We start from the raw sequence: 273,117 nt of genomic DNA on the forward strand, positions 1-273,117 counted from the left end.
CCCATTCGACTCAGTTCGTCGAGATCGGAAAAAGTCTGTATGTGTGTGTGTATGTGTGTATGTATGTGTGTGTGTATGTGTGTGTGTGTGTATGTATGTGCGTATGTGTCAAATAATGTCACTCATTTTTCTCAGAGATGGCTGGACCGATTTGCCCAAACTTAGTCTCAAATGAAAGGTGCAACCTTCCCATCGGCTGCTATTGAATTTTGGATCGATCGGAATTCTCGTTCCGGAATTACGGGTTTCAGAGTGCGGCCACACAGAAATTTCTCATAAAAACTATAGGAAAAATTAAAAATAGAATTTTTATTTTTGATGCTAAATGTATTCAAGGTGCATAAAACGTCGAGATTTGATGCAAACACGAAAAAAAAATTGACGAAGATTCACTTTTTTGGATTTTGCACATTTTTGCCTTTCTCATATAGAAAGGTTATGCAATCACTCTGAAAAACGTCAACCTAATCCCGGCCCGGAGGGCCGAGTGTCATATCCCATTCGACTCAGTTCGTCGAGATCGGAAAAAGTCTGTATGTGTGTGTGTATGTGTGTATGTATGTGTGTGTGTATGTGTGTGTGTATGTATGTGCGTATGTGTCAAATAATGTCACTCATTTTTCTCAGAGATGGCTGGACCGATTTGCCCAAACTTAGTCTCAAATGAAAGGTGCAACCTTCCCATCGGCTGCTATTGAATTTTGGATCGATCGGAATTCTCGTTCCGGAATTACGGGTTTCAGAGTGCGGCCACACAGAAATTTCTCATAAAAACTATAGGAAAAATTAAAAATAGAATTTTTATTTTTGATGCTAAATGTATTCAAGGTGCATAAAACGTCGAGATTTGATGCAAACACGAAAAAAAAATTGACGAAGATTCACTTTTTTGGATTTTGCACATTTTTGCCTTTCTCATATAGAAAGGTTATGCAATCACTCTGAAAAACGTCAACCTAATCCCGGCCCGGAGGGCCGAGTGTCATATCCCATTCGACTCAGTTCGTCGAGATCGGAAAAAGTCTGTATGTGTGTGTGTATGTGTGTATGTATGTGTGTGTGTATGTGTGTGTGTGTGTGTATGTATGTGCGTATGTGTCAAATAATGTCACTCATTTTTCTCAGAGATGGCTGGACCGATTTGCCCAAACTTAGTCTCAAATGAAAGGTGCAACCTTCCCATCGGCTGCTATTGAATTTTGGATCGATCGGAATTCTCGTTCCGGAATTACGGGTTTCAGAGTGCGGCCACACAGAAATTTCTCATAAAAACTATAGGAAAAATTAAAAATAGAATTTTTATTTTTGATGCTAAATGTATTCAAGGTACATAAAACGTCGAGATTTGATGCAAACACGAAAAAAAAATTGACAAAGATTCACTTTTTTGGATTTTGCACATTTTTGCCTTTCTCATATAGAAAGGTTATGCAATCACTCTGAAAAACGTCAACCTAATCCCGGCCCGGAGGGCCGAGTGTCATATCCCATTCGACTCAGTTCGTCGAGATCGGAAAAAGTCTGTATGTGTGTGTGTATGTGTGTATGTATGTGTGTGTATGTGTGTGTGTGTATGTATGTGCGTATGTGTCAAATAATGTCACTCATTTTTCTCAGAGATGGCTGGACCGATTTGCCCAAACTTAGTCTCAAATGAAAGGTGCAACCTTCCCATCGGCTGCTATTGAATTTTGGATCGATCGGAATTCTCGTTCCGGAATTACGGGTTTCAGAGTGCGGCCACACAGAAATTTCTCATAAAAACTATAGGAAAAATTAAAAATAGAATTTTTATTTTTGATGCTAAATGTATTCAAGGTGCATAAAACGTCGAGATTTGATGCAAACACGAAAAAAAAATTGACGAAGATTCACTTTTTTGGATTTTGCACATTTTTGCCTTTCTCATATAGAAAGGTTATGCAATCACTCTGAAAAACGTCAACCTAATCCCGGCCCGGAGGGCCGAGTGTCATATCCCATTCGACTCAGTTCGTCGAGATCGGAAAAAGTCTGTATGTGTGTGTGTATGTGTGTATGTATGTGTGTGTGTATGTGTGTGTGTATGTATGTGCGTATGTGTCAAATAATGTCACTCATTTTTCTCAGAGATGGCTGGACCGATTTGCCCAAACTTAGTCTCAAATGAAAGGTGCAACCTTCCCATCGGCTGCTATTGAATTTTGGATCGATCGGAATTCTCGTTCCGGAATTACGGGTTTCAGAGTGCGGCCACACAGAAATTTCTCATAAAAACTATAGGAAAAATTAAAAATAGAATTTTTATTTTTGATGCTAAATGTATTCAAGGTGCATAAAACGTCGAGATTTGATGCAAACACGAAAAAAAAATTGACGAAGATTCACTTTTTTGGATTTTGCACATTTTTGCCTTTCTCATATAGAAAGGTTATGCAATCACTCTGAAAAACGTCAACCTAATCCCGGCCCGGAGGGCCGAGTGTCATATCCCATTCGACTCAGTTCGTCGAGATCGGAAAAAGTCTGTATGTGTGTGTGTATGTGTGTATGTATGTGTGTGTGTATGTGTGTGTGTGTATGTATGTGCGTATGTGTCAAATAATGTCACTCATTTTTCTCAGAGATGGCTGGACCGATTTGCCCAAACTTAGTCTCAAATGAAAGGTGCAACCTTCCCATCGGCTGCTATTGAATTTTGGATCGATCGGAATTCTCGTTCCGGAATTACGGGTTTCAGAGTGCGGCCACACAGAAATTTCTCATAAAAACTATAGGAAAAATTAAAAATAGAATTTTTATTTTTGATGCTAAATGTATTCAAGGTGCATAAAACGTCAAGATTTGATGCAAACACGAAAAAAAATTGACGAAGATTCACTTTTTTGGATTTTGCACATTTTTGCCTTTCTCATATAGAAAGGTTATGCAATCACTCTGAAAAACGTCAACCTAATCCCCCCTAATTTTTTTTTCGACTCGCATAAGGTTTCTGGATTTTAACAGGGGCGTAGTTGATGGTTTACGGAGAGGGGTTACACCCCCCTCTACTGTTCACTCCCCTCCTTTAAAAATCTCCTTAAATCACCCCTCAGACCACCACCTCATACCCCTCCCTTTCAACCCCATTATCTTTAAACCACCACTATATTACAAAGCATACCAATTTAAGCTGGGGAGTCGTTCGTTCATGGGACTTTCGCCCTCCTCACATACCCATCCCCGCATGACAAAATGAGTTAGCAAGCAGATAACATTGATCTAATGCTGATTAGGCTAATGGAGTATGATATTTTTTTGTTTCAAGTGTTTCACCGTCGACACGTAGCTCATCAAGTTCGTGGCTGGCATGCCATTGTGTATAAGTGCAAAGTGTACTAAGAATCTAATGGACATTTCCACAATTATGTTGAACATAAAAAGCCTCCGTGCCATAGTTTAGAGAAATGAGAAAGGCACAATTGCACCGCTAGGTGGATTAAAACAGGTTTTTTATTGATTGAACTACATGTTCCGGAATCATGGGTTTAAGAGTGTGGTTACGCAGCAATTTTCCATATAAACTTGTACCACTATGATGAAAATGATGCAAAACTAATTAAAATGGATGCAAAATTATTTGGATTTGCCATTCTAGATCACTAATGACAAACCAAAGTCGCTTTGACCACATTGGCCACCAACGACAGTTCCTGAGTCTATAGACGCAAGAACTGAATGTTTGAAGGATGAGTAAAAGAAAAGTTCAAAATTGAATGTTTTTTCTCGAACATTCTTTTTGAAAAATTATTTTTCGAACTAAATGGTATAGGAAGGTACTTACTCCAGCAAAGTTGTAGAAAAATGTTTTTCAAGTAAGATTTTCAAAGGCATCAAAGTATTTTTCTTCTTTAACTTAGGGTGTTTCTGGAAAAGTCAGTTTTTTAACTATAACTTTTGAAATAGTTAGTTTATCTTCATACTCTCTATGAAGAAATTTTAGTACTTTTCATTGTGCAGATTTCTGCTGAAGAATGTGAATCAATATCATTTTTCGTTATCGAGTTACAGTCATTTTTCAAAATAAAAAAGTTCGTTTTCAATGACTTAGAACTCAGAAGGTTGCAAAAAGTAGCAGCTATATTTGTACTCTTTAAAGTGCATCAAAAATATCATAAAATATCACAAAATCAACTTTTCCTTTTTTGTCATTCAGCGAAAAATGTTGACATCAACATCATGAAACCACGAAAAGACTTTTAACTTACGAAACGGCTTCATTAGGCAAGCGAATTATTCGCGGCTATATACGATAGTCTTTATAATATTTACTAACACCATTCGTCATACTGTCAACGTCAAAATTGCTTCAATAGAGGTAAAATAAGGAGTCCTTATTGCTACTCGTCAGATAATTGATCTCGGTCTGACTATTTAGTAACCGTATCCGTGTCTGCCGGTTTCAGGAAGATTTCCTGGACCTCTTTCGCTTCCATTTGATCCAGAATTCGAAGCAGTACGGATTCGATCGGATTCAATTGAGCCATCGCGAGCTCTGCTCGTTGGTCTTGTATGAGTAAGTTTGAGTTTTCCTCTGCTGGAGCAATGTCAAAATAATATGCTATAAAATACGAGTTTTCGTTAGATGAACAGAATGAATTTGTACGACCAACGAAATCGTTCGTAATATACATAAACATTTATTAAAATAAATGAATCATTTCGTTTCGCGAAAAACAATGTCGTTATCAACGATAACATTCGTGTAATGTACACTAAATAAATAAAATTTACGAAAACTTTCATTCATCAAGCGTCATTCGACTTCATACCACAATAAAAACGATTTTGCTAAATCGATTTGTTAAATTAAAAAAAAAATCGGTGTTGTCAAACCTCGACCCCAAAAGATCGAATGAAAAAAGTAAAAGGCTAACTTTTCTAAGATGAACGAAATGAATTCGTGCGACCAACGAAATCGTTCGCATTATACAGAAACATTTATTAAAATAAACGAATCATTTCGTTTCACTCACGATAAATAATGTCGTAATCAACGATAACATTCATGCAGTGTACACTAAATAAGTAAAATTTACGAAAAGTTTCGTTCAACTAGCGGCCATTTTTGTTCACGAAATGAACGAAACCTACGATTTACAATGCACGAAAACACTTCGTTGCAGAAAACGACGAATGAACTCGTGCATTGCATGATTAATTTCATTATATTTACGAATTTATATTATCAGTGAGATTAAAATACGCGGACGATACAAAAAAATTAGGCAGAGTTGGCAACCCGAACACACTTAAACCTAGTTCCTCATCCACCCATTTTCTAGCTATGTGTAAAGCTTGTCGGGCACTCTTCACTGTGCTGTGCGAGTTTTGATTGATTGATCTATTGGTTTAATTTGCAATCTGCAAGATACAACACATGGTAAAATTAAAACCGGTTGACGACCTACATCAATTACATAAGAATCGCATTCATGAACAACACATGAGCCTAAACATAGAGGACGGAAGTCTAGGCTTATTCCCCACAATCCAGTAATATTCAACTAGAGCTTCCATCCCAGGAATTTATTTCCCGGGAACCCCGGGATTTTTTGATTTCCCGGGATTCCCTATTCCCGGGAAATTATGTTTTCTCATTCCCGGGATTCAGGAATCCCGGGAAAAAGATTTTTAATTTATTTCAAAAGGCTTAGCTTCTGCGAAAGAAATTCTGTAGGAAATATCTTTAACGGCAAACATTTGGAGTGAGCTGTGAATGCAGATTGTGCTTTTCCAACTGATTTGCAGATCTTTGGACTATATATCTTTAGGCTCGCTGATATGTTTTGCGCACGATATCTCTGCAACCGATGAGCCGATCGATCAGATTTTTTAGCAGTTCTTTTAATAGTTAGATCTTGAATGAAGTAATTGAAATGGCGGTAATTTCTTAAAAAATCGATGAGTGTTTGTTTCAAAACTTGGGATGGTTTGTAGTGATATCATGCTTAACGCAAACGCTATTTAAACTAAAGATTGTTTCTAGAACGTCTGCAGAAATATTTGATCGGTTCATCGAATGCATATTTCGTCTAATTTGTTATACTGTAATTGTAATATTTGTAAATTCTTGGATGCATGAAAAGAAAGAAATAACACTGTAGCTGTCCAATATCATGCACATCCAACCTATTTGAACGACGCTTTCAAGGATGCAGGCAGGATTTTTGAAGGGATAAGATCAAGCAATCCAGATACTCGTCCGTAACAGGAAATTGATGGTAGGCTTCATCCATCGCTGCACAGTTCGTCCATTATCTGCTTGATTTTGATTCACACTTAATTCGGAATGATGCTGATCCTACCGCGACAGAAATGGATTCCATATATTACATTTTCTCATTTGATCGGAAATAACTGAACAATACCCTGAAGCAACTTAATCTTTTCATTCAAGATTACCAAAGAAAGTGCTTTGCATTAAATTGATCCATCGTATCAGAACAACGAATTCCAATTTTGGACAGTAACTCCAGCAGCTGCGTTTAGTATATCATCCCAATCGTATTCGTATTTACCAAAATTTAGGTTAAACATATAGCCAAGAAAAATCAAAAGAAGTTGACGTTGCGTAAACTTATTGACGAGTTATCAAATGATTGAATGATGTATAGGACACGAAATCGCCTTTTTCTGACAACTGCTTTTAGGATATACAGGCAACCAAACGGGTTTGAAAACTTTTCAATTTATTCTTTTTTTCTTAAGAAAATCAACCTTTTTATTTTTCTTCTGTATTCCCGGGAAATTTATTATTTATTTCCCGAATCCCGGGAAGTTGAAAACCGTCGGGAAATGGAAGCTCTATATTCAACGATCTTCGAATCCAACGAATCACCTTTCAAAACCAACGCCAACATCAAATGTTCTTTCCAGATCAACCATAATTATCATAAAGGAAAAATTGGAAATTTCCCATTCAAACGTGATTCCGTTGAATATGATTAGATTTGAATTAACATACAAAGGTGACACGCCGGTTATGTCAAAGACCTAACCCACCCATCGTTTTATCTCATTTTCTCTACAGTATACTACGTTCACACTACGACTGTACTTGCAAACGTGAGAAAGAGAAAGGATTGCTCGAGCTGTTTGATGCGCGAGAAAGAAGCTGGAGATTTTTAGGATATCTGGAGAAGGTTTGGAATGGGACGAAAAATGGATAAGCAAGTATCAGTCACTCGCGTAAGTAGGAGATGAGGAAGGAAATAGAAAAAACTGGTATAATTTTCTACAGACACTCTAATATATATATATATATATATATATATATATATATATATATATATATATATATATATATATATATATATATATATATATATATATATATATATATATATATATATATATATATATATATATATATATATATATATATATATATATATATATATATATATATATATATATATATATATATATATATATATATATATATATATATATATATATATATATATATATATATATATATATATATATATATATATATATATATATATATATACAAAAATCAAATAAATACACTAGATACGCGTCGATTTCTTACCTCATGTAAGGAATCGAAAGTCTTATTGTAATGTTATAATCCATTTGATACAAACATTACAGTAAGGCGGGGCTGGTTGATGGAACGATGACCTCGGAACATGTCTGGCGCTGTACATGAAATGGGTCATCGGAAAGACAATTGAGCTAACACCTACCTAAATCCTTGAACATTATTTGCATGGATATGTTAAAATATTATTTGCATGGATATGTTAAAATACATGCAAACATCTTTTTTCTGTAAATCACTACCAGCTAGTGGGAGTTAGGATGGTTAACACACACACACACACACACGCACAGTATACTACGTTCACACTACGAGTTAAAACGTGTTTTAACGCTATCTTGATGACATTTTTCTTGTTGCGAATTATTAAAACGTGTTTTAACTCTGTAGTGTGAACATAGTATAATATAGCATAGGGAATACAGGTTTTTTCAGACATTCGTTGATATATTACTGGTCGCTCATAGTGTTGGTTGTGATGAAATTCGGAGTTTCCAGGCACAGCTGCAGACTCCCTGCCAGATCAGAAGGTTACCGATAAACTGGTCCGCAAAACAAATTAATGTTTTTTAAACATCTCCTCTATCTTTGTTAACAAAACTATTGTCCCTGAAATTGTCTGAAGTTAAATTTGACATACGTTTCATCGTCCATAACGATGCATCCGTTGAACTATAGGCTATAGGCAGATTTTAACGAATAATATGAACAATAAAGTCTCAGAGTTTGCCCAAGAGATTATAATTAACTTTATGTGTGGGCGGATTGTGTAAGACCTAAAACAAAGTTTCAGCTCCTTTTCAATCTGGTGTGCTAGGTTACGGTCAAACATCCTGGGCATCTAAAGAGTTTGTATGTCGGATTATATTGCTCTTCTGTTTTCACTTCCGGTTACTAATATCGGCATTCGGATTTATTAATGTGTTACACACGATAAGGAAAACTGAAATATGGAGCGCATTTCATATCTTGTTTTTGGTTTGTGTGTTAAGGAATCTGTTTCATCTGACGAGAACAGTAAAATATACATTAATTATGGTCAGGTTAGACATGATGTTTGCTCTAAACATTGCTCAGTTATATATTTAATTCCATAGACATATTTAAAATTTGCTTGTCGATCTTGCGTCAGCATTTTATGGTACAAACATGCAATTATGGGCAGTGTATGTAGTAAGCAATAGAAGATTTGAAACTCAAACTGATAGATTTTTGAAGTAAAAGAATGTTGTTTAACTGCTGGTCATTTGTCTAAATTTCATTAAATAAAATAAATCTCTCTATTTGTTCAACGATTGTAATGTCAGTAAAGATTCAGCTTTCTTATTCTTTGCTTTAGTTTCAACTATAATAAACACACAAAATTTTCTAGATATGTTTAGCAACATCTTATCTTCGTTATTGATTGGCATGGGTGCATGGATTTCCAACAGGTTCATGATCTCCAGCCAGTGAAACCTAATTACCTAACCTGAATAGTGCCAGTTCTCTTTCATGTATGATGATTGTAAGCCAAGCGACACACGACTTGCAACCCGAGCAAGCAGATAATGTATCGGTTTTATGATGCATTTTATTCATATCAAACACGTTATAATGTGTAATTTGGTTAAAATCCCATAAATCTCAATTAGGCTTTTATGAGTCCCCTTTGTCGCTGCTAACCGAAATCGAGAAACAGAATGGAACTCGGGGTATAGACATAAAAAGTATGCTCCCGAACCGCCGAGATTTGCAGCCTCGTTATCCGTCGATTGCAGATGCTTGTTTTAAACTATGATAAATTTTTGTCCATTCCACTGACGATGACCAGGCGGATCATACTTTTATGACCACACCGAAATCCGCTCAACAAGTGACCATCAACAACTGGCCACCTTTAACCAGAATCAGTTTCCATGCTGTTGCCATAGACCGAAATGGGAGTTTATCATCCAATAATAAATGCTTCAATAAATCAAACGAGCGAACCTATGATTTAATGTGAGAATCACTTCCGGGACTTTAAAAATTCAATTTCAAGCCACCCACTCATTAATTGTGAGTCCCATCATGCCAGCAACTGTTTGACTGCTGTTTGCTACGGTGCAGCTAAGTATACTAAATATGAACGCAATCGAACGATAGTAAGTGGCAACGCGGAATGGAGGAATGCAGTGATAATCAGTTAAATATGACGTGATGACTTTATTTACACAGAACAAACATAATTGTACCTCAATGTCATGCCAACAATAATGCAATGACCGTTTCGTGATTATTGGTCACAATAGTACTGATTAGTAGTACTTTTGAAGAGTCTTTTTAATTTTAATATATTACATACTTATAACAAGTCACGTCTTTCAACATATACATGAGCGTCGTAAATCCTACATGAATTTACATTTAAGAATATATTAAAATGTGTCGTTCACAATTCTTCAGTTAATTTAATCTGATGTTACGTTGAACGAGACACAATATACTATTTAATTTTTATCTAAAAAGAAAAACACGAAGCAGCATTATTTACTGATGCTTACTGTGTTCTCTTTAATTTAAAGTTCTTTACTCTGTGACAGAATTTTATTATTTTGGCTCGTCATAATTCAAAAAAATGCGGTTCCGGTGTTGCTACCACCGCACAGTGGCGGATCTTCAAACAAAAGTCGGACAAAACCTCAAATGTTACCTAATTTGGCTGAAAATCACAAGTTAAGCTAATTTTGAGGTGCTGAGCTCATTTTTGATGTTAAAAGTCGTAAAATATTCAATGCATTTTTCCATACAGTGTCATTGAACCTTTCTTATGACTATTATCCCGTTTTCAAGATAGATTTTCCGGTAATGTTCACAAATATCAGCAATATCATAAAAAATTAAGAACACTACTTTAAATCCACTGTATAACGTGTTGGTTTACTGTAGATTGTCTAACTATTTCACACAAAACACCATGCGCCTCCATATCAGCAACAAAGCTTCAAAATCTCCTTAAATCTTTTTGCGCACCTAGGTGCAGATTGAGACCATCATATTCGAAAAGTAGAGGGTATTTCCCATAGAATGTATTCTATGGGACCATTCCGAAATGATTCGCATGTTTGTACAGAATACATTAGTGAAAAAAGTATTTTTGATCTGGCCACCTCATACATATTTCAACGAAAAAGTCATAGTTCCAAGCAAATTTACCGAATGTATTTTAATTACTAACCAAGATCTTTCGTTCCCCTACACAATGAAACTAGTTGTGCTAAAATCGGACCATAATCAAAAGAGTAACATGCATTTGAAGTGAACAGAGCAATAGTGGTTTCGGATATAAATATCATTAAAAAGTCCGGACTTTGCTACGTTCAAACTGATGTTAAAAATCGTGTTCTTATCCAATGATCATAAAAACTTGAATATACATCATTCAGTACATGAGAAATTTAGGAAAAATATAAAATATCAATATTTCAACAATAAATTTTTGAGGTTTTGGCCAGCCTCCAGCCACTGTGCACCGTACATACAAATTATATAATATACACCTAGTAAAATTATGATTGTAACGTTCGTGTCATATCTGTCTCTGGCATGATTGATTGTCACTTATTACTACTGCCATGAGCTGGACACATCTCCATCACTTGTAGGGGGCACTTCAAAAACTGTAAAGTACTAACTTGTCCTAGCTGCACTGCTCACATGGTCAATGGCCATACATTACATTTAAAATGACAAATTTGATGAGCTTCTGAGTGTCAGCTAAGGGTGCGGCTGTTGTTGGTGCTTTTAATTCGATATTAAGTGGCTAATTCTTTGGCTGTTGACTCGCGCTGTTAAACTGATTCAAGTGCTGGTAGCGCACTCGGTGACAGATTGGTGTCAAAACAGAGATAACGGGTGGGATATATGATGATTGAGACAATATATTCTTTCTTGTGCAAAGATATATACGTGGGTTTGGGAAAGATGTATATTCATTCAAACTATAATTTTTATTATAAAAAAAGTAAAAAATCACGCTATTGCGCGTTTCACAGTAAATTGGACAATCACAGAAGTGTACACACATTGTAATCGGTTAAGATGCATTCTCCTCTGCATCTTCCGCGCAAGGTTGTCCATGATGTGCTGTTAGCGTAGATTGTTTAATTGTAGTTCCGAAAGTTTTGGAAAAGATTTCTCCAAGTACCAGGTGTAACGGATTCTACCTCTCCGAATTGCGACATGGACTCCTCAGGTTCCCTCCATCGTGGTCCACCTACCTTGCTCGTTGTGGCTACATGTGTCAGTCGGATTATTTTCCGTAACCATTTTCATCGGGTTGTCGTCCGCGACTTAAACGACGTGCCTAACTGACCACAGCCTCATATATTTTGCTGTGTGAACGATGGATAGTATAGTCCCAGAGCCACAACGTGATCTTCTGATGCCTTTGGCGGAGTCTCAGTTAAATATGACGTGATGACTTTATTTACACAGAACAAACATAATTGTACCTCAATGTCATGCCAACAATAATGCAATGACCGTTTCGTGATTATTGGTCACAATAGTACTGATTAGTAGTACTTTTGAAGAGTCTTTTTAATTTTAATATATTACATACTTATAACAAGTCACGTCTTTCAACATATACATGAGCGTCGTAAATCCTACATGAATTTACATTTAAGAATATATTAAAATGTGTCGTTCACAATTCTTCAGTTAATTTAATCTGATGTTACGTTGAACGAGACACAATATACTATTTAATTTTTATCTAAAAAGAAAAACACGAAGCAGCATTATTTACTGATGCTTACTGTGTTCTCTTTAATTTAAAGTTCTTTACTCTGTGACAGAATTTTATTATTTTGGCTCGTCATAATTCAAAAAAATGCGGTTCCGGTGTTGCTACCACCGCACAGTGGCGGATCTTCAAACAAAAGTCGGACAAAACCTCAAATGTTACCTAATTTGGCTGAAAATCACAAGTTAAGCTAATTTTGAGGTGCTGAGCTCATTTTTGATGTTAAAAGTCGTAAAATATTCAATGCATTTTTCCATACAGTGTCATTGAACCTTTCTTATGACTATTATCCCGTTTTCAAGATAGATTTTCCGGTAATGTTCACAAATATCAGCAATATCATAAAAAATTAAGAACACTACTTTAAATCCACTGTATAACGTGTTGGTTTACTGTAGATTGTCTAACTATTTCACACAAAACACCATGCGCCTCCATATCAGCAACAAAGCTTCAAAATCTCCTTAAATCTTTTTGCGCACCTAGGTGCAGATTGAGACCATCATATTCGAAAAGTAGAGGGTATTTCCCATAGAATGTATTCTAAGGACCGCTTTCTCCAGTGAGTGAAGATTTTGAATGGCAATCGCACAGGATGGGACAAAATTGTATGTCCCTTCAAACTCGTATCCTTTAGCAGTATTGCTGTGTTGGAGTTGTTCTTCACAAGGTTCGTACCGCGCGTCATGTTTTGCACTAAATAAAAGCAATTAGGCCATTGTAGTAATAAGACCGCGAGTGGGAAGTACGCAGAGAATCAAAATCTAATCAAAGCCGCTCTAAGCACTTTTTTACAGAAATACTAAAGAAAGCGAAGTCTCACCACGACAAATCGTTATGCTCTCTTGGATCGGGAAGAGTATGACTCTGAAGATCCCCATCGTGACACATTTGTTACTACTCCTAAAAACTGTAGTCGAACGAGATTTATTTGTTAAGGTAAAACATTTGTTATGAACGACCGAATATAACAGCTACAGGAAGCGCTGACACAAAACCAAAGCAAACAGCTCCAGGTATTGAAAAATTGAGAGCTTCCAGCGCACAGTGGATCCACTGGATGCAAAAGCTGGACAAAACCTCAAAAGTAGTTTAAAATGTCTGAAAATATCATCTAAAGATAATTTTGGTGCGCTGAACTCGATTTTGATTAAATTGGGTTGCTAAAATGAAAATTAGACACCCTAGGGTGGTTCTAAAAGTTTTTTTTTTATTTCGCGCAAGTGAATTTTATTAACTTCTCATAACAGATACTTCGTAAGTGAACAGAAACATTTTGATTTCCTTGGGTAGTCCTTAGTAACGATTTAGATAGGGTGGTTCCAATTTATCGAAATCTGGTGAATAAAAAATGATGTAATTTTATAAATTTGTTTGTAGATCTTCAGTCCAATCTGAATACCATCGTAGAAAAAATAATCCCTTCATAGCACTTTTTTTACTTATTTATAAACGTATGCGTTTAGAATAGTCATAAAAGATAGCACATCTTAAGGTGTTTGATAGAATGCCTTAAATTTTTATTGGTTTATTTATTTATAGTTATCGCCAAAGCTATTAAAACATGACAGGTTTATTTGATTTTGATGAAGATCTCAAATCATGCTCTACTATGCTCTATTCACTGTTGCTCACACGATGCATACTGCAGCTAAGCCGCTCAATACTTTTCCATTGATTTGCAATTCCAATGATGATATGAATATCTCTCCTTCTGGGTACTGACTTGGTTTTGCGTACGAAAACATCCTGAGCATTTTTACTATATATGTTTTATTCCTCAGAATTTTACACGTTGAATAAGATACATTTTATGAAAATTGATTGAAGAATAATAGAGATATATGCATGAGAAAATGATAAAATTTAATATGACTGACAAAAAGCCCTATAACCCCAACTTCTCGTATTCGGACTAAGGTCAAAAGGGTTCCGTTCGATTTCTGAGATTTTTTCACATTAGAAAAACTACAAAATATGTATGATTCGCATCACGGAGCAGAAAAATCATTAAAAATAGGGGATTTTGGGGCCAAAATGACCCAGTACCCCACTTTCCCGTATTTTTCTAGAAACAAATATATCTCCATTCAAATACTAAGATTATTTCCTTCCAAAAGAGGCATAAATTTTAATTTTCTGATTGCTACTTCAAAAGTTATTGCATTTAATGTATTTTTCCTCCTTATTTCCCCATAGTACCAATTTCAAAAAATTTCAAGCGAGGTGGGCGGGGGTCTAAAATTGTCCAAATGATGTGAAATTTGGCATCTGAGCTTACTTTGACATTTGTCACAATATGAGAGGGGGGGCCTTTGAGAATTCAAAAAAAATTTTTTTTTGCGATGCCCTACTAGCCAATAACTAAAAATCGGGTAAAAAAGAACACTTCTCACACTCACGTGTTTACTTTACATCGGTAACCAGTAAAGCTAACGACCAATAGATAAGAGATAGGATTCATGGAAAGATATAATAATAGTTGCAGTTAGTTTGCCTCGTTGACTTGTATTTATTTGAATTTTTCTATTCTGCAGATAACTGTGAAAACGTAGAAACAAGAGTCATAGTTGCAAAACGGTTAAGGCATACTTATATTTGTATCAAGGAAATCGCCCCAAACCCTGAATTTACAAGCAGTGTTTAGAAAAGAAATCCACCGGTGAAAAATAATGCAAAGCTTCAGTCTGCTTCCTCATCTCGTACAGATCAGAAGCCAAAAAGCGACCTGCTTGCGAACAGCACACAAACAAAAAATACTACCCGCGCCGCGCCGCTCTAACGTGTACGTGTAGCATATAGACACAGGAAAGTTCCGTTGCAGCTAACTGCGAGTGAAATGAGTGAACAACAAAATAAATTTCGCCCATTACGGGAGAACACAATCGCGATTGATTTTTCGCAAACCCGTCTTAGACCTTCAGTGCGCGAGGTGGAACAATTGGTCAAGGTGAAAATGGAACTTGATCTTACAGAGATATCACACGTCCAGCTTCACCACACCAGGAATGTAGTACTAATAACGTTCAACTCCTTAGCCGAGGCAGAAAGCTTCGTAGCAAAGAACAACATGCAACATGACGTCGAATATGAAAACGTCAAAACCAAGATCCCCGTGTATATGGACCTTGATCTAACGGAAATTCGCCTCCATGATCTGGCACCTCGTACTAGCACGGATTATATTAAAAGATTCATGTCGAAGTATGGAGAAGTGGAATCCGTCTCTAACGACACTTGGAGAAACTTTTTCCCTGGCATTCTCAACGGTGTTCGGGTTGTGCGAATGCGGCTGTACCAACCTATACCATCTTACTTGACTTTCGAGGGCAGATCATCTCAAGGTGTTAACTACATACAAAGAACCCTATGCACATACCCTGGGCAGGCGCCCACGTGTCAGTTCTGTAATCAGACTGCACACTACGGTAAGCCATGCGCCAAAACAACTAAAGAAAACTCATCTTCAACCACCACTACCAAACAACCTTCAACATTTGCTGATACACAACAAACAGCCGGCCAACAAATGAATGCCGGACAAACAATATTCCACGGCATCCCAAAGCCAATACTCACTGTACGCAGGGATGTAATAAACAAGAAAGAAGACGGCTATATCAAAGTCACTCGAAAACACAAAAAGCACCAAAAATCTAACAGCGACAACCATTCTAGTGATGACGATGTGGACACAAACACAAGCGAGGGGGAAGGCAGACAGATTGATCAGCAAGCAGCAGAAGGTACACCCGACCATCGCTCACCACCGAGAAAGAAAGTCAACACAAGAAACGGAAAGCAGTGCACCCAGGATAGTCGACAAAAATAATGTTCGATGGTTTATATATATTTTGATATCTATTTTGAATGAAATTTTGAATTTGTAATTTTTGAAATGTACATTATTTTCAAAAAGGCGAATGACCCTCGAGGTTAAAGCCTTAATAAATAAACAACAAACAACAAATGCAAAGCTTCATGAAATCAAAAAATACCATGCGTCTCCATTAAAAAAACTAATTTTACAAATGTCCAAATATCAACCTTTGGCGCAAAACGGCGCAAGATGGGAGTATGATTTTTGAAAACTAGATAAAATTATACGTCAGTTGTACTAGATGAGATCCTTCAACACGGTTTTACCGATAAAGAGATGACACTCTGAATGTAAATAAGTCCGCGTTAAACAACATAGTTATAATGATTCTATTGGTAACTTTTTAAATACTCATTATTTCTCAAATCGAAATACACCATTGAATTCCTGAGATGATTTTCTATTAGAAACGCCTATATGTGTTGTTAAATTAACGTTGTAGTACCTATTGGAGCGAGATGAATTAGAATGAACAAAAACTTTTTGTCACTCAAATTCTTGCAACTTTTCAAGACCTTGTACGGTTCAAAAAAATGTAGCACTTATATTTTTCAATCGATTGACTCAAAAATTTGGCGAATACAGCTTTAGGTAATGTACATTTAGAAAAAAATATAAAAGGTGTGAAAATCGACAATAAATTTTGGAGGTTTTGGCCGGCCCGGCCCCACTGTGCAGCGTTTCAAGAAATACCAAAAAGGGTTATCTTCTCGTTGATAAACGATCCAACTTTCTTCATGGTCTTTGCTACAATTTTAGAGAGGTGGCCTGCTTTACTGCCCATGATCAAATATTTGTCCCTTTTTTGTTGCTATGCAACTATGAAAACGAGCGTTAAGTTTGCAACAATTTTCGCTATTTTCAATTGTAAGTCATTGCAGTTCGTTATTTAATCTTCTATCAACTTTAGATTTGATTTCAATGCTATTTATTGTGAATGAATCTAGTCCCATTCAGATAGGGCCGTTGTGTACTCTTTTGACACTGTTGGTGGAATTTCAGTTTAGTGTCCCATTTTCAATTCGTCTCACGAACAGTAATTTAGCGTGCATAGCGCATTTATCCTACATATTGTAATATTTATCCTTACTTATTTTATACAGCAGATTTCAGCGTGCCTCTAAGCTTGGCGCCCTTGACGGGGGTCAACCTGACCAATCAAGCACTACAGGTTGGCATAGCCCATTGGCCAACCAGCTCAATGAACATTTTGTAGCTGGTTTGCTTCGTACCGTATCGTACTTTGTTCGACCGAAAACCCGAGCCTGCCAGAATACATCTCTGAATTTCTTTGCTGGTGGGCTCATCGGCGGTCACCATGGTCACCATACAATTCTCCGGTAAAATCTCTTCCTCTTAAGTCTTCTAAATCACCCAGTGGAGTGCTCTACCCAATTACCTCCTCTGTCACACGGCAGTTAATCTTATTATTCTTCAACCATATGATTTACTTCGATAATGTAACATGACGTTACAACGCGTGATAAATTAGAACTTTCAATGTATTTCAATAAAAGTCAAGTCATCAAATTCTAGTATATTCAGTTTATGTTGATTGAATCTTTCGTGAAATTTTGTCTACTTTCCGAATCTGTAAAAAGTTTTGATGTAGGCGTTCATTTGATAAAGTTATAACATATTTGTCGAATGAAGATTCGTCAAATCGTTGTAACGTCACGAAAGAATGTGTCATAGTGTCATTAACCCATATACTTGGTTCGAAACCACGATGTACGAAATAGAGTCAAAATAGGCTCTACTGCCATAACAGGCACTTTTCCCTATCTGAAAACCAAAACAAAGTCATGTGGCCTTAAAGAGTGGTTCATTATATGATTATAAATATTTTATGTTATTATATTAGAATGAATAGGAGACCCGGGGCTATTAAGACAGTGGGGTTAATTCGGACCCCCTCGATTTCTCAGAAAATGGTAAGACTGACGTACATATTCGTGGAACCGTTATTCTAAAACATTAATTTTGACAGCTGCATCTAATTCTTTGGACTTTTTAGAAAGGAGATACGTGTTTCATTTTTTTGCCATCCTCAAAACAAAATCATTATAATTATTAAACCGTGATTAAAGCAACAAATAAAAATGTAAAAATGACAGGTAAGTGTTTTGGAAAGCTTGAGGCTCCTATTTTATGGAATGATTTTTGTTTGGGTGAAAACACAGATATTTACAAGACGCTAACCACTTTTGTGCGAAATGAGCGTACGGGGCTATTCGGACCCCCCATTCCATCAACCACCATTCAGCGGCTCGCGGCAGCCCACACAATCGCACACGTCACAGCAAAGAAAATACATTATGCATCAATCGACAACTGTGACTAACCAGATTAAGTTTATGTAACGCAATTTATATTTTTTTACTTCTTAAGGAGTTTCTCTAATAAATATTTCATAGGTAAACATAATTCCATTGCAAAAAAAAAATTAAACAGAATTGACGGTCTGAATTACCCCGTAGAGAGGTCCGAATTACAGCTACATTGTAAAAGGATGAAAAACGTAGAGTTTTGCAAGTTGTCGCTTTGCTGGACTGGTCCAAAGAAATTTTTATGGCACCAAAATGTAGCTGAGATTTCAAACTAACAATTACAACCTTTAACCGGTATTTTTTTACATCCATCCACCTAAAAGAGCGATTAGGTTGGTTGGTCCGAATAACCCCGGGCTCCCCTACATATTGTATTTTTGGTTGGCATAGAAGATACAACTGGTCACAGCTATGCAATTAACGATATTTTCTACGTTAAACTTACGAATTTGTCGAAGAAAAAGGAAAAATATCTATACAAATTTAGGTTGCATAATTTATATTCATTTGGTGTTTAAAATTGCACAGGTCTTCGCTTTTATTTTAAAATAATTGACATGATAAATATATTGTTGCTAAGTTTTCCTTCATCGGGTAGACAACTCCATTTTGCTCAATGAAAATTATTGAAAGAATAAATCGACGAAAAATCTAAGTGAAAATGTGGATAGATTAGTCGCTTAATATCGATAAAAATTTTCATGCAACGCATTTTTTAATTCATACATTCATACACACCTTGCACAGCACCGGCCCAGCAAAGCCAAAATAACGCCCACTTTGGAGTCATGAATCTCTGAATCCAGTGCGGTCGCACGCTAAACCATCCACAATAAAATGCGGGTTCCTGTTCTTGTACTCCTTCAGCACTTTTCTGCCCATTGATACCAGCCTCGACGCTGCCAGTAAACAGTTCCTTATTGGTTAAACTCGACCCATCCATGCTGGAGCTACCAGTCTTCGAAATTGACTCTGTCAAGGTCAACGCCAGGTTGGTGTCCAAAGAGAAGCCGGTCCTATTTTCTTCAATTATGCCATCCAAACTTGTTGATGACATGGTGGCAGATTCTTTTTCAATTGACACAGTGTGTCCGTAATCGGCTGCACCAATTAGTATTCCAACCAGCAACAAAAATTACTCAGCGTGAGCGACTGTTTAGGCCAATCGGTTCTACGCTTTGATTTTGATTGGACGCGATACAGTTTACACTTCAATTAGTATTTACAACTACAAACATTTTGTCTCAAGGATGTATGGTTCATGGACACCGTTTGGCAGCGATATATTAGGCAAACCTCATAACTCTGCAGCAGACCATAATCCTACGAATGCGTCCTGCTGAGCTACGATAATCCTCTGATAATGGCCAGCAGACGACCGACTTCTGGCAAGGCTTATAAATCACCTCGCCTGTCACTGGTGTCTCATTTAAATTATCACTTTTTGCAGTACCACCCGTTGAAGTCTGGCCGAGCCGGTTCAATGTTGTTAAGTTTACGTAAAATTATGCAAAGTCCAGCTCAATCATAACACAATGCAAACACCTCGGCGGCATAGATTATGTGCACTTTGAATAATAATAAAATAGAGCTCTCTCCCTGTCAATGTTGAGCACGCCTGCCGGTTGCCAACATTCTATGCAGCTCGCGGTATATCACTGTGAATCGTCCCCGATCTACGGATATTGTTATTTTTTTCCTCTACAACGTGACTTCCGTCCAATTAAAAACTTCTTCGCCGCGCAAACTAACCTACAATACGAACGTCTGAATGGGATTTTTAAAGTCCGCACACACACGACGGTAGCTGCCGCTGCTAATCACTGCGATCGTGAAGATCATCAAACAAAAGACATCACTGATTAGAGTAAGAGCATCCCACTCGGATATGAACTGGCGACAGGTTCAACAACATGAGATGCAAGTGATAAAACCGACACTCCCGCACTTCACTTCCTCTATGGACTCCAAAACGCCCACTCCAGGTTACCACGACCACCTGTGAGCACAGAAAGGAATCACGGTTAACCCTCTTACACACGGTAAAGTAGCTCTTTACCATAGAAGATATCCCCTGACAAACTGCCCGAAGGACTGAGGCTGCACGCGCGCGAGATGTTACCGCCAGCACGGCCAAACGGAAACTAAACGGAAGAAATATACGCCGGAATGCTTATGGCGGAATCGTCGTGGCCCAACTGTTGAAATAGAGGGTCTATCACGTACTCAAACAGTGGGTGGGCAAAGCGCCGGGGTTGCATAGGTACATCCTACGATTTCATTCAAGACGATAAGCACGGTTGCACAAGGTACAGCCAGTACTCGGGGAAGTATTGTGCACGCTTAATACAAATGAAGTACTGCATTCAATTAACTTACTTCACAATCAAAATTTTTTTTTGGGTTCATTATTTTGAAAAACTCATGCCGTCATCGGAGGCTACTTTGCGCCAAAATTAGGATTTTTGTACAATAAACTCAAGAACTAACCTCAAATTTGCAACGGTATGACGTTTTACATATGGCAGAAATACCTCCATAGATAGTAAAAAGCACTTTTTGAAAATCAAGATTGAACGTAACATATAAAGGACTGTAATAATAAATCATGTAAACTTCTTGATTTATTATTAGGGATTTTGCTCGTTATTTATGTATGAATGTAAATGAATGTCGTGCTCGCAAAAATAAAAGGCCTTTGTAAAAAACTGCGTAACACGCATCCAGCATTAATTGCCCTTTTTGCCAATAATCGTTTATGTCATCCTCCTAGTGAGAGAAAGTCATCCTACGTTTGTCCAATGCTTTGGATGTTTACTCAATGAACGCCCGATATCCTCAACTAGGCGTTGCTGTCAAGCTAGCGTAAACGATTATTGTCAAAAAGGGGCAATGAAACGTATTTCGAACTAAACAATTTAGACCGCCATTATGGCACGTAAAAATCTGGATACTTTTTCATTGAGCCTTATGATTTAGTTCACCTTGTTTTGGAATTTTTTTTCGAAGTATTTTCAATTGTATTCGCGTACAAAGGCATTTCCGACAAAATGCGAATTTGTTATATTTAATGGGTACGTCAGTCCATCCATCTTTGATGAGATATCCATTTCCAATGTACTGAGGAGCGTTTTTTTATATTTACACCATTGCAAGAACAATATCATTCATATTCTCAACTTGCAAATTATCGATTACTGTTTTTAATTCAAAAGTGTGAAACAAGTAGGCGAACGAAAATCTGCTTTGAATTAGAATCAGAATAGGAGTAAAGTTTAGAACAAATATATAGACATGCCAAACAATCACAGATACGAGTAAACAGTATGAACACAAATAATTGCATTACATTTCCAGGTTAATTTTACGTAATCAATCTCGTCTTGTCTAACAACTTGATTAATATATCACATTTTTCCAAGAGAATTTAATTTAAGTTACAATGGTTTTTGCGTATATTTTATGTTTCAATTTCATCGCCTGCTACGATTACTTGCCAACATTCTCTTAAACCTACTTATATCCAATTTTTATATTCGGTTTGAGCCAGCGAATAATACTATCATATAGTGTGTTGGGCCCTTTGCCACTTTCGGTCAGATTCGTCAGATACGCTAATATCTTTTTGAAAACTACCAAAATCATCTTCCGTTTTTCGATGGCACCATAGTGATGGAAATCTGAAATTTTTTCTCCAAATTTTTTGATTCTTACACTATTTTTATATTCGGTTTGGGCCAGCGAATAATACTATCGTATAGTGTGTTGGGCCCTTTGCCACTTTCGGTCAGATTCATCAGATACGCTAATATCTTTTTGAGATCTACCAAAATCATCTTCCGTTTTTCGATGGCACCATAGTGATGGAAATCTGAAATTTTTTCTCCAAATTTTTTGATTCTTACACTATTTTTAATACTTTCACATGGTTGAACGATTTGGCTTAAATTTGAGACATAGATCTCAAGGTGGCATAGATGCTGAGGATCATTTTTTGATTATCCTACGCTACAGTAGTCTATACCTGTTCATTTTTAGAGGCCCCTTAGCTCAGTTATAGCCCGGGGCTCCGAGTGGTCATAAGACGGCCCTGTCTTAAATTTAACCTAGAAGCTCAAACATCATTAATTTTGGCGTAAAGTAGCCCCGTGGCGTAAAGTGGACCCCGTTGACGGTAAGGGAGCCCGGGACTAGTTGGCGGTTGGGGTAAGTTGGCGGAACCCCCTTTTCTCCGTTTCAATTAGACACAAAGCGCTGTCTCTCGTTGTGTACCTCAAGTAATGTGAAACGCATTATCCAATGTGTTTTTGTTGTGAAACATTATGTTTTGTAGAAGCTGTGGGCGATATTGTGTTTTTGAGCAAACTCTGTAAATTTTCTTAATTTTAAACATTTTGTGTTATTTAAGGTGGTTTTCAATCTATTCCCCGAACCATTATACTTTTCGATAGTGCGTGAAAAGAGCTTTCAGCATCCGTATAGATGTTATACCTATTCATACCCAAAAGTAATTTTTTAAATCCTTTTTTATAATATATGCGGTTGGGGTAAGTTGGCGGTAACGCACACGGGGCAAGTTGGCGATACTATTTATAGTGCAAAAATAGTCATCATATATTTTTATTTCTGGAATTCACTCCAAAGTAAGAGAAACTTTTTCTTGTGTCTCTAGTGAACGCAGAGGACAATTATTTCAGCCAATCGCCTGAAGAATTTCGAAAATTTGCTTTTGAATATGGAGTACGCGTCGAAGTCAAAATGGCGGGGTATTGAGACTGTAATATAATGAAAAGTATCGAATACTATACAGTTTTATTGAAAAGACAATCGGCACATTTCATATGGACCACTTATGTAATTGTATTTCCATTGGATTGCTTATTTTCTGGCACTCCGCCAACTTACCCCATACATACTGCCAACTTATCCCGAGGCTGTGGTAAGTTGGCGGCTTTTCCGCGTCACATGTTTTTGTCTCTAGAAATGAAGACAACGTATCAAACAATTTAATAAAATTCAGAGATGTTGCCAGCAGTCTACCCTTTCATGCAACGTGTTCTATTTTGCAAGATCTACTAAAATCAAAGCGGTAAAAAATGAAAACTGAAAACACCGCCAACTAGGCCCGGTCTCCCCTAATTCAGAACTGATTGTTATATGTTTCTCTTTTCATTATTTGATAGTAAATACAATCAGAAATACACATGTCAAATTTCAGACCAAAATTCGGAAAAATTGTGGTAGATACGAAGTTTTTCGTTACATCATGCTGTACCTGCGCCTTATGTGATTCAAAATTTCATGAAAGTTTGAATCTACGTAATGGCATAAAGCATTGATCTGGCATTGGAACTCTCACTCACTCACACGAGGAGAAGCTTATCCGATGTTCACCTTTTCCGAGATGAATCGCAAAATTTTCGGTTTCCACAAATAGCATGAGAATAATTTTCCCGATAAAATTTAAAGAACCGGAGAAAATGATATATTTTTTAATTTCGTGGAAATCAATAAACGTGTCAAAATATACACTTCATTTCCAAGAAAAACAACAAAGAAGTACGATAGACTTGTTTTTCTGTGTTTTTGAATCGCACCAGCAGGGCGGCGAGCACAAAACGGATACCGTGATCTTAATTATTAGAACGCAGTTGAAAAAATACTTTGTTAGAATCGGATATGTTTCCTCCGGTTTTTATATTGAAGGATGTACGAAGCTTAAATCCGATTTTTACATTCTAAAATATTTGAAGCGGGTTTTACGAACAATGTACTGTCCTTACGATTTTTATTTTCAGTAGCTCAGATGAAGAACCGAAAATAAAAATCGCAACAGCAAAACATGTTTCGTAAAACCCGCCTTAATGATATTAAAATATATAAATCAGATATAAACTTCAACCGTAAAATAGGACTGAGGCTCTTCGATGTATTTTGTTCCTGTAAAAAAACCCTTCAGTATAAAAGCCTGAAAAATAAATCTTGATTGTTCCGGATTTTCCTGTAAACCAATAATAATTTTAAAACAGTTTTAATAAAGCAGGTTTATCCTTTTAAGCGATTCTTATAATGAAGGATCTCAGTTCGAATTTTATGTTTGAAGTTTATATCCGGTTTCTACTGTCTAATATATTTATAGCGGTAATCTTGAAGCTAGTTGGTACCGCCGCACGGTATTATCTTTGATTTTAGGCCTGAGTTAATATCAACAGTGAATTTTCAATTAACTTCATTGTACGGTTTTTTAACATTGCCGTGTATTGCCGATCAGAACGCAATAATGCAAATGGCAGCATACCAGAAGAAGACAAAAATATGCAAAAAATTATCATGTCGAAGAGAGGATTGAAAATAATGAAATCTAGAGAAAATTTTCAATAGGACGTAAGTAACATTGAGAGCCTCTCTTTGTTTACTTTCTCTTTCGTTTATTACGACGTTACTACAACACTTTGCACTAATTTTCCAGTACATATCGAAAGCCGACGGTTTTTACTAGAATATTATGCAAAGAGTAGAGTAGTAAATGTTGAAATGGCCGAGTAATGAACAGAAGAGAAAGACCCCAAAGAGAATCTCTCATTGTTACTTACGTCCTATTGTAAATTTTCTCTAGATTTGATTATTTTCAATGCTCTCTTCGGCTTTCTTCTGGATAAATATGGCTCTCTTTGTTCGCAATAAAGATGACAATAAATAAACTAGTTTTATCAGGTAGGAAAGATATATCTACCCGCATTTCGACTTCCTCGTTCTTTCCTTCTCTCTACACGCTTGATTCCAATTGCACCTCAAAGGGTTACAGTAGAGCACGATTGAATAAATTGAATCGATTCGTATCCATATTCAGATCAAAGTTGTTTTTGCGAATTAGAAATAGAACTGCAATAAGAATTGTTTTAATTCGTTTCTTTTTGCATATTGCTATGAGAATCGGACACATACTTTCATGAATTATTGCCTATATATCTATCGTATCATACATCAAAGAAAGTAAATGACGAAAGAAAATAGTTGTTCTAGGGGATAGATCCAAATAAATGATAATCGGATATGAATCGTAAAATGCAATATCTTATGAATTTTCTCATTTACACTCGTGGTTAACAAATTGAATCAGAATGTTAACAGCTTACAAATTGGCTCCGTAAATACCATACAATAAGATTAAATATCAGAAATATGTGAATTGTTCAATAAGAATAAACTCACATAAAACATCCAAATACAAAATATTTTGAAATAGATCGCAAATGCATCGGTGATCGATTTATTTGTATCTATTGTTGGTATATGCTTCAATAGTTCTGAACCACCGGTACATATATCTACTCTACCTATCTACTTTTCCAAAATATACCTTTCCAAAATATACTTTGAGCCGCGAATCAGAAAATAATACGACATGGATTTGGAATACTAACTCGTCAGATTATAATATTAATTACTCTAGAAATAATTAAACAGATATATGATTCTGTCAGTTGGTGTAATGATCAATTGATTATAAGTTTGTTTAAAGCGGAATTACGTATAAATGGCACAAATAGATATAGGATTTCGTAAAAATATATTATTAGGATACTTAAAACTTTCATTTCTGTTTCAATATACTTATTATTTTATTCAAAAATTGTAAAAATTTTGTTAGCAAATAAAATTGTTTCAATCTGCATTGATGCATTACAGAAATATATCAATATTCTCTGTCTGCCACAGTGTAAACAAAAATATGAAATATAACGCTTGTGAATGATCATTCAGTCAAAGTTTAATTTTTTGTTTGACCTTTATTTACTTTTTATTTAAGCCTGAAAAAACATGTACAATTTTAATTAGCAGAGTGTGATCGTGTTCAATTAGAATGACATTCACAGTTCATTATGAATTCAAATTGAAATATTTCAATCAATTTTTTAATTAAAGTTTATAATAACTATCATGGCACCAGTTACAACCGACGGTTCATCCACCTTGGGCTCGACGAGCGCGTATTCAAACTGAATGAAAACATGCATATGTATACCAATTTATTTTCTTTTTCGCATTGAATATTATGTCACTACAAAATGCTGTACATCATCGGCCAACTATCAACTATTCAACACGTGTTCTAAGTTCACAAATATATCGGCTACAAGTTGACAAAATTATTCTCACACGCTATGGAACGAAACATATGACGAAGAAAAGCTATTTTAAAGCAAGAAAATATCGGAATGAAAAATAATTCACCATGTTGTCTAATTGACTCATTTTCTTTAACTCGAATTTGTTGTTTTTCAACATTGTCGTGTATCGCAGATCAGAACGCAGCCATATAAATGACAGCATCGTCTATTTAAAGCTTACCAAATATTTTAGGCCGGTTTAAAAACATTTAGTACGTCTTTTAGCTTACGGCTATAGAGTCATTTACGAAGCATTTTCTATCGATTTCTATCGATATCACATTTTTTTAATAAGTAGCATATATCAACTCCATTTAATATTAAATTTTTATTTAATTCTCTACTTCTAATGCAAAACGCGCTCATGTTTAACATGGTAAAAGTTCAATTTCAAAAAAATACAAGAAATGTGGGTGGCAAGGAATTTAATTAAAAAATGTGGTTTCGAGACAAAATGTTCAAAAACCAACATTGTTGAACTTCGTCGATAACTGCTTCTATTTTGTTTCTGCGGTTCTCCCAGGTTCAACACGGTATATTTGATAAAAATTGATAATAGAGATACATGCATGAGAAAAAAAAATTGATTTGTAGCATAGAGTAGAAATTTTATTTCAAATATCCCAAATTTCGAAGTTGTTTCCTTTGGAAAATGATATATAAACAATAATGTAGCGAGTTCTACTTCAAAACCTATATCGTTAAATGTATTTTCCCCTATATTTTCCCATGGTGGTAATGGTAAAACTTCAATCGAAACGATACGGGGTCAAAAATTGTACAAATTATATGAAATTAGGCGTCTGAGCTTACTTTGACATTTGCCACAATATGAAGAGAACAAAAAAATACGATGCTCATCTGATACAACTGTGTTTGGGATTACATTAAAAAACTCATTACTGTAAAGCATCATTGATAACCAAGGTAACTTTGGCCACATGAGACTTGCTTTAGCAACTATATGATTTAGTCGTTTCGTGTACTTTTTATGAACACAAGATTAAATTTAAACTCAGGGAACTTCTCTACATACTTTCGATCAGTTCAAACAATGCCTTATATATTCATGAAATCAATCCACTATAACTGAGCATATTCAGTTTTGGAAATCGTGAAGAGTTTTGTCAAAAAATCCCCAAAAATGATGCATTTTTTTGTTAACTTATTTATGTATTTCGATTAATTTGTTCAAAAAAATTGGTAAAATAACTCTGTATCCTTTTAGGCACTATTGTTTTCTTATGAGACTTAACAATAATGGGCTTGAAATTGACTGAAGGTATGAATTACACAACTGGGCTTGAAATTGACTGAAGGTAATTTACACAACTTTTCAAGCGTTATTTCTCTTTTCGATCCAATGATACTGCTGATTAAAAATAATTCCGATAGCAAAGATGTAAAATTAAGAATGAAAGTATTTCATTTTTTAATTTTATTATAAATTCTCAACAATGGGAACGTTTTTAATATGTGGGTACCAATACTTGTTTTAAAAATACAAACAATTACAACTACCTGATTTCTAGGAAGTTTTTCGACAAACTCTGTAAAAATGATCTATGTTCCCCCGTTTTACGGTAATTGAAGCAACTATGTTGGTTTAACTTTCTAGTCTTCAAGTCAACAACAACATTAGTTGTTACAACTCATATTATGAGTTGTCAAACGTCTGTGTGTCTATGCTAACTGACAGCATTATACTTTCCTAAAGAGAAAGTATCTGCACTACATCATATTATCTCTAAGTTAAAAAGGCGACGGTTTTCTTATCCTCAATGATATAATAAACAAGTCATGTGAACCGTGCAAGTTACACATTTTATTCATTTCGTTCATGAGCACGCATGCGTTTCTCATGAACATGGTTCACTCTCTTCCAACAGTGGTTTGTTTTGTAAATACAATAAGCACCGCTCTCCAGAATTTATCTTGCATTGTAGGTACTAGTATAAAATCCTAGAGATGGATTTTATTCCACCCTCGACTCTCTCTCTCTCTCTCATATCTTATTTCATTCGTTGTATGCTGAAAATTTGAGTGTCGACGACCGAACATCGAATGCAATAAACATACCACGTGCTTTGCCACTCACCGTTTCAATGATATGTTGTACATGCTATCTTCTCATTCTTCTGTTGTACCTACTTCTGTTTACAGCAACAAAGATCAGATCTAAGGTCGGCAAGGAATACATCGAACGGATGGAGTAGATGAATTGAAATGAATACACAATGAGATTCATTGACAACGGTGACGGTACAAATATCCGTTCCCGAAGTGAACCATCTGGAATCTTATGTGAACGTCAACTAAATTGCTTCATAACAAGAATCGCGTGGTGCCTGATGTTTGATGCATACACATTATGTGATCTCTACATTTCGTAGTGGATTAAATATGTAATATCTTAATTATATGCAAGGCAACGAAACTAAGTCCGGGCGATTTTGTTCCGAATGATCTGTACGCAGACGGAATGGACTGAAGGGAGTTATGGTGAGCCCATTTAGCAACTCGTGTCCAAATTGTTTTCGTAATTATCAGTGATAGGTAGGAAATGATTTGAATCCATCCAACAGTGTTATGACACTTTGTTGTATCAAATGTGTTCACTATCTGGAATTGTATTCACTTTATTTTATTGAATTTTATATAAAACAATTTACACTATTAAATTGAACAATGTAGATTTTTGATCTTGATATGAGATAATAAGTAGTGGTACTGAAGATGGAAAACGTATACATGTTCCAGTCTGGTTTCTCATCTTGCTCAGTTCAGAAGCTAAAAATGGTTGCACTGCTATATCAGGTCATACAATCAAATCTACCCGTGCACCACTTTGTCTGTTTGCAAAAGCAAAATTTCATTCCTTCTATCTATTGCGGAAATACAAAGCTAGATCCATATTCGAGACTCAACACGGATTTATGCGTCATCGATCGATTTCTACGAATCTTACATCCTACACGTCATTCATAATCCGATCATTAGAAGATCGTCAGCAGGTTGACGCTATATATACCGATTTCTCCGCAGCTTTTGATAAGATCAACCATACTGTTGCCAAATTGGCTAGGTTCGAATTCAGTGGATCTTTATTAAAATACGTTCACACTACAAGTTAAAACGTGTTTTAACGCTATCTTGATGACATTTTTCTTGTTGCTAATTATTATAACATGTTTTAACTCTGTAGTGTGAACATAGTATTAGATTGGCTTCTGTCATACCACTGAGAACTGACATACAAGTAAAGTTTTCAACTTGTGTAAGAAATAAAACTGTCGCTTTGAAATGACAACAGCAAGTAGCAACTTGCCACTGGTCGGCGCTTCGATCGACCAGCTATCGCTATACGGGACTTGTATGCAAACTTGGATACAATGGTGACTCTCGCATGTAAACCTGTACGCGATGGTGATTTTCAACGTATTTTCATTTAAATGTTTACACAGGTTTTTCGGGCAAGTTTGTTCTAGCTTATATGTCTGTTCTCTGTGGTCATACCTTACCGGTCATGAAATGGCTGTAAAAATTGGAGACTTCACCACAGCATATTTCGCTGTCAGCTCTGGAGTCCCTCAAGGCGGTCATCTTAGACCATTTATATTTCTGCTCTACCTCAACGATTTGAACCTTTCAGTAAAGTGTCTGAAACTATCATTCACCGATGACTTCAGGTTATACCACGTACTCAAAAATACTGAAGACACTGAATTCTTACAATCAGAGTTAGATATATTCACTAATTGGTGTACAGCGAATAGGGTGTTTTTGAACGCTTTAAAATGTTCTGTTATATTCTTCACCCGCAAACGCTCGACAATTGTATACGACTGCAATATTTCGAAAAATGTTCCTAAGCGCGAATCTTCTGTAAAGGACTTCAGCGATATATGTTTCTTGAAAGCACCTTATTGTGCTCTCGTTCGCTCTACTCTTAAATATGCTCATTACCAAATCGATGTCCAGCGCATAGAAGCTATTCAGCGCAAGCTGCTCTTCGTAATCTACCATGGAGGGAACGTTAAACCTACCACGTTACCAAGACCGCTGTCAACTTATTGACCATAATTTGCTGTCTGTTCGTCGTGACGTTGATAAAGCAGTTTTCATTGCTGATCTGCTTCAATCAAGAATCGATTGTTCTGGTCTCCTGACACCACTGACATAGTAGCGGGGGGAGACAACACCTCCTGAAATATTTTCATGAAATTTGAAAAATATGAATATGTGCAACAAAAATGTGCCTAATACTTTAAATACTTCTCTAGGTTGATTTGCAAAAGACATATTCTGAGAATATTTATTTGTAATGAAAATTGGCGACAGACCTCGGCACCTACCGGCCGGCTCGCTGAGGACTACAACGAGTAGATCATGGCGATGCGGGGAGCTTAATGGTTCCTGGTAATGTGACAAAACTGGGAGCTAATTGGTTCACGAAACGGACATCCTTCACCGACGGCGAACATGGACTGGGGAGTGTGTGCGAAGCATCCCCATAGCGACCATTCTCAGACTATTCCGTATTGGCCAACAGAACCCTGCTACTGCACGGAGAACGACAACCGGCAAGCTAAAGTGGAAAATGAAAGCAGGCATTTCGGCCGGACAGCGGGATCAAGCACGAAGATGCGGCTGATCTAACAAGAAAGAATGTGACGGCTTGTGACTTTACAATGCCGCGAAAACTGCAGTCTCGCAGTAGACGGCGTACAGCTTACCGGGAAAATGAGTCGCTCGGTACGCTACACATTGCACGCCTCAGAGCCAGAAGGTGGGCTCAGAGAGCAAGATCGGAGAGTGAGAGGGGAGCGCAAGGTGACGTTTCGGGCAGCTGGGGCCGCTTTAAACGGGAGATCAAGCTTAGCAAGCCAGTTTGCCATAAGGATCTGTGCTGAGGAGTAGATGTCAGTCTCTGGGGGACGCGTACCGAGTCGTGAAGGCGAAGATGAGAACCCGTCGATGCCAGCTGAAATGTGTTCTGGTAAGCTAAAGATAATCGTTGAGGGTCTCTTTCCGAAACACGATCCAACTACCTGGTCACCGACACCGTACGGCTACGAAGAAGTAGCAAACACAAACGAATGGCAGGTGAATAACAACGAGTTCAAAGAAGAAGCTAAGAGGAGATCGAGACTGCGCTGTAGTTACAATAGATGTGAAGAATCCGTTCAACAGTGTCAGCTGGCAAGCCATCGCCGCAGCGCTGAACAGAATGACCATGTCAGATCCTGAAGAGCTACTCTCACTGTTGAGTGCCCAGGGCTTCATTCTCGGTCCAATTTTTTGAAACGGGATGTACGATGTTGGGTCTTGACACTGCGGCTGCCCAGGAAATCATTGGTTTCGCGGACGACGTGTCACTAATGGTGATGGGTGAGACACTAGATGGAGTGAAGGTGTTGGTGACGGGGACAATAGACACAATCGAGAACGGGATGAATGGGGCCAAGCTGCAGAATGCTTACCACAAGACGGAGGTTGGGCAGCAACTGCCAAGCAGTTCAGAGGATGCAGATCGACGTCGAAGGGCACGTGATTGCATCGAAGCGTGCACTGAAGCAATTGAAAGTGATAATCGGTTGAGTTTTACCAACCACGTCGACAACGTCTACGAAAGCACGAGACGTCTGCTATCTAGTGTTTCGCTATCGATACTGCGAAATGGGGTTCCTGCCTGGAGTGCAGTGCTGAAAACCAAGCGGAACCACGAAAAGCTGAACAGGACGTTTCGGCTGACGGCCGTACGAGTCGCGAGCGCGTAAAAAACTATATCGTCGTAGACAGTATACGTTATCGCCTGAATGATCGCCATTTGCATCATCCGGCGGAGGATACCGAGTGCTACAATCGAAGGAACACCTGAAACGTAAGGAAGATGGTGAGAATCGATTCGTTGATGACGTGGCAGCAGGAAGGGGACAATACAGAGAAAGGAAGGGGACCGGCTAATTCCAAACCTGTTGATGTGGCACAATAGAGAGCACGGACAGGTGAACTTCCACCTGATACCTCTCCTGTCGGGCCACGGCTGCTTCTGGAGGTATCTTCTTCGGTTCGAGCACGCAACGTCATCATTGTGCTCGGAGTGTGAGAACGTCTAGGAGACACCGGAGCATGTGGTCTTCGACGGGAGGACCTGACATCACCCCGGATAATGTCGCCTACAGAATGACAAGCGACGTAAACACATAGAAAGCGGTCAACAGAGTGTTGATGCTGATCATGATCACCTTACAACGGAAATGGCATGATGAACAGCGAGCAACGGTTTCGCCTGGAAACTCCGCACGATTAGTTTAGGTTCACCACCGAGGAGTATGGTTCGTCGGGACGGCACGCTCCATTCGAAATCGCCGAACTGAGCTCGGCACCTAGCTGATTGGCTCGGTTTCGGGAGAACTTCTCTCGCCGTGGAAGTCTCCGTCCGAGTAGGCCAGGTCTATCGTCGGTGACTAGACTGCCCAAACCAGTTCTTTGAGTTGTTTTGTAATTTTTTTCCTGCTCAGGGTGTTTTCGAACATTTTTTCTGCTCTTTTAAAAAACATGTATACATACAAACATACATATTAGACCGGCAATAATTTTGACTTTTTTTCGGAACGCAGCTAATTCAAGTGGTAATTGGATGCATAAACCATATGCAAATATTATCAAATTTTCACTTCTGTTGCAACGCCTGGTATGTGTGTTACGAGCGTACTGAAACTTTAAACGTGTTTCTCTCAAAACCACATTTCTGAGCTGACCAAAACTGCAATGCGAACGAATAATTTTTGATCATTTCTGAAATTGTCACAGTATATTCAAAATTGGTTTCTCCAACGAAGTAAGCAGGATTTTATTTTTGGAATGATCAAATTTTTTGTGTCTACATTTTTAGCGTTTCTTTGCCAAAAAGGGCGCCATTTCACGAAAAATTAAATAAAACGTGCATCGCTTGCTATTGTTGTAAGTAATCGAAAAAAATTGTTTTAAGCTCTATGTAAAAAACTACGGGAGATACATTTCCGGCCGTCGACCCTATCTAAAAAACGCGCCAACTGGAAAATGTTGCACAGCCACCATCTTGCGACAAAATTAGTTAAAAAATATTTTTTGTGCTTCATAACTAGTATTATCACTCTTATTTTTGATTACGATGAATGCGATATGCTTTCGAAAGCGATTCGTACGAATTTCGCAAGTCCATTTGATTTTACTTTCGTAAACGGGAATACCAACCACTTTCGAACGAATCTCAAGCGACGTAAGTAAGAATATATATATATATATATATATATATATATATATATATATATATATATATATATATATATATATATATATATATATATATATATATATATATATATATATATATATATATATATATATATATATATATATATATATATATATATATATATGTATATATATATATATATATATATATATATATATATATATATACATATATATATATATATATATATATATATATATATATATATATATATATATATATATATATATATATATATATTATATATATATATATATATATATATATATATATTATATATATATATATATATATATATATATATATATATATATATATATATATATATATATATATATATATATATATATATATATATATATATATATATATATATATATATATATATATATATATATATATATATATATATATCAAAGAGAATAGGGAAAGAGACGAAGAGTGAAAATCAGTCAAAACGGCAACACGCCCTTTATGATGATTTCAACACTAGAATTTTGGCAACCGCTTCTATAGGCAGCACTTTAAATGACTCCTATTATATTTTGAAAACAAACCGTATGTCGATCGATGGATTTGTTTATCAAACGATGTGCATTTCGAAACAAAGAGATGAAATAATTCTAAAGCTTATTTTTACTCATACATATACTCTAGAATGCACCTTACAATCACGATTGAACTAATTCTGATGAAAATTCAAATTTCTTTTTTGATAGAAGTACAATACTTATCTCCTCCAACTCAGGCATGAGTAATGTTTATTTACATTGCACGATTGGTCTGCTCAATAAGGTATTTTTGGCTTCACACTATTCGTCTCTTTCCCTATTCTCTTTGATATATATATATATATATATATATATATATATATATATATATATATATATATATATATATATATATATATATATTATATATATATATATATATATATATATATATATATATATATATATATATATATTATATATATATATATATATATATATATATATATATATATATATATATATATATATATATATATATATATATATATATATATATATATATATATATATATATATATATATATATATATATATATATATATATATATATATATATATATATATATATATATATATAATATATATATATATATATATATATAAATGCCAAAGATCTCAAAGAGATAAAGATCTGGAATCACCAATTTACACTTCATAAAAATGCTTGAAATATGCCTATTATTTCGTGTTCAACAGTGCACAGTGGGTCAGAAAGAGAAATTAGCTAAACAAAACCTTTAGTGCCTCTACCCAAAGGCAATTTCTTGAAATACTGTCCAGCAGCTCTACACGGTTAAATAAAACAACCTGCAGAATAGTTCTTTTAACTTACTTTTGAGTTGTGCGTCGCTTTCGCACTTGTCAAAAACAAAAAGAGAGATTCGACTCAGTCGAGGTCTTCCGTGGAGGAAGGTACTTTTGAGTTGTTTGGGGTGAACTCAAAATTAGGTAAATTCAACTTAAATTTGAGTATAAAAAACCTATCAATGAGTTGTAATTTTTGCCGTGGTTAAATGGAAACTACCTTCAACACGGTTTACCTAATTTTAAGTTCCCCCACGATACCACGAGATTGAGTCAAAGGAACTCAATTATAGGTAGTTTTTCGTTTCCGTGTAGACTTATCTTTGCTAATTCCTCTTTCTGGCCCACTGTGTAGTGATGTAACCCCCCATTATGACCCAGCGTATGAAATTTCATTCGCAAAACAACACATTTCTGGATCATACTTGTTATACAATAAAGGCACCTTCAAACTTCTGGTCTTCTGTGAACTTTAATTAATACCCTATAATCTGACGTTAAAAATACGCACACATCTCGCATTTTTATAATACCGCCCTCCCTTTAAGCCATGAAGCGGTTTTTCACCCAAATCGCCGTGTAAACGATTTGTTTTCCTCTCAAATCAAACGTCAAAACGACACAATACCAACCCAGCTGGATAAGTCTATAATGTGTATGCTCAATATGAACATCGTTAATAGGCTTTTTGAGCGTCCCGCATTCATCCTGAAAACATCTAGTCTAACATACCATTTTGTAAAATGTTTAAAGACCGGACAAGTTTTGAAAGGATTTGAATTCGTTTTTATTTTAATTTGTTACTTCAGCTAATCGAATCTATTCCAGATTGTCAAAGTAACACTGCTGGAACTCCTATCTGTCGATTATGGTTCCGTCATCTGGAACACTGAGCCCGCGTGCCAACTGTTCTTTACGAAAAATGTAATCGGCCATTAATTCTGCTTCTGCTCTACGTTTTCTTGCTGCATGGGGCTCGTATACTCGTTTATAGCAAAATGCGAGTGAACCGGTTACAATAATCGCACTGCCGAGAATGGCAACCGGCGAGTGCTGGAACATTCGCAGCGTTTTCATAAAATTGGACATCTGGAAAAGGTGGTTAATTCTAACGGTGCTCAACGTGTTTATCTATAGGTTTGTTCCAGTACAGAAAGTTGTTCTCGTTTCTGTTAGTTAGTTTTTAGAAAACCGGAATAAGTAGCGTTTTTTGTATTTTGTTCGTTTTCTCCGAGGTAAATGCGTGCAAGAAGCCTGTACTAGAACAAACCTTATACTACCTTCGTTGATTAAATTTGCTCTAGTTATTCCTGTTGTGAATTGGTGCTAACAGTTGCTGCCTTGCTGGCGCTATGCTCGATTTGATACTTTTGAAACGAGGGTTGGAAAATGTAGAATCCGCCGCCGATGCCGAAAATTGTAACTAGTGCTAGTTCCAGAATTTTGTTACGCCGGTATACCATTGCATTCAGAAATACGCATTGAACTGGAAGATCAGAAAAATTATTCCTAATAAATGAGATTGTGACAACGTTTTCCCTTACACTTTATTACAAAATTCGTCAGTTATGTCTGAGCTGAGTATTTGTACTTTACAGACTTTACATAACCAATGTTTTTGTTTTGGAGTTTCCGCGAGCCTTCTAATCAGAGCTGCCAGACGTATTTCTTGAAATTCTGTATTGTTCTAAAAACCTTCCATGCACACGCAGAAAATTATTAATGCACCGAGAGCATGCACGGAAAAATCAAACAACCTACAGAATAAGTTCTTTTAACTTACTTTTGAGTTGTGTGTCGCTTTCGCACTTATTAGTGTTGTCAAAAACAAAACGAGAGATTCAACCTAGGGGCAGATCACTTGTGATGCATTTTTAAATATCAGCGAAATTAAATGCATTTCTTTCCATTAAAATAGAAACTCATAATGTATTTTGTGTTGCGTGTAATGTATTTTGCGTTGCGTGTATGACGTCAAAAGCCTACAAAAAACTTGCCCTACATTCAGCAAAATGGCGAACAAAGTGGATCAGCATAGGACGTTTGTCAAACAAACTTTTCTGTGAGGGAGTGCAAAGTTGATGCAAAAATGGAAATTAAATGCATTTTTTTTAATTTGATGCAAATTTGTTTTACATTCTTAGAGTGATCTGCCCCTAGGATTCAACTCAGTCGAGCTCTTCCGTGGAGGAAGATACTTTGAGTTGTTTGGGGTATATTCAAAATTAGGTAAATTCAACTTAAATTTGAATATAAAAAACCTATCAATAAGTTGTAATTTTTGCCGTGGTTAAACGGAAACTACCTTCAACACGGTTTACCTAATTTTACCTTCCACCACGATACCCCGAGATTGAGTCAAAAGAACTCAATTTTAAGTAGTTTTTCGTTTGCGTGTACTTTTCTATCTGCCTCTCGTTTCTTCTGCTGTAAATTTTATGCATTGAACATATTCGGTCTATCCCAGGTAACTGGCATCCCTATCTCTACATACAGAGTTTGACAATTGACCATTGTATGAAATGCCTAAACCTCAGAAATTTGACAAGTGCTGGTCCTTTTGTTTACAGTTTGTAACAAATTTGAATTCCATTGAAATAAGCATAGTGCTAATAATTAATTACCAAGAAATTTAACCGCAAAACTACTTACCAATTCAGAGAACACTAGAAGTAATTGAAAAACAAATAATTAGTTCACTTATTAGATCTTTCATATACATTTTCGCACAGTAGGGAATAGCACAATTTAATTGTAAGGCGCTCTAGAGAACATTTATACTTCTAAAAATATGATTCCCAATATATTTTAAATGCTTCATTTTGAGAATACGAATAATCTCTAAGTTCAAAATGTAATCAACAGGACCACCACCTGTCACATTTAATGCATGACGTCACTGTGCAGAGACCAATTGAATGCTTACTAGTGGGGTTTTCGATTGATTGACACCGGTGTAGTGGAGTGCACTGAAACTGCACCGTTTTTGCACTTTCTAGCAGAAGTGCAGAAAACTGGGTATGTTCCATTGACACTTCTGCTAGAAAGTGCAATCCACTACACCGGTGTCAATCAATCGAAAATCCCATAGAAGTATTTGCTAGAAAATGCATAAAAATCACAAAAGAGTAAAAGAGACGGGAATAGAAAGTATGCCAACTATGCATATTTTTGTTTCTCAGTGCAGTCAAGTCAAGATAGCTACACCGAGGAAAAAGCATCTGAGAATTTCATAAGTCACTGCATATGAACAAGCCGAGCGAGCTTATAAATTCCATTTAATTTTTCTGTCCGAAAGTCATAAGTCTTTCTTATGGAATTATGGAAAGCAGATTTTGCTTGTTGTATGGGGAATACTGCCAGGCACATCCGAGCGGGAAAATGCAGACGAACATCCCAGTTTTCAGCCGGAAAATCAGCCAAAATGCTGGCTGGTTCTAATTCGTATTGGTTAGTTCGGAATGGATTTGAATTTCCAGCATTACTCGATATTGGTTTGGAACGGCCAAGGATGATATAAAATGCGTCATGAAAAAAATAGAGTTGCTCGAAATTCACATTTTGATAATTTCAGTGCTCGAGGAAATCAAAACAAAACATTGCCAGCAACATAACTGCTCAAAACAAAAACATAAATTAATACATAAATAAACATGAGCTATTAAACATTCGAAAATAGAGCATGCAGAGTTACTAGTTACATCAAATTTTTCGGAATTCGAGCAAAATTCAATTGAGATTGAATTGCCCCTAGATGTAGATTCAATGAAAATATTGATTAAATTCAATAAATAAAATTATTGGTCGGGAGGCAATAAATTTATTCACTGAATTCAATAAAATTTATTTATTGTTACTAAAAAAAACTATCGTTCCCTTGTTTAATAATTTTGTTTATTGAGCTTAAAAGAAATTTATTGGAATTAGAAAAAAAAATAATGAAAGAAAAATTTATTGTTGTTCGGCCATAAAACTATTTTCGAACAAATAATTTTGTTGGTTAAAATGATAAACAATAAATGATTGGATTCAAAAAAATTTTGGATTAAATATGCTAAATTTACCTGCGTGTATTTATTTTTCTCTCCGCGTGTGACGTGTCTATATTCAAAACATCGTCTTTGTTTAGTACCATCCTCTTCGTGGAGCCGGTTGAGGCTGGAGCCCATCAGAGCTTTGAGTGGTTTGTGATTAAGGCTCAAGTTACCTCAAGGCTTGGTAGTATGCGTAAGAAAAATTGTGTTCAGCTTTGCCACCAGATTATCCATTTAAACCTTTTCAAAACTCTAAAAGAAGAATATCAGTCGATTTATTAGATCATCACGATTCAATTCATGCAAAATACCTGCTGGAAAAACCATCGGCTTAGCTGGATGGTGCTTTTGAAAAAGTGGCTGTGATTTTTTATCACACTACCACACCGAGCTGGGGTACGCAACACAACTGCGCAATGAAAAAACAACAGCAACTTTTTCAAAAGCACCATTTAGCTAAGCCGATGGTTTTTCCAGCAGGTATTTTGCATGAATTGAATCGTGATAATCTAATTAATCGACTGATATTCTTATTTTAGAGTTTTAAAAAGGTTTAAATGAATAATCCGGTGGCAAAGCTGAACACAATTTTTCCTACGCACACTACCAAGCGTTCAATTCTAACACATGCTTAAAAAAGGTAACTTGAACCTTAAATTGTTTGTTTGTTTGCCATCCGATTCAAACGTCAAAACAGTACAATAATTATTGAGATATCTGACGTTTAAAATACGCACACTGAGATCTCCCATTTTTTATACTACCGCCCTCCCCTTGAGCCTAGAAGCGGTTTGTTTTCCTCCCAATTCGCTGTGCAAACGATTTGTTTTCCTTCCAATTCAAACGTCAAAACGGCACAATACCAACGCAGCTGGATAAGTCTATACCCACAATACCATCTTGGCAGGTGAATGAGTCTCTAGGAGTTTATAGTAACTACTGTTCTGAGTATTTTTAGTAATAATTTTCTAGTCCGGTTTGGTCTCAAAGTGGTCAAATGATCGCAAAATATGTCTGTCTGCAGATATTGCCAGAAACCTTGCAAAACAAATGGTATCATAAAAGATCGAGTTTTTCGTGAAAAGCTCCAAGATATAATGTGTATGTGGGTAAGTACAATTAATTTACTGGTACACTATTCTACACCTGTCTAATAACTTTCCCCTTCAGGTGGACATTGATACAAATCCTTCCTTGAATCTTTGCCAAGAGTGTGAACATATAATCTTGGATTTTCACTCCTTCAAAAATCAAAGTAGAAATATACTTCGGAATTCGATTTGCTTTACAGTCGGAGGAAGAGGGGGCAATAAAAATAATCAAAGGTCTGCACATCAACAGAAACATGACTCTAAAACTCTGCAGGCTCTTTCGGACAACTGTGCAAAACCAATTGACCTGCCGATCGAAACCCTGGATGAGCTTAGTTCCCATGCGAAACCAGTTATAACTATGAAAGTCGACAAGACCACTGACGAGCCAACCACGGAAAGTCCAAATAAGCGACGTCAGTTTCGCACTCCAGAACAAATTCACGCAGAAAAGATGAGACCAAAAAGGAAGTTACGTCGAAAAACTGCCGAGGAGAAGGCTATGTCTCCAACAGAGTATAAACATCACTATTACAGGATGATTGTAGATAAATACAAGATAACCTGTGAAGTGTGTTGTAAACGATTGCCTCCCGATCGAATGGATGGTCATATGAATGGTCACCTAGGCCTACAGCCTTATACGTGTGAATACTGTGGTCTACTATTCAACTGCAAGGTAAACATGCGTACGCATATTTCGAAGAAGCACTGCGAGGACAAGCAAATTCCGTGTATTCTATGTGATAAAATCGCTCGCTGTCAGGCAGATCTGAGGCAGCATATGCGAATGGTACATGAAGAAAAAAAGCTTCAGTGCTCCTTGTGCGACCTGAAGACAAACAACAGGTAAGCTTTTATCTCTAATAGTCTATTCATTGGGATGTCTCTGGTTCCATATCAGAAGCTGTTGGTTAACCGTGACAAGAGTGCATAAAGCATCCATTTCTTTTTTTCGATTAAAAATGTTAAAAACTTTGTTTAAAATTGTTTGTTAAGAGAGAGAAAAAAAAGACGTCTTCTGTTCTGCTTGGAAAGTAACGGTTCGTCTTCGTACGGAATTCGACCTCAAAATGTAGTTTGGTAGTTGGTTTATTTAACAAAAAATTAACCAGTTAGCGATACCCAGTTGAAAGAAAACTCAACCAAAAATCGCCCAGTCAGCGACAGACTGCTCTGAATTTCATTTGTCATTCATTTTGCAGGTATGATTTGGAGCGCCATATGAGAATACATACACAAACTCGAGAGTATGTTTGTCATCATTGCGGTAAAGCTTTCTATTGTAACAGCGTGCTAACAATTCATCTCAGAACACACTCTGGCGAAACACCGTATGTATGTCCGATCTGCCCCAAAGGGTTTGTACACCGTCGCATGTATGTAATGCACATGGAGAAATTACATCCCAAGGAACCAATCTTACGCATAGACAGTACAAAGAAATTAAAAGATTCGCTATTACAAAAGCATTATAGTTGATGGTTGCTCGTGATGAACATGAAACGATCAAGAGTATGAGCTTATGCAGCAATGGTACCGCTCAAAGTGGACGCAAATTGCATATATTTGAATTAATAAAACAGAAAACCGTCATTTTAATCGAACAAGATCTCTTTATACATAGTTCCAATTTAAAAAATAATTAGAAGGCGGCCTATTTGAAATGGTGATATTAAACGAAAATATTTGAACCGATCCAAAAGATTCGTATTAGGGTAAAATATACTGCGACTAAAAGCCAGCAGTTAGTAGCGAAACTGCACCTAACGACATTAAAAATATCAGACATACTTTCTTAACCAAACTATTAGAAGCGTCTGACATCTTTCAGCACACGGACCGATACATCTCCGGACGCCATCGACAGATCTGCCATGCTATCGTCAGCCACACTGTCATCCGTTAGCTGCGTTTCGCGTTGATACTTTAGTCTTCCCTCGTGTCGTATAACCATAGTTGGTGAATTATTCAAGAGTTTGTGCATCTTCTCTCCACCAGGAATACGAACCGTGTGCCGTTCATCAAGCACATGAGCTCCGCGCGAACTGACAACACCCTTTCGCGGCAAAGATGAACTGTATGTTGCCAGGTCAACCTCGGGTTGGTAGAAATTTTCCTTCACATTCATTACGCTTTCTCGATTTTCCGGTTGACTGTGCAGCACATCAATTAGATTTTGATTTGGACAGAAGATGCGAGACTGTAGACTTGTTTGCGGTGTACGGTTTATGTAGACTCCAATTGGTGAAACTATGTGATCGAACTTTTTTGCAGACTTCGGCAAAGGAAAGCGACTGATAGGTTTTTTGAAAGCTCCATTGTTGGACCCAGAGGATGGCGCCGAATTTGGTTTTAGACCTGAATTATGTTTGCTTGCACTATGGGGAAAAAGAGTTTGCTTACAGGTGGACGCTGTGGGCTGTATGGACTTAAGGTACCGATCGGGATAAGCTGGAGTAACTGGGCTCATATGAGAAACAGTTACAGACTTCTGAATACTTGACAAAGTTGATTGAGAACTGCCACATTGTTTTTGCTCCTGCTGTTGCTGAACTTTCTGCTGCTGCATAATTTTCATTCCCTGGCGCATCATAAATTCCATTTCTTCCAGTGTGTCGTTGAAATTATCTGGGATTGCATCCAATAACGGGGAACCAGGCTCTTCTCCAATATCATCATCTTCCTTACACAGGGAATCCTCCTGTAAACTTTCACTATTATCGAGAGTGCTTCCTGCGTCTTCTAGCAGTGACTCGTCTGTTTGGTTATCGTCTTCACTTTCGCTGGAGCTTAAGACAATCACATCATGCTCATCTTCACTATCGCTAACGTGAGTAATAATAGTGCTCGTGTGAGTAACACTCATCTCTATGCTAGTTTTATTGGCCGTAGCATCGAATCCAACAACGGAATCCCCTGTACTATTCACAACGGATGATTTACTATCATTAGTCACTTCATCTGCCGTGCGATAAACATCGCTTCCAGTGACACTTGAGCTGTTCTCGCTTCCATTCCACGTCTGCTTTGCTGTGATGTAGCTATCAAGTGAATACTTTGAATTGCTGCTAACAGTACTCTCATTCATGGTTGGTTCCTCCAGAATTGTTGATGGCCTGAGCATGTGAACGCGTTTCACCGGCGAAATAGCTTTTGCTATACCAGATCCTGTTTGCAAGATAGATTGTTCCCACATACAGGATGGCTCTTCAATATCGTCCAGCTGAGTGACATCTCCCAGGCACATTGAAACATTACCAACTACCTGCTGGAGAACTGTAATCAAACCGAAACAAACATATCATAATAAATCCATCAATAACTGATAACAATTTCAAATCACCTTGCAAAGACACATGACTTTTTACGTTCGTTGAAATCCCAATTTCGTTATTACTTGAGCTACTACCTAAAATCCGATTAGTAGCATTTTCCTCTTCAACCTGCTGTTGATGGTGACTGTTTCCAAGTTTACTCTGGTTCATCGAGCAAAGCCGTTCCATTTCTTCAAAACTCTCATCCGTTATCTTGTTCATCGAGTCCTGTTCTATGAAAGTGGAATCATTCCCAACAGATCGGTAATCAGCATCACCTCCTCCGGCTAAGTTAGAAACAGAAGATACGTCTTCCCGTAGCTTGGATTCGTCTTCTTTCAGTTTGAGCATTTCCAACCGTTTTCGTTCAATCATTGCGTGGAAACTGTCGTCTAATTCAGAGGAGGACTCATCCGTTGTTTCCGGCATAAGGTCCGATTGATTCAACGACCGATTTCTACAAGAAAAAAAGTGAGGTAACGGGAAAACAATTATTATACAGTACTTTTTAGATATTTTCTTGCCCATAAAACTAATCATTCTACTAAACGCCATAGTTAATAAATCTTCCATTTAGTGCTCAAGAGTCTGTAGATTATGTTAAAGATCTGTCAAATCAACCAGACTACTTTGATGCAGAAAAACTTACTGTAACTTTTTGAAATACCGCTTCATTTCGTGTATCGTTGGCGTTCCGAAATAGATCTCCGAATCGTCACTAGTGCTACTTTCGTTGGACATTGTGGATCAAATAAAACTTTAAAATGGCACAGTTAATTAAGGTAAAGAAACAAGAAACTCACAATAATCACGAGTACCTGTGAAAAACGGTTTCTTTCAACAGGTAGACATGTCGTGTTGGAGAAAACGGTTATATTTTTGAATGATATTGTTGATGTCAGGGTTGCCACTATTTTTCAAAGGATATCTGGCAGATCAACTAAAAATGTCTGGCAAAATCTGTCACTTAACAGCGACCTCAAAGTCATCGAAATTTATCAATCGATTTTTGAAAAATTTGGGAAAATATTCCCCAAATTTCCAAAATGTGTGTGCAAACACTTCCATAATTTAAAAATCTGGCAGAATGAGAGGCTTGTCTTTTTATCTGGAAGCTTCAAAAAATTCTGGCTGTGCCAGATAAATCTGGCATAATGGCATCCCTGGTTGTTGTTTATACTGCTGTCAAAAAACTGCAAGAAATCAAACAGCGCGCAAGATTTTTTACATCTACACGCAAAAAAATTGTAGATTCAATAAAAATATGGATTAAACTTAATAAATAAAATTCATTAATGAAAATTGAGTCTTGTTGATTTATTTTATGCCGGCAATATTTTGTATCTTTAATCTACACGCAACCATAAAATAAGCTCTTTTAATTAAAATTTAGGAATATTTGAGCTGTGCGTCGCTTTCGCACTTATCAGTGTTGTCAAAACCAAAACGAGAGATTCGCTCAGTCGAGGTCTTCCGTGCAGTAAGGTACTTTTGAGTTGCTTGGGGTATACTCAAAATTAAGAAAATTCAACTTAAATTTAAGTAAATTAAACTCAAGATTGAGTTATTATTTTTTCCGTAGTTAAATGGAAACTACCTTCAACACGGTTTACCTAATTTTACCATCCTGCACGATACCACAAGATTGAGTCAAAAGTTCTCAATTTTAAAATCCCTTTTTCGATGGCGTGTACTATATTGATGAACGCCCGAATAGAAATGTACAGTAACAAAACCATGATTTTCACTGTGACAGTACAGTAATTTTACAATAATTTACAGCAAGTTTTAGTGTTATGCTACAATACAAAAACAATAAACTTTAACGTTTTTACAGTAAATTTCCATGTAAAATAGACTTTTACAGTGATAAAGGGGGGTGGTTATGTATCTTAACATTAAAAAAATCAATTTTTCTCTATACATTTTTTTCTCGAAAACAGTAAAATTTAATGTGAATACACTGTATCAGTTTTTTGCTGAACAGTGAAATTTATTGTTAAATGAAATTTTATTGTAAATCTACTGTGAGAACTTGGCATCGAACAATGTTGAAACAGTAATAACTATAATATTTATTGTTTTATGATTGTTTGTAAAGTAAATGCTATTGTAAAATTCTATCCGGGCGGTACCGTTTTTCCATGTCATGGGTGTATAGTAAGGTTTAATGAAACCATTTCTGAATAATTTTAGATTATAGTGTGGTTCCTGTCTTATTTTTTGTTAAAGTTAATCAACTACGTATACGGTAAATGCACGATAAATACTTGTTGTACTTTGCCGCACAATTTCATTTCATTTTAGTAATTTTTACTTTTTTAACGATAATAATTTTATTTATCAAAAGTAATGATAATCTTTTTCTTATAAATATAGCAACACTGGCAAACATCATTTCGCTATCCCTGCAGTAACATTGCAAACGGTGCAAAAAGTCAGAGTCAACCAATCAGGAGCTGGACCATTCTGACGTAAAATTGGAACAAAAACCATTCCCCCCCTATTGTCACGTCTTGTCTTAGGTGCACTCCACTACACCGGTGTCAATCAATCGAAAATCCCATATGTAAAACATTTTACTTACCCTACTTGGGAGTTTATTTTCTTCCAGCCGTTATATGAATAACTGTCGGTCAATTTAAACGTTTGAAATAGCTTGCTTAAGGTATTTATGATGGTGTTTAAATGCTCTGTGTCACTGTAAAACAAATTTCGTAGACGTGCAATACCGGTTGGTCGTCATCCACCATGCAAATAATCCCACCGAAAAGCTATTTTCGATTTGTTCATCCCCACCTATCAAAATATTGTGACATGTAGAGGAAAACAAATCGTTGAATACTCTAATACAGCTACAGATTGTCATGTACTCTATACCGTTCGTTCTGGTTCTGCTCCCATTAAATCCTGAGTGCATATAAGGAGAGCGACGACACTGTCAAAATTGGAACAATGATTATTTGTCAGTGTCATTTCAAACGAGTCAAATCAGTGTATTTTGAGAGGTCGTTTGTTCGTTTGGAATATTACTGACATATAATCATGACAGTTGTCTTCACTCTCCTTACATACACTCTGATTGAATCGTGTGAACGCTATGACGTCGACCCATTGTCGCAACAGCATCCAGCCACACGCAAAAAATCGAAACTTATTTTTTATGTTTTTTCACCCATAAATGTATAATACATTTGTTTCATATATTACACATTAAAAATAAATTTAAGTTATGAGCTTTATTGCATTAGACATAATTTATATATTCTGGTTGCAGTTGAAAACTGGAAAATCCAACCAGCGACAATCGTATTTTCTCTGGGACTAAACAATGGAGTCACGTCGGAAGTAGTGCGCTGTATTCGTACAATGATGCGCTATACAGCGCACTACATTCGACATCATGGATTAGCACTAAACAAGAGAAAAAACGAATGTCGCTGGTTGGATTTTCCAGGTTTCAACTGTAACGATAATATGACCGCTATATATTTCGCGTGTGTAAACCAATGAAATTTATGTGCGTCTTTTATACTTATTTAGTGGTAAAATGTGTATTTTATTAAGGTTTTCGATTGATTGACACCGGTGTAATGGAGTGCACAGGTTTTGCACTTTCTAGCAGAAGTGTCAATGGAACACACCCAGTTTTCTGCACTTCTGCTAGAAAGTGCAAAAACGGTGCAGTTTCAGTGCACTCCACTACACCGATGTCAATCAATCGAAAACCCTAATAAAGTCTATATGTTGCTTATTTATGAAAAAGATTTCCGTCCAAACATGAATAGTATATGACAGTAAACATTTTTATCATAAGAAGAACAAATACATATTATATGGTAAACCTTATCACTAGCATCGATTAAGCTGATGAAGTCTATGTGTTGAACATATGAAAATTATTTGACCTCAAACTTAAAAATTATATGACATAATTTATGATTTCTATAAGAAAAACACATACGTATTATAGATTAACGAATTAACTCTATCGCAAATATCTATAGAGTTTCACACATAATATTGCGCACTTCCCACCAACCTGGACTCCGCACTTTCGAAGTGCGAGTGATCAAACTGCTACTCAAAACTGCGAGCTGTCAAATCACATGTATTTCAAGTGATAGAGATGGTATTTTCATGGACAGACCAGTCGAGCTAACCAGTCTATGAGAAGAATTCAATAGAAGAATAGTAAGTGCGCAGTGTGGTTAGAATCCAGTTTTTACTGCCACAAGCAATATATATGATTTTTTTTGCCGCGCTTTAACTCTCGAAAGGGATGTCTGTTTTTTTTTTAATTGGAGAGGTTTTATCCTTTGGACAATTCACTTCTTTTTTGGGTTAGAAACACTTCAAACCATAATCAACACGCAAACGAAAAACTACCTAAAATTGAGTTCTTTTGACTCAATCTCGTGGTATCGTGGAGGAAGGTAAAATTAGGTAAACCTAGAAAAACTCTAGATAGAGAACTGCGGAGACTCCATTTTGGATCGATTGGATTCGCGTTTAGCTGTCAAAAAACGAATCCAATAGAACATTGCCTATTCTTATAACATTGGACGTGTTGCCATACAATGCCGGGGCATACGTTGCCAAAAATGCTGTTTTTCTCTCCGCAGTTCTCTTACTAGAGTTTTTCTAAGTAAACCGTGTTGAAGGTAGTTTACGGTCGTCAAACGGTGGGATAACAAAATTCTCACAAGTTTTCTATCTCATGCCTCCACGCGAGTATAAGTCTATTGATGACATTTGGTCCTTAGACCGGCGACGACTGGGTGCTATCAGCCTTCTGCCGATAGTAGCAGAATGAGAGGGTGCGAACAGATCTAGTCGAGAAAACATTGCCGTAAAAATGAATAGTTGATCGGAAATTAGCCCCACTACGAATAATCTGACTAGTATCTATGATCACGGGTCAATACGTATTGAAAATTCGCCGCGTCTGTTATTATGAACCTAATTTCAAGCTCCGTTATTGCTAACAAGCCCGTGCATCAGGTTAACAATCCTTTATATTTCCCTTCAGTGTTCGTTATTATCGCTCGTATACTTGTATTCCACAAATCTGATATGGAAAATAAGAAATGACTTGATTTATAACATCTCACGCTATTTTTGCCTGTATAATGTGTCACTCCGAGTGGAGTTCAAATTGCTTTTGTTTAGGGAACATAGTATACTCTCGGTAGCCGGCTGCCCAGAGTTTAAAAAAAACCAAAAACTAAACAAGATCTCTTTTTCGAGTGATCGCCCTCTCTCCCCACTCGAAGACTAACTAAACAACTACGTAATAAAATATGCTTTACAGGTCGCATCGCTTGCTTGGAGCGAATCCTAGACCTGATACCCTTCCAAACTACCAACTCCGCGACACCTATGGAAGAGTCTGATGAATCGTCGTCCTTTCGTTAAGTAGGTGGAGCATCAACACTTCCTGTCTACCTTATCTTTTATCCTTCCCCGTGAACGATGGAGATGGGGGCGGCCGGCAATGATGGCTATCATGCTGTTGAGGTTTAAATATGGGTCGAATTGGTATGAATTCCTACTTACCATTTCCTAAGCAACTCTTATTAGATAATCAGCAGTCAAACATGATGAAGTCAGTGTGCAATCCGCCAAAATCATCGTCACAACGCAACGCAACGCAACGTAAACCGTGTTGAAGGTAGTTTACAAATTACAACTCATTGATAGGTTTTTTATACTCAATTTTAAATTGAATTTACCTAATTTTGAGTATACCCCAAACAACTCAAAAGTATCTTCCTCCACGGAAGACCTGGACTGAGTCGAATCACTCGTTTTGTTTTTGACAACACTAATAAGTGCGAAAGCGACGCACAACTCAAAAGTAAGTTAAAAGAACTTATTCTGGAGGTTGTTTTATTTGACCGTGAAGGTGAGCTGCGAACAAGGCAATCGACTTACCAAATAGAGATTATAACTACTAGAGGGAGCAAAGCGCTACTGTCTCCATGTATTCACGGACTGAAACATGGGGTCTCACTCTAGCATATTGTATCCCATTACATTGACATGTGTGTACCAGGGGCAATATGTGTCAAACTAATGGGCCTAGATTATGTAAGAGCGAGATAATAAATTATCAGTGTTAACAGCGACACGCGACCTCTAGTAGTTATAATCTTTTACTTACCAACTATGCTAAACCTGCTACTATGGACGTCTGTGCTCTGTGGCATTAGTGTTCTTTATTTCCGGTTATTAGTTTTTTAACCTCAGCGTGTAGTCGAATTTCATTTAAAAAATTTATTCTGGCAACATTAAATAATCAGCTGATTGATAAGAGATAAAGCTCCGTGTATAATTCCAGCAGAGTAACGTCAGTTTATAACAAAATTTGTTTTTATAGCATACAAGATCCATTGTGTTTAATTACAAAGGCGATTTGTTTTGTTTAAATTTACTTTAATTTTCTAATTTATATTGATTCGAAAATGTTCAGATTTTTACGTTACCCTGTCCACTCTTATTTTCCTAGAAGTTATACAACTGTAAGGATTGGAAATCATTGTTCATACCATATATCAAATTATATCATCGTTACCAGAAATTGGCTCAACCGACGTCAGTACGAATAGTGGAGGTCGGTCCACGAGATGGTCTTCAGAACGAATCCATGCTTTTGCCAACCGAAACAAAAATAGAACTGATAAATGCCCTCTCGGAGACTGGACTCCGTTCAATAGAAGTGACCAGTTTCGTTAGCGCCAAATGGGTTCCACAGATGGGAGATAATGCGGAGGTATTTAAGGGCATCAACAAAATGCCGGGAATTAGCTATCCAGTTCTTACGCCGAATCTGAAGGGATTTGAGGCTGCGGTCAGTATCCTAAGGTTCTGTTGTTATTGGCTATTAACAAACTATTCATTTGTAGCTTAACGCAGGTGCAGAGGAAGTTGCCGTTTTTGGAGCCGCTTCTGAAAGTTTCACCAGGAAAAATGTGAATTGTTCGATTGACGAAAGTCTTATTCGTTTTGGAGACGTCATGGCAGCTGCAAAAAAGGCACAAGTCAAAGTAAGAGGATATGTGTCAACTGTCATAGGTTAGTCAGCCTTAAATCCTATATTCAACTTACATAATATAGCTTTATTGTGTCCGCAGGTTGCCCATATGAAGGTAAAATCAAACCATCGGCTGTAGTTCGTGTGGTGGACAAACTCCTAGAAATGGGATGTTACGAAATATCTCTCGGGGATACGATCGGTGTAGGAACACCCGGCAGCTTCTCAAACATGCTCCGTGAAGTAACTAAGATCGCACCGGTCAGCATGCTGGCCGTGCATTGTCATGATACGTACGGACAAGCATTAGCGAATATACTTACCTCGTTGGACTTCGGAGTCGCTGTAGTGGATTCTTCTGTGTCTGGCCTTGGAGGTTGTCCTTATGCGAGAGGTGCATCGGGTAACGCTGCAACGGAAGATGTGGTTTATATGTTGGACGGACTTGGGATCTACACTGGAATTGATTTACCCAAACTGGTGAATGTTGGCAAGTTCATCTGTGATAAGCTCGAACGGCGTTCCGAGTCCAAAGTCAATCGTGCCATGAGAAAAACAAATCCCAACGTTAAATGTTAGCAAAGTTGAAGCGACTACCATACAGATTCCAGATGATTGAGAACATGTGCATTTATTACATTAAGGTTGAAAACTTAGTCATATCTACGTATATATTTTAAATACATTTCTATTTTGTCCTATTGCTTCGTTTTCTATTGTAATGCCATATCTCTCAGATTAGATATCTTGGCAATTGCTCCAAATGAAAGAGCGCTGTTTTTTCTGTGGTGTGATCATTGTATCCTCTGTGTAGGCATGAAATTGGCACACCAGTGTACTGCCCATAAACGCATAAGAGTCCCATGTGGATTTTTGTCGAAAATGAGTTATCCGTTGGATTGTACTCTGTATCACCGCTGAATCACACTGCACAAATAAGATTACCGGGTTTGTTCAGAAAATATGAAAAAAATACCAAAACATGGTTGTCCCATCCATTTGGCTCAATGGATGGGACAATCTTGAACAGCGTTTTTCTCGGCTTGCTGTTTTTCAACATGCAATTCATTCATTGCAATGAAATGCCATCACTGGAAACCCCTTGAGCTCTCCGACGCATTCGCGCTACCAACCAGCGACCTGCCTAGTCGATCCGGCCCTGCGTTCAAAGGTCGTGTGGGGGTCTTCCGAACTCCCTTCTCCGACGAGTATTTTGATTTACATGATATATTTTCCGCTTTCTGAAAACCATTCGGTTTCTAGCGTGGTACCGGGTACAACACGTTCGTGCAATCCTTCGTTGCATGAACGAAGCATAATTTCCATGCCAACGCCCAGACCACATCTACAAAACTCACGCTGCGCTACCATCTTCGGGACGCCCGATATACAGTACTACGGAAGTCCCCGACGATCCAACGCAGTCACGCTACCAGCCAGCGGCCAACTTAGTCGTCTCGGCTTGCCATCGGAGGTCGTAAGGGGGTCTTCCTAACTTCCTTTGTAGGCAAGTATTTCGTTTTAAATGAAAATTCGCAACCTGAAAACCTCTTGGTGCATAGCATGCCGTCAATACATGATTATCGTTCTCACCGAAACTTGGCTACGTGATGATATATAAAACGCCGAGCTAACGACGAACTGCACAATCTACCGAAGCGATCGCAACTCTTCTACCAGTCATCTACGTCGCAAAGGCGGTATACTAATTGCGATAAAGAAATAACTAACTGTAACTGTGCTAAAATTGTCTGGGTGTGAATGTGTGGAACAAGTTGTCATACGCGTCTCACTGCCCGGTTGATTGTTATATGTTTGCTGCATTTATCTGGAGTTGAACAGTGATCCTGACCAACATAACGTACACTCCTCGGCAATCTAAAGCAGTGGTTCTCAAGCTGGGGACCGTGAAGTCGCTGGTGGGGGTCCGCGAAGAAAAGTATATTTTCCGAATGAATATTGAAATTTCAAGTCTTGTTTCCTAACAAACTGAAAATAACATATTGATAGCATACAAAAAATCAATGTGTATCCGTGGGGATCCGCAGCAACTCATAACTCTAAGGGACCGTAGTACGAAAAAGGTTGAGAACCACACGTCTAAAGCATTCTGGACAGTATTCTAATAGGAGTGACAATGTATTTGTAGGTGATTAGAATCTTCCTAATCTCCGGTGGATTTTTGATGATGATTATATGTGCTACCTTCCTGAATATGCAACATCGGAACAAGTAACGGCACAGAAACGTTGGACGTTGGTGGTTTATATCAAATCTGCTCTCTTAGTAACGTGAATGGACAGACCCTCGATTTTGCCTTCGTCAACAACATGGTCGTGTTCTACCTCATTGAGCCTTCGACGTCTATACTGAAAGAAAACCCCGTTCTGGTGATGGTGACGCTTTTGATACAATCAACGACATTGACTTTACAAGATGCAACCTCAATGAAGTCTCAATGTCCATTGGTGCAGTCAATTGGCGTGATTTGATGGAAATAGTTTGGATCAGGCAGTTGCGGCGGTCCACGAGGCCATATATGAGATTCTTCACCACAATGTTGCTAAAAACGCGTTAGCAGATTATAAGCTTCCGTGGTAGAATGTCAAGCTTGGTTGTCTACGTAACGTTATCCGTAAACAACGAAAGCGATACTTATGTCATAGGATCAACGACAATAAAACTATTCTCCGTCAAATTGAACTGCAATATGAAACAGCCCGGAACAGTGCATTTGGTGAATATCGGAACCAAGTCCAAAACAAGCTTCCAAAGTATTCTGGATGTTTACTGCCGCTAGAAGTATAATTGTCCCATGTGTATAGGGATTCCCATAGCACATGGGACAGTTATGCTTCTAGCGGCAGTTTATTAATAGCATTAAAATTTGTATATAAATAGCAAAAAACGCACCAGGGGTATACCAGAAAATGTCTATCTTCGAGACAAAAATTCAGTTCGTAGCCGAATTGGTGAACTTTTGCAGCCCTCCTGTCTATCCATCGTAAAGCTTTGAAACATTGCAAACTATAATATCAACCTTCCATTTCCTAACGTAAATGACGCCGATGTATTGAGCGCTCTGTCCATCGTTGATCCGTTGGTCCGGATTGTTTGCCTTCTGCGTTTGTAAAACATTGTGCCAGAGCACTTTCTGCACTAGCATCATTTTTTCACGTTCAATCTCGGAAAATGTTTTCCCGCGTGTATAAAAAGATGTTTCTATCCATAAGGCTGGAAAACCTCACAATGTTGAAAACTACAGAGTAATCTCGCTACTGAACTGGCTAAAGTTCTGGAAAAGTTTGTCCACAATGTGATGTACGCTGCTTCTTCCAACATAATTTATGAACGTCAGCACGGATTTATAAAAAAGTTCCTCCATTTCATACACAAGTTTCCTGCTACCAAGGATCGTCAAAAAAGGACGCAATATATTTTGGTTTCGTGAAAGCATTTGACAATGTGCCCCACAACATTGCTGTTTTGAAACTACAGCAACTAGGGTTTCCTACATGGGTAACCAGCTGGCTGCATTCTTTTTTCTCACAACGATCCACTTTCGTTAGAATTGGCACCACATGTTCAAGCACATTTGAAACGCAGACTGGTGTGCCTCAAGGAAGTCACCTAGGGCCACTTATCTTTCACTTTCATCAACAATATCTGCACCCGCATTAAGCCTTGAAAACTACTCTATGCTGATGATCTGAAAACCTTTCATTCAATAGACCTTTATCGGCCGACCTTACTCCCTTTTTTCTTATTTTTATTCAAAAGACTACACATTTTTAAGAACATTTCCATGAAATGAGACTTTTTAGAGCTATCGTGATTTTTTAATGATTTTTTTAAATTTGAAAAATGCAAGAATGTTGAGTATTTTTTTTACCTTTGCAAGAATGGTGGGACTCAAAATATGTGTTTGGGCAGCACTGTTTTGTATATTTTTGCTTGGCTTGGCCATGGCAACGCGGCAAATGAAGTGGTGAGTCGCGGTACAAAGTTCATTGGTTATGTAAACAAACTAAAGTGAACCTCTCGGTGGAGAACGTTGCATGGTAATGTTTAACCTCACTTTTTTGACAGTTCAAAGAGATTGTTTACATGATCTTGGTATTTTTGTTGATTCGATCATAGTATGAGAAACTTGGTTTGGTTCGCTGCCAAATGTTAACACTTTCCCAACAAGGTCGCTCAGCTGTATTTTTTTAATTGATGTCGGCATCATACATTGTTCCGTTAAATTTAACATTTTTACTTTTCTTGTACATGATTCATTGAAGAAGCAAGGAATTTCTAGCCAAAGATTTGAAAAAGGCCTACTGCCAAATGCAAACAAATCGAATTTTGATGTTCTCTATTAAAATTCTGGGACAGAACCTGTGGATAGATGTTTTCTTTTTCTTTTTTCTGTTCATTTTATCTCTTGTCTTGCATAGCCACTCTTTCTTCCTCACATATTTTAAATGGACTGGCTACATTCGACAGTCCCCCCTGACTGCATTTGACGGTACCCTTTGGCTGCATTTGACAGCTTCCCCTGGCTTCAATTGACATTAGGTTTTTTCGTATCCACACGTTCCGTCCCAGTTAAAAACTATCTATCTGGCCATGTACATAAACATAACGCAACATTGGATTATGAAGAATTTTGATTATGATTTTATAACAAATTATAAAAGAGCCCGGCTGATATAAAAGTCCTAACTAGCAATACACTTATTATAAAATGCTTATAAAGGATTATTGTAACTGATTCCAAAAGGATTATAAAGGCAGTGAAATACGTACTCAATGAATTAAGGGGTGTGTCTGATGTAAACAATATGCGCAATCAAACTAAATAAAACAGTATTCAATTTTTAAATAGAATTATAATGAATTCGACCAAAACTTCTTTTGCCTTTTTCTCATTTTCAAACATTTGAGGGGTAGAGTTTAGATTATTTTATCGTTGTTGCGATCAATTTCGTTTGGTTTGTTTTGTTCACAATGTTAGTCGCAGAGCATTTTGGTGATCTATGGCAATTGATGACCTTTACACCCCATACTAGGTCCGCTCCTGTTGCACTTGTTTCGCCCTGTCCGGCACCGAGTCAACCGATGGTCCAACCTGCGCCGCACTCGTCTGTCGCTATGTCAATGGCAGGGACTTGGATTAAAGGCCAAAATTTCAGCTACGGTTGGTGGTGTTGCTGCAATCGGTTTGCCTTCGGCCACGGGAATATTCAGCGATTCCTATTCGAAGGAAGCAGCGCCAGTAGCAGACTGCTTCGGTTCAGCAATACGCTCCGGTATCGGACGAAGCTAACACTCCGACAGGACGAAGGTTTCAACGAGGGTCTCAGGCATAAGTAGCAGAGTCCTTGCACTTCCTGCTTGTCGAGTAAACAATTCCGACGAAACCACTGCCGCTCTCGCCAAGTTTGATCACCGTAATAAGTGCAACGTCACCGGTATAGTGCCAGGATTAGTCGAGAACAGTGCCAGGACTGACTTGCCAAGAGCTACAAGATTAAATAGCAATGCGTTTTTAAAGTGACCATAGTGTAACGTAGAGGCTTTACTAAGATGATTTATTCAGCAGAATAAGATAGCAAAATTACCCAAAACATAAGACCTGGCTGCCGAAGTGAATCCACACACATCATCACCTACAGAGGCAAGCGATATTGGAACGCAGCGAAATTCCTCACAATGAATTGATCTCGTTAGGTGAAATTCCAGGAAGTACAATTTTCATAGCACAAATTAGTCGACCGAAATTGTAGTCCTCAGTCGAGAGAGAGACTGATAGAGTAGCAGCAGCTAGGAATTTTCTTTCGAAAGCTAGCAGCGGTTTCGCGTATCATGCTCTAAGTAGAGAGCGTTAAGGCAGATCTCCAAAACATGTCAAGTGCTATCAGATGAGAAAAAACGTCGCATCTATGACCAGTACGACAAGGACGGTCTGCTGACTAACGGTTCCGTCCGGTACCACCATAACACACGGCACCGGCGACACATATATATTCACAACATACTAATTACTTATCCTTCCGAAAAAGTAAATAAATTGACTATGCAATTTATCATTCGCTGCCTAGTTATTTCCTGCCAATTTGAACACGACAGCAGTTGCAGAAAGCTTTATTGCGGTGCAAAAATGATGGCAACTCGGGATATAATATAAATTTACATATAATTTCTTCTCCCTGCTCTGCATTCTTATCAAATCCTTCTTACTCCTTATCGTCAGTGCCGAGCACTGTTTTGCATTTGCCGGCTTAATCAACGACAATGCGATAATCGTCAATCGACGAAACTTTTGCTGAAATGGAACTTGAACACGAATAATAAATAATTGTTCCATTCGAAAGCGATAACCTTCCTCATGTTTGCAGCTATCATACGCTGGTAGGTATTCTGACCAATGGAAACGTTTTTCGGTATGGGCATTGAACGATCATTTCAACAACTTATCATCGACCGAATTCGTTACCTATAAAGTTCAGGTAAACTTCACCACCTAAAAATGAGTAATAAATTGGATCTTGTTAGGACTTAACCCACGAGCAAACAAACAAATGTGTACAAATCCTTATCCATCATCCAGAAAGCAATCGTTTTATAGCCCAATGCTTGATCTTACGATTCAGCATATGCCACCGGGTTTTGCATCGAGCGCCGATTGGTCAATGTATGAACCAGGGGCAGTGATGTACCGATGGGAAAAATTCCATCTTCCCGGGTTTCTATTTTTGGGTTTCAACCGGGTTTTTTCCCAAATCATTTTAACCCGGACGAAATATGGTTTTTTTTCGTTTTATCGAATGTATGATGTTCATTTAATGTTTTTAACCTTTCGGCAGTCGCGCTAGCGCACTGAGTACACGCTGCTCTGAAAATCTAGCGAAATCGTCTTAGGGCACCAGCGGCTGCTCGTTCAGTGGGCCATTTGCGCGACTTCCGGAGGGTTAAAGAATCTTGCATTTACATTTGAGAGACCGAAAATAAAAGTCGAAAGGATAAAACATACTTTGTAGAACCCACTCCAGATATCATAGCATATAAAAATCGAATATAAACATCAAGCATAAAAATCAGAGAACCTTGAGCATGAGAATCGCTTAGAATATTCTCACCCGAAAAAGTTGGCAAGGATGAACATCCAGTATAATTCGCTCACGGCAAATTCCGTACAACGTTACATTCAAGATTAAAAGTTGTATAAACAAAAGTCCTTTTTAAGAACCGGATATACTTTTTTTTCGTTTTCAATTCTTTAGGACATAATCGAAAAGCTCCTGGCCGATTTTTAAACTTGAAGTTTAAATCCAATTTTCACATTCTAATATATTTATAACGGGTTTTACGAAGCATTTTCTGTTCTTGCGACTTTAATTTCGGTCCATTCCATATTTCAACTTGTTTCATATAATACTGGAAACAATAGTCATTGTTACTCAAACTAGTGAAAATTAGAATAATCGTTTGATGCCAAAACTACTTTTATTCTGCTTGTTACTCATTTTAAGGGTTGCTATACTTTTAGCGAAATGAGGTAGGTATTCATACAAAATTAGGAAAATACCTATTTAGTTCGGTGAAAAGTAAAGTGAGTAATATGCAGAAAGCGAGTGGCCTTGACATTCGTCATTAGTATGAACCGTAATCAGAACTCTCACAAATCGCAATCCGAATTCTTTCGGCATCAACTACATCAGAAAAAGTAGAAAAAATGTTTAGTACGCTTAGGTGGATTCACAGTAAGAAACGCAATCGACTTAGCCCAAAACGTGTTGAAAAGTTTTATCACTTATTCAACCACAATATTTGAAAAGAAATGTTGGATCACCGCTATAGCAATGATTCAATCGAGGAAAACCATTCAGAATTCATATACATGCAAAACTTTATGACAACAATGCTCATAAATAAAATAAAAGTGTTTGGATAACAATACATTAATGTTCAATTACTAATATATCACAAAATTGCAAAAAACCCAATCTTCCCGCGAAAAAACCGTTTTAACCGGGAAAAAACCTTGGGTTTTTTTCCCCAAAATTATAAAAACCCGATTTGGTACATCACTGACCAGGGGTGACATTACGCATCTCGAAACGAAAGGTTTATTGTATTCAAGCTTGTGTGAAAAGGTCGATTCGAATTGGTTGCATAATGTGGCACCAGGTTCCCATTGTTCCAATCCTCATCCCTCTTGAGTTGATAGTCTTTCAAAGAGCATCGAAAGTATTCAAGTAATGTAAATTTTAAAAGTCCCTGTAAACAAGTCTTAGGTAAACAAGCACACTGAACTGTCAGAAAAGTGAGGTTATACATTTTCATTCAATGGTCTATGTTGTTGACAGGTATATGAATGAATCATTTCAGCATCAGTGATGCCAGGTCTATTCAAACAATAGCCTGCAGTGAAAATATAAAAGTCTGCAGATTGCTACAAAAATCTTCAATAAATTTGACATAGAAATGTAGTATGTATATATTTTAAATGATCAAAAATGTTGAAGGCTTGTGTATAAATTGGCTGGCATAGGCTTTGTTCTGCTAAATATTTGTAATCTGAAAAACATCTGCAGTGAAAATGCAAAATCTGCAGATTTACTAATATATATGCAGATCTGGCATCCTTTTAGCATTCCCCACAGGAAATTCATCCAAATGGTGTAAAAATGCGGGGAAACAAGGCAAGATAGGTATTCAGAATATGAGGTTAAATGAGCAGCATGCACTATTTTTGATTTTTTTTAATAGTTAGAGGTACCAAATCATCGCGGCAATCGGCAGTAACGAATTGGGGATAAAAAAGGAAGCATCCTATCATATAAAATTTTTTGACGAGAAAGGTCTATTGCCTCAGGACTTGACTCAGCTGTGCTCCAGGATGATATAGCCAGTATAGGGAATGGTGTTCGCTAAACGGTATGCACATCTACGTCGATAAATGTAATGTGATAAGTTTCGGACGCTCGGCAACACTAAGGTGTAATATACCCTTTTTTTAGGAGAAATTTTGCCACTGCGACCACTGTTCAGGTTATCTTTTGTGAATACCCCTGTTTGTTCTACATTCTACAAATTTCCCCAATCCAATGTAGTTGGAAGCGAGTTGTTTGTTTGTCCACATGTGTCATCCCAAACGGGTAGTCCATTATCAATGTAGCTGAGGATCCGTTTGAGATAGGTATGCCATACATTGTGAGGCGTCATAAGATGTAGTTACAGAATCGACAAATGTCATCTCGACTTTTGCCTGGTACCCAGAATATCGTTACTTTATTCCGAGTTGCCAGTTGTTGTAAAGATGTAATGCACTCCCACACCAGTTTGGACTCGCGTTTCGACGACCTTAATGCCAACAGTGCTTCTTGGCTGTCCGGGAAGATTGCGATTTTTGCATGTCTGTAGTTTCGTTTCCTATAGACCTCCGAGTAGGAGTATATTGCATATACCTCTGCATGCAAAACTGTAGGCCACTTTCCCATTGATATCGCTTCTTTAATTCTTGATTCATAGACTCCCGAGCCAGCCAGCTCACCCATTTTCGAATCATTTGTATAGAATGATATTGTACCTTCAGGTAGTATGGGACCCCCTACATCCTATATCTAACAATCCACTATGTTGACTTCATATGAGATATCGAAGTTCGGTTTAGCCTCCATTTTATTTTGAACTGCAGTCAAGACAGGGTTTAGTTTGAGTTCCTTTATTTTACTCGGATGACCATTTAAATCCCTGTCAAATAGTGGTTTACCCTTTAGCACTCTCAGAGAGCCAAGTCTCGCTTCCCCCATAACATGTTTGTGCAATGAACGTAGATGAAGCATTGCTTCCAGAGCTGTGTTGGGTGTTGATTTCATAGACCCTGTGATAGAGAGGTATAGATAGCCTCTGAACTTTAGTTAGTTTAGTTTGGGCGGTCTTTTGTTTAACTTAGGGACACCACACAATGGAGGAATAAATTAATCGTGGTCTGGCGATGGTCGTGTAGGTTCCGGAGTTACTGGTTGAAGAGTGCGGTCACACAGCAAATTCCCATGTAAACTGGTAAACCTATCATGGCCGAATGATGTAATACATACTGAAATATGTGGAAAATTACTTGCAATTGCGGGGCTAGACGAATAATGACCAATCAAAGTAGCTTTGACCACATTGGCCACCTATGACGGATCTTGATGCTCCCGGGGAAATCGCCAAGTTCCCGAGCTAATGTCACACCAATTTCCCAGTAAACTCTTAACCGATTTTTTAAAAAAATGGATATGAAACGAAAGATATAATACTCACATTGACAATAATAAATTTTATTCAGTTCAGACTTTTGGTTCCGGAGTTACAGGTTAGTTATTGCGGTCACATAGAAATTTCTCATATAAACCGGTACAATCGTAATACCTCATAGGTTTAAAATCTATTGAAATGAACATCAAATTACTTCGATTCGCAGGCCTAGATTACTGATGGCGAAACAAAAATTATTGGAATGTATTGTCCACTATCGATAATTCCGGAAGTCCCGGGGTTACGGGCAAATTCCAGATCTAAAGTCACTTTGGTGACGACTGAACCAAATTTGACTAACCTAGTCTCAAATGAAAGGTATAATATGCAAGTAGGTGTTGGACCCCCATTTACTCCACCCCCTCTCAACCCTCCCCCCCACGCACTCTCTCACCCCCTTCCATCGTAAACCAACCTCACATTTGCATTCTCTTTATCCACCCGGATACCAAAATAAGTTAGGTGGTTCCCGACGCATCGTCCCCCTCCCACTAATTATAAACCTTCCCTTCCCCCGTCCCGCTTTTCAATTTATGACAACATTGAACTCACGCTGATTAAGTTCATTAAATCTCGAGTACTTTTTCAAATGGACGTAAGTAACAATGAGAGATTCTCTTTGAGGTCTTTCTCTTCTGTTCATTACTCGGCCATTTCAACATTTACTACTCTACTCTTTGCATAATATTGTAGTAAAAACCGACGGCTTTCGATATGTACTGGAAAATTAGTACAAAGTGTTGTAATGACGTCGTAATAAACGAAAAAGAAAGTAAACAAAGAGAGGCTCTCAATGTTACTTACGTCCATTTGAAAAAGTACTCGAGAAATGTTATATTTTTGTTTGAATCAAGTATGTCAGTGTCATGTTGCTTATCAGGTTTGTGACAGTAAAGAACTCATGTATGCTTTAGTGTAATAAGAATGTTAGACATTTCCACAATGTTGTATTGAACGTAGTCAGGTATTAAATCATAGTTTGGATAAATGAGAAAGCCACAATTGCACCACTAGGTGGATTAAAACGGGATTTTATAGCAACGTTAAAAAAGCTTCAAAAGCCTGGCTGTAGTGTATTGGCACTGTGTGGGACTCACGACTCACGTTCGTGCCTAACCACTAAAAACATTTCTTACTTTTACGCCCTTCTTCCCCACGGAACTACGTCATCGTATTACTTCGTGGCGGGATTCGTTGTGCTTTCGTCGCACTTCTTTCTATTGCTCTATCTCGGAGCCTCGCTTGGTTCATGGAGTGGCACGACCTATGAGCTTTGATTTAAATCTCGACTCTTCTCTTGCTTCTTGTCTCCATCTATTACGTCGCCGTTTAGTTCTCGTTCCCGTGGTGAGCCGTTTAGGTGCTGATTCCCTGAGCCATTTAACTCATGTTTCCGTGAGTCATTCAGCTCCCGGCCTTATCACGATCTGCTTGAGTAGTACTCAACGGTGAACTCACCCTCCTCTGACCGATAGTTCCCCGACGTCCATCCAGCGATTCCGGGTGGAGCGTAGCTTCCGGTTCACTGGCGCCTCAACGACCCACTTCTGGCTATTCGACGCGGTCTACTCGGTCTAATCCCCGGCGGTGGATCTAGCCTACTCACGAGCTACACGGTAGGTTGTCGAGGTCGGTCCGGCGATTCCGGTGAAGCCTGACGTCCGGTTCGCTGGCGCCCCGACGACCCGAGCCCGGTGCTACATACGTATTACTGGGTATGTATGTGTGTGTCTCACTCACTTTTCTCAGAGATGGCTGAACCGATTTTCACAAACTTAGTCTCAAATGAAAGGTGCAACGCTCCCATAGGCTGCTATTGAATTTCTAATGGATCCGGTTCCGAAATTACAGGGTGATGAGTACGACTACGCAGAAAAAGTCGATTTTAATAAATTCTGCAATGATTTTTTTTTCCAAAATGTAACCACAAGTGTTTCGATTTGTAGTAATAGGTCACTTACAGCCATTCAAAGTCTCTTTGGCCACATTGGCCACCATCATCGGTTCCGGAAGCCCAAGCGGAAGTATCCAAATTCAGAATAACAGTCACAGTCGGTTTCTCGCAGATGGCTAGACCGATTCAACCAAACTTAATCTCAAATGAAAAGTGTAGCGCCCCCGTAAATGGCTGTTAAATTTCATCCCGATTCGACTTCCGGTTCTGGAGTTACGGGTTGTGGTGTGCGATTACATAGCAAATTGCGATTCAAACCGATACTCCGATGTAAGCAAAAAAAAAGATGGGTGGGTAATGTCTGCGACATAACCGGAGAGATGTAGAATACATAAGGAACACGTTCTTCAAATATGTTGATACTCATTGGAATTTTCGGACAAAAGGTGATTTGGGCGAGGAATATTTCAAATTATTCTTTACAAAAATGATGGTGGTCCTGAAAAGGACCGGTTTTGTTGGCGTTGTTGGCCTTGGTGAGGGAGATGGCTAACGATGAAATTAATTGTTAGCATGAGGAAGTCGCGTAGTACTGGCCAATGGAAGAACAGATAATAATTGATTCCTGAAAATCAATTTTTCTTTATTCATGTAAATTATACATACTTACAAATCTAACAGAAGATTCCTGATCATATTTCTGAATCATTAGTGCGAACATTGTGTAATTTGGTTAAGTACAATGAAAGTTACAAACTTTCCAAACTCGACCTTCTGTTCATTCAGAAATATTGAAATGGGGTGTCGTGGTCACAATAAAAAAAGATGGGTGGGTAATGTCTGTCACATAACCGGAGCGTCGTGATTTCAATTCGAGACGTTAATTTAAATCTAATAATATTCAACAGAATCACGTTTGAATGGGAAATTTTCAAATAATTCTCTATGGTAATAATGGTGGTTCTGAAAAGAACCTTTGGTATCGGCGTTGGTGTTGATGGTGATGCGCTGGATCGTTGGATATTTTTGGCATGATAGTTACGTGCCTGGCGAACTGTTTTGTAGCCTCGAACAAAACGACAAGACTGGCTTCTTCGGGTACCATTACGGCTGAACTTTATAAGCTTAGCTCGACTTTGAAATCCTGCACAATCTCACGAATCAGACACTGGTAGGGCCATTTTGTTTGCTACTAGCACGGAGCTGCACAAAAAATCATTTAATGCAGTTAGTTCACGGGGGCTGCCAAAAAGCTTGAATAGAAGCATGCGACTTCAACGTTTCTCTTAAACACATGCAACAACACATTCGTTTTGGTAATACTGATAATAACAGTAGAAAGGAATGGAAAAGCAGTGCACGAAACGAGCGAGAGGATAATTTAAATTTTTGTTCCGTGTGCAAGCTACTTCTTTCCACCCAACGTATTATGTTGCTTGTTGAAAATTTGCTACACACCTTAAAATAAAAGTTTCAGTTTAACTCTCACTAGAACACAATTGATTGGTCCTGAAAAGAACCGTTGCTTTTATTGTAATTTACGCCCACTCCCACAAACCGACCAAGTAGGCATCAGTGGCTTCATTACGGCTGAGTTTTGTAAGCGTAGCTCGACTTTGAAGTAATACACAACCTTACGAACCAGACGCTGGAATGTTAGCCAGCGGATTAGTTGCTCCGTTGCCCTTTAGTTGGGGCGAAATACTAGCATGGCGACAGTTCCTGATCGGTAGTTGGTTGCGATGGGCCACCAGTAGCTGGGGCACTTTTGCGGACCGTCATCATCGCCAACTGCTTTCCTCCGGTGGACTGGCTGCTTGCTAGTGCTTGAACGAATACGAATGATGAGAAAAACCGACCGACCAATATTCATATATGAAAACACAAGAAAGCACTACTATCGCTCTCCCGCTCGTTTTCGTGCCATTCCTGTGCCTTTCCTTTCCGTTCGGCTACCAATACTAGCATAACCAAAACGAATATTCTGTCTTTCCATCGCCTTCAATCTAGTGGCCAGTGCTAGCAAACTTGCATGTTCAGTTTTTCAATAACAACATTCCAACAATATTTTCAAAGAATGTTGCAGATTTGAAAAGAAGGAAGGAGAAGATTTTCACAAATTTAAATTCTTTTGTTTTATTTGTTAGCGCTGATAAAGGCTATTTAGTTTGCTACTAGCAAGGAGCTGCACAAACAAATCGATTTATGCAGTTAATCAACGGAGGCTGCCAAAAAGTTCGAATAAAAGCATGCGACTAGTGTACTTTGCATGTTCTATATTTTATCAATACTAGAGAGGATCAATAAAATAATTCAAATTGTTATAGCGACATGCAATTGTGGCAACACTGGCCATGAGATGGTGGGGGAACACGCACATTCGTTTTAGTTATGATGGTAGTAGCAGCAGAAAGGAATGGAAAAGCAGTGCACGAAAACGAGCGAGAGGATAATTTAAATTCTCTTTCTTTCTTTCCACACATCGTATTTCTTATATTGCTTTCTGAAAATTATTTGTTATACACCATAAAATGTAAATTTCAGTTTAACTCTTATTAGAACACAATTAATTGGTCCTGTAAAGAACCGTTTATTGTTTTATTGCGGGAGCATAATTCAGACGCACTCCCCGCGGACACGGTGAGCTAGAAAGCACTATTTTGCATTCTCGAACAAACCGACCAAGTAGGCATCGTTGGCTTCTCGGGGCATCATTACGACTGAGCTTTGTAAGCGTAGCTCGACTTTGCAGTCCTGCACAATCTCACGACCCAGACGCTGGAACGATAGCCTACTCTGTTGCCCTTTAGTTGGGGCGAAATTCTTGCAGGGCGACAGTTCCTGATCGGGTTGCGATGAGTCACCAGTAGCTGGGGCACTTTTTCCGCCGTCGTCATCGCCGACTGCTTTTCTTCGGTGGACTGGCTGCTTGCTAGTGCTTGAACGAATACGAATGATGAGAAAAACCGACCGACAGATATTTATATAATCGCGCTAATATGCACTACTATCGCTTTCTCGCTCGTTCTCGTGCCGTGCATGAGCCTTTCCTTTCCGTCCGGCTTCTAATGGCCTAACCAAAGGAATATGCCGTCTTTCCCCCACCAAGTGCTCTCGTCAAGCAACCCAATGCGAATAACCATACGAACAAACATGTAATGGACCTATATATAAACTTTTCATTATTTTATTGTTCGGTTGGTCTACCATAACGACGGCTCTGTGCGGGATGGGCTGAAAATTTTCACTTTTCCGAGTCGTTTTCGAAAGATTTTTCAAAACACATTTTTTTGTTATTAGTACATGTTATACATACTTCAAATTTTAATACAGCATAGAGGAACATATTTGCAACAAATTGGTCTAAAAATCAAATCATTCTGTTAAGTATGATAAAAGTTATTAACGTTCAAAATCTGACGCGGCGCCGCAGCCGATATTTTGAAACGGGACCCCTATATTGAAACCTTAAATGTATTCTACATTAAAAGGTAAAAATAAGGTTAAAATGTCTTTCAGAGAACTTAAATTTGCAGTTCTAGGTTACCGACGGCCAACCAAACTTTCGTTGACTACATAGACGGTTCCGGAAGTGCCCGGGAAAAGCGGCATCTTTCAAAATTAACAAACTCACATCAGTTTCTCGGAAATGGTTGGGCCGATTTTCACACACTTAGTCCCCACAGATGTCTATAAAATTTCATACGGATCGCTTATATGGTTCCGGAAATATAGACTTGACCGTCCGGACACATATGAAATTCCCATATAAGCCGGTTCTCAAAAATTTTTCAAAAGGGCAACCCCATGAAATTTCAGAAATCGAATTCGTATTTTTGATGCCAAACATCTTTAAAATGCATGAAACGTCGAGATTTTACGTTATCTCGAAAAAAATTCATGAAAATCGACTTTTTGGGACTTTGCCGATTTTGCACCTTTTTGCCTTTCTCAATATTTCAATTTATTATTGCTGTGGCTGTTTTTTCTTATACAAAATTTTAGAACTCGAATAATGATTTCTTTCCTTGCATATAGTTTTCATGTCGTGTATAATAAAAATGTAATATATACATTTGAAAGTTTTTAATGAATATGAACAACTCAAAAATTCTCCTGTTCATGATTGAGAAAGGCATAATTGCAGCGCTAGATGGATTAAAACAGGTTTTTCCCATTGGAAAACGGCACAATGACCGTTTTTGCAGGGTTCGCGTTGAGTCCCTTTTCGAAACACCATGTCATGATGAAGTTCAGGGCTAATTGAATCCGATCGCTCAGTACAGATGCATGTTTTCCCCTCACAATTAGGACAATGTCATCTGCATATCCAACAATCTCGAAACCCATTTCAGTCAGATCATTGAGAAGATCGTCCACCACTAGTGACCAGAGCAGGGGTGATAGCACACCTTTCTGGGACAATCTCTATTTGCTGTTATAGTTGCTTTCGTGTCTCCCAACGTTGCTGTGATCTCTCGACTCTTGAGCATTGCAAGAATCCACTCTACTATCGATTTTCCACTACCCTTTTTGCTATGGCCTTGTGAATTGATATGTAGGACGTATTAGCACCCTCTACGTCAATAAAAGCGCAAATTCCCCTTCACCGCTCCTGTACACAGGACCGGGACGACTGGCGAACGCTAACTGCAATGGCTCAACTGTGGCAGGAGGATCAAGGGTGCGATCGATGTGTCATACCAGCCTATCATAGAATGCTTAGTCCCTCTGTAGTCGCTGTAGAGTTGAGTATGCTATGAGGAGACATGCTCACCGATGACACAGCCAAGTATGCAAAATGCCTACCTTTTCTACGGCTGTAATTTTTCTGCCTACATTCTCCTTTCTCATACGACGCTGCTTTCGTTCGCTAGTGCAGGACGCCCAGCGCTGTACAGCAGCCTGTAAGCAAAGCAGTAACATGACAAAAAATACTGCCCACAGTACAGCCACCAGACGCGAGTGGTACAGCTTCTCTTTCCTTATTGTACACTTTTTAATATTTTTAATCTTCAATATTTTTAATCACAATCGACGACAATGAATGCGGTTCATTTACGCCACGACCGGCATCAACGCTTTCGTGTGAGGGCTTCTCCTTTTGACTATGCAGATAAAAGTATACAAAGCAAGAGAATAAAATTTAACTACAAGAGCGTAGTGATGCGTCGTTGTAGCGGGCTGTACGGCTTGTGTAAATGTAAATACACTGGAAAAAACCGCATCCCTGGACACAGCAACAGTCACGTACGCTTGGCGACGCATAAACGGGACCTCCATGTACTCCAGGTGATTGTATACTATTCCCCCGAAAATTTTTCCCCAGAAAGCCATTCCCCAGAATATACTATTCCCCAGAAAGTCATTTCCTAGAATGCACCATTCCCCAGAATTCCATACTCCAGAATACACCATTTCCCAGAAAGTCATTCCCTCCATTTTTTGAAGTGGGGAAAAAATCTTGATGAAAATCTAAAATCTTTTTGAGAATGTTAGCCATATTGCTCCACTCGAAGCGTGCACTGCTAGCATCATTAGACAATAGCAATATTTTTACATTTCTTTCAATAATATAAACATACATATAGGACAAATCGTAACATTCAGTACAGGTGTGTTTTTGACAGCCATTTGGCAAAAACCAAAGAAAGCGGGGTACCTTCCTAGGATCCAAAAGAATGAAACTGTGTGTAAGGTTATGTGGCGAAACCATAAATTTCTCAAATTCTCGGCAGTCGGCTGCCCAGAGCAATTATTACATGATAACACTATTGGCACACTTACTAACAACTATCCCCTTCCCGTGATACATGTGGAGATGGGGACCATTCATAAATTACGTAACACAAAAATTGCCCAAAATTAACTCCCCCCTCCCCCTATGTAACAAATTGTCACAAATTTTTCCATCCCCCCCTCCCCTGTTACATAACAAATTCCAAGAAAAAAAAATTTTTCTTCGATGAAAACATGTTACGTAACGATCTAGTTAACACCCCCTCCCCCCTATGTCACAACTTGTCACATCTTGTCGTACCACCTCCCCCCCCCCTAAAAGCGTTACGTAATTTATGAATGGTCCCATGAAGAGGATTCCTCGGTCTCTAGCAGCGACATGTATTGGACTAACATTCCTTCCATTCCCAGAAGATCTGCATTCGGACGTGGCCGGCACCGGTATTGATCAGTATGCAGGGATCAATATAGATTGCACAATGTGGCTCATCATGTTATTCCCAAGTATGTTGTTCCAATGAACATTTTGCAATCTCAATTGATTCTGGTCAATAACGGAGTAGCAACCACGGGCGATCTCTTATGCTTATGCTAGTGTTGAACCTCTAGAATAGTCTCCCGCAATCTGGGTGGCCACGCTGGACTTCTTTTGTTTTAAACAGCGATGCGTACCTGGCGCGTATGTGCTGTAGCACACGCAGATTTCAATATATAGGAAACATTAATAGTGTTTTTCTAGAAACCGCGTTTTTCAAATTGGTGAACACGATAACTCAAAAACTAACCAACGAATTGACTTGATTTTTTTTATGAGAATACACAATAAGTGTAGCATGTCAATGAACCATAGAAAACTGAATAAAAAAAAATTTCGCCCTATTATTTTGACGAAAGGAGCGAATTTCACAGTAAAATATGAGAGTTTTCGGTTTTCATGAAGCCGTTTTCCGAAACTAGAACATTTTTCTATTTTTTTTGGTTCATCGCGTAACTACAAGTCTAAGTTTTACAAAACTTATTTAATTTCCTGTATTCTGTATGTTTTATCAAGAGTTATCGAGTTCCCCGCGGTGCTCCACGACGTGGACCTGGACATAGTTGGACTCTACTCTTGGAATGCTCGTATGTATGGCGTGACTCAAAATATTTTTTTTTCGTGCGCAATGAATGTATAAATAGATCTTAACATTACACTACATATCCATTGTTCTCTTGCCTTCAGAATCGTAAAACAAAAGAACTTTCGGTTTGAGCACTTTACACTAGACGCCCCTTTAAGGGGGTAAGAGTTTCAGCGTGGAAAAAAACACTTTTTTGCGATTTTTTTAGAACTTTGTGTGAAACAAATTGATCAAAACTTTTGTACATTGTAGTGTATCATTTCAATAACATTCTGTAATTCTTCTTCTATGCAAAAAATTCAACAAACGACTCGGTGACGAAGCTTTTTGTAGAACATCTGGAAAAAAAACATGATTTTCGGTGTAACCTACCATTCAAAAACTACTTAAGCGAGTTCTTTCAAACTTTGCATTTACATTCTATGTAAAAAATATCTAACTTCTGAGTTGTGTTTTTGAGATAAATTTTCAATTAAGGGTTTTTCACTCATTTTAAATAAAAATTTCGATATTTCGCGAAAAATTCCGCTTTTGTGAGTAAAAACCCCCTTAATTGAAAAATTATACTCAACGTAGGGGTTAGCTATTTTTTACATAGTATGTGTATGCAAAGTTTGAAAGAATTCGGGTAAGTGGTTTTTGAATAACAGTCATGTTTTTCCAGAGACGTTCCACAAAAGAGTTGTTTGTCGACATTTTTCCTTAGAAAAATTACAGAATGTTATTGAATTTGTATTGTTATTTTCTAGCGTAAATAATTTCATCCGTTAGCGAGAAAAAACTGTTTTGCTTTAATGTCTGATAATTCGCGTATTAGATAATACCAATATCTTTCAGAATGGTTTTTATCTTTTAAAAATGATATAGTATCAGCACATTTTAACTGAATTTTTCCAGTTTGTAAGAAACGCAAGGTACATGGATATATGAAAAAATAAAATTTTGCCCCGAGTGACTTTTTGGGTCCCATTTAGCTCCTAGAACAACTCAGGTTTAAAGTTTACATGGGATTTCGTATGGGGAAATCGTCTTTTGCAAAATAATTCTTTCAAGAGTCGTCCGTTACCTCCTAAAAATAAATAGATTTCTGACTTTTATAGGAAATGTGTCACGGAAACAGTCTAGAAGACCGCGAAACGATCTGAGGCTTGTGGAAAAAGTTATTAAGCAAAAACCGATTGATTCCCTGAAAATTGATGAAAATTTCATAGCATCACTGCTGCTGACGGTCGAATTATCTGCAGCTGGAATCTAATTTTTGTCCCACCCTAGTATCCATCTTACCCACAGTGTCCGTCTTAGGCTAGCTTTTCCTACTGCTAAAGGTGATGCAGGTGTTGGGGTCAATTTCACCGCTGGAGGCTTCCGAAATTTTTGGACAATATATTCATCAAATTGGCGAAAAATAATTCCTTCCGGCCATGACGATGGATCAAGGGCGATCGTTTTCAAAGGTAGTGTTCAAACCGAACATGAAGGAGATGTAGGTCATGTAATGCTCCTTTGCCCAAAATTTAACAACTTCAGGGGTCTACGTTATTCCAAGTTTCACTCGTACCATTGCAGAAATCTCCTCGTTGGACACATTTGGTCGTATTTGAGACAAGTAGAGCCAAAATTTGCCCATCGGCTTCTCACAAAATGCAACGGATAACACACAGGCTATTTGTTTCAAACTTGATTGGCATTCAGCTGCTTTTGGGCCGTTGGAGTCCACTAGGCCGTTTTGCAGCTCGAAGAGGTTCGATTTGAGGTCAACGCTTGACAACGGGTTGACACAGGTGGAATCGATTTAAACATTTGTTTTAATAATACTTACATACAAATTATCTCTCCTTGCAAATTTGTATCTCGTGCTAAAGAAACCGACTATACCAACCGCGCGCCCCCATCAAAACCAAAACTGCAAAGAAACTCAAATTTATGCCTTCAACTGTTTATTCAAACCGTTTTCACGTGAGATTCACGGTAGATAGTCCCCTCCTTCCAACAGTGAAACGTTTTTCACGAGAGCTACCAACGGTGAAAAGTCTTAAACGCTGTCAAAGCTACATGCCTCTGTCGTTTCAGTTGAGTTTCGTTCGATGCCGGATTAACATCATTTCGAGTCGCGTGCGCACCAATTCCGCTTCTAGTCACCTATCTCACTCTCACGCTTGCACGGAATCTCACGCGGCGAAAAGAAGATAGAACGTAGCCCGTAGAGTGAAAATTTGTGAAAATCGTGACCTGTGTGCAGCAGGATCAGAGAATGGAATTTCCTTTCAACGATTACGAATGAGCGAATTACTTCATGATTTAGCCTTCAAATTTTGTGCAATTTCCACGAATACATGGAATTAGTTTTCAAATTATTAAATTAGTTTCAAATTGTACTATTTTTTTTAGGAAAGTGATAGTCAAAGTGCTTTTTTAGGCAATATATCAAAAGTTAAGTGGTTAACGACGCAAAAATAGCTGAAGCGAATAGTGCCCTAGAAAATGATTCATGCTAAACGTTTTCCTTACTAGCATCTATTTTGCAGTAACGTGAGTAGTGAAATCAAGTTTGTTCTAATTGAAGAAAATATGTAGTGTCAAGTGGAGATTTTTTGCACTAGCTGTAGCTACCATAATAGTGAAAAATCTGTTTCACGGTCACACTGCTGCGAGTCTGGTGCATACCTGTGAATTGTAAGATATGACAGCCCTTCAAAGCCTGTGAAAAATCGATGTATTCTAAACTATAGGGAGCTGCAGAGGATCTATTTGAAAAATTGGTTTCTTCTTCGTAACGTTTTCTTTTCACTTTGAAGGTGCTATTTTTAAATTATAGCATAGCATCTATAACAGTGGCAGCCGAAATCGTCAGAATCTCGCTCTCCTGCTCTATACTATTGTTACGCAACCTGCGGTGGTTTGTCGTACTGCTTAAACATCATACGCGGGCACGGAGTAACGCTGTTTTTCGCGGTCACCGCCATCCCAGTTAATTCGAGGGGGATGGCCTAATGAAAAACAACTGTTGTAGTTTTTGGAATTTCTGTGTGAGTCGAATTAAGAGTAAGGAAAAAATTGTTTGCATGTTTCATAGGAAGAGTGATTATTTAAAAGTTGAATTATTTGCTAAATAATGTATTCAATCATAATTTGTGTATGAGAAATGGTGGAAACAAAGTGTTAGACAACAAATTTACCTTTACTACAAATGTAAGTACATATATTTAATCGTTTCTACTCTTTAGTTCAAGATTGAATAAATGAGCGGCTGAAAATGAAAGTCGGAAGAACAGAACATGATTTGTGAAACTTATTTTAAATATTAGCATTATATGAAAATCGGATATAGAGTCGATTAAAAACCCTTCAATATAAAAATGGACGAAAATATACAACCTTATTCGTAGTGCATCGTGTTTTGGACGACTCGCTTTTTCGATCGAATATGACCTGCATTCTCAATAACGACAGCCAAATCAAAGGGGATTCTGATTCGATCGAACCACACTCGTTTGTAGTAATACGGTGTGTCCCACATTTAAACGCTCACTTCATTTTTTTAAGGATAACACTTTCTCTAGTCAAACAAAGTGCACCAAATTCTCAGGGTTTATTTTAAAGCTTAACCCTCTACCGCCTAAATTTTTGTTTCACTCCAAAAAACTTAAGTAGTATGATTTTATGATGAGAAAACCGAAAAACATATTGCTGGTTTACGAAAGTTGCGGGTTTTTCAGTTAATCCTTGAAACATGTAACCCACCAGAAGGCGGTCACTGGGCAAAAAAAAATTTCTCGCTAAAACGTTCGAGATAGTTTTTTCTGGAATGAACATAGCGGAAACATGCTTAGTTTGTGTGGACACATTAATCTATGTCTGCGACCTCAGTATCCGCTTTTCAGTATATTTTTCTGGTGATTCTATTGGATCGAGGTAAACGCCAAGTTCGCGTCGAAATGGAAAGATAATAATCAATCAGAAATATTAATCAACAATGATTTTTTAGATTATAGAGGTTTTAACCCTAAGGTAATTCGCCTCTTCGGGTTAGAAAAATCTCTCATGATTTCAAACAATTTCCAACACTATGTGCGGGGTCGGGACTCGAACCCAAGTGCGCTGCGTACAAGGCAATCGATTTACCAACTACGCTACGCCAGAATAACCAGATTCTAGAATCCCCGCAATCTGCCTTATGGCGATTTCGCTTGAACCTGAAACTGAGTCAGGTTCTAACCCCAACCGCTGTCAGTTCATACATTTTGACAGCAGTTGGGGTTAGGAACTGACTCAGTTTCGCCTCAAACAAAAACCACATTAGTGTGTCCACAAAAAACGTACACACTCATGGAAACGCTATCGATCGAATAGCAACTAAATTATTAGTTGTGTTTCTGAAATCGATTAGTTAAAATTTGGTACAACTAAACGATTGTTGATTTTTCTAAACTATCATTTTTGTTTTAGTATCAACACAAAAGTTGGCAGAAACAAACAAGTTTCTAGTTAAAAAAAGATGGGTGGGTAATGTCTGCGACATAACCGGAGAGATGTAGAATACATAAGGAACACGTTCTTCAAATATGTTGATACTCATTGGAATTTTCGGACAAAAGGTGATTTGGGCGAGGAATATTTCAAATTATTCTTTACAAAAATGATGGTGGTCCTGAAAAGGACCGGTTTTGTTGGCGTTGTTGGCCTTGGTGAGGGAGATGGCTAACGATGAAATTAATTGTTAGCATGAGGAAGTCGCGTAGTACTGGCCAATGGAAGAACAGATAATAATTGATTCCTGAAAATCAATTTTTCTTTATTCATGTAAATTATACATACTTACAAATCTAACAGAAGATTCCTGATCATATTTCTGAATCATTAGTGCGAACATTGTGTAATTTGGTTAAGTACAATGAAAGTTACAAACTTTCCAAACTCGACCTTCTGTTCATTCAGAAATATTGAAATGGGGTGTCGTGGTCACAATAAAAAAAGATGGGTGGGTAATGTCTGTCACATAACCGGAGCGTCGTGATTTCAATTCGAGACGTTAATTTAAATCTAATAATATTCAACAGAATCACGTTTGAATGGGAAATTTTCAAATAATTCTCTATGGTAATAATGGTGGTTCTGAAAAGAACCTTTGGTATCGGCGTTGGTGTTGATGGTGATGCGCTGGATCGTTGGATATTTTTGGCATGATAGTTACGTGCCTGGCGAACTGTTTTGTAGCCTCGAACAAAACGACAAGACTGGCTTCTTCGGGTACCATTACGGCTGAACTTTATAAGCTTAGCTCGACTTTGAAATCCTGCACAATCTCACGAATCAGACACTGGTAGGGCCATTTTGTTTGCTACTAGCACGGAGCTGCACAAAAAATCATTTAATGCAGTTAGTTCACGGGGGCTGCCAAAAAGCTTGAATAGAAGCATGCGACTTCAACGTTTCTCTTAAACACATGCAACAACACATTCGTTTTGGTAATACTGATAATAACAGTAGAAAGGAATGGAAAAGCAGTGCACGAAACGAGCGAGAGGATAATTTAAATTTTTGTTCCGTGTGCAAGCTACTTCTTTCCACCCAACGTATTATGTTGCTTGTTGAAAATTTGCTACACACCTTAAAATAAAAGTTTCAGTTTAACTCTCACTAGAACACAATTGATTGGTCCTGAAAAGAACCGTTGCTTTTATTGTAATTTACGCCCACTCCCACAAACCGACCAAGTAGGCATCAGTGGCTTCATTACGGCTGAGTTTTGTAAGCGTAGCTCGACTTTGAAGTAATACACAACCTTACGAACCAGACGCTGGAATGTTAGCCAGCGGATTAGTTGCTCCGTTGCCCTTTAGTTGGGGCGAAATACTAGCATGGCGACAGTTCCTGATCGGTAGTTGGTTGCGATGGGCCACCAGTAGCTGGGGCACTTTTGCGGACCGTCATCATCGCCAACTGCTTTCCTCCGGTGGACTGGCTGCTTGCTAGTGCTTGAACGAATACGAATGATGAGAAAAACCGACCGACCAATATTCATATATGAAAACACAAGAAAGCACTACTATCGCTCTCCCGCTCGTTTTCGTGCCATTCCTGTGCCTTTCCTTTCCGTTCGGCTACCAATACTAGCATAACCAAAACGAATATTCTGTCTTTCCATCGCCTTCAATCTAGTGGCCAGTGCTAGCAAACTTGCATGTTCAGTTTTTCAATAACAACATTCCAACAATATTTTCAAAGAATGTTGCAGATTTGAAAAGAAGGAAGGAGAAGATTTTCACAAATTTAAATTCTTTTGTTTTATTTGTTAGCGCTGATAAAGGCTATTTAGTTTGCTACTAGCAAGGAGCTGCACAAACAAATCGATTTATGCAGTTAATCAACGGAGGCTGCCAAAAAGTTCGAATAAAAGCATGCGACTAGTGTACTTTGCATGTTCTATATTTTATCAATACTAGAGAGGATCAATAAAATAATTCAAATTGTTATAGCGACATGCAATTGTGGCAACACTGGCCATGAGATGGTGGGGGAACACGCACATTCGTTTTAGTTATGATGGTAGTAGCAGCAGAAAGGAATGGAAAAGCAGTGCACGAAAACGAGCGAGAGGATAATTTAAATTCTCTTTCTTTCTTTCCACACATCGTATTTCTTATATTGCTTTCTGAAAATTATTTGTTATACACCATAAAATGTAAATTTCAGTTTAACTCTTATTAGAACACAATTAATTGGTCCTGTAAAGAACCGTTTATTGTTTTATTGCGGGAGCATAATTCAGACGCACTCCCCGCGGACACGGTGAGCTAGAAAGCACTATTTTGCATTCTCGAACAAACCGACCAAGTAGGCATCGTTGGCTTCTCGGGGCATCATTACGACTGAGCTTTGTAAGCGTAGCTCGACTTTGCAGTCCTGCACAATCTCACGACCCAGACGCTGGAACGATAGCCTACTCTGTTGCCCTTTAGTTGGGGCGAAATTCTTGCAGGGCGACAGTTCCTGATCGGGTTGCGATGAGTCACCAGTAGCTGGGGCACTTTTTCCGCCGTCGTCATCGCCGACTGCTTTTCTTCGGTGGACTGGCTGCTTGCTAGTGCTTGAATGAATACGAATGATGAGAAAAACCGACCGACAGATATTTATATAATCGCGCTAATATGCACTACTATCACTTTCTCGCTCGTTCTCGTGCCGTGCATGAGCCTTTCCTTTCCGTCCGGCTTCTAATGGCCTAACCAAAGGAATATGCCGTCTTTCCCCCACCAAGTGCTCTCGTCAAGCAACCCAATGCGAATAACCATACGAACAAACATGTAATGGACCTATATATAAACTTTTCATTATTTTATTGTTCGGTTGGTCTACCATAACGACGGCTCTGTGCGGGATGGGCTGAAAATTTTCACTTTTCCGAGTCGTTTTCGAAAGATTTTTCAAAACACATTTTTTTGTTATTAGTACATGTTATACATACTTCAAATTTTAATACAGCATAGAGGAACATATTTGCAACAAATTGGTCTAAAAATCAAATCATTCTGTTAAGTATGATAAAAGTTATTAACGTTCAAAATCTGACGCGGCGCCGCAGCCGATATTTTGAAACGGGACCCCTATATTGAAACCTTAAATGTATTCTACATTAAAAACGCTTTTAATCCACCTAACAGTGTGATGATACATTTCTTATAACTCTTATCGCTTTTTTCGAGTATTATATCGATTGAGAACATTTAGAACTTTATGCTTCGCGATGTTTTTGATAACACATACTACATGGGATAGTGGCAAGACTCAGAGAATCGCTCAAATTAGCATAGGACAATATCAGTGCAATAAATCTCAAAGGTTAAACCAATTTAATAGAAAAGCGGAAAAATGACTCATAAAACAGAAATGCAAACGAATTATTGCTAATGCTCCGTTAATAACATATATAAATTCTTCAATCAATGCATTGTGTAGGGAAAACTGAATTTTCCTTAAGGGATTATATATGTTGTGCTAGTCAAAAAATACGAAAAACAAATTTTCGAATGGATTTGTAGATCATACTCAATAGCGTTTACTCAAATTCCAAACGCGGCTGAGAACTAAGCAAAGAAATTTTAGCTCTTGATATCTCGCTACCTCTGAAGTGCATGCGTGCATAGTTCAAACTTTACTTCGTTATCGACTTTTTCTAAAAATAACTTTCCAGTAGTATCTTTGATCTGAATTATTATCCCTAATCCTAATGCTAAAGAACAAATAAAAAACTCTCGAAACTCTTCAGGGAAAATCATTATCATTGCTGGAATTTTCTTTTTCACGAAACTTTTCGATAACCTTCCGTCATTTCTATTAAAACTTTTCAAAGACTTTATAATTTACATAATCTTATTAGGAACAGTTATTTTAGAAGCTTTTGTAATATATTGTGTAGGAAAAGCTGAAAATTTATGAATTTTCTCTGTCTGCAACATATAAACCCTTAACTATACCAATTATTTTAGGATACCTTTTGTAACATAAACTATCGCACGAATGGGAATAGGTTCACCAAATTTTGAAAGTCAATAAAATAACCCCTTGAAAACTATCTAAAAATTGATGTAGTTCGATGCAATTGAAAGAAAATATTCTCAGAAAATGGGATTTACCTATTATTGTGAATAATAAATACAATAAAGACCCGTTTTTATCATCTCCATGGTGTGTTTTAGGCTGACTAAATGGGGACATTGACTAAATCGCGACATTTTTTTTCTTCACAATAAACTGAATCTGTTAAAATATACTTTTCTTACCTTGATGTAGTCTAATAACTATTTCTGATTATTTAATATAGTCTTCTAGCGCAAAAATTTAAAACAATTGATTTTTTATTTTTGCATAATTGCATCTTTAAGAAAAGGAAAACATGGTCAAGAAAGGATTTACTCAAATTCAGCCATGTTTGTCTACTATAGCCCATAAAACATATTATCATATGATGCTGATAAAATTGGGAGCTGATCGAATCAGGTCTTCACTGTATTATAATAGATAGGCAGTATTCGAAGAAGTTTCTTGTGGAGAACGACTTTATTTCTACTTGCTTGGAGTCAGCGGCGTAGTCAGAAATTCGGTTTGGTGTGGATTTGGTGAAAATCTAACTTACTGTCCAAATGGCATAATTACGAAACCGCCATCTTTGAAGTTTTAAAATTATGGAGAATCAGTTTTTCAAAAAATTGTAAGAGTTCATATCTTTAGCGAATTTGTTGAGACTTTCATTTAAAACAACTTTATTGTAGGCATGAATACTACGTATATGGAGTATATCGAGTTATAAAATGATATTTACGAAGTGTTCCTTAATCTAGGTTTTTCTAAAATAACAATAGCTCCACAAACTCAAGCTTTGGATAAAAAGTAAGTTTTATCGTTTATAAACAATAGAAGAGATTTATCATAGACAGTAAAATCATAATTTAATATAAAATTAAGTAGAAATAGCCTAAAATATGTTAAAACCTTGAACACATGGAGCCTTCATGTCTTCAACAAAGTGGTTAGCACTCCCCAAAATTTTACTGAAGACATTAAGTCTGGAACTAAATTTGTTTAAAGAGTAAATTCGCCTTAAATACTTCTTGGAGGATATAACGCCAAAATTATTTTATCAAAATTCATCGAAGATACTAAACCTGCGAAATTGGCGGAATGGAAAACGCCATTTTTCATTAATTCTCCTACTTTTTGAAGATAGTTTTCTCGTTATTAATTCTATAACGTTTTCATCTCAACTCGACGCATTTCCAAAATAAAAACATTTTCAGCAAATGTTGGAAGCTATGCAATTTTTCGACGAGCAGTTCTAAGTTTCATAGACAGTAAAGCAATTCCAGTTTCGCTTCCTATTAAAAAAGACCTTAATCTAAATTACAGTACACCCCTTACAATCTGAAGCCAATATGCTAGGAAATTAGGATTATGATTATGATTGATTTCAGAACTCTGGAATGAGTTTCTATTGGAATGTTTTTAGGCAAGTATTGTTATTAGACAACTGTGAGATCATGACCAATAGATCAGTTACAGATCAGAATTGCATTCTGATAATTTTTCAAAGGTCCTCGTTTCAAACAATAGATTATCAATGTACTGATCAAATAATTATCATTGTGATATTGAATTAAATCAGTCAGCATCAATAAATTTTTAGTTCCTGTCCAATTTTTTTGGGTGAGTGGGGGTGTGGTTAAACCCCAAAGCATCCTCTTTGCTACACCACTGCTTGCAGTTATTCATTTCGCTTTTCATTTTCCGAGATATGTTACAGATCGATCCGATGGTTATAAGTCAGAAGGTTCGCGTAAATGAAAATTTTTGCACCGATGAGTGATAAAGTTCCATCTAGACAACTTGGAATTGTTCGGTGGTTATTCTAGCGGTTCTCGATAGGAAAATGAAATACGAAATTCGTGTTATCGAAATAATATTTGGCTCATTTAAATGGATTATATTCAACAATAAATAGGCGACAAAGGGTAAGCCACAAACAACCAGCCATAACTTTTAAAGTATTCGAAATATGTATTTGATGTCTTCAGTAAAGTTATTCGCAAAAGTAAGAGCTACAAATTTGCTGAAGGCATTATTTCAATACAACCACTTCCAAGAAAAATCATGAAAATATCTCACTCTTAGGGGAACTCATCAGTAAAATCACAATACCAAAAAAGGGCATATTGAGACGGCGCCGGTGGTTGAGTGGTAAGCGTGACCGCCACTCATTCCAATTTGCCTGGGTTCAATTCCAGCCGAGGTCGTTGGGAGTTTTCTGAGGTGAAAAAATCTGTGGTCACGTCTTCCTTCGGAAGGGAAGTAAAGCCGTTGGTCCCCGGTCTATGAATTTGGTGGATCGATATCTAGTCCAGATAGTGAAGTCACCTCTCTGGGGTCGGTAAAGAAGAAGTGATCCAACTTCTATACTCTTACTAACAAAAATATCCTCCTCCTGTAATACTTGTGGAGTGCGCCGTAGTATATACGGCCTCTAGCAAAAGCAAGTATCGGACTAACCATTCCTTCCGCGATCTACGTTCGGGCCTGGCCGGCGCCGGTATTGATCAATACTTTAGGATTACCAGGAGTTGCACATTGAAAGATGTTTCGCTATTCCCAAGCATAATGATCTACTTATTCTCTGTGCAACTTCAGTTAGTCCAGATCGATAACGGAGTAGCAGCCAGGGGTGGTCGCACAAGCTCAAGCTCAATACCAAAAAAGGGCATATTGTGTGCCTTAAATTCTCCGAAGATACTATTGATCTTAAATTATCCGTTTTGGCGCTAATAATACATTGAATGTTTTGTGTCTTATTTCTGGCTATGGGAAATGCTAAAAATCTTTTGTCCGCATTTAATGTTAAATATCTTTTGATAGTAGTCCAATTTCAACAATTTATAGTTCGTTCGAAAGGTATTCATATAATCTTTCTGAAAATATATAAACTGTTAGTTGCGTAGTCGATTTCGGCAGCAAATTTAAAAAAAACTGCAAAAAACGCGATTTTTGCGCCTTCAAACATTCATATCTTGTAAACTAAACATCAGAATCAAAAACCATTTAATAGCATTCTGTCTGGGTGATAGGCCTTTCATTTAAAATTGGTTTGGATAAGATCTGTTCAGCCATTGCTGAAAAACACGAATGAGAGTTTGTCCGTTACACACACAGACATTGTCCCAAATCGTCGAGCTGAGTCGATTGGTATATAAGACTCGGCCCTCCTCGGAAGACAATCTTGAAAGTTTAAGCGAATTCTATACATTTCTTTTATAAGAAATGGAATGATGCTGTCAGTCAGTCAACACCCAAACTTTCAATGCATATATTTAGTTGGATCAACTAGATTAATTGTTTATTCAAATAGGTTGTGAATTGAAATTCAAAGTAGCTTTAGCTATTATGTGAATGTGAATGATATATTTAGCTAAATTAGATAATGTCATTCTTAAAACCAAAAAGCTTGTTGATTAAAATTCAAAGCAACTTTGGTTGTTTCAACAGTATCATTATTTAATTTAGTTGAATCAGTTAAAATCATTACTGATTCAAAAAACTTGTGGATCAAAATTCGAAATAGCTTTAGTTGTTTCAACTACGTGAATGATATTGTGCCTTGCAGGATAATCGCTCGATATGCGATTATATGAAAGCTCAATTGAGATAGGCGCGTGACAGCCGCCTATATAAATTTATAGGCAGCTTTTTCCTTGAAGCTTTCGAACAGCACACAGCTGGCAGAAAAATAAAGCTCCACTGAAATCTGCTTGCGGAGCAACTGCGGCTATATTTGATGTGCCTTTCAGACGCCCGCAATGTGAGATTTTATTGTAAGCGCGACAATATATTTAGCTACATTGACTAGAGTCAGAGTAAAAACAAAAAGCTTGTTGAATACAATTCAAAGCAACTTCAGTTGTTTTAACAGTGTAATAAATAAAATTAGCTGGATGAACTAAAACCAATGCTGATTAGAAAAGCTTGTGGGTTGAAATTCTAAGTGGCTTTAGTTGGTTCAACTAAAATTATTTGTAGTTGTGACACGCACATACATACAGATTTTGTTGGAATGTTTCTCGAAAAAACAGTCGAAAAACTTAGAATATGTATGTTTCAATAAACTTTGCTTTACTTCGTAGTTATTGCATGCACAAGGGTGCGTCATAACATCCGAAAACAATATTCCTAGTATATTCGATTAATGTTTTCTTAACCGCCTTTGAGTTACGATGATAGGATCAAGTCTCCCCGGGGAGCAAGCCTCCTCAGTCTCCCCTACTGTTGGAATAAGTGCATTTGTAACCAAAATCTAACATTAATTTTCAAAACAAGCGCCAGTTTTTACATAGACACTGTGAAAAATAATGATAAGAATGCATGTCATTTTCAGGAATTATCTTAATGTGAACGAATAAAAATGACACAATTGTAACATTTGATGCTTTAGAAAACGTTTTGATAATATTTGAAGTAATTGGTTACTTGTTTCAACTCACATTCATTGCTGTTTCAACTTACCACGGTATGAGGAGAGTTGAAACAAAGAGAACACTGTTACAAAAATCAATATATTTATGCTTTGTTATTGATTAATACCTGTAATTCTGATGTAATTTGATAAAGCACAAACAGAAGTAAAAAATTTAAAAATAAGCAATCATCGAATGACAGTTTTTGTTGATTTATAAAAAAAACCAAAAAATTGTTTCAACTTTCCTCGGTCTCCCCTACGCATAATATTACATGTGTCATACAGAATCGTATATGTACAAAATACGGTGTAAACTGAACTCTACACAATGCACTGATATACATATCGTAAGCTTATGACGGCACAAAACTTTAAATGGTCTAACTAGTTTTTTCATCACGTTTTGTTCTACTAACAATTTATTTTACGTTATTAAAACATCTATTGTGTTTTGAAATTATATTGGATGCACATCGGCTTCTGCGACGTACCGATTTTCCTGCTCTTGCCCACAAAACTTCAATATACTAGAATACATTGCTTAAGACATCTAAGTGTAATTGCGAAATATTCTACGTTCTTCAAATTCTGAAGTTCAGACTTGATTTTGAACCTAAAATAAATCGTGTTCGATATCCTACATAATTTCAAAATAAGAACTCAAATAGATGTTCTAGTAGGGAAAATAAATTATTAGTACAATACTTGACGTATGTATTCGTATCACATATACGTAGAAATTCATAAAGTTTATATTAACATTGTACAAAACATAGTTGACCAGTTTCAAGACATGAACTTGTTGACTCGCGAGGATTTAATTTACAAAGAATTTTGTATCAGAAGAGTTATTTTCTGTATGACACATGTAAATTTTACATGCAGTATCGTATACTAATCATTCGATGATTTATCCCTTCACAAAATGTTGAACAAATGCTCAATATTCTTTAAAAAATGTAGAAATATTAAGAAAAAATTCAACATTCGTAAATAACGTCAGAACCATTAGTCGCATCGAAACAAAATTTTCGGCTGACCGAAAGTACATTCATTTACCTTTAATTTCATGTTGATGCGCTGTAACCGAAGATATGTGGATAAACTTACTTTTTTCAGGGATTTCGCTATTGTCGACAGTGGACAATATATTCAAAGAATTGATTGGCCATGAGTGATCTAGACTTGAAAGTTAAAGTAATTTGATGTCCATTTCAATAGATTTTTAACCTCTAAGGTATTGTACCGGTATATATATATGGAAAATTCATATATCTGAATGGAATTAAAAGCAGTGGTCCCGGGGTTTACTTAGATGCATTGGATTCATTGCTGCACGAAAATCTGCATTGAATGAATGGGCAGTTAGTTCGTTTGACCTTTTGAGTTGCGTCACTGAATATTGAAAATGGATGCGGCTGAATATGCTAAATTTTCAATCAAGATACATTCCACGCAATTGTATCACTTACCTCATGAAAATAAACCTGTTAATATAATTAAACATTTTCTGAAATATGTTTGTATAGGTTTAAGGCTCCCAAATCATAGATATATAGAAACTTTTCGCAAAAATTTTATGACGGTCTTCAATGATAACCAATAATGCATTTATGACTCGTTTTACATTTCTTATAAAAGAAATGTAGGGGAACTGTGGGTAAGACGGACAGGTGGGGTAAGACGGACACATGGTTATTTTAGGGATATAACATTAAAACTTCAATTGTATTGTATGTGTACCCTATCATTATGGATAGCCTTGAATTTTGAAACACTTAGTAGGCCTTGAATACTGCTAAACGTGCACAATTTAAGCAAATATTGATAATCAGTAGTGCAGCTTCGTGTGAATATAATTTTCAAATTTCCGATTTTAAGGTTTATCGAGGAAAAAAATCAATTTTTTCGAGGATTTTTTCCGTTATTTCGATAAAGTAACTTTTAAGTGACATCTGCGTGGAAAATAACAGGTAAGTTTATTTATGCGTGAATAAGTATAAAAGTTTAAAAAATATGTGTACTGGTGGGGCAAGACGGACAGTTTTGATTAATTCTATTGATTGAACCTTATATGAATGTCTCGCGTGTAGAAACGAAACTCTAGCAGTTAAACGTGGAGAACCCTCCAGTAAGTTGAAGTCTCACATACAGTAGACTGCTGGATGTACGTTAATGTGACCGAGGCTAAATACGGAATTCCTAGAACCTGGAAAAGGTAGACGACTTAGTGACTTCCCATACTCTGGCTGTGTGTAATCGAGGAACTGATGTTACCAATCACGCATTCAATATATAACTTTCCAGTTTTGTATAAGTGATTGTGACTGATCGATGGAACTGATTGTATAGCTTTCTGTATGACAACGGCAAAAACAATATTCTAAAATGCAAAATTTGCTTCAACTCTAAGTCGAACCCCAAAACGTTTTCTTTCGCCTCGAATTGAACGTATATATTAAGAAGAACCACAATCTATTCAAAACATCCGTTAGAAACAGTAAATTTTAATATTTTGTGTTGTGATCATCATTTCTGCAATATGTCCGTCTTACCCCCACCATATGTCCGTTTCACCCGCAGTCTGGAAAGAGTGCAAATATTTCATCGTTTTCAAGTTCATTAAAAAATAAATATTTGTTGATTTTTGTAACATATCCCTAATATGTCCGTCTTACCCCCAGTTCCCCTATAGAATTCGCTTATTTTTTTCGATGCCCGCAGAGCCGAGATCTACCAATCGACACAGATCGCCGATTTGGGACATGTCTATGTGTCTATGTCTATGTGTGTGTATGTAATGGACACTCATTCGTGTTTATCAGCAACGGCTGAACCGATCTTATACAAACCAATTTCAAATGAAAGACCCAACACCCAGACATAACGCTATTAATTTGTTTTTGACTCTGATGTTTAGTTTTTAAGATATGGATGTTTGAATGTGTAAAAAAGGGTTTTTTCAGCTTTTGGAAATTACTGTTGAAATTGACAACATATATAAACACTTCATATATCTTCAGATAGCTTATACGAATCCCTTTCAAACGAACTAGAGATTGTTGAAATCAGATCATTATTAAAAGCATGCAATCTATTATTAACGCCAAAACGGCTAATTTCAGGTCAATAGTATCTTCGGAGAATTTGATGGATGCAATATGCACTTTATTTTGATATTGTGTTTTTGCTAGCAGTGAGATATTCTCATAAATGTTCTTTTAAGTGATTGTATTGAAATGATGCTTTCAGCAAATTTGTAGCTCATACTTTACAGAAGATACCAAATATATATCGTCAATACTTCAAAAGTTATGGATTGTTGTTTGTGGATTGCCCTTTGTCGTAATAATCTATTTGAATAAGCCAAATATTATTTCGATAAAACGAATTTCGTATTTCATTTTTCTATCTACAAGCGCTAGAAATAACCACCGAACAATTCCAAGCTGTCTGTATGGAACTTGATCACTTATCGGCGCAAAAAAAAAATCATTTGCGCGAACCTTCTGACTGCAAATTTTCTAGCTTATAACCATTGAATCGATTTGGAACATATCTCGGCAAATGAGTAGCGAAACAGATAACTCCAGACAGCGGCGTAGCCAAGAGGAAGTTTTGGGGGTTCACCCCTCCTCCCGAACCAAAAAAATAAAAAAATTATTGATGCAGGCTGATTAAATTTAATATTACAATAATAATTATAGGTCAGTACATTGATAACCTACTATTTCAAACATCATTAGGACTTTTGAATTTTTTTTAGTATGGAATCCTGATCTGTAGCTGATCTATTGGTCGTGACCTCACAGTAGATAAGTAGATCACATAAATTTCAAATACATGCATGAAAACACCCTACTGAGCTTGGGAAGAGAAGGGATGTACCGAAACATGGATTAGGGTCAATTTTCAATAATAGGATGCCAAGCTGAAATTGATTTAATGTCTATGAAACATAGAACTGCTCACCGGAAAATTGCATAACATGTTTTGCCTTTCTCATATAGAAAGGTTATGCAATCTCTCTGAAAAACGTCAAGCTAATCCCGGCCCGGAGGGCCGAGTGTCATATCCCATTCGACTCAGTTCGTCGAGATCGGAAAAAGTCTGTATGTGTGTGTGTATGTATGTGCGTATGTGTCAAATAATGTCACTCATTTTTCTCAGAGATGGCTGGACCGATTTGCCTTCACATCGGCTGCTATTGAATTTTGGATCGATCGGAATTCTGGTTCCGGAATTACGGGTTTAAGAATGCGGCCACGCAAAAATTTCTCATATAAGCTATAGGAAAAATAAAAAATAGAATTTTTATTTTTGATGCTAAATGTCTTCAAGGTGCATGAAACGTCGAGATTTGATGCAAACTCGAAAAAAAATTTGACGACGATTCACTTTTTTGGATTTTGGCACATTTTTGCCTTTCTCATATAGAAAGGTTATGCAATCACTCTGAAAAACGTGAAGCTAATCCCGGCCAATTTTTTTTTGACTCGCATAAGGTTTCTGGATTTTAACAGGGGCGTAGTTGATGATTTAAGGAGAGGGGTTACACCCCCCCCCTCTACTGTTCACTCCCCTCCCTTAAAAATCTTCTTAAATCACCCCTCAGACCACCACCCCATCCAGCCCTCATACTCCTCCCCTTCAACCCCATCATCTTTAAACCACCACTAAATCACAAAGCATACCAATTTAAGCTGGGGAGTCGTTCGTTCATGGGACTTTCGCCCTCCTCACATACCCACCCCCGCATGACAAATTGAGTTAGCAAGCAGATAACATTGATCTAATGCTGATTAGGCTAATGAAGTACGATATTTTTTTGTTTCAAGTGTTTCACCGTCGACGCGTAGCTCATCAAGTTCGTGGCTGGCAAGCCATTGTGTATAAGTGCAAAGTGTACTAAGAATGTAATGGACATTTCCACAATTATGTTGAACATAAAAAGCCTCCGTGCCATAGTTTAGAGAAATGAGAAAGGCACAATTGCACCGCTAGGTGGATTAAAACAGGTTTTTATTTTGGGAATGCGTAAAGTTGAGACGAAAACGTAATATGATTAATAATGAGAATAATACTTTCCGAAATTAGACGGAAATTTTTGGAAAAATGCGTTTTCCGCTTGACTCTAGCAGGTTTTGATCGATTTTTATGAGCATTTGATTTTTCTTGTATTATCAATCATATGTATAAGTAAAATAATAATCATATGTATAGGTAAAATAAACATACGTTACTATGTTTCAATTTCCGCAAGGTTCTACTGTATCGATTTTGTTGGCTATTTTCGGCAAATTTAAGACTAAGAGAAACGAAAGCAATGAAATTGAAAGACTGATACGTATTCTAGAGCGAATCATTTATAAACTTAGAACGGAAAACTAGGACTAGGCAGGCTCATATGGACATGATCGAAAGGAAATTCGAAGAGTCCTTTGCCTTCTGCTAAATAGGAGTCGGCATTGCACCCAAGTCTACCGCATGGTCTTTGATAGAACATAACTCATTATCATACAGCCGACGCCAACATATGTTTAGGTAAAATAAACAATAATTTAAGGTCAAGAGCACATTGTTTCGAAACCGCTAATTTTGGAGGTATAGTATTTTCGAAGAATTTAACAACGTAAAACAATAATTTTGGCGGTCAATCCCAGAGTTAATGCCTTCAGTAAAGTTTACGAGAATGCTATTGAAAACAACTTTCTTGAAGACATGAAGGCTCCATATGTTCAGGATTTAGGCTTCTATTATTATTTTACTGTTTATGATAAATCTCTTCCGCTGTCTATAAACAATAAAATTTACATTTTATTTAAAGCTTGAGTTCACGAAGCTCACGATAAAAATTTATTTTAGAAAAAAATATATTTAAGAACGTTTCAAAAATATTTTATAACTCGATATACTCTCTACACGTAGTTTTCGTGCCTTCATCAAAGTTCTTTTAAAAGATAGTCTCAACAAATTCGCTTAAGACACAAAGACAGCACCTATTTTTGAAAATATAATTCTCCATAATTTTAAAGCTTCAAAGATGGCGGTTTCGGAATTATGCCATTTTGGCAGTGAGTTCGATTTTCATCAAACCACAACAAACCCGAATTTCTGGCTACGCCGCTACCCCTATGTAAGTCGAAACAAAGTCGTTCTACACTCTTCTACAATAAACTTTTTCGAATACTGTCTATCTTTTATAATGTAGTGAAGACCCTATTTGATCAGCCCCCGATGTGTCAGCCTCATATGAAAATATGTTTTATGGGCTCTAGCAGACCAACAAGTCTGAATTGGAGTAAATCCTTTATTGAGAATATTTTCCTCATCTCAAAGATGCAAATATGCAAAAAATAGTTAATCTACTTCAAATTTTACACTGGAAGACCACTTTAGGGAAATTTATATTAAATATTCAGAAATAGTTATGAGACTACATCAAGGGACTAAAGAAGAATATTTTAACAGCTTCAATTTATTAAAAAGAAAGAAAAAAAATGACCTGATTTATTCAATGTCCCCATTTTGTCAGCTTAAAATACACCATAGGGCTTATAAAAACAAGTCTTTATTGTATTTATTATTCACTGTGTCCCACATTAATAGGTACATCCCTTTTTTGAGGACATTTTTTTCAATTGCATCGAACTACACCAAACTTTTGGTAGTTTATCGACTTCTTCCAAAATTTGGTGAACCTTTTCCCGATCGTGCGATATTTTATGTTAAAATGGTATCCTAAATTAATTGGTATACTTAAGGGTTTAAGGGATTAAGAAAATACAGGAATTTTCAGCATTTTCTCTACACAACATTACAAAAGCTTATTAAACAAACTCTCCCTATTAAGGTTATGAGAATTATAAAATATTTGAAAATTTTTCATTGAATTATTTCTTAATAAACGGAGTAGTGACCGTCACTCCACAAGGCAGTTCACTTGTCATGGCTTGCAGTGAGCACGATCTCTCGAATTGCTGAACTGAAAATTACAGAATAGAAATTACACACCTAGAAAAAATCGGGTAAATTTACGTCTCGTGACCCTGACATATACGAGCAGCAAAAAGAGCGTAGCTTTACGTTTGATTTTAATTTTACATGACATTTCGTAAATCATGTAAATTTACTCTATATATAGCGTTTGTTCTGAATAGCAGTAAGGGTAATTTTATGTCATTGCGCATGTAAAGCATATGTTTCATATAAAATTAAACGGAACACAGTTATATTTCGTCATTTCGTGAATTACGGTTTGTTGAATTCTGCCATACCTGCGATTACGTCAATGATTTTTTTTTCGAGAGTGGTCCTACTGGAGCTGTAGACGAGACAGACAATGGTACCCACCGGAACACTGCTTTAGGCCAATTGTAGCGGGCCGTGAATCTAAATGTGATATTCATTGTACGGTTCAGGTCAGGTGCGGGCGTAGCAGAGGGGGAACAACTTGACAGCTCCTATACAAATCGTTGAAACCACTTTTTTGGGTCTAAAATGGCGGATCAATCTTTATTCAAGAGCAATTTCTAAAAAAGCGTAAACTTGTTCACAGTGAAATTTATTTTGTTCATTTTTATTTTTACTTTCGATAATTCATTTTTGAAGACTTTTGGGCGTGTGGTGTTGTTGTATTATAAAAATAATGCACCTTATTCCGAGGCATTATTTTTAAATGATTCATGATTTTTTGGAATCATCAGCATACAAACAAGCGGTGCTTATACTAGTTAGTGAGCACCTTCATTTAGTCTTAATATATTAGGTAGTAATATTTGTATTGCAATGTAAACAACACACACAATGATACTGGACTGTTTTTCTTCTTCTCCGATAAAAAATGAACTGTTCTCACTTCTGAATTTCGTGGAAACCTTTGCACTGTACATGTCGCAGCACCTATCAGTTAGATGCTATGCTGTCAGAAATAAACAATCGAGGTCAATCCTGCCTTTGTCAAATGCGAAATGAAAAATGATAATCACAAAACTAAATGTTTTTAAAGATTAACGACAAACTTTCGAGAATTGTCATATGCGAAAGATATTTCAAGGATAATGGGAGTGGAAAAAGCTTACACTAGAAGCGCACTCAAAATAAATCATGCATTTTATATTTTACATTCGGCAGGATTTGTAATCCTTAACTTGTTTGGATTTATATTAAATTATTACGCTGTTTTGAAATAATCATCTTGATTACCTCTTCCGAATGTAAATGATGAAAACAAATTCGTAAAAGACGTCACGAAATTATTTTCTCGGATAGAAATTTACAGTATCGCAATTAGTGGACGGCGTTCTATGGTGGCGACATCATTGGAAACGCGGTGGTTTCAAGCGACTTAGGCTAAACGTCAAGTTGCGGGCGGGTTGGGGTGTAGGGACTTCGCGATCGCGTGTATCATCGTGAAGGACTCGAGCATTTGTACGTTAACGTATTCGATCGCGTGTGCGTTTGTATGCCGCGTGCGCTAACGTGTATGTAACATCGCGTGTATAAATTTTATATTAAAACCGTATGCCTTTCGCATATTCGCGTGTGTTCTGGAATGATCAATCCGCGCGCGATCATGAATCTGATACTTAATTTTTCGTGTACGGTTCAGATTGAAGAAGAAAGAAGGTTCTGCCATATCACTAGTGTTCCCAGTCATGTCGCCTTGGAACGTGTTGTCTAGTGGATATGAGCTTTATTTTTTGATTGGTATAACTGAATGTATGGACCTAAGTTGCTAGAATGGAGGGTAAAGATTTCCAGTCACTTCGTAAGTACTAAAACGTTCACGTTATTACCGGAGCGTTAACCAGTTTGCGCGATCCCGGGCGTAGATGATCGCGAAGGGCTTAAGCCTTCGTATGTTGAAGTGTTTGTCGTGTGTGCTCACGTGTATAAATTCGATTTTGTAACCCAGTGGCCATTCACATATTCGCGTGTGTTCTTGGATGACCACGCAGACCGTCATTCTGATACTTAGTTTTCGGTGTACGAACATTCTGACAGGGAGTTAGTTACCCCATATCACTAGAGTTCCTGGTCATGTCGAGTTATTTTTTTCTTAATTTTTCAATTTTATTTTTTTTTGTTAATTGACATGGACGGTTGGTACCGAGGATAGAGACTTCCGGACGTGCCCGTTTCATGATCGCGCGAGCGCGGGAATTTATAGGTTGACGCTTGCGATCGCGTTTGTAAGTTAATGAGTGCTGAGACGTACACCTTATCACCGGGGTGTTGTCATGTTTGCGAGATCGTGGGCGAGGTTGCCTGGATAATCACGTATGTATGCTGACGTGATTTTGTAATATATTTGCACGTGTTCTTGAATGGTCGCGCGAACCGTGAGTCTGATATTAAATTTTCGGTGTACGGTTCAGATTCTAGCAGAGAGTGGGTTCCCTTATATCGGTAAGGTTCACGGTCATGTCGCCATGAGACGTGTTGTATAATAGGTATGAGCATATTTTCTTAATTGGTCCAGCTGAAGGCATGAACCTAGGCTCCTACGATCGCGAACAGACTTCCGGACGTGACCGATTCGTGATCGCGTGCGCGAGGGCATTTTTATAGGTTCCCGCTTGAGAATTTATGAGTGTTAAGATGTTTACTATCACCAAGGTGTAATCATGTTTGCGAGATCGCGGGCGTAGGTGTGCGTGGGTGTTCGCAAAGAGCTTAAGTGTTTGTATGTTAAAGTGTTTTTCGCGTGTGCTAGCGTGTATGTGACTTCGCGTGTATACACTGGATTCTGTGACCGTGGTACCATTCACATATTGGCGTGTGGTCCTGATCGATGCGTGAATCTGATACTAAATTGCAGTGTGCAATTCCGATGCTAGAAGGGAGTGAGTATCAACTGTAGTTCCCGCTCATATCGCCATGGAACGTGTTATCTGGTGGACATGAGCGTCATCTTTGACTGACCCAGCTGAAGCTGAAGGATCTAGAATGGCAGTATAAGAATCGAAAAGAACAGATCAAAGACAATAGATGAGAGATGTAATAGATTAGACGACAGGTACAATATACAGCTGAAGTTATGATAATCACATGACAAATATACAATAGTACTTCAAACACTACTAATACTTGGATAACCAACCACCACACATAGCACATGCTTTCTCAATTTTTTATTTGTTAAGTGGTTGACTTTTGGTTGTGAGCTGGTAACGAGAGGAAAAGTATAGAACAGAGTATTGTAATCAACATCTTGAAGCGGGCTTCTTATATAAATCAAATCCTGAGTAGTCATAATGATTAGTGGATTATTAACATGAGAATTAATTAACCTCTAGTAGTAGAACTTGACGCAAATAGAAACTAAAAAGAGCTAAGGTTCTAATATTTAGATAACTCTATTGCATCTTTTGTGGCTTGATGATTTTTACAATACCGTCAATCCCATCAACCTGCGAGAGGGAATTACGTCAATGATAATGATTGTTTGGTGTGTAGTTTTTAGTATTCTTGCAGATTTAAACCACCGAAAATCCCGCAAATGGCTCTGAATGAGGCCCGCTGGTACCCTAAGACGATTTAGCTAGGTTTTCAGAACAGCATGCACCCAGTGCACTAGCGCGGGTGATGGAAGTCTATCGAAGATTTTCGTGAAAAAAAAGTTCCGGTAATGATGATCTCCCCCTGATAATATTTGAGAGTTCTGTAATATGTTCTTCGACATTATGTTAGCAATAAAAATTCAAATCAAAGATGCTACTGGAAAGCCACTTTTAGAAAAAGTCGATATCGAACTAAAGTTTGAACTATGCGCGCATGAACTTCAGAGGTAGCATGATATAATTTCAATTCTTAGTTGTAATTTCAATTCTTAGTTCTCAGTTGCGTTGAAAATTTGAATAAACGCTATTGATAGTATGAATTTCAAATTGACACAAAAAAAAATTAGATTTTTTGACCCAGCACAACAAATAGGGTTACTGTGCCCTAATTCATCTTAGCACTTCTATTCATCCTACCCATTTGAACACATTAGTTAGAGCAGTGTCTGCTATCTCTATTCAACGCATTAGCTCAAATGGTAGGATGAATAAGGGTGCGTTGTACTCAACTTTTCGCTTCGCACTAACGCGAGTATTTTACATTTTCCAAGCCAGATTTTTTATTGATCTGCTTCTTAAGAACGAAGCAAAGATGTTGATACCTATTTAAGCGCAATCCAATCAGTGTAAGCCGAGTTATCGGCAAAATAGTGTGACATCATTACTAATGAGATGAATAAGGGCACGTCTACCCTATAGCCCTTTTAGGAAAATTAAATTTCCCCTACACAATGCATTGCTTGAAGAACTTAGATATGTTATTATTAGAACAGTAGCAATAATCCGTTTGTCCGTTTATTTTAATGACCATTTTTGCGCTTTTCCATTGATTTGGTTTAGCTTTTGTGATTTCTAGCACTGACGTTCTTCTATGCTGATTTGAGCGTTTCTCTGTTACCCAAAACATCGTGAAACATCCAGTTCAAAATGTTCTCAGTCGATATATAATCCAAAGAGTGTGGTAACAGTTATAATAAATGTCTCATTACACTGTTAGGTCGATTAGAAGCGTTTTTAAAATTTGAATTGATTTTTCCGTATCACACCGGTAGCTTTGTAATAAAATTAATTTGGAGTAAGCTTAACAGTTATGTGTCCAACAAAAAAAACACCTTTAACAGGCCAACGAGGGTACCCGGGTACCCACAAATTGAAATGCTCATAACTATGGCTTCCTTTAACCGATTTGGACACTTTTAGATGTTTTGGATTCAGGAACTCGTCTACTTTTTGATTCTGTACAGTAGAACCGGAATAATGGATCTGGTTTTTGGTAATCCGGATTTTCCGGAGTAGTGTTCCAGTACAGGATATGATTTGTAAATTTTAATAATATCCTAGCAATATGAGTATCAACACTCTTCAAATTGTCTCGGAAGTCTGTTTTTTATTGTTGCGGGACCCTATGGCAATTTGAAAAATGGAATTGGAATGGAATGGCCACTCACGGCCCCACGGGAACCTGCTCCGGAATATCCGTTCCGGGGTCAAATCACCAAATGGTTCCAAAACCACGAGATACAGCCTAATGATGCAATTCCAAGAATTTTGATACCCATATTGCTAGTATTCCATTGAAGTTCGCAAATAGTACCCCAGCACTGGAACCTGCTTCCGGAAACCCGGATTCCCGGGAACCGAATGAAGTAACCCGAATCATTTTTACCAAGTCCAAAAGTGGAAGAGTTCCTGAATCCAAAACGGCCAAAAGTATCGAAATCGGTTGGATATTACCTTAGTTATGGGCATTTTAGTTTTGTGAGTACCCGGGTACCCACGTCGGCCTGTTACGTAGTAAAAAAATTCAGGAGCCCCTCCTCACTCCCACCCTTACTATATCAACAATATTATTAACCCAAAAGCTTGACTTAGTGAAGTTCTAAGATGTCACAAAATTTCAATTTCCAGCTATGGATAAAACATAGGAATTTAATTAATTGAAACTTAAAAAGGTACCCGGGTACCGCGTCGGACACACAACGGTTAAATGCCATTTTATTGCTTACATATTATACAAAGATATTAGCTTTCGAAGCAGATTTATTAAATGAATGGCTCGCCTGATAAAAGGGGGGGGGGGGGGGGAATTGACCATTTTTGCGTTGTCCCTAACGCTTTGTCTTTTCATTTTAGATCAAAGTTTTCAGGTGTGCGACCTCAAGTAGAAATATGAATGCCGTTCGAATAGTCATTTTAATAATTATTCTTCCGCGTGGCGTTCCATAAAAGGATAAACCCGCGTGGAATATAATAGAGGCCCATTCATCTATAGACAATATGATCTTAGCAAAATGTACAAAGTCATTCGCGATCAATTTCCGAGAATTCGAAACGAGCAAATTGAACTCCGAACAGCCGGCCGTCGGGCGTATTGCTTCTTATTAACACTTCAATAATCATTTTCAAAGTATGCAGTACAAAGAAAGCGTACAAAAAGTATAAAAGATATCCCTAATGAATGTGAAGAAATTCACTACGAAAGGTTAATGACAAGTTGACATCTCCACTCTCCTTATCATACACGTTTCCATAATTGGGTTAAATACCAAATTTCAAACGACATGTTTATTATGCGTAATAAATATAATAAATATGATCCTGATCCATCGGCGGTTCAGAAGAAGAATGGATGGCAGAAGAGCAATACTAGCAAAGACCGACTACCATATGAGCGGTTTATGCTCGAAAGAGTGACGCAGAGTACTGCACTGGATGATTTTGAAGAAAGGGCCAAGAGTGCGATTTTACGAAGTTTTAGCTTCCGATGGCCCTACATTTTCTGACAGAGTGAAGTTCAAGAATGATGAAATTTTTCCCGCTGTTTAAGAAAGCAAAAGTAGTACAAAGCTTGTGTCAGACCTTCATGAGACCTGAAGAAATCACTTTTAGAGGAATTCGTCAATGTAGATTTGTCGGTGGACGGTTCCAGATTTAATAAAAAAAACTTGGCTTATTTTGACACATCTACAGATCTCTTGCCACACAAAAAACTTTTTGTGTAATTCGACAGCTTCAGCTTGGACCAATTCAAAAAAAAATCCTACTTGAATGTTTCCTTTTTTTAAATACGGCTTTAAAGCCAAGGTTTTGAAAGTTATACCTTGGCGTGGAAGAGCCAGTATATTAATATAAGCTGTTACTTAGTGTAGAATTAGATTTCATCCTTTACGGCTATAGTGCAACCGCCAGCAGAGACCTAAAACGTTGGTATACAATCGGGAATAGCGAATCAGAAAAGGTGACTATATGTCAGTGATTTACTCAATATAGAATGGATAGAGGCTGTGATGCAGAACCTTAAGGTCCGTCCAGGTTGTCATCGGTACAGATCAGTACCTTGACCTAGGAAGTCCAAGCATGTTGTTAGTTGCCTCTTACGACATGGGAGCAGGTTCCCAGTGGTTCTATTCTTGGCTGAAATAGCAGAAAAAAATTTAGCCCACCGGACACCACACGGCTTGTTTGACAATTCTATAGCAAAAAAAAACGTAAAATTTTAAAACTAGCAGCAGGTTAAGCGGGTGTTCTCTTAAGTTTAAAATAAATCCGCATCATATCATAAGCGTTACTGGACTCAAAATTATTTTTTCCCGAATTATCCAGTCTGAGTATCCGTACTGCTCTAAGTATTTGTAACATCTCTAAGCCAGCGGTTTCCAACCTTTTTCGTACCACGGACCCCTTAGAAATCGCCATGGGTTGCTGCGGACCCCCACGGTACATCAATTTTGTATGCTATCAATATGTTATTTTCAGTTTGTTAGGAAACAAGACATAAAATTTCAATCTGCGGTCGGAAAATATATTTTTCTTCGCGGACCCCCAGCAGCGGCTCCCAGGTTGAGAATCGTTCGAAATTATAAAACAAAACGCTATTGATCCTGTTAAGACAGACGTCTTCCGTCTAATTCCATTATAATAATAATAATGAAAAACAGTTGCTTTTCACCATCAAACAGATACTAGTATTTCAAATTATTACTCATAGTCTTCTTCAGTGTTCATAACAGTCTCACACTGAAGAAGACTATAAGTAATAGTTGAAATACTAGCATCTGATTGATGGTGAAAAGCAACTGTTTTCATTATTGTTATTATAATGTAGACTAAGTAGCCCAAAAAGTTTTGAATTTAATTTAGTCAAAAAATATAAAACATTGTTTTAGTTTCAAACTAGGTGCGGTTTAATTTTAAAATTGTCAAAATTTCAGATGTACACGGTATCAATACTATAATTTTTTTAAATAATGACATATGTTTGGCCATCAATCGATAGTATACCTAAGTTCATTACTCATTAGCACATTATTGAAATTTCATACTTCATGGGAGAACTGAATATTTTCTTTGGTGAGCGTCTGCTTCTTCATAACAGCACTCAATATAGGTTGCTAGCTGGATCAGCCCATTAATGTTATTTTTTCAGTTGATCGATTAATAGTTTTAAATAGATCATTTTCACATAGTTGCTAATTGTAATCGATTCATACCATAAGATAATTGATTAATTGAAATAATCGATTAGTTTCAAAGTATAGCATACTTTTTAAAATTAAATTTGAGCATTGTGCTGTGTGTATAATAATATTAAGGAGGAGGGTGTATATCAAATTGTAATGGGAGTAGCAGCCTAGAACGTGACGTAGTATGTTTCACTGAAGACTTTATAGTCTCCAGCTCTGAGATGATTAGTGTTGATAGATTAGAATTCATTTGCAAATTATATTGCACGCTCTTGAAAAATGCTACGTTTTTAATGTTACCACGGTCATGGCCTGTTCACAATGTTTTTTGCTGCGTTTCTTTCTAGTTTTCAAGATTCTATTTTTAATTTTATCGTCCATTAAAGTTGAAAAGTTTATAATTTAAACAAAAAATGTGTTTTAATCTTGACAAAAATTTTATACAAGAAGCTACATTTAAAACTGTAAAGAGCACCATAGATAACTGGTATATGTTTCTATCTAATTACAGAACTGCTAATTGATTCACGAGATGTCGCACCTATTTCCCAGTGCTAAGGGGGACCAGTTATGTCCCCTAGGTTTTCATCCCCAGGTTCGCTGGCCAACTCGTTGCAAACGATGCTTTCGTGACTATAAAGAGCACGGGAACAAACGAAATGGGGAAGACATTACAGCATCTACACCGGTCCTTTCTGGCTCGTCCCAATCGCGGTAAGTAGTTCGCAAAATTTTTAACTTGTTGCAAGCGGATTTTTAAGATGTTTCCTTCCCACATACCTAACTGGTAAAGTCGCGATGGTGGTAGTAGCACGAGTTTGGACAAACCGGTGCGGAGCTGGACTTCAACCCAAAATTTGTACCTACCTAGCAATGACCGACCCCCAGGCGTTCCACCACGACCAGCGTCTTGGGCATCGACACCCGATTTAGATGATGTTATGCAGAATATGAAGGCAGATTTCACTGTTAATTTGACCCTGCCACGGCGGAGACATACCACTACATTCGACAATGTAAGGTAACTTCACGTTGAAGAGTGTAGATCACATTTCACATTTTTACAGCTAGAGGAACTGGAAACGACTGTTATCCTGAAAAGACCTCCACTACCACCCATTCTGAAGGTAGAACCAAAAAAGGATGAAACCAAGAAAGATCTGGAAAAGGCCGAGGACCAAGGAGTTACAATCGAGAAGGGAGATTCCCTTGCTGAGCGAGTTCGTAAGATGAATTTGATGAAACGACAAGGTAGTTCGGAACGAGACAGCCGTGAAAGATCAGTACCACGAAAAGAGTAAGCCTTTACATTAAACTCAACTAATGTTATGAATCCATATCATACGTCTGATTTCAGTGACGAAGAACAAGTGCCGAAAGTTATTGTAAAATCACCTAAAGAAATCGAACCAGAAAAAGTAGAACGTAAGCGCCGTGTTAGACCCATTCCAGAAAGTTCTGCCAAAGATCCGCCTAGCAGACCTCAGCTAACTTTAAGTAAAACGACAATCACATCAACGAAGGCTCTCACAGGTTCTACATTGGCACCTGTAAAGGAGAGACAGAGTGCGAAACCAAGTACCAATGTAGAAGCTACGAAAGATTCAACAAAGGTAATTAGGCGTCGGCGTGTCGACACAGGTCCTTTCGACTCCCCATCAAAACCAGTTAGCACCCCAGCAACAATAGCACCACCGTTGATATCAAAGCCAGAATCTCTACACAACAGTAGTGATGACGTGAAGTTCTTGATTTCCATAAAGGATAACAAATCAAAATTAGACGAAGACCTCCATTCGATCACAACCGAAACAACTGAAACGACAATCGTAGATAATAGTGATAATCGTGAACTACAGGAAGAGATTGAAAGTCTGAGGCGAGAACTGGAGACTGTGAAAGCTCGCTGCGATCGAGCCGAACGCGAAAAAAGTGATATATTATTACGTCGATTAGCTTCCATGGACACTGGTTCGAATAAAACGGCAGCTTCAGAGGCACTGAAGCTACAGCAAAAAGTGAACGAGCAAAAGCAGCTTTTAGAAGATCTTCAAGATGAGAAGAAGTTTCTGGCTACGAAGGTGAAAGAACTAGAGTCTGATATAAAAATCCGCGGTGCGAAAAATGTCGAAGAACAGCTTAGACAAAAACTGGAACAGGCTGAAACTTTGTGTGAAGAATTGATGGACGAAAATGAGGAAATAAAGCGTGAGTTAAGAACCATGGAAACAGAAATTGAAGAAATGCACGATAACTTCCGTGAGGATCAAGCTGATGAATATGCTTCGCTGAAAAAGGAACTCGATCAGACTACTAAAAACTGTAGAATATTATCATTCAAACTAAAGAAATCAGATCGCAAAATCGAACAACTTGAAACAGAGAAGGCAGCATTGGGAGTAAACACCGATCTTGCAGTGAAAGTTAAACAACTGGAGGAGGAGCTGAGAGTCGCCAACGAAGTTTCCCGTCGATTGCAGTCGGAATTAGATCAAGCAGAATCGAGCCCGTCTACACCGACCAAAAAAACTCCAACGTTGGGTAAAATAGGTAAATCTACGTCGGCAGATAACAAAATCTCGCGTGCGTCCTTAACCCGTGGTGGGTCCCAAGAAGACCCTGTGCAGTTACTTCGTGATCTTCAAGATTCCCTTGAACGAGAGGCTGACTTGCGTGAACAGCTTAAGTACGCCGAAGAAGAAGCGGAAAATCTTAGACGAAAATCATCTAGGGTGGAAGACGACAACGAATCCCTTTTGATGCAACTGAAAAAGATGGCTACGAAGGCGAGAAGTACTGATCAACCGAAAATCGAGTGTTGTTTCATAATAAAAATACTAAAAACTACTAACTGTTAGTTTTAATCTATGCTAACAATCTAATAGGTCTAATCCAGTCAAACGCACAAATTCGATGGAACCGAATGCGTAATTTGATCCTAAAAATTTAGGAAAGCTCCATAAGAACTGGCAGCGCCATAGTTTTCCATTCTATTGTTTCTATCGTAATTGGTGCGCAAGTAGAATAGTAACAAACCCTTGGTTTTACTTTTTTCTTTAATTGCATCTTCAGCAAAAAGTTTCTTCAATACAGGTAGAAAACTCAGCCCAAGTCCACCGAATCGTCGTCTAACGGCGGAAGGTCCGCTGGAAAAGGACGAAGGAATCTCCGATGAAGATGACCCGGCAGAACTAAGATTGCAGCTTGAGTTAAACGAACAAGAAACTGCTGTACTGCGACGGAAAATTGAGGAATTAGAAAAAGAGAATAAGCGAAACCGGGAACATGTTAAAGAACTACAAGAGAGTTTAATATCGAAAACGAAGGAAATAGACAAACAAAGCAAATTTCCTTCGTTGCTTGGATCAAAAAGTAAAGATCCGCTGGATGGCAAAAAAATTAAAGTGATGGAGGATGAAATCAGTGAGTTGAGAAAGAAACTGATCGAAAAAGATCGGGAAGTTGAGCGCGTGCAAGCAGAACTAAGCCTCAATAAAACCAAGGGCGGAAAAGCGTTGACAAAGGCAAAGTTAGTATATGGTGATAGCTCGTTATGTTATGTAGGGAGTCATTAAGAATCTCTTCAGAGGTGGTAGAGGAACACATTAGGAGAAACAAAACATTCCACATATACTGACAACTCTTAACCGATACTAAATTCCATGCCCTATCCCTAAGAAGAAAATTAGGTAACCGTGTTTTCGTATTAGTTAGAGTTATTGAGCCTTTGCTGTCATTGACTTGTTTGTCCTTTGGCAAGCCCAAATACGTTGTAAATTCATTCTTTTGAAGTCATTAGACAGCTGATATTTCCTACTAAAAACAACAATTTTGATCATCTAGTCGAGGCAAATCAAGACGGAGGTTCTCCCTTAACATTTTTGTTTTGTCTCTAAGAACCAGTTACGCAAAATCCACGCATTTTTGCACGGTTCTCAAAAGGAATAAATATTGCCTACACTTCTTCAAAATTTGCAACGGTATTTATTCGAATATTCTTGGAAACTTCTCATGTACACTTGCATTTTTTATTAATAGACCAAACAAACCGTGCCATGTTACCTGAAAATGTTTCAGAGTTTTTGAAATGTTGCAACCCAAAATATTTTCGACAAACTGTTATAATTTTTGTATAAACGAATGTAATTTGAGAAAACAAATCACATTAGTTCTAAAAAGCGATCCGTCATAATGCAGATTAAAGGTGAATAAGAAAAATAATATGCATAACAATCTATTGGCGATGAAAATTCTGATTGTTTTCTTCTTACTGCACCGTCTAACCGTGCACCCACATGCTTCTCATTCGACTAGCGAACGATGAATGAAGCACGCAGCACAAAAATGCATGCGGGATTTTTATAAGTTCCCAATATTTGGCTAGATTTCTTAGATGCACCATATTAACGGCAAATTTCGGGTTTCCGCATCAGTTTCGAAAGTTTTTTTTTGTTATGCTTAAAAGTCATTCACAATCGAAATCTTAAAACAATATGGTCAATACTTTTCCAAATAATTGGCGCAAACATAATATAATTTCGTTCAGTACAATGAAAGTTCAAAAACTCCCTCCTATTTGTTCCGAAAATTTTAAAATTTTAAAAGCGGCTCTTTATTGAAAGGTAAGTCGTAGTAACGACAAAAGAATATGAACTCATACCGAAACTTGGATAAGATTCCCTAAAAGTTACTAGTAATGATTGCAGTCTTATAACAAATTCATGAATCTGGTAAACTGCAGCTGCTTTGATTACGCAGAAATCCATACACTTGGATCACATATTCAACGTCAACCAACTTCAGCCTATGAATGGTTTAGAGCAGTGATTTTCAACCAGAGGTGAACTCACCCCCAATTTTGAATTAGACGATTGTATGGGGTGAATTATGCAGGACAAATTTTAACTTCTTTTTTTATAACTATGTTTATTAAGGCCCAAATGCGGTAGCTTTTTTTGTACATTTCAGGTGTTAGGGGAGAATGGAAAGCCGTATTTAAGGACGGCCTTAGGAAGTAGGATACATTGTATAATAGACATTGTCATTGAGTGGTTGATCCTTGTGGCGGATATGCAGAGGCGAGGAGAGGGTCGATATTTCGGATAATTATTGGCACTCCGATGCTGCCATGCTGTTCTCTATATCATCTGATTGTTAGGTATGTCATGATAGACGGTTATCAAAGGAGGGTATGCATCGTAGACTCGTGAAGCAATGCCATATTGTAGATACAGAGAGAGGTGGATGGGGTTCTACTGTGAATGAGAGAGGGGAAAGTGTATTAAACTTGGACATTAATAGTTTTCAAAAAGATATTGATAAGAAAAATGTAGGGGTGGTCACGGCTTGCCAGGACGTCCCGAACTGGTACATAGGGTGATCTACCTCGGGCCGGAAGGGAATCTATTAGTACAGCCAAACAACATGCTCGATGTCGTGATAGGCGTTCTCACAAACACAATGATTACTTCCAGCAAGTCCTATACGACGGAGATGCGCATCAAACATGTAATGGTTGGACATGAGCCTTGACATCCTTGTTGATAATAAACAAACAGAGCCGGCAGAGAGCAGTATTACCTATATTTACGAAGACATTCTAAGTGATATTAAGTATGCATCTGTTTTTAAGACAGACAAGTCAATCACAGCAAAATTTAATGACTCAGCAGCGGGCGAGGTTTTAGAGTATATTTAAAGAACGATTTTAGAGAGATTCTTAATGAACCAAACACGCAGTATAGTTCGTATACAATGTAAATACATTTTAAAAAATAACGATTTTTTTGCAGACCCTTAGATACGAGTTTAACAGACCAACAGGTTGCCGATCTCAAGCGTCAATTGCAGGTAGTTGAACAGGAAGCTACTGTTTTGCGGAAGAAAACGCAAACCTTAGAACTGGAAAACGAAAAGTACTCTGCTGAAATGAAGCAGCTGCAGCAAGAGAAAGCATCCAGTGAAAATGCTGCTTCAATCAAGCTGGAAAACACTATACAAGATTTACAAAGAGAAAAGAACGAGATTGAGGGTAAACTGAAGCGAATCACCGAACAATCTTCAATGGGATTACCATCTAGAACTCCCAAGTCTCCCACTGATATGCATTCCAAGTTGCAGTTGAAGGTAGGTTCGCGCATTACCATAATTATCAGATAAACTTTTTAACCCGAGCGGAGAGTACCTAGGTTAATGTCATTCGGTTAAAGAATAAATTTGGCATATCTGCAGCTGGAGCACTCACAAATTTGTATTTGGCTGGAGTTAGCGGCCGTTGGCCAAAGACAAACATAACACAATGACTCAGGAATCAAATTGTCAGCTGTCCGATTAATCAGAGGATACTCAATACTAGACTTCTAACTTTAATCTGACCAGTGCAAAAGACAGGAATTGTAAAATTCCCCTCGTGGTGTATGAAAATTCCAGCCTACAATACAGTACACGAAATAAACATACCGTACATCATAAAAATCTTAATATATTAGTTATACAACTCAAATTAAAGTGAATCGATTTTTGTGCGATACTTTGGATCAAAACAAGTTTCAGATTTTAATTGAGGATTCAACACTTTGTTCCTCCTTCTTGAACTTTAATGACATCTGATAGAGGTCCTGGCAATGAATCAACCAATTATTACCTGGCCGACATGTCGATTTTTCCCATACTTATTAAATAGTGTCCTGTGATTTCGTAAAATCTCCCGTGATTTCGAAAAATCTCCTACATTTTGCGAAACTCCACTGCGGCATGCTGCATTAATGCGAATCCGGCTATGGAACCTTCTGATATGCCACTTTCAGCAGTAGCACAATTGCAATTTCTAGTTTTCGGTCGTCCTTACATAGACGATACCGTGTTTGGACAATTGTAACTCAGAGACGTAGTAAAGTTTCTTATCCAATGTGGTAAAGAGCTTAAGCTTTGTTGTTGTGCTGTTATTTTTTTCCTCCCTTCAAATTCTACTTCTCCTTTCCTTCAAGTCAGGAAATGATAAAAAGACACGGTACGGCACAAATCTCCAATTACATACGGGAAACGTGTCATTTGAGCCAATATATTCCGAAATCATCTTGTGTGATATAATGCAGATTGTCTTTCCGTGACGTTAATATGTGGCCCAACTAACGATAAAGCCCACTGATAATTTTGATTATGACGTGTCTCACGTCCTCATTGAATATCCCTCCAATACTTGTAGCAGCCATCGAACATAAAGTCGCACGATTGGGTTGCACAAAACGCCCTTTGTTTTGGGAGGATGAATAAAAATCAATCATCTTTTTGGACAAGAAGAAGTTTAAATCTTACGTCATTGGAAGGATATTGCTGTTGTATTGGAGGAATACTAATCGAGGACCACATTAACGTAACTTTCAGAGTGGCTTTATAGTTATTTGGGCCACACATCACGGCAAGACTCCAATTTTCATTATATCGCCCCAGATGGCTCCAGAAAAGCATATGGCACTCATTGGGTATGGCCTGATTGATTTTGGCGATAGCTTGTGGGAAGAAGCCTGTATTTTTCTGCAGGATAATGCCGCAATACGCTCCTCAAAACGAACAAAATCTTACGACGAAACAACGATGTCTGCCAAAGAGCAATTCAATAGACAATGAAAACAACTATTCCAGCAGCATGGGCATGAATCGTCATGTCGGTCCTTCACTTTTGCACGGTAGCGTTTATATACAATATGGTACGAGATCGCAAGATGCCGTATCAGGAAAAAGGCTTTCAGGAAAAAAATAAGTACTTGCAAATAGGTTGACACCTTTTAGTTCTGTAATAAACCCTTACTAGGTCCAAATAGAACTAGTTCCCATACATAAAAACAAATACATTAATTGCTGATTCATTTTTTGCTAGAGAATGGTAGATGAATGCGAAAGCGAAATTTCCGAGCTGCGAGCTATCGTTGGACGCTCTGGAGCAATGAGTATTTCTGCTTTGGAAAACGAGAAGAAAAAGCTGCAAGTCGAACTAGCTGAGTCCAAGGAACAACGAAATAAATTGGAAGCTGAAATAAGTAATCTATTGTTAGTTGGATTCGTGTTGTTTATTGATGAATTTGTTTGTTCAATACAGAAAAGCTGGCTGCTCCGAAAGTATCCGCAGAGTTACAGGCGATAAAATTAAACGAGGCCCAACGCACAGTTCACAAGTTGGAAGATGAAAACAAAAAGCAGAATGATAAAATCAAGGTTCTGGAGGAGAAAATAAGCAAAATTACAACGACTGTAAGTACATAAATTAAAAATACCTGCCTCAGTTAACGTTTGTTGCTCTGGGATACAAAATATGGTGTTGCTACTCGAGTGTTTCTGTTGATTCTACAGTTGTATTTGTAGATGGTGTCGAAACTTGCTCAGAAGAATATGCTTCGACACAATCTTTAATTTTAAGAGATGGAGTTGGCTGGGAGCTCGCCAAAAATGGGTTATTGCACTCATTGGAGTCAACTACCTTCTCTGCTGGTGCCTTCACATCCTCGTTCACTGGAGCTAAGCTTAGCGCGTTCAAGGTTAATCCGTCTCCTACAGTATCTGAGCTTTTGCGACTATCTGGTCTACGTTGTCGGCTTGAGCTTGATCTGGGTCTTCCTTTCATATTTTGCTGTGCGACAAAGGGACTTCCCTTAACTGGTTTGAAGCCAGGACCAGTTACTTTGGAGGCTACCAATCCAAATTCAACCACTTCTCCATCCCCGATCGATTTAGTGCAATGTCTTGTGTTTGGTCTTAGAATACAGCTCTTGTGAACAAACACATCTTCACCAGTGTCGTGTCGCGTTATAAATCCAAATCCTTCTTTCACGTTGAACCACTTCACAGTTCCGGTGAGTCGTTTGGTTGAAGCGTGTTTGTCAAGTTTTGCTTTTGTATCCTGACCGGGGGTTTGGGGTCGTTCGAGGGGGGGATCAGAGTGGTTCATTTTCACGCTGAAAACATGTTACCACATTAAATACTTTGCTTTTCATGTGCTTTCTAGATGAAGGCTTCTGAATCGAACAAGGTCACACTAGAGACTCAACTAAAGACGGAGAAAGATAGAAGCGAAAATGCGGAAAAGGAGTTGGATAAACTAAGAAAAGAAAAAACTGAGATAGAGAGCCGGATTTCAGGGCTCGAAAAAGACTGGCTAAAAGAAAGGGAGAAAGCAAAATCTACAAAAGAAAGCTTAGAGAAACAATTCGAGATTCTGAAAAGGCAGTCTGCATCACCAGATCCCTCGGCATCGAAAGTTCGAGAATTAAGCCAGAAGAATGATGGTAAGTCTGATACAATTTTAAACTTCATCTTTAAAATTATCAGTTATGATTTATTGTCTTATTAGAATTATTGTCTAAATTGGAAGAAGAATCCAAAAAGTATCAGAAACTTGCTTCCAAGAATAAAACACTTGAAGAGGACTATGTTCTACAGAAAGCGCAGATAGAGACGGACAAAGAAAAACTTCAGGAACTAGAAATTCTAAGAAAAAAACTTACGCAAGCGGATAACATCGAGGCACGATTGGTGAAGGAAAACACAAACCTCAGCCGCAAGCTAGTGGAAAACCAGAAGAGAATTGCTGAGCTCGAAACTAATATCGAGAATCGCAGTGCTGGTTACGAGATTGAGAAAAATCGCCTTAAAAATGCACTGGAGGACAAACAGCGAGAGTATGAACAGTTAATCAACGAGAATGAAATGAATGGATATCAAGTATCACAAATGAGAAAAGACGTTAGTTATATTAATGCTTTCAAGAAATATTAGACGCTATATCATGTTTTGTTGCAGAACGATGATCTTAGAAGCAAATTGGATGACTATGAGAGAATCGACAAAGCGCAGCGAACACTAAGTGAACATAATTCTCAGCTGGAACAGGAACTGAAAAAACTACAAATTCAGTAAGTTTATTAAAGGAAACTCACTCATATGAATATACAAAATATATGACCAATTTATTTTACGAGGTACTGGAAAAGTGAATTACAGTATCAAATATCAACGTTGATACACCATTTAGCCTTATTAGTTCAGTGTGGTTTTCTAATTTTTATTTCTCAACAGGCTGGAAATGGCAGAAATGAACGTAAAATCTGAGGTGGCTGCAACACGTCTGCGTTACGAGCAGCAAGTAACCAATTTGCATAACGAGCTCACTGGCCTACAGCGTCAGTGTGAACGTTTCAAACGTGACCGAGACACATTTAAACAGCTGGTGGAGGCAGCCCAGAAGCAAATCGGAGACATGAAGGCGAACCGGCGCAGTTTAGCTTCGGTAACCAGTAGCAGTGATGACGATGACAAGTCTAAGATTGTAGCGCTTGAGCAACAAATTGGTTGCTTGGAAGATGAGCTCAGTGAAGCTCGTCTGGAGGCTAGCAAAGTGCGAACCGAACTGATTTCAGAACTTAGTGCTTCCGAGATCAAAATATCTGAGATGCAGTCCAAAATCAACGAACTTGAAGAAGAGAAGATCATCAGTGGTGGAAAGAGTAAAGTACCAGGAACGAAGACGAGACTAGAGCTTTCTTGGCAAAAAGAACGGGAAGACTTACAGCGATTGGTACAAGAAACTTCGACACTGGCCAGAGATTTACGGCAAACATTGTTCGAAGTAGAGCGAGAACGGGACAAAGAGAAGCTTGAATCGCGCCGTAAGATAGATCAAATTAAAAAGACAACCGAAGAGGAAATTGAGGAGGGTAGAAGGAAAGTTACTGAGCTTCAGAGTGACCTACTGGAACTGAGAGATGCCCATGCAAAACTGAGAACAGCCAACGAGAAGCTAAGACGTGATCGCGAACGTTACGAGCGAGAACGCGAAGGTGTCACTAGACGTCGACTTGAAGTTGAAGGTGAACGAAGAATAGGAGCTGTGCTCCAAACTGTAGACGAGCTGCTCAGAATGGCTCCAGAAGTACAGAAGACTGCAACAAAACAAGAAACTAGCGTAACCACTACAAGCACGGGAAAGGTATTATTCCAAAACATCATTATCGAATCATGAACAAAGGTATATTACCTTTATATTCTAATAGACCATCAATACAAACGCACCCATTCCAACACCTCCAATGCGGCACAAGAGTCCTTCACCTGGACCAGGGGGTGCAGCACCGCAGCCCAAATCGATAACGTCAGTATTAGCCAGGCTAGTCGAAGCGTCGGAGGATCTGAGGCGCTACCAAAGAATGTGCGACGAGGAAAAAGACAGAGAACGAATGAAACGTGGTGGTATGAGGCGGTGAGATGTGAAATTTACAAAAAATATTGAATCATTGCTCAATAGTAAATACATATTTTCAGGGCTGCTTCCCAGGAGAACGAATCCGCAGAGGGTCACGCTGGTAGACCGGTTATGAGAAGCTTGTATAAGAAGAGTTTATCATTGGATCAATCCTTGCAAAATGAACAGCAAGGAGTGCGTCTTAAAATAATGCTACTTGTACCTAGTTTATAATGTTAATTTTATTACAGCTTATATGGAAGGAGGGTGATGATAGCATGTCTTCGCTGCAATCGCTTGACTCAGAGTATGGATCACTGATCCATAGGGATTCTAGCTTGGACTCACGATTATCGGGTGGTTCTACCCAGAGCGATATGCCAAGAATGAGGAAGAAGAAACGTGGCCTAATGGGAAAATTACGCAGCCTGAGCTTAACTAGGAACAAAGGTAGTGAAAGTGATTTTTCGGTAAGTTTACCTAAACCGTACCGCACGTTCATATACATAACGATATTTTAATGCAGATTCAAGGCTCTGATTCGGATCTAAGCATTGCGGGTGATATTCGTTCCAGCAAGAGTAATCTGAAAGGAAAATTGTCAGGTATGTTCCGACGTGCCGGATCATCTTCTCGAGCAGATAGCAACGACTCGCTAGACCGGGAAATGCAACGACCCGTGGCAATACAGACACTTGGAAATGGGCCAGCTGCTCTGTTGCATCCACCAGTACCTCGTCCAGTTTCCACAAGTACACCGCATTTAGCCAGAGTAAGGAGTTATTTTTTTGTATTGATTATGCATTTATTTTGTTATATTAGCAGGCCGGAAAACCCCCCACCCCATCAATGGTACCAGCGCAAAGGAGAAGGGTGGCCATAGGACAATCACCGCAGCAAGGAGCAGCTAATTCCAGCTCGCTACCGAAATAAACATCAGATACCGTCACTCCGGTGAAAATCGCGTCCAAATAGAAGAAACCGAATTTAACGTTTTTTGAATCTACTGCACCATTCTTGTTTTAGTTGTTATAAATTGTTGAAAATGCAATATAATAAACTTAAAGGAAAAGTATACGAACGCTTACCTTACAGAACTCTCAATGAAGGTGATAATTCGGATGATGTTCCGAAAACCGGATATAAAGAACACCAGCACTTCGGTCAAACGTTTTTCCAAACTTCCTGTCAACGCACTTCAAAAAATAACTTCTAATCCAAGCAGGTTTTGAAAAAACATCCGTTGCGTTGCGCATCGATCGAACAAACAGCATGGTTGAATTTTAGAACAATTGCTTTGTTCCAGTTCAGTATGTTCCTGATAGGGTTACCAACAATGAAATCTGTACCGGGAGTTGAAAAATCTTTTCTATCAGATAAGTAGTGACTCTTACTCTGTACTCTTCTATTGACTAATCCATGTGCAGTTGTGTTAGTGCGAGATTGAGGTTAAATCGGGTGGATTTTTTGCCAAATGAGGTTAAATCAGATGGCGAATTGAAAACATCGCGTTATATGTATGTTGTCTATACACATTACAATTGTGTTAGTGTTCTAGACTTCAAATAAGTCAATAGAAAAATCTATACCAGATTCTGTACTCAAACAATTACAAGGTTGCTTTAAAAAAATCATTTTTCTTAAGCGGACCCTACACGTGTAGAAATATTGTTAATAAATTGAATATTGATCAATATATTGATCGTGTAAGGGTATCTTTAAAATATTGATCATGTAGAAATCAAATGGGATTGACGTATTGAAGCAGTCTTGACAATATTTTTATTGACAATATTCCCGTCCCGTGTAGGGTCCGCTTTATACATATTTTTAATTCGAGGAACTGACTCGACAAGAAGCTGAGATGGGGCTGATAATATCAATAGGATACGAGACACCTGCTTGGAATTCAAATGGAGCAGCAGGGTAAACGTATGCACTCCAAGAAGAATCGCTCGGCTTTCACTTAAGAGGACCCTACACGAGACAGAAATATTAACAATAAATATATTGACAAGGGACCATTCATAAATTACGTAACGCTTTTAGGGGGGGGAGGGGGTACGACAAGTTGTGACATAGGGGGAAGGGGGTGTTAACTAGATCGTTACGTAACATGTTTTCATCGAAGAAAAAAAAATTTTTTCTTGGAATTTGTTACGTAACAGGGGAGGGGGGGGATGGAAAAATTTGTGACAATTTGTTACATAGGGGGAGGGGGGGGGGTCAATTTTGGGCAATTTTTGCGTTACGTAATTTATGAATGGTCCCCAAGACTGCTTCAATCCATCAATCCCATTTAAATTGTACAGAATCAATATTTTCAAGATGACCTTACACCATCAATATATTGATCAATATATGATTTATTGTCAATATTTCTGCTAGTGTAGGGACCGCTTTAGACATCATCCCTTTAGCGGACCCTACACGAACAGAAATATTGACAATAAATCATATATTGATCAATATATTGATGGTGTAAGGTCATCTTGAAAATATTAATTCTGTAGAATTTAAATTGGATTGAGGGATTGAAGCAGTCTTGTCAATATATTTATTGACAATATTGCTGTCTCGTGTAGGGTCCGCTTAATATCAGCTTCAGTTCAAGCTCAATCACTACCAGCTCCACTTCAGATTCTTGCCATCACTGCTGCCTAACACAACGTTTACTTGCTGTCTACTGGGATGCATCGCAGGGTTAACTTATTTTACCTTGCTGTCATGTAAAAAATCTGTATCATTCTGTACTTTTTTACAAAAATCTGTAATCTGCACACTTTCCATTACCTACCAGTAGGTAACTTTAATTTGCTGTCCTGATTTCACTGCCGGAAAACAAGGGAGAGGAAATGATTTTTTTACTCAAAATTAATGGGATGAAGTTTAATCGGCTTTGGGGAATATCTCATTATTTTTGGGTAAATTAGGGCTCCCTCTCTTTCGTTTTTCGTTGGAGGAAGTAGGATGCACAAATTTAAGATTACCTGCTGCTAGGAAATGCAAGTTTTCTGTGTGCCATGTACAGAATCTGTACCAAAAATGCTACAACAATCTGCAACTTTCTAGATAAATCTGTATTTGTGGCATCACTTCACACAGAAAAATATATTGGTAAAAGTAAGAGTTTTCCGCTCTTAGCAAAAAAACAACCAACGCCAACTATTAGGTTGAAAGTAAAACTTTTAAATTAATCAAGAATAATAATCAAAGTAAAAGTTTTCCTTTTAAGCAAATGAAGAATAGTACTCAAAACAAAAGTTTTATTTTTAAACTAAGAGTATGCGTTGGTTGTTTTTTGCTAAGAGTGAAAAACACTTATTTTTACAAACATTTTTTGTGTGAGTGGTTACCAATATAAATCTAGATAAACATTTGAGAAGGGCCTAACTGCAAATAGTAAACAAATCGAATTTTCATATACTCCATTAAAATATCTATTGCGCAGTTCACACCAAATCGAACTGCACAGTATGAAAGTATGATGAATCAGAAGTGTGATCAAAAGTGCAACTCCTTTGGCCTAACAGCTTTTTGACGTTGCAGTGTGTGTGTCTTCTGACTTTTACTATCTGGTAAGTTAGCATGGCTGCCAGTCTCGCAGTTTTTATAATATATTTGATCGAAAAAGTTAATTTTTTGTCGATTTCGTATCATTTTATTTGGCAACCGTGAAAAATAGCGAAGTGCATCAAAAATCCAACTTTCAAAGCAATAAACAATATGCAAACACGTACATAACGTAACAATTGATTGCGAAGAATTTTGATAAAGATTTTATCACAAAATTACAAAAGCTTGACAAACATATGATTACGGCCTAAAAGCCAACTGTCAAAATCCACTTTGAATGGAAATTCCGGACAAACCGTTACACGCCAATCACAGATGTTGGTAGTAAATGAAAGAAAAAAGTTTTCTCTTTCATAAACTGTTGTGAACTGTGTTCGACTAGTAACAGTTTGTCTGGAATTTCCATTCAAAGTGGATTTTGACAGTTGGCTTTTAGGCCGTAATCATATGTTTGTCGAGAAAGGGACTTATTGACTAAACCTTTTTTGCAATTTTCTCAGATTTTGCAGATAGGCCCGTTTCAAATTTTTGTCTAATTTTTTTAAATTTATTTTCCATTTTCCAAAGACTCTCTCCACTCTCAAACGTGTAACTTATCCGCTCGACGCGCCAACTAGATTTGATTATTTGTACCAGTCAAATGATGACAGAAATATTTTCTTGGGTTGATGATACACAGTGCGCGACAAAATTAAGTACGCGTGTTACGCAAAACTGTTTTTTCTTGTATAACTCTATATCGGCCATCTAGCTTTATTATATGTTCTAGTGAAATGTTCCAACACATGTAATATTTCGAATTTTGAAGAAAAAGTGTGTGTGTCAAATTATTAAGCTGGACAAAAAAAGTACGCATTCGAAAAACAGTTTTCATGTTGGTGAAATTTATAGTAACTAGTATTTAGTGTGGCCTGCCTTAGCTTTACTGACAGCCTGCAAACGTCGGGGCATACTTTCGACGAGGTTTTGTAGGTACTGACCATCAATTTTGTTCCAAGCTACTAACACAATTTTGCTTTATATGTGAATTCTCCTTTGTCAAATTGTTGATCCAAAATAGACCACAAGTTTTCAATAGGACTCTGTGGTGGCCATTCTAGTTACTGAATTCTGTTGGCACGGAAGAAAGCATTAGTTTTTCGGGCGGTGTCCCGGATAGAATTTTACAATAGCATTTACCTCACAAACAATCATAAAACAATAAATATTATAGTTATTACTGTTTGAACATTGTTCGATGCCAAGTTCTCACAGTAGGTTTACAATAAAATTTCATGTAACAGTAAATTTCACTGTTCAGCAAAAAACTGATACAGTGCATTCACATTAAATTTTACTGTTTTCGAAAAAAAAGAAAAATTGATTTTTTTTAATGTTACATAACCACCCCACTTTTTCACTGTAAAAGTCTATTTTACATTGAAATTTACTGTAAAAACGTTAAAGTTTATTGTATTTGTATTGTAGCATAATACTAAAACTTACTGTAAATTATTGTAGAATTACTGTACTGCCACAGTGAAAATCATGGTTTTGTTACTGTACATTTCTATTCGGGGTGCTTGGGATCGTTATCTTGCTGGAAGATAAAAATTTTTCCAGCAAAGATTTCTCCAAATCTCGACAAACATATGATTACGGCCTAAAAGCCAACTGTCAAAATCCACTTTGAATGGAAATTCCGGACAAACCGTTACACGCCAATCACAGATGTTGGTAGTAAACGAAAGAGAAAATTCCACATTCCACTAAGACCTCCGTTCGCGTATATATTGTGAAAGAGAAAAGTTTTCTCTTTCATAAACTGTTGTGAACTGTGTTCGACTAATAACGGTTTGTCTGGAATTTCCATTCAAAGTGGATTTTGACAGTTGGCTTTTAGGCCGTAATCATATGTTTGTTGAGAAATTTTCATTTAGAATAGAAATATACGAAACGAATAAAACATTTAATTAGTCTATGATTTGAGTCTATAAAATTCAAAATTCACTGTTCGATGCGTTTTGACAGATGTAAATAAAAATATCATCATTGCCCCAACTTCATGAATTTACCCAAAAATAGTATTCTTTATTTTTTCGTACATTGAAATTGCTGTCATACTAGGTAATGTCTTCTTTTTTAAATTCAGAAATAATTCTATTTTCAATATTTTTCATTATAGGACGATTTCCATGAATGGGCATTTTTACGCATTTTGTTGTAATGGATAAAACGTACCCAGGTTGACATACAAGGTCACTCATTAATGAGTACAAGTTCTTTACCCATTAAGTGGGTTATTCCACTTTTATTGAAAATGGGTAGCTTTCTACGCATTAATGGGTACTTTATTTTATCTGTGTAAATCGGGAATCAAAGATAATGAAATTTTTTAAAAAAAGAATCAATGAACAAAAATTGGGCTTTCCGTTTTATTTCATATTCAGGATCTCTATTCGAAGTATTACCCCAATGCCATAAAAATGTGCGATAATACATTGGTCGTTTACTTGAGAAAACTGCCAATAAACATTTGTTTTGTTTTGGTTTTTTGGCCCTTTACCTTTTTCGTTTGAAAATGACTTAAACACAATCAAACATCATTTCTAATAATTGAGCGCTTTATTATAGAACAGAAGCAAGCATTTTTCTTAGTATTCTCTTTTTAAAAATCTCAAATCATCGAAGGAATGTGCAGAATATAAAAACGACAATGCATTCAACTACCCAGCTAATTGAATTAACGCTTAAAACACATTGAGTATGTCCATAGCTCTTTTTGAGACGTAAAAGAATTTGTTTAGTAAAAGGCCAATAAATAATTTGACGTTTCAGCAAAGGGCCAAAAGTAAACTGCCAAAAAGCCACACGATTGAAGTAAAAGGCCAATAAACTTTATGATCGAAAACTATCGAGTTTAATATCCGGTGAGCAATGTATGCTTGTCAAATACATAAAAAACCGTACAATGTGTAAATTGCTTCTGGGACAAATCAGTAGAACTAGAACTTTTCCCAATCTTGTTCGTCTAATTTAATAATACTTTAATCAAATGCGCGTGAAATTATGCTATGAACATTTTAAATGTGTTCAGAATACTTACTAAAACATAAAAACATACATAATAGCCAACAGCCAAAAAACATTTGAAGTTTGGCAAAGGACCAAAAGTAAACGACCAATGTACTATACAGTGAAAGTAAAGGGCCAATCATATTTTTTGAGCAAAAATCCGCTTAAATCAAGTAAAATCTCCAGAAATTATTGCATGTTATGAAAATATAGATCAAACAACAACGAATTGTTGTTTTCACAAAATTCGCCCTCGTTTTCAAATAGCAGATTGAAATATATTAGCAAAATTTCAAACCCATTTTACTCTCATTTTGTTTATTGGCCCTTTTCAAAAAATCGTGATTTTAGTACAGCAACTTTTGTGTCACCTTATGCATAATGACAGTTCTAGATTGTTATCGCTTTCTCACTTAGAACAAAACGTCAAAATAAATAAACATTGAAAAATAGTTTGATAGATTATTTTGATCTTCGCATCGTAAAATAGCAGATTATTCACGTTCGTGGCGCTGAGTAATTATCAGGACGTTTATTAAGTGCCGTGGTGTAGTTTATTGCGTTCGCTTATGCGAATCGCAGAATTTGGAATAACAGAGGTGTCAGAATGAGTGCGATACGAGGGAAACCCCGAAAGATTCGCTCGGAACTAAGTGCTTATTTTGTGATAGTTTGCTCGTTTGCCCTGTTGGGTCATAGTTGCTGCAATGGAGAATCAACAGATATTGAGCTGGATGCGAAAGCTAATAAAATGCATCAGATTGACAGCCTTAACCTGCTGTTGTACACGTTTCTGCTAACGTTAACTGTGCTCACGATTTGGCTTTTCAAACATCGTCGGGTGTCCTGGCTGCATGAAACCGGACTAGCCGTCATATACGGTGAGTCAGCCATCGAGTTTTATTATGTTCGACCAATCTATATTGATGAACCCCCAATAGGTTAAGCTATTTAATTTTTATAGCTATTAGTATAATCGTTAATGGAAAAAAATCAATGTGCTTTTTTCTTCAAACGCATTTTAATCGTAGTTGGAGGTTGTGATGGACTGTAACAGAAAAAAATATAATAGTGAAAATAATAAATTCATTAGAATCCATATGGTGACTAGTTTACCCCGAATGAAATGGTAAAGTGCATGTGATAACATTCCAAACGGATCATGCTTCATTGTTGTCCTTGTAGTAGAAAAACTTTCAAATCATGCATAGATTTTATTGCATCAAGCTGATTAATACTGCTATTAATATGAATGATGCGCAATGACAATCCGCCTAATCATGTTTGGCGCACCATCGTTTGATTGATACATTGGTTCAGAATATTCTACAGGATATGATTCGCAAGTTGAAAAAACGCGCTCTCGAATGCCTCTACCTCCGACGTCCTTTGAGTGTAGTATTTATCCTCTGTAACAAAAAATAATCGACCGGAGCTAAGTCTAATTTCTTAGCTCTATATTGTATTGTAACTGTGGAAGCGTTGCCGCGTTGTGCTTCACCAGGAACTCATTTATGGCCAGGCAATTCGTCGACATCTTTGTGACTACATCTTTAATATGTCCAATTCATCCGTAACGATACGATGCATAATATTGAGAGCGCCATCTAAAAACCGATCACTAAATCGATGTTCAGAAATTACCGATGTACGAACACGATGTCTATTTACATCTGTTTGGCTTGTTAGCCTCCTAGGGCGAAAGTCAACGTCTGCTCCGTCGTGATTTTCCTGGAACTACTTCATCTACTTGGGAACTTGCAAAGAGAATATCCCCGTGACAAGTTTGATGATTAGTGTGCTATGAAGCTAAGGTTTTCCCTTACCTTATCCAACCGATTCGAACACGCTGTTTTTGGCAGAGTGCAGCAAAATTTATATTTCATGACGTTTGGCAATCATTTCTTATTCTTTAACTTATTCAAATTTTGGTTGTGTTAATATTATAATAGAGCGGCCTTGAATGTTCAAGTCGAGAGGATCTTTACAGATTGTGAATATGACGACTACCCCGGGTATATGTGTAGCTCACCACATCACCCACAAGTGTTCAAAATTTCATTAATGAATAATTAACGATACGTTAAGAAAAACAATATGTTCCAGCTGTGCTGTAGTTTCAAATAATGAAAAGAGATACTGAATATATTACTGCCAACATAAACTGGATCATAATGCCAAGAGGTGTTGAAAGCACTACTTTTTTTTTCAATTTATTGGAAAGGAACAAGGCAATTCAGTGCTAAAAAAGTTTATATCAGAAAACCCAGAAAAACCGGAGTCTCTGGGTTAAATCCGGAGGCGTGGAAACCCTAATAGTATTTATATTTGAAAACAGAATGCGATAACAAGACTTAAAATACACTGAAGTCCATTAATGTGTCTGATGAATGCAGTATTTGCCGAATGAATTCTTTTAGTTACTGTCATCATATGCCATTTTGAATGCTACCATAGCTGTTTATTCTACTTTTCTGAAAAACTACATTAAGACCCAATGTTTGTAGGAATAATTGATTTGAATGCAATCTTGTGGAAGATAGTAACGATTATTACATTCGAATTAAGGTGTTATATACCACTTTTTCAACAACAAAACCCGCCAAAGTGGTATATAACCTATTAACCGTTTGATGTGTATGCTACTTCAATCCGATTATGTCTCTGATATTACTCACATTTCGTTATTCCCTCGGCATGATACTGTACCTTGATGTGGTCCGGGGGCTTTTCCACCAAAGCAGTATTACAGTGATGATATCACATAAACTTGGGATACGATTATTTTCTTTTTAGTTAAGCTACATTGTGATCAATTTTAGTACTTAACTTGGCGACCTTTATTATCCACTGCCATGGTCAAATAATATACAATGTGGGTTTAGGGCCCAATTCTCTCTGCAGGCACCTCATTTCAAACGTACAAACGTGGCCTACGCGATAACACAAACCTGGTCACAAATACGAACGCCCGCGATCTCGCCAATATTCGAACACCCCGATTGATTAGGTGAACGTTGGAAGCTAAGAACCTAAGCTCGCGCAATCATGAATCGGTCGCGTCCGGAAGTCTCCGCCCTTGATCATAGTAGCTCAAATTCATGCCTTTAGTTGGACCAATAGAAATAAAAACTAGACAAGACGTCCACGTGCGATCGTTGAAGAATGCGCGAACATGCGAATGGCCGCACGCTTATAAAAATGGTGTGTCCACGCGAAGTTACATACTAGCACACGCGACAAAAACGTCCACATACAAACGCTCGAGTCCTTCGCGATCATCCACGCACGACCACACCCACGATCTCGTAAAAAGTATAACACCCTGGTGACTAAGTGAACGGTTTAGCACTTATAAATTAACAATCCCGGTCTCGAGAGTGAACCTCCAAATGCCCGTGTTCGCGCGAAACTACATAAAAATCGAATGCAAAGTCACATACACGCGACAAACAAATATAAAAATGCTGGAGCCCTTCGCGACCATCCACGCAACCTATACTCGCGCTCTTCCAGACATTATAACATCCCGGTGATAATGTGAACGTCTCAGCACTTGTAATCACTCAAACGCGGTCTCAAACGTGAACCTACAGTCCCCCGCACTCGCGCATTCATGAGTCGTTCGCGTCCGGAGGTCTCTATCCTCGATTCCAGAAGTCTAGGTCCATGCCTTAATTAAATCAATTAGCTCTACAGTTCCAGTAGGACAACTCTCGAAAAAAATCGGCATATTATTAATACTCAATAACAATACTAACTCTTCTCTTTATTTTTTTTTAATTTATTTTCGGTCTCATGCGTTTATATTCTTGTGATGACCTTTTCGAGCTCACACATCCAAGAAGAGCAACATTGCTGCCCACAATGATTCTTCTCTGCCATCGGACGTCGCACAGTGGCGGGTCTTCAAACAAAAGTCGGACAAAACCTCAAATGTTACCTAATTTGGCTGAAAATCACAATTTAAGCTAATTTTGAGGTGCTGAGCTCATTTTTTATGTCAAAAGTCGTAAAATGTTGAATGCATTTTTCCATACAGTGTCATTGAACCTTTCTTATAACTATGATCCCGTTTTCATGATAGATTTTCCGTTACTGTTCACCAATGTCAGCAATATCATAAAAAATGAAGAACACTGCTTTAAATACATTGTATAACGTGTTGGTTTACTGTAGATTGTTTAACTATTTTACACAAAACACCATGCGCCTCCATATCAGCAACAAAGCTTCAAAAACGCCTTAAACCTTTTTGCGCACCTAGGCGCAGAACAAGACCATGATATTCGAAAAGTAGAGGTTATTTCCCATAGAATGTATACTATGTGACCGTTCCGAAATGATTCTGAAATTTGTTCAGAATACATTAGTGAAAAAAGTATTTTTGATCTGGCCACCTCAAACATATTTAAACTAAAAAGTCATAGTTCCAAGCAAATTTACCAAATGTATTTTATTCATTAACCAAGTTCTTTCGTTCCTCTACACAATGAAACTAGTTGTGCTAAAATCGAACCAAAATCAGAAGAGCAACATGCATTTGAAGTAAACAGAGCAATGGTGGTTTCGGAAATGAAAATCATTTAAAAGTCCGGACTTTGCTACGTTTAAACTCATGTTAAAAATCGTGTTCTTATTCAATGATCATAAAATTTTGAATATACATCATTCAATACATGAGAAATTTAGGAAAAATATGAAATATCAATATTTCAAAAATAAATTTTTGAGGTTTTGGCCAGCCTCCAGCCACTGTGCGTCGCCAGGTTTTAGAACAATGGAGATGTATTCTCATACTCGATGGAATCAGATAAGTAGGAACGATCAACAAACTGCAAGTAGTATATTGCACATTTCTTGTTTTGAAGTATAAAATATTATTCGTATTAAAATATTATTTACAGGCTTCACACATATCTCAACACACACAAATACACAAAAGCTTGACAGGTGACTGGGCCAAGTGCATTCACTCGTAGGATCTATCATTTCGATGATCGCCTCGATTCTACGAAACCAGTGCACAAGTAAGCTGACATAAGCTAGTCTCATCTGGTGAATGCATGTAACCTGGAAACCCCAGACACGACAGGACGAGACGGACAGACTGGACTCGATGGGGCCTAGTTCAGAGTTTTTGAGCATTCTTCAATGCACGGTTATTGACCTAAAAAAAGAAACATTCGGCATGTTATTTTTCCTTTTATTACTGTATCTTGAGTTGGGTTCATACTGATATTCATAAGCACAGTCAATTGCATATTCTCCCATATACATTCACATCCAAAACGTCCAAACGCCGCTAACTTTCGCGATAACACAAACCTGGTCAAAAACGCGAACTTACATTACAATTTCAATCATCCACACACACCTACGCTCGCAATTTCGCCAACACCCCTTTATTTAAGTGAACTTTTCAGCACCTATAACTTTACAACCGCGGTCTCAAGCATTAACCCACCACTCGCGCGATCATAGACTAGCTACGTTCGGAATTCTCTACTCTCGATCAGCCTAGACTCATGCCTTCAGTTGGACCGATTCACTGGACAACACGTTTCTCTACCATACACTGAAAATTAATTATTAGATTCACGGTCCGCGCGCGATCGTTCGAGAATACACGTGAATGTGCGAATGGCAACACGGATCTAAAATCGGATTTATGCACGCAAAGTTGGAGACACGCTGGCATTCATATGCTCGAGCCTTTAGCGATCACACTATTACACAATTAGTAAACGCCCACGCTAACCCAGACAGATATGCACTCCTGGACTCGAACGCTAAAAACCACACCTTCCACGCATACACCACCCAGGACTGAACATTAGATTCATACATACATACGTCTGGCAACCGGGGGAAGTACATCTCAAACGCAGAACTTATCATTTCAATGATGGCCTTGGATCTGCGTTGCCTGTGTTCAAGGCACCATAGCTTTGTCCGTCAGGTCAAGGATGTATGAAACCTGTTAGCCACCACCCTCGGCCCTAGCTGCCCATAAAGGGATAAAAAAAAAAAAAAAAAAGATATTACTCACATTTCGTTATTCATAGTGTTTATATAATCCACGAAATATATTCCACATCTTTTTGATTAGATAGTGCGACAATGTGGTTATTTCACTCGGTACATCGACATATTTTAACGTAAAAGAATTAATCGGGACCATATTAAGGGTTATATATGTTGCGGACCGTGAAATTTTGCGAATTTTCTCTAAGATAGCAACATTTTATTAAGCTAGGAGTCCATTGTGAAGTTGTCCATATTATAAAGCACAACTAGGCCGATGAAAACTATCTGCTCAGGTCTCTGGTCGGTTCGGATCGTAGTACTAGCTCTGCAATTGCACTGTACACTGTGAATCGGCTGTGAAGTCTGTCGAACAGGAAACGGAAGGTCAAGTTCAACAGCGGCTTGTACAGGTTTTCTTTTGCGTAAATGAATTTTCTCAAACGCAAGTATTTTACATTTTCCAAGCCAGATTTTTTATTGATCTGCTTCCTAAGATCAAAGCAAAGATGTTGATACCTATTTAAGCGTAGTCTAATGTGTAAGTCGAGTTATCAGCGCAATAGTGTGACATCGTGACTAATGAGATGAATAAAGGTTCGTCTACCCTATAACAACATTTTGAATTGTCACGGTTCTCAAAGTGGCTCAATCTCTTAATGACATCGACAGTGATGGGTAGGTGCTAAATGGCCGAACGTTCCAATGATGCACCAATCAATTGTAAACCGGTTGAAGAGGAAACATGTGTATCAGATTTCTTATCAAACACATAAAATGTGGGAATTGAATACGTTCTTTGGATAGGATTATTATTGCCAACTTGAGGGTAAGTAGAGCAAGACCAGCGTACAGCGATTAAAACTCATTTTCTTACATCGCTATTATACAGAATGTTTATAAGCAATTAACAAGTAAAAAAGTATTATTTAGTGTAATGAGCCTATTTGAACCCTAAAGTGATGCACTATTTCGTTAATGATAGGTTTACTAGCATAAAAATTGGTATTCAAGTTTTTGCTTCATCCTTAAGAATTAGTATAATAACAAGAAAGCCCTAAAAATGGCATTTTTAGCGCAACGGAAACTCGAATCGAATGCCTCAATTTTCGCCCTGCCATTTGAGCTAATGCGTTTAACAAATATGGCAGACGCTACTCTAATCAACGGCTTCAAATCAGTTGGGTGATAATCAATGACGAAGAAGATCCGAAACTCTGATATTTAACTTTACTCAAGTTATGCACAAAATTGTGTTTAATCCAATTTGTCTCCCTGAGAAAAATCAGCTTACTGCCACATTGGCATGTTCTCCAAAAAATTCGCAGAATCCAAACGCCAAAATCCAACTTTATTTGAAGTGATGTTAGACGAATGGTGGACGTGGTGATTCTGATTAACGACAGGCATTGTCATTCTCATTCAATCTTGCGAGAAGAAGCTCATCCGATGCAAAGATAAGAAATGACAATAGAGGGAGGTCGTTTTTGTTCCAGTTTTACGTCAGAATGTTCCAGCTCCGGATCGGTTGCTTCTGACTTTTTGCGCCGTACGCAATATTACTGCAAAGATAGCGAAATGCTGTTTGACAGTGCTGCTTTTTTATAGGAAAATATTGTAATTGCTTTTAACAAATAAAATTATTATCGTTAAAAGAGCAAAAATTATTAAAATGAACTGAAAGTAGGATAAGTATCTACCACACATTTTCCGTTTACGTGGTTCATTAATTTTAACAAAAATAAAGGAGCAACCAAACCATCATCTGAAATTTGTCAGAAAATGGCTTTATAAAACCTTAAAACACCCACGACATGGAAAATTAATAAAAATAACACTGTTCAGAAGTTTTCGGCAGGGTGAAAATATGCGGAAAAAAGAATGTCGAAGGAAACATAAGAAGCCGGTTGTCACGTCTTGTCTTAGATCCGATGTCCAACTTCTCTGAGATGAGTCGCAAAATCCTCCGTCACCACAAATAGCGTGAAAATAATTCTCCCGATAAAAGTTTTCTGATTTTTTCTATTTCTCACCGGACAAAATGATAGTATTTTAATTTCGTGGAAATCAATAAAAGTGCCAAAATATACACTTCATTTCCAAGAAAAGCGACAAATAAGTACGATAGACTTGTTTTTTTTTTCGTGTTTTGGAACAGCGCCAGCAAAGCAGCTTATATTTTCAACCCAATAGCCTGGCCGTTTTAATATTTGCGACATATGAAAATATGCTTCAAATATTAATGTTGACAAGAAAAACACTACAGACTAACTGTGGTGTTTTCCAGGATGCTTTTCAATACTGGCTGTGTAAGGGTTAGAATAGAATAGAATTATGATGATTCTTTAAAACGTAAATCTAATAGATCATAAATAATGTAGTTCAGAACTGAGTCATTTCCATGGAAATTTCTCAAAGAAATTCTATGATATTCTGTGTTTGAAGTTGGAACGATTTTCATTAAGTCGGAATCTTACTCTAACATATTGGAAAACTTTCTCTTAGGATTGAAAACACAGTTTTATTTATAAAAAACACCCTAGCAAAATTTTGGAAAGTCCACGTGAACATCGTTGGAAGGGGGTAGGGTACTGGAATTGTCCACCCTTGTCGACGGAGAGGTAGGAGGGGGCCAAAAATGTAGACACGTGGTATATGAACGGCCCCAAAGCTTCTGCATTTTCAAATTAATATTTTTTTGATCGCCAAAAGACATTTTTCTATTAGTAGTTCATTAATTCAAATTGCCTAGCAAAAATAAGATCATGACATGTACTACTGTTACAGTAGTTAGTACTAGTAGTACTGTACAATTCACGAGAACTTTCTTTATCCTGGGGACGGGGGGAGGGTGTAGGTTAACCTCCATAACATCGGGTCGCCTCCTTAGTTTCCGTTCTATCCATCCGTTTTCATAAAAAAATGAATGTCTTATACAACCTAATCGATTGCGTTGACCAGTTGTCCAGCAATTTAAACAATAAACAAAAACGTTAAATTTCTCTCACAACAGCTCATTTCCAATAACTATCCTCTCCTCGCAGTCTTGTAAACAGATGCTTGAACAGGATGAGTCACATAGCCAAACCTAAAAGTGCTAACGAAAATCAAAACACGGAGAACCTTTTAAGATCGTTACCATATATACCACAGCTAGCCCCACAAATTGCAAAAATCCTCCGCCAACACTACCCAAATATAACCATAGCCACCAAATGTGTCAGTGTCATCAGAAATCTACACACGCGTAAAAGACCCGCTACCCATACTACATCACCACAATGTGATATACCGAGCCCCATGTCAGAGATGTATATGTAGTTATGGGAATGCGTTGGAATCTTTTTAAAACGAGATTAAAAGGGCACCAAAGCAATATAAACAAAATCGATCAGCTGCTCAGCTCTGAAACTTCGCACACGCAGGTCGACATCATGCATCTCAGAGAGAAAACAGTTCTCGTCGCTCACTGCATTGACGAGCATCACCGTTTCGACCTCACAGCAACTACAATACTTGACCAATCACAGAAGCACTCAGCTCTAGCGCTGTTGGAAATGATATGGATCTACAACAACAGCGATAGTGTAAACAAACGAACAGATGTGGAAGGGCTCAGCAGTTCTTGCTCAGGCATCTTATCACTCATATACACAGAGACAAGTTTGGGGATGGCATTTCCAGCAACTCTAGTGATATGGAGGAACTCATTCCCTTCTTGCATCTGAACTGTAAACTCAAAATTAAACATAGGACGTGTGGTCCGCACCAACCTTTAAGAATTCACGCTCATTTGCAATCGGATTTATACATGCGAAATTACAGCACACTCGACATACAAACACCCATGTGAGCAAACACGTCTACATACATACGCTCGAACCATTCACGATTATCCACGTACACATACTCCCGCAATCTTGCAAACGCGAAAATGCCCTGGTCATTAAGTGAACGTTTATAAATGCGGTCTCAAGTGCGAACATTAAACGCTCGTTACCACGCGATCATGATATCTCAGCGTTCCAACATCTGAGCCGTACACTTAATTTCGCAATCACGACTCGCTAGAATCGACCTTAAGCAGTGTTTTAGTAGGTAACATATTCCGTCTCGACTGCAATTGTAGTGAATGATTCCTACAGGAAGCCCTTCCGCGAATTCAGCTCTACAGTTCCAGCCGGACCACTCAACAATCTTCAACAAGACAACATATTGTTAATATGGGTTCCTAAAAGAATCCAAGAGCCTCTACTTTTTTAATAAAGCATAGATACTAAGCTATAAAACGCTTTTGGGCTTTGTTCACTCAACTATTCATTTATAAGAAATCTGTTGCATAGTAGGGGAGCCCGGGGCTAGTTGGCGATTAGAGTAAGTTGGCGGAATCCTTTTTTCTCCGTTTCTATTAGACATACAGCACTACCTCTCATCGTGTACCTCAAGTTATGTGTAACCCATTATGTGTTTTTGTAGCAAAACATTTCGTTTTGTAGAAGTTGTAAGTGATATTGTGTTTTTGAGCATACCAAGCAAATTTTCTAAATTTTAAACACTTTGTGTTATTTAGAGTGATTTCCAATCTATCTACCTAATGATTATATTTTTCGATAGTACGTGAAAAGAGCTTTCAGTACCCTTATAGATATTACATCTATCCATCAATTAAAGTTGTTTTTTTTAAAATATGCGGTTGGGGTAAGTTGGCGGTTACGCACGCGGGACAAGTTGGCGGTACTATTTACAGTGCATCGAATATTTTTATTTCTGGAATTCACTTCAAAGTAGGAAAATCTTTTTCTTGGGTATTTCGTCTATACAGGGGACATTTACAGGGAAGTTTTATAGCATGCTACAAGCAGCGTTACCATATTCACAGATTTTTCTGTAATGTCACAGATTTTTTTCACAATTTTTGAACACAGATTCTTTTCACAGATGACAGATTTTGGCATTTTGATAAAAATTTCACAGATTTTTGGAAATAATGTGATCTTTCACAGATTTTTTGGAAATTTATAACAGATTTTTTTCCTGTTTTAGTCATCGCAGATGGTAAAAGATTTTTTTTGGCCGAAACACAGATTTTAATGTGGCATCACTGGCTACAAGTGCAATCTAAGTTTTTTGAGTGGCTATAAAACTACTACAAAACCTCAATTGTTAATAGGGATAAGGACCCTTGATGTAATTGAATCTCCATTTGATTGCTTATTTTCTGGCGTATCCACACATACCGACAACTTACCCCATGGCCGCAGTAAGTTGGCGGGTTTTCCTCATCACACATTTTTGTTTATAAAAACAAAGATAATGTAACAAACACTAATAAAATTCAGGGATGTTGCCAACAGTTTGCTATTTCATGCGACATGTTATATTTTTCAAGATCTACCTACATCGAAGCGGTAAAAATGGAAATTGCCAACTAGCCTTGGTCTCCCCTATAAGAGTGATCGAAGAAGGAAAAAAGTCGTTGCTCATATTATCATACATCATTTGTAATTAGGCTCAGTGATCAATGGAAAGGAAGGTCCTCTGAATGGAAACTTTGTTTCAATACTTAAATCAGGGCAGCAGATGAGTATACCTCCTAATTTGAAACCACACAGCGTGAAGTCATTTTTGTTCAGCATAAGCTTTTCTATCTTCGAGCCACATCCGATTGGGTGCACACATTTTCCCGTAGATCCATTCTTAGTTGTGCAGTTCCTAAATAATAGTGTACCTGTGTCATCTTCTCGAAACACAATTGGCGATTCATGAATAGCCGATTTGTCGAAAATAAATGACTCAATCCATCGCATGTAGCCCCCAAGTTTTAAAGTTATTAGTGGATTAATTGAACCGCAATCTTCGGCATAAACGTTGATCCCGTACAAATTAGTGTGATCATTGTTTAAAAATGAGCCGCCATATTCGATTTCACAAAGTCCGGGAACCATTTGATAATCGGTGTTCCAGCAGTCATGGGTATCATCTAATTCTTCGGGTAGATTAAATCTAGAGAGAGTTTTATTGTCGCATCGATGTTTAGTGGCGAAGAATAGCTGTGATTTTGTGTTTGTTGTATCTTTTGATACGCGCAGAGAGCTGATGCCGAAGCTTTTCGGGCCTTCCGTCGCGATACAGACAGGTACAACGACAGGGTTATTTTTCAGGTATAGTTCTAAGCGTATCAACGCAATGTCATTTTTCAAGGATCTTAATTTGTATTCGGGATGTCTCTGGATATCCATAATTGAGACATTTTGGCCGAGAACGCTTATATGCGTTGGATTCTTTCCTTCTGAGTTCAAGGTGCAATTGGCTGTTGTCAAAACTGTATTGTAATCAATTAGTGTTCCGCTGCATTGCGGTTGCTGGTTACTTGGATGCCAATGTAATTTAACCTGAATTATAGAAAGTGGAAATTACTGATCCGCATGAAAATTGCCTTAACAGTACTCTTACCCTACTTATGTATGGAATTCCAATTTCACAATTTGGCTCCAATCGACTACCAATCTGGAAAGGCTCGTATCGTTTGGCACATTCCACTATGTCAAAAGTCTCGCCAACAATAGAACTAATCCAATCAATATGTGGTTGTATTTTTTGATACACACCAGAAGATCCAAAACCACAACTTTTTCCAAATGATGTTATGGCCACAAGAAGAGCTACCTTCCGAAGATACGTGTGCAATGTTATCTGCAGTGGGCCTCCCGAATCACCCTGACATGTGTCCATTGCCACATTCGAAGCACAGAGCTGGTCGTTTGAGATACCATGGGCCAGACCACGTGTTTGATTATATTCGTTGGAACATTTGCTTGCAGTATCTAGTTTCACGAAGGCCTTCAGAAGATAAGGGCTAGTGTCCTCGGCATAACCAGTAGCTCCGAAACCAGCCACTTCGAACGTTTCATTTGGATAATATTGTTTGTTCCATAAACAGGCAGGATAAACGCTGATAGTTAGGCTGAAATGGGCGGATAGTAAATTTTGTTTAGTGTAATCAAAAGTGTTGCTCGGAAATTTATGTTTATCCTTGCTTTAAAAAGAAAAATGCCCGCAGTTGCTGTTAATTCGCAGAACTAGTTTGTAGGTTTGATCGAGACTTCGGTCAGTACAGATGAGCTTTCGGGAAATAATGGGGAAGAGTACGACATAAAGTACCATAGGGTAATTTGTTGAGAGATGCCGCTTTCATAAGTGGAGAATTCACGCGTTAGCTGTATTGTGAGTTTGTTTTTTTCTTACTTTTTTCTTTCGTTTCCTTCTCTCAAGGAGAATGATGAGAAGACATGACAAGGTACTAACAGCCGAATAAAATAGGAAATGTGCCAATCGAACCGATTTCATATTTCAACAAATATCTATTTGCTGATTAAAGATTTTGAGTTACTGTGTTCATAAGAATCTGAAAATTTTGACATCTGAATCATTCTAATATTTTGTCGTTTTCCAAATAATGTACGTACGTGACGTGACTATTCAGATTCTTCTTTGCTTAACAAAAATATAACGTAATAATCCATTCAACTTTCTAGAAGATGACATAATTCATTGCATAATTGTATGTCTTGCAAATATTTTCTCAAATATTAGATTCTTGAAGAAGTTGAACTTAAAAAATGAGCACTAAAATAACTCGTTTTGCTGCAATAAAGTAATCACCATTATGCCTGGTCCTTCCTTTTCTTGGAAAAATTTGAAATATTCAATCTATAATCTGTACTACGGCATCTTGAATAATATTCATTGGATTGCATTGAAAAGAAAAATTAAGATTGTTCAAAATTTGACGATAGGAAAAAATAACGTAATCTCTTTCATCAAATTTTTAACATTCTTTTTTCCAAAATGGTTACCATTCACCACAATTCAAGTTACCGCGAACGTTATTACTGTATAAATATGTGCCTTTTTAGCTAATCTAATTGCATTTCTGAGATAATCGATGAATCTAATATCTAAGCCTAAAATTAGGACATAAGACATTTGTGGTCTTATCTTTCATCGGAGATAGGCAGGTTTGCGATTGAACAAACCAGAACCTAAAATTGCAAAAATTCGCTTTATAAATCAACTGAATCTATATTTTACAAAGGACTCACGGAGTCGGTGATAAGCATACTTACTTGACTTCCTGTTCCAGCTGTATCAACGCTATATCGTAGTACTTGGCAGAAAAGCGATGCTTGGGATGTCTGATAAACCGCGAAATGTTTACCTGTTGCGCGTATTCATCGTCCTCGCTGGATTGAAGATCGACATCACCCAACCGTACCACCGATGGAGCTTCATTGTTCTTGTCTAAAGCACAATGCGCAGCCGTTAGCACAAATCTTCTCGTAATCAAGGATCCACCACATTTCCAACTGATTTGAGCTTGTTCCATCCACCCAATTACGGCAAAGTGTGGGAACTCAGTAGCATTAGCTCGAGTTCCACCGAATACCACACATATTGGTTGCGTTGGTCGGCGATGAAAACGTATAGGACAATCTTGTAGGTTTGATCGACTAAAATATCCCTTGGGGATGTCTTTTACAAACAACGTGCTTTGTGTTGAAAGGTTCTCTTCTTGATGAGCTATTATAGATAATAAAATATTCATTAAAATTACAAAAGCCAACTTCACATAGATCATGACTTTATAAGTTAAGTTGAACTAATCCAAAATTCGTGATGCACTGACTAGGCACTGTAACTTGTTCTTTTCTTGTTGATATGTGCTGACGCTGAACTACAGTTAGCGAGCATATATTGGCTATACGATTCAAATAGCCGTAATCACTGAATGTCACATGGCCAATTCGTGTTTTTTCACTGTAGCCGGTGCGGTGAGTCGGGGATTTTTCGATTCTTTCGTGGCACATTTAACCTTTTTGCTAAATATTAACCAATATGTTAAAGAGGAAGAGATTCTCCGCAGCCATAATATTAGGGTAGATAATCCCATTTCTTTCCGTTAGCCATCGATCACACTAATTCATTGATTATTCGGGTTATACTACTGGTATCAATACTTCTATTTTTCAAAAAGCAAATATATTCAATAGCAAAAGTACAACATACCATCCTACAATTCGGGTCAATACTTTGAACAATCGTCATATAGCATATGATAATAATGGGTCTACAATCTACATAGTGATTTGTAATGTCGTTTTTGTACGAAAAATTAATTGCGTTCAAAACGAAGCAGCATTTATGAATGCGCCTCTGTCGATATATACGGTTCAAGGATAAACTATAAAAGTGATTTTTTACTAAACAAAATGAAGAGTTTTTAGTCAAGTTGTAACGAAATTGCTGAAGACATGAAATACCTAACAGTAAAATATCAGAAAATTAGAAATATCATTTTTAAATTTAACTGACAGGAATATACTTTGTTCCGCAAAATACGTGTATAAAACCAATAAACAATTTTGTAAAACATATTCTTATGTGATACCATTAACTACATCTTTACAAAAGACTGTTAAGTCTCTACCTAAATTAATTTGGACTATACATTTAGCATTTCATTTGTGAACGAAGCGATCATGAAACTGTATATACCAATAGAAGCGCTTTCTTGAATACAAGAACTTCTCTGAACAAATTCTACTTAAACAATTACCGATTTATCACAAAACTCGAAAGCTGTGTTTTAAAACACTTTGTGACTGAAATCAAATAGGTAATAGTTACCCTACCGCAAAACAAATTCTATTTTTAATTTTAGCGGTGGTTTGGCGTCTGCGTCTTTGTTATCAGCTAATTTAAATGCGGTGTATCTTCACAAAAACTACCTTCGAAAATGTGCCAACATAGAAATGTAAAAAGATCTTCTTTCAAGTATTAAATTGCCTTAGAATAAGTATCACCATTTTTTATTTTTACCAGCGTTAAATAAAAAAATGTTTAGAGTATCTTTTTGAAAGCTCATTGATACAAATAAATAGCGATGGCGGCTGTAATCATTTTTCAGTAGTTGTGGCTCAAGTAGAAAGACATTTAAAAGTTAAGAGTGAGTAAGTGGTTGCCTTCCGCATTTTGATATCGTCCAAAGATACTTGACATGCAAAAATTTAAAGAATGGAGGTGCTACACAGACATTAAGATAAAAAATGGACATTAAACGAATGCTGTAGATTATCGTGCGTAGCAGCAGCAATTGTTTTAAAAATATGTTGCGTAAAGTTATGGCATTTTAAGGCAACAGATTTAAACTGTTTCTTTTAATGTTTCGTTTAAACGAAAGATAGATGGTTCAATTCAATTGATTTGTTTTGCTACTATTCGATTTTCTTTTAGTGACACCTTTTCCGAGATACCCTGTATATTAATTAATTAGTACTCTAGTTTCCTTACAATAAGCATAGGTTGGTTCAATTCAGATCAATACTTGTTTCTTGAGACATTTTCGTTTTTGACAATGCACTATATCAATGTAATCGTTGTTACACTCATTCAACCTACACTAAGTCTTTATCCCTGTTTTCACTACACCGGTGTAGTCCCATGTAAAACGAAAACGCTATGAATCATGGCGACATCGCTAGGATCGTGTTATCCATTTTCACCTATCTCATAAGATGACGTCTGTCGGTCGTCATATGTCTGTTTTGAAGAGCCCAAATTTTATCCATGAGTAGCTCAATTTATTTTGCTAGCGACAATAATTAATTATCACACCGGTGACAAAGTTAGCATGTTGGCTCTTACGAAATTGCATACATAGTTTTAAGCTCCATCATATGGATGGTGCTCAGTCATATCGGACTAAGTGACAAGGTATTGATTTCTAGAAAAACGAGCATAAAGTTACACCATGTTCCAAATCTGGTAAAAGTCGAATGTAGCTAAAGACAAAGAAATTCTTTATCCGGTGTTATTCACATCTCACTCTTTGAGATTTTGCGACTTAGCTGATCATATAGACACTCGTTCTCACACATCATTAGTCGTCCAAAACCCGGTTATTCGGGCCTAGAAACCTAGGTCTATACCTTCCCTAGGTCCATGTCTTCCCTGGAACAATTCTTAAAAAATCATAACGACAATATACACTAGACAAAAAGTTTCAGGGCGTCACAGCGGGATACTTTAGCGATATGGGCAACTCATTCCGCCTAGTATCTGAATTGTACAATCTAAATAAACTACTAGAATAACGGCCCGCTCGAATTTTCAGACTATTTTCAATTCTATATAAGCGAGTTTATACAGTTACAAGCGACATACAAATAATCACTTGTTTAAACCCATTAACATGTAAACCCCCGAGATTTGCCCGATAATACAAACCTCATCACAAATGCGAACATGCAATCGCGATCATCCAAGCACATCCATGCCCACAATTTCGAGTTATTAGGTTGGTGATTGATGCCAAGGACATAACTGTGGACTGACGTAGGACAATTCGTTGGCATATTATATCGACTCGACTAAAAATTGGTGAATGTTTTGAATAGGTGCTTGTAAATGTTTATCACAAACAGTAAAATGTTTCTATGGGTTAAATCATTTATACTTCGCATATAAAATGCCTAAATGCACTATCTGGGGCTAAGTAACTTTCTAAATTTAAGGAATTTTGAGTTTTCCCTTAAATTTCACTCTGACAAATTCGTAAAAAGTCCAAAAAGGCAAACGTACCTATAGCGCAATTATCCTAATGAGTCTTGCAACGGGTTTTGGGCAGAGCTTGGATTGTGAAATATTCCTTATTCCGAATCATGCTGCTTCACAGCTGATATCTGCAACCCGTGAAACATTCACCTCGTTGTTGCCTCGGGAAGGGTAGTCTTCAGCTGGCACATGAAGGAGTCCACCCGTGTAACCCGCTTCGGTTTACGCACAAGACATACATGCGGGAGTGATGACCAAAGAGCGTCAAGCTCCCATAGGTTCATCTAGCTGCGTTAGTATTGTACAAATTGTCTACACGGCGATTTGGGAAGCAAACCATCCGCTTCTGGGCTTAAGAGGAGGGCGGTAATATAAAATGCGAGATCTCAGTGTGCGTATTTTAAATCCTCCCCTAGGCGGATTGGGATGATTTGCAAACATCTTCAAGCAATATTACAAGTACTGTAAACGGTGACATTGATCACTTTTCGGATTAATCATTTCATATTTTTAGACACAACACATTTTTTTCAAGTTAAATATTTTCAAACTATGTACTGATGTATGGAGAACAAGATGCAATGGTTTTACCTAAAATTGTCCGCTGTCAGATATTTTTCCAAAAATGATTTCAAGTTGAAGTCCGTTTTCGTATTCCGGGGTGACCTTGATAACCTGCCTGTTCACCCACATTAAGTTATTGATGTCAATGTTTTTCATTCAAATGTTTGTTTAAACTAATTCTGGGAAGATACTCATTGTTAAATAGATGTTAATTGGTATTATACAAAGTATTTGAATGTACTGTAAAATTCGAGTAACCAAAATTCGTATAATTTGTGTCCAACTAGAATAAAAGATTCTGAAAACCTTTAAAACTGCTAAAATTGTTTTATTTCAGTGCTTTATCAATGTACAAAAAGTTTCATCCATTTCAACACGTAGGAATATTGAAAAATAAAAAAATGTTGCGAATTTTAGCTTAAAATAATTTCCAACTAGTTTCCTAAAAAAATGTATTTAAAATAAACAAACTCTTTCAACTAAATTTTGCACATCCCACTCTAAAGAAAAATAAAAACTCGCTTGTAATTTATTACTCTTGCTCAAATCTGAGATTTATTTGTTTTATAAAAAACCTGTTTTAATCCACGTAGAGGTGCAATTGTGCCTTTCTCATTTCTCCAAACTATGATTTAATAGCTGGTTCCTACAATATAACATTATGGAAATGTCTTTCATTCTTATTACACTTGGTAAGTATATATAAGAGCACCTTTTTGCATTCATCGCGGTATCGGTTTGAATCGGAGTTTTCTTTGTGATCGCACTCTACAACCCGTAACTCCGGAGCCGGAAGTCGGATGGAGATGGAATTTAATATCAGTTTCCGGGGACGCAACACCTTTCATTTGAGACGAAGTTGATCAAATCGGTCTAGCTATTTTCCAATATAACCGTTATTCTGAATTTGGATGCTTCCGGATCCCTCGATGGTGGCCAGTGTGGCCAAAGAGACATTGAATGACCGTTGGTGACCTAGATCTACAAATTCAACAGTTGTGTTTACATTTTGGAAAAAATTTCACCCTTTTACATTCATCGCAGAATTCGTTAGAATCGGGATTTGCTGCGTGATCGTACGTATCACCCTGTAATTCAGGAACCAGAACTCGGATCCACACAAAATTCAACAGCAGCTGATGGACCTTTCATTTAAAATCAAGTTTGTCAAATTCGATTCAGAAAATTCCGAGAAACCGATGTGGACAAATCAACAAATTTTGTTTTGTAACCATACTCTTCAACTCGTAATCCGGAACAAGATGTCGGTTGAAAATGAAATTCAATAGCAACCTATGGGAATATTATACCTTTCATTTGGATCTTAGTTTGTAAAAATCGGTTCAGCCATCTCCGAGAAACCGATGTGGACATTCTGTTAACAAATCGGCACATACACACATACACACATACATACATACATACATACACACATACATATGCACATACATACACACAGATATTTTGCGATCTCGGCGAACTGAGTCGAATGTTATATGAGATTCGGCCCTCAGGGCCTCGGTTAGATAGTCGGTTTTTGGAGCAATTGCATAACCTTTCTATATGAGAAAGGCAAAGAATAATATTTAATTAGCTTAATCAGCATGAGTTCAATGTTATCTTCAAGTGATTATATTTTGGAAAAGCAAGTAGGACGTGGCCGAAGCAAGTCGTGAAAAATTTTGACACATAATTTTCTTCCGTTAAAAAATCTAAGTTCTTAATTTTTTTTAATTTGTTAGTTATTACTAAGTGAAATATTACAAAAACAGCAAAATCTGTTGATAAACATGTGTTGATTACACCACTTAAAGTATATTGGTTCTGATGTAAAGTGAGGTGATGCAAAAATATCAAAATAAATTGGTATTGATAGTGTTGCTACGTGATCTTGGATTTAATTATTGAAACCGCAGTATGGAGCTTGAAATCAGGAAACAAGGAATTGCAAAATTTTGTGACTGTGCCACGAAGAGGAAATATCTTTCACTCAGAGCGCAAGAGTTCTCTTTACTGTAAAAATCGGCCATGACGATTATCGGGTGAGAGACTTCCAGTTATTACCCAAGTAACAATTTAAGTTTTATAGCACGCTACAAGTGCAATCTAAGTTTTATGAGTGGCTATCATAAAACCTCAATTGTTACTAGGGTATCTTATTGTTTCACTCAAACACAGGTTATTCCACATTTTGGACTTAAAACGTATGTTTTGCGCTGAGTACATGTGTCATTTTTCGCATATAATTCTTGAGAACGTGACGCAAATGATTGATACAGTCGGATTATTATCAGTACAACTCATTATATTTATTACCAACAAAATTATATTTAGAATTGTATTTGCGTATATTATATTACATACATCACCCACATTATTCATATTATGTATTTAGCTGATATGTTGGGTGGAAATAATAAGCTTGATCTTCCTGAATATCATTTGTGAAATTTTCCACTTTATACTTTTTCTTTATTCTAGAGAGTGAGCACAGGCGCAAGGTTGATTAGCCAGGACAAGGTGCAAATACCTCTGTCCCATCTCAAGAAGCCTGGAACAAAGGAGTGACATTAACCCTCTTAGCAACGTCACTCCCAACCTTTTACTAAATTCCTTTAAACTGAAACGGCTGGTACGGTTGTCCTCGTTTCTTCATCATTCATGACTAAAATTCGCTCGTTGGTTAAATGATTCATTAAGTGGATCATTTAATTACCGTTTAATTTTGAGTCATCTTCAAACCCAACTCTGCACAGGAGGTCTGTCTGTTTTAATATGTGTATTATATTTTAATATACTACAAATATTATTCTTGACAAAAACACTAAAGCATAACTTCAGTGTTTTCCGAGCGAGTAAAGGCGCTTTATCCTACGCTTATTAGCCAGGGCAAGGTGTAAATACCTCTGTCCCATCCCAAAGGACCAAAGGAGTGACAATAGCCTTCTTAGCAAAGTCACTCCCAACGATTTATCATATCCCCTTCAAACGGAAACGGTTGGTACGGTTGTCCTCGTTTCTTCCTCGTTTAAGATTCGATATGATTCGTTAATTAAATTATTCATTATTTGAATAATTTAATTGCCGTTTAACGTTGAATCATATTTAAACCCAACTCTGCACAGTAGGCCTGGCCGTTTTAATATTTGCGACATATGAAAATATGCTTCATATATTAATATTGACAAGAAAAACACTATAGAATAACTGTAGTGTTTTCCAGGATGCTTTTCAATACTGGCCGTGTAAGGGTTGGAATAGAATAGAATAGAATATCTTCAAGTGATTATATTTTGAAATCTTGGTGGAATGGGTTTGAAAGTGGAGGGAATAGGGGGTTAGTAGAGTGGGAGTGGAGGATGCTTCATCTTCATCTTATTTCGGTATACGGGGTGGATGAAGGAAATGCGGGCGTGAGGGTTGTCCAAGGGGAGGGGAGTGATGAAGGAGGGTGATATAAGGGCAAGGCGGGGGGAGGTGCGGCGACGCAATGCTCAACTGCATATTTTGCCTTCCATTTGAGACTTGGTTTGAGAAAATCGGTTCAGTCATCACCGAAGAACCGATGTAACTTTAATTGTGGAATATGCCCGGAATTCCGGACTTCCTGAATCGTCGATAGTGGATAATATATTCAAAGAATATTTGATTGGCAATCAGTGATCTAGATCTGCGATTAGAAGTAATTTGGTGACCATTTCAATAGTTTTTAGCCTCTGAGGTATTACGATTGTACCGATTTATATGGGAAATTCCAGTGTATCCTTACTAACACCCCTGTAACTCCGGAAGCAAATGAAAAGATGGGTGGGTAATGTCTGCGACATAACCGGAGAGATGTAGAATACATAAGGAACACGTTCTTCAAATATGTTGATATTCATTGGAATTTTCGGACAAAAGGTGATTTGGGCGAGGAATATTTCAAATTATTCTTTACAAAAATGATGGTGGTCCTGACAAGGACCGTTTTTGTTGGCGTTGTTGGCCTTGGTGGGGAGATGCGCTGGCTTCGATTTTCGTTGGATGCTTCTGACTTCTTACTATTTCCGGGCTTAGCTGTTGTCCAGGAGGTGATTCTGACATGATTGGTGTAGGTGTAGGTCGTCAACCGGTTATAATTTTTCAAGCGTTGTTTACATTTGAAATTAAACCACTGGATCAATTAAAAAAAGTATTGGTCTGTGATATGAAAAGTACGAAATATATCTTCGGGTTTCTGCATTGACGTTTTTGACAAATACAAGATCAATGCATGTGCCTGCAAGTGTAGTTGCTTGTGATGGATCAGAGATCAAACGAAGCTTGAAACATTCATTCATAAAATAAACAAATTTCAAATTCTCTTGTTTTGAAACATCTATGTTGAAGTCGCCTGAAACGACCATTGGAACATTCTGATTTCTAGACTAAATATTCTACATTAAAAGATGGGTGGGTAATGTCTGCGACATAACTGGAGTGTCGTAACTACACTTGTGACGTTAATCCAAATCTAATGATATGCAACGAAATTACGTTTGCATGTGAAATTTTCAAATGATTCGTTATAATTATGGTTAAAAATTCTAATTGGGAATTCTTTTCCATCACCAACTATTTTTCTTTTTTTCGAATCTACAGCATTCTTTGAAAATATTGTTGAAATGTTATTGATGAAAAACTGAAAATGCGTTTGGCAACACTGCTCACTAAATGGATGGTGGGAAGACGCACATTCGTTTTGATTATGCTAGTATTAGTAGCAGGAAAGAATGAAAAGGAACATAGCCCGAAAACGAGCAAGCGAGAGAGCGATAGTAATTCGTATTCGCTCTACTAAACTAAAAAAAGATGGGTGGGTAATGTCTGTGACATAACCGGAGCATCGTGACTTCACTTCGAGACGTTAATTTAAATCTAATGATTTATGCAGTTAATCAAAGGAGGCTGCCAAAAAGTTCGAATAAAAGCACGCGACTAGTGTACTTTGCACGTTCTATATTTTATCAACACTAGAGAGAATCGAAAAAATAATTCAAAGTGTAATAGCAACATGCAATTGTGGCAACACTGGCCATGGGATGGTGGGGAACACGCACATTCGTTTAATTTATGATGTATTAGCAGCAGAAAGGAATGGAAAAGCAGTGCGCGAAAACGAGCGAGGATAATTTAAATTCTCTTTCTATCCACATATCGTATTTCTAACCTACTTGCTGAAAATTGTTAAACACCTCAAATGGATATTTCAGTTTAACTCTTATTAGAACACAATTAATTGGTCCTGAAAAGAACCGTTTATTGTTTTATTGCGGGAGCATAATTCAGACGCACTCCCCGCGACACGGTGAGCCAGTTTAATATATTTGGCCTGAAAGTTATGCGTTTGGTGCAGTATTTTGCATTCTCGAACAAACCAGGCGCACTATTTTGCATTCTCGAACCAGTAGGCATCGTTGGCTTCTCGGGGCATCATTACGACTGAGGTTTGTAAGCGTAGCTCGACTTTGCAGTCCTGTACAATCTCACGAACCAGACGCTGGAACGATAGCCTACAGATTAGTTGCCCTTTAGTTGGGGCGAAATTCTTGCAGGGCGACAGTTCCGATGAGTCACCAGTAGCTGGGGCACTGTTTCCGTCCATCGCCATTGCCAACTGCTTTCCTTCGGTGGACTGGCTGCTTGCTAGTGCTTGAACGAATACGAATGATGAGAAAAACCGACTGACCAATATTCATATATAAACACACGAGAAAGCACTACTATCGCTCTCTCGCTCGTTTTCGTTCCATTCCTGCGCCTTTCCTTTCCGTTCGGCTACCAATACTAGCATAACCAAAACGAATATTCTGTCTTTCCATCGCCTTCAATGTAGTGGCCAGTGCTAGCAAACTTGCATGTTCAGTTTTTCAATAACAACATTCAAACAATATTTTCAAAGAATGTTACAGATTTGAAAAGAAGGAAGGAAAATATTTTCACAAATTTAAATTCTTTTGTGTTATTTGTTAGCGCTGATAAAGGCTATTTAGTTTGCTACTAGCAAGGAGCTGCACAAACAAATCGATTTATGCAGTTAATCAACGGAGGCTGCCAAAAAGTTCGAATAAAAGCATGCGACTAGTGTACTTTGCACGTTCTATATTTTATCAATACTAGAGAGGATCGATAAAATAATTCAAAGTGTAATAGCAACATGCAATTGTGGCAACACTGGCCATGAGATGGTGGGGGAACATGCACATTCGTTTAAGTTATGATGGTATTAGCAGCAGAAAGGAATGGAAAAGCAGTGCACGAAAACGAGCGAGAGAGGATAATTTAAATTCTCTTTCTTTCGTTCCACACATCGTATTTCTTATATAGACGCTGGAACGATAGCCTACAGATTAGTTGCCCTTTAGTTGGGGCGAAATTCTTGCAGGGCGACAGTTCCGATGAGTCACCAGTAGCTGGGGCACTTTATCGGACCGTCGTCATTGCCAACTGCTTTACTTCGGTGGACTGGCTGCTTGCTAGTACTTGAACGAATACGAATGAGAAAAACCGACCGACAGATATTTATATAATCGCGCTAATATGCACTACTATCGCTTTCTCGCTCGTTCTCGTGCCGTGCGTGAGCCTTTCCTTTCCGTCCGGCTTCTAATGGCCTAACCAAAGGAGTATGCCGTCTTTCCCCCACTAACTGCTCTCGTCAAGCAACCAAATACGAATAATCATAAAACAAACATGTAGTGGACCTATATATAAACTTTTCATTATTTTATTGTTCGGTTGGTCCACCATTTTGACGGCTCTGTGCGGGATGGGCTGAAAATTTTCACTTTTCCGAGTCGTTTTCGAAAGATTTTTCAAAACACAATTTTTTGTTATTAGTGCATGTTATACATACTTAAAATTTTAATACAGCATAGAGGAACATATTTTCAACAAATTGGCCTAAAAATCAAATCATTCTGTTAAGTATGATAAAAGTTATTAACGTTCAAAATCTGACGCGGTGCCGCAGCCGATATTTTGAAACGGGACCCCTATATTGAAAGCTTAAATGTATTCTACATTAAAATTCAGCAGCAGTCAATGGTATTACTGTATCTTTCATTTGAAATCAAGTTCGTAAAAATCGGTAGAGAATTCGTTGCCGTTGCCAAAGAATAGGTGGCCAGTGTGGTCAAAGCTGCTTTGATTGATCATTAGTGATCCAGACCCGCAAACTAGAGTAATGTTACATCAATTTTAATATGTTTTACATCATTTGAACATCATGCTGGTACCAGTTTATATGGGAATTTGCTGTGTGACCGCACTCTTCAACCCGTAACTCCGGAACCGGAAGTCGAATCAACTAACAATTCAATAGCAGCTTATGGGAGCGTTATACCTTTCAGATGAAGTTTGCGAAAATCGGTTCAGCCATCTCTGAGAAAATTGTGTGAGTTTAAATGACACACACACATACACACACATATACACACACATACATACACACACAGACATTTGCCGATCTCGACGAACTGAATCGAATGGTGTATGACACTTGGCCCTCCGGGCCTCGGTTAAAAAGTCGATTTTTACAGTGATTGCATAGCCTTTCTTTATATGAGAAAGGCAAAAATAGACACTTTACGAAGCTTCGTAAAAATAAGGTAAAGTCAAATTTCGGTTTTTTGTAGTTTTTGTACCAAAAAACCGAACAATGTACTCAACAAGTATAGTAAATCAGCATTTTATTAGTTTAGAGTAAAAATTATTTCAAATTAAAATGATTCGGTAGACTATTCTGGTTTAATATGCGATCTACGAAAAAAGTTTCGAGTGATCAAAGTCACCTCGATGATCAAAGTCACCCCGGTTTACGGTACCAGTTTGAACAAACTTAGTACACCAATCATCAACAAGTAATATTCGTTTATTCGTAAATTTCCATTCAAACTGTCAGCCAGAAAATAGACATTCATATTCTATTGAACATAATTATAGCTATTTATGTTGATATCTGTTACATGTTTTTTCCTACTCGCACCTGCCCAAACCAAAGTTCAACCATTATAGATAATGTTTCTACTACATATGAGATGTTCGGAATACTAATGTTCTTTTTTTCGTGTGCTGTATGTTTTTGCATTTCTCACCTTTCATTTCAATTATTTTTTTATCGTTCTGAGCAAGATTGTCTTTCTCTAATATATTGTAGTATACGAGTCGTAAGCCCATCTAACCTTTACTGAATTAACTATGCATAGATTAAGTTGTTTTTTCTTTCTCGGCGACACTTAAAAAACACGAGAATATGCATACGAAATACAAAGCAAATGCTCACGCGATTAGAAGAACGCGCATAGTAGCATACAAACGCTCGAGTTCTTCGAGATAATACAAATCCGGCCGCATATGCAATCATTCATGCATGCCTGCGTTCAAGATCTCCCAATCATATTAACGTCATGGCGATTAAGTCTACTTGGTAGCACTTACGAATGTATAAACACGGTCTCTTATGATAAAATACAAACGCCCGTTCTCGTGCGATCATTAAATATCCGTGAGCTCCCATTTGTAAACCCCAGTGAGTGCATGTGGATCGCATTACAAAGAGTTAATGAAGTCTGTGACCTGGGTGTAATTCTTGACCACAAACTGTCCTTCAATTGTCATATCACCAACATAATTACGAAAGCAAATCGGCAGTTGGGATTCATTTCGAAGATTTCACGGGATTTTACGGATCCGTACTGTCTAAAATCCCTATACTGCGCATTGGTTAGACCAATCCTCAAGATCGTCTCACCGGTTTGAAATCCGCATCACCTAACTTGGTGTTTAAAATCAGAAAAGGTTCATACGCTTAGCTCTTAGGAACTTGCCTTGGCGGGACCCGCAAAATTTACCATCGTATCGTGACCTTTGCCAACTGCTCAATTTGGAGACATTAGAATGTCGCCGTAGTATCCAGCAAGCTACTACCTTGGTGAAAATTTTAAATGGAGAATGTGATGCGCCTGAACTGCTGTTCCGCTTAGATTTCCGAGTAGTGAGGAGAACACGAGATACATCGGGATTATTGCCGAGGTTCCATCGGACATCTTTTGAATTCCATGAGCCACTGTCTTCAATGATTCGAGCCTTTTCTCGTGCCTTTGAGTTTGGTGACTCCTCGAAAATATTTGCAAGCAATATAAGAAGATTGCGTTTACTGTGATTATTATGTGTATTAGTAATAAAAAACCTGACATGTAATTTTACTTGACTTAGTACTTTTAACCTTACGAAAAGATGGTGGTTTTTACCTCCATTTGAGGGTGGCGCCGGGTAGGAGGAGGCACCTCAAACGGACTTTTTCCCACCCGAATCATTTAGACTATAATGTCCGATGATAAATCAATAAATAAATAAAAATTATCAAAATTAAACATCAGAATGACGGCTTGCGCGAGCATTCAAAAGTCCACGCCAATATACAAACGGCTACACTGTTATATAAACGAATTAAAATACGCGATGTTATAAACACGTATAAAAACTCCCACGCCGTCAAACATGTTAACATAGAAATGCTCGTGTTCTTCACGATAATAGAAAACTAGTCATGCATGCGATCATCTGCGCACACTTACGCTTGCGATCTCGCATACATGGAAACGCCTTGGTGATCAAGTCCGGAAGCATCTACCTTTGGTCCAGCAGCCCAGGTCCGTGCCTCAAAAAAATTAAGTCAAGTGATATCGGGGACTCACTCCCTTCTAAAACTGAAGCGTACGAGTTTTTAAGCGGTAACATGGATATTCAATCGAAGTTACATTCACGCGATACACACGCCCACGGGATCAAACCAGTTAAAATTCGCTGGAGTCCTGTGAGATAATACAGCCGTGGTAACACACTCGGTCTTAGGTCCACGTCTTCAGCTCTAACATCTGAGCCGGCCCTCAAAACAAAACATCAGAGTTTTGGTGCGCGCGAATATTCAAGAACCCACGCGAATATGCAAATGGAAACACGGTTATACGATCGAATTTAAAGACACGAAGTTGCAAACACACTAGCACACACGACATACAAATGCCCACGCGATCAAACATGTTAACATACAACCGCTCAAATCCTTCGCAATCATTCTCGCACATTCGAATTCTCCCATATAACAAACAAAGTATGAATTTAAAAATTAAGTAACACATTCAGGATCCTCGCGATAATTTAAGAACATACGCTGATATGCGAATGACCACATGGTTATAAAATCAAATTCATACACGAGAAGTTTATACACGCTACGGCATACGGCATACAAATGACCACGCAATCGAACACGTTACCATACACACGCTGGAGCTCTTCGCGATGATACAAATATGCAATCGCGACCATCCACGCACAACTATGTCCAAAATTTTGCAAACACAAAAACACTCCGATAATTTAGTGAACGCTATCAACCCGGTCTCAAGCACGAACAAATAAACGCTTGATCCAACGCAATCATTAAGTCCCGGCGCTCGCATATTTGACCCATACACTTAATATCACAATCTGAATTACTGCCCGCAGCAATTAGCCTTCAGTAATGTTTTAGTGGGCGACATTTCCCGTCCCGTCTGCAACTGTAGTTAGTGATTGGGATACGGGGCCGTTTCGAGAACCAAGCTCTTTTGAAAAACCAAAACTTTATTGCCTGCAACGAAAGTACCTATTCTTTGGAGATAGTATCGTAATGGGCACATGAAAATTTTGTTGTATCAATTTATATTAAAAGTATGTTTATAGTTTTTTCCTATTAAATATGGATATTTAGAATAGGTAGTTTAACGAGGCCGTTTGCTCTATTCTTTTTACGTTCATTTCACGGCTTAGTGCGAGAAGAGAATGCCGTGTTTAGGGGCGTGGGCGTCCTCTTAGGCTAGTAGAGGAATGGGTTGGAAGTGAGCTACATATTGACTGCTTAGCATTGTCGTTGGCTGGTTGATCGTTGCGACGGATTTGCTACATGGACACTTTGGTGTAGTAGTTTCCAGCCTGCATAATCCTAGAGGAGATGGGAAGGTCAATATTGGCACTCAGTTGTTCCTTTCCTTATTTTGACGTCATATTTTCCCTATTTGTTCATGGTTCTTAGGAAAATGTACGTGCAAAGGCGAGGAATAAAAATAAATTACCGAAACGACAAGACGCTTGCGGCGAAAACTCAACTTTTTACTGAATATACTTAGAGCCCACGAGCAGGAATCGAACTTCCCAGTCTCTAGTGCTCATTAAGTTGAAATATGATGTATTTAACAATGTATTTTCAGTAAGAAGAGCATCTTTGTTTAAATCTTTTTAAGTATAATATACTGTAAACTACTCGCCAAGTGATATGCTTGTTATAATTATAATATCTTGCATAGTATTTCGATATTCGCACTGAAAATTTTACTCAATCTAAATATTGAAAAAAAATTGTCCGTTCCAAAACAAATCAATTTGTTTAGAACAATTTAGAAAACGTAAGTTATTTCAACATTTTCCGATGAGCTCATACGAGAATGCAACTTTTATTTTTTTCCAAGCATCGAATACTTTACGATTTCAAAGTTATTGGAAAATGTTCAAATTTATAAATTCTAAAAGTTAAGAAAATATTGAAAATAATACCAGTCAATTTTTTTTCTCCAGAGCGCGTGAAAATTGTTCGAAAAAAAATATAAATTAGATTGGAATCTTATACTGCATATGACCACAAATCAGTCCAATAGAAAATGGGACAAATATGCGATCATGGGCAGTATTTCGCTTAGAGATCCAAATTAAAAGTCGCATTTAAATCGAATAAAAAATGAATTTTTATGTATGTATGCTCTTTGCTTTGCCATTTTAGGACTCATTGTTGGCGCCATAATTCGTTATGCAGGCACTACTACACCGATTACTCACGTGGCAGTGGAACCTGAACCGGACGTGAAATACAATCAGAGCCTTCCGCCAGATACACTGTGGCTGATATTTCCCGGGAAACTGCCATACGATGCCGACTCACCAGTTCGCGCGAACAAGAGCTATTCCTATAGCTTTCGGGGAGAAGTTGCCAAGCTGGAAGAGAATGAAATAGACTTGAAGGCGACCTTTGATCCGGAAATTTTTTTCAACATTATTTTGCCACCGATCATCTTTCACGCAGGATACAGTCTCAAAAGGGTAAGTGAGCGTTCGGTTGCATATGACAATTTGATGGTACTAACTAGGGGTGCTTTGTAGAAATATTTTTTCCGTAACTTAGGGGCTATATTAACATTTGCCATAATCGGAACGACTCTGTCTGCGTTTCTCATCGGTGCATTAATGTACGGATTTGCACAGATGATGCCAAAGTTAAGCGCCAGTTTTACGTTTCTTGATATGCTCTACTTTGGAGCACTAATCTCACCGACTGACCCACTGACAATACTAGCGATATTTAGTGATCTGAACGTCGATGTTAATTTGTACGCTTTGGTGTTTGGCGAGAGTGTGCTGAACGACGCCGTCTCGCTTGTACTTAGTGGGTAAGTGGCTCTAACCTGGCAAGGATTCTAAAAAAAACTATTTGTTCATTTGTTTTTTTTTTGCTTTCCAGTGCTATACAGAATTATGATGAACACTACTCGAGTACCGGTGATTTCGAGGGCCATGCCTTCCTCAGGTCACTGGGAGATTTTTTCAGTGTATTCTTCTTTTCGTTATTGATTGGAGCATCTATGGGTTGTATTACGGCACTGATGACAAAATTTACTCATATTCGCGATTTTCCATTGCTAGAATCGGCTCTGTTTGTGCTGATGTCGTACAGTACCTTTCTGATAGCGGAAGCGGCGGAGCTTACAGGTTTGCTTTAAGTTAATGCGTTATTATGTTCATTTGGTTTTCTACTATATTTTTTCCAACAGGCGTTGTCGCTGTACTATTCTGTGGAATTTGTCAAGCTCACTACACATACAATAATTTATCAGATGATTCGCGGACTCGAACAAAACAGATATTTGAATTGCTAAATTTTCTCGCAGAGAACTTTATTTTCTCATACATTGGTGTATCGATGTTCACTTTCCCAAAGCATCATTTTGATCCGTTGTTCATTTTCACAGGCTTTGTAAGTATATCAATTTTAAATGTATTTGAGAGCAACTGAAAGCGATTTCCATTATTTTAGATATGTGCTGCTATTGGCCGAGCTGTGAATATTTACCCCCTTTCGGCATTACTAAACATTGCTAGGAAACCAAAAATTTCATGGAACTTTCAACATATGCTCTTTTTTGCAGGTTTGTACATCAAAAAGTACTGCCATTGTTCAAAATGCAACAAGAAAATGTAATAATGGTTACTCGCAGCAAACTGAACACCATTAGTCTTGTAATCTTTGACAAGTTCGATTTTCTCAAAAAAAATTTCTCTCTTTTTTAGGACTCAGGGGAGCTATGTCTTTTGCTCTAGCAATTAGAAACACTGTATCAGATGCACGCCAAGCTATGCTCACTACAACCTCGCTAATTGTCATTGCAACTGTAATAATCCAGGGTGGTGCATCGAACTTTTTACTAAATTGGTTAAAAATACCGTAAGCTCTAAATAGTGCGTCCAATATTCATGCATACACTCATGATAATGCGTTTACTTTACAGAATTGGTGTGGATGATGAAACGGAAGCCCTACCGTACCAGGGTGTTAGAAGCGTAAGTTTGCAGAATGCTTCAAGAATCATTTTCTACATCACTTACGCACATAACGTTATTTGCTATATTTATTATTAACCACTGACTTGTGTACATATATCTTTCTTTTCACGATTTTTTCTGACGCTCCTCAAATCGCACTTCTGAAACTAAAATGATTTACAAATTTACGCTAAATTCAAATCTTAAAGGTCTACAATTCAATGGAGAACACAGCCGGGGTATGTTTCCGAAATTGAAATCAATTAAATATGTTAAGGCTAATCTCTTCATTATTCTTCCCAATATACTAACCAACTGGCTGTTATCCCTATATCTATGTTTCATCGGATCTCTTCTACTACTTCCTATGCATGACATTATATAAATGAAATTATTCCCTTTTTTTAATTATCACCAGCGCACTTTTCCGTATATCTTCAAATAATATGTGTGCGTACAAAATTACCTAAAAAAATTCCCATTCTATTCTTTTGCACGCATTCTCGCTAACCTGAAAAAACTGTTCGTCGCCTGCCATTCATTGTCTACATCGTCCGTTCTTCCGGACATTGCACAAACATTTTGTTGATTGCGTTAATCAGTCTATCGACGTTGGCCTAAATTTAAGTCAGCTGCAGGTCAATAGAAGGACCAGTTCGTTGGTAAGAAATTTATTCTAAAAATAGTTATTTGAAACATGAGTTATTTCCACAATACTCCAAGCTGATACTATCCTCTAACATGAAGCATGAAAAACATCTGTGTGAATTAAAATTACATTAGAAGACAAACGAAACAGCGACACTTTGGCTGTAGTACTTGTACACGATTTACATCCCTAATTTCGAAGCCTTCTAAATTGTTTTGTATTTTTCAAACGTTAGCGTGTGATCTGTAATTTGATATTCATTGTATTGTATTTGGAATCTTGAATTATTTAATAAATATCAAATCATGTGCCGCGTGAACTTCATATACCGTTGAAAAAAGTTCCTGTTTTACTGATTGGTTATGTACCAACAGAATTTACATAACTTGATTCCGTTAATACCAACCCTACGGTAAGAAATTAGTTAAATCCTCACTAACTATTAATTCCAACTCTCTAAATTAAAGCAAAAAAAAAAAGCCTTCCGAATGATTAGCTATGTTCACTTTTTGAGCTTTCCGTAGCTATAGACATACCATTTTAGCCCCAGAAACCTGTACTTTGTAGTTCTTTTTTACCGTACTACCGTGGAAGCACCATACTCGACGCAGTTAACATAACTTCGAATTTAAATAAGATTAAAAAATTGAAAGTTCAGTCAATTCCACACAGCAATAGTTCAGCCAATATAAAATACGAGAAAAATTCGTGAAATTTAAGTAAGGCACTTTGACGACATACCAGCTCTACTCAACTGCGAATTTTCGTCCGATGAATAGTAATAATTTTACCTTGAACGACCGACTTTACCATTCCCTTTCTTTCAAACTTGAAGATTCATTTTTGTTTAGTTCACCAATCTCTACCTTCATCGATTGTATCATATGCAGATTTATAGTTTTGCTTGCACACAGCTTTATCTTACGTTAATAGGGTGCTTGCAAAGCGCATATGTATTGGTGAGCCGTTGGGCAGGCAAAAATGACAGTTGCATATAATGTATATGGAGCGGATAGATTGATTTATTTTAAATAATTAATTCACAATATTAAGAGCAAATATGAGAAAATGTAATGTATTATAGGAACCACAATAAAACATTCATTGCGTAACATAATGTTTTCTATCGTTTGAACCGGATACGCGGACAAAATAAGTAAAGCATTGTCAAAGCTATGCTTCATACCCATGGAAACAACGAGCATTCCAAAAGATTTTTGCAGAAAAATATGGTTATTATTGCAAATTTGTGAAATATCTTGTGCATCGAGAGTTTATGCATACAAAAAAGCTTCTAGACTTGAAAGGTTTTAAGGCCTATAGGACTCAAGGGGGGGGGGGAGGGGATAAGGGTTTCAGTATAAAGAAAACACTTTTTGCGATTTTTTTAGAAATTTGAGTGAAGCGAATTAATCAAAACTTGTACATTATAATATTTCATTTCATTAACATGCTGTAATTTTTCTATGCAAAAATATCAACAAGCGAGTCGGAGGTGAAGCTTTTCTTAGAACGTCTTTGAAAAAACACGACTTGCAGTGTTGACTGTCATTCAAAGACTACTGAACCGATTTATTTCAATCTTTGCATATACATTCTATGTAAAAAATACCTAACCCCTACGTTGAGTCTTCGAGATAATTTTTCAAAAGTTTGGTTCGATTCGCTTCGGTTAAATTTCTAAAAAAATCGCGAAAAAAGTGTTTTTTTCATACTGAAACCCTTTACCCGTACTCCCACCCCCTGATACAAGTTTTAAACATGTTGAATTTGGCTTTCTTATCATAAATAGTAGGGTGAAATTTTATGCTATTTCAATGCATATTTGAAAAATGTTATTTGTAAAAAATATAAGTTTTATTTTTATAGGTGAACAAATATGATATCTGAAGTGAGTGTCAGTAGATTCCACAGGAGCAAACCAAATGTTTCTTACGTTTACATAGTTGGATTTGAAAAATTTGGTTTGATACCAAGTCGGTTTACTTCAGTGCATTTAGTATTGTACATTTCCCTACGATTGAACCGAGCAGTTCTGGACAATTATCCGCCAGCGAAAAGCGAAACCATACTTCCTCATCACGATTGTCCTTTTTGCAACCATCAACTACACACGTTCTAAACGCGAGTTTATATGAAAAAATCTTCAAATAATCCTTTGTGTTTATTGCCATATAATCACAGATTATTATTATGGAACTGGGTGGATTTATTGTTGAGAAGAATATCATTTTGCTCGAACTATTAACTTGCTGCATGGAACGTAAACATGCAATGTGTGCCCAACAGATGCTTTGACTGTGTGTGTAGCAAGAGCCCTATATAGCCCTGCTATCTATGAAAAAACGGCGACAACCAGTCAGGGTGAGCAATATGTTTGCGTTAGTAGCAATCCCGCTTACAACCTTGTTTTTAGATGGAACTTACTACGCGTTCAATCGTCCTTTAGTCACCTCCAAAATCACTCACCTGCTCTCTAGTTAATACCTCTCATACGTGTTTGAGCTGCTCACATTCGCTATGAACTGGTTTAATATTTCTCAATAGTATGATAACCTCCTGGACATCCGATTGATTTGGTGCTGGGAGCCCATCGTCAGTATTGCATGCCCCAGCTTGATTTCCGCGCAATTAGTATTTTCCACTGCTTTGCCATTCAGATGTAACGCTATACTTTCACGTCAGATTCTGATACATGTCGGCTAATTTGACATGTGTTATAAATATTTTTCACTCAACGCATCCATGCTCACTTCATTTCAATTCTTGTGCATTACAACATTTCTCGTATGATTTATCTGTAGACTGGTGAGTTTGGTTCCATTTTTTTATCAATTGGTCCACTTCAAGAACAAATCGGTGTATCAAACTACCTTATGTATCAATTACCACTGTACCTACTGATTCGAAACAGATGAATCACACAACTACTAGTCACAACTAAAAATGAGACAGAAAGTCTGTTGTTACTAATTTCGACCATCTCGACAGTTTGGCGACTGTTTCGATCTAAGAGTCAAATTAAATTTAACTTTGATAAACATAGATTTTAGTTGGAGACAGGGAGACTGATCCAGCGTGCATTCATTATTTTGATGGACAATTTTTCTATAATGGGGACTAATAGACTTCGTAGTTGATTTATTGTTTTTGGATCTAATCTTATCGCGGAAGCTCTCCCACAATGAATTTAATTTGGTTTGTAAGCTATAGGATGTTTATTTCTACATGACCAGAAATGATCAGAAAGGAGTTTTATACAATATACATGGTGCGTGTGGCATTTTGCTCTATTAAAGGGCGAACACGAAACTATTGCGACACCGAAAATGTCATGCCAATTTTCTTATAATGTTTAAAATCAAACCAAAATTTTAGGGTAGTTTTATACATATATTTACTTCAAAAATCAAAAGAAAAGTTAATCGATGGAGCCTTGAGTGTAAAATTGAACGCATTTTCGCTTGATGCCCTCCATCAAAGTCTTTACAGTGTCATCCAGTACCAGTTTCTCAGTTTTTTTTTCTCCATTTTCTTAACATGTCCTTCTCGTCTTTGATTGTCTTCTTGCTCTTCCGAAGTTCCCGCTTCATCCTTGCCCAGTACTGCTCCACCGGGCGCAGCTCCGGACAGTTTGGCGGATTCATGTCCTTTGGAACAAAATGGACAGAATTGGCCTCATACCACTCCAGGACACTTTTAGAATAGTGGCATGATACCAAATCTGGCCAAAATAGCGGAGCTTCGTCGTGCTGCTGCAAGAACGGCAAAAGGCGCGTCTCGAGGCACTCAGATTTGTAGATCTCGCCATTTACTGTGCCATTTGTCACGAAAGGCTCACTCCTCAGTCCACAAGAGCAGATGGCCTGCCAAATGCGACATTTTCTTCTTCTTAAATTTGTCGTCCACATAGAACTTGCTCTTGCCGGTGAAAAACTCCAACTCCGGAATTTGCTTAAAATCGGATTTTATATACGTTTCGTCGTCCATCACACAGCAGCCATATTTTGTCAGCATCTTCTCGTAGAGCTTTCGTGCCCGAGTTTTAGCCGTCGATTGTTGCCGCTCATCGCGGTTTGGGAAGTTCTGTATCTTGTATGTATGTAGTCCAGCTCTCTTCTTTGCATTCTGGACGTAGCTCTGCGACATGCCGATCTTTTTAGCCAAATCACGGCTTGAGACGTTGGGATTTGCTTTAATCATCCGCTTCACCTTTCCCTCCGCCTTTTTGTTTTCCGGTCTCGGTTTTCTTCCAGCTCCTTTGCCGTGGTCCAACGTCAACCGCTCCTGGTACCGCTTCAACACTCTGGAGACGGTTGAATGGTGAATGTTCAACATTTTTCCCAACTGCCGGTGCGACAGGTCAGGAAATTCCAGGTGTTTGGAAAGAATTTGTTCTCGACTCGCGTTGGTTCACCTCTATTTTCGTTGAATCGAAAAACACGACTTCGAGTTTGACAGCATGTAAACAATACACATCAATGAGAAAGTGTGCAAAATTTGGTTGATTTTTACCCAATGGTAAAAAAGTTATGCCCTGTTGAATGTGTCGCAATTATTTTCTCGTTCGCCCTTTATTTTCGCACTTCATTCATACGTTGCTAGATTGGGGAAATGCTAACAGTGGATAGTTCATGCATCAAATAATCCCGAATTTCTCTCTATTTGTAGAATGAAATATATTCTTCAAATTCAAATATCAAACACGCAGAAAAATTTTCAAAATCTTTGAAAATAATCATTGTATGTAATGAACGTCTTTTGGCTTACTATTTTACCTTGTCGGCAATATGAGCAATCTTGAGAGGCAAAATGATCACGTCGCAGCAAAGTCATATTTTGTAACAAAATCGAAAATTAATTTTCCTTATTTTACTAATATTATTAATAATTGATTTAAAGACATTTTCTTTTTATGAAATTCATGCAAAAGCTTTTAACAGCCTTTTTGGAACAGTTAGATTCAAAAATCCATCTATTTTAAATGATATCTTTGTGAGTACATAATTTTGGATCGTTTCACAGAGGAGTAACTAGAACAAATTCCTGGCCAATAACCAAAATTCGTTATATTTTTTTTACATACCTAAAAGCCTACTGAATAACGTGGCAAAATTAGGAGTATGGCAAAAATTGTTAAAGAATTTTTGCATGGATGCAAAATGGTGATATTTTACGGGATTTTTAATCATTTTCATTACATATCCAGTAATATCGCTTTCTAAAGATGATGACTGTATTAAATAAGACAATATTATTACAAACGTTGTTGAACACAACCATTTGTGTAACTTCAGCCTAAAACTAACTGAAAATAGTAGTGTTGCTGTGTATTGCACCAACTTAAAAAAAAACGTTTTTTAAACATTTTGTTCCAAACTTTAATGACTTTAATCAGTTATATTAAACGGCGAGATCCGGCAAAGTTGCTGAAGCAGTATTACAAAACAAATTTTCAACTATCCAAAAAACATTTGAACACTTCCGGATTTGTCCGATCCACAAATTCCAAGCGATTTGAAAATATTAATTTTTTTTACTAATTTGGAGTTTGGTTACAATTACCGTAGGCATACGTCATGCGATTGCTTATTTCATTTAACTTTATTCTTATAACATTCTTATCACATTTTCGGTTTTTTTACATCCTGTCAGATTTTTGTATTTTTTGAGACAAAAATTTATTTTATTACGTAGTTGAAGTAATACATTATTAAATGATGATTTGCAGATCATCTGCGTTAACGAAAAATTCCACAATTGTTCACAGATTCTTAGAAAACAGGCGCGCATCAATTCGCCCCACATGGCGATGTTGTCTCACTTTCTCCTAAATAAACATCAATCAGAAACAGCCGGTTCATTTGTTTTCAAATATCTTCGCCTTGAGACATGATTTTTTCAATCGGCAAATGTTTTAAGCAAATAGCAATTCATTATATAGAAAAAGTCTAGTATACCCCGTAGACCCCGTAAAATATTTTCTTTGTTGAATTACAAAATCACAAAACAATTACTTTATTAGATCGGGACATGGAGAAACGTGTCTGCAACTGTTTCCAGAAACTATTTACCACTGTCCTCCAAAGACACGAAGAATTTTCTGTATAAAAACATCTAATAATGTTGAATGATTCGAAAGAAAATTTATAAAATATGTTTTTTATTATATTAGAAAACATACTTTCTTTGGCAAATACAATTTATGCAAAAATACAGCACACACCCTATATAATACAAATGATTTCCAATGTAGATTATGTAGCGATATGTCTATTTGTTATATTTCATATTTCATCTACATAGTGAAACAATTTTGCTTGTGCAATTTCTGTGCAAAATCAAAAACGAAAACATTTCTCCACTATTATTGCAGGATCTCGAGAACCAGGACAGTGAAGGAATGACCACGCCTGGTGGAACTAGAAGAGGAAACGAGAAAGCTGTGCTTGCTCGTGTTTGGGGCAATTTTGATACAAGGTACATATTTCACAAAGTGTTACAAAAACTATGACTACAATTTTCTAAATTCAGATATATGAAGCCACTGTTGACTCATTCACGACCAACGTTGTTGGAAACGCTTCCGGTATGTCTTAGTCCGATTGCTAGGCTGCTAACGACGACCGAGCAATTGACGCAGGTATTTCCTAGGATGCCTGAAGCCAACGATAATCAACAAGTAAAAAGAACCATTTATTTTCAGGAAGGACCTACGAGACGTGCGGACTCGGATTCGGACCTGTGCATCGATGATGATGATCGAACCTCGCGAGGCGATGGCACCATTCGACGAAATTCGATCAATCGCGTAAGTATACGTCTCGTTTCAGACGATCGCACGATTTTTGCGAGCTACAAGAATCGTGACTGAATCGGGTCACCCATAACAGCATGGTAGCTACATCAACAATAACCAATAATGTTGGGGGATAGTTTTTGCCATTGGGACTAACGGTAACGAACACTCGAATGTACACCAAACACACCCTTTTCTCGGTTCACATGGAGTTAGGATCATACTAACAATAGTTGGGTAAATAATTTTCTAGTCGAACAATAGTAGAAAAAGCGAGTATTTACTTTTACTAATCGCATTTCATCTTCATAGATGAGTTATAATGTAGTGCGAAAGCATTTGCCAAATCTAGAAACATTGAGAAAATTGAACGAAAATTACTTTTTCATTAAATTTAGCAGCAACTCTAACCATTAAACTAACTGTCCTCAATCCTGCTACCTATATTGGTTAAATTTGCCATTTCCTGCATGGTATTTTCTAGATTTGCGAGACAAATTTTTGGACAGTACGTTTTTTTAACAAATCTAAAATGCATAAGTTGTTATATTCTCTGTCATTTCAAGTACAATTAACACTAGAACACGTTTAACGAAATGAACAGCGCTATTGACATTTAACATCAGAACAGTTTGGTTTTGGTTCTTGCACGCTTTGTTGGTTGCTCTCGGAAATATGATTTACTTATTTATCTTTTCCTTTTCAACTGAATTTCAGCCCAAAATGAGGAAATAATATTCGTAGGTTTCCCTTTTTATGTTTGTTAGAAGAATTGAGAATCGAACAGAAAACGATCAAATCGTATTCTGTGCATATGTAAAGATATCATTATTTCATGTACATATTTTAGTGAAACTCCTATTGAATAGTTATTACTTTTAATTTGCTCTAGCAATTTAAAAAATCGGATAAATACGATAACATCAGATTACGGTACAGTTTGTTCTTCATAGACTTAGATGCCAAAATTAAAAGGGTGAGAAACTAAGTGAGGAGAAAATTGCATAGCCATAGGCATGAATCAGTAAGTTTTGATTAACCGATTGTAATTTAGCGCATTCGACAAGTTGGACAAGAGAAATCTACAAACGTGTCGCCAAAGGGCGTTTTTAGAACAATCGTGCCCTGTGATTTAGAAAAATCTTCTACGTGTTTCGAAACTACGGCATGCTGTCCAGGGCTTTAACCGGCCACTGCAAACTCAATTATCACATGGCAACTATTCAGCGCGCTGAGTCAATTTTCATGTGATCTTTGTGATTCCGACTACGGAACCTCATATTATCTGATACGCAACTGCCGACACCATGTTTGTATGACTGAGACTCAGAGACATACTAAAGCTTCTTACCTGCTGTTTGTTTTGTGCTATTATTTTTGCCACCCTTTCGATTTTACTTCTTCCCACCTCCTCCTTTCCTTCCGCTCAGAAAATGATCATCAGACGGGAAGGCACAAATCCCCAATCACATACGGGGAACGTGCTACTTGAGCCAATATATTCTGATTCCTGAAGCGCATGTAGTAGGTAGTGTTATCCATCTACAACTCCTGTGCAAAGTATATCAATGTCTTCTTTTGGCAGATCATTTTTTACGCGCTTTAACGTTTTAGATTGGCGGAGCCGCGGATCATTTATATATTTACGTTACATCCTAAATTGTATGCTATGCGGCACACGTAAATCGTCTGGGCGCGCCTTGATTTGTCCTTGGTGGTGAATCCATTGCAGGTACTGGGTCATATAACTTTGTCTACCTTATTGGCAGCGCTGCTTTGGATATATTAGATCACTGCCCATTAGAGCATAAGAGTGAGTTCCTTATGGATTTTTACCGAAAATCAGTTATGTTTGACTGAACAGCGATGCCAACCTTCCAGTTTAAACTGGATTCTTCCAGTTTTTTTCAACATCCCGTCGAACAGACAATCGGAAGAATCTTCCAGTTTTTTGAAATTTGAGCCAGTTTTATCCAGTTTATTTTAAATATTCATTTATTTTGTTTTTTTTTAATTGTAACTTGATTCCTAGCATTTTCAAGCAAGCCATGGGATGATGCCGAATGTTCTAGAATAAGATTTTAGTTCACCGTAACCTGAATTCTTTTTATATCACTTATGAGTAAAACGGTTCGGGAATGCACATTTTGATTCGATTTCAAATGAATTTTACTCAAACATAAAGGTGGCAGTAAATTGTGTCAAATATTTTGATGCACATTTATTGAATTCTCAGCTAGTTGCTATAGTATCCAATGAAAGGTTCAAGCGCATCCTCTAGTTTAGCAAATGGTCTTAAATTTAGGATTTTGTGGATGTGTTGATTGAAACCTTCAAAACAGTAAAATTCGACTAGCTATTACAATTACAATCAAATTCGAATGTCTTAATATTTTTTTTTTAATTTGGACAACAATATCAAAAAACCGACTCAAATTTTCAGTAAAAGGTATGGAACATATGTGTTTACTTAAAATTACGTTCATTGAATCGTTGACTTTAAACGTACAGCTGGTCCTTGCATAGTAATTTTTAGAAGACTAGGTACTTAACGAAAGGCATTATTTATTTTCTTTCTGCTTTTATACATATACATTCTTTCTGCTTTTATACATTCTTGCCAAAATTTTCAGGTGAGAACTTTTTAGGCGATTCTAATACTGAAGAGCCTCAGTTCGATTTTGAAGCTTGAAATTTATATTTTTACTTTTCAATATATTTAAAGCCAGTTTTGCGAGGTATGTACTAGTCCTGTTACTTTTGTTTTCGCACTTATATTCAACAAAAGGACTGATTTAGCAGGACCTGAGCAGTAAACTGGTTTCAGAAAACGACATCTCAGCAACTTTTCGAACACAGGGAGAATTTCCCACGCAAAAGCTCAAGGTTTTAAATGGTTTTTTTCGGCGCAGTGAAGAGATGAATTGAGATGATGTGAAATGGAATTTATAATAATAAATGTGAAGCTCAACAAAATTTTTTTTTTTCGAATAGTTTAGTAACTGCTGTGCTACAATTTTTCACTTGCAGGAAGTCTGTCTCCAATACCTTTTCATCTAAAACCAAAGTTCTTTCGATTCCTTGGAACAATATCAGAAATATTCTGATTTTTTCGCGATATAACGCACGTTTTTATAAGAAAGGTCATTCAAATTGACAGGATTGTTTATTAAAAAAAACTATGCAATAGTAATTGAAATGCTACGTAAAGCACCGGAAGAAACACTTTTGAATATTAAATTTATTTGTTTCACATTTCCGGAGAGCTCAAAAAAGTGGTTTCGAAAAAACGCGTTTAAAGTTTTCATTATGCTCGGAATTTTGCTAAGAGGGCTTGTGGCAGCAACGAAACTTTAAACATTTGGAACATCTTAATACTTGAAGTGTATTTCTACTAAGATAAAAAATATACATATATATTATATATTCCATCCAAACATTTCAACTGTGAGGTGTTCTGAAATAAAGCTTTTTCGTTAATTTATTATTTCGACACAGTTCGATACATAACTTGCATCTTGTATATGTTTTTTAATTATATAAAGTTGTTTAATAGCACCTTAAAGTCGGCTTCTTCGAATGTCTTCGTCTATAATAACGTTGTTGCTGGTGTTGTGATGCTAAAGGTCGGTCGCTCTTTGTTTTCCCTTCCTGCGGATAACGCACTGATATATGGAAACACCTGTTCTTTGCTTTAGTTTTCTAGTAGGGTGGATGTACCAATAGTCGCATGCTTAAGGAAAACTTTTGATAAAAAAATCGATTAATAGACCTATGGGCAATGTTAATACATTAAACGAAAGCTTTCAGTCCCTACTTCATAGGAAAAATATAAAGATGGCTTAATAACCAATTTATGTATTCAAAACCGCTTGTACCACTATAGGAACACAAGTACCAATAGTGGTGCAATCGCTAATTTCGGTTCCTATTGTTGCAAATCCCATGGCTTTCTTATGGGACTTGCAACTATAGGTACACTACATCAACTATAGGTGCAAGGGAGCTCAAAATTCTAAGAAAATCATTTTTTTCAATAGTTATTTGAGCAAATTTCAAGGATAACAGTTTTATTGTCGCATAATTTTAGTGCGATGAATCGATAAAAAAATATTTGTTGATGGTTGGTACCTTAGTTAGGCGTATAACCCACTACTGCAACTATTGGTACACCTCAACTATAGGAGCACCCACCCTATATCCCTGTCAAAAGAAGTATCCGATGTGAACAGAAGATATTATCTAACTAAAGTGAGACCATGATCTATGTTGTAACAAACTGTACCTTAGTCTACGATAGGTGTAGAGTTGATATGTGCCAATATGATATAAACAAAAAAACGGATTCATCGAAGTATGTTAGTCTGGACTGTTGCCGTTCAATCAATTTCGCAACAACTATTTGTGTTAAGTCTCGGAAAAATTAGAAGTTTTAAATGATTATATGAAAGTACTTGTTAAAATGGCCGAAATATTTTGTTTCCATATCTACCACATTAATGTATTTCAATCGCAAATGGAAAGCTTTTAGTACTTGGCTATAATTTAAAAAAATGATTTTCTGGGTTCGTAAAGTTTGATTCTGCGTTTAGTGTCCTTCCCGATCAAAATCCTTTCATTCATGAGGTTTTTTAGTTGTTTACATTATCTGAATATTCACCTCGATATCTGAAATTGTTGAGAGCTCGTGATCACATCAACGGAGCTAGAGAAGAAATGCAATTCCAAGATAATTGCAGTATGCGGACATTAGGTATCACTTTAAAATGTCCATGACTTATGTCGTAGTGCTCCAATTTCTCCAATTTGCAGCATGAAACAATCATTTTTGACCCAGCCCAACATATACAAAACCTTTAATTTATAATGAAAGTTTTACAGCTTGTGGTTCAGAACGTTTGAGTAATTTCGGTCAAAATTATAACTTAGAAATATTGCGATAACTCGATATTGGCAAGATCTGTGATTGAACACAACTATGGTTTATAATTTATTTTAATTGTACTTAAATGTTAAGTTTTTCCTAGCAGTTTTCACAGAAAGCGCAAAAGTAAAATATTTCATTAAACAGAATGATTAGTTAGAAAACGTTCCCAAGAATAGATGAACATTTCCTCCGAGAGGCTAGATTTTAGTCATGCGTACCATACTAGGTTATTACGGTGTCATACAAATAAGACTTTGAATGAACAAAGTTATTATGCAGTGGATCGATTATGTTTCACCATGTTGAAAATGTTGTTTAAATAGAAGTGGTGTTTTATCGAGCATACATGATTTGATGAAAAAACTAGCCCTTAGATACAAAAACAACCATGAGACGAGTGAATATTTGCCACAAATACAGTGTCCTATGTGAAGAGTTTTCCATACTTATCTATATAGCCTTTCTTTTCTTTCTTGTTTGCTTCGAATCTACGATACCTACCCTCGTAAAACGTATCCGAACCGCCATTGTGTCCCGCCATGCTGATATGGCGCCAAATCCAACCACGTGCAGCTGGAGATTATGGATGATTCCGTTCATAATTCGTTACATTCGGTCAACTTTGCCAGCCGAATTATTCAGCATGGTAGACGCGCTAGAGGCAAAATTTTTCATTTTTAACTGTATTGCTAGAGTATTTAAATTTTCGGCGGATGGAAATCATGGTTTTTGTTCGTATTTTCAGTGACTGTGATATTTACTCATGAAAACATTAGCCATTTAAATAAAAGCTGACTAAAATAGACTAATGAGTGTAATGTTTGAAAAATTGTAACATTAGCTTTTGAATGTATATTAAATCTGTCCTAATTCAATAAAAAAATCTATGATATTGTTTACTGTAATAAAATCTGTAGTTTTAATTATATGCGTTTTTCATGAATTGTGGAAACTTTTGTTTTCATATTTGAATTATCCGTAAAAAATTAGCTCATATCCCGTCCCTAATGAAAATTGAAACTTCTTCTAACTCCTTCCGACTTAGTGATTATACTTTTCTGATCGCACGATATCTGGACATCTTCTATATTAAACGGACCCTAGCACTAGCAAAACAGATTTAATGATTCCGACAGTGATCAACTGTCAGTCCTTTTCATGGGTTGATGGATTTATCGAAAATCGTTGGCTAAAAGTTGACAATTCATTCAGTATTTTTATCATACCTGGGGGTAATCAACATTTACCTTTAGTTTTTTATTTACAAGGTTTACAAAAATCTTTTTCGAGTATATCTTGTTTTTATGCATCTTTAACCGAGATATATTTACTAAAATCTCAATCGAAGTAGCGATAGTCGTCATTTTAGAAGCCTACTACTTCAAAATCATCAGCAATATCATAAATTAGATAATTTAAAATTTAGGTAGTTTTGATATTATTTTTTCATTTCGTCTAGTCAATTTTATCCTTTTTCTTTTTAACGACATTCGATTAGCTAGACATTACTAAGCATGAGAAGTTATGAAAATAGAACCATAAGTGAAAGTAGGGATTCCGAAATAGTCAACTGGAATTATGACAATGAAATGCCCCTTTTGGTTTCATGATTAATTCCTATATAAGTTGTATGCAACATTTATTCCTTGTAATGTTAGACATAGATAGTTGGTATCTTCCACAACGTTGTAGTAAATTCTTCTACAAGAAACTTTACTGAGGGTTGTTACTTCCTATCTTTAAATTAATTTAAGATATAAAAAGCTATTTGAGGAAAAACCTACAAAATCAAAAAGTATGTATTCGATTTTGAGAATGTGTTCAGTCTATTTGGTTTAAACTTATTAAAATCTGTTCATCAGCAGTTGGCGGAGTCCCCTTTTCTCTGTTTCTATTAGACGTATTGCGCTTCCTTTCGTTGTTTACTTCAAGTAATGTGAAATACATCCACTAAGGCTGTTTGCAATGTCAGTGCATTCTATATGGACGGTTCTATTTCACAACTCCGACTAAAGCAGATCGATCACCATACTGAGATGCAGCTCTATTTTTCGAGAATTTTTTTGGAACAAATTTAGCTCAACTATTTTGTTTAAAATTGTCCACAATTTGAAACCCAAATAGAGCACTGTTTCGAATATTTTCCATTAGTATGTGTGACGACTGATAGCAAAAAACACTGTGTGTCACATAAGCGATAGAAAATAAGAACATCGAGGAAACAATTTTTAGTTTACCTAAACGCATTGGGAACACAGCGTTCTAGATGTGTTTTGACAGTTCTAAATTATACGACTGCTTAACATTTTGAAACAGATTTACATCATAGCATTGCGAACAGCCTAATGTGTTTGTGTTGCTTTACATATGGTTTTTAATAGTCCCGTTCAAACTTGCACACCTAGAAAAAATAGTGTAAATTTACGTCTCCTGACCCTGACATATACGAGCATCAAACATGACTTAGTTTTACGTTTGACTTTAATTTTACATGACGTTTAATTTCGTAAATCATGTAATTTTACTCTACATACAGCGTTTGTTCTGAATGGTAGGAAGTGCAATTTTATGTCATTGCGCATGTAAAGTATATGTTCCATGTAAAATTAAACGGAACACGGTAATGTTACGTCATTTCCCAAATTACGGTTTGTTGAATTGTGTCATGTTTGCAATTACGTCAACGATAAAATTCAGGTTTTTTTTGGTGTGTGGGAATAATCAGTAGATTTCTTGTTTTGCACTACACCAGGTAAAAAGTAAAATGTCAATTATATTAAATATTTGGTGTTATGGTGATTTTTACTCTATTCCACGAAGCATATTAGTACGTGAAAATAGTATCCGTATAGATATTTAATGTGCCTTTAAATCTAGTACTTATAAGAGAATGAGAAAAAATTAATAATGATTATTCTTTTGGTTATCTTACATTGTTTTGAGCAATATTATTATGTGAAACTTTGAATTGTAATTAGGGACCATCCATAAATGACGTAGCATTTTTTTGAGTGATTTTTAACACCCCCCTCCCTCATCGTAGCATTTCGTCACAAACCTCTAAATACCCCCTGGTAATCACGTAGCTTAACGGTATCCCTGCCCCCCTTGTCACCGCAAAATTTTTAAAAAGTCTATACTATTCCCCTTTAAAAAAGCTACGTAGCATAACATGACCCCCTGCCCCCCTGTCGTCACACATCATCACAAAATACAAAACTCCGCCATATAATGCTACGTCATTTATGGATGACCCCTTATATCTAATTTACTTATCACCGGGAAAAAAATCGTTGTTCATCGAAAGGTAACAATTTTTGTAGGAATATGTAACTTGTTACGTATACATAGGGACCATTCATAAATTACGTAACGCGAAAATTGCCCAAAATTGACTCCCCCCTCTCCCCATGTAACAAATTGTCACAAATTTCTTTATCCCCCTCCCCTATTACGTAACAAATTCTTCGAAAGACTTTTTCTTGTTCAGTAAAAACATGTCGTACTTTACGTAATTTATGAATGGTCCCATATGGGATTATTAATGCCATCATTATACCACCGTGCGAATTTTCCTTATACCTACCATCTAAAGGTAGTATGTACAGACTCTTCATTGGACCGGTTAATACCTATTCAATTCGCACAAATAGCACTCGCATCATGTCGCTCATATTCATCAATAGCAGGTATGGTCTGCGGTAGTTCGTGGTCCGATTCAGGATGTTTTCGTTTAATGTGATTTACCAACAGTCTTCGTTGGCTGTAGTCTGCATTACATTTGGGGCAAACGTACGGTCGCTCCTTGGTATGCCTAAGAAGGTGCACATCTCGCACTGATTCTTTCAGGAAGGTCAGCTCGCAGTAAGAACATTTGAATTTTCGTTCCAGGTTGTGCGTCAACATGTGGCGATTCAGCCCGTGACTGTAAAAAATTAAATAGTTGAATTATAAGAATGTTCTCTTCTCCGACTAAAACAGATCGATCGCAATGCTGAGTTGCGGTTCTGTTTTGAGCACTTTTTCGGGACATTTGGAATAGCTTGACTATTCTGATTTAATTTTTTCACACTCTGAACCACAAATAGAACACTGTTTCAAATATTTTTCATTAGTATGTACTACGGCTGACAGCAGCAAACCAAAAAGTTATAAATACAAAATCGAACAATGGGTGATTCTTTAAACCATTGTTTAGGCCATTTCAGCATGGTTGAGCGCTCCAAAACATTGAATTTTTTTTTCAAAATGTATCGCTCTGATAAACCAACCCATAGGAAAAAAAGATAGTTTAGTGTCTTATTTTTGGATCAATATTTTTGTCAATCAATAGATTTCCAGAGTATGGAGTGTGGAAATCCTCAGGAGATTCTGGAAAACATTTTGACCCAGAAAAATACAGGAAAACGCGCAGACGGCATCGTCGGGCCACAATACAGGTAGACTATGAAGTAAAACATTTAAATCATAATAATGTTACAGTTAATCCTGCCTTACAGCTCCAAAGCTATAATATTTTTGTCATAAATTCACAAATCTACATTAATTATATTGTTTTGCCTTTCTCATATAAAGAAAGGCTATGCAATCACTCCAAAAATCAATGTTTCAACTGAGGCCCGGAGGGCCGAGTGTCATATCCCATTCGATTCAGTTCGTCGAAATAGCACAATGTCTGTATGTGTATGTATGTGTGTGTCAAATAATGTCACTCAATTTTCTTAGAGATGGCTGAACCGATTTGCACAAACTCAGTTTCAAATGAACGGTATAACGCTCCCATAAGACACTATTGAATTTTTAGTTGATCGCACTTCCGGTTCCGGAGTTACGGGTTGAAGAGTGTGGTCGCACAGCAAATTCCCATATACACTGGTAACCCTATGATGTCCGAATGATGTAATACATATTCAAATACGTTCAACATTACTTGAATTTGCGGGTCTAGATCACTAATGACCAATTAAAGTAGTTTTGATCACATTAGTCACCAATGACGGAACTTGATGCCCCCTGGGAACTCGCCAAGTTCCCGAGCTAATGTCACACCTATTTTCCAGCACACCCTTAACCGATGTTTACAAACTTGATTTCAAATGAGACATATGATACTCCCATTGACTGCTATTGAGACATTTAGACATTGACTTTTTCGAGACATTTAGAGACTATTCTGATTTTTCACAATCTGAAACACAAATAGAACACTGTTTCAAATATTTTTCATTAGTATGTACTACGACTGACGGCAGAAAAACCAAAAAGTTATAAATACAAAACCGAACAATGGGTGATTTTTTAAAGCATTGTTTAGGCCATTTCAGCATGGTTGAGCGCTTCAAAACATTGAAATTTTTTTTAAATGTATCGCTCTGGTAAACCAACCCATAGGAAAAAATGGTTTAGTGTCTTATTTTTGGATCAATACTTTTGTCAATCAATAGATTTCCAGAGTATGGAGTGTGGAAATCCTCAGGAGATTCTGGAAAACATTTTGACCCAGAAAAATACAGGAAAACGCGCAGACGGCATCGTCGGGCCACAATACAGGTAGACTATGAAGTAAAACATTTAAATCATAACAATGTTACAGTTAATCCTGCCTTACAGCTCCAAAGCTATAATATTTTTGTCATAAATTCACAAATCCACATTAATTATGTTGTTTTATATATTTCATTTCAATGGTTCGGTTTCCATAACCAGTATTGCTCTTCTTCTAACCAAATAATATAGAGCTACAAAATTCATGTCGACATAAATTTATTGATGGCATCATTCAAACACCAATACCCATATTTCCTCTATTCCTTCTCTCTTCAGACCATCTGACTTATCACTGCCTTCACCCTATCCGCTTCTTTTTCACTTCGTGCTCTTGACTTCCTTTTTCCTCGCTGCTATCAGTTTCCTCCAACCTTTCTCCTAACAATTTAGATATTGGAATGTACTCACGGTCTGAACCTTCCAGTCGCGAGGTGGCGAGACGTGACCGTTCGAAGATGATGATGGCACTTTCGAGTATGTCTCTCGAAGAGAAACGCCCTGCCCGTCGGCGATAAGGGACCATCCATAAATTACGTAGCATTTTTAAGTAATTTTTAACACCTCCCTCCCCCATCGTAGCATTTCGTCACAAACCTCTAAATACCCCCCCCCCCCGCTGGTAATCACGTAGCTTAACGGTAACCTTGCCCCCCTTGTCACCGCAAAATTTTTAAATATTCGATACTATTCCCCTTTAAAAGAGCTACGTAGCATAACATGACCCCCTGCCCCCCTGTCGTCACACATCACACAAAATACAAAACTCCCCCCTCCCCCATATAATGCTACGTCATTTATGGATGATCCCTAAACACTCCTGCTCCAAACAGCCATTCGATCCTTAGGGCCACCGTCGTTCTGGTGCTTGGCTCGTAATTGCTCTGCGCTGGCGTTATCCTCCCGGTCAATTAACTCGTTCTCAGCGGACCCGCACTGTTCGTTCGATTGGTCAACTCGTCCTTCGGAAGTGCAAAGCTTTAGTAACGTGAACGTCAATCCGCGTCGATCAGCTCACGACAGGTAAAAGAACCGAATAAAGAAAAAACGCCCCTTGTCTTCGGGGCGCTTTGTTAGATGTATGCTTCTTGCAGGTGCTTTTTCAATCTTCTGCTGTCCGCCCTACACGTGTTCCGTGGTGAGGTTAGGTTTTTCTCCTGTTCGATTTGTTTGCAATGGCTTCGCGGTCTACTTTTTGTCGACGTGAATTCCGCGTCCGATACTCCTATCACGTAGGCGCCACTTCGCTTTACTGGTATTTGAGCTTGCCGCTCGTAAATTATTTCGGGGAGGATTCCAGGTAAACCTCGGCACGGTTTTAAGATGTCCCTCAAAACGACGTCTAACCAGCGTTGCCAACATTTGTTATCCAGAAAGATTGTAATTGTTATAGTTACATTCGAATTTTATTGTTTTGAAGGTTTCAATCTATACATGCGCAAAATCCTAAATTTGAAATCATTTTCGTAAACTCGAGGATGCGCTTAAACCATTCTTACGATAAAGAATAAAATTTTAGCGCAAGAGAAATTAGCCAACAAAACGTCGGCCTACCTCTATAGCAACTAGCTGAGTATTCAACAAATGTTCATCAAAATATTTGACTGTCTTTATGTTTGAGTAAAATTCATTTGAAATTGAATGAAAATGTACTTTCCCGAACCGTTTTGCTCACAAGTGGGTATAAGAAGAGTTCAGGTGGGTGTTACGGTGGATTAAAAGCATTTTCTGGGCTACTGGCCATCTTCCCATCGCTCGCTTGAAAATTGGATGAATCTAGTAAGGGGTCATCCATATACCACGTGGACAACTTGGGGGAGGGTAGGGGGTACGAATAATTCCACGCGTGTCCGTGGAGAGGGGGGTGGGGGTATAGAAATACTCCACATAGACTTATACTTATATTTTTTTCTTAACGAGGTCGTAAAACAAATTTGCATCATTAGCACAAGCGTTTGATGTTTTCTTTCAAATCATCCCAAAATTGCAACACTCCTAACAGCATAGCATGTGCGTGCATGCCACAAAATCAGTCTATCAAAACCGAGCAAAATGTTGCTTCCAGAAACACTCGATTCAATCTTGTATATCGTTTTCAACAACTATTTTTAAATTTTAAATCATGTTGATGTTACATGAGCCAATTGAAATTCATGGTTATTTATGGTATTATGATTTATTAATGATATTATGATATATGGTTTTATGGTATTACGATGAATGCAAAAAGTGTCTTTTAGGCATGCAATTTTTAATGTTTGTAGTTTTCTCAAATATCTAAGAAAACCTACAAAGTTTAAACTATGTTTTTATTCAATTCTTCAGATTACAGCCAGGGGTCGGTATAGCGTAGTTGGTAAATCGACTGCCTTATAGGCAGCTCACCTGGGTTCAATTCCCAACCCCGCACATAGGGTTAGAGGTTTTTTTAAAGAGATTTTCCTAATCCGACAAAGAGGCTAATGACCTAAAGTTAAAACATATAATAAAAAAAAAGATTACAGCCAGTATCAAAACAGTTTAACACAACAGGAATACCTGAAATTGGAAACCTTCTTTATAATGTTACTTGATAAAACATTGGGAAAGTCCACGTGAACATTGCGGGGAGGGGGGAGGGGAACATGAATTGTCTACGCTTGTCCACGAAGCGTTTGTTGGTCCACGTGTTATATGAATGGCCCCTATTATTGTTGTCCGTCATCTTCCCGACGAGCTCGCTTTGAAAATATTTTTGTTTTTTGGTTGATATATACAGCGCCTCATATACATCGTGACTTCCCCACTGAACGAGTCAATGAATGCATTCGATGAGTGAGCGGTTTTTGATTCATTCAGAATTCATCTCCTACCAGTTCGCTGACGTTCGGTTTGAACCACTCACTACTAGTGCGACTGTTCCGATTGCACAAACATGGAGATGGAGAGACAATTCATCGCATTCTCTCATGATTCGTTGCTTCATGCTCACTATGCTGATTGTGTGCGGCTGAACCAACGATGAATGGCTATCGGATGCAATCGAACGAATGAGTGAATTTTCACATACCTGGATTTATTTATGTTTACTGGGTTTCTATACTGGTATCTACATATACACGAAATTCTGACGAAAAGAGCCAAACTGAATGTTAATAGGCTTGTTAAAAAGTATAAACTGCTATAGTGCATACAAGGAAAAGTGACGTAAACGCCATTGAGTATATTATTCAGGAAATCATGTTTTATCTTGTATGGTGCGGGTAAAAGCATGCTTTCGTCACTTCGCTTTTCGCGTTTCGTCAGGTAATTTTTTATTTTTGTTTGAAGTGTTTGCACTGTAAGATGCGGATTTTCATAGCGAACTTAAAAAGTGAAATTTGACCAAAGTGGCCTTTACGTCACTTTTGCATACAAGGGCAGTATAAAGCTATAGCAGACGAACAAAAGCTGAGTAAACATATTTCAGCGCGTTCAGTAACCAATACAATCTCCACCGGAAGGAAAGTAACAGGTAACCCGAACTCCAAGGGACAGGTCGTCAAACACATTGGTGATTAGCAAGTCGCAGTGATTGACAACCAGGAAGTACACAGAAGTCTACTAGGAGAAAACGACGTAAAACTAAAACTAACGATCATCATAAAAGTAATTGCAAGATTGTGATCGTCATATACGCATTCAGAGAACGGTGGAGTTTTGTGAATCAAATAGAACACAGTGAATGAATTAAACACAATAACGAAACACGATTAACATGTTGTTAAAATATTTTTCTAAAAGAATTTGTTTTGATTTTATGCTCTATGAGCGATTGAGAAAAGGATCTATCGTTAGAACTTTTTAAAAGCATGTATCTTTCCATGGTGGATCGCCATATTTACTGAAATCAATGCCAAAAACTGAATTAAAAAATCAGCCTGTCTGTCTTTTACTCAACGTATTCAAGTTTTAAACAAGTACACCCTGTACATTCATTTGTCCACGTCAATTCAAAAGCATTTTTGCGAATTTCATTTACTTACGTGGTTCGAAATTGTTTTCCACAATTTTGGCATGTTTTGTCCCTTTCTTGATGACACGCAAACCTGTGATGGTACAACGCCAAGCCCGAGTTGAGAATTTTGTCGCATTTGTCACATGGATAGCTCCCATCTGAATGTTTGTAACCAATATGACGCTTTAGCTTGTGCTTACAATAAAACGATGACTTGCATCCATCTCTTGGACAAACGTAAGGTTTCACTCCTAGTAATTAATCAAGTAAACACGTTAACCCATTTATCTGCATGCAATATAATTATACCCCTACTTACCATTGTGCATGTTCAAGTGACCCGGTATCAACGTCTTGTGCACCAACTTTCCACACACCTCACACGTTATCAGTGCTCCAATGTATTCATTCTTGTAACATCGGTTGGACCTTTTCTTCTTTTTACCATTGACTGATTCTACCGACTCCGAATCTACCGTTGATTCAGATTCACGCGTGTTCTCTTTCTGTGGTTCGTTGTTATTTAGAATGTCTTTGAACAAATCATCGTTACTAATATCGTCGAACATGTTTTCATCAATGTATTCCACATCCGAATATCGAACGTCACCCTTTAACAGATCAAGCACAGAGTTATTGTCCGTATCTAAATCTTCTTCGCGTCTGTTTTTCTCAAGCTCTTCCCGGAGCATTTTTTGTATACCGTGACAGTTTTCCTTAAATTCGGAAAAGTCCTTGATCGTGAGGTAACAGTCGTCACAAATTTCGAGCGGCAGAAGATCATTCGCGATGTCCATCTGATGTGTGATTGATAAAGATGTTAAATAGTGCAGTATATGAAACACACGCATACCTTTATCTGGACGCAATCTTCCACCATCGCAAGGATTGTTTGTTCACTCATAGACCGATTAAGGTTGCTAATCTCCATACATAGTCGACAGATTGGATCCATATTGGCAAGACAGGGATGGGCTAGGAACACATTAGAGAAAACACTGTAAATGAAACATTTCTGCCCAGTTTATTCCAAAAAAATGTTCATTAAATTTACAATACTTCTTTATAATTCTACATATAGAAAGGTTACCCGAGCCCCTAATACCCCCATGCTCATAGTGTTTGAAATGGGTTCAACCCATGAAAACATTATCACCATGGTTCGGTAGGTATTTATGGTTTATTTTTTGTGTATTTATGGGTAAGATGGTTTTTTGATAGTTGCGAAAATTTGGCGCGGTCTATATTATCGCTATAAATTGCTATTGAATTTCATTTGAATCGAATTCCTGGTTTCGAAATTACGATTTGAAGCGTGCGATCACACAGCAAAATTCCATATAAACTGATATCTACAATATCAAGATCATGGTGGTAGCAGTTTATATAGATTATCAACTCGATAAAATAAGTGCAACATTTATTGGATTTGCAGATCTAGATCACCAATCACTAACCAAAGTGGCTATAAGTGCATTGGCCACTTACGAATGTTCTGGATTCCATATAAGCAAGAATTGAAAATGTTCAAAATGGGAGGGGGAGTAGTTAAGGAAATTTATGAAAACGGATTTATCTTTTTGATCGAAGTGCATGAAACGTCTTAATTTAACATTATTTCGAAAACAAAATGACGAAAATTTTCTTTCGGGGACTTTGTTGATTTTACACTCAGATTTTTTGTCGTGATTAACAACATACCTTTCAATATGAGGGCCCATGTTTTTAAAATTTCAGAAGAAAAGTCATATAAGCTTTGGAACGTTTCTATCTTTTGTCATTTAATTTCTTCACCATTTTGTCGAAAATATGTGTAGCGATATTGCATTAACAACGTAAAAATAGTGTCCGAAAACTGCTCGGAAAAAGTGAAAATTTCCAGCCCATCTTGGTCAGAGCCGTCAACATAGTGCACCGAACGGACAATAGAATGATGAAAAGTTTTAAATATAGGTCCGCTATTAATTTGTTTCTATTGTCATTCGTGTTGAGCTGCTCGAAGCAAACAGAGCATCTCCTCGAAGGACTGTACAATATCAGATGTTGGGGGAAAGGAAACGTATTCATTTTAGTTAAGCTAGTACTAGTATCCGAACATAATGGAAAGGCACATGGCACGATAACGAGCGAGAGAGCGATAGTAGTGTGTATTCGGGCAACTATTCAAAAATATCGGTCGATTGGGTTGTCTCATCATTCATTTCATCGTAGTTGTATTAACAGCATCAGAAGTCGGAGAGCATCATTTTTGTGTTATGGCCTGTACCAGACCGCCCGCAGGTCCACCGAAGGGAAAGCTCCTCGCAACTAATTGACAACGAAGGTCGCAAAAGCCCCCAGCAACTGTGGCGTTAGGAAGTTTCATCGCTACCGGCTACCAACCAGAAACTGTCGCACAGTGGTCCCAAATTGAAAAACCTATTTTAATCCACCTAGCGGTGCAATTGTGCCTTTCTCAATCATGAATCACGAGAATGTGTGCGTTGTTTATACTCATTAAAAACTTTTAAATGCATATATTACATTTTATTATCATACATCACATGACAACTATATACAGGAAAATAAATCATTATTCGAGTTCTAAAATTTTGAAAAAGAAAAAACAGCCACGGTAATATTGAACTGAAAAAAGGTGCGAAATCGACAAAGTCCCAAAAAGTCGATTTTTATAAAAAAAAATTTTTCGAGATAACATAAAATCTCGACGTTTCATGCATTTTAAAGATGTTTGGCATCAAAAATACGAATTCGATTTCAGAAATTTCATGGGGTCCCCCCTTTGAAAAAAATTTTGAGTTCCGGCTTATATGGGAATTTCATGTGTGACCGGACCGTTCAGTCTATAATTCCGGAACCATACAAGCGATCTGTGCGAAATTTTACAGACATCTGTGGGGATAATATAGCTATCATTTGGGACTAAGTTTGTGAAAATCGGCCCAACCATTTTCGTGAAACTGATATGAGTTTGCTAGTTATGAAAGATGGCCGCTTTTCCCGGGCACTTCCGGAACCGTCTATGGTGGTCAATGTAGTCAACGAAAGTTTGTTTGGCCGTCGGTGACCTAGAACTGCAAAGTTAAGTTATTTGAGAGACATTTTAGCGAAATTTTTACCTTTTTTGCTTCCATCGGAGTATCGGTTTGAATCACAATTTGCTATGTGATCGCACGCCACAACCCGTAACTCCGGAACCGGAAGTCGGTTGGGGATAAAATTTAATAGCCATTTACGGGGACGCAATACCTTTCATTTGAGGTCAAGTTTAGTCGAATCGGTCTAGCCATCTCCGAGAAACCGATGTGACTGTTAGTCTGAATTTGGATACTTCCGCCGGGGCTTCCGGAACCGATGATGGTGGCCAATGTGACCAAAGAGACTTTGAATGGCTGTTAATGACCTAGTACTACAAATCGAAGCAGTTGTGGTCACATTTTGGAAAAATTTTCACCATTATACATTCATTGCAGAATTTCTTAAAATCGACGTTTTCTGCGTGATCGTACTCATCACCCTGTAATTCCGGAACCGGAAGTCGGATCCATTAGAAATTCAATAGCAGCCTATGGGAACGTTGCACCTTTCATTTGGGACTAAGTTTGTAAAAATCGGTTCATCCATCTCTGAGAAAAGTGAGTGAGATTGTGTTCGCGTACACACACACAGACGCACATACACACACACATACATACACACACATACATACACACACACAGACATTTGCCGAACTCGACGAACTGAATCGAATGGTATATGTCACTCGGCCCTCCGGGCCTCCGTTAAAAAGTCGGTTTTCAGAGCAATTGCAATACCTTTCTATTGAGAAAGGCAAAAAGACGGTCATAACTATTTTCTGGCTCCCAGTTACGTTTTTGTGCTTCGGTGTCTTCAGAAAAGTTTCATAAAATTTGTTTGCGCATATTTTGAGATAGGCACCTTAATTCTCATTAAGGTGGTATAACAAGTTTTGAGTATCTTTTTTTTATTAAATAATCAAAAAAAAAATTTTCTTCTTTTAACTTATATAGTAATTCATTTGGAGTAACTTTGCTGAAGAAATTGTTTATCGATATATTTTTCAATGCAAGATATAACTGTGTGATTAAAATTGTACTCTAAAATCAAGTTTTTTAAGTTTTCTTCACAGGATCAGATTTAATCACTTAGGTATGTTCTAGAAAGTTTTAGATATCATCAAAACACACAACTTTTGTGAACACACCAATGGTCTTTGGCGTAAAATTTAGGATATAAAAACATATTTCAGTTAAAAAATAGGGTTTTTCTGCATCATTTTGTGTTTGAACCGGCAACTTCCGGTAGCCAATTTTTGGATATGTTTTACAATATAGTACAACCTTGCATTTGAAAAAAAACTGGAGTCCTATCTTGAAAGATTTGTATCTGAGCTCAATCAACAGTCACACGAAAAACGCATTGTCTTCTATCTCGTCATCTTGGATTTATCAGCCACCACTTATTGTCAATATAAAATTCTGCTACTCCATATTTTTTTAGTATTAGGAAAGGGTTTACACGGTGCTGCTAGCATGTGGAATACTGGCACCAGCATGCTAACTTACACGCAGAACTTTTTCATTCAACGATAGCATACTTTTCTATCTGCTTTTCGTTTCTTATGCTGTAAATTTTAAGCATTGTGCATATTCGGTCTATCCTCTTATTGAATGCTTACTAAAAGTATATTCTAGAAGATGCATAAAAATCACAGCAGAATAAAAGAGACGTCAATAAAAGGAACGCTAACTCTGCATATATTTATTTCTCAGTGTAATATAAATATGACATATGTGCATGCCATCCCGCAACCCTGCCAGAGTCACAAACGTCGAACAGGTCGAAACGTGAGCGCGTTGCGAAAAAATAGAAAAAGTTTACCGAAAGGATTTTGTTTTTTTCTACCGGAATTAATATGGATTATTCCAGCGAATGTGAGTACTTTCATATATTGTATGAATGAAATACGAAACGTATATCATATTGATAGACAATTAACAGTTTTTTTTTAATTGTCGAATCATATTAAGTTTGACATGAATTGATGCATTAGCCCGGTTTTCGGTTTCTCATACAAAATTATAATATGTAAAACATATCTGAAAACTAGCCACCAATTGGAAAATGAGAGATATTTTTGTTTGTAATGTGTAAACACATTCAAAAATGCTCATGGTACAGTGATTGTTATTATAAGGATAATGTTGTGAATTTTTTTGCTTTGTTTAACATACATCAGTTTTTCTCGACAAGATAGATACCGGTAACTTTATTTTCAGATGCTAAGCATGGTAGCAGACAACGAGATCTTTTCACTCGGAAAGAATTTTTCCAGCTCATTAAAAAATGTATCGGTAAAGGTACTGATAGCTGTTTTGTGGTTATCGAGCGTTCGCTTTCCGAACAGCTCGACGGCATTCCATACACATTATCCGCAGAGTGTAAAAAAATCTACGAATTTTAATTTCTGATCTTAAAAAGAAGTGGAATGATAGTCACAGAACGGAACGCGATTTCTTTAATCAAAATGCTGAATGGCTCAAATCAGAAGTTGTTTTTACTAGTGACAGTGTCGCCAACGACGACGACTTGCGCACTAACGACTCCTGCGCAATGTCTTCGGCAGGGAGTACTGGTCGTCCCTTATCAGGATCTTCTTTCCAAGAATTGAGTGATCGAACTAAGCGGAGACGGACTGAAAGTCTTCGGAAACATTACGATTCTGAAGAGTTATGTTATGCCGCGCAAATGAGTCTAAGAGCCGAAAATAAGGTGGATGCAGCCAATTTGATAAAAGATATTGCAACCGGGAGCCCATCAAAAGTCCTTAAGTACAAAGAATACCTCAAACAGAAGCCTGAATCAACTCTTTCTGGTAACCAGTACAATAGCATACGATCTGTCAGTCTTGGAAAAAATTGTGTTTTGTATCCACCTTATAAACAAGTCCTAGAAGCTAAAAAAAATGTTATCCTTCACCTTCGGGAATTATTGTCAATGAGTCGAGCGCCGAAGTTAAATTACAACCATTACTGGATCATACAGTCGAACGCTTGTTGTTAGTGCGAGTAAATTTTATCGAATGTCTCCAATCAGATAGCGTAAATAATCTTGAATTACTCTGCAAATGGGGTTGTGATGGTACTTCTGGACAAAGTACATTTAAACAAAAATTTTCTGACGATGACGGATCTAAAACTGATGCCAACATGTTTGTCACTAGCTTGGTGCCTTTGCAGCTCATTTACGCAGATAAATCTGTTAGCAAGAACACAGTACTGTGGAAAAATCCTAGCCCTTCATCTCCTCGATTCTGCAGGCCGATAAGATTACAATTTTTGCATGAAACAGCTGAAGCAACAAGAACAGAAGTCGATGATATAAAAGATCAAGAGAAAAAATTGATGCCTTTTCAAACGATTGTAAATGGCAAACGAATAAACGTTTCATTTAAAATTTCATTAACAATGATAGACGGCAAGGTTTGTAATTCATTGACTAACACAAATTCTTCTCAACGTTGTTTTCTCTGCGGTTCAACTTCTAGTCAGTTTAATCGAATTGATCAAATGTTGAAAAAGCCAGTAGTCTCCGAAAACTTAGAATTTGGAATTTCGTCGTTACATGCCTGGATTCGGTTCTTTGAGTGCTTATTGCATATTTCTTATAGACTAGATGTCAAGAAATGGCAATGTCGCTGCAAGGACGAAAAAGCTAGAATGGAGAAACGCAAAAAGGAAATTCAATTTCATTTTAAGCAGCAATTGGGACTTCTAGTAGATATACCAAAGCAGGGGTATGGAAGCACAAATGACGGTAACACAGCGCGCCGATTTTTCGAAAACGCTCAAGTTTCTGCATCCATCACGGGAATAGACCGGAATTTAATCGACAGGTTTTATGTGATTCTGCGGGTAATTGCATGTGGTTTGGATATACACATTGTGAAGTTTGAGGCGTATGCTCTGGAAACTGCACGAAGATTTGTCGAACTTTATCCATGGTACTACATGCCCACTAGTGTACACAAAATCTTGATACATGGAGCCCAAATCATAGAGTCTTCCTTGTTGCCGATAGGACAAATGTCTGAAGAGGCCCAGGAGGCTTGCAACAAATATATCAAGAAGTTCCGTCGAGATTTTAGCCGAAAATGTAGCAGGTCCAAAACAATGGAAGACGTTTTTTTTAGATTGCTAGTTTCGTCCGACCCCCTTATTTCTAGCATGCGTAAAGCGTCTTCAAAAAAAATAAAAGCGTTACCTGCTGAAGCAAAGGAGTTATTGAAAGAAACTGCGTTGGAGATCAGTAACGAACCAGATTTATCGATAGATGAAGTGGAGTGCAGTGACGATTATGAGAGTAATTGACTTATTATTTCTGCTGTGTAGAATAATTTGCGGTACTAATAATATAATGTTCCTTATGAAACTTTCAAACATTCGTGTATTTTTTACCAATTTTTAACAGGAATACATAATCAAAAGAAAAAACCATTGAAATTTAAGCTATTTGTCGACATGGTGCTGGGGGTATGCATTGATTTGCATGCTATCGACTTAGTGTACGCGTTTTCTCTGTTTCAGGGATTAATCTAAGATGGCGAGATAGAAGACAATGCGTTTTTCGTGTGAATGTTGATTGAGCTCAGATACAAATCTTTCAAGATAGGATTCCAGTTTTTTTTCAAATGCAAGGTTGTACTATATTGTAAAACATATCCAAAAATTGGCTGCCGGAAGTTGCCGGTTCAAACACAAAATGATGCAGAAAAACCCTATTTTTTAACTGAAATATGTTTTTATATCCTAAATTTTACGCCAAAGACCATTGGTGTGTTCACAAAAGTTGTGTGTTTTGATGATATCTAAAACTTGGTGATTAAATCTGATCCTGTGAAGAAAACTTAAAAAACTTGATTTTAGAGTACAATTTTAATCACACAGTTATATCTTGCATTGAAAAATATATCGATAAACAATTTCTTCAGCAAAGTTACTCCAAATGAATTACTGTATAAGTTAAAAGAAGAAAAAATTTTTTTTGATTATTTAATAAAAAAAAGATACTCAAAACTTGTTATACCACCTTAATGAGAATTAAGGTGCCTATCTCAAAATATGCGCAAACAAATTTTATGAAACTTTTCTGAAGACACCGAAGCACAAAAACGTAACTGGGAGCCAGAAAATAGTTATGACCGTCTTTTTTCAATTTGGGACCACTGTGTGTCGCCCAACCAGAAATTCGCCGCAATTCAAAGTCAACGGAGCGTCTTATCCGAAGGCTGCCCTTCCAGCGTCTGGTTCGTGAGATTGCGCAGGATTTCATAATCAGTCTACGCTTACGGAGCTCAGCCTTAATAGTACCCCAAGAAGCCAACGAGCCTACCTAGTCGGTTTGTTCGAGGATACGAAATAGTGCGTCATCCACGCCAAGCACGCCACCATACCGAAAGACATTCAAACTGGCTCGCCAGAACCGTGGTGACCGGGCCTTTTTTAATCTGCAGTATACAATACATGCTAAAATAATTACCGGTTGACGACCTATATCTACACCAATCATATCAGAATCGCATTCATGAACAACAGATGAGCCTGAACATAGAGAACAGAAGTTAGCAGCATTCATCAATGTCCGAATCCAGCGCATCCGTCATTAACACAAATGCAAACATCAATGGTTCTTTTCCAAAGCACCATAATTATATAAAAAATTGAAAATTTCCCATTCAAACGTCATTCCTTTGAATATCGTCATTTTCAATAACATCCCGAAGTGTAGTCACGATACTCCGGTTATGTCACAGACATTACCAACCCATCTTTCCACACGGGGGATACGTGCGCAGGGGATAGTTGCTTCCATAAAGTTTTAGTACTGCTCAAACCACGGAACTTTACACAAATAACCGATGCAAAACCAAGACAATGGCATAGTTTTGCCCCAAAGTACACGTTACACATGTTACGACTACAATGTTTTACTGCGACGTTTTATCTCATTCTTTACACTTGCTCTAATTTTGCAGGGAGAGGATGGTACACCATAACGCAGATCTCAGTTTTTACTAGTTAGACTAATTATTTATTACAATACTAGGAATATTTCATCCATAGTACTTAGAAACAGCACGGGCAAACTAAATGTGTGACTATTTCTATTTGTTTCTGTACAAAAATAAAGCGAAAGAAAAATATTTTTATAAAGTTAGATAAAAAATGTTTTTAGAAATGGAAGTACCCCCTTAAGAAAAGCGCAGAAGTCGATTTTTAAGCATAATTAACCTTTATTAAGGACATTATACATGCGAGCCACAACATAGTTCCTACGCCACACACACCCCTCTCCCCTGCCTAGCCATGTATCTGACATGAGCAAATATAAAAATACGTTTTTCAACACACTAACCTTGCTGGTGTGCCACGAAACTACTACTTAAGGAAGCTAGAATATTTTCCTATGCAATCAATCCGAGTTTTTGACGGGATGCCATCTGTAGCTCCTGTTTTGTGCGAAAATATAACCCCTCTTCACTTGGGTTTCTTTTCGAAACACTCTTTTTCTCGTTTTCATTGCACTTTTTCAAATGCACTTTTTTCAGACACCACTGCAAAAACACTCGCGAAAATTTAATCGTTTACTAACAAAACTTCAAATTTTCTGCCAATGTACAGATGACCAAAGGAAAATGTTCGGAAACTCTCATTTGTGCGTTTGAATTTTCACTTCAGATTTCAGTTTTTCCTAATGTATACAAGCGAGTCGGTGCCTAGCAACGTGGCTTCCACATATCTTCACCTTAAACTAGGCTGAAGACAACCACGAAAACATCGACGAGAGCGAACAAATATTTTTGCTCGCCATTTTTCAGTTGGGGACCACGGAGCGGCGTCTCACCCGTACACGCAACATCTCTCCCTAATTGTCCTTTGTTTTTAAAATGTTCGTTGAGATTTAATGATTTTTTTCATAACAGATAACCATTTCACTGTTCGTACTATAATAACGAAGCGAACTAACGTGTATTTGCAATTTACGCGCAGAATATTTAAGGATTATTTTATGGGGAAATATCTCAGCTTTCCAATGATGTATTGTAGATACTTCTAAAATCTATTATCGGTGTTTTATGACTATGACTCGGTTTTTCCGTGATATCTTAAGCTCCAAGCTCTTCTCTCGCTCGAAACTTTGTAACCTCCGATAGACTATGGGCGGATAACGACTAGCAAATTCGCTTCGAGTGCCGAACGAGACTCTATTTAGCTCTGGGTCGGCATTGGCTCAAGAGATAGCAGGATTAGTAGTAACTTTTAACATTATATTTATTACACTGTGGTACTTCCTCAACTCCACTCTCTTAACCTAACCACGTGGTTTCAAACTTAATATACTAAGTTGTACATGCTTCTTTTTCTCTTAACCTAGTTTTAGTCTCACCCTCATGCTGCCATCATCACCACATCCATGCGTTCCGCCTGCCGCTTTCCTCTATGCTCGTTACTATTGCTCGTGCGTTCGGAATGTCTCTCCTGTCCGTTCATTGAAGCTGCTCACGTAGTCGGGGTATTGTAGCACGCCGCGGTCCGCGTCCTGCGGGCCGCTCAGTTGGTCACTGTAGTGAAACCTAAGGGTTTATACATGTGGGGTCGACATCGAAAATTCTGATCCACCGGTTCCTACCGGCTCGACGAATCGTTCTGGATTAGCGATTGCTCACGGCGGTTTGACTGGCCGGACTTAGCGATCGAACTCTGCATTCGGTTCACCTCGTGTTCGGGACTGAGACGGATTTCTATCCGTGTAATATGGGTCCTGCGTTCGAACAACGTTAGCATAGTGAAATCATCAACATTCGTAGATGCAGTATCTCTAATGTAGATTTCTTACCTGACTCGATTAACCGGAATGCACGTGGTTATGAGTCACTCGCGAACAATTTGTAAATTGTTGAATCACCGAAAACTGTTTCACCGTTTGTACTGTACAAGTGATCGATTTAGAATACCTCGAGGATTGGTGATGGCGTCCAACAGACTTCGCCGTTAAATGGTTTTGTGGCCCGTCAGTTATCTCCTTTCTCTGTCCAGTTATCACCACCCTTGTGATAACGGCGATCATATTATGGCATGGGTAGATATTCCCTGTGGTAACTTTGGTAGAGGTGATGGGCTGATTTTGAGGGGCTTTTAATCCATGCCGTATTGGTTTTCTTGGTAACCTAACCAGAACGGTTACAACTTTCATATTCAAATACAATTATCTCTCCCTGCACGAAACATTAAGATTTCTGACAGCTTATTTACAACCACAGATGCAAAGTCAAACTAAAGGAGTTTGGTTTGTTTGCCTTACGAAATACCTAACCTCAACCGGTTTTTGCAGTGCAATTTTTTTTGTTTTCCTCACGAAATAATTCGGCGCCGTTTCTTTTTTAACGGGAGTAGAAAGGTCAATAGCCTTTCTCATTCCAACTAATGTGTGCGTGTATGGTGTAAATCAAATGCGATTCGGGGTTACTTGATTTTTCTTTGACATACAAATAACGCTTTAATTCCCCTATTTCATTAAGGTTGAACAAAGAATGGAACAAAAATCGCAGTCCAGCAGTTTTTTCCACACCGTGTGTTAGATCTTCATAAAAATCAATCAGCAGTACTGTAACAATATTCTACATAAGCTGATTGATTTTTGTGAAGATCTAACACACAGTGCACAGTGGTCCAGATCGCTAATTTAGGAGGAATTTTTACTTTCTGACAAACCTGTATAATTTAGCCGTATCATGTCTTAGGATGAATTTGTGTACATCAGAAGATGCTTCTTTTAATTGGAATAGTTATTAGGGTGGTTCTAATTTATCTAAAATACGAAAATAAACTTTTTACTGATGAAAGATAGAGCTCCACAGTCTTCCACAAAGTTGTAAAGTAACTTATTTTGAATAAATTTGTTGAATATATTATAGCTCTATCTCTTTTAGTTTTTGTTATACAAGAAATTAAGAAAAAAGATTAGGGTGTTCCTGAAAAAAAAAGTTTTTTTAGTATAACTTTCGTATCTTTTACTTTTTGTTAACACAACCTTTGAACAGCTTATTGAAAACTTCAAGCCGAGTATTTTTCTCCAAGACACCGAAGGTCTAACTTTTTTGTTTAAAAAGTTATGGACACTTTCCGTTAAAAAATAGCCTATTTCAAGGCTCAATATCGCTGATGCGGCCACCTAAAATTGAATACTGTTTCAACCACATGAAAGACCATACTTTTTAGTATATTTGAGCAAAAATTGGCGAATACGTTATTTTTTTTAAATTTGCAATTTAGATTTAAAGTTTGTAGTTTTGCAGGTTCAACGCATTAACGCATTTACACACATATCGTTGTATTATGAAAAAATCCACTTTCAAATGTCATTCTCTCATCGCAGCAAGCTTTGCATAAGTGAAACGACTGTCAAAAAAAGGTTTCTGATTTTATTCGTTTTAAATAAAACTAATAAATATGGATATTAGTCGAAGAGAGTTGGCGAATTTGCTTATCACTGGTAAAAAGACAGATGCACTGCTTATGTTCATTACAAGTAGTAATCCAAATGTAAAATTGAGACTTGTTAATGTTCGAAAGAAATTTTATATTTTGTTAAAACAACCTTGGAACAGCTTTTAGAAAACTTCAATCCACGTTTTTTTTCATAACTCTGAAAGTCTAACTTTATTCTTTCAAAAGTTATGGAAACTTTTCGTTCATAAATAGCCCTTTTTCAAATGTCATTATCTCTGATTGGGGCAAATAAGAGTAAGTTCGGATTGAACCATAGAAAAGAACTTACTTTTAATTATATTTGAGCAAAAATTGGAAAATATTATTTTTTTAAGCATGTAATTTTAAATTTATTAACCAAAGTTTTAAATTTTGTCGCATAGCGCACACATACAAGAAATTGCCTAAAGCCTTTGTATTTCCTTATCTGTTTTGCTTACATATCAACAATACAGAATGTGTTCATTAAAAATAATTTGGTTATAAAAACAATTTATGATTTATATAAGGAGAATTTATTAGCGAACTTTTGCCAGGTGGCGGAAATTCTAACGATGATAACACAGCTTTTTTCATAATACAACGATATGTGTGTAAATGCGTTAATGCGTTGAACCTGCAAAACTACAAACTTTAAATCTAAAATGCAAATTTTAAAAAAATAACGTATTCGCCAATTTTCGCTCAAATATACTAAAAAGTATGGTCTTTCATGTGGTTGAAACAGTATTCAATTTTAGGTGCCCGTATCAGCGATATTGAGCCTTGAAATAGGCTATTTTTTAACGAAAAGTGTCCATAACTTTTTAAAGAAAAAAGTTAGACCTTCGGTGTCTTGGAGAAAAATACTCGGCTTGAAGTTTTCAATAAGCTGTTCAAAGGTTGTGTTAACAAAAAGTGAAAGATACGAAAGTTATACTAAAAAAACGTTTTTTTCAGGAACACCCTAATTTTTTTTTAATTTCTTGTATAACAAAAACTAAAAGAGATAGAGCTATAATATATTCAACAAATTTATTCAAAATAAGTTACTTTACAACTTTGCGGAAGACTGTGGAGCTCTATCTTTCATCAGTAAAAAGTTTATTTTCGTATTTTAGATAAATTAGAACCACCCTAATAACTATTCCAATAAAAAGAAGCATCTTCTGATGTACACAAATTCATCCTAAGACATGATACGGCTAAATTATACAGGTTTGTCAGAAAGTAAAAATTCCTCCTAAATTAGCGATCTGGACCACTGTGCAGTGTGTAAAACACTGCTTTTTTTTCGTTTCCGATTTTTGCCCCTTTCTCTTTTTAACCTTAAACCGGTGTGCGCGCCTGACACACCAGCACGCGCTTGAATTATCCAGGAGCTTTATTTAATGCATTGAACCGTAATGAGGTTAATAATTTGAAAGTATTAGAAAAAGCACGTTTTGTGTTCCTCGTACGAGTAAAGTGGGAACATTATAGCCGACATGGGGGCAAAATCCAAAATCTGACCCAGTGTCGTAGATGGGCACGGCACAAAAACTGTTTTTTGGATTCCAAATGTATGCTCTGTGGTGATAAACCGCACACAAAGGACGCTTGTCCGGCGAAAGAGACCACAGAAAGTTTCAAATGCGTTAATTATAGCGAAAACCATAAATCGAATTCTTGGGCATGCCTTATTCGAGAAAAAGCTATAAATTCTCGTTCAAAGCAGAAAAAACAACAAATAAAAACCTATTTTAATCCACCTAACGGTGCAATTGTGCCTTTCTCAATCATTAATCACGAGAGTGTGTGCGTTGTTTATATTCATTAAAAGCTTTTAAATGCATATATTACATTTTATTATTGTACATCACATGACAACTATATACAGGAAAATAAATCATTATTCGAGTTCTAAAATTTTGAAAAAGAAAAAACAGCCACGGTAATATTGAACTGAAAAAAGGTGCGAAATCGGCAAAGTCCCAAAAAGTCGATTTCTAAAAAAAAAAAATTCGTGATAACATAAAATCTCGACGTTTCATGCATTTTAAAGATGTTTGGCATCAAAAATACGAATTCGATTTCTGAAATTTCATGGGGTCCCCCCTTTGAAAAAAATTTTGAGTTCCGGCTTATATGGGAATTTCATGTGTGACCGGACCGTTCAGTCTATATTTCCGGAACCATACAAGCGGTCCGTGCGAAATGTTACAGACATCTGTGGGGATAATATAGCTATCATTTGGGACTAAGTTTGTGAAAATCGGCCCAACCATTTCCGAGAAACTGATATGAGTTTGCTAGTTATGAAAGATGGCCGCTTTTCCCGGGCACTTCCGGAACCGTCTATGGTGGTCAATGTAGTCAACGAAAGTTTGTTTGGCCGTCGGTGACCTAGAACTGCAAAGTTAAGTTATTTGAGAGACATTTTAGCGAAATTTTTACCTTTTTTGCTTCCATCGGGGTATCGGTTTGAATCACAATTTGCTATGTGATCGCACGCCACAACCCGTAACTCCGGAACCGGAAGTCGGTTGGGGATAAAATTTAATAGCCATTTACGGGGACGCAATACCTTTCATTTGAGGTCAAGTTTAGTCGAATCGGTCTAGCCATCTCCGAGAAACCGATGTGACTGTTACTCTGAATTTGGATACTTCCGCCGAGGCTTCCGGAACCGATGATGGTGGCCAATGTGACCAAAGAGACTTTGAATGGCTGTTAATGACCTAGTACTACAAATCGAAGCAGTTGTGGTCACATTTTGGAAAAATTTTCACCATTATACATTCATTGCAGAATTTCTTAAAATCGACATTTTCTGCGTGATCGTACTCATCACCCTGTAATTCCGGAACCGGAAGTCGGATCCATTAGAAATTCAATAGCAGCCTATGGGAACGTTGCACCTTTCATTTGGGACTAAGTTTGTAAAAATCGGTTCATCCATCTCTGAGAAAAGTGAGTGAGATTGTGTTCGCGTACACACACACAGACGCACATACACACACACACACATACATACACACACATACATACATACACACACAGACATTTGCCGAACTCGACGAACTGAATCGAATGGTATATGTCACTCGGCCCTCCGGGCCTCCGTTAAAAAGTCGGTTTTCAGAGCAATTGCAATACCTTTCTATTGAGAAAGGCAAAAAGGTGCGAAATCGGCAAAGTCCCAAAAAGTCGATTTTTATAAAAAAAAATTTTTTCGAGATAACATAAAATCTCGACGTTTCATGCATTTTAAAGATGTTTGGCATCAAAAATACGAATTCGATTTCTGAAATTTCATGGGGTCCCCCCTTTGAAAAAAAATTTGAGTTCCGGCTTATATGGGAATTTCATGTGTGACCGGACCGTTCAGTCTATATTTCCGGAACCATACAAGCGATCCGTGCGAAATTTTACAGACATCTGTGGGGATAATATAGCTATCATTTGGGACTAAGTTTGTGAAAATCGGCCCAACCATTTCCGAGAAACTGATATGAGTTTGCTAGTTATGAAAGATGGCCGCTTTTCCCGGGCACTTCCGGAACCGTCTATGGTGGTCAATGTAGTCAACGAAAGTTTGTTTGGCCGTCGGTGACCTAGAACTGCAAAGTTAAGTTATTTGAGAGACATTTTAGCGAAATTTTTACCTTTTTTGCTTCCATCGGGGTATCGGCTTGAATCACAATTTGCTATGTGATCGCACGCCACAACCCGTAACTCCGGAACCGGAAGTCGGTTGGGGATAAAATTTAATAGCCATTTACGGGGACGCAACATCTTTCATTTGAGACTAAGTTTGGTTGATTCGGTCTAGCCACCTCCGAGAAACCGATGTGACTGTTACTCTGAATTTGGATACTTCCGCCGGGGCTTCCGGAACCGATGATGGTGGCCAATGTGACCAAAGAGACTTTGAATGGCTGTTAATGACCTAGTACTACAAATCGAAGCAATTGTGGTCACATTTTGGAAACATTTTCACCATTATACATTCATTGCAGAATTTCTTAAAATCGACGTTTTCTGCGTGATCGTACTCATCACCCTGTAATTCCGGAACCGGAAGTCGGATCCATTAGAAACTCGATAGCAGCCTATGGGAACGTTGCACCTTTCATTTGGGACTAAGTTTGTAAAAATCGGTTCATCCATCTCTGAGAAAAGTGAGTGAGATTGTGTTCGCGTACACACACACAGACGCACATGCACACACACATACATACACACACATACATACACACAGACATTTGCCGAACTGAATCGAATGGTATATGTCACTCGGCCCTCCGGGCCTCCGTTAAAAAGTCGGTTTTCAGAGCAATTGCAATACCTTTCTATTGAGAAAGGCAAAAAGGTGCGAAATCGGCAAAGTCCCAAAAAGTCGATTTTTATAAAAAAAAAATTTTTCGAGATAACATAAAATCTCGACATTTCATGCATTTTAAAGATGTTTGGCATCAAAAATACGAATTCGATTTTTGAAATTTCATGGGGTCCCCCCTTTGAAAAAAAATTAGAGTTCCGGCTTATATGGGAATTTCATGTGTGACCGGACCGTTCAGTCTATATTTCCGGAACCATACAAGCGATCCGTGCGAAATTTTACAGACATCTGTGGGGATAATAGAGCTATCATTTGGGACTAAGTTTGTGAAAATCGGCCCAACCATTTCCGAGAAACTGATATGAGTTTGCTAGTTATGAAAGATGACCGCTTTTCCCGGGCACTTCCGGAACCGTCTATGGTGGTCAATGTAGTCAACGAAAGTTTGTTTGGCCGTCGGTGACCTAGAACTGCAAAGTTAAGTTATTTGAGAGACATTTTAGCGAAATTTTTACCTTTTTTGCTTCCATCGGGGTATCGGCTTGAATCACAATTTGCTATGTGATCGCACGCCACAACCCGTAACTCCGGAACCGGAAGTCGGTTGGGGATAAAATTTAATAGCCATTTACGGGGACGCAACATCTTTCATTTGAGACTAAGTTTGGTTGATTCGGTCTAGCCACCTCCGAGAAACCGATGTGACTGTTAGTCAGAATTTGGATACTTCCGCCGGGGCTTCCGGAACCGATGATGGTGGCCAATGTGACCAAAGAGACTTTGAATGGCTGTTAATGACCTAGTACTACAAATCGAAGCAATTGTGGTCACATTTTGGAAAAATTTTCACCATTATACATTCATTGCCGAATTTCTTAAAATCGACGTTTTCTGCGTGATCGTACTCATCACCCTGTAATTCCGGAACCGGAAGTCGGATCCATTAGAAATTCAATAGCAGCCTATGAGAACGTTGCACCTTTCATTTGGGACTAAGTTTGTAAAAATCGGTTCATCCATCTCTGAGAAAAGTGAGTGAGATTGTGTTCGCGTACACACACAGACGCACATACACACACATACATGCACACACACATACATACACACACAGACATTTGCCGAACTCGACGAACTGAATCGAATGGTATATGTCACTCGGCCCTCCGGGCCTCCGTTAAAAAGTCGGTTTTCAGAGCAATTGCAATACCTTTCTATTGAGAAAGGCAAAAAGGTGCGAAATCGGCAGTCCCAAAAAGTCGATTTTTATAAAAAAAAAAATTTTCGAGATAACATAAAATCTCGACGGTTTCATGCATTTTAAAGATGTTTGGCATCAAAAATACGAATTCGATTTTTGAAATTTCATGGGGTCCCCCCTTTGAAAAAAAATTAGAGTTCCGGCTTATATGGGAATTTCATGTGTGACCGGACCGTTCAGTCTATATTTCCGGAACCATACAAGCGATCCGTGCGAAATTTTACAGACATCTGTGGGGATAATAGAGCTATCATTTGGGACTAAGTTTGTGAAAATCGGCCCAACCATTTCCGAGAAACTGATATGAGTTTGCTAGTTATGAAAGATGACCGCTTTTCCCGGGCACTTCCGGAACCGTCTATGGTGGTCAATGTAGTCAACGAAAGTTTGTTTGGCCGTCGGTGACCTAGAACTGCAAAGTTAAGTTATTTGAGAGACATTTTAGCGAAATTTTTACCTTTTTTGCTTCCATCGGGGTATCGGCTTGAATCACAATTTGCTATGTGATCGCACGCCACAACCCGTAACTCCGGAACCGGAAGTCGGTTGGGGATAAAATTTAATAGCCATTTACGGGGACGCAACATCTTTCATTTGAGACTAAGTTTGGTTGATTCGGTCTAGCCACCTCCGAGAAACCGATGTGACTGTTAGTCAGAATTTGGATACTTCCGCCGGGGCTTCCGGAACCGATGATGGTGGCCAATGTGACCAAAGAGACTTTGAATGGCTGTTAATGACCTAGTACTACAAATCGAAGCAATTGTGGTCACATTTTGGAAAAATTTTCACCATTATACATTCATTGCAGAATTTCTTAAAATCGACGTTTTCTGCGTGATCGTACTCATCACCCTGTAATTCCGGAACCGGAAGTCGGATCCATTAGAAATTCAATAGCAGCCTATGGGAACGTTGCACCTTTCATTTGGGACTAAGTTTGTAAAAATCGGTTCATCCATCTCTGAGAAAAGTGAGTGAGATTGTGTTCGCGTACACACACACAGACGCACATACACACACATACATACACACACACATACATACACACACATACATACACACACACAGACATTTGCCGAACTCGACGAACTGAATCGAATGGTATATGTCACTCGGCCCTCCGGGCCTCCGTTAAAAAGTCGGTTTTCAGAGCAATTGCAATACCTTTCTATTGAGAAAGGCAAAAATTTACGTGCTTCTTCAGGTACACTTTAAGAAACCAAGTTTGAACGTGTTAATCCGCTCCAAACAAGAATAACAACTTCTATACCTATACAAGAATCTTCTATATCCGACACACCATCCTACAATGGTGTGTCATCTTATGCTTCAGTGGCAGGTAACACGGCTAAAAGAACAATGACTACCATGTCTCCAATTTCGTTTTCATACAACGTTTCCTTTGTTCCGATGGATCAAGATAGCATAACGGAAAAAAATGAATTTCTTGCAACAATCAATGTTTCTGTTGATGACTGCAATGTTAAATTCTACTTCCAAGGTTGAAGCTTTTCAAACTGGGTGGTTATCTTATAATAACTTATACTAATCATTCAATTTTATTAAATTGGAATGCTTGTTCATTAAAAACGTGCGAGAACGAATTTTTCAACTTCTTGAGAATACATAATGTGCATATAGCTGTTGTCGCCGAAGCTTTTTTAAAACCAAATATTAAATTGAAGAGTAACTCTTATTTTATTATTCAAATTGCTCAAAGCAATTCCAACGGTAAACTATTTTTTAATGAATATTCTGCTGGTTTTGTTCCCGAATGGACCTACGTGCATTTCGTCTGTAAGTAATCCATTAACAATTGATTTGGTTCTGACAGATAAAAGTCACATTTGATACGAATTGATACACATGCTGACTTTGATTCAGATCACCTTTCAGTAACTTTTTCACTTTCTCAAGAAGCCTTTTCCAATTCCATTAGCTCAGTGTTTAATTATCATATAGCGAATTGGGGTAAGTACAAAAAATATATTGAGAATAATTTTAATCATGATCATGATTTACAAAATGGCAGTGATGCGGCATTAAAAAATGTAAGTGATTCTATAGTTGATGCAAGGACTTTATCAGTACCAACAACACAGATAAAATTTAATACTCAATATCAATGTTCTCGTGATCCTGCTATGAAATGTATCTATCAGGATGTACAAAAAGAAATTAAGCATAGATTCACACTCTTAAGAAATGAAAATTTCGCAAAAGAGGTTGAATAAATCAAGCTACATTCTAAACATTTCTGGAAACTTTCTATGGTTCTTAAGAAACCTCCGAAACCAATTCCGGCTTTGAAGAAAGGTGACCACATACTTCTTACAAACGAGGAAAAAGCTCGAAAACTTGCTCAGCAGTTTGAGAGCGTCCATAATTTTAATCTCAACGTTGTGAGTCCTATTGAAAACGAAGTATTACAAAAATATGAAAACTTTTCAAACCAAGTATTGGCTCTAGACGAGATTGTTGAAACAAACTATGATGAGTTCAAATCTATCATGAAAAAGTTAAAAATATGAAAGTTCCAAGTTATGATGGAATTTTTAACATTCTTCTTAAAAACCTTCCCGAAATCACCATGAGATACTTGGTTAAAATATTCAACAAATGTTTTGAATTAGCATACTTCCCTGAAAGATGGAAAAATGCCTAGGTTATTCCTATTCTAAAGCCAGATAAAATCAAGCAGTAGCATCTTGATAAGCTTTCTTCCCGCAGTAAAAATATTCTTGATGCAGTTCACTGCGAAATGGCCCCTCCTTTCAGCGATTGTATCCTTCGATGGCTAATTCATCGAACGAGGTCAAGGATTTAATCACTGTTCTACAGTGGAATTGCAGAAGCATTATCTCGAAAATCGATTCGTTGAAAATCTTACTAAATAATTTGAAATGCGATGCATTTGCCCTATGCGAGACATGGCTCACATCAGAAATAACCCTACACTTCCACGATTTTAATATTATTCGCTTGGATAGAGAAGACTCTTACGGAGGAGTACTTTTGGGGATCAAAAAGTGCTATTCTTTCAATCGGATCGACCTCCCCTCGACACCAGGCATTGAAGTTGTCGCTTGCCAAACCAGAATTAAAGGCAAAGACCTTTGCATTGCTTCCAACTACATCCCCCCTAGAGCCTCAGTTAGCCACCGACGGCTTTGCGATATTGCGGAACTCCTCCCCGCACCGAGGCTAGTTTTACGTGACTTTAACTCCCACGGCTCGGCATGGGGTTGCCTTCATGACGATAATCGATCTACCCTACTCCATGAGCTTTGCGACAACTTCAATATGACTATTTTGAATACGGGTGAAATGACACGGATTCCGGCCCCTCCAGCGCGTCCGAGCGCCTTAGACCTGTCCCTCTGCTCGACATCGCTGCGGTTAGATTGCATGTGGAAGGTAGTCTCTGATCCCCACGGCAGCGACCATCTGCCAATCGTAATTAATATTGCTAACGGTTCAGGGCCACCGAATACAATCAATGTTTCATATGACCTCACACGAAATATTGATTGGAAGAGCTACGCGTCCGCGATATCCGACAAAATCGAGTGCACTCAAGAGCTTCCTCCGGAGGAAGAGTACGGGTTCCTGGCTGGCTTGATTCTCGATACCGCGATTCAAGCTCAGACTAAACGCGTACCAGACGCGAACTCACGCGGGCGTCCTCCCAATCCATGGTGGGACAAAAAGTGCTCAGACGTGTACGCGGAGAAGGCCGCTGCGTATAAGACCTTCCGGGACGACGGGCTGCCAGCTAGCTACCGACAGTACGCGATGGCGGAAACGCGCATGAAGAGTTTGATAAAAGCCAAAAAACGTAGCTACTGGCGCCGGTTCGTCGACGGAATAACGAGAGAAACATTGATGAGCACTCTTTGGAGTACGGCCCGGCGCTTACGAAACCGAAACAGTACTAATGAGAGCGTGGAATATTCAAACCGTTGGATATTCGATTTTGCCAAGAAGGTTTGTCCGGATTCCGCCCCGGCACAGAAGATCAACCGCGCCGCGTCCCCTCACAATAACGCGAACGAAACACCGTTTTCGATGGTGGAGTTCTCACTTGCTCTCTTATCATGTAACAATAAAGCCCCAGGGCCAGACAGAATCAAATTTAACTTGTTAAAGAATCTGCCAGACTCTGCCAAGAGACGCTTGTTGAATTTATTTAACAAGTTTCTTGAGGATAATATTGTCCCTCATGACTGGAGGCAAGTGAAGGTCATCGCCATTCAAAAACCAGGAAAACCAGCCTCCGACCACAACTCGTATCGACCGATTGCGATGCTGTCCTGTATCCGAAAGTTGTTCGAGAAAATGATCTTGTTTCGCCTCGATAATTGGTTTGAAGCAAATGGCTTGCTGTCAGATACACAATTTGGTTTCCGCAAAGGCAAAGGGACGAACGATTGTCTTGCGTTGCTCTCAACAGAAATTCAAATGGCTTATGCTAGCAAAGAGCAGATGGCATCAGTTTTCCTAGATATAAAGGGGGCTTTTGATTCAGTTTCTATCAAAATTCTTTCTGAGAAGCTGCACCAGCATGGTCTTTCACCGACTCTAAACAACTTTTTGCTAAACTTGCTGTCTGAAAAACATGCATTTTTCGCATGGTGATTTATCGACATCACGAATTAGCTACATGGGTCTTCCCCAGGGCTCATGTCTAAGCCCCCTTCTCTATAACTTTTACGTGAATGACATTGACGAATGTCTTGTCAATTCCTGCACGCTAAGGCAGCTTGCAGATGACGGTGTGGTCTCTATTACAGGTCCCAAAGCCGTCGATCTGCAAGGACCATTGCAAGATACCTTGGACAATTTGTCTGCTTGGGCCCTCCAGCTAGGTATCGAGTTCTCCACAGAGAAAACGTGAGTCCTATTGAAAACGAAGTATTACAAAAATATGAAAACTTTTCAAACCAAGTATTGGCTCTAGACGAGATTGTTGAAACAAACTATGATGAGTTCAAATCCATCATGAAAAAGTTAAAAATATGAAAGCTCCAGGTTGTGATGGAATTTTTAACATTCTTCTTAAAAACCTTCCCGAAATCACCATGAGATACTTGGTCAAAATATTCAACAAATGTTTTGAATTAGCATACTTCCCTGAAAGATGGAAAAATGCCTAGGTTATTCCTATTCTAAAGCCAGATAAAATCAAGCAGTAGCATCTAGCTATCGACCAATTAGTTTACTCTCTTCTATTAGTAATTTATTTGAAAAATCACTTTAACTAGGATACCAATGAGAATTCTATTTTTCTTCCCGAGCAGTTTGGATTTTATATTGGGCATTCAACTACTCATCAACCTGTGAGAGTAACTAACATGATAAAAGCATATATTTCAGAGGGCTATTTTACTGGAGTTGCTGTTCTAGACATCTAAAAAACTTACGACAGTGCAAGTGTTTAGCACAAAGGATTAATTGCAAAAATGTGGCATTTAAATTTTCCAATTTATATGATAAAGATAATTAAACGTTATCTTACTCATCGTACCTTACAAGTATCTTTTCAGAATGGTAAATATAATAAGCTACCCGTTAAAGCAGGTGTCCATCAAGGGTCAAGAGTTGCACCAATCCTATATAATATTTTTACCTCAGATCTTCCAAATCTAACCGCAGGCTGTAAAAAGTCACTTTCCTGTGATGATACTAGTATCTCTACCACAGGTAGAAGCCTTCGAATTATCTGCAGTCGACTGTAACGAAGCTTGAATATTTTCAATGATTACCTGAAAAAGATGGAAAATTTCCACTAATGCTGCAAAACACAATTGATTGTATTTCCGCATAAGCCAAGAGCAGGGCGGATGGAGAAAAAAATTCGGGAGGGGTTCGTAAAAATGAACATTGTACAATTCGTAATACGTAAAAACCTCTTTCAATGAAAATCAATATTTATGATTAAATTTGGTTGGAAAAATTTTTGAGTTTGAAACTAATATAAAATTCAAACCGGTTTGGACCCTCTGGACCTTCTCCCTGGATCCGCCAGTGGCCAAGAGCTTCTTCTCTTAAACCAAACAATAACCATATTATTAAATTTAATCGTTTGAATTTACCATGGTCAGATCAATATAAATACTTTGGTATGATTTACGATAAAAAATAAATTTAAGGATCACATTGAAGGAAGCCAAAGGAATCCAAGCGAAATGATACAAATATATACAATGTTTATACCCTCTCATAAGAGGGATTCCATGAGAAACCGGCCGACCGCAAAATATGACCATCGTCGATTCGAACGAAACTTTGCAGGTGTGTTCGCTGTATGAATCTCCATGATATTCTCCGGCAATTGGAATATTTTGATACAAGAGTAATTTTTCAAAAGGGCGTAAACGTTTCTACGTGCATGAATTTCAATTTTTTTTTTGTTCGATTACTGTATTTTATACAGCAAAACTATCTGAGAACAAGTTACAGGGAATGAATACTTCTGTCCGAAAAAAATATACACTGAAAAAAATGTTGTGTCATTTTAAAAAAAAAAAACAAAAATTTATGATAAAAATTTAAATTGCGAAAAAACCCATTTTTTTAATTTTTTTATATTTTGTTACCAAAAACCTAAAGAGAAAAGAAACATTTTGAATGTGATTGCATGATGGAGAAAAAATCGGTAAAAAAGTTTCTAACAATAACTTCGCACATGTTTTTAAATTTCATACTAATTGACATACAAAATTGTAATTTTATTACAGAATATAATTCTAAAATATCTCGAGAACTACTACATTTTAGAAAATTTTTGTTAAGATCATTTCGATTTAAAATTGCGTTTAGAATCATATTCAAAAAGAAAATTGTATTTTTGACTGCAAATAGTAAGAATTATAAAAAAATGTCAAAAGTTGTTGTTAGGAAATCTTTTTGCCTTTCTCAATAGAAAGGTATTGCAATTGCTCTGAAAACCGACTTTTTAACGGAGGCCCGGAGGGCCGAGTGACATATACCATTCGATTCAGTTCGTCGAGTTCGGCAAATGTCTGTGTGTGTGTATGTATGTGTGTGTGTATGTATGTGTGTGTGTATGTGCGTCTGTGTGTGTGTACGCGAACACAATCTCACTCACTTTTCTCAGAGATGGATGAACCGATTTTTACAAACTTAGTCCCAAATGAAAGGTGCAACGTTCCCATAGGCTGCTATTGAATTTCTAATGGATCCGACTTCCGGTTCCGGAATTACAGGGTGATGAGTACGATCACGCAGAAAACGTCGATTTTAAGAAATTCTGCAATGAATGTATAATGGTGAAAATTTTTCCAAAATGTGACCACAACTGCTTCGATTTGTAGTACTAGGTCATTAACAGCCATTCAAAGTCTCTTTGGTCACATTGGCCACCATCATCGGTTCCGGAAGCCCCGGCGGAAGTATCCAAATTCAGACTAACAGTCACATCGGTTTCTCGGAGATGGCTAGACCGATTCGACTAAACTTGACCTCAAATGAAAGGTATTGCGTCCCCGTAAATGGCTATTAAATTTTATCCCCAACCGACTTCCGGTTCCGGAGTTACGGGTTGTGGCGTGCGATCACATAGCAAATTGTGATTCAAACCGATACTCCGATGGAAGCAAAAAAGGTAAAAATTTCGCTAAAATGTCTCTCAAATAACTTAACTTTGCAGTTCTAGGTCACCGACGGCCAAACAAACTTTCGTTGACTACATTGACCACCATAGACGGTTCCGGAAGTGCCCGGGAAAAGCGGCCATCTTTCATAACTAGCAAACTCATATCAGTTTCACGAAAATGGTTGGGCCGATTTTCACAAACTTAGTCCCAAATGATAGCTATATTATCCCCACAGATGTCTGTAAAATTTCGCACAGATCGCTTGTATGGTTCCGGAATTATAGACTGAACGGTCCGGTCACACATGAAATTCCCATATAAGCCGGAACTCAAAATTTTTTTCAAAGGGGGGACCCCATGAAATTTCTGAAATCGAATTCGTATTTTTGATGCCAAACATCTTTAAAATGCATGAAACGTCGAGATTTTATGTTATCTCGAAAAAATTTTTTTTTATAAAAATCGACTTTTTGGGACTTTGTCGATTTCGCACCTTTTTTCAGTTCAATATTACCGTGGCTGTTTTTTCTTTTTCAAAATTTTAGAACTCGAATAATGATTTATTTTCCTGTATATAGTTGTCATGTGATGTATGATAATAAAATGTAATATATGCATTTAAAAGTTTTTAATGAGTATAAACAACGCACACATTCTCGTGATTCATGATTGAGAAAGGCACAATTGCACCGCTAGGTGGATTAAAATAGGTTTTATTAAAAGCTTCTCCAGGATCCAAATACACTAAAAAAGTTGCTTTTACGTCTTTAAAACGATAAACATTAAATTTTTGACATTTTTTGATGGGGTAACGCGAATAACTTTTAAAAAGAGCATAATTACACGAATTAATTGTTTTTGAAGTAGCAAAATTTCAAATATCTCGAAAACTATCGCATTTTGGAATATTTTTGTTAAATGCATTTTGATTTTAAATGGTGCTTAGAATTATATTCTGTAATAGAATTACAATTTTGTATGTCTATTAGTATGAAATTTAAAAACATGTATGAAGTTATTGTTAGGAAAACTTTTTTACCGATTTTTTCTCCATCATGCAATCACATTCAAAATGTTTCTTTTCTCTTAAGGTTTTTGGTAACAAAATATAAAAAATTTAAAAAATGGTTTTTTTCGCAATTTAAATTTTTATCATAAATTTTAGTTTTTTTGAAAAATGACACATTTTTTTCAGTGTATATTTTTTTCAGCCTGAAGTATTCATTCCCTGTAACTCGTTCTCAGATAGTTTTGCTGTATAAAATACAGTAAACGAACAAAAAAAATTGAAATTCATACACGTAGAAACGTTTACGCCCTTTTGAAAAGTTGCTCTTGAGTCAAAATAATCTTATTACCTATGGAAAATATTTAGTCTTGCATGACGGTGAAACGTGTAAAATTTCATTGGAATCTAAGATGGTCGGTCACGATTTTAAAGATTTTCGGACGGATCTTCGTGGAATTCCTCATAAACAGAAATTCTAGGCTCTCCCTAAATATCAACCAACTAATTTACAAACAAATATTTAGACCGGCAATGCTATATGCAGTGTCAATTTAACCCTAGAACGTTGCACTTGCGTTTTCCATCCTAGAACGTTGCACTGGGGTACAAATGTACATGTGGTAGAGATACTAATACCACGCGTTTGATCGCAATTTTCGCAGGTAAAAATGCAAACAAAATAAATGTATAATACATCATTTTCTTCGTTTTTTAATTGCAAAAATAACTGTTGAAGTGAAAGTACGGAACTTATTGAATCAATGATGCATAAATTGGTTTGAACAAAAAAAAGTGAAAAATCGCGATTTTGTCTTTTTTCACAAAAATTACTGTAGCTTTGCGAATTTTCAACCGATTTAAAAAAATGAAATGATTCGAAAAGTTGAAAGAATGATCTAGAAACGGTATGAAATGGAATTTCGATATTTGAAAAAGTGCAATTATTTCGAAGAGCGAAAGTTTAAAATCGGGTTTTGGAAAATACAACGAAATGGGGTGGAAATTGAAATGGAAAAATATCTCTGACCAGTAATACATTGGTAACACGCAACGTTATTGTCACAGCAGTTACTGTGCGCAAATTATACTTGCGAGCCATTGTTTTGAAAAACTATTTAAAAAAAACAAAAATCAGCAACAATGAGAACGATTTTTTTCTTCAAAATTAAATTAAATTAATTTAATAAATTATTAAAAACGATTATATAATACTGATTGTTACTTACGTAGTAAAACAAGCAGTATTTGAACTGGTGTTGTCACGAGTCACATTTCTACTGACAGTACGAAACCTGACGAAACGCTAGTAGCATCCGTACAAATGTACCCCACGCCAACTTTGACACCTGCTTCCACGAAGGCTATAAGCAAACTGACTATACCACCTTTTCCTAATCTTAGTAGGAACTGAATTATGGTTAAGGTTCCAGGCCGATAAATACCGAATTTTCGTCTTCACACGCTTCCAAAGAAGGCGTAGGGTACATTTGTACCCCAGTGCAACGTTCTAGGGTTAAGTAAGTTTTTGTGCTACTAGGAAGAAAACGCTCCAAATTACCAATTGGGTCATTAAATGAGAGAAAAAAGTCGTTTTTTATTACTTACATCGATAAAGCTGATTTTCGTGATTGCAACAATGTTTTTTCCAACTCAGGAAACGTGAAAATAATATTAAAATTTAAAATAAAGAAATATGTTGACAGTCGATTTGACGTTTGAGTTGATTTGACGCTACAGGAAGGATTTGACATATTTGACATGTCGTGAAATTCGGACAAATGATGCCCTGTCAGAAAAAATTAAGGCATGTTTTCCCGGTTTTCCCGCAGGGTTATTTTTATTTGACATAAACACCATCCATTGCATTTAGTTTTTTTTTCATTTTGGGTGTAGTCCTGATAGGCCAGATGTAAACAACCGCAGTTTTCCTATGTATGGTTGCCAAGTTTAAATAAGATTTATTTTAAAAAACAAAAAAATCGTTTTTACGTATCACAACGAAATTTTTTTTTAAATAATGTTATATTATGTATATTGGACCTAAAATTTATCGAATGGAACGGAAAACTATATATATAGCTTAATGACCCAATTGCAACGATTAGTTATCTTTATAGTTTATAAGTTAGTTTATAAGATTTGTTTAGCTCCTTATGCACATGACAAGTAAGCTTAAAACTTCCTACAGCAAAAATCTTGCGAAAGCATATTATATCTTAATAATAATTAACCGAATCATGTAAGCAATAGGGATGGAAAGTCACCATTGGTGGCGGAACACCCTGTAGGATAACTAACTACTAGAGGAAGTGAAATTACGTTAACGTCAATAATATTTGATTGCCTATGTAATACATTCACGAATCTGCTCCAAAATTGCTGTTCTTGAAAGAAAACTGTCAATGGATGTTTTATACATTGACATAAACTCGAAAATTACATTTCTTTGCAGCATGAATTTTTCACATTTCCACAATAATTTAAATAAAACATTACAATGAAACCGTTTCAAATACGTAACATGCATAATACCAAGTCAAACACATTAATTAAATCAATGAAAAAATATTACACTTGTATACTCCAATCCAAATGTATCACTTCCACCGGTTCCTCTTGGCTGTCGCTATAATATGAAACATTTTCGGTGATATTTTTTAAAACTGGAGACTCTGTTTAATTTGAAAAAATGGAGATGAACTAATGTTATTTAAACTTAATGGACATTCCAAGGAATGTAATTGTTGCATCCAACAAAACAAATGCAGAGAAACCTGGCAGTGCAGAAGGCAAATACATGAACAGGGTCCAAAATAGGTTGGTTACCCTATAGTGAATTAGAAATGGAATGCAAACAAAACGATATAATCAAATAGAAAATAAAACATTTATAAAAAAGCTTGATGGTGAGGTCTACTTTTCCTTTTTTCCAACGATATAGTTATTCGAAGTAATTCCCGCATTATTTTTCGAAATATTGAACGGCTTAGACATGATTTTGTGGATCCACGCCCCCCATGGCTTGAGCTTTTTGAATTACGTGTTCTACGTCCCCCCCTAAATTGTGCTTGTATGTATAAGAAGCAAATTTTTGACAAAGCATTTTTTAACCACGAAGAATTTTCTTGCGGATTTTATTGGTAATAGCGATGAACGAAATGAGCCTCGGTTCAAAATAAATCAGAATAATTAGCTAAAGTCAATCACTAAAACATTGTGTGACACTACATAAAAGCTGTTTTTAATATAGGTACGTATAGTCAACGTTGTATTTAAAAATAATTAGCACTGACTAGGCGAAATTCAACACGTTCTAGTATGAAACACAAAAATTTTCCGCTGTGGATGAATGTATCATACATTATCTTCCCTCGAATGACCCCAGACTATGTAACCGGCTGTCGTAGTTAAACTGATCTGATGTTCTTCACAGTGAGTCACTATTGAATGGAATACCTTTGATTTACTCTCTTAAAATAGGGTTTGATCGACTTGCTTAGAAATGGGTTAGAAATGATCTAGCCTGCAACATTCATTTCACTTCTGCACTTCAATGAGATAACTTAATTTGTCTCGTGAATGTTACCTTATTTTCAAGTATTTTTTCGTAGCCTTCACCAACTTGGATACTAAGCGGTGGACGTCTGTATTTTCAACGAACTATACAGCTAATGGCGATCGCCTCACTTTGCAATGTCTCAACACGATTAATTGAACATGTTTCATTACACACACAAGGTGTTCGATAACCACGGGCAGCAAACACAGTGCTAAAATATTTCCTCACTAAGCAGGTCCAGTTTACCTCGGCACAAACGAAGGGGTGATTGATTTCGAATCGTGATTTGAAAACCGGGATAAGTGACGAACCTCTAGCTAATATTTGCTACCATTTGTTAATTTGAATTCGACCGAACAGCCATTCTAACATGCACCTTGCTTATGCACAAGAAACTGGTAAAAGGCAAACCACGTGTTCACGCAACGAGACGCTTCCTTTTACTGGTAAGCAGCACGCAAGCCAGTTTAAGAAGTACATACACGCTACAAAGTGACCGATGCAGTTAAGGCGCACTCTACCCTTTTGATATCACGGCGTATGCCCAATATCCATGCGGCGAAGTAAGCACAGCAGCGTGGAAAACTTTCTCTCAGATGCAATTTTGCTTATATTTGACCAGATTCAAGTTTTGCACGGTGCGATGCATACAGGGTACTACTTATGTTGTTTCGATACGCATAACATACGAACATTGACTCTTAAACGACTATCAACCAAGGAAACTGAATATTAGCATGTCACATCAAAGTGCCTAACAGAGTAGGTATCATTATCATCCTCCTTCACGCGTGCATTGTTCTTTTTGCGGTGCATTATCTATTAAATGTGTAGTGATTTGTGGTGGTAACGCAGAATATAATCTGTGGTCGTATAGATATATCAAGAATGCATCTCATCAATTCAATCAAAACGAATCTTAAAAAAACTTGTAATCGCTATTCGCAGTATATTGAATATTAAAGAGGGCAGCAAAAAGAAAATAAGCCCTGCGATGATGATGAAACCTGTTTGAATCATTTATTCTCGTATGTCGCAATATTAAATGTTGAAAACGTGACTTGCAGCGGGTGAAAGCCGTATGATCATTTCCATTATTTATTAAATGTGGAATTGAATTCAGATATCATCAACGGCTTTTGTAAATATTCGAAATGTAAGCTTATGGGAGATCATTTAGAAGTTATTTATAAAAACCTATTTTAATCCACCTAGCGGTGCAATTGTGCCTTTCTCAATCATGAATCACGAGAATGTGTGCGTTGTTTATACTCATTAAAAACTTTTAAATGCATATATTACATTTTATTATCATACATCACATGACAACTATATACAGGAAAATAAATCATTATTCGAGTTCTAAAATTTTGAAAAAGAAAAAACAGCCACGGTAATATTGAACTGAAAAAAGGTGCGAAATCGACAAAGTCCCAAAAAGTCGATTTTTATAAAAAAAAATTTTTCGAGATAACATAAAATCTCGACGTTTCATGCATTTTAAAGATGTTTGGCATCAAAAATACGAATTCGATTTCAGAAATTTCATGGGGTCCCCCCTTTGAAAAAAATTTTGAGTTCCGGCTTATATGGGAATTTCATGTGTGACCGGACCGTTCAGTCTATAATCCCGGAACCATACAAGCGATCTGTGCGAAATTTTACAGACATCTGTGGGGATAATATAGCTATCATTTGGGACTAAGTTTGTGAAAATCGGCCCAACCATTTTCGTGAAACTGATATGAGTTTGCTAGTTATGAAAGATGGCCGCTTTTCCCGGGCACTTCCGGAACCGTCTATGGTGGTCAATGTAGTCAACGAAAGTTTGTTTGGCCGTCGGTGACCTAGAACTGCAAAGTTAAGTTATTTGAGAGACATTTTAGCGAAATTTTTACCTTTTTTGCTTCCATCGGAGTATCGGTTTGAATCACAATTTGCTATGTGATCGCACGCCACAACCCGTAACTCCGGAACCGGAAGTCGGTTGGGGATAAAATTTAATAGCCATTTACGGGGACGCAATACCTTTCATTTGAGGTCAAGTTTTGTCGAATCGGTCTAGCCATCTCCGAGAAACCGATGTGACTGTTAGTCTGAATTTGGATACTTCCGCCGGGGCTTCCGGAACCGATGATGGTGGCCAATGTGACCAAAGAGACTTTGAATGGCTGTTAATGACCTAGTACTACAAATCGAAGCAGTTGTGGTCACATTTTGGAAAAATTTTCACAATTATACATTCATTGCAGAATTTCTTAAAATCGACGTTTTCTGCGTGATCGTACTCATCACCCTGTAATTCCGGAACCGGAAGTCGGATCCATTAGAAATTCAATAGCAGCCTATGGGAACGTTGCACCTTTCATTTGGGACTAAGTTTGTAAAAATCGGTTCATCCATCTCTGAGAAAAGTGAGTGAGATTGTGTTCGCGTACACACACACAGACGCACATACACACACACATACATACACACACACATACATACACACACACAGACATTTGCCGAACTCGACGAACTGAATCGAATGGTATATGTCACTCGGCCCTCCGGGCCTCCGTTAAAAAGTCGGTTTTCAGAGCAATTGCAATACCTTTCTATTGAGAAAGGCAAAAAGGTGCGAAATCGGCAAAGTCCCAAAAAGTCGATTTTTATAAAAAAAAATTTTCGAGATAACATAAAATCTCGACGTTTCATGCATTTTAAAGATGTTTGTCATCAAAAATACGAATTCGATTTCTGAAATTTTTGTTTTTGAAAAAAAAAAAATTGAGTTCCGGCTTATATGGGAATTTCATATGTGACGTGACGATTTAGTCTATATTTCCGGACTCATATAAGCGATCCGTACGAAATTTTATACACATCTGTGGGGATATTACAGCTATCATTTGGGACTAAGTTTGTGAAAATCGGCCAAACCATTTCCGGGAAACTGATGTGAGTTCGTAAATTTTGAAAGATGGCCGCTTTTCCCGGGCACTTCCGGAACCGTCTATGGTGGTCAATGTAGTCAACGAAAGTTTGTTTGGCCGTCGGTGACCTAGAACAGCAAATTTAAGTTGTTTGAGAGACATTTTAGCGAAATTTTTACCTTTTTTGCTTTCATCGGAGTATCGGTTTGCATCACAATTTGCTATGTGATCGCACGCCACAGCCTGTAACTCCGGAACCGGAAGTCGGATCGGGATGAAATTAAATAGCCATTTACGGGGACGCAATACCTTTCATTTGAGACTAAGTTTAGTCGAATCGGTCTAGCCATCTCCGAGAAACCGATGTGACTGTTATTCTGAATTTAGATACTTCCGCCGGGGCTTCCGGAACCGATGATGGTGGCCAATGTGGCCAAATAGACTTTGAATGGATGTTAGTGACCTAATACTACAAATCGAAGCAGTTGTGGTCACATTTTGGAAAAATTTTCACCATTATACATTCATTGCAGAATTTCTTAAAATCGACATTTTCTGCGTGATCGTACTCATCACCCTGTAATTCCGGAACCGGAAGTCGGATCCATTAGAAATTCAATAGCAGCCTATGGGAACGTTGCACCTTTCATTTGGGACTAAGTTTGTAAAAATCGGTTCATCCGTCTCTGAGAAAAGTGAGTGAGATTGTGTTCGCGTACACACACACAGACGCACATACACACACACACATACATACACACACATACATACACACACACAGACATTTGCCGAACTCGACGAACTGAATCGAATGGTATATGTCACTCGGCCCTCCGGGCCTCCGTTAAAAAGTCGGTTTTCAGAGCAATTGCAATACCTTTCTATTGAGAAAGGCAAAACATATTTATATCTTTCTTGGTATAATAAGGGGTTAAAAATAAACCTAAGTACAATCAACGCAAAAGAATTTTAAGACGATATTATAGCCAATAATATTTTCAAAGAGCTAGTCAGAGGTAGCGTAACAATAAATAAACAGAACAGAATAGAAATTCACTTTCGTTTTTTACCCTCTACTGCCCAATTTTTTGTTTAAATTGAAAACTTCGTAATTTATTGGAATGCTGAGAAAACAAAAAAAAACATGGTGCTGGTTTTCGGATTTTTCTGTTCAAAATTAGTAACCAGTCCAAAGGCGGGGTTGGGCAACTGAGCCAACATATTTAAAAACATTCTTTTCACACTAAAACGTTCGATATGATTTTTCCCTGGGATGGAAGTCAAAGAAATAGCCGTAGTTTGTCTGCTCACAACTGTAAATGCCTGCGACCTCAGCATCCGATTTGTATCCATTCCCCTTGGTTCCATTGGAGCAAGGCAGAGACCAAGCTCATCTTATCTATGAGACGACAGATATGCTCGAGTTGAAATGGTAAGAATATTATTCAACAACTTTGGTCCTTTTAACCGGTTTCTCGAATTCTCGCAGCCAGTCGTAGTATGTCCACATGAACGATGCAGTTTCATTCGAGTGATCAACACGTTTATGACTTTAAATGTAATTGCATTCATTGATCGTCACATTGATTTAATTTCATGTGACGCATAACAGTATTCACACATGTTCTGGAGAAACTGATTCCGAAATTTCATGTCGAAAAGTGTCCGCATGTGTAGGGATTATTTGAAATACTCATTATTCGTTGATCGTCGATTTGGTGTGGACATGATATGACAATAATAATTTAGGTGCAAACTCGGAGAAAGAAAGGTGGACCCACCGATTCATCCAGAATGTGTCGGCCTGGATGCATAGGAAGCATGCAGAGGTGAATTTCCATTTGACGTAGTTTTTGTCCGGGCACGGATGCTTCCGAAAATACTTGCATCGATTTGGACATGCTTTGTCACCCCTTTGCCCGGAGTGTGTGAACGTGCAAGAGACACTGGAACACATGGTCTTCGAATGATCTAGGTTCGAAGAAGCTCGTAGGGTTATGCCTGGTGTGACAGTTGACAATATAGTCGAAAAGATGTGTCGACGACGAGCATACCTGGGACGATGTCAACAGAGTGGTTACGAGTATACTCTTCGAGATAGTTTAGCTTAGTTTACCGCCCGTGAGTTTCCCGTGATTGATCAAAGCCTGTTGAAATTGCACATTGAACCAATTATATGATACGTGGGAGTAGTACATCATACTCAACGTACTACCTAAAGAGACTAAGATTATAGTATGATCAATAACGTAGATGGCCACGCCCATGCAGGTCAATTTTGGGATGGGAAGGAATTTTAGTTCAACACTTGTGAGTTCTGGAGTGTTGAAATGTTTACCACTGTTAAGGCTATTGTAGAACCGCCAGAAGAAACCTATAACGAGCAGGTTCCCAGTGGTTCTATTCTTGGCTGAAATAATGTAAAAAAAATTAGCCCGCCGTACACCACACGGCTTATTACGAGTATACTCTTCCAGCTGCAGAGAAAGTACTAGGTCCACTTCCCGGAACCAGTCGAGGAGTACGCGACGTAGTACCGAGTTCGGGTCGTCGAAACGTCAGCGAACCGGACGTCAGGCTTCACCGGAATCGCTTGACCGACCTCGACACCCCACCGGGTAGCTCGTGAGTAGGCTAGATCCACCGCCGGGGATTAGAGCGAATAGACCGCGTCGAGCAGCCAGCAGTGACCCGAAAGCTACGCTCCACCCGGAATCACTTAACAGACCTCAGCACCCACTGGCTGGCCCGTTGAGTAGCCTAGATCCACCGCCGAGGACTAGATCGTGTAGATCGGGACGAAGCGGGGAGCTAAATGGCTCGGAAACGAACATCGATATCGGGTAGAAATCTACCGCCGGGGAATTCACAGTATGGTATATTCGCCGCCAAGCACTATCCACTATATCGTGACAAAAATGGGAGGTAATTTGCTCACGAAACAAACTCCAGTATCGAGAGTCGGTAAACTCTCAGTCGGAGTAGGGTAGTTCACCGCCGGATACTATCCGAGTAGATCTCGATAAAATAGCTAAAAAGCTCAAGGAAGCGAGTATCGGTGTTGGAAGAAATTCCTCCGTCGGGGAACTATCGCGCAGTGGCCGGAGGTCGGACAAAACCTATGTTTCAAATATTGATATTTTTTATTTTTTCTAGGTTTCTTATCTATTGAATAACATAGTTTTGTGACCATTGAATGAGGATTAGATTTTTAATGGTAATTTAATCGTTGCTATGTCAGGAAATTCTAATGATTTTCATTTTCGAAATCACAGTATCACTCCAACAACATGTTATTCTTTCAATTTTGATCCGATTTTAGTACAACTAGAATAATTTTAACGGAAATTTGAAGAACTTTGTTTATCATTTCAAAATGTTCGCCAAGCTTGATACGAACTATGATTTATTTTTTCCAAATATATTTTAGGTGGTCTGATAGCGAACTCTTTTTTCACAAATGTGTTCTGTACAATGAGGTGAAACATTTCAGAACGGTACATTCTATGGAAAATCATCAAATTTCAAGGTCTTGCTTTGCCCCTTTTTGACCGGAAAGGTTAAAAATCGACATTTTGAAATGTTTGCGGATGTGGAGGCGCATGATTCCTAGTGCAACATAACAAATTAATAAAACGCAAACAAACACTTTATGCAACGTTCTAGGGCAACCTAGAAATATCCTGCAGAATTTAATTGCATGCAGCGCAAATTTTGGAGGAAATTGTCGGTACAAGAGACAAATCTGAAGAGGATTCCAAATATTTAAAAGCCTAAATCAGGTTGGTTACCCTATGCTGGTTGAAACCTTTAACTCGCTTAACATTTGGTAGAATTCTGGTTGATATGGTCTCACGGTATAGGTATAATCACTGATAAAAATGTAAACGTGATGCCTATTGATTTCACACATAAATTTTTGCAATTAGCGGTGGAATATAGACACTATTTGCTGACACATAAACCTAATGGGCGTATTTGCAAGAAATATTAATCCTACATTCACATTTCTTAACTATAAGGCACATAAAACCCGATTATATAACAATACCCATATATACCCTACATGTGTGCACACAGATTTTATACAGTTGACACATAGAAAGTGATAACATTAGCGTTTCTACTTCATATGAATTTAAAGTGGTTTGAAGCAAATAGAATTAACGTTCGGATTTTTATCAGTGATGGTTTCGAAAAAAGTTAAAAACCGCTAGTTTTATTTCCATTTGTTAACTTGTACTCCTTTTTCATAAATGTTAATCGTTTGACTGAACGTATATTCTAACAAAAATCATTCTATGCTTGACATAATTGTCACTATTACTAAGCTAGTGGTGATGACGAGCAACATGATCTCTCAGCAGCCGCTGATATCCGAAAGCTTTCGGACAGGCACTGCACATAAATGGTTTTTCCTTCGTATGGCTCCGTAGATGAACCTTTAGGTTGTTGCTACGGTAAAATTCCTTCGAGCAGTACGAACATTTGAATTCACGAATATCACTGTGTGTCATCCTATGTCGATTCAACCGGGCGCTGAAGAATGAAATAAAAACTAGATTAGTCCTTACTTATCCGAAAAATGCAGCCTATAGTTTCATGTTTCGATTTATAATCAGTAATGCCTCGTCTCTTAATTATTCTCCAAATTTAGTCACTCATATGAAATATAAACTCACTTTGAAACAAAAGCCAAATCACATATATCGCATTTGAATTGCTTTTCGGAGTGCGTTTCCTTCTTATGATGATACAGTGTCTTTGTCGAACTGTAGACTTTTCCGCATATGTCACATGGTAGTTGTTTTGAACTGTGTCGTCCTTGCGTATGCAACCTGAGAGCAATTTTGCAGTGAAAATTTGTGCCACAACCGCTCACATTACAAGTGTATGGGCGTATGCCTTCATGCCGGTTAATATGGCCTTCCATTCGATTGCGTTCAACAAACTTCCCACATCTTTCACATTTCAGTAAGAGTGACTGATAGATTTCCTTTTCATCTCGTGGTTTTACTTTTGTTCGCTCACGCTTTTTCCTTTTGCGTGCCACTGCAAGTTTAGTTCTTGAATTATTCATACCGTCATCTTCTTGAAGGTCTTGGATAGGTGACGAAAGACATGATATTACGCAAGCAGGGGGATTTGCAAAGGCTTCATTTTGGCCATTATTGTCAAATCTGAGCAATTCAACAATTTCATATTCATTTTTAGCCACCAATGAATCGGCACGTTGGTCAAAATCAGATTCTATTAAATCTTCAGCGTCCAAATTCAATTCGTCGTGTTCACTCAAACTTTCCTCATTATCTTCAAGTGGTGTGTCCTCTAGCCGTTCTATATGTTCCAATTCCACCTCGGATTCTTCGTCGTTAAGTAACTCATACTCTTCGATTTGTTCACCTTCAGTTGAAATCGTTTCGAATTCCACTTCCAGTTTAGTAATCTTCAACGGCTCGGTATCGCTCGGTGCCAGAGTGGAACATAGTTCTAGTTTAGGGACTAGATCACTAGATGTGATATTTTCTTCAACCGATGATCGAGTTTGTTCAAAAAGCAGCTGAACTTTCTGACAATTTTGACGGAACTCATAAAAATCTTTCACTTTCAGTACACAGAGCGCGCATACTTCCAGCGGAAGTGTTTTATCGCCAGGATTTATCTAAAAGAGTACTTATTTAAAAAAAGCTTTATTATTGTTACACATCGAACATACCAATATACTGACACAAATCGCAACCTTTTGCAGTAGATTATCCTCAAAAATTGAGTGAATTAGATTTGAACGGGCCATGCATAGGCGACACATTTTATCTGTGGTAAACATTGAAATTTTTACAAAATTGTCTTCAGATCTATGTTATGCTCACTGTTATTAAATTTTATGCTGTTATGATACTGTTACCGTTCAAATTTTTGACATATCAGATAGCGGTCTCGTACTTACTGGTCGAATTTGATATTAAAGGAGATATAGGCCACCGTATTATTGGCTCGAATCAAAACTCTTCGAAATGTCAATTGACAATAAGTTCATCCGGAATGTTCATTCTTGTTTACATTTTGCTGGACCTCTATTGAGTTGAGTTGTACAAGATGACGACATGAATGAACTAAGAATTAATGAAGCTACGCCACCTTGCTTTTGCACTAGCTGTTCGGGGTAGCCCCTATGTTTAAGTAAGCCGGAATAACGAGTGGATCGTAGGTTCACTTGCTTCCGACGGTGGGTCGGTGACCACCTCGCTCGGCGGATCCTCAGCGGCTTTCCGCCGCCTTGGTTTCTAGGCCTCGGTTATGCGGCTAAGCCGCATCGTATTAGTATACCTTAAACAGAGGTTTCTAAAGGATATCGGATGGTTACCTGAACCCAGTAAATCTCAACCGGAAATGAGCCAGGATTCTGACTGGTCCTAACTAGAATTTCGGCTCCAGTGACAGAACCGATTCTAACTAGAATCAGTTGTGTCACTGGAGCCGGAATATGAATTAGAACCATCCAGCATTCCGGCTAACTGGGCAGTTTCAAACTCTGTATGTAGGAGTCGGAATACGAATTAGAACCAGCCAGCAATCCGGCTGAGCTATACTGGAAAGTTTCCTAAAATTTAATCTGGGAAATAAAAATTTTCTGGCAACGCTCCATCACCCTGTTGAACGTTTACGATTTCGCCACCTGGGAGCAAGTTTGATGCTACGGAATGAACTTTGTTTACTCTCAACAAGTTTTGATTCGAACCAACAACATCCAGCCATGAACCTAGGATGTTGTTGGCTCGAATTAAAACTTGTCGAAAGTAAACAAAGTTCATTTCATATCGTCAACCTGGCGTCCAGGTGGTGAAATCGTTAGAATTCATGAATTTTAACGATTTCACCACCTGGACGCCAGGTTGACGATATGAAATGAACTTTGTTTACTTTCGACAAGTTTTGATTCGAGCCAACAACATCTTAGGTTCATGGCTGGATGTTGTTGGTTCGAATCAAAACTTGTTGAGAGTAAACAAAGTTCATTCCGTAGCATCAAACTTGCTCCCAGGTGGCGAAATCGTAAACGTTCAACAGGGTGATGGAGCGTTGCCAGAAAATTTTTATTTCCAGATTAAATTACTACTAAACTTCCCACTTTAACTAAGCCGGAATGCTGACTGGTTCTAATTCGTATTCCGGCTCCGGTGACACAACCGATTCAAGTTAGAATGTTTAAGGGGTACCATTGCGATGCGGCTTAGCCGCATAACCGAGGCCTAGGAACCGAAGCTAAGGATCCACCGGGCGAGGTGGCCACCGACCCGCCGTCGGAAGCAAGCGAATCTGCGATCCACTCGTTTGCCCTGCTTACTCAAACGGTTCTATCACATTCGCCCGAATGACATTCACCCGAAAGTCATTTACCCGAATGACGTTCGCCCGAAAACCATTTACCAGAATGGACCATTTACCCGAATGTCATTAACCCGAATGGACCATTTACCCGAATGCCATCAACCCGAATGGACCACTCGCCCGAATGTCATTAACCCGAATACCACATTCACTCAAGCATAATATAAAATCGGTAATTGTCTAGTTTAGTGACTTTCGTGATAGAAGTTCGACTATAATGCGGGCTTATACAGCGGAGCTAGTGTGATGCGGCTTGGCCGCATATCCGAGGCCATGGATCCGAAGCGGCGCAAAGCCGCTGAGATTCCGTTGGACGAGGCGTTGATCCTCCCGTCGCCGGAGTTATAAGCAAACCTGTGATCCTCTTGTTTGCCCGGTTTACTCAAACATAGGGGCTATAGCTAGTTTGAAGCCGACTGAGCGGCAGCGAAGTCGGACAGTGCACCAGAAAGCGATGTGGCGTAGCCACATTAGTCAACCGTACACTGACCAATGTGGCTATGCGATATCGCTTTTAGGTGTACTATCCGACGTCACTAAGGTTCTGTTGCCAACGCCACAAATGCTCTTCAGGTGCAAACTGATGCATATAGGACGCAGTTGTCAGCTCGAGCGGTGAAATCTTGTGATAAACCGGACAAAATAATAAGAAATCTTTCGGAAACACGACCGATCGAGGTAAATATATATTAAGATGTTCCGTTAACGAATTGAATCAATTAAATTAGTAATTATATCTTGCATGGTGGGAGTCCATTTGGCACAACACCGTTAGTAAATAGTAGCTCATAAATGTTATGTGGCGAAGCTAGTGTGATGCGGCTTTGCCACAATTACCAAGGTCGTGGAACCGAAGCGGAGGTCCCTACTCGGCAAACCTGTGATCCATTGGTATGCTTGGTTTACTGAAATGTAGGGGTAGATTCCATCTTTAATTATGAGCAGTTCTTTGAGTTTGTATACCAAACAGCCCTCGCAATCAAGCCGGTGGTCCACTCGTTTGCCCGGTTTACTCACACTTAGGGATTGATTCCTTCTTTTAAACATGAGCAGCTCTTTTCCCACAATTAGGGGTTGATTGCTTTTTTCAAACATGACAAATCCTTGGATCTGCATGCCAAATAAGTCTGCAAAGAAACTGTTGATCCACTCGTCTGCCCGGTATACTCAAACATAAGGGTTGATTCCTTCTTTCAAAACAAGAGCAATTTATTGAATCTATATACCAAATAGCTCTCTACGTAATATTGGATTTCGAGACAGTTCAAGATTTTTCAGAAAAATAAAACAACTTGGTCGTCAGATAAAATATTCCGAAGATCACCGAATACAACTAATTTACAAACAAGTTGTTGCCTTGGCTTTCTTGCCCCATCAAGGTATTCCAATGGCACTCGAAGAATTGAGGAAAAGTTGTCCAAAGGCTCTCGACGATTTTTTGGATTACATTAGTAAAAATTGTATTTTTGGTAGGAAGGAAACTAATCAAAAAGTTTCTCAATAACCCTTCTTTGCCCCCTGCTCCGTGGTCAGTTTTCGAAAATGTATCGACAAAGTTTCCTAGAACCGCTAATGATGGGGACGACTAGCACAATAAATGGAACGGTTTATTAAGCCGTGGAAATTCTATGGTGTGTTGGAGCAGTTGCAGCTTGAAGAGAAAAACCCTAGTACGTATGTTTTACGTACACTACAAGCGGTGCCAACAGCTAAAAAGTCTAAAAAGAACTCACGAAAGGACTTAAAACTGGAAACCCTAGTTAAATCATACAAACCAGGTGATTGGATTAACTATTTGACTGGTATAGCTTTATTGTTAATTTCTTCATATCATCAAATGTAATAAAATTTGTATTTCATCTTAATAAATTAAATTTTTTCGATTGACATTTCGATGTTTTTCGGGTATATGGAATTCGGGCGAATGGCATTCGGGTTTATGTTGCATTCGGGCGAATGTCTTTCGGGTGTTCGTGGCATTCGGGTGAATGTCATTCGGGTTTATGTGACATTCGGGCAAATGTCCTTCGGGTAAATGGCTTTCGGGCGAATGTCATTCGGGCGAACGTGACAGAATCACTCAAACATAGGGGCTATCCCTAGTTTAAGTCCGACTGAGCGGTAGCGAAGTCGGACAGCACGGGCAAAAGCGATGTGGCGTAGCCACATTGGGTGGTGGAACAAAATAAAATTGGCAACGCTAGCAAAATGTAAACACAAATGAACACTCCAGATGAACCTATCGTCAATTGACATTTCGACGAGTTTTGATTCGAGCCAATAATATGGGCCCCATTTCGACGAGTTTTGATTCGAACCAATAATAGTGGCCCGCCGAATTATTCGACTAGTTTCAATATTCAGTTTTGTTTGCAAACAAAGTCGTTCGCGTTTCCGAGGTTTTCAAGTTTTACTAAAAAGACTTAAATATTCAAGGCTTTTTAATGGTTGCTATTCTTTCCTAGTTATTCCTATTTCCAATAATAAGTTAGTTTTTACAATCACGCTGATAAATGGTGCATACTATGAGTGTTTGTCACATATGTTTACAACCATGCCTTACCAACAACCGACTTATGAACAGAAACTTTCGCGAAAAAGCTCAGGATATTTTCAGCCTAATGGTAAGTTTCTGTTAATTTGTTATGTTATATAGTGAAATATTTGTATTTTTTTGCTGTTTATAAACCAGATTGATGTTCGAAAAACAAAGAATTCGTTGGTAGCTTGCGACACATGCCATGCAAGGATTAATCAGTACTACGACTTTAAGCATAACTGTAGGCAACAAGAAGTTATACATAAACATTCGACAAAAAAATCGACAGGTTTCTCCGTGGCACTTGTCGAAACCGTCGTTCATTTCCCTACAGTACCAACTGATTGTGCATCAAGAAGACCTGACAGAGATAGAAAAGCAAACGGTACTGACAATTCAGAAGATGATGTCCCTATAACAGTTCAGTTCAAAGGCACAAAGAAGCAAAAGCAAAACATATCGAAACCAAAGAGAGTACTTTTGCGATTCACAAAAGAACAACTAGCTGAACGAACCAAAAAAGAGCTATACGAAGAACGGCGCAAAACTATATGCGAACAGTGTGGCAAGATGGTACAAGATTCCCGAATGGAAGCTCATAGAAATTATCATTTAGGGGTTAAACCATACTCATGTCTTGAACCTGGCTGTAGTCAAACCTTCCGATGCATGGCCTCACGCAGAGTACACGTCAAGCGGACGCATGTCAATGGGCACTATCCATGCAATGAATGTGGCAAAGTTCTTGGAAGTATACTGACTCTACGAACTCACATGTACTCACACAAAGAAAAACAGTTTAAATGTGAAATCTGTGGGCTTATGAGCCTTAACAAGTTAGATATCTCCTATACCTTGCATATATCCCACCTTTATTTAGTCTATAATTTCAGATCTCGACTTGAACTTCATATGCGAGTGCATACTCAGAAGCGCGATTTTAAGTGCCCCCACTGTCCGAAGTCGTTCTATGTTAACTCGGTTCTCACTTTGCATCTACGCAGTCATTCAGGCGAGAAGCCGTACATTTGTCACGTATGTCACACTGCAAATTCGCATCGCATATTGTACGTCAAACATATGAAAAAGTTTCATCCTAAGGAAGAAATTTACAAATTGTGCGACATGCCAAAATTAGCAGCAATTGTCAAAAGGGAATAGCGTGCAAATGCAATTGTTTATTTGATGAAATACATAGGATATTTACGTTGTTACTTTAGAAATTTCATTCATTCGAACATTGTCTACATATGTAGACGAGACCTATTTCGTTAATAACTCGGCTAACTGTCACTGGATCGCGTTTAAATAGGTTTCAACATATTCGTTTCTAAGAACGCGTTTGAGCGAAGTGAAAAGTCGAGTACAACGCACCCCAATTAATTCTGGGCCCATATTATTGGCTCGAATCAAAACTCGTCGAAATGTCAATTGACGATAGGTTCATCCGGAGTGTTCATTTGTGTTTACCTTTTGCTAGCGTTGCCAATTTTATTTTGTGTCCAGCACCCAATGTGGCTACGCCACATCGCTTTTGCGCGTGCTGTCCGACTTCGCTACCGCTCAGTCGGACTTAAACTAGGGATAGCCCCTATGTTTGAGTAAGCCGGGCAAACGAGTGGATCACAGGTTCGCTTGCTTCCGACGGCGGGTCGGTGGCCACCTCGCCCGGGCCTCTGTTATGCGGCTAAGCCGCATCGAAATGGTACCCCTTAAACATTCTAACTTGAATCGGTTGTGTCACCGGAGCCGGAATACGAATTAGATCCAGCCAGCATTCCGGCTGAGTTAAACTGGGAAGTTTAGTAAAATTTAATCTGGAAATAAAATTTTTTTGGCAACGCTCCAGCACCCCGTTGATTTCACCACCTGGGCGCCAGGTTGACGATATGAAATGAACTTTGTTTACTTTCGACAAGTTTTGATTCGAGCCAACAACATCCAGCCATTAATTCTACCATTAGCAAATTAGGTTCTTTACTGACACAGTTAACCTCACTTTTCTTGACAGTTTGCTTGTACTGTTTACATGGACTAAGAAAAATTTGTGGACGACTAGATTCGCTCGAAGAAAATCGTAAAAAAGTCCATGTAAACAGTACAAGCGAACTGTCAAAAATGAACACTCAGCTCATTTGTGACGTCAGCGTAAAGTATTCAATTGAATGCTTTACGATGACGTCACAAATGAACTGAGTGTTCATTTTTGACAGTTCGCTTGTCTTGTACTTCCATATAAACTTTGAAATTTTTGGAGGGTCCGTAGACACAACCGATCGGTACCAAAATTTGCACCATTACTAAGGGCCATAAAAGGAATCAGTAGAGCCTGGTGTAGCTAAAAGACAAAAATTGAAGCAGTCTAGTGAGCATAGATGTTTGTTGAGAATGGTGGCGTAGCTTTCTTTAACATTTCTGCAGAAGAACGCTCGGAACGTTCCGCAAGGAAACGTTTCAGTTTATCCCCGCGTAGTTTCCACGCGGGACATGCCGACGTGCAGAAACTCTGCACAGTAAGGACACTTCTTGGCTTTCGTACTTTCTATATGATTCTCACCGCATTTTCTACAGCAGGCCCTATTACTACAATGGAAGGCTGTGTTACTCACTTGTTTACACTTTGTGCAATTTTTGACCAGCGGTACAAATAGACGGACAGGCAAACATACATTGCGCAAGAGGATGTAGTTCGGTAAGGCCAACGACGGTAAGGCGGTGCCAGTGAATGTCACCGGATAAGAGTTTGATTGGGGGTACGTTTTTGAACCATCCCCCGCAACTACTACTGAGTGCAAACACTTGCACTCAAGTATTTTCACAGGCTGAAGTAAGCGGTCTCTAAATCGGCCAACTCAATGCTACTGCAGATCCTCACATGTCAAACTCTCATCGTTGACCACGCCTTCCGTCTCTACCCTTACCGCTGGAATATACACGTTATAATCTCACGTAAAGTGCTCAATATCATTTGCCTGCTTTGAGTTGGCTAGCAACTTATCTTGTCCGAGCGGTGTTGAAGCGCTAGCCCGGCTTCATAGGGAAATACCCGGGGACTGACACACTGGGTTGTGGAATTGCACTTGCACATTTATTTCCCCAATCAGGGCGGATTGGTTCCACAAGTGCGCTCAGCCTGCTTGGTTACACAACTAAACACGCGGTTAACTAGAGGCACAAGACAGTATCAGAATTTAGGAAAACACTAGTTTACTCACTACGATATGGAATGAATATTCCAGCATGTATCACTGCTGTGAACGGTGCATGGCGTTTGAATAGAAGCGTGCGCGAGCGAGAAGAATGAATGCGCGCTGTGCTGCTACGGTGTTGTGCTATTGGCTGATGGTGATACGCGATGCTTCTGGTGGTTTCTGATATTGGTTCGAAGTGTTTCACGGTGGTAATGGAATGTGCTGGCATTTTCCGGAGCTGGCGCGAACAAAAGGACCTTCGAAATTTTGATCACAGCCGAGAACCGTTCTGTCAGGTCTTTAGAAATCTGAATAAGATTCAGCGATTTAGTTTCTGTCCGAAAGAAGACCACAAATGACCAGTTGAGAGTTCTAAGTAGCATTTGGACCGGGGGAAGGAGCCTTAGGAGTTGAACCTGTTTTATTTTACCATCCGGAGAGCGAACCATCTAAAAAATCAACGCACGGGCTATTGTTTAATCCTGACAACCGAACAACAGGATGAGGAATGTGGCCTTGAGAAGAAGACACAAAGCAACACCGAGATAAGCGTCTAATCGCACAACGCACAGGAACAGAACCAAACCCGAACTGATTGAGAGTATGTCGACAAGTGGTCCGAAACAACTTTGTCGCTGATACTCTGCATGGTCGTATAGCTGTCCCAGCTATTTCAGAACAAATCAACACAAACGTCGCACCTGAAGTTTTACGGAACAACATTATCGATTACCATTCCGACGCACAAATTATATTATGTATGGAGTAGAGGAGTGCGCCGCGCCGCCGATGTCAGGTAAAAATCGGCGGCACGCCGGTGTCGCGCCGATGTGCTTACAATTTTTACATGCAATCGTCGGCGCGGCAGCGTGGCGCACACCTCTAGTATGGAGCCATCACTGGTCTGCTACGAATTTTCAACCAGGTCGCTTCAGCATTCGATTTCAACGTTTCTCGACAAACTCTGCGTATACGTTTTTGGGGACTTTTTAATCAATCATTTAATAAACAAGTTAGAAATAAGATTAGTATTAAGGCCAACATCATTGAGGCTTTGATATGCCTGTTGAAAACAAATCAGACCCTCTTGTGAGACGGGTTTATGGAGACATTTAAGTATACTGAGGTACCCTCTATAAAAGTTTAGAGAAAAATCAGAAATATGTAAATAAACCTCGTGCATTTCATTTACATTATTCAGCACGGGCTTTAAAGCATTTTCTCTGTGGAAAACTTAATAGGTATATTTTTAATAATGTCGTGAATTAATTGGTCTTAAACTATATTTTGCAATACATTTATCAGTACGATAGCAAATTCATCTATTTGCCTCTCTTTTGTTCTGCTGTAAGTTTTATACATTGAACATTTTATAGCTAAATTTTGATGTTACCACCGACGTCGGTGCTGTTCTGTTCATACCCACAGTTACGCTTAATGATACGATTTCGAAGAATGCATAGTAAAACATAACATACATTGTAATTTTTATTGGAATTTTCTCAATAATTGTTACCATTTGATGTATTACATAGTAGCAGTAAAATATTTTATCAAGTAGAAGAATAAAGTTGGCTTCAACCAGTTTGATCCTTTATTTCTTCACAACATACGATTCTTTCGAAGCCGTTGATCTTTTTTCCACTTATTCTTAAAGTACGATGAATCAAAATAAAAATACTAAACGAACTAAATGTATATTTTTACTCACACGCAAGTTAGTTTACAGAAACAAAAGAAAAATTTCATACTGGATTCTCGGTATCGCCAGCTCTTTGCCCTGCAAAGTAATCCGGTATGGACAAAGAACTACACAACTTTGTGTCTAGGTGCTATTTGTATTTAGTTTCAGTATCAACTATGCTAGCGAGAAACAGTAAGTTGGCCTAACATTTTCAAGGAAAGAACTTTTGCTACATAATAAGCATCCATTTTGTGTCAGCAAAATTATCTTTAGATTACTGATTAAACATGATTCGCATGCCCATTCATGATGTACTTATCGAAGCAGTTTAATATTTCTTTTGGGCCAATGATTCAACAAAGATACAAACACATGAACTTGAAAAACAAACAATGACAATTTGTTTATTTTAGCTCTTAAGAAAATTCAAAATGTTGACAATTCAAGTCTAATTTTCAGTTGGGTTTCGAAGTCATTTGTATCTCCTAAAATGATTTTTCCCTAACGTTCTAATTAGCTTCTTCACAAGAATCACACTGTGTTCGATTGTTTTACAGTCCATATAGATAATTTTATTTCGCAAACACGTTGGGTAAACTGTTAGATCATTTGAACAACGTATTGGAATCTTTTTCTTGATCCGTCGAAAAGTTTATTTGTGACACTTTACTATATTTAGCAGTTTCTAAGCAATCGATCGCTGCCCTTTTCTTGCTTAAAATGATCTTTCCTAGTATTCGGTTTTCTATTTCTCTCTAAGCTGTGGATTTTTATAAGACTACTAGTTCTTCTTCGGAGTTTAAATATTCACTCTTATGCGACCATCTGTTTTGCACATTAATTGCTAATGCCTTCTCTCTTGAAAATCAGTTTTTATTATCAAGTGTGTTTATCTTTTGGGAGAATGACTTGAACGAACGTTTATGTTGTAAGACAAAAGCTTTTATCCTACCTTCTAATAATGACGGTAATGACCATCACCTTACGCCGGAAGCTGAAGCTTTTTTCCCTTCAATACCTTGGTAATGTAGAGGTAGAAGAAATCGCAGTACAGGATCGTCTGTGTGGCTCCAGCAAAGATTGCAATCAGGTCATAGTGGCCCTCGGCATAGTATCGATAGATCCAATTCAGTAGATATAACGCACGGTACGAGCCTAGGGCGAACAAATAATGACTGGTGATACTTTCCGCTTCTCCCGTTTTGCTGACCAGGAACAATTGGGGCAAAATTGCCACAGCTTCAAGATAGATCGAGAATGTCCACAGTACTTCCAATGGGGTGAAACTAGCGTTGATCAGTAAGGATAGAATGAAGCAAGGAACCAGCAAAAACTCAATGCGGAATGAATCGTGATTGTGGTCGTAGGTCGCCTTAAACTTCACATACATAAGATAAATTGTTGCGACTGATGAGCTGATGAAGACCATCTTCATGACTGTATTGTAGACGCTAATAAACGTAGTCACCAGATCCATATAGCGACTAATATAGACTACCATGAACAGGATCTGGGATTTGCCAGAAATCCCAGCACACGACCTGGTCTTCCATATTTTTATCAGCAGCAGAATAATTGCCAACAAATGCGACAAATCACCGGCCAGTCGAAAAATATTCATATTTTACACAAATGTCCTTCCACTTGGATATTACTGCACTAACAGTCACACCACACAACAAATTAGACCGTGACGCCCAATCGGTGGTAAACCTGGAAGAAAATTCTCCAGACAATCGGTGGACAAAACGGGAAAAAATTGCTTACTGCAAAACCGGACCGACTGACGTGTAAACACTCTTCTTCCAATCAAGATGGCAATCGTCTCCTTTCTCGCTTTCACTCATGGAAGCCGCGAATGTTTATCTGACAGCTGGGCTGATAGAAACGCGTTTACGTGTCAGCACAATCAGTTCGTTTCACTTGGAATGGGACCTTCTGTCAAATTTAAAATAAGAAAGATTTTAGGGCTGTTCGCAACGCTGATGTATTCTATATATTGAGTTCTTTGCGACCGGTCTCACGAACGCTAATGAAGTTTCCTGGTTGAAAACAATACCATTTACTTTTGCCGTCTTTGTTTATTATTTTCCACCAGCTTGTAATGTAGCATTTGTGTCATGTGGCGTGTACGTACATGAGCCGTAGAAAAGTCTATGGGCTGTTCTATTTTACATCACCGACTAAATCAGATCGATCGCAATGCTGCGAGATACAGTTCTACTTTTCGAGCACTTTTTGGATCAGATTTAAAACAGCTCGACTATTCTGTTTTAAATTTTCCAATAGAGCACTGTTCTAAAATTTTTTCGCTAGTATGTGTGACAACTGACAGCAGAAAAAACAATTTGTGTCACATAAATGACAAATAATAACAAAATCAAATAAACAACATTTAGAACAGGTGGCTGAATCATCGCATTGAGAATACCGCATTCTAGATGTATTTTGACAGATCCAAATTTTAATATATCCGACGGCTTGTCATTTTGTAACAAATTTACATCATAGCATTGCGAACAGCCTAAGTGTCAGCAATGTGGCAAGTGGCAAGCACTAGCAGGTTTGAGTGCGTCGTATTGAAAATACCAAACATATTTTGAATATAATTAAAGTAACTAATGAAAGTATTTAAAAATACTTCTGTTGTATGTACTTAATAAGGGACTTAATGTAATTAACGTCGATGTGTGACTACTTAAAGTATTTAAAGTACATATTGACGGTAATAGGGATCTTTAGGGGTGTGCGGGTTAAGGCATATTCTGATGCAGATTAGTACCGTGAGTTGATATCTCAGTCCTTTTTCAATTTTTTGGCCCGAAACTATTGAAAAAAACATTTTTTAGTTTGTTTCCTTTTAGGACAATAACACATCCAAACCCATGAGACTTGCACGACTCTATAGGTAGCCTTATCAGGTCTACCATAGTTTGCAGATGAAACTTGGGATGGCAGGCTGCTAGCAGATTGAAAAAGTACCAGATCATGCTGTGTGGGGTGCTGTCCCGGTTAACAATGAGGCGAACGAGATATTAGCAGATACGTCATTTAGTAGAACAACTGTCAGTTTGCTGGTTGAATTTAATTTGGTTTTTTTAAATTTAAAAATCATAAAAGAATAATTAAGGCTTAAGAATGATATGAGTGTACTCGTAAGGACACCCGCTACCAATACATATGAAAAACTGGCACAATTTTTCCAAATTAATGATCCCTATTAAAATATTTTGCTTATTTAAAGTACGAAGTTGTTGTACATAAAAAATTTTCTCTAATTAAAGTGCAATGAATTTGATGCGTACTTTTTAAATATTAGCGGTATTTAATGTACTTCATGGTACTTAATGGTATTTAAAGTAACTAATTAAGTACTACTTTTGGCACTGCGTCGTATTGAAGATTTAGTGCTTGCCCCTCGCTAAGTGTTTGACCCGTTCACCCCCTTAGGCTGTTTGCAATGCTCCGATGTAAATTTGGTTCAAAATGACAAGCCGTCGAATAATTTGGATCTGTCTAAATACATCTAGAACACGGTGTTCCCAATGCTATGACTTAGCCACCTGTTCTAAAGATTGTTTATTTTATTTTATTATTGTTCGTCACTTTCGTGACACATATTGTGGTTATCACTGGAAATTAGCAAAAATTGCTAAAAAATTAGCAAAAATTGCGAAAAAACAAGATTGCGAAACAGCCATTTTTAAGATTTAGCCTTTTCAATTCCGCAATGTTACAAAGCAGAAAAAAATAATCGATATATGAACAGTTTTCGAAAGACTATTGGTCTTGAACCAAGTAAAAAGCTTAAGAGGATGCAAACCCTAATGAAAAATATTATACATGAACTTTAACGTCCCAGTCCCACGATTCCACATAGTTTTGGATGATACCCTGAACAGGTCGTTAGGCTCTTGAATGGTAAGATGTTTATTAGGGAAGGAATCGTGTGGGGAATAAAAAAAGATGAATAATAGGGTGTCAATAAATTACATGTGTACTAAGTAAATAATAACAAATACTTTCCAATTTTCGATCAGCAGGTAGTGAAGAGGTGAATAAATCCATGAACTGTCAATTCATGACCGTCCGATTTCTGACCAACAGGGTCTCTATTTGACTCGATGTTTGTTCTAAACTTTGCGGTTGGAGCCAACAGTACATATTTTCAATTCTTTCGCTATTTTGGTTCGATTCCGTCGCGTGCTAATCTTCGGTGAAAAGCACAATATACTTTTTTCTGCTGTCAGTCGTCACACATATTAATGAAAAATATTTAAAACAGTGTTCTATTCGTGTTTCAAAATGTGGAAAATTTAAAACAGAATAGTCGAGCTGTTCTAAATCTGATTAAAAATGTGCTCGAAAAATAGAACTGCATCTCAGCATTGCGATCGATCTGTTTTAGTCGATGATGTAAAATAGAACAGCCCTTCCTCTCGACTTAAGTCATCACTCAATCCGGGACCCGACGGGCTCCCCTCCGCTATTCTGAAAAGACACATCGAAGTTTTGGTTACTCCGCTTCTTCAGATCTTTAGAGCGTCTATTACTAGAGGTATTTTTCCATCTTGCTGGAAATCAGCGAACATGTTCCCAGTTCATAAAAAGGGCAATAAGCGAGACGTCAATAACTACCGTGGAATAATTTCATTGAGTGCTGTCTCGATGTTGTTCGAGCTGGTGATTATGGAACCTCTTCAGGCTCACTGTAAGCAGTACCTAAGTGATGATCAACATGGCTTCACGTCCGGGCGGTCAACTGCGTCTAACCTGTTATGTTTAACATCCTACATAACAGAGTATGGAACGTCTCGCTCAATCCGACGTCGTTTACACTGACTAATCTGCCGCTTTTGATAAGCGAAACCACGATATCACAATAGTAAAAATGGAGAGATTTGGAATAAATGGTAGTGTTTTGCTATGGTTTCGATCTTACCTCACAGACCGAGAGATAGCGGTTGTAATAGGAGATTGTCAGGGCCCTATATTCACTTCTACGTCAGGAATACCTCAAGGAAGCCACTTGAGACCGTTAATGTTTCTGATATACTTCAATGATGTAATCTAATTCTGAAGACTCCACGATTGTCCTTCGCGGATGATCTCAAGATTTTTCGCATAATTTGAACAATTGAAGATTGCAGATTTCTCCAACAGCAGCTTCAAGCCTTTGCTGACTGATGTAACACGAACTGCATGTATGTAAACCCGAAGAAGAGCTCAGTAATATCATTTTCACGGAAAAAAGATTCGATCTATTCTAACTACTGTCTACTAGAAACAGAAATCGCACGCGTCAGCCACGTGAAGGACCTGGGAGTGATTCTGGATTCTCAACAGTTGGTAAAGCGTCTCGAGAAAAAAGATTATAACTACTAGAGGTCGCGTGTCGCTGCTAACACTGATAATTTATCATCTCGCTCTCACATTTGCTAGGCCCATTAGTTTGACCCATATTGCTCCGGGTACACACATTTCAAGGTAATGGGATACAACATGCTAGAGCGAGACCCCATGTTTCAGTCCGTGATTACATTGAGACAGCAGCGTTTTGCTCCCTCTAGTAGTTATAATCTCTTTTGTCTCGAGCGTTGGGATGCATCTTCAGGATAGCCAAAAACTTTACAGATGTTTATTGTCTCAAATCGCTGTACTGCGCTTTATCCTGATCAATCCTAGAATATTGCCCTGAAGTGTGGAGCACAAACTACAATAACGGCGTTGAGGGAATTGAAAGCGTACAGTGTCGCTTTTTACGTTTCGCGCTCCGTAGATTGCCGTGGAGAGATCCTATCCGACTACCTAGCTATGAAAACCGGTGTCATCTGATTCAACTGGAGCCACTTTATGTTCGTAGGAATACAGCAAGAGTTTTGTTAATCACCAACACTTTGCAAGGTCATATAGATGCCCCTGCTATACAGAGTTGCCACTATTTTTCAAGGAAAATCTGGCAGTTCAAATAAAAATGGCTGGAAAAATCTGTCACTTGACAGCTACCTCAAAGTCATCGAAATTTGGCATATATTTTGGTCTTCATAGAACATTAAACGATTTTTGTTTTGGAAAATATAACCCAGATTTCCAAAAATTGTGTGTAACAATCTCTATGATTTATAAATCGGGTAGACTAAGAGGTTTATCTTTCTGCTAAAGGCTTAAAAAACTCTAGCTGTGCCAGATAAATCTGGCATAATGGCATTCCTTCTGGGGTGTAATGTAGAATTCAGAATATCTGGAAAAATCTGGCAAAATTTAAAAAAAATCTGGCGAAATGTCTGGCTTGAACGAATGTCTGTTCAGTTAGGAAAAATCTGGAAGATTCCAGAAAAATCTGGAACATTGGCAACGCTGCTGCTATATTAGAACAAATCAATATAAACATCGCACCACGAACATTACGCAACAACATTATGTTTCGATTACCATTCAGACGCACTAATTATAGTATGCATGGAGCCATCACTGGTCTACAAAAGATTTTCAGATTCAGGTTGCTTCAGCTTTCGATTTGAACTCTGCGTCAGCGATTATCTAGACTTTTTAATCGATCTTTTAACCACATTTGACTTTTTTACCGTTTCTTTTGTGAATTATTGCATGACCGTTATTTTTGTATATGACTTGAATGTTAGAAATAAGTTTATTATTAAGACCAACACCATTGGGGCTTTGGTATGCTTGTTGGTGTATAAGACTAATAAAGAATAAGACCAACTGACTATGTTGCCAACAGTCCTGTCATCGCAATAGTAATGAGGTTCAACGAGTTCTCCAAACTATTTGATTTTAACCTCACTGCATCTGAATATCGAAGACGCATTCAATCACACTAGTTTTAGGAAATTCCATTAAGACATTAAATGTTAGATGAATAAATTTTTACAAATACAAATGCAAAGAATATAATGATGTAACGAGTATAAGAAATATAGGGGCAATGGAAATTTACAGAATATGTGCAATTATTACACAATGCATTCAATTAATTAGAACTAAAGCAAGGGAAATAAATAATATAGTAAATGTATGTAATAAATTTGCAAACCTGAATCACTTGTGCAACAAAACTTTTTGTTATATTCTCCAAAGCCTCGTATTGATTTTTGCTTAATGTGTAAATGTAATAAAAATTAGACTTCTTCAAGACAAGCTTTTAGATATCATTCGAGATTTATTTACACATTATCTTCATATTTGAAATGTTTAACTACATCTAAATAAGCTATGGTATCAATGCTATTCACCTAATTAGTTTTCACCAATCATTAAAAAAAAAGAATTTCGTCATAACAGTGACAGAAATCACCAATTGATTCGAGATTAAATAACCAATTCGCCATCAGGGAACATATCAATTCTATCAATTCAATTTAGATAACAACACTGATCAGAGTGCGCTTCTCTCGTCGCATAAGCGAAAACAGTCGCACAAAGACTAATGCGAACAGAGTGGTCTGCACAAAGCCAGCAGTTATAGCATTGACATCGTAGTACCCTTCATAGTGGTAGCGGTACAACCAGTTGATGATGTATAGCGCCCGATAAGATCCCAATGACAGCAGATAGAATGAAGTGTAATTGTCCACAAACTCTATCTTACACAGCAACTCCAGTTGAGGAATGATCGCGATTGATTCTAGAAAAACCGAAAATGTCCACATGATCTCAAATGGACTGTCTTTGTCAGAGAAGAACAGAGCCAGAACAAAACAGGGAACCACCAAAAATTCGTTGTACATGACGTCATTTTCGCGATCGTAAGTTTTCTTGTATGGTCCATACATGAGGTAGACGATCAGATAGCTAAGTGCAATAAACGCGATCTTCATTGAGGATATATAGTAACTATGATAGTGATACGGGGAGAGCAGGTCCGTGTAACGCATAGTAAAAACGATTGCGAACAATATTTGGGTTTTTCCAGAGATGCCTGCACTTGATTTGGTACGCCATAGTTTTGCCAGTAATACAATAAACGCTATTACGTGAAGACAATCTGCCAAAGTACGAAATATGTTGAACATCTAGAAAATACGATCGTGAGTTGTATCTTATTATGCAACCTTGAAACAGAACAATACCTTTAGATAACTAATACTTCCTTAGTACGCACCAGAACTTTTTAAACTAAACTTTGCAGATCTGTTCTCTCTATACTATTGCGAGCAATAATCTACTACTAAACAAATGTCTGTTACGTGTGATGTGGTCATGCTCCAAGATAGTCAGAAGTGGGTGACGGTTTGATATTTTTCATTGAATAGCATGTTCGTTGAGCTTCGATGAAATAATTGGTACTAGAAAAGCTACGGTAACTAGTATGCACATGCAATTTCTATATGCCCATGCAATGCCCTCATAATACCTTCTTTTATTGTCTTGGCTAAATACGATGATCATTAATTGGAAGTGTTGCTATTCTGCGAAGTGTTGGATGACACACTCCCCACAAGTTTTGCTTATCGCAGCATGTTTCGACTTCGTCTTTTCTTTTTATCAAAAACCGAGGGAGACTTACATTTTTGTTTAATACTTTTCGTAAAAATTCACCGGTAATATTTTTGCATATTTGGTATCCATGAAAAACTGATAATAGTATAAACATGAAGTCACCATAACCGTTTTGATAGAATAGTTTATAAAAGTTTTACCGTTTATACCGCTCCTTATTATTGTTCTAGTAAAATGTAAACAATAGTGATTTCTCCCCCCCTCTGAATATCTTGACCAAGCATAAGTCTCCGCTAAAAAAGTTCAAATTTGTATTCTGTATTCCTAGTTTTAAGATAGTTGTAATTTTACCTCTTTGTTAAAACTATTGTCCCCCATCTTGTAAATAGAATTGTATCCCTAGTCTTAAAACACCTGCGAATTTTCTCATAAATATTTGTTCCCCCTTTTGTGTACCAAACTATATTGTTAGTTTTAAGATAACTGTAAATATTTCCTAAAAATTATTACTATTGAATTACTTGTTTTAAAATTTTTTCATAAAAAAAAAAATCTTTCGCCCCCTCTCTTGTATATAGAATCTTATTTCTAGTCTTAAGATAGCTGTAAAATTTTTCTTTTTTAAAAAAATATTTCAACATTGTAACCTCCTAGTTTTAAAATATACAAAATGTAAAAACAAAAGAATTTGGCACCGCCAAGCTAACGCATTTGTGCCTATCAAATAAACGAAATGAATAAAAAAAAAAATAGTGATTTCTCATTATTATTATCTTAAGGAATTTACATTGAAATCTGTATTAACTATTATGTATCCGACAGTTATCTTTTCAGATTTTAATCCATAAAATACCTGTGTTCTTTCCCAAGCTCGAAACTGATACTTAGTAACATCTAGAAATATTACCGAGCATAGCTTTTGGGGAATTAAAATTGATGATTCGGTAAGCGAGGGTAGAAGACCTTCTGGATATTTTTTACCCAGTCACAGGCCAAGAGGGTTCCAACTGCTCATGACTAGTTTTTATCCGATTTGGACATTTTTTGATTCTTTGGGTTCAAGAACTCTACTTTTAGACTCAGTAAAAATGAATCGAATGCAAGTCAACAGGCTTGGAATTGATTCAGAAGGCTACATCTCATGGGTATAGAACAATTTAATAAATTGACCCAGAAATCGTCATTCCGGATCAGGTTCCCGCGGTGCCGTGAGCAGACTTCTGAGACAGTTAAAAGTACTTCGATATCTGAGTTCCTTAAAAAAAACTCATAGTTCAGTATTGGAGTATTTCTCTGGATTAACGGGAATCAGATACATTCATCCGATTCATTTTCGCAGATTCTAAAAGTGAAACAGAAACATTCAAAAATGTCAAAAAGTTGCCATACTTGCAATCTCCGAGTATCCTATATGCCTGTCAAAGGTTTTTTTTGTTGGACACAACGATTGAAAACAGTAAATATAATCAATGCATGCCAAGTTTAACAAAAGTTCAACTGAAAAACACAAAAAAAACTGTGCTAGTGATGTTTAGGGATGAACATTGTATCGTCGGAAGTAATTAGTATTATAAAAAATGATAGCACAAAAATTATACATTTACTATAATTGTTGCTGCTCCTTCATGTCATCTTGAAAGACTTGTGTCAGTGCTTTATGAGCAAGGGATTTGTTAGAGCTCATCTTAAGTATATTTTGCAAATTAATATCCTTGATTCGGCTTCTTGATTTCGTGAAAATCATGTTGAATTGGCTAAATTCGTGTTCAACACTACACTGTGTTGCTGCAAATCCTAACACTATCCAAGCAACCAGAAGTTCGGATAATCTTAAAAAGCACACTTTAAAGTTCACATAAAGTTCTTAGCGAACTTTCAAGCTGCTTAAGCTTTAATGGAACTTGAAAGCTGCTTAAGCCGCTATTGGTACACAAAACGTATCGCAAAATTACTTAAAACGGGAAGCTTATGCAGCTTCCTTATACGCACTTTTGGTTGCCTGCACGCTCATTCATAAAAACTCAAATTTGAGTGGCCAGCCACTCAATTTCATAAAAAGTGCACGTAGTCAAAAAATGAGTTTGCCTCGTTTACTCAGTTTTGAGTTTGGGATGCTAATGTCAAATTTGAGTAGATTTTACTCAAAAAGCAAATGCGGAAAATAATAATTCCGTATTTTTTATATAACAACAAAGAATCTCACCGGCACCTCACATATCATTTATCTGAACCTCCAGGCGCTAGCAATGCCTGGAAATATAATCCTTAAAGGTTTCTCTGCACGTATTCCATGTCTATCTGCGCCTCATAGTAATGGCAGAAACTACAAAAATACGAATGGATGTTTGATTTGAATATCAACAAACCTCAGAGAAACTTACCTTATAATTTTGTGAATGATCCAAGTCGGCACTACAACTACGGGATTTGCGACTTGATCTTTCATAAAACTTTTAGTCAACGACAAAGTTCGTTCACTTTCTTTTGAAGTTAACTATTTTTTTCACTCGAAATATTGAAAATTGAATGGTTACTCACCAGTTGAGTTCAATCTACTCAAATAAAAACTCATTTTTTGACACATTGCTTCTATTTTTGAAATTGAGTGCTCTGAACTTAAATTTTGAGTAGTGTTGTATGAGCGTGTGGGTATTGTTGCAATGCTTCAAATTTCCGGATCCTCAAATCTTCGCCGCGATCAATAGCTGATAGCGTTCAAATCTTTTTGGTTTGCATCAGCTCTATGCCGATATGCTATATTTTTCAATCGCTGTTCCAAAGAAAGTCCTTGTGTGGGAGACTTATATCCGGTGCCGATATTAGAAGAAAGAAAATCGTTCAAACTAATCCTTCAGATAATTTTGAGCCCTGAATCTCATCTAAGAACATTGCAGAGTCTTTCACTTTTTCCGAAAACGGGCATCAGGAAGTTCTGCAATGATGATGCCCATGTTGTTAATAAACAACAACCTGTTTAAACAGCTATAAATATTGGTTTAGACAATATTTACTCGCAAGTATTAGCTATAGAACAGAAGTTTTTTTTATTTTGATTACAGAGGTTTTGACCTTAGGGTCATTCGTCTCTTTTCGGGTTAAAGAAATCTATTTTTTTTAATCTAACCGATGTGCGGGGTTGGGAATCGAACCCTGGTGAGCTGCGCACAAGGCAATCGGTTTACCAACTACGCTATGCCCGTTTTCTAGAACTGAAATTATTGCAATTAGTCTTAATTTCAATAGAGCAGTGCTGCCAGGGACAGTTTACGTTGACGAGGGAAAATGAAATTTTGCTATATCTAACGAAGATTTTGCAATATTATTGAAAATTGAAAAGCATAACCTTGGGCTGAAAACAGCGTTGAGTCGTGAAATGAAAAGTGTGAAACAAAATAAAGTAAAGACTGAAATGCGTTATTATTTTAAACAGTGACGCTTCACGCTGCTCCATTGCAATCAGTATGAGTGATTTGAATATATTGGAATCCCCCAAACAAGCAATTCAACCGCATATCGTCATCCATTGACCAAAAAATCACTTAGGGTACAGTTTTCACGCTGGACTGCGATTGAACAATAATACAGAGATTCGAAGGCCGTGATGTATTCGTTGATAAATGTTTAATAATATTTCAAGTATAGTTTCATTGAATGTTATTATTACCGAGAAAAAGTTTTATCGTTATAATTCCCACCAAGTTCAAGATACGCTGACCTACCCAGGTAACCAACAAGCATTAGTGTATGCAGTAAAGTAGCGTAAAATTTGCATTTCAGATGCTTCCTGCAGTACGATAGCATTCGTTATGCATAACTGTTGTTAATCAACATTCAAAAAGCTGGTTAAAAACTTCTTGCCAGTAAGCAGCATTCTGAATGCACAACAGCAGTAAAAAAGCATTTTCATGGCACAGCAGTAATGTAGCCGTATATTTTGCCAAAAGCGATTTTTAAATAGCATTTAAAAAGACTTAAGTGCTTATCAAGTAGCCGTTAAGACGCATTCAGCATGCTTATTGGTTACCTGGGTAGCTTTACAAAAAACTTCGTTTGGTCAAATAATGTACGGACCATTATGTAGTACGAATTCCATCTTGCTGGCACAACAGGAATACTAGGATATCTTCCGCTGCACATGCGTTGCGTTGCGTTGCGTTGCGTTGTGACGATGATTTTGGCGGATTGCACACTGACTTCATCATGTTTGACTGCTGATTATCTAATAAGAGTTGCTTAGGAAGTGGTAAGTAGGAATTCATACCAATCCGACCCATATTAAAACCTCAACAGCATGATAGCCATCATTGCCGGCCGCCCCCATCTCCATCGTTCACGGGGAAGGATAAAGGATAAGGTAGACAGGAAGTGTTGATGCTCCACCTACTTAACGGAAGGACGACGATTCATCAGACTCTTCCATAGGTGTCGCGGAGTTGGTGGTTTGGAAGGGTATCAGGTCTAGGATTCGCTCCAAGCAAACGATGCGACCTGTAAAGCATATTTTATTAGGTAGTTGTTTAGTTAGTCTTCGAGTGCACGATCACTCGAAAAAGAGATGATCTTGTTTAGTTTTTGGTTATTTTTAAACTCTGGGCAGCCGGCTACCGAGAGTATACTATGTTCCCTAAACAAAAACAATTTGAACTCCACACAGCCGATCGTGGGAGTATTGCCTGGAAAAGCTAATCTTATCTGCGTAATGGGCCGGATCACTATTTATTGCAACAGTATTTGGACAGAACTCGCTACTTCTTCTCTACGATATATTTATTGGCTTGAAAACTACCAAGTGACAGCATATTATACTGGCAAAAATAGCGCGAGATGTTATAAATCAAGGAAAGTATTTCTTATTTTCCATATCGGATTGTTTGTGGAATACAAGTATACGAGCGATAATACCGAACACTAAAGGGAAATATAAAGGATTGTTAATCTGATGCACGGGCTTGTTAGCAATAACGGAGCTTTAAATTAGGTTCATAAAAACAGACGCGGCGAATTTTCAATACGTATTGAGCCGTGTTCATAGATACTAGTCAGATTAGTCGTATTGGGGCTAATTTCCGATCAACTATTCATTTTTACGGCAATGTTTTCTCGACTAGATCTGTTCGCACCCTCTCATTCTGTTCGCACCCTCTCATTCTGCGGTCTAAGGACCAAATGTCATCAATAGACTTAGAATCGCGTGGAGGCATGAGATAGGAAACTTGTAAGAATTTTGCTATCCCACCGTTTGACTACCAGAATGGATGGGAGAACAGTAATACTAGCAAATACCGACTACCATAAGAGCGGTGCAAATTTGAGCGAGTGACGTAGAGTACTGCACTGAAAAAAGGACCAGGAGTGCGATTTTACGAAGTTTTAGCTTCCGATGGCCCTACATTTTCTGACAAAGTGAAGTTCTTGAATGTTGAGATTTTTATTACTGTTTAGAAAAGCAAAAGTATCATAAAGCTAGTGTCAGGCCTTCATGAGACCTCAAGAAGTCACTTTTGGAGGTATTCGTAAATGTAGATTTGTCGGTAGACGGTTCCAAATATAATAGAAAAATACCTAATTTAACACAACTACAGATCACTTGCAACATAAAAAGCTTTTTGTGAAATTCGACAGCTCCATCTTAGGCCAATTCAATAAATTTCCTGCATGAAAGTTTCCATTTTTTAAAAACGGTTTTTAAGCCAAAGCTTTGGAAGTTAAACCTTGGCGTGGAAGTGCCGGTATATTAATATATTCTGTTACTTAGTGTAGAATTAGATTTCGTCATTTACGGCTAATATACAACCGCCAGAAGAAACTTAAAACGTTGGTACACAATCAAGAAAGGCGAATCAGAAAAGGTATATGTCAGTGATTCACTAAATACAGACTGGAAAGAGGGTAATATGGAAAACCTTAAGGTCCGCCCAGATTAAGTCTTCGGTACGGAACAAAACCTCGGCCTAGGAACTCCTAGCATATTGTTAGTCGCCTCTTACGACATGGGAGCAGTTCCCAGAGGTTCTATTCTTGGTTGAAATAGTGCAAAAAGATTTCAGCCCGCCGGACACCACACGGCTTCTAGGATATCTTCCGCTGCACATGTCGAAAAAGTTTTTGTATTTGATATTGTGATACGATGTCACAATTTTTGTTATTTTAATTTTTTCTTGGGGCTCAGTGCAAGAACAGCCCAACTGCAAAAAACTTGTTCTGAGATATAACTGAAAATGAGAATAACAGAATTTGTGTTTACGTTTTATTTGCGATTATTAATTTTTCTCTGCATTTTCTATTCATAAGGTAAAATGGTATAATGTTAGTATAGTTTTGAACATAAATTCAGTTTTTATTTTCATTTATTAATAAATATTAAAATTACTTGGGCCGGTCTAGCGTAGACAAAAAAAAAACGAAGTTCCCAAAACATAAACATTCCCGGTGAATTTCCAACGATTGGCTGAAATTAAGTTTTAATTGAAAATCTGGAATTAAATGGGATTTGAAAATCTAATGGAGCATGAACGAATTACCATCTTGAATATTACAGCATTCACACACTGCTAAAGTCAAGTTCAAATCAGAACTTTCTGAAGAATCAATGTTATCAGATGGCCCATACTCTGATTCCGATTGAGGCTCTCCATATACCACGTGGACACTTTAAAGGTGTATAGTGGTCACGAGAAAGTCCACGCTTGTCCACGGTGACGTGCATTATGTTGTTGTCGTATGTAAGAAAGTGAAACAGATGAATTCCACGAAGATCCATCCGAATATATTTAAAATCGTGACCTAGGGGCAGATCACTCTAAGTAAGAATGTATAACAAATTTGCATCAAATTAGAAAAAATGCATTTAATTTCCATTTTTGCATCAGCTTTGCACTCCCTCGCAGAAAAGTTTGTTTAACAAACGTCCTACGCTGCTCCACTTTGTTCGACTTTTGTTAAATGTAGGGCTAGTTTTTCTGTAGGGTTTTGACGTCTTACACGCAACGCAAACAACATTGCACGCAACGCAAAATACATTATGAATTTTTATTTTGAATTTTAAATTTTGCTGATTTTTAAAAATGCATCACAAGTGATCTGCCCCTAAATCGTGACCGACCATCTTAGATTACTATGAAACTTTACACGTTTCACCGGCATGGAAGACTAAGACAAAACTTTCTGAGAGCGAGTTTCAGGGAATAAATATTTATGTACGAAAAAAATATGCGCTGAAAAAAATGTTGTATCATTTTTCACAAAAACAAAAATTTGTGTTAAAAATTTAAATTGGGTCATTAAATGAGAAAAAAATCTATTTTTATTACATGCATAAGCTGATTTTCGTGATTACAAAAATATTTTTTTTCAACTCAGGAAACGTGAAAATAAAATTTTAATTTAAAATAAATATGTTGACAGTCTTGATTTGACACTATTAGAAGCATCTCACATATCGAATTTCACGACAATTGATGCCCTGTCAGAAAAAATGAATACATGTTTCCCGCTTTTCCCGCAGGGTTTTTTGGATTTAACACATTTTCTGTGAAAAATGACACAACATTTTTTGAGTGTATATTTTTTTCGTACATAAACATTTATTCCTTGAAACTCGTTATCAGAAAGTTTTGCTGTATAAAATACAGTAATCGTGGAAAAAAATTTTAAAAATATTGTTTATTGCTTTGAAAGTTGGATTTTTGATGCATTTCACTACAGTCGTGATTCGCTGGTTTGACACTTTTTAACTGGACCGCTTTTTAGTTGGACCTCCGCTAGTTGGACCATTGTCCAACTAAAAAGCATGTGAACGTCAAAGTCTCGTGTCAAATTTACTTTGACAATCAATCTGCTAATATTTGGAGATGTTAGCAGATGCATTTATACTGCTAACATCTCCTTTGGAGTTTTTGACATTTGTCAGTCGGTCCATTCAGCTAATCAAATTCTGTGGCGAATCACAACTGTATTACACTTTTTTCACGGTTGCCAAATGAAACGATATGAAATCAACAAAAACTTAACTTTTTCGACCAAATATATTATAAAAACCATGAGACTGGCAATCATGCTAACCTACCAGATAGTAAAAGTAAGAAGAAATCTGTTTTTGACACTTTTCAATGTCAATAATCTGTCAGTTCAAAGGAGTTGCACTTTTGATCTAGGATAGGATCCGCCAGCTCTGTCTTCTGTTTTTGAACCAATTCTGAACCAGCTCGTGATTGGACGAAAGTGACATAGGCAAACCTTCGGCTTGGAAACTAAAAGTACCAAAGGGCTGCTTGGAAGTGTTGTCATATTGTGATATCAAACATAAAACGACGATTGTTAACCGTGTTGATTTTTTTGTTTTCTCGAGATACCGCTTTCTTTCTATAACATCCGTCTGTAATTATGAAGTGCAGGCATTATTTGGCAGACGAAATCAAACATATTATCCAGAACTGAAATTCCCGAGAGATCCGGTAGCGCGGTTATCGTGGATTCTGTTCTGTGTGCGGAGTAATGCGGAAATGCCTCTTTTCGAAATCAACAGGCTGTGTAGCGTAAGTATGAAAATATTTTGAACATCATGTAAAAATTGTCTTTGTTCCAGTACCGAGTAAATTGGAAGTACTGAGCAAACAGGGAGAAAGTTATCCCGGAAGTCGCTTCTTGTTCTTCCTTTGGTATTATCGATACAGTTGAATTTTACAGTTTTCAACTGAATCGATCATCGGTGTAAATAGGAGAGTGTATTTTCTACTGCTGTTTTCTCCGAAACAATCACATGTAAAAACCTATACATTCCTCCAAAACAAAAATTAAACCTTGCAGAAAAGTAGTTTTAGAATATTTAATATAAATCCGAACAGAGAAAATTATTCTTGTGACAGAGGTTGCTTGACTCAGAAAGCAACTTACAAAAATGAAGAGGCGTGAAGATATTTTTCGTAATGTCCAACAATGAATATATATTATTTTGTTTTGCTGTATTCCGATGGAAAAAACGTTATGATCGTTTAAATGCGGATATAAAGACTAAATCTTTGATTTTTCCATGAAATTGGTACATAATATAGAATATTTTAATCAGAACAAATATACGACCGAAACAAAACAAATATTTTGGCAACATTGGTCGAGTGGGGGTATGTCGTTTTCAACAGGGATTAGTAAAATATAAGAAGAAGCCAGCTGGCGGATCCTATCCTAGCTTTTGATCACACTTTTGATTGATCACACTTTCATACTGTGCAGTTCGATTTGGTGGGAACTGTGCAATATGTTTCTTCTAGGGTTGCCACCCATCCGGGTTTGACCCGGAGACTCCGGTTTTCGGGAGCAATCTCCGGATTTTACATCAATTTCTCCGGGTTTGGTGGGAAGAAGCATAATTTCATTTTTTATGAAATTAACTGATTCTTTACAAAATATTCAAAAAGTAAGTTAACTATTACTCTGATTCAGATTTATTTTGTGATTTTAAGGTGGCAAAGACGAGTTCACCAAATATTGCTGACTTCTTTCACAAAGCAATGAAAATGAAAAACTAATGAAATTTACTATCAATTAAGAAAAGTAATATTTCGCTATATGTTAAAATTGAAATGTTGCATCCCACTAAGTCGCTCAAAATGGCCCAAACAGTTATTTTGCTGCAATTTTACCAAATTACTTCACTGTTACACCAAGGTATGGCAGCTTTGTTCTAATCCAACTGACGAGTTCTTCCGGTGTTGTTGCTACTCCTGCAGCGACCCTTAACTGTTGGTTAGGGAGGTATGTTTTGCCCCTTTGTTGCGACCTCTGGTGATGAATAACCGACACCACATAGTGCTTCCCAGGTGATGCCGCAGCCCTGCCTCATTTGCTCTCCTTTTTCCGTTGGAGAGCAATTCTCGTTCGACTTATCCTGCACAGCGAGAGTAGCTGGTGCTTTTGTATTCTTAACACTCAATCGGGAAAGTGAAATGCTACACCAGATTAAACAGATAAAACCGTTCTGAAACATTGTAATTTACAGCTTTACTTAAACGTAGTAATAAATAGCGATTAAAGTGCTCTAAAATACCGAGCAATCACTTTCCGTCTTGTTCCACTCAAAATCCACCACCCCCCAGGTCAGTGAAAATCTCCGGGTCAAAGCCTCTCCAGAGGTGGCAACCTTAGTTTCTTCATAATGATTGATAACAAATGTTTGTATTATGGTGATTATGATCGATTACGACAATATTACCTTTTAATTTTGATCCTTACTTGTTGGTGGTGATACTTCTCCTTACTGTAAACTCCTATTATGGTTTCTTCTTTTATCATTCTCTTGTTCGAAGCGTTTCTACTAGTTTAGTTTTTATACATGTCGCATAGATTCCTAGAAATATTGGATTTGCCCATGCTCATGTCCAATGCGAACACGTATTGCTCATAAACATGAAACTATTTGGAAAAGAAAAGAGAATAAGAATTAGTGGTATGTTGATCTCAAAAAGATGTGATGTTGTTATATGTTGATAATGTAAGATCAATTTTCTCTTTTACTTCTCTTGGTTCCTTTCTTCTTTTCTCAATGTTTGTTTTTAATTATTCTATTACTTACCTATCGTACCTTCAATCTATCTTGCCCAATATGACATTTTTAGGCTAAATCTCAACCCACCCTTCTAATACTGACAACAGTCAACAGGGGTTTATTTTGTCTGTTTGTTTTGAGCATGAATTCTAGTATCTTGTGGTCGCTTTGCATCGTTGGATGGAACAAAATTTTAACGTCAGGGAATACTATATCCGTAATTCTACTCATCAGGCTATGATTGATTTGTGACCATGTATTCCTATTGGTTCACGTGTATCTCGCAGATTGGGATTAACTCAATGTGAGGTAATCTCTCATGTTTAGGCGTAATAGTCTTCAGTTCTACGCCGTTGGTATTGCTTGTATCGGGAGTCAGGTTGTTTCATATGAATTCTTTGTAGTTTTCTGCCATATCGTTTTTCCCCACGTGAGCATTCATATTTCCTGCAATTATAATACGGTTCCTTAGTGCCGCTGGAAGCCCAGTTACGTAGTTCCTTATCTTCTCGAATTCATTGTTCGTTTTAATTTCGGCGCTCCGTATTTATGTTGATATGAGAATGAATGGTTATTTAAACAGTTTACAATGGTATGAGCATGAGTTATTGCGTTTTTTATAGTTACTCTCTTCACACAACTTTTTATTGATCAGTATAGCTGATCCTTCCCCTACTCGATTTCTCAGTACTCCATCATCATTGACGTTGAGCAAGTGATAGTTCTGAGTATCTATCGCACAACTAGTCATTCTAGATTCTTGTAGGGATATAATCGAACATTCTTACCGATGAAAGCATATATCGAGATCTTCTTGCTTGGTCCTCTCTGAGCATCCTCTCACATTCCAGTTCGCTATTTTTATTTGTCCTGCCCGTGTTTGTTGTACTGGTGTCTGTTCCATTGATGTTGTTCTTTTACTGATCTGGTATTCATTTGGCATTATGTTTTCCTGTCATGCCTGTATTTGTGGGATCGGTTGGTGGTTGGTGTTACTTGAATTACGCCATCATAATGGTTCCTTGCACTTTTCATGGCTTTTGTGATTGGATACGTCTTGGCAATCGATATGCTATTCTCAACATTCTGTTTACAACTGCATTAGGATTTCCAATGCGGCAGCTATCGATTCCTCTCCTCCCATTCCCATTCGTGCTCCAGCCTGTATAGGAATCCTTCAATCGCTTGTTCCATTCCTACCTTTCTATTCCATCCAGCGTTGGTGACTATCTGCCATAGACATGTATACTGTTATATTGTTAGTGACACAAATAGGCCATAGCCATCTCCTGGTATCAGGCGTACCATCACTACGCCTCCGTTGAATCATTCGCTCCATTCTATTACCTTCTTTAGGTCAATATTTCAAAATTTTCTTGAATCTATAGGAGTTATTGGATACACATCATAATTAGTGTGCAGATGACTCAAACATCACAATATGTTGGAGAGATAATGCAATAATTCAATATTAATTCGTCAAAAGGGCGAAAGTGTTTTTTGTAAACAAACTTGTTTCGCTCATTAGTCTGCTGCAGAGTGGAATTTCATGAAAAATATGGGTTAATGTAAATTTTACCCTTCGTAGAAGTAATTTCAATTGTTTTCTGCTTTGAAATTATAGTAAATTAAGAGAAACCATAAAAAAAAAGTTTGTTTACAAATCTTATTCGCCCTTTTGCAAATTTAGTATGGAATTGATATTTCTTCTTCACATAAGTGACGATTCCTTATAGCCCGATCGCCCCGCGTTCCTCCCCATCATACGCGGCTGCGTGTGCTTCTCTGCACACCGACCCTGCTTGGGAGGATCAAATAATTCTCTCTGCATGTTTCACTGACTTTTCCATAAATGGTCAAAAACGACGCTGGGCGCTACTAAAGCACTATTTAAACCTATCCGATCCGTTTGTTTCAGCACCGTGTACAGACACCGATATTCTTTCATACACTTTAAATGCGAGGCTTCACACTTGAATAGTATGAAAGAATGTTGGCGTCCTGGCTTAATGCTGTTCTACTTCTACCGGGAAAGGAAAGAAATGCTAGTCCGATTACTCTTGATAGCGTTTTATGGAATCAAAATTGTGCAGGTTCATAAGTAGTAGGGTTAGTGTGCCCTAATTTTATCACCTCTATTCATTTCACCCATTTGAACACATTAGTTAGAGCAGTGTCTGCTATCTCTATTCAACGCATTAGGTCAAATGGTAGGATGAATAACTCGACTTTTCGCTTCGCACTAACACTTTTACAATTTCCAAGCCAGATTTTTTATTGATCTGCTTCTTAAGAACGAAGCAAAGATGTCGATACCTATTTAAGCGCAATCCAATCAGTGTAAGCCGAGTTATCGGCAAAATAGTGTGACATCGTTACTAATGAGATGAATAAGGATACGTCTACCCTAATTTATAAAAATCTCAAGAATTTTATCCTTCAGTGTAGGTGCACAGATTATTGTTCAATGTGCTGCAAAGATTTCCGTTATAATAAATATAGTTTTTTTTAAATTTTTGACCTCGTACTACAACAGCAAACTAACAAACAAAAACAAAATGGTGGCGACTTCTTGTTTTCAGATAAACACGTTTTCCTTGAGCAAGATTTTTATATACCTATGCTGTGCACAGATTTCGAAAAATGCTACCTGTCATCCTTGCTTCCCAGTGATCATAGAAAATGAATTAATTGGTTCTGATAAGAGCAGCATTCACTTACTTTTACAAGACTTCTTCGGATATCAGTGATTACTAAAAAGTTGTAATTCACGCTCGCAAGCGACAATTGTCGTTTATTTGTGGTTGTCATTCAATTCAAATTAAATGATATCATTTTTGCATTGCATTGTGTCAAGTCCATCAGTATTCTGTATAATATACAGCATCGCTCAATGAAATTCGTCAGTAGTATGTATTTTTTCTACGCAAATTTTAATTTAGCCCTGAAAAGTACCTCAACTGACACAATCATGCAACAATTGGTCTTTTTGCGTTTTTATGTTTCATATAATGCATTCAATAAATACTAAACTAATCCGCTGCATCACAAAAGTTATAAAAATCTAAAGACCGTTTTGTTACATGCATTATAGCTGGTTGAGATCACAATGTTGGGTTCAATTTTGAAATATATGCAGATAAATGTTAATCCTTTGCCTTGTTTAACATATTTCTGCTAGATGCATTGTTCTATATGGCAAATATTGGCCGGTGAGGAATCACGAATCTTACGAAATAAATGAATTGGAAAACTGCTACTAATGCTAGAACAAATACAATTATCAACACATCGTTCCGCCGGTCTCTATTGGGACACCAAGAAAATTATAATGCAGCTAACCTTCTTTGATCCTTCTCAGCAACGCTAACAAGAGCCATACGCATGCAAATAGGTGATAAACTAAATCTCACATTCAAAAAAAAAAATCTCACAAACAACAATCGGCAGTCACATTCTAGCTCTCATTTTGGTTAGTTTTTGTCATCTCTCCAGATGCGACCGGGCGATTCCATGTATCGTTTAGAATTTCCTCTTTGTTTGCTGACTTAGCATCTGCTTCATGCTGAACGACGATAAGCCGATTCCCAGCACAGCTAGTAGAGCTGCAGATCTGACCGTGTTGCGATCGGTTGATTTCGGGTTGGCAACTTCATTTACCTTAAAAAATAGAAGAAAAAAAAAACTTATTACAAGTTATTTGACTTTTTGATAAATTTTCGTATTAGCATAAACTATCATTTGCTTGCCAAAGATCGAGTTTACTTTTCGCAAACAAAAGTAACATTTTATTTCATTTTCATTTTGCAGCGTTTGGTGGGACAATGAGAGTGCAAGTCAGTCCAAGGCCGATGGTAAAAGGGATAATGGCTGAATGGTCCATGCATAACAAAAACGCATGGGAGAGGATCAGGGTGTGAGTTTGGGGTAGGTTTAAGGAATTGATGTATGCCTGACGAATATTTGCGCTGCAGAATGTGATGAATTGAACAGTACTGAGCTGGTGGCTATTTAGACATAAATATAATATGTTTCTTCATAAGGTTGGATATAAAATACATGTATTTTGTAATAATGTTTTGTCAATTTTCAAGTACTCAATAATTCACTTTATGCCGTGTGTCAAGTTTGAGAGATTACAAGCGTGTTTGCCTGGAGGATCGCGAAGGGCTCAAGCGTTTGTATGTTCACGTGTTTGTCGCGTTCGCGTGTAACAGCACGTATGTGATTTCGCGTATCTAAACTCGATGTTGTAACTGTGTGTCTATTTGCATATTTGCATGTGTTCTTAAATGATCGCGCAGATCTGATGAATCTGATACTTAATTTTCAGTGTACGGTTCAGATACTAGAAGAGAGTTCCCTTATCTGGAATTTCCGATTATGTTTCCATGGAACGTGTTGTCTAGTGAAAATGGCCCTCACTGGATGTGAACGGATGTGAGCGATTCATGATCGCGCGAGCGTTTGGTTAATGCTTGAGACCGCTTTTGTAAATTTAAAGGTGCTAGAACGTTCAGGTTTATTTTCCATTAACGACAATTGCGTTCTGTTATGATTTTTATTTAATCAACCTGTGTACAATGACGAAGTCGACCGATAAATCGACACACAATAATCCCCACTGTGTGCCGTATCCACCGACACTGACATTAAACGGTTGAATAATGTTTGCAAACAAAGCCAATTAACCTCGAGCCGCCAGATAGCCGGGATTAGGGTTGATCGTTAGTTGGGGCTGGTGCAGAGTATAAAAAACACAAAACTTAAAAAAGGCTGATAGCCCTCTCGGTCTCTTCGATGCACCACTATCGAGGCGTAATGCAATAACCATCTTAAAGCAACTATCTGTCGAAGTTCTTTAAAACTGAATATGATTGATGATGTTTGCAATACCATCAACATAGAGGGCCCGAATGATTGCAAAGGAGAACAATGTTCTTAACAAATTTCTCCGTGCAATTCTACTAACACGCGTCATGAACAAAATGAGTCATGGCGGCACGAGCCTATAAGGTGATAATTTATTATGTAAACTTGCGTCTCTAATTGTATTTGGGTTCAACAAGATAATAGACGACAGACTACAGAACCTTGCTAAATTAGCATCCTTATTCTAGTTTGTCTTTCATTCGTTTTCCAAACATTGTTGATAACACGAAAATCACGTGCTTGTGCGGCTGCTGCGTACCTCCGTTCCATGTGAGACAGAAATGTTATTTCTATTCTGCAGCCTGTTTTTGCGAGAGCTGGCTAGTCTGAACCAAATCAAAGCTGTTTTGAATCCATGTAAAGGAAGGCGGAATAAAATGCATCCCGATAGAAGTGTTATCATGCCATAGAATCAGAATGCTAATCGTGAGAATTTATTGAATGTGTATAAATAGTTCCAGGTCAAAGTAAATTTTGTGGGCCTCATCTTCCCCTATGTCCTGGTTACGTCTGTCCTTCAAATTTAACAACAAAGTACTTGCTCCCGTCGGTCAAAGAGTATCTGTACAGTATAAACAAATCTCGTTGACGCATATGGTGACGTATTTACTTCGTTGCTTGAAATGTGTTTCCACCCACTGATACGGTGTAATAAGCACGGAGAAAATTTATTTAATAACGTTAAATTTGACGGGAATTTGTCTCGAAAAAAATCTGTTCCACTAAACAAAACAGATCGCTCAGATTCGATTACTGTTTATCATGATCTCATAATATATAGGTGCACTAACAGCAAAACTTCATATGTCCGATGCATCATTGTGTATTGTGTGTATTGAGCATTAATACTATCAGTAGATTACTATTTAAGACATTTGTATAATACAGATGGCGAAGTATTAGAAGGAAACATCTTATCGCTTCTGATTAAGGATTAAGTTTGAATGGCAACAAGCTGAACTACATTTAGAAAGCTTTCTGCCATCCGTGACGGGAAACCGACGAATATATAACGAAAGTCGATGAAAACTATTTTCACTAATGATAAAGGACGTGTGCGTTTGACGACATATTTGCCAAACATAACTATACCTAAGAACACTATACCTTTGAGCAGCCCAAAATGAACCATTCCTACCTACACTGAGAAACAAAAATATGCATAGTTAGCATACTTTCTATTCCCGTCACTTTTCTTCTGCTGTGATTTTTATGCATTTTCATGCATATACTTCTAGTAAACATTCAATGAGTGGATAGACCGAATATGTCCAATGCATAAAATTTACAGCAGAAGAAACGAGAGGCAGATAGAAAAGTATGATACCGATGCATAAATAAAATTCTGCGTGTAAGCTTGTGTATAGCGGCCCTTACACGTACAATATTTTTGTCAATACTAGAGAGTATTGACAAAAGTATTGTACGTGTAATGGAAAATTTTTTATTGACGATGTGGATTTCAAACGGGACTGAAATATTGTAACAATATCGTCAATACTGGTATTGACAAAAATATTGAACGTGTAAGGGCCGCTTATTGTTTGGTATAGGCAAACCAAAAAAAAACGATTGTGAGCAATTGAGAACGACCTTGACGATGCTAAATCACTTCAACTGGTGACTGCGTCGTAGCGAAATTTTTCTTTTTACTCTTGGCATATGTATATGTTTCGCTTTCTTTAGAGACAAACAAATGAAAGTGAATTTATCTAATATGCCTACGTATAAAAATCGACGGGAAATACTTGAAGATTTTTTAAATCTCCAAAAACCGGTTAAAATACTGTCCAAATATATACACAAATTAATGAATCTGTATAGGATAAATATAGAATGAAACCAGTAGTGGCGTAATTTTAGAAAAATATATTTTTGTTTTCACTATGCTGTTATTAATCTTGTTGACTTGTAAATTCAATCTCTAGCGAGACCCTTCAAAAATTTCTCATGGATAAAAAATTAGTTATTCTGTATTATCAAACTTTAACTATTTAGAATAAAATATTCGTAGAGCACTTTGAAAATGTTTAATCGTGATTATTCTGGTTTAATCTAGCGTAGTGTTAGCATGGGCTATTTATTTCTAATTATCAGATGTAAATTACCACTCACCTGTCCGTAGTTCAAACGAATGGCGTATCTCGCAATTTGGGTAGTCTTCATTCTCTGTAAGTCGATATGGATAGATTTTATGCAGGTTTTAACGAAATAATAATCTGGTTCTGCTTATGCGGATTTCCTGTAGTAAAAAAACAAGGTCATTCGGATTACTGCATGGCCGGCGCTGCAAGATTTATCGTCACTCAATATTTGCACTGAAAGTTTCAATAGTCTCGAATCCACGTTTTTAAAACTAATATTTTTTTTTGTTGAATCGAGTTTATGTAATCGAAACGATAAAAGAAAGGTACCCAACCGCTTAGCAAACGGGAATTTGTATTTAATCGTTTACGATTAGAAAAAAAAAATCAAAAATTTGAACTAACTGCTTGACGCTGCTTTAGATAAGAATTGTTTCATTTTAAGTTACCCAAAACGGAAAATTTAGCATGAAATACTAACCAGACTACCAGAAATCACAACTGCAAATGACAAAAGTTTTCAGTAAAAGGATTCTTCTTCTTACGTATTTCCTTTTGCACGTTTTTTTGACATTTTCTGCTTCCACTTCTCAATTTTTTTTATGTGGAATGTTTTTCGTAATGGGATAAACACTCTCAAAGGGAAATAAACGTGCACGGAAATCAAAAAGCTACACGGTAAAAAATTTACACATCACATCCAAATGATTTTGCACTTGAATCACCCGAGTAAAAATGCACAACAGTATTGCATTATTTTTTATTGTTACATTACAACGAAAAACAATGTTATTCTGGAAAAGTTACAATGGAAATATAATCACATTTGTTGTTTCTACATCCAATTTCATTGTAAACCCGATTTTTACAAGGAAAAAGGGAGGTTGTTAAGGGATGTAACAATGAAAAAAATTATCTTTTCCCATACATTCTGAAATCAAAAACATCGATTTGCATTGTTGTTCCGTTGTAGATTTTGGAGGCATGAAGGACTGAATCATAAGTACATCGATGTTTCAAGAAAGGTTGTTGTTAACAAATAAAACTGTTGTAAATTCAACGTTTCTACGATCAATTTCGATATTGTTTTCTGTTCGAGAGTTCTGCGAAAGCGACGCACAACTCTCGAATGATTACGGCCCTAAAGCCAACTGTCAAAATTCTCTTTTAAAGGAAATTCCGGACAAATCGTTACTAACCAATCACAGATGTTGGTAGTAAACAAAAGAGAAAAGTTTTCTCTTTCATTAACTTCTCTATACTAGGTTTGGCCATTAACGTTTGTCCGAAAATTCCAGCCCTCTGACAACCCTATACAGCGCAAATTCGTTAGTTGGGTGTTCGCTAGTTGGGTGTTCGCTAGTTGGGGCATGCCCCAACTAAAAGACACTCTTATGTCAAAACTGAAAGTCAAAAACTGATTGACGTTTGAATGTCATTGATTTCAAGAGGTTCATTGGTTGATTTCTGTGGCGATCCAGAAAAAATCATACTTTTAAATTCAATGGAATTTTATTTTTTGAATTCATATTTCGGAATGATTTTAGTGAAATAAATGTGTTAAATATTTCGCTTCTTCCATTCAGCATCAATTAGTTTGTGTTGCAGAGAGGTTAGTTTACTAACTTTTGAAGGTCATCTCTGATGTATTCAATCACATTATCCAATCTTTTTTAGCTAGTGGCAACGTAGTATGTTTGTGCTTTATCGGCTTTTTCCCGACGGTGTATCCAACGACACGACTAGACACTGGCATTCAAAAAGTGTATCGAAAATCTGACTACCCCTCAGTGACTCAGGTAACTGGTACTGTCAAATTTGATATTTCATGAGAAAATGCATGAAACTGGCAACACCTTCAAATAGTAACCGTCGCAGTCCCTGGCTACGCAGGGAAAAATATAGAAACAACAAAACAAACCCAAAGTTTTACAGAAGAAAATTTTTTCCCGTTAATATTACCAAATGTTCAGCATCAGCGGATAAAAGGATATTCACGTTTTGTAAACTGCAATAGTGATGAAAGGCCAATAGAAAACGAAATCAAAACCGGATATTCGTTGTTAAAGTGTTAACGTAAAAAAATCTTGCTGAACCTAAACTGAAATCACCAATATATCACTTATCTAGAAAACGTGACTTTGTTGGTCTACTTCCACTATGGAAAAATGTTGACGTCCAAGGACCACGAAACCAAACACTTTGAGAAGCACAGCAAATCCGCTAGTGGGTTCCAAAAATATCTCATAACAGTTTTAGCCTTCGCCTTGAAAGGTTGTGTTTGCTGATTGGTTGTAGCAACCAGGGCTGTGCAAGCCGTGAGTAGGCTGGAAGTTTATGTGCTGTGTCAGTGTTTGATGCCGTGTTGGTGCGGAGACAGGCAGGATTGTTGGCTGCGAGAGCGGTCGTTTGGTGGTGGTACCACGCGATAAGCGAGTGTTGGTGCGAAGGCAACGAAGTCTCAGGTAAGCGGCGCCCCACCTTGGTGGTAGTAGTGGTGGGGCTGCATACAACCGGCGCTTGCGACGGAGTGAGACAGAGCTGCATCTGGTTGGCGAAGCGGCTCGCTTCATCATCATTCATTCATCCGTATTAGTGCAGTACGGGATTTTGAGTATTTGTGTACCTAGCCACGCTGCGTAGCAGGGGAATACCTCTGGACCCACAGGTAGGCGGCGGCCCCACCTTGGTGGTGGTAGTGGTTACGCTGCATACAGTCGGCGCTAAGTGAGACAGAGCTGCATCTTGTTGGTGAAGCGTCTCGCTTCATCATCACTTATTCATCTGTGCTAGTGCAGAAACGGGCTTTTGTGTATTTGTGTACCTAGCCACGCTGCATAGTAAGGAAATACCCCTGGACCCACAGGTAAACAGCGGCTCCATCTTGGTAGTGGTGGTTGCGCTGTGTTCAACCCGAGCGTGACAGAGGGAGACGGCGAGAATCTGCAACTCTTCGAAGGACAGGTAGATTTTAATATAATTTTGCTAGCGTTAGTATTTAATTTACTTACTGTGTATGGTAGGCGAGATGGAGGATAGTGAGATGGAATCCTCCATTTCACAAGAGCAAAATTCTTCTGATCCCCCTCCCTCAACTCCCCTTAGAATAAAATTATACCCCCAAGGGTCTTCTGGACCTTGGCAGGTTTTCTTCAGGCGGAAAGGCAAGCCATTAAACCTTGTGCAAATTGCACGGGATCTGACTTCACGATTTTCGGCTGTAACAGAGATCGTGAAAGTAAATAAAGATAAACTTCGAGTTAGCATTGGTAACATTAGACAAGCTAACGAGATAGTAGCCTGCGAACTCTTCACGCGTGAATATAAAGTTTATATACTTTCGCGCGATATAGAATGCGATGGAGTCATCTCCGAACCCAGCCTCACTGCCGAGGATATACTTAAGCATGGTGTTCGATGTTAATGCAATTGCACTCAGTATCAATTGAAGAAGAGAAAAAAGTTTACCGACCATCCTATTCATTTCGTGTAACTTTCGCTGGGTCTGCTTTGCCTAGCCATGTTCTCATTAATAAAATTCGTCTCCCCGTTCGCCTTTTCATCCCTCGTGTGATGAATTGCCTCAATTGTAAACAGCTTGGCCACACAGCCACTTACTGTTCCAATAAGGTACGGTGTGGCAAATGTGGGGGGCCTCATCAAGAGGATACATGCAATAAAAACTTAGAAAAATGTTTACATTGCGGAGAAACTTCACACGAGCTCCTTGCATGTCCCATATATAAATTGCGGGAGGAGAAAATTAAACGATCCTTGAAGGAGAGATCTAAGCGCTCTTATGCAGAAATACTGAAAAATGCTACTCCTGAACCCACGGTCCCAGAAAACAGATACGCTATTCTATTGCCGAAAGAGTCTGACTCTGACGAAGCGTCCGAAGGTACATCATTTGTTTTACCTAGAGGATCCAGGAAAAGAAAACAATCCTCTTTTCCCAAACTGCCAAGCAAGGGTCTTAAAATTTCTCCTCCAACAAATAAATTGCGGCCAAAGCTAAAGAATTCCGATGCAATACCGAAACCAGTCCCTCCCGGTTTTGGTAATGTACAATCCAAACAGAACACCATTACTGGAAATAATAAAACTTCAACTTCCTCCGAGCCTCAACCGGGGATAGGTTTATTGAAATTTTCTGAAATTGTTGATTGGATTTTCAAAGCATTCAATATTTCTGAACCACTAAAAAGTATACTTTCAGCGTTCCTCCCAACAATTAGAACATTTTTAGAGCAGCTGATTGCTCAATGGCCCATCCTTGCAGCGATTGTATCTTTCAATGGGTAATTCACCTCCTCCAATGAAAGATTCCATCACTGTTTTACAGTGGAATTGCAGAAGTATCATACCTAAAATTGACTCCTTAAAAATTTTGCTGCATAATTTGAAATGCGATGCTTTTGCTTTATGTGAAACATGGCTTACCTCAAACATCAATTTCAACTTGAATGATTTCAACATTATTCGCCTAGACCGAGACACCCCATATGGAGGAGTGCTTCTAGGAATTAAAAGTGCTATCCTTTCTATAGAATTAACATCCCCTTGTTTGCGGGCATTGAGGCTGTAGCTGTCCAAACGAATATTAAAGGCAAAGACATGTCTATCGCTTCTATATATATACCTCCCAAAGCTCAAATTGGACAACGTCAGATTTTTGAGGTAGTGGAATCCATGGCTGCTCCGCGGCTGATACTGGGAGACTTCAACTCGCACGGAGTATTGTGGGGTTCCCTCTTCAATGATAATCGATCCTCTTTGATATACAATGTTTGTGACGAGCTCAATATGACAGTTTTAAATACAGGCGAAGCAACACGCATTCCCAGACCACCCGCACGACCAAGTGCATTAGATCTATCTCTATGCTCGACATCACTTCGGTTAGATTGCACGTGGAAGGTTGTACCTGATCCTCACGGTAGCGATCATTTGCCAGTCGTTTTTTCAGTTAACAGTGAATTAGGCCTCACGAATTCAATCAATGTCCCTTATGACTTGACACGAAATATTGATTGGAAAAAATACCAATCTTTAATTTCCACTTCTCTTGTTTCGACGGAAGAGCTACCACCTACCGAAGAATATGAATTTCTAGCGGGTTTGATTATTGAAGCAGCAGAACAAACCCAAACGAAATGCAATCCTGGCATGATAATGAACAGCCGGCCTCCTAATCCCTGGTGGGACAAAGAGTGCTCGGATGCATATGAAGCTAAACAAGTTGCTTACAAAGAAATTATGAAACGGAAAGGGTGTACACGTGCAAACTTTGAAAATTATTCGATTTTACAAAACAAATTTGACAGTCTCCGTCATGCCAAAAAGTCTAGTTATTGGAGACGTTTCGTTGATGGCTTGTCAAGAGAAACATCAATGAGTACTCTTTGGAACACAGCCAGAAGAATGAGGAATCGAAACGTAACTAATGAAAGCGAAGATTTTTCGAATCGCTGGATATTTAATTTTGCCAAGAAAGTTTGTCCAGATTCTGCTCCTGCGCAGAAAATCATTCGCGATGCTCCCACAAGTAACGATTCCATAGATTCGCCTTTGACAATGATGGAATTTTCAATTGCACTCCTCTCATGCAACAATAATGCTCCGGGTCCAGACAGAATTAAATTCAACTTGGTGAAGAATCTGCCTGACCTAGCAAAAAGAAGCTTGTTGAATTTATTCAATAAGCTTCTTGAGCAGAACATAGTCCCGCACGACTGGAGACAAGTGAGAGTTATCGCCCTTCCAAAACCGGGAAAACCAGCCTCCGACCATAACTCGTATAGACCGATTGCAATGCTATCCTGTATCAGGAAATTATTGGAAAAAAATATCCTACGACGTCTCGACAATTGGGTTGAGGCCGCAACTTGCAGATGATGGCGTGGTTTCTGTTACAGGACCAAAAGCCATAAATTTACAACAACCACTGCAAGATAGTTTGGATAATTTATCAAGTTGGGCTTTGAAGTTAGGCATCGATTTCTCTACGGAGAAAACAGAGTTGGTTGTTTTTTCAAGGAAGCGTGATCCAGCTCAGTTTCAGCTTCAGTTGGTTGGTAGAACGATAGCCCAAGTCATGACCTTTAAATATCTCGGAATTTGGTTCGATTCTAAAGGTACATGGGGAGGCCACATTAGGTATCTGATAAAGAAGTGCCAACAAAGGATAAATTTTCTCCGAACAATAACCGGATCTTGGTGGGGAGCTCATCCAAGTGACGTGATAAGATTGTATCAAACAACGATACTTTCAGTAATGGAATATGGGTGCTTCTGTTTCCGTTCAGCTGCAAACACTCACATTATTAAATTGGAACGAATACAGTATCGTTGTTTACGAATCGCCTTAGGTTCCATGCAATCGACACATACGATGAGTCTTGAAGTTCTAGCGGGAGTTCTTCCCTTAAAAGATCGATTCTGGGATCTCTCCTCTCGTTTACTTATACGATGTGAGGTTATGAATCCACTTGTAATTGAAAATTTCGAAAAACTTGTCGAGCTTCAATCCCAAACCAGATTCATGACAGTGTACTTCAATCACATGTCACAAGAAATAACGCCTTCTAGTTATGTTCTGACATGTGTTAATATACTAGATACTCCCGATTCCACTTTATTTTTCGACACGTCCATGCAAGAGGAAATTCGTGGAATTCCGGATCACCTGCGCTCTCTGGAGATCCCTAAAATATTCATAAGTAAATACCAACACATTGACTGCCATAAAATGTTCTACACTGATGGGTCACGAATCAATGAGGCCACTGGCTTCGGTATTTTCAACAATAACACCTCGATCTCTTTCAAGCTTGCAGAACCTGCCTCCGTTTATACAGCCGAACTAGCAGCAGTTCACTATAGTCTGGAAATCATTGATACTTTACTTCCGAGCCATTATTTCATCCTCACAGATAGCCTCAGCACAATTAAGGCACTACGCTCATTAAAGCTTGATAATCACGCTTCGTTCTTTTTGAAGAAGATACGAGAATACTTAACTAAATTAACAAATAAATCTTATCAAATTACCTTAGTGTGGATTCCCGCTCATTGCTCCATACCGGGTAATGAGAGAGCAGATAATTTAGCCAAAATAGGGGCGCTGGACGGTGACATCTATGAAAGACCTATTGCCTTCAATGAATTTTATAGCGCTTCTCGTCAGAGGACGCTTACTAGTTGGCAAACATCATGGGACAATGGAGATCTGGGACGGTGGTTGCACTCAATTATCCCTAAAGTATCAACGAAGGCATGGTTCAAAGGGTTGGATGTAAGTCGAAACTTCATTCGTGTGATGTCTAGACTCATGTCCAACCATTATACGTTGAATGCGCATCTTCGCCGTATTGGGATCGCAGAAGATAATCAATGTGCTTGCAGAGAGGGTTACGAAGACATTGAACATGTTGTTTGGTCTTGCACTGAATATCGTGAAGCCAGATCCCAATTAATAGACTCCTTACGAGCCAGAAGAAAACCACCCTATGTACCTGTTCGTGATATCCTCGCTTTACGAGATCTTACATACATGAGCCATATTTATCATTTCCTGAAAACAATAAATATTCAAATATAATTATCCCCACAATGTTTCTAGTTTTTTTTCCCTTGCTACCCACAAACAATTTAGATTTCTTCGCAGTTAGTTAAGTTAGATAAAACGATATAAATAAAGAAAAAAAAAATAAACAAAGATTACAGAAAAACTATCAATAGGTTTACAATGAAACTCAAGAAAATAGAGTATAATTAAAAACATTCAAAACGATGATTATCTTCAGTGTTAGCATTAGAAAGTGATTTTTTTTATAACGTGATAGTCTTAAGAACCTTTGTAACATGTTATGTAAACAAAAACCCCGGCGTAAAAAAGCTTTTGCAAATGCCGTGTCAAATAAACGTTTTATGAAAAAAAAAATATCTCGCCCCTCTCACTAATTTGGGATATTTGAAACAAGCGAGATCCGCATTTCTGCTTTCACCTACCTTTCGCCCAAACGAATCGTCCTGGAAAATGCCAACCACCCAGTGCAGATAATCAATAACACAGTGAAGCCGATTATCGGATAGTCGTGCTTCTGTATGTTCAGTTATCTGACGAATACTTTCAACCGACGACAATGCGAGCGAAACTACGTGATTCGTCTACTGAGATGGCATCACTCGAAATTGAAACTGAAAACGACCTGAAAGACTGACCCATTTTGATGGAATTCCCGCATGTCCGAGGAGGACCACCCGATACCTCACTGTGTGCTATCGTGGCATTCAAAGGCGGTCGGTAGCGTCGTCGATTCTCTACTGGCCATAAACTGTGCAAGCTAAATGTTCTGCTTTTCTCCGTCATCATTGTCCACCCTTCCTGCCCCGTATCAGATACTTCTTTCAACCCGGTGCTGAACTTAAACCCCCTAAAATTTCATTACGGTTGACAGCGCTCTCTGATTTACTTAAAAGTCGATGGATCCGCTTCAGACCAAGGGGACCCAAGAGGAGATCAGGAAGAAAAGCAAAATCAATGCGAAGTTTTAATTGCATCACTGATGAGTTAGCACGCGTTAGGTGCAGGATATCTTGGACTAGACAAAATAGAGGACTTGACGTTACACACTTCGAGACAAACAGGCGCAAAATTTAGTCCTCCCGAGGACCAGTGTTTACTTGACAAACAATTGCTAATTCGTCCGATTTTGCAAATTTTGTCTCGCGGGACGGACAGAGACCTCTTAAGCTATAAGGTGCAGTCCTATCAGCACGCTAAAAAATAACTTTATATTGTAACCTTCCAGTTTTAAGAAATTTAGAATTCATAACGAAAAAATTGACACCTTCGGGCTTCACGTACCGTGCCTTTCCAAAAAAAGACAATAAAAAAACAGAAGACAACTTATAGTTGTACTGTCTGCCGCTTTGTGGATGTACTTGTTAATTATTACAATTATCGTGACCGAGTTAATTGTTTTGGGCCACCAGTTGGATGTAAGAGTAATCTGATCTGAAACAAAAGGCAAAGATTAAATGCATGCAATAATTTAGTTATTTTTCATCAAATTTCAGGGAACCGATAAAATATTCTTTAGTAACTAGTAACTACTATATAATATGGCATTTGCGATTCGTCTACTTTATTTGGTTCCATGCACTTACATGATTTAATATCAATATACATGACATTCGAAATTGAGCAGGATTTTCCATTTGGGTTTGATAAGTTTATCACTATGCGTTAAACCAAATATTTCCACGCATACACGATCTCGCATAGGCTGTTGAAAAGTCCAGCCGGAAAACGAACCGGAATTCTGGCTGGCTGTACTATACGGTTACATATGGCAGATCCCAAGAACCCGACTTGTATGAACCTTCGCAAGTCAAAGCACACGTAAGCTAGTAGAGAACAAAATATTTCAACCTATTACGAGGTGGAAGCGGGGAATCAAAACTATCGAAGAGTTATTTTTTCTCAGAACACTGTGATGTGTTAATGATGCTAACGTTAAGATGAAAATGCGCGTTTCATCTGCGGATTCCCTTGATCTTCATATGTTAGTATGTTCCATCAAATCATGCAACGATGAATTCAATACATCATGGGCCCTATTCTCACAGTCACGTCACCTAGTGATTAGAAGAAAATTTCCTTCTAGTCACTAAGTGACGTGACAGTGAGAATAGGGCCCTATATTCGCCGGAAAATGAGCAGAGTCCGTAATGCATGCAGTTTCCTACCAAAATGGGTTGCGTAGACGGTGCGGGGTTCTTAGGTTGTACCGTTTGATTATCACCAGCTGACCATATAACAACATACCATACGCTTCTTCTTTGCATAGACTGTCGTAACTCTGCATTCTCGCCGAATTTTTGCGAGCCCCGGACACAGACGAGACTAATCGCTGGGCCGTTGCACAACCACGCAGAACACTCGTGTGCTCCGAGACCTTTCACCCGGTTCGATGGCTACCACTCGCCGACAGTCCGCTCGTTTCTATTTACCGCCAAGGGCTCCGAGTCCAATCGCTCGGCTCGCTGATTCCAGTCCGCTGTTGATCGCTTTGCTGCTGCTGCTGTTTCCTTCCGATGCGCTGGTTGCAAAAGTCGTCAATAGAATGGAATATTCTTCTGTGATTCGCTCCTTTTATAGGTACGCAATAAACACATGTAACGAGCGTACGGGCGCTGATTCGCCCGTAACACAGAGAGCGGACATGGTATTTTCTCTCACCCTTAGAGAGTTTCTTTTTTCTATATGAGATAGTTGGAACTATTAGAGACTTTCAAAGTCTCTCGAGCTACACTTGTAAAGAGGGATCGATGTGACATAACTTAATAAATAATTGTGTAAGCTGAAACATATTTTATTCAAGCTATTTATTAATCAGCATTATTCCCTACATAGACTAGAAGAATTTTATTAAAATTTGGCGAAATCAGCCGAGCCGTGCGAAGGACATCGCGGTAAAACTACATTGCCTCACTTTGCACCGACATGTGATAGTGTTGTTCTTCTTGAAGTTGAAATTATTTGATTATCTTTGTTTTACAGCCGATCTTCGTCCGCAGTGATTTGGTATCATCGTAAGCTTCCGGGATTAGTAATAGCAAAGTAATAGTTGTCGCGTTTATCCAAATCAGCAACATTGAAGTGAACCTGAAAATTCGGGAAAATTATACAAGAAATAAAACTGTAACTTACCGTATGCTTCATAAGCCAATCCATTATCATACTCCGTAGCAGATGTTTATGTTGAAAACATAACATAATTCGACACAGATCTTTCAATAGGGCTAAAGTCGCAATGTACTCAAATGGAGAAAAATCAGTTTTAATATACGGCGATGCTTTTCTAAATGTAGTTTTTATTGTAGGTATAAATTACTTTATGACCATGTTTTTCCGGAAGCATCTATGGTTAAACCTTATGACAATATAACAAAGAATTTAATTCCTATGTGCTTTTAGTGGGTAGAAACTAAAAAAATGCTTACGCCCAATTTGCATCCCAGTCGTGATTTCGCCCTTCAGCAACCACCATTTGCGGAAGGGCTAAACGCTGTACATAATTTTCATAAGGGCGCGATAAAAGGGCTAAACTGACTCTGTCTTGCTGGGTAGGGCTGGGTAAATGGGCGAGCTTGACAGTATACTTTTTAATAGGGCTCAGCAAATGGGCGCATAGAAACCCAATGTAAATGATAGGGCGCGTGCATCTTTTCTTCGAATTTCATGAAAATATCGAAATATTCGAATGTTTATGTGCAACAACTATCGAGTAGACATGATCCTAGTAGATATTGCTTATCATTTATATAATAGAACCGCCGTTTAAAGAATAATTTTGTGAATAATAACCGTACGCCCGGTTCTGTCAAAAAATGTAAGTTTAGCCTTTATATTCCATATGAGAAGAAGGGCCTAAGTCGAAATCTCGAAGAAAATGCATGTTTCGCCGTTTTGTTTTCTTTAATTATAAATCGAACTAAAAACCATTTTAACTAATTTTCACCTCAATCTTGTAGTATTTTTGTCGCATAATGTCATAATAGCGAAAACGCAGTTTGTTTACATTTGCGATTTAAGCCCTAATGAAAGATCTATGTCGAATTGCTATATAGCAACGACAGCAACCGAAAATCAAATAAACCAAGAAGCGTTGCTGGAAAACTTATTTTTTCGGCTGCACCGAGGGGTGACTCAATGTACTGGTAACTGGTGGTAATTTACTCGATAATTTTTTCATCGGAAAATTTCATGAAGTTTCAGGTCGTGTCGTTGGTGTATCCATTTCCTGTTTTATGTGAAGGAATTTATCAAAAAAATAATTGGTGGCAAAAAGAACACTAATGACATACTTTGTCACAAAAAAAAACAACTTTAAACTGGAAGGAAGCAGCCAACTTTTGTGAATTGTAAAATATTTTTGCTTGTTTTTTATGAAAGAAAACAAAAAATCAGCGTTTCCCTTGGGTAATTTTTGTCAGCTGTCAGTTGCCCCAATTAACGGATACGATTCGCTAGTTGGGGCGCAGTCGTCACCCAACTAACGAATTTGCGCTGTACCATCATATGGAGTTTGACAGCGACCAACATATATGGAGCGTTATAGCTATAAAGCCCCAAACAAAGAATTGTGTTCGGCACTATACACGATATTCAAGCGTTCCACACGACGTTTTGCATCTTGTGGGATGGCCATATTATTATTCAGAAAATCAACATTTCGTAACTAACTACAGCTTTTAATCATTCCATTCAAAATTAATGTTTTGATTTTCATGGCAGTGATGCTGGCTGTACAGAGGCGTCATCCTTGACAGGGGGCTGGGAAATTTTGACAGCTGGCTTTTAATGGAGATTTCGCTTGAACCCGAAACTGAGTCAGGTTCTAACCCCAACCGATGTCAGTTCAAACATTTTGACAGCAGTTGGGGTTAGGAACTGACTCAGTTTCGCTTCAAACAAAAACCACATAAGCCGTAATCATATCTCGACAAACATATGATTGCGGCTTAAAAGCCAACTGTCAAAATTCACTTTGAAAGGTAATTTTGGATAAATCGTTACTCGCCAATCACAGATGTTGGTAGTAAACAAAAGAGAAAAGTTTTCTTTTTCATTAACTGCTATGAACTGTGTTTAGCCAGTAACGGTTTGTCCGGAATTTCCTTTCAAAGAGAATTTTGACTTTTAAGCCGTAATCATATGTTTGTCGAGATACGTTTGTCGATAACTCAAAAGTACCTAAATTTACGTTAAAAGAACCTATTCTGTAGGTTGTTTTATTTTTACGTGTAGATAGTCCCTTTCAACTCATCGGCGAAAACGCAGGAACGTCAAAAACTGTTTTTGACAAGTTTTCCTTATCGATTCAACCGGATTCAACAAGCATCAGTGTTGAAACGTTTTCCTGCGAACAATTTGTAATTTTATTGCGTGCGAAAATCCATAGTTAGCCGCAATCCATACAATGGCTCTTTCTCCGGATGCAAAGGAACGTCTGAGCGTAGTTTTTGAGATTGTAAAAACCACATTCCATTGGGGATTTATTCCAACCGTGTTGTATTTAGGTAGGAATGGTACTTCATGTGCTCTAGTATGACGTAATGTTTACTTATTTCTCTGTACACAGGTTTTCGTCAAGGATCCGAAGCTGGTATGCCTCCGCTTTCAGTAATGAGCTTGCTTTGGCAATGAATTCTGGTTATCATGTGCGGTTATTGCTAATGTAATAACAAGGAAATTTTTTTAGTATTTATGTCGGTAATTATCTACCAATCTGGATTGAAGCTGCTTGTGTAGAGAAATAGCAGGTGTGTTCAATACTCCTACGAACCACAAATGGGACTAAATATGTAAAGTCAATACGTCAGATATAAAAAAATGGTCAAATTATACTATACAATTTATTATCCTAGAGTTTGAAGATACGTCTATATAGAAGCCCAAATAATGTTCCACTACAATCAACTAGAGCAGAGAAAATAAAAACGCGTCGGCTGAGAAATTTGAGTCTAATGATACCACGCTACACTGTCATTCTACGCATAATTGGCCTATGTATATAGGGTATTAGAATATGGAACAATCTTATACCCACAGCGGAAGTGTACCACCAAATCATTCATACAAACTGTTACCAAGTATTTTGAATCAAAATCTCACATGGGTTCGATTATTAATTGTACCAACCTGATAAGTAGGCTAATGAACCAATGGTTAAAGCCTCTATAATTGAAACAAAAAAGATCTTGCAAAAACTTTTTTTGTTTCATTGAGATACTTGTTGAATCCGAGAGTGTTGTTTCGCCTGTTACATCAAAATAACAACAGCCAGCTCAATACTCATTTCCGGAAGCGAAATCGACATTTTATTTATACGCCTTTGTAATTACAATCGAGAGTGGCCTTTGTATCTGAATGCTCAGAAATTTATATCTAAAAATCTATACCTAGTAGCTCATAGTCGGAACCTTAATGCCAATGTATCATCAGGGGTCTTATTCTCAGTCACGTAACTTAGTGGTTTCTTTTAGTCACTAGGTGACATGACTGTGAGAATAGAGCCCCTATTGCGATATCAAAGATGTATTTGTCTACAACTAGAGTACAAAGCCGGATTGACTGCTAGTATATGCGGTTTTGTTAAAAGAAGTTATTAAACTTTTACCGAAGTGATGTCTGAGTCAGTTTTGCATGGGGCCTAGCAGTGCATGGTTGTGTAGGCCCCTTGCAAAGCTGACTCAGACATCACTTCGTTAGAAGTTTAATAACTTCTTTTAACAAAGCCGGATTGACTAGGTCCACCTAGCGCCGAAAATGCGAGCTAGTGGGGTTTCTCCATGTAAATTGTCAAAAAATCCCATGCAAACTTCAGGCACGTTCGTCCGGTAGCTAGACTTGTCCGATCTGCTTCAAATTTGGTGCAAGTACTCCTGGTGCAACTAGGAATCGACTCAAAGGTGGGCCAATGGAGTTTTCAAAAATCCATTATTTTTCTGGGCAGTCTATTACCCACCCATCTGTTTAGGCCATTGTTGTGCAGTTTTACTGTTACTATAATGCATGCGTTCATCCGTATCGGATTCAATTCAAACAGACAAAGTATTCAACTACCAAACCAAGTCCATTAGTTAGGAGTTCTCTTTGTGTAAAATCAGAAAAAAGATAAAATGTTAAAATAAATTTTTAATTGGATATTTTTTATTAAAAACCATTACAAGCAGTGAAGACGTGAGTTTCACTCGGTCTTATACCGATATCAGGTTGTAATTTTTGTCATGTTAACAGTGTTCTAAGTCATTCCGAGGTGATATGCCTTAAATTTCTTTCTATCTACCGCACTACGGAGAATAATTCGTTATATCCTAGCCAACATGAATACGTTGTATATATGGTCTGCGTTAAGCCAAACCCAACTGAGGCCATCATTTTTTCTAGTATTTTGCATGTTAAAATGCATTTTAGATACCTTACCATCAACATAGCAAGTTAAGGGAAACTTATATGTTACCGTTTACCGTTTGTGTTTCCATAAATAAATAGATGTGGGTGTTACTAGTGCTGTGTTGGATGCGATAGCGTTTGTAGAACATGCATCTCAAAACGGCGCTTCGTGCTCTTTGGCTTAACACAGGCCATATAAGCTTAAGGCAAACATCCTGGACTACCCGAAACAGGATTGCTAAAATCCACTGCTGACTAACCATTTCTATTTGTATGTATTTACACCAATAGACTCTTTGACATTATGCAATTTCATTGCACTACCTAGATGATAACTTCATTGTTGCAATTGAATGTGATTTTCGTAATTTGGTATTGTCAAAGCGTTCCTGAATAATTTCAGCAAACGGCACTTTAGTGACGTTTAATCTATATATATTTTTAGTTACGATGCCTTAGGTATACACTTTATAGGATGTATCTTTTTGATTTCGTATAATTGCCTTGGAGTGTACAGCTTGTTTTTTCTCTTCAATAATGGTTCTTCACACCACTGCTCATTGGAGTACTGTTCGCCGGTACTGTAGGTTGTTACACTGGTCGAAGTCGAGCTATCATCATTTGCTGGTGATGAATGGGACGAAAGATCGATCGAAACTGAGGATGGACTCGGTATGGAGGATTTTGGGCACGCCGAAACGCTTCCCAATACTGGATTCTGGTCAATTACACTTGGTGGTTTAACACATTCGTCCATTAAAAATTCTTTTATTGTTTTGAATTGTTCTTGGAGCGGTCGATTTGGATCAAATGGTTCATCGTCTGCGCTGAGTCTTGCTCCAGAAGAAGCCGTTTCATTCAGTGTGTTGAACAGCTCCCCATCCAATATTACGGGGATATTACCATCTAGTCGAATTTGTTCCTGATGCAATGGTACTTGCCTCGTATTTCTACTACTTATTTCTCCATCGTGTCCGCTTATACCCAATTTCCTCAAAAGAGGAGTGATTTCATTCTCAGAAGGCGCGCCTAATATTTCGGAGGAAGTCGGTAAGTGACCCATAGGAACGACATTGGCTTTTAGCTCATTTATTTCAGAAGCCAATTTAACTGTAGCCATGTAATTGTTGTTGGAAATGCCGCGCCCTCGTCCCGCCACTGAACCAATCTTGTTTAACTGGATATGTTTCTCGGATTGACGAGACCGTTCAAAGTCGGAAAACGTAACTGAGTAACCCCAGCTGCTGATTTCATCTTCAATGTCTTCGGAGGTTGTATCACATGACATTTCCGTAGCACCTGTAAAGAGTGGTAAATTAGGGTTTGTGATATTGAATCTCATAAATGAAGTTCATACAAAAAATTCTCAATATATTTTACAATTGCAAACAAACATTGAACAGATTTTCATTCACAATTAAAAATCAAAAGAAGATACATTGTTGACGACATGATTACTAAAAATGATTCATATACTGGATATGTTCTCGAAACAAATAGCCATTATATACAATGCTTAACATGGACCATAATTACTGCGCAGGCCAACCTTTCAAGCCATCAGCTCCATAGATTTGCCTTGGCGCATAAATACTATTTAATGCGCTGTCATGAACACCTATTGAGTAGCACTCTTCATAACGTCCTCGTTCCGAATTCTGAGGAACCATCTCCTCGGCTGTCATTTTCCGCCATTTTTTCTTTTTACCCTTTCCTTTACTTTTGTTAGATTGAATTGAGGAACTGCTTGTGCTACTAGCCAGGGCAGAATCGGTGGAATTATTCAAATCATTTGATTTCGTTTGTTTGGATGGATGACGCTTATTACATTTTATTTCTTCTTCGTCCACTACAAGCTCTGGGATAGTGCTAAACTGTTCATGCAAAGGAAGCTCTGGATTAAACCTATCTGCTTCTACAATCTCTTCGTCTTCATAAACTACATCAGCCCTAAACAGTGTCGCATCCAAAATGACGGGTATGTTTCCATCCAAACGAATTTCTTCTTCCAATTCCGGATTTCTTCGAGTGGTTTTACTAGACACATCATCATCCCGGCTGCTTAGACCGAGCTGTCGCAGAATTGGTGTGATTTCGTTTTCCGCTGGACTATCGAGCAATTCCTTAGTAGTTGCCAAATGACCCATTGGGAAGCTATGTGCGTTCAAATCATTTATTCCGGACGCAAGTCGTACATTTGCCATGTGGTGCGGATTAGTGATACCACGACCACGGCCTCCTATTTTGCTGGTTGGAATTCGAGATTCTGATAGTGAATTATGATAGTTTGATAAAGTCGCTGAATATCCCCAGGAGCTTATCTCATCTTCGATGTCATCAGCTTCCGAGTGGTAAGCCATTGCGGTCTGTAGTTGAGTAAGTTTGAGCAAATATAAAAAGGGTTTTGACAATTAAATTTTTATCAAAAGCTATTAGTTTGATTTTCGCTAGTAAATCGTTACTTAAACAAATAAAATCGTAGTGTTTTCCCTCATCATTCAATTTTAAAAGCTAAATTTCGTTGAAATCTCTCCATGAGCATAACTATATCAACACATCAATTACTGGGCCAAATATCTCAAAAATATTGGGTTTTCAACGCATATAGATAATTGATAAATTGTAAGAGATGACCTATTCCCTATCCTTGACTTGATTAATTGTTAAACCAACAGGTTATCGTGTCAATAAAAACATTTTCGCAAGGCTCTACTGTATGGATTTCGTTGGCTATTTTTGGCAAATTTAAGATTAAGAGAAACCAAATTAATAAAATCGGAAGACGGATAGGCTCATATGGACATGATCGAAACGAAGTGTGAAGATTCCTTTACCTTCCGCTGGTAGGAGTTGGGCATTCCACCCAAGTCTACGGCATGGTCGTTGATAGAACGTTTTTCTGGCCGATGCTCAAGTCAACAAAAAATGATCGTAATATCTAATTAGATCCTTCTTAGTTCGGTAATTTGTAATTTTATTGGGTGCGAGCGTGTAGCAATCTGTTATGCTTGGATTTGTGTGGTTCTAGGTTTGCTCGAAACCGTAATTTTTATATGGATTTTATAAACAATAAAAGTGGAGCAACATAAAATCTAAAACGAAATTTGAGCTAAACATATTTTGTTCGCATTGTATATCAGGTCAAGGGAGAATGGCTTTGACTAAACTATGCGAAATCTATATTTATCAACAAAAGAAACGTAAAAATGAGATGTACAGATCTTGCACATAATTTATTCGTTTTTTGGGAATTGGGAAATTTATTAAAATACTATATTAAATATTATTAAGGATTCTAAGTAGATTTGTTCGGATTGGAGCAATGGCAAAATTTGTCATTTAATGAAGTAATTGTACACTAAAATTTCACTACAAATATTTAGTTTTCGACATTGTTTCAATAAAAAATGTGGTGTTCCGCCATCGTTTCACATCGTGATAATAGTAAACGAACAATGAACAATTTTTTTGCTTACCTTTTTTTCCTATTTGTTTCCAAAAGTGATGATCACAATAGTTAAAGCTACAAAGGATAAAAAAATTCTACTAAAATCCACAAACTTGGTAATTTGATTCACGAAAAAACTTGTCCAACAAAACTCAAAAAACGATCAAATCGTCACTGCATTGCAAAGACAACGATTTTAGACAGCACAGCGAAAGTGACATGAAAACAAAACCTACAAAATGGTATCGGCTCTTTTACCGACGCTGCGCTGTGTGTCAGAGCTGCCATTTATACAGATTTATCTGTATTATATATAATTTGTATACAAATTTTTATGCGCACCCGGACAGAACGGAACATCGGAATTGATAGTCGAATCATTGCATTTACATTAGTTATTGTTGTTAACAACAATTTTTATAGTAACATCAACGTTTTGGTTTTAGTACTTTCTAAGATTTTACACAAAAATGACGCTTTTCGTGTATTTTATTTGTTATAATTTTCAAACGCGCTTTTTCGTCATGGCGTCCCATTTGACCGCTTTGTGGAACGTTTTCCAGTTTTTAAAACTTTGGTAAGGAGATATTATATATAATGTGATATATAAGCGAAATCTAGTTTAATATTTTCTATTTACAGGCTGGCAATCGTGAACTGATCCGGGCCAGTTTTTGGCCTGCGTGGTCGTTCATTAAAAAAAGACAAAAGCGAGGATAAAAGGCAATAAATTTCACGAGAATGTTCGGCGGAACATGAACATGTATCAAGTAAGTAGAAGTATGATTCAATATTGCCACGACTGCTAAAGGTTTTGATTGCTAACTTTTTATATCACGATTTTTTCAGTTGACAAGATTTTGCTCTGTCGCCGGACAATGGTGCGCGTTTCATTTTGGATAAGGCTTCGAGTTCCCATATGCGTTGTGCCTCCGGAATCGATTTTAACGCGGAGAAGAGATATTGTGTAAGCATCTATATACTGCGATTCAAACATTAATAAAAATAAAAAGAAGAAGAGCAAAGTTGACTATTTTTAAATCCCAATTATTATACAAATCAAATTTAACAGTAAATTCGCTGTAAAAAAAACAAGTAAAAGCATTATTTAAACAATGTAAAACAAGGTATTGACATCCAAAATCTACAACGGAATAACAACATAAATCGTTGTAAACGGTTTCAGAATGTATGAAAAATGTTTTATGTTTTTTTCACTGTTACATCGTTTAACAACCCCCTTTATATGTAAAAAACGGTTTTATGACGAAATTGATTGTAGAAACAACAAATTTGATTGTATTTTCATTGTATATTTTGCATCATATCTGATTGTTTTAGATAGTTTTTCAATGCGATGTAGCAATGAAAATCGTTGTAATTCCGTTATACATTTTTATTCGGGCAGTTACAGACCTGATACACAGTTTATAGAGTTGCGCAAAGAGTGAAGTCAAAAAAAGTCTACCTATCGAGCACAATTGGAATTCATCTCTGATATCTTTGCAGCAAAGCTTGATTCTAATTTTGCTCGATAGGTGGACTTTTTTGGCTTTGCTAAAACGAACAAACTTTCGTTAGTACGGGGCAAGTACTAGCAGGTTTGCGTGCGTCTTATTCAAAATATCGACGTATTTTGAATATAATTAAAGTAAGTACCGACATGATTTAAAAATGCTTCTGTTGCACTTAATAAGGTACTTAGTGTAATTAATGTCGATGTGCACGTACTTAAAGTATTTAAAGTACATCCTGACGGTAATTAAAATATTTTGCGTATTTAAAGTACGAAGGCGCTGTACTTAAAATCGTTTCAGTAATTAAAGTATAATGAATTTGACACGAACTTTTTTAAATCTCTGCGGTTTTTAATCTACTTTATGGCACCTAATGGTACTTAAAGTAACTAATTAGGTAAGACCACAGATAACAAACGTTTAGGCTAGAACAAAATTTCTTCAAAAACCTGTGTAAACTTTCAAATTGATAAACGTTGGAAATCCGTGTTTCACTATTGCCATCTGCGTAACTGTTTGCTACACGTGTTTGACAGCTGTACTCTAACTGCATTGTATCGATCACTGCGCCATCTACAAACGTTTGCCAAACGTGTATCAGACGTCTGATTTATTCTGAATTTCAGTAGCGGGTATTTACACACGATTCAAATCGAGCCTAAACGTCTGTTATGTGTGGTAAGACTTTTGGCACTGCATGGTATTGAAGATTTAGTGCTTGCCCCTCGATACATGCATTTTCAATGAGATCTGAATACTATTTTGATGCATATTATCACTACATACGCAGCGAGATACGCAGCTGAGGGAATTGCACACCTTCTGTAATATCAATATACTTATCGAGAAGCCTGTCCAGATTCAAACATGGCGGAGCGATCTGTCGTACTTTGACAGTATATAGTGATCATATTCATACTGACATTGATGAATTTCACGTACGATTCCAATGATTTCCAAGTATGCAACACATATATTCAATGTGATTGTCACATATTTCAATTGGGTCATTAAGTTATATATATAGTTTTCCGTTTAGAAATTTTAGATCCAATGTACATAATATAACATCACTTCAAAAAAAAAAAAAATCGTTGTAATACGTAAAAACGATTGTTTTGTTTTTTTTAAAAATAAACCTTATGTAAACATAGACAACTATACATAGGAAAACTGCGGTTGTCTATCAAGACAACACCCAAAATGAAAAAAAAACTATATACATTGAATGGAGTTTATGTCAAATAAAAATAACCCTGCTGGAAAACAGGTAAAACATCTATTCGTTTTTTCTGATATGGCATCACTTGTCGTGAAACACGATATGTCAAATGCTTCTGATAGTGTCAAATCAAGACTGTCAACACATTTCTTTATTTTAGATTTAAATTTTATTTTCACGTTTCCTGAGTTGGCCAAAACATTGTTGAAATCACGAAAATCAGCTTTATCGATATATGTGATAAAAAAAGTGTTTTTTCTCATTTAATGACCCATGAGATATGTGTGACAAACATATTACGTGAATATAAGATATGAAAAAAGCAAACAAATTTAATATGGCCGCAGGAGTTAACAGCAAAAGGCGAAAAAATACTTCAGGAAACTCTCGAATTCGTATACTTCCCCTCTCAAAACCCTCATGCTCGTTTGGCTGCCCTTTTTGACAGTACGTTTGGCTGCAATTTTTGACACTTCGCTAGTCTGTGTATAAAGTCGACATAGATCTTTCATTAGGGCTTAAATCGCAAATGTAAACAAACAGCGTTTTCGCTATTATGACATTATGCGACAAAAATACTTCAAGATTGAGGTGAAAATTAGTTAAAATGGTTTTTAGCTCGATTTATAATTAAAGAAAACAAAACGATGAAACATGCATTTTCTTCGAGTTTTCGATTTAGGCCCTTATTCTCGTATGGAATATAAAGGCTAAACTTACATTTTTTTTACAAAACCGGGCATACGGTTATTATTCACAAAATTATTCTTTAAACGGCGGTTCTATTATATAAATGATAAGCAATATCTACTATGATCATGTCTACTCGATAGTTGTTGCACATAAACATTCGAATATTTCAATATTTTCATGTAATTCGAAGAAAAGATGCACGCGTCCTTTCATTTACATTCGGTTTCTATGCGCCCATTTTCTGAGCCCTATTAAAAAGTATACTGTCAAGCTCGCCCATTTACCCAGCCCTACACAGCAAGACAGAGTCAGTTTAGCCCATTTACCGCGCCCTTCTGAAAATTATGTACACAGTTTAGCCCTTCCGCAAATGGTGGTTGCTGAAGGGCGAAATCACGACTGGGATGCAAATTGGGCGTAAGCATTTTTTTAGTTTCTACCCACTAAAAGCACATAGGAATTAAATTCCTTGTTATATTGTCATAAGGTTTGACCAAAGATGCTTCCGGAAAAACATGGTCATAAAGTAATGTATACCTACAATAAAAACTACATTTAGAAAAGCATCGCCGAATATTGAAACTGATTTTTCTCCATTTGAGTACATTGCGACTTAGGCCCTAATGAAAGATCTGTGTCGAAGTGTCGGGATTTTTTTTTATCTTAAATACGTTTATTTAGGCCCAAATGCTTTAGCTTAACGAGGCCGATAATTCATTTTTTTTTAATTACATGTCACATGTTAGTGGGGGAAAGGAAAGCCGTATTTAGGGGCGGCTTGCTCCCCTCTTATGTAAGTAAAGGAAAAAGGTAGGAAGTGGGATACATATTGTGTAATTGACATCGTCGTTTGCTGATTGATCATTGTGGCGGATATGCACACTTTGTTGTAGTGTTGTAGTGTCCAGCCTGTAATCGCAGGGGCGAGGGGAGGGTCGATATTTCGGATAATTATTGGCACTCTGATACTGTCATGATGTTCTCTATATCATCTGCATGTGAGGTATGTCATGATGTTCTGGGTAGACAGTTATCAAGAAGGGTATGCACCGAAGACTCGTGAAGCAATGCCATATTGTAGATACAGGGATAGGTTGGTGAGATTCTACTGTGAATGAGAGAGGGGAAAATGTATTAAACTTGGACATCAATGGTTTTCAAAAAGATATAGATAAGAAAAATATAGGGGTGGTCACGGCTTGCCAGGACGTCCCGGACTGGCACATGGGGTGATCTACCTCGGGCCCGAAGGGAATCTATTAGTTGGGACCTGGCAACACAGTACTCTGCGCACAGCCAAACAACATGCTCGATGTCGTGGTAGCCGTTCTCACAAACACAATGATTACTTTCAGCAAGCCCTATACGACGGAGATGCGCGTCAAACGAGTAATGGTTGGACATGATCCTTGACATCGTACGAATAAAGTCCCGGTTCACATCCAACCCCTTAAACCAAGCATTCGTTGATACCTTCGGGATAATGGAATGTAGCCACCATCCCAGATGCCCATTGCTCCAAGAGGTTTGCCAACTATCGAGCGTCCTCTGACGAGAGATACTGAAAAATTCGTTGAAGCAAATTGGTCTTTCGTAAGTGTCGCCTTCTAATGCGCCCACCTTGGCTAAAGAGTCCGCCTTCTCATTGCCCGCAATAGAACAATGTGACGGGACCCAAACCAAGGTAATCTGGTAAGATTTTTCAGATAAAGCACTCAGATATTCCCGTATTTTCCCCAGGAAATACGGTGAGTGCTTTCCAGGCTTCGCCGCACGGATGGCCTCAATGGAGCTGAGACTATCCGAAACGATGAAGTAATGGTCTGAGGGCAGGGTGTCAATGATCCCGAGAGTATATTGAATGGCAGCTAATTCTGCGACGTAAATTGAAGCAGGATCATTGAGTTTGAATGAGGCAGCAAGATTTTCGTTGAAGATACCGAAGCCTGTGGACCCGTTGAGAATTGATCCATCAGTGTAGAACATTTTGGCGCAGTCGACTTGATGGTATTTGTTATAGAAAATATTTGGGACCACTTGTGGGCGAATATGATCCGGAATTCCACAAATCTCTTCCTTCATGGATGTATCGAAAAATACAGTGTGATCAGAAGTATCTAAGAGATGAGCACGGTTGACGTTATACGTAGATGAATTGATGTTCTGTGCCATGTAATCGAAGTACAAGGACATGAATCGGGTCTGAGAATTAAGCTCGACAAGCCTTTCGCAATTTGCAATCACCAATGGGTTCAGAATATCGCATCGAATGAGTAATCGATATGAGAGGTCCCAAAATCGATTTTTCAGAGGAAGAACGCCCGCCAGCACTTCGAGACTCATCGTATGGGTCGAGTGCATGCAACCCAAGGCAATACGCAAGCAACGATACTGGATTCGCTCCAGTTTGATGAAATGTATGTTCGCAGCGGAGCGAAAGCAGAAACATCCGTACTCCAACACTGATAATATCGTTGTTTGGTACAGCCTGATTAGGTCTCCTGGATGGGCACCCCACCATGTTCCAGTTATTGTACGGAAAAAGTTGATCCTTTGTTGGCACTTCTGTTTCAGATACCTAATGTGACATCCCCAGGTACCTTTAGAGTCGAACCATACCCCGAGATATTTGAATGTTGAAGCCTGAGCAATAGTTTGATCCATTAATTGAAGCTGTAGTTGCGCTGGTTCACGCTTTCTAGAAAATACGACTAGCTCAGTTTTCTCCGTGGAGAACTCGATACCCAGCTGGAGAGCCCAAGCAGACAAATTGTCCAAGGTATCTTGCAGTGGTCCTTGCAAGTCGACGGCTTTAGGACCTGTAATAGAGACCACACCGTCATCTGCAAGCTGCCTTAGCGTGCAGGAATTGACAAGACATTCGTCAATGTCATTCACGTAAAAATTGTAGAGGAGAGGGCTTAGACATGAGCCCTGGGGAAGGCCCATGTAGCTAAATCGTGATGTCGATAAATCGCCATGCGAGAAATGCATTTGTTTTTCAGACAACAGGTTTAGCAAAAAGTTATTTAAAATTGGCGAAAGACCATGCTGGTGCAACTTCTCATAAAGAATGTTGATCGAAACTGAATCGAAAGCCCCCTTAATATCCAAGAATACTGATGCCATCTGCTCTTTGTTAGCATATGCCATTTGAATTTCTGTTGAGAGCAACGCAAGGCAATCGTTCGTCCCTTTGCCTTTGCGGAAGCCAAATTGTGTATCTGACAGTAAGCCATTTGTTTCGACCCAATTATCGAGGCGAAACAAGATCATTTTTTCGAATAACTTCCGGATACAGGACAGCATTGCAATCGGACGATACGAATTGTGGTCGGAGGCTGGTTTTCCTGGTTTTTGGATGGCGATGACCCTCACCTGTCTCCAGTCATGTGGGACAATGTTACCCTCAAGAAACCTATTAAATAAATTCAACAAGCGTCTTTTGGCAGAGTCTGGCAGATTCTTCAACAAGTTGAATTTGATTCTATCTGGCCCCGGGGCTTTATTGTTACATGATAAGAGAGCAAGTGAGAACTCCACCATCGTAAACGGTGTTTCGTTCGCGGTATTGTAAGGCGACGCGGCGCGGTAGATTTTCTGTGCCGGGGCGGAATCCGGACAAACTTTCTTGGCGAAATCGAATATCCAACGGTCTGAATATTCCACGCTCTCGTTAGTACTGTTTCGGTTTCGCATACGTCGGGCCGTGCCCCAAAGAGTGCTCATCGATGTTTCTCTTGTTAACCCGTCGACAAACCGGCGCCAGTAACTGCGTTTCTTAGCTTTCATTAAATTTTTCATTCGCTTTTCTAATATCGCGTACACTCGATAACTAGCAACTAACCCGTCGTTCCGGAAGGTTTTATACGCGGCAGCTTTCTCCGCGTACACGTTTGAGCACTCTTTGTCCCACAACGGGTTGGGAGAACGTTTTTGGGTGTTCACGTCGGGTACTCGTTTCGTCTGAGTTTGAATCGCGCTATCGAGAATCGAGTTGGACAAAAACTTATATTCTTCCTCCGGGGGAAGTACCTGTGTTGAATCGATAGTTTTGGATATCGCAGCAGCGTAGCTCTTCCAATCAATGTTTCGTGTGAGGTCATAGGGAACATTGATTGGTGCCGATGGTCTTGAACCAGTGGTGATTGCAATTACAATTGGTAAGTGGTCACTACCGTGGGGATCAGATATTACCTTCCACTTGCAATCTAACCGTAGTGATGTCGAGCATAAAGATATGTCCAGTGCACTTGCTTGCGCAGGTGGTCTAGGGATCCGTGTCATTTCCCCTGTGTTCAGAATTGTCATATTGAAGTTGTCACAAAGGTCTTGAATTGTCGAAGATCGATTATCGTCGTATAGACAGCCCCACCCCGTACCGTGAGAGTTAAAGTCTCCAAGAAGCAGGAGGGGCGAGGGAAGGTTGGTCACGTTGGAGAATCTTCGATATCCCATCATGGCCCTAGGAGGAATGTAAATAGAAGCAATGCAAAGATCTTTGCCTTTGATTGTTGTTTGACAAGCGACAACTTCAATGCCTGGCGTCGAATGGAGGTTGATTCGATTGAAGGAGTAGCACTTTTTGATCCCTAAAAGTACCCCCCCCCCCATATGAGTCTTCTCGATCCAAGCGGATAATGTTAAAATCGTGGAAGTTGAGGTTTATATTAGAAGTTAGCCATGTTTCACATAGGGAAAATGCATCACAATGATTGTAATTTAGCAAGTGTTTTAATGAATCGATTTTGGGGATAATACTTCTGCAGTTCCACTGTAAAACAGTGATCAGATCCCTGATTCCGTCTAATAAGTTAGCCATCGAAGGATACGATCGCTGTAAGGAGGGGCCATTGTTCAGTCAACTGTTTTAAAAATGTTCTTACTGTTGGTAGAATAGCAACCAGCAAGCTTTTCATAGGATTGGTAATGTTGAAAGCTGTGAATATCCAGTCCACAATGTCAGAAAATTTAAGGAATCCCGTTTTAGGGTGAGTTTCTGACTGTAAAATTGGAGCACTTGGGATTTTTGGTGCCCCGGGGAGTGCTGGGAACTCCTGGTTGTATCTCAATTTCCCAAAACCAGGAGGTATTATCTTCGGATTTGTACCAGCACTTCCAGTTGATGAATTATTTTTATTTTGTACCCTTGTTTGGGACAACCTAGGACCCTTACGAGGAAGTTCAGGTGAGTTTTGATTAGGTCTTTTCCTAGAGTTTCCAAGCGGAGCCAAAGAATGCCCCTCGCAAGGGTCGTTAGAGGCGTTATCGTCAGTTGGCAAGAGAGCGAATGGGTTTTCGGAGATAAGTGGAACAGCTCTTTTAAGCATTTCTGCGTAAGAGCGTCTGGAGCGATCTTTGGCGGATCGCTTCAGTTTATCCGCGCGAAGTTTGTACGTTGGGCATGTCAAAAGTGCATGCGGATTCTCCCCACAGTAAACACACTTCTCAGCGGGCCTACTGCAAGTATCATCCGCATGGCGTTCCCCACATTTACCGCAACGTTGCTTGTTGCTACAGTAGGTGGCCGTGTGACCTAGCTGCTTGCAATTGGAACAATTCATGACCCGCGGTACAAACAGGCGTACAGGTAGACGAGCTCCTCCCACTTCAACGTAGCTCGGAAGTGCAGATCCGGCGAAGGTTACGCGAAACGAGTCTGATGGATAGTAATTACCATCTTCGATGGACTTTGAGTGCAATTGCTTGCACTCCAAAATCTTAACTGATTGAAGGTTAGGGTCCTTAAAGCGGCCAGCCCCATCATTCATCAGATCATCGACAGTTAGACCCGCATCACTTACCACACCGTCGATCTCCACATCACGAGAAGGGATGTAGACGCGATACTCCAGCGTAAAGAGGCTATTGCTAACGATATCATTGGCCTGTTTCAAGTCAGTAACGACTACGCGCAGTTTATCTGACTGAACCTTTTTAATCTCGGTTACGGCCGAGTAACGTTTTGTCAGCTCCCGTGCAACAGTTATGCTGTTTAACGGTTTATTTTTGGGCTGAAAGTATACCACCCAAGGACCAGCGGATCCATCCTGGTAAACCTTGACTCGGGGGGGGGGGGGGGCTGTGAGACATTGGGGGGAAGTGGATCGATCATAACATTATCTGTCTCAGTATCAGATATATGTTCTTCTTCCCCATAATATTCGTCTTCGGAGGGTGATCCTTCTGTTTGTTCCATTGTGTTGCGGGAGCAACACGCTCGACCGCACTGTTTAACTTAAATCAAAATAAAAAATCTAAAGCAATAAAAAGAAAAAAAATCGATAAGAAAAGTAAAAAACAAAACACTTCACCAGTTGGTTCCTGACGAGCTGGTAGGTGAATTGATCCTTCGTTTGTTTTATCCGTCACCCGCGTGACCTTCACACAATAGAGCTGATATAGCTCGTCTAAACAAAGCCGTCTTTCAGGCAAGAAAACTGTTTAGTAACTTCACTGCACCGATATCGCAGGTAATAACTATCACTCGCGGGACTGTTTATTACTAATGCTTTACTGCAGCCTCTGCCACAGCAAGCACCTTCGTACCACCGAAAAAACTAAACCACACCGGAGAGAACAAAAAGCACTTGTTTCCCGGTACAAAGTTGGGTTACGAATGTAGTGTCGGGATTATTTTAGGAACAAAAAAGTTCACTAATGTATTTTAGTCCAAAGTTTAGAGTGTAAAATGTAACGTGAATTTACTGTATCGGTTTTTTGCTGATCAGTAAGATTGATGTTTGTTTGTCGGGTAAATGCTATTGTAAAATTCTATTCGTGTTGACCCCAAACAATTTGAAGTAAAAATGGTTTCGGAACCCTATCACATATTGAGGCAAAAAAAAGTTGGGCATAAAAGGGTTAAGTCAGCTGATGCAAACTGTCAGAACCAGATGATCGACAAAGTGATTTGATGGCTGTGCCTAGGATAGGATCCGCCAGCTCTGTCTTCTGTTTTTGAACCAATTCTGAACCAGCTCGTGATTGGACGAAAGTGACATAGGCAAACCTTCGGCTTGGAAACTAAAAGTACTAAAGGGCTGCTTGGAAGTGTTGTCATATTGTGATATCAAACATAAAACGACGATTGTTAACCGTGTTGATTTTTTTGTTTTCTCGAGATACCGTCATCCGTCTGTAATTATGAAGTGCAGGCATTATTTGGCAGACGAAATCAAACATCTTAGCCAGAACTGAAATTCCCGACAGATCCGGTAGCGCGGTTATCGTGGATTCTGTTCTGTGTGCGGAGTAATGCGGAAATGCCTCTTTTCGAAATCAACAGGCTGTGTATGAAAATATTTTGAACTTCATGTAAAAATTGTCTTTGTTCCAGTACCGAGTAAATTGGAAGTACTGAGCAAACAGGGAGAAAGTTATCCCGGAAGTCGCTTCTTGTTCTTCCTTTGGTATTATCGATACAGTTGAATTTTACAGTTTTCAACTGAATCGATCATCGGTGTAAATAGGAGAGTGTATTTTCTACTGCTGTTTTCTCCGAAACAATCACAAATAAAAAACTATAAATTCCTCCAAAACAAAAATTAAACCTTGCAGAAAAGTAGTTTTAGAATATTTAAAATAAATCCGAACAGAGAAAATTATTCTTGTGACAGAGGTTGCTTGACTCAGAAAGCAACTTACAAAAA

The 273,117-nt window shown here is 37.8% G+C and overlaps 15 protein-coding genes and 3 long non-coding RNA genes across 35 annotated transcripts in view; 7 read left to right on the forward strand and 11 right to left on the reverse strand.

Moving 5' to 3' along the window:
- Window positions 1–20,775, reverse strand: part of LOC131681610 (solute carrier organic anion transporter family member 4A1) — a 104,517-nt gene extending 83,742 nt beyond the window's left edge. The window contains exons 1-2 of the mRNA XM_058962504.1: window positions 20,629–20,775; window positions 19,308–20,568 (exon numbers count right to left, since the gene is read on the reverse strand). Of these exons, the coding sequence (XP_058818487.1) occupies window positions 19,308–19,626 (319 nt within the window). The 5' untranslated portion in view covers window positions 19,627–20,568; window positions 20,629–20,775. The remainder of the gene's footprint in view (window positions 1–19,307; window positions 20,569–20,628) is intronic.
- Window positions 20,776–36,161: 15,386 nt separating this feature from the next.
- On the reverse strand, window positions 36,162–37,070 carry LOC131681616 (uncharacterized). Its single transcript, XR_009303957.1, has 3 exons — window positions 36,943–37,070; window positions 36,679–36,884; window positions 36,162–36,487 (listed from the first exon to the last, which is right to left on the reverse strand). It is a non-coding gene; the product is annotated as an uncharacterized LOC131681616 (long non-coding RNA).
- A 3,124-nt stretch (window positions 37,071–40,194) lies between these two features.
- Window positions 40,195–42,133, forward strand: LOC131681613 (gastrula zinc finger protein xFG20-1-like). The gene is made up of 3 exons (XM_058962510.1): window positions 40,195–40,541; window positions 40,603–41,372; window positions 41,729–42,133. Exons 1-3 carry the CDS (start codon window positions 40,443–40,445, stop codon window positions 42,003–42,005), a joined length of 1,146 nt encoding a protein of 381 aa, XP_058818493.1. The 5' UTR covers window positions 40,195–40,442; the 3' UTR covers window positions 42,006–42,133.
- A 27-nt stretch (window positions 42,134–42,160) lies between these two features.
- On the reverse strand, window positions 42,161–45,036 carry LOC131681611 (uncharacterized). 5 transcript variants are annotated; one of them, XM_058962508.1, is made up of 4 exons: window positions 44,490–45,036; window positions 43,870–44,297; window positions 42,965–43,802; window positions 42,161–42,904 (listed from the first exon to the last, which is right to left on the reverse strand). In XM_058962508.1, exons 1-4 carry the CDS (start codon window positions 44,579–44,581, stop codon window positions 42,334–42,336), a joined length of 1,929 nt encoding a protein of 642 aa, XP_058818491.1. In that variant the 5' UTR covers window positions 44,582–45,036; the 3' UTR covers window positions 42,161–42,333. The 5 variants fall into 5 exon arrangements, with proteins under 5 accessions (XP_058818491.1, XP_058818490.1, XP_058818489.1 ...); XM_058962506.1 differs by having other exon boundaries at window positions 42,162–43,802; window positions 44,490–44,597; window positions 44,659–45,035; XM_058962509.1 differs by having other exon boundaries at window positions 42,162–43,802; window positions 44,490–44,567; window positions 44,644–45,035.
- A 5,136-nt stretch (window positions 45,037–50,172) lies between these two features.
- On the forward strand, window positions 50,173–51,577 carry LOC131681614 (hydroxymethylglutaryl-CoA lyase, mitochondrial). Its single transcript, XM_058962512.1, has 4 exons — window positions 50,173–50,364; window positions 50,421–50,693; window positions 50,749–50,917; window positions 50,977–51,577. The coding sequence occupies exons 1-4, from the start codon at window positions 50,308–50,310 to the stop codon at window positions 51,453–51,455; spliced, it is 978 nt and encodes a 325-aa protein (XP_058818495.1). The 5' UTR covers window positions 50,173–50,307; the 3' UTR covers window positions 51,456–51,577.
- A 20,430-nt stretch (window positions 51,578–72,007) lies between these two features.
- On the forward strand, window positions 72,008–110,265 carry LOC131681617 (myosin-2 heavy chain). Of its 7 annotated transcripts, none has more exons than XM_058962520.1 (19): window positions 72,009–72,116; window positions 72,312–73,112; window positions 98,460–98,662; window positions 98,742–98,964; window positions 99,016–99,245; window positions 99,306–100,741; window positions 101,021–101,477; window positions 103,741–104,074; window positions 105,825–105,984; window positions 106,044–106,195; window positions 106,947–107,226; window positions 107,292–107,683; window positions 107,741–107,853; window positions 108,017–108,926; window positions 108,991–109,196; window positions 109,259–109,373; window positions 109,430–109,648; window positions 109,705–109,950; window positions 110,001–110,265. In XM_058962520.1, the coding sequence occupies exons 3-19, from the start codon at window positions 98,481–98,483 to the stop codon at window positions 110,109–110,111; spliced, it is 5,766 nt and encodes a 1,921-aa protein (XP_058818503.1). In that variant the 5' UTR covers window positions 72,009–72,116; window positions 72,312–73,112; window positions 98,460–98,480; the 3' UTR covers window positions 110,112–110,265. The 7 variants fall into 7 exon arrangements, with proteins under 7 accessions (XP_058818501.1, XP_058818503.1, XP_058818505.1 ...); XM_058962519.1 differs by having other exon boundaries at window positions 72,010–72,596; window positions 72,997–73,112; XM_058962521.1 differs by having other exon boundaries at window positions 72,010–72,452; window positions 72,997–73,112.
- Window positions 110,266–116,234: 5,969 nt separating this feature from the next.
- LOC131681619 (sodium/hydrogen exchanger 7) lies at window positions 116,235–160,910 on the forward strand. 6 transcript variants are annotated; one of them, XM_058962526.1, is made up of 14 exons: window positions 116,235–116,689; window positions 145,852–146,168; window positions 146,229–146,515; window positions 146,587–146,834; window positions 146,897–147,099; window positions 147,160–147,271; window positions 147,414–147,567; window positions 147,632–147,683; window positions 147,875–147,904; window positions 148,268–148,327; window positions 154,691–154,794; window positions 154,849–154,957; window positions 155,021–155,125; window positions 160,614–160,910. In XM_058962526.1, the coding sequence occupies exons 1-14, from the start codon at window positions 116,416–116,418 to the stop codon at window positions 160,719–160,721; spliced, it is 2,163 nt and encodes a 720-aa protein (XP_058818509.1). In that variant the 5' UTR covers window positions 116,235–116,415; the 3' UTR covers window positions 160,722–160,910. The 6 variants fall into 6 exon arrangements, with proteins under 6 accessions (XP_058818509.1, XP_058818513.1, XP_058818512.1 ...); XM_058962530.1 differs by lacking the exon at window positions 160,614–160,910 and adding an exon at window positions 155,831–160,493; XM_058962529.1 differs by lacking the exon at window positions 148,268–148,327.
- LOC131681621 (serine protease snake-like) lies at window positions 129,720–130,836 on the reverse strand. The gene is made up of 2 exons (XM_058962533.1): window positions 129,962–130,836; window positions 129,720–129,877 (listed from the first exon to the last, which is right to left on the reverse strand). The coding sequence occupies exons 1-2, from the start codon at window positions 130,471–130,473 to the stop codon at window positions 129,787–129,789; spliced, it is 603 nt and encodes a 200-aa protein (XP_058818516.1). The 5' UTR covers window positions 130,474–130,836; the 3' UTR covers window positions 129,720–129,786.
- Window positions 160,910–200,535, reverse strand: LOC131681620 (zinc finger protein 181-like). Its single transcript, XM_058962532.1, has 5 exons — window positions 199,908–200,535; window positions 170,414–170,535; window positions 169,880–170,357; window positions 169,589–169,811; window positions 160,910–163,965 (listed from the first exon to the last, which is right to left on the reverse strand). Exons 2-5 carry the CDS (start codon window positions 170,513–170,515, stop codon window positions 163,677–163,679), a joined length of 1,092 nt encoding a protein of 363 aa, XP_058818515.1. The 5' UTR covers window positions 170,516–170,535; window positions 199,908–200,535; the 3' UTR covers window positions 160,910–163,676.
- Window positions 200,536–206,997: 6,462 nt separating this feature from the next.
- Window positions 206,998–208,691, reverse strand: LOC131681622 (zinc finger protein 226-like). Its single transcript, XM_058962534.1, has 3 exons — window positions 208,515–208,691; window positions 207,481–208,460; window positions 206,998–207,337 (listed from the first exon to the last, which is right to left on the reverse strand). Exons 1-3 carry the CDS (start codon window positions 208,623–208,625, stop codon window positions 207,130–207,132), a joined length of 1,299 nt encoding a protein of 432 aa, XP_058818517.1. The 5' UTR covers window positions 208,626–208,691; the 3' UTR covers window positions 206,998–207,129.
- Window positions 208,692–212,545: 3,854 nt separating this feature from the next.
- On the forward strand, window positions 212,546–213,940 carry LOC131681624 (zinc finger protein 569-like). The gene is made up of 3 exons (XM_058962535.1): window positions 212,546–212,811; window positions 212,880–213,562; window positions 213,620–213,940. Exons 1-3 carry the CDS (start codon window positions 212,701–212,703, stop codon window positions 213,885–213,887), a joined length of 1,062 nt encoding a protein of 353 aa, XP_058818518.1. The 5' UTR covers window positions 212,546–212,700; the 3' UTR covers window positions 213,888–213,940.
- A 3,452-nt stretch (window positions 213,941–217,392) lies between these two features.
- Window positions 217,393–219,431, reverse strand: LOC131681625 (ER lumen protein-retaining receptor). Its single transcript, XM_058962536.1, has one exon. The coding sequence runs from the start codon at window positions 219,220–219,222 to the stop codon at window positions 218,584–218,586; it is 639 nt and encodes a 212-aa protein (XP_058818519.1). The 5' UTR covers window positions 219,223–219,431; the 3' UTR covers window positions 217,393–218,583.
- A 5,330-nt stretch (window positions 219,432–224,761) lies between these two features.
- On the reverse strand, window positions 224,762–225,841 carry LOC131681626 (ER lumen protein-retaining receptor erd-2.2-like). The gene is made up of 2 exons (XM_058962537.1): window positions 225,692–225,841; window positions 224,762–225,634 (listed from the first exon to the last, which is right to left on the reverse strand). The coding sequence occupies exon 2, from the start codon at window positions 225,632–225,634 to the stop codon at window positions 224,981–224,983; it is 654 nt and encodes a 217-aa protein (XP_058818520.1). The 5' UTR covers window positions 225,692–225,841; the 3' UTR covers window positions 224,762–224,980.
- Window positions 225,842–239,362: 13,521 nt separating this feature from the next.
- LOC131681627 (uncharacterized) lies at window positions 239,363–244,235 on the reverse strand. Its single transcript, XM_058962539.1, has 3 exons — window positions 244,099–244,235; window positions 243,649–243,775; window positions 239,363–240,261 (listed from the first exon to the last, which is right to left on the reverse strand). The coding sequence occupies exons 2-3, from the start codon at window positions 243,697–243,699 to the stop codon at window positions 240,124–240,126; spliced, it is 189 nt and encodes a 62-aa protein (XP_058818522.1). The 5' UTR covers window positions 243,700–243,775; window positions 244,099–244,235; the 3' UTR covers window positions 239,363–240,123.
- Window positions 244,236–252,742: 8,507 nt separating this feature from the next.
- Window positions 252,743–253,737, reverse strand: LOC131681628 (uncharacterized). Its single transcript, XR_009303958.1, has 2 exons — window positions 253,374–253,737; window positions 252,743–253,181 (listed from the first exon to the last, which is right to left on the reverse strand). It is a non-coding gene; the product is annotated as an uncharacterized LOC131681628 (long non-coding RNA).
- A 199-nt stretch (window positions 253,738–253,936) lies between these two features.
- LOC131681630 (uncharacterized) lies at window positions 253,937–255,245 on the forward strand. The gene is made up of 3 exons (XR_009303960.1): window positions 253,937–253,982; window positions 254,041–254,132; window positions 254,188–255,245. It is a non-coding gene; the product is annotated as an uncharacterized LOC131681630 (long non-coding RNA).
- A 1,228-nt stretch (window positions 255,246–256,473) lies between these two features.
- LOC131681629 (mitochondrial import receptor subunit TOM7 homolog) lies at window positions 256,474–257,844 on the forward strand. 2 transcript variants are annotated; one of them, XR_009303959.1, is made up of 3 exons: window positions 256,474–256,709; window positions 256,772–256,994; window positions 257,058–257,844. XR_009303959.1 is itself a non-coding variant. In XM_058962540.1 (2 exons), exons 1-2 carry the CDS (start codon window positions 256,610–256,612, stop codon window positions 256,834–256,836), a joined length of 165 nt encoding a protein of 54 aa, XP_058818523.1. In that variant the 5' UTR covers window positions 256,474–256,609; the 3' UTR covers window positions 256,837–257,034. The 2 variants fall into 2 exon arrangements, 1 of the variants encoding a protein (XP_058818523.1); XM_058962540.1 differs by lacking the exon at window positions 257,058–257,844 and having other exon boundaries at window positions 256,772–257,034.
- Window positions 257,845–258,314: 470 nt separating this feature from the next.
- LOC131681631 (uncharacterized) lies at window positions 258,315–262,237 on the reverse strand. 2 transcript variants are annotated; one of them, XM_058962541.1, is made up of 2 exons: window positions 262,062–262,237; window positions 258,315–259,884 (listed from the first exon to the last, which is right to left on the reverse strand). In XM_058962541.1, the coding sequence occupies exon 2, from the start codon at window positions 259,871–259,873 to the stop codon at window positions 259,031–259,033; it is 843 nt and encodes a 280-aa protein (XP_058818524.1). In that variant the 5' UTR covers window positions 259,874–259,884; window positions 262,062–262,237; the 3' UTR covers window positions 258,315–259,030. The 2 variants fall into 2 exon arrangements, with proteins under 2 accessions (XP_058818524.1, XP_058818525.1); XM_058962542.1 differs by lacking the exon at window positions 258,315–259,884 and adding an exon at window positions 259,936–260,951.
- Between the last annotated feature and the right edge of the window lie 10,880 nt (window positions 262,238–273,117).

Source organism: Topomyia yanbarensis, chromosome 2, assembly GCF_030247195.1.
Source record: "Topomyia yanbarensis strain Yona2022 chromosome 2, ASM3024719v1, whole genome shotgun sequence".
NCBI lineage: Eukaryota > Metazoa > Arthropoda > Insecta > Diptera > Culicidae > Topomyia > Topomyia yanbarensis.

What these genes read in the sequence shown, in the direction of transcription:
- LOC131681613 (XM_058962510.1), top strand. Translation starts at nt 40,443, where the DNA reads ATGTCTGTCTGCAGATATTGCCAGAAACCTTGCAAAACAAATGGTATC. An exon ending in AAGATATAATGTGTATGTGG is followed by an intron (nt 40,542 to 40,602) that starts GTAAGTACAATT and finishes TTTCCCCTTCAG; the next exon opens with GTGGACATTGATACAAATCC. An exon ending in GACCTGAAGACAAACAACAG is followed by an intron (nt 41,373 to 41,728) that starts GTAAGCTTTTAT and finishes TTCATTTTGCAG; the next exon opens with GTATGATTTGGAGCGCCATA.
- LOC131681611 (XM_058962506.1), bottom strand. Translation starts at nt 44,581, where the DNA reads ATGTCCAACGAAAGTAGCACTAGTGACGATTCGGAGATCTATTTCGGA. An exon ending in CGGTATTTCAAAAAGTTACA is followed by an intron (nt 44,298 to 44,489) that starts GTAAGTTTTTCT and finishes TTTTTCTTGTAG; the next exon opens with AAATCGGTCGTTGAATCAAT. An exon ending in AAGTCATGTGTCTTTGCAAG is followed by an intron (nt 43,803 to 43,869) that starts GTGATTTGAAAT and finishes GTTTGATTACAG; the next exon opens with TTCTCCAGCAGGTAGTTGGT.
- LOC131681614 (XM_058962512.1), top strand. Translation starts at nt 50,308, where the DNA reads ATGTTCAGATTTTTACGTTACCCTGTCCACTCTTATTTTCCTAGAAGT. An exon ending in TGAAGGGATTTGAGGCTGCG is followed by an intron (nt 50,694 to 50,748) that starts GTCAGTATCCTA and finishes ATTCATTTGTAG; the next exon opens with CTTAACGCAGGTGCAGAGGA. An exon ending in ATATGTGTCAACTGTCATAG is followed by an intron (nt 50,918 to 50,976) that starts GTTAGTCAGCCT and finishes TTGTGTCCGCAG; the next exon opens with GTTGCCCATATGAAGGTAAA.
- LOC131681617 (XM_058962518.1), top strand. Translation starts at nt 98,481, where the DNA reads ATGTCGCACCTATTTCCCAGTGCTAAGGGGGACCAGTTATGTCCCCTA. An exon ending in TCTGGCTCGTCCCAATCGCG is followed by an intron (nt 98,663 to 98,741) that starts GTAAGTAGTTCG and finishes TAACTGGTAAAG; the next exon opens with TCGCGATGGTGGTAGTAGCA. An exon ending in AAACGTGGTGGTATGAGGCG is followed by an intron (nt 109,197 to 109,258) that starts GTGAGATGTGAA and finishes ACATATTTTCAG; the next exon opens with GGCTGCTTCCCAGGAGAACG.
- LOC131681619 (XM_058962526.1), top strand. Translation starts at nt 116,416, where the DNA reads ATGAGTGCGATACGAGGGAAACCCCGAAAGATTCGCTCGGAACTAAGT. An exon ending in CTAAATTGGTTAAAAATACC is followed by an intron (nt 147,568 to 147,631) that starts GTAAGCTCTAAA and finishes TTTACTTTACAG; the next exon opens with AATTGGTGTGGATGATGAAA. An exon ending in CGACCGAGCAATTGACGCAG is followed by an intron (nt 154,958 to 155,020) that starts GTATTTCCTAGG and finishes ATTTATTTTCAG; the next exon opens with GAAGGACCTACGAGACGTGC.
- LOC131681621 (XM_058962533.1), bottom strand. Translation starts at nt 130,473, where the DNA reads ATGATCTATGTGAAGTTGGCTTTTGTAATTTTAATGAATATTTTATTA. An exon ending in CAGCTGGAACAGGAAGTCAA is followed by an intron (nt 129,878 to 129,961) that starts GTAAGTATGCTT and finishes TTGCAATTTTAG; the next exon opens with GTTCTGGTTTGTTCAATCGC.
- LOC131681620 (XM_058962532.1), bottom strand. Translation starts at nt 170,515, where the DNA reads ATGGATCCAATCTGTCGACTATGTATGGAGATTAGCAACCTTAATCGG. An exon ending in AAGATTGCGTCCAGATAAAG is followed by an intron (nt 170,358 to 170,413) that starts GTATGCGTGTGT and finishes ATCACACATCAG; the next exon opens with ATGGACATCGCGAATGATCT. An exon ending in GGAAAACAATTTCGAACCAC is followed by an intron (nt 163,966 to 169,588) that starts GTAAGTAAATGA and finishes AATTTTTTACAG; the next exon opens with TCACGGGCTGAATCGCCACA.
- LOC131681622 (XM_058962534.1), bottom strand. Translation starts at nt 208,625, where the DNA reads ATGTTTACCACAGATAAAATGTGTCGCCTATGCATGGCCCGTTCAAAT. An exon ending in CGATTTGTGTCAGTATATTG is followed by an intron (nt 208,461 to 208,514) that starts GTATGTTCGATG and finishes GTACTCTTTTAG; the next exon opens with ATAAATCCTGGCGATAAAAC. An exon ending in GATTTGGCTTTTGTTTCAAA is followed by an intron (nt 207,338 to 207,480) that starts GTGAGTTTATAT and finishes TTCATTCTTCAG; the next exon opens with CGCCCGGTTGAATCGACATA.
- LOC131681624 (XM_058962535.1), top strand. Translation starts at nt 212,701, where the DNA reads ATGGTGCATACTATGAGTGTTTGTCACATATGTTTACAACCATGCCTT. An exon ending in AGGATATTTTCAGCCTAATG is followed by an intron (nt 212,812 to 212,879) that starts GTAAGTTTCTGT and finishes TTTATAAACCAG; the next exon opens with ATTGATGTTCGAAAAACAAA. An exon ending in GGGCTTATGAGCCTTAACAA is followed by an intron (nt 213,563 to 213,619) that starts GTTAGATATCTC and finishes CTATAATTTCAG; the next exon opens with ATCTCGACTTGAACTTCATA.
- LOC131681625 (XM_058962536.1), bottom strand. Translation starts at nt 219,222, where the DNA reads ATGAATATTTTTCGACTGGCCGGTGATTTGTCGCATTTGTTGGCAATT.
- LOC131681626 (XM_058962537.1), bottom strand. Translation starts at nt 225,634, where the DNA reads ATGTTCAACATATTTCGTACTTTGGCAGATTGTCTTCACGTAATAGCG.
- LOC131681627 (XM_058962539.1), bottom strand. Translation starts at nt 243,699, where the DNA reads ATGAAGACTACCCAAATTGCGAGATACGCCATTCGTTTGAACTACGGA. An exon ending in TTCGTTTGAACTACGGACAG is followed by an intron (nt 240,262 to 243,648) that starts GTGAGTGGTAAT and finishes CTATTTTTTAAG; the next exon opens with GTAAATGAAGTTGCCAACCC.
- LOC131681629 (XM_058962540.1), top strand. Translation starts at nt 256,610, where the DNA reads ATGGCTCTTTCTCCGGATGCAAAGGAACGTCTGAGCGTAGTTTTTGAG. An exon ending in TCCAACCGTGTTGTATTTAG is followed by an intron (nt 256,710 to 256,771) that starts GTAGGAATGGTA and finishes CTCTGTACACAG; the next exon opens with GTTTTCGTCAAGGATCCGAA.
- LOC131681631 (XM_058962541.1), bottom strand. Translation starts at nt 259,873, where the DNA reads ATGTCATGTGATACAACCTCCGAAGACATTGAAGATGAAATCAGCAGC.